This window comes from Microtus oregoni, unplaced genomic scaffold (assembly GCF_018167655.1).
Source record: "Microtus oregoni isolate MIOR12 unplaced genomic scaffold, Mior012 000051F_ref0000332, whole genome shotgun sequence".
NCBI classification, from domain to species: domain Eukaryota; kingdom Metazoa; phylum Chordata; class Mammalia; order Rodentia; family Cricetidae; genus Microtus; species Microtus oregoni.
The window spans coordinates 15,167,306-15,431,733 of record NW_024543811.1 but is presented as its reverse complement, the minus strand read 5'-3'; the positions used below and the strand labels follow the sequence as shown (position 1 = coordinate 15,431,733).

The 264,428-nt window shown below is 37.6% G+C and overlaps 3 protein-coding genes across 11 annotated transcripts; all 3 read right to left on the bottom strand.

The window, feature by feature from the left end:
• Positions 1-48,321: 48,321 nt before the first annotated feature.
• On the bottom strand, positions 48,322-49,284 carry LOC121437304 (N-lysine methyltransferase KMT5A-like). Its single transcript, XM_041637161.1, has one exon. It carries the CDS (start codon positions 49,267-49,269, stop codon positions 48,322-48,324), a length of 948 nt encoding a protein of 315 aa, XP_041493095.1. The 5' UTR covers positions 49,270-49,284.
• Positions 49,285-58,960: 9,676 nt separating this feature from the next.
• LOC121437302 (histone demethylase UTY-like) lies at positions 58,961-220,482 on the bottom strand. 5 transcript variants are annotated; one of them, XM_041637157.1, is made up of 26 exons: positions 220,025-220,482; positions 219,785-219,848; positions 211,862-211,970; positions 208,865-208,914; positions 202,934-202,992; positions 200,220-200,340; positions 188,539-188,593; positions 183,965-183,999; positions 170,871-170,961; positions 169,352-169,478; positions 154,992-155,090; positions 151,880-152,099; positions 151,058-151,192; positions 137,074-137,819; positions 125,799-125,928; positions 124,427-124,532; positions 123,572-123,777; positions 86,963-87,027; positions 86,808-86,882; positions 86,062-86,210; positions 84,229-84,343; positions 79,859-80,046; positions 78,794-78,935; positions 64,224-64,350; positions 61,566-61,736; positions 58,961-60,186 (listed from the first exon to the last, which is right to left on the bottom strand). In XM_041637157.1, exons 1-26 carry the CDS (start codon positions 220,201-220,203, stop codon positions 60,160-60,162), a joined length of 3,591 nt encoding a protein of 1,196 aa, XP_041493091.1. In that variant the 5' UTR covers positions 220,204-220,482; the 3' UTR covers positions 58,961-60,159. The 5 variants fall into 5 exon arrangements, with proteins under 5 accessions (XP_041493091.1, XP_041493088.1, XP_041493094.1 ...); XM_041637154.1 differs by having other exon boundaries at positions 170,871-170,964; positions 220,025-220,481; XM_041637160.1 differs by lacking the exons at positions 219,785-219,848; positions 220,025-220,482 and adding an exon at positions 219,153-219,174 and having other exon boundaries at positions 170,871-170,964.
• Positions 220,483-235,018: 14,536 nt separating this feature from the next.
• On the bottom strand, positions 235,019-263,016 carry LOC121437305 (ATP-dependent RNA helicase DDX3Y). 5 transcript variants are annotated; one of them, XM_041637163.1, is made up of 17 exons: positions 262,852-263,016; positions 257,817-257,877; positions 254,375-254,422; positions 250,987-251,113; positions 249,747-249,902; positions 249,241-249,340; positions 246,399-246,534; positions 244,260-244,345; positions 243,736-243,834; positions 243,501-243,661; positions 242,851-242,995; positions 242,606-242,750; positions 242,067-242,248; positions 241,876-241,993; positions 240,859-241,012; positions 237,509-237,642; positions 235,019-237,342 (listed from the first exon to the last, which is right to left on the bottom strand). In XM_041637163.1, the coding sequence occupies exons 1-17, from the start codon at positions 262,894-262,896 to the stop codon at positions 237,263-237,265; spliced, it is 1,977 nt and encodes a 658-aa protein (XP_041493097.1). In that variant the 5' UTR covers positions 262,897-263,016; the 3' UTR covers positions 235,019-237,262. The 5 variants fall into 5 exon arrangements, with proteins under 5 accessions (XP_041493097.1, XP_041493096.1, XP_041493098.1 ...); XM_041637162.1 differs by lacking the exon at positions 262,852-263,016 and adding an exon at positions 262,575-262,739; XM_041637164.1 differs by lacking the exons at positions 241,876-241,993; positions 262,852-263,016 and adding exons at positions 241,519-241,591; positions 262,575-262,737.
• Between the last annotated feature and the right edge of the window lie 1,412 nt (positions 263,017-264,428).

Genomic DNA, 264,428 nt, shown 5'->3' with positions numbered 1-264,428 from the left:
ATTTATTTGAGAGACTTCATCTTACTATAAAAGGATAAAATATTCACATCTGGTCATAACCTAACATCCCTTCAAATAGCCTAAAACTACAGTGACATGGATTTTTCAATGTCTTTCAAACTTTAATGATCACAAGCCATGTAAAGATATATTATAATCCTGTACTCAAGTGTGGGTGTGTATTTTGTTTATTTTTCTACTGTGGGTACTGCACAGACCCTGCTGCAAGACCTGTGTTTTTATACATCTGTGTGTGTGTGTGTACCCATTTATACATAGGCTTATATAATGATCTCGATTTACAAATATAACTGAAATGTTTTTAGTAACCTATTAACATAATATTTCCACCCTATTTATTTTAAGCTCAGAAAATTATCAAGCTGGGAAGATGGCTCAGTCAGTCAGTCTTGCTGAGTTCCGAATCCCAGCATCCAATATCCACTTAAAAGTAGGACAGAAGCATACCTCTGTAACCCCATCATCGCAGGACCAGAGATAGGCAGATCCCTGGCCAGTCACTCTAAGCATTTAATAAACTCTAGATTCAGAGACTCAGTTTTACAAAACAAGATGGAAAGTAATCAAGGAAGACATCCATGGCGTCCATGCATGCATTCACACATACTCACAGAGTTGAAAGTTATCAACAAAGACATTGGTGACATCCACATCCACATACACGCGTGTGACCACATAACCACGTGCCTACATGCAAACAAATGCATATACATACACCACACACATGGTCCATAAATTAATTGACAGTCTTGTTCTGTTCAGCCAGTTCAGCTCCCAGGTTTCCAATGGATTGCTAGTGAAGTTTGTGCCTAACAATACATTCCCAGTGTTATCAACCACCACACTGCAAAAAAGCTGTACCCCAATTCTCTTTTTTAAAATTTTTAAGAAAAACATTACTATAGTTTAATAAAAATTTTACTTTAGATTGTTGTCTAATAAGTTTTCTTAATTACATTTTATTTGCCCATTTTTTAAATTTGCTACATTTATTGTATGTGTGTGCTCAAGCTCGTGTATGCACAAGTACAGGCACATATGTTTACGTGTCGTAGCTCATGTGTGGAAGTGAAAGGAGAGTCATTTTGCTCCTTTCAGCATGTGGGTCCTGGGGATTAAATCCACATTTATCAGAGTTAATAGCAAGAACCTTTACTCACTGAGACTTCTCACTGACACTATTTAGCCATTTTTAAATGCTCTAATAAGCTTAAGTCTGCTTATATCAGAATTTCTTGTGCCATATATATCCCGAGGTAATAATAATGAGCATTGTTCATGTAGTTTGTGTTGTCCACTTTTAATCCTAGAGTTACTTGCGATATTTATTTTCACTTACTTGAGAGTAATTAAGTGAACTATCTGTTTTAAAGTTTACCACATATGGTAAATAGTTTTGCATTATTATATAGTTTGTATCATGCCATACAACTCTTATTCTTAATGAAGTGAGTGTAAAGATATAAATCATTATTAAATAAACACCGTACCTAAGGGTTTCAATTCAACCATTACCTTATGAAAAATTACATAGTAATTATACAGTGGAAGGAAACATTAAAAATGTTTCAATAAATCATAAGAGTCCTCACTATAAGGAATTTTCAAATCAACTCTAAAACCCATGTAAGGATTTTAGCACCCTAAGGATTTGCAGCCAAATGAAAGTGGGTTGTTACATTCATGATTCATAGAAATACTGCCTGCTTAGGCAGCATATACTTGATAGTACTGTGAGGATGTCCCTGGCCTGGAATTCACAGAGTTCCATCTTCCTCTGCCTCTGCCTCTGCCTCTGCCTCTGCCTCTGGAATGCTGGAATTAAACATGTGTGCTTTATTTACTAATTTAAATCTGTTCACCAATTCAGTATGAATTTACCTTATTGAAAAGTAGAATTGTCTGCAAATGATTTGTAAGAGAGGTTAGACTAAGGTGTATTGGTAATAGTTATAAAAACTAATTTTGTAGAGGCTGCCACCCATACTCTACAAGTTACTTCAAAAGGGTTTTGTTATGAAAATAATCCTTTTGTTTGTGTGGGGAAAAAATGGGTCTCTTCGTGTTTGATTTGTATTTTTGCCTTAAAAATCCCTTTGATGATTCATATTTTAATCCCATAAAAACTATTTTTAATAAATCTGAACTAAAATAAATATTATTTACATCTTGAAATAAATGAGCCATGCTAGCAAATCTTCTGTGTATTTCATGGTAATTTTAAAGATGTTATTTTCATTAATTTTAAATTCTAGGTGATGAACAGTATTCAGGTTCTTTTGTCTCTCTTGGGTTTGGTTCTTTGGTAAAGAGAAAGAAGGGTGTTTTTATTTGACAAGTATTAGTAACCAACATCATATCCAGGCCACATACATTTAAAGCACTTGTACAGTTCCTATGGTAGAGTCACATGATGGTCAGTCCCCAGAGTTCAGGTTGTGTTATGGAAGTCCAAAGATAACATACCACAGATCTCCGCCCCTGAACACTTCCAGGGTACACCTTTTCAAGCCTTCATCAGGGCTCATCTGTGGACCTCAGGAACTGAGGAGAGGGTTGGCAATCAGAAAAGGAGCTGGGTACAGGAAAATGGGAAGTATTCCGTGGAGGGATATCTATAGACAAATAAAGGGAAGATTGCAAACAACCAGGATTCCCTACTTCTAGCCCTGCTTGTTTCCCAAACTGTGCACGAAGTACTTCAGAAGAAAGAGGAAGTAACTGCCAGTAATGATTACAAAGCACTTCCTTCAATAAAAATAGATGCTGGGAGACTTAATTGAAAGCAGATTCTGTTTTTAAAGTTTTACATTCAAAACATCTATATAAAGCCAAAAAGAAAAAGAAAAAAGAAAAACCAAACTATATAAAACCCAGCCCATTGTCTGAATACCCTCTGCTAAATATCAGTGTTTCTATGTATGCAAACTTTGGAAGGGTGCCGACCAAAAGCCACCTTGTAGACCTGTGATGTTAGGAAGACCCGTAGGAAACCTTCATAGGACAGAGCTACAAATTCCCAAAGACTACCTAAGACAAGTTAACATTCAATGTATTCCTTCTTCCTTGTCAAATAATTGCATCATTTATACCTCCTTATGATAAATGTTTTAAATCCTGACTTGCCATTTGGCTTTGAATATGCACAATCTCCACTTTGGATTGTGGTGAAAACTATTTTTCATTTGTCCATGTTTCAGGAACCAAATAATGTTTTATACTGGTAACTCCCAATGTGGGTAAAAAAAAAGTGGAATCAGTAATAAAATAGAATTCTTAAAGACTTGTAAACTGAGAGAGCCTCGTTCAGTTTATTAAACAGGTCGCCTTCCTTAGTGGGCAAAACATGTCTGCACTTCAAAGTCCAAGTTGAGTCATCTGTTAGTGTAGATCATGAGTTTGGAGACAGGAGTCTACATGAGGGTAACAGAAGTGAAGGAGAGGCAATGGACTTCAGGCTTAGTAGAAATGCCTTGGACCACCTGATCTTTCTTGATATCTTAAATCCAGCCACATGGTTTAGATTAAAATAAAGTTGTACTTCCATGATGGGAAGAAATATCCATCAGAGTTCAGATTTCATGGCATTATTTTCAGAGTCTCAAATAGTAAGATTAATTTTTTTCTTTGAGTAAATAATCAGGGTTTGATATAATTCTAAGGAAACAAAACACAGTTTTATTTCATAGTGATTTTGAAAGTTTTCTCCATGATTTTATTAATAAAACTTCTAGTTGACCTTTTTCAGTTGGAAAATAGCCTTTTCAGTGATGGAATTTTTCCTCCTTTTTAGTAACACTAATGAGTTGAATAATTTATGAGGTTGTTGTGTGCAAAAAATTCAGTATGATTTGACACAGTCTCAGTCTCTGGTGTTGGAATATGATTAATAAAAAACCTAGGGGCATGTAATTTTTTCTTGATGTTTAATGTGTTAATTTTGCATGTACTGAATGTGTTATTTAGGTGATTTTTAGTGGTAAAATCTCTTTCAAGTGAAAATTTGTCAGGAATTTTACAAACCATAGCATTGGAATTACATAAGAAAGATGTTTTAAAACTTATCTTTTTCATCTGCATGATATATTCTTTGGGCAAATTAATTAATAGATGAAAAAATTGAAATAGTGGGTTTTAACTGTTACATGTTAAATTAAAACCCAGACTCTTCAACTTCTGGTACATTCTAGTGTGTAAAAATACATGCTGACAAAGAGTAAGGGAAACTCTTAGTAAGTTTGGTTCTCTTTGTTGAGTGTCAGTCATCATTTGGGCTTCTGTTTCTCTTCCATAAATTTACAGTGGAGCTACATTTCATCAAAGCCTAGGATCGCAAGTACTTCGTGTCTGTGATCAAAGACATCATCTTAAATAGGTCTGATCTGGTACTGCAGAAGAGGGCAGGCTGCCTCAGCCTGAGGGAGGGAAAAAAAACACAGAGCAAAGATGACAAAGTTAATTAGTCATTTCTTTGGCAATAAATAATAAGATATGCTGAGAACTGCAAATGAGAACATTCTTACATTCCTCAGAGATCTGTCTGCTTAACACCTGATTTATCTAAGCTTGTGAAGCCATCAAGTTATGACCTTGATGCACAAAATGCAGCTCTGTAATGAGCTGGAATTAAATTAGTCTGCTGCTGCATGCATGGATACTGTAATATGTTTCATGTAGTCGTCAGAAAATAGGAAGGTGCTGAGAGTGGGAACAACGCTGTGCAGCAATGCAGTCATTGAGAAAAACTATGAAATTATCTGTCTTCATTCTGCCAAGAGCTAGCAATTATTACAAATTTGAGAACCCACGTCCTTCCTATGTAGAAAAAAATGAGTAAACCTCTTGCATTAATTTGTGCATTATAAATTCTGTCTCTGTATTTAGAATAAAAATTAGTGGTTTGAATTAGGTTCCAGTAACTGCTGAAAAATTAATGATGCATTATTTTAAGAGAAGGAAAGCCCTGCAGGCAGTTGTCTGCCAGCTCTTCTTGATAGCGCTTCATAAGCTTTGTCTCCTACCCTTGTCTTCATCCTATGGTTTTATGGGCTAGTAAAATGACTTAAATAGATTTTCTAAAATGGGGTCACAAAGGCTACAAATATGCTTATAATACCCTTTTGCACATACATGGCATTTTGCATATCAAAAATTGATCCACCAAACTACCTACCTGTTCTTACAATGAAGATTTAGACACACAGGATTTAAGCAGATTCAGAAGCCTAGCTGTGCTAATTGAAAGGCATTTATTGAACAGTTTCTGTGTATCACACATATTCTAGACACTGAATTCGGGAGGTGGACATTTTTAAACTACAGGAGCACAGGAGACTGGTTGACCAGAGAAGATATCACTAAGAATAGCTGACTTATAAATTACCTCAAGAGAATGTTCTGCATTTACCAGGTGAGCAGAGAAGTAAGAGTGGAAAGAATAGAAATCGCCAACATGGGGAGGGAAATAAGTGTAACAGATAGGGTAGGGTAGGGTAGGAAAGGATAGGAGAGGACAGGACAGGACAGGACAGGACAGAATTCACCAAGGTGGAGAGGCTTACAGCATTGACTTGACGGACTCCGTGTTTGTTTTAATGATAGAAATTTATAAAGTATTTGTATTTAAGACTGAAGCTATGACTCAGTGGGAAAGAAGCTAATGGCCCTAAGCAAGTCTTTGGGATCATTTTGTAACTCTGGATACAAAATTATTTTATTTTAGATTATAAATAAAATAATAATTTAGTAGGATTTTTTATAACAATAAATATAATTTTATTTTAGATATTTCATAGTGTCAGATAAAATAACAATGACTTACAAACAAAAATCAGATTTCTCTATGTATCCCATTAGAGCACCCATGTTTTTGTTGAACTGGGTACTCATTAAGACCCAGTCACTGTCTTGTACTTACTTGATGAGATCCATGTACTGCACTTAACCATATATTTGATCAGTTTGGGAAGCTGAATTGAAGGATAAGTTTTCTAAGGACATATCTGTGAGTGCAGCATTTTTAAGATCTGAAATGAGTTGTTTATACTTTATTCATCTTAGAACATTCTGAGATGCTAGAGAGGAAGCTGGGGTAAAGTTCATCTAGTGGACTTATGCCAGATGACAAGGGGAAACATACTTCTTCATTAGTTTGCTCATTTTAGACCAGTTTCTGATAACATCTACACACAACTGCATGTGTAATGCATTGCACAGTACAATAGGTATATATGTGAGCGTGCCTACCAATGCATGTATATGTAAAACTTAGAAGATGATGTCCAGTATCCTCTCTATTATTTCCCACTTAATCCTTTGATATAGTGTCTCTCACTGCACCTGGAGCTACGGTGTCCTTTTATATTACTGGGGTTACAAGTACGAGTGATGATAACTACCTTTTATATAGGTTCAAAGGATTTGTCCTCAGGTACCCATGTCTGTATAGCAAATGCTCTTACCCACTGTACCATCTCCGCAACATCCTTCAGCATTTTTAAGTTGCAAAAAATTTTACTGATACAGAACATTTGTAATAGTGACTGATAGAGGATTATAGAGTTAGGAAGACTTATTTTTGGAGTTTGAAGGGTCATGATGATCTGTTTTTTTTTTGAACCAGGAGTACTTGAGTATTTTATTTAATATATATTCTTTATGTATTGTACCTTCATTATTATATTTTATAATTTAAATTTATCTAATTATCTGTGGCAGAAAAGTAAATATAAAGAAAAGAAAGTAGGGCTGGAGAGATGGCTCAGAGGTTAAGAGCACTGGCTGCTCTTCCAGAGGTCCTGAGTTCAATTCCCAGCAACCACATGGTGGCTCACAACCATCCGTAAGGAGATCTGGTGCCCTCTTCTGGGCTGCAGGGATACATGCTGGCAGAACACTGCATACATAATAATTAATTAATTAATTAATTAATTTAATTAAAAAAAGAAAAGAAAGTAAAATTCAAAACATTTTTCTATATAGCAATGTCAACAATTTATGTTAATACCTTTCTGGTTTCTTAGTTTGTTGTGTAGCTGTGAGAAACTGCTTAGAATGCCGACAGAGACAGAGAGACAGGGGAAGCAAATCTTGCCATGGAAGCAGTAAACCTCAGGAAGCTCCCCAAAGTGTGACTGCCACAGCAGCATCCAAGGTAATCAACCATTTCCTCTGTAATATGCTGTCCTTTTTATTTGTGAGAACAGTGCATTTTGATGTAGAAAATGGCATAGGCTTGATGACCTGGTGCTGGCTTCTCTGCTTCTTGGTTGTATCTGCAAAGTTAGCCAACCTCCTAAGATTTTCACTTGTATGTAATTAAAGAAGATACTAGTAATTTCTACTGATAGGGTTCTTAAAAATTGCATTGGCACATAGCACTGAAGATTTCTGCTTTAAATAGTTATATCTATTTTCAGAGGTCAGTCTATGAGCAAAGAACATTTTTAAATCAAATGATATAGTATATAGTATATCATTTGTCCATCAAATGATATAGTATATAGTAGTTTGAAATATACTGGCAATACTTAATTACAAATTAATTCTCTTCTTGTGTTTAACTGACACGTGACATCACGTGCACACTCCTGACTTTGAAGGTTTGTATGATTGCTCAGTACCTTTTCTTGGTTGTGAACTTTCATACATATAGACCTCATCAACTCATCTAAAGATTTTGACTTCTTAAACGTCTATATAATTTCCTTATCTTGAATTATGTTTCCTTCCGTTTTACATATCTTAAATGTATTCATTTAGGTCATCTTATGTGCTGCTTTCTCAGGACAAAGTTTTTTCATACCATTGTTGTGCCCTCATCTAGAGACAATTCCTTTAGTTTCAATAAAACCAACATGTCTTTTTATCACTCACTGCACTTGTAATTAAATGTTCAGTAACTTTTTGCTCAACAATTGAAGACATAACATAGAAACTTAATCAGTTTTCTAAGTTTCACGGCTCTGTATTGCTATAGTTTCTGCTAAGCCAACTGCACATGCATAAAGTCTATTAGTTATTTACAGTGTTACAGCATCTTTTCCTGTCACTGCTGTCATAGAAATATGACCCACATATTATTTTACTGCTGACAAGATCCCATAGTGATCTGCATTGCTTGAGAAAAATTACTGTGTCAGCAGTCTGGCTCATAATCACTGCATAGATATTAAAGGGCTAGTTACTAGAGGGTGGTGACCATATCTTGTACATCTCTGTGCCTTCAGAGCATTTGTGGTACTGTAGGTTGTAAAGAAATGTTTTTGAAGTGTATTCTGGCTTCTGCTACTTAGCATAGAAGATTCTGAGACAAATTTTCTTGTCTTCCATATCTTAATTATCTAGTATCTTAAAGTGAATGAGAATCTTAACTTAAATGAAGATTGTTTAATTAAAATGGAAAAAGATTGTATTAAAGTACATAGAGGTTCCTGGGGTTGGTGAACATTCGGGTGTTACTGATGCTCCTTGCTTCTCTTAACACTCGAAGAGTGTAACTAGTCAATTGCTTGAGAGAGGCTTAGGTCTTGGACTTTTCTTTCTTTCTTTCTTTCTTTCTTTCTTTCTTTTAAATTTAATTAATTATTTTACATCTCAACCACAGTTTCCCCTCCCTCTTCTCCTCCAATTCTCTTCTGCTGCCCCAATCCACCCCTCTGTTTCTGTTCAGAAATGGGCAAGACTCCCGTGGGTATCAACAAAGCATGGCATATGAAGTTGCAGTAAGATTAAGTACCTCCTTTTGTATTAAGGTTAATCAAGGCCATTTAGTATGAAGAATAGTTCTAAAAAACCAGCCAAAACATGGGGACTGCTCCTGCTAGGAATCCCACAAATAGACCAAGTTACACAACTCTCACAAATATGTAGAGGCTTATGTCTGTCGCAGATGGATAACTACCCTGGTTGTCATCAGAGAGCCTTCATTCAGTAACTGAAGGAAACAGAAGCAGAAACCCATAGCCAAACATTAGGCCAAGCTCAGGGAATCCTGCTGAAGAGAGGGAAGACGGATTGTAGGAGCTAGATGGGTCAAGAACATCACAAGAAAACCCAGAAAACAAATAACCTGGCTCATAGGTACTCACAGAGTCTGAATCAACAACCAGGGAGCCTGTAGTTTTCTTACCAAATAAACATCAGTGGGTAATAGGAAGTCTTTAGAATCCTCAAACTAAATTGTGGTTCTTGTTTTAAATAGACAGCATACCCAACGAGACAGAAATTTGTGTTATTTGGTTGTGTTAATGAGTGTGTCTCTGGCAATGAAAAGTAGGTAAGTGGTGATACTGGACTATTAGAAAAATATTTGACTTGTTGGCAAAGTACATCAGTACAGAGAATAAAACTGAGTTTTATGCATGCATTTCATACACAGCTATTTAGGCAGTAAACCATAGTTGATTTCTGATCTAGTAGAATGACTTTCTAGAACAAATGTGGACACACTTGAACACGTGCTCTATCTCCACAGAGCCTCATTTTCATATTGTGTAAACACAGAGCAGTAATTTAAACTTGATCTCTCATAACCTTTCCAAGGTCAACTGAGATTAAGGGACTCTTTATAAAATGTAACATGGTACATATATTAAAATATGTTTAATTTCTTTACATGTGCTATAAATTGATCTGTGCTATAAATTATATGCAACTTTTCATAATTATCCCATGCTAAAAGCATTAGGTTATCATTTAGGTAATATAGGTGAATTTTAGAGTAGTTGCAATTTCACATAGAATAGATAAACTTGATGATTTTAGTGGAAACCTTTTCCCATACCATGTTCCACAGGAGCTTTACAGTCTCCTTTTGGGGTGAAACACCACAGCGGTGACTGTAGGGAAGTAGTAGTTGGTCAGCAAGCACATCCCTGTTTTGTGCAAAGCACACATTTGCATTTTATATACATACAGTGTGAGATCTATTCCCAAGCATTCCTAGTACATTGAGTAATTGAAAAAGCACTAGAGTTAGCCAAAGTAACTTGGTACGCTTTCTAATTTATGTTATGAATATATTATCTAAAATCCTTAGATTTTTGTTTCTTCAACTAGAAAACCTTTCAATGATATATTCTTTAATGTCTATCTACTATAGTGAGCTATGACTAAGTTAGTTTTAGACCTTACCTTTTAAAATTGATCATATGTAATTTTATGTGTAATTGCATAATGTTTCATAACAATATTTTAATCTCATACATGCATATGCATGATGAATAAATCATCAGACTTAAAGGCATTATTAACTGGGAATTTTAGTAACAAGCATTAACCCAAAGACTTGCACTCAGTTTTTCTAAAAGGCAAGACCATTTTTTTCCTACACAGCCTTACCTACACTTATGAGACCATAGAAGCACCTGTGTTGATAGCAAATAAGAACACTGAGAAGAGAGAGCATGACAAGCAGAGAACAGAAAATACACCTCCTCCCAGTTTTGCCATCACTAATTTCTAGCTCTGTGAGGAGGCAGGAAATGGTGTGGGAAGATCAGCCTAATATAGAAAATACTATAAATGATGCTTTTCAATAATTTTCCAGAATATGTTATTAATCAATATCTTTCTTTTGTTTTCAAGACTCCCTTAGAAAATGTTCCAGGTAATCTTTCTCCTATCAAGGATCCCGACAGACTTCTTCAGGACGTTGATATCAATCGCCTTCATGCTGTCGTATTTCAAGATGTGGTAAGTTTTAAATCTGCTTGACTTCCTTGCAAAAACAAACAAAAACCAAACCATAACAACCAACTTGCATGGTCATTTGTTGTTAATCAGTGTAAAATTTGTAAAGAGTTGCTATTGCTACCAACGGTCTTGTTGTCTGGATATATTGCATTTTTCTGAGAGTAAAATAGTTGGACCTTATTTTTTTTCCAAAAGCTTATTGATAGTTTACTTTTGAAAAATGTTATGGATGTAGCGGCGTAAATGAATGCAGACAGATTGTAAAAATATATATAGTTTTAATGTAGAAATAGACTTACAGAACCACCGTTCCCGCGGAGACCAGGAAAGCAGAAGAGACGGCTGCGAGCATGCTCGCCAAATATATAGGCAGACATTAGCCCGAGACGAACACGCCCCCCAAGGGGCGGGACTTATCCCTACATCTCCCCTTTTTGTCTAAATAAGACAGAACCAAACCAAATACAACTATATACAATAACAACAAATAATAAATATAACAAACAATATTGAGAACAAAAGCTTTGCTAAACATTCTATCTCAAGGAATCCAAATAATGTAGAGAGTAACTACAATTATATAATCTTCAACTCCGTCAAAGATCTGAGAAGGGAATAGACACTACTCAACAAACGAGATATATCCAAAATGTACAACTATTGACAGAGACAACTGACTACCTGGGCAATCACCCAAAGTCTCGTTTGCAATGTTGAGTCAACCAACTTTGGCAAAGGCCTAACATAACTGACTTACCATTATTAAAGGCAAGGAACTTTTCAAAAGTATCTTACCCTGTCTTGGCAGGATATGACAGTCCTGTTTTATCCATTGATGCACACTCTGTATCTCTGTCAGTGGTTGAGGTATGGGCATTTCTTTGCCCAAAGGCCAGTTCTGCCAAAAAGAAAGGCTCCAGGTGGAGTGTCTTTGGTGGTCAACATTCTCTCAGGAAAAGAGCGGTGTTGCCAGGAGCAATTGTGTCTCACTATCACGAAACTCTGATTTAGATTAAAGGCTATTTTCTACAGCTCTTTGAAGAGGTTGATGATTATATATCTATACTGAGTATAATCTCTATATATCTAGAGAACCTGATTAGTCTAATTATAAATGACAAACTTAGATGACTATTTATCTATATAATTCTCAATATCTATCTAACTTAAAGACTAAGACAATAAACAACTGTGTAACAAATGAGGATAATGACCTCCAAATATAAACACAGTACAAATATACATTGCAATATGGTAAATATATATCAATACACAAACATTACATAAGTATCTTAATCAGAGGTAGAAATGTACACTGCAATATGGTAAATATATATATATATATATCTCAATACAACATATGTCAATACATAAAAAATGTTTTAAACAGAGGTAGAAACATGCATGCATACAATAGTCAATATAATTTAACTTTGTATCAATATACAAGAATTTATAGCAATATATTTATCTAAAAGCAGTAACTCACAATTATAAATCTATTATCCCATCATTTCCTCTTTTCTTTCTTAAATGATTCCTGACCTTATAAAATTCCTCCCCGAACCTCCCAACCCCTAAATGAAATCCCTAAACCCAGGGGCAAACTTTACTGGGAGAGGGGTTGTCATCCTCTAGAATTACTTCGAGCTGTCATGGGGCCAACATTCTTTCTGGGGGATCCTGTGAAAGTAAAATGATGGTTAAATTTCAGGATCAATGTCTTTTAAAATTGCAAATAGTCTCTGAGTATTTTGTGGAGGTCTGGCCAGAATGTTGTACAAGATGTGCACCATTTCAGCTAACCAAGTTGGGATCGTATTGTGCAGCTGGTACCCAATACAGATCTTGTAGTAGCGCTATCAGTATCATGACGTCATATCAACCAGGTAGAGTTGTTGTTGTGGGGCCCCATCTTCTTCCTGGAAACTTCAATGTCACTTCAGGAAAAACTCATTGTTCATTGTGAAAAACTTAAACATTAATCATATAGATATATAGAGACATACATACATATATATATATTCAATGAAAGGCATGATAGATATATTCAATGAAAAGTATGAGAGATATGAAGAAAAGCAAAGATGCTTTCTTTTTTTTTCTTTTTTTATTGAGAAAAGGAGAAAAAAAAACAAGTTTCCACCTCCTCCCAGCCTCCCATTTCCCTCCCCCTCCTCCCACCCTACGCCCCCTCCTCCCACCCTTCTCCCGCCCCCCCCCCACTCCTTTCCCACTCCCTCTCCAGTCCAAAGAGCAGTCAGGGTTTTCTGCCCTGTGGTAAGACCTAGGACCTCCCACCTCCGTCCATATCTAGGAAGGTGAACATCCAAACTGGCTAGGCTCCCACAAAGCCATGACATTACGTAGGATCAAACCCCCGTGCCATTGTCCTTTGCGTCTTATCAGCCCTCATTGTTCGCCATGTTCAGAGAGTCCAGTTATATCCCATGCTTTTTCAGTCACAGTCCAGCTGGTCTTGGTGAGCTCTCAATAGATCAGCTCCACTGTCTCAGTGGGTGGGTGCATCCCTCGTGGTCACGACTTCTTTGCTCATGTTCTCCCTCCTTCTGCTCCTCATTGGGACCTTGGGAGCTCAATCCAGGGCTCCTGTGTGGGTCTTTGTCTCTATCTCCATCCATCACCAGATGAAGTTCTATGATGATATGCAAGGTATTCGTCAGTACTGCTCTAGGATAGGGTCATTTCAGGTTCCCTATCCTCAACTGCCCAAGGAACTAACTGGGGACCTCAGCTTGGGCACCTGGGAGCCCCTCAAGGGTCAGGTTTCTTGCCAACCCTAAAGTGGCTCCCTTAACTAAGAATTGTGGTTCCATGCTCCCCTGTCCAACCTTGCTTTATCCCAATCCTCCTGTTTTCCCAAGGCCCGACCTCCTTCCCTCCTAACTTTTCTCTCCCCATCTCCCCTTACCCCCATCCCACCCCACCCCCAAGATCCCAATTTTCTCCCTGGCAATTTTGTCTACTTCCCTTAGCCAAGAGGATAACTATATGTTTTTCCTTGGGTTCCCCTTCTTACTTAGCTTCTTTAGATTCACCTATTGTAGACTCCGTGACTCTTATTTATGGATAGAAACCAATTATGAGTGAGTACATCCCATGTTCATCTTTTTGGGTCTGGGATACCTCACTCAGGATAGTGTTTTCTATTTCCATCCATTTGAATGCAAAATTCGAGAAGTCATTGTTTTTTACCGCAGCGTAGTACTCTAATGTGTAGATATTCCATACTTTCTTCATCCATTCTTCCATTGAAGGGCATCTAGGTTGTTTCCAGGTTCTGGCTATTAAAAATAATACTGCTATGAACATAGTTGAACAAATGCTTTTGTCATATGATAGGGCATCTCTTGGGTATATTCCCAAGAGTGGTATTGCTGGGTCCAGGGGTAGGTTGATCCCGAATTTCCTGAGAAACCGAAACACTGACTTCCATAGTGCTTGCACAAGATTGCATTCCCACCAGCAATGGATGAGGGTACCCCTTCCTCCACAGCCTCTCCAGCAAAGGTTATCATTGGTGTTTTTGACTGTAGCCATTCTCACAGGTGTAAGATGATATCTCAAAGTTGTTTTGATTTGCATTTCCCTGATTGCTAAGGAAGTTGAGCATGACCTTAAGTGTCTTTTGGCCATTTGAACTTCTTCTGTTGAGAATTCTCTGTTCAGATCAGTGCCCCATTTTTTAATTGGGTTAATTAGCATTTTAAAGTCTAGTTTCTTGAGTTCTCTATATATTTTGGAGATCAGACCTTTGTCTGTTGCGGGGTTGGTGAAGATATTCTCCCATTAAGTAGGGTGCCTTTGTGTCTTAGTGACAGTGTCCTTTGCTTTGCAGAAGCTTCTCAGTTTAAGTAGGTCCCATTTATTCAATATTGCCCTTAATGTCTGTGTTTCTGGGGTTATACATAGGAAGCGATCTCCTGTGCCCATCTCCTGTAGGGTACTTCCCACTTTCTCTTCTATCAGGTTCAGTGTGTTCGGACTGATATTGAGGTCTTTAATCCATTTGGACTTGAGTTTTTTGCATGGTGAAAGATGTGGGTCTATTTTCATTCTTCTACAGGTTGACATCCAGTTGTGCCAGCACCATTTGTTGAAGATGCTTTCTTTCTTCCATTGTATACTTTTAGCTCCTTTATTAAAAATGAGGTGTTCATAGGTTTGTGGGTTAAAATCCGGGTCTTCTATACGATTCCATTGGTCGACTTCTCTGTTTTTATGCCAGTACCACACTGTTTTCATTACTGTAGCTCTGTAATAGAGTTTGAAGTCAGGGATGGTAATGCCTCCAGAAGATCCTTTATTGTATAGGATTGTTTTGTCTATACTGGGTTTTTTGTTTTTCCATATAAAGTTGATTATTGTCCTCTCCAGATCTGTGAAGAATTTTGATGGGATCTTGATGGGGATTGCATTGAATCTATAAATTGCCTTAGGTAGAATTGCCATTTTTACTATGTTGATCCTCCCAATCCAAGAGCAAGGGAGGTGCATCCATTTTTTGGAATCCTCTTCAATTTCTTTCTTCAATGCCTTAAAGTTCTTGTCAAATAGATCTTTCACTTCCTTGGTTAGATTTACCCCAAGATATTTTATGCTGTTTGTGGCTATCGTGAATGGTGAAGCTTCTCTGATTTCCCTCTCTGCTTCCATATCCTTTGTGTATAAGAGGGCGACTGATTTTTTGGAGTTGATCTTGTATCCTGCCACATTACTAAAGCTGTTTATCAGCTGTAGAAGTTCTTTGGAGGAGTTTTAGGGGTCGCTTAAGTACACTATCATATCATCTGCGAATAACGAAAGTTTAACTTCTTCCTTTCCAATTTGAATCCCCTTTATCCCATTATGTTGTCTTATTGCTATTGCTAGAACTTCAAGCACTATATTGAAGAGGTATGAAGAGAGTGGACAGCCTTGTCGTGTTCCTGAGTTAAGCGGGATGGCTTTGAGTTTCTCTCCATTTAATTTGATCTTAGCTGTTGGCTTGCTGTATATAGCTTTTATTATATTTCGGTATGACCCTTGTATCCCTAATCTCTCCAAGACTTTTAACATAAATGGATGTTGAATTTTGTCAAATGCTTTTTCAGCATCTAATGAGATGATCATATGGTTATTTTCTTTCAGTTTTTTTATATGCTGGATTACATTGATAGATTTTCGTATGTTGAACCAGCCCTGCATCTCAGGAATGAAGCCTACTTGATCATAATGGGTAATTTTTCGGATGTGTTCTTGGATTCGGTTTGCCAGTATTTTATTGAAGATTTTTGCGTCGATGTTCATGAGTGAGATTGGTCTGTAATTCTCTTTCCTGGTTGAGTCTTTGTGTGGTTTTGGTATCAGAGTAACTGTAGCTTCATAAAAGGAATTAGGTAATGATCCTTCTGTTTCTATATTGTGGAATACATTAAGGAGTATAGGTATTAGCTCTGCTTGGAAGTTCTGGTAGAATTCCGCATTGAAACCATCTGGTCCTGGGCTTTTTTTGGTAGGGAGGTTTTTGATAACAGCTTCTAATTCTTGGCGACCAACAGGTCTGTTTAGATTGTTCACCTGGTCCTGGTTTAACTTTGGTATATGGTATTTATCTAAAAAAGTGTCCATTTCTTTTACATTTTCCAGTTTCGTGTTATACAGGCTTTTGTAATAAGATCTGATGATTCTCTGAATTTCCTCTGTATCTGTGGTTATGTCCCCCTTTTCATTTCTGATCTTATTAATTTGCAAATTCTCTCTCTGCCGTTTGATTAGTTTGGATAGGGGTTTATCAATCTTGTTGATTTCCTCCAGGAACCAGCTTTATGTTTCATTGATTCTTTGGATTGTTTTCTGTGTTTCTATTTTGTTGATTTCAGCCCTCAGTTTGATTATTTCCAATCTTCTACTCCTCCTAGGTGAGTCTGCTTCTTTTTTTTCTAGAGCTTTCAGGTGGGCTGTCTCCAATGTGAGCTTTCTCTGTTTCCTCTAAGTAGGCACTTAGTGCGATGAAATTTCCTCTTAGCACTGCTTTCATAGTGTCCCATAAGTTCGAGTATGTTGTTTCTTTATTTTCATTGAATTCAAGAAAGACTTTAATTTCTTTCTTTATTTCTTCCCTAATCCAGGTATAGTTCAGTAGTTGACTGTTCAGTATCCATGAGTTTGTAGGCTTTCTGGGGGTAGCATTGTTGTTGAATTCTAACTTTAATCCATGGTGATCTGAAAATACGCAGGTGGTTACTAATATTTTTTTGTAACTGTGTAAGTTAGCTTTGCTACCGAGTATGTGGTCAATTTTCGAGAAGGTTCCATGAGCTGCAGAGAAGAAGGTATATTCTTTCCTTTTTGGGTGGAATAATCTATAGATGTCTGTTAAGTCCATTTGCTTCATTACCTCCATTAATTCTCTAATTTCTCTGTTAGGTTTCTGTTTGATTGACCTGTCCATTGGTGAGAGAGGAGTGTTGACGTCTCCTACTGTTTGTGTGGTTTGATGGCTGCCTTGAGTTTTAGTAATGTTTCTTTTATGTACGTGGGCGCTTTTATATTAGGGGCGTAGATATTCAGGATTGAGACTTCATCCATATGAATTGTTCCTGTTATGAGTATAAAATGTCCCTCTCCATCTCTTCTGATTGATTTAAGTTTGAAGTCAACTTTGTTAGAAATTAGTATGGCCACACCTGCTTGTTTCTTAGGTCCATTTGCTTGATTAGCCTTTTCCCAGCCCTTTACTCTGAGTAGGAGCCTGTCTTTGTGGTTGAGGTGTGTTTCTTGTAGACAGCAGAATGTTGGATCCTGTTTTCATATCCAATCTCTTAGCCTGTGCCTTTTTATAGGTGAGTTGAGCCCATTGACATTAAGTGATATTAATGACCAGTGGTTGTTAACTCCGGTCACTTTTTTAGTAGTAGGTTTTGTGTGTTTCCCTTCTTTGAGTTGCGCTGGTGCAAGGTCTCTAGATGACTGAGTTATTGTGGGCATTGTTGTACTCCTTGGTTAGTGATTTTCCTTCTATTATTTTCTGTAAATCTGGATTTGTGGCTACATATTGTTTAAATTTGTTTTTATCCTGGAAAATTTTGTTTTCTCCATTTATAGTGAATGAAAGCTTGGCTGGATATAGTAGTCTGGGCTTGCATCCATGGTCTCTTAGTTTTTGCAGTACATCTCTCCAGGACCTTCTGACTTTCATGGTTTCCATAGAGAAGTCAGGTGCAAGTCTTATAGGTTTACCATTTTAAGTAACTTGGCCTTTTTCCTTTGCGGCTCTTAATATTCTTTCTTTATTCTGTATATTTTGTGTTTTGATTATTATATGGCGAGGGGATTTTTTTTTTGATCCAGCCTATTTGGTGTTCTGTATGCTTCTTGAACCTTCATAGGTATATCTTTCTTCAGGTTGGGAAAGTTTTCTTCTATAATTTTATTAAGTATATTTTCTGTACCGTTGAGCTGCACTTCTCCTTCTTCTACTCCAATTATTCTTAGGTTTGGTCTTTTTATTGTGTCCCATATTTCCTGAATGTTTTGTGATGAGAATTTGTTGGTTTTGCTGTTTTCTTTGATTAGTGTGTTTTTTTTCTCTATGGTATCTTCAGTGTCTGATATTCTCTCTTCTATCTCTTGTAATCTGTTGTTAGTACTTGTCTCTGTAGTTCCTGTTCATTTACCCAGATTTTCCATCTCCATTCTTCCCTCCGTTTGTGCTTTCTTCATTGCTTCCATTTCATTCTTCAAGTCTTGAACCGCTTCCCTAACCTGTTTGATTGCTTTTTCTTGTTTCTCCTGGTTTTCTTGCGTGTCTTTGAGCGATTTATTCATTTCCTCTACCTTTTTCTTCGTAATCTCTTATTGTTTATCGCAGTTTTTCACCTCCTGTTTAAGGTCCTCTATTATTTTCATATAGTTCACTTTTGAGTCGATTTCTTCTATTTCTTCAGGAGTAGGGTGTACAATTCTTCTTATTTTGGGATCCCTGGATTCTGGTGGTGTCATGTTGCCTTTCAGGTTGTCGGAGGAATTCTTGCATTGGTGCCTTCCCATCTCTTCCTTCAAATGGAGCCAGGAGAGGCCTGGTGTCTTGGTCCAGTTTTTGGTGTGATTGACTCTCTGGGTATATCTCTTCAGTGTAGAAGCAGGAACCGTTCCCGTCCCGATGGGATTCCTCAGCAACTAAACAGGGCCGCCGGTAGCCCAATGATCCAGGGCCAACAGGATGAATGGAGCAAGGGGGGGGGGTGATATCCAGGAGTGTGCAGGAAGCCTGGTGCCGGAGCTGAAGCTGCCCAGGCTCCCTTACAGGGGACCCTGAGGCCTGTCCGGTAGGCAGGTACTCACCGCTCTGGGTGGGTAGCCTTAGTTTAGGAGCTTAAAACTGTACTTGAGCACTGGTCCTAGCATACAGCTGGGTAGGGTTGGGGAGGTGTGCTGGGGGGGCTGGGTCGTGCGAAAGAAAGACAGCCCTGCAGAAGGAGCTGGGGGAGGGGGGTTTGTGCTCTCTTCCGGGACAGTCCGCCCATGGATAGCACACACTCACCCATCCTGATGGGATTCCTCAGCAACTCTGGTGAAAGTATTCTTACCTTCAAAGTAAAATCGTGAGTTTCTCTCAAAGAAATGCATTATGATTTCTCTGAAAGAAGCACTTTTAAAACATTTCTGTGCACTATTAGGACATTTCTAAGATTTCTTAAGAAAAGCATATGTGTTTCTCTCTGAAGAGAAGAAACTTTCTTCAACTGTTCAAGGAATTGTTAATAGTATCATAAGTGTTCCCCTAATCACTGCATTTTTTCGTTTGGGGAATCAACACATTTTTCTGAAACTTTACTTACTAAAAATGTGAATTTTCCATAAGGAAACAAATTATGCTGTCAGTGAATGTGTTTGTCTCTGAAGAGAAGTAAGTTCGATTCAAAACATTGTTAGTAGTATAATGAGTACTCCCCAAATTACTACATGCTGTATATGGGTAGCATCAGCACATATTTGTGAAAGTATATTAAGCTTTTTTAGAATCATGAGTTTCCCTTTAAAAATGCATTATGGTTTCTCAGAAAAAAGGTTTTCTTTGATATTTCTATGCACAGTTAGCACATGTGTAAAATTTTTTGGAATAAGCACATGCATTTCCATCTGAAGAGTAGCAAGTGTCTTTAAAGTGTTCACAGCTTTGTTTCTAGTATAATGAGTGTTCATCTATTAACTACATGCTGTATTTTTGTAAAGCACCACATTTTGGGAAAATGTTGTTCCTCTTTAGAGAATTGAGAGTTTCCTTTAAAGAAATTCATTATGCTTTCTCTGAAGGAATCACGTTACTTTTACCATTTCCATGCACTGTTGTTGGAACATTGGTAAGATATTTTAAGAAACGCACATTCATTTCTCTCTGAAGAGAAGCAAGTTTCTTTAGAGTATTCCTTTTTCTAATATAATGAGTGTTCATCTATAAACTATTTGTTGATTCTGGGAGCATCCATCATTTTTGTGAATGTGTTCTTACCTTTTAAATAGAATCGTGAGTTCCCCATAAAGAAATGTGTTTGCTTTCTCTGAAAGAAGAACATTTCTTTAACATTTCAATGCATTCTTAGCACATTATGAGAGTACTTTAAATATGCACATACATTTCCCTCTGAAAAGAAGCAAGTTTCCTTTAAGTGTTAAAATCTTTATTATTTCTAGTGTAATGAGTGATCATCAAAAAAAAATCATGCTGTATTTTTGAAGAATCATCACGTTTTTTTGAAGTGTACTGAGTTTTTTCTTTTTTTATTAATTTAAAAATACCAATCCAAATCTCTCGGCGCCAGGAGAGCCAACATTGGGCTTGCATCCAGAACCCTCCCCACTTCGGCCACCCTGACCTCCTTGGGCACATAACATTACCCAGCCCAGCCTGTATGGGCACTAGGTCCGAATCCTCAGGGCAACCAAGAGGCGGGAGTTCCTTTGTTTCTATAGCCTGCCTGCACCAAGCAAGGTAGGTGCTTTGTTTACGAACCACCCAACCAGCACGGAGACCTGATCTCGGCGCCAGGAGAGCCAACATTGGGGTGAGTTTCTGAACCCGCAGGGCCAGCCCAGGACAGGGAACTCAGAAGTTCCTCAACCCCCTATCTTTCTTGGGCTCTTTGCAGGGCCTCTATTCCCTGCATACTGCCTCTTTCATCCTATCCCACCCAGATTGCATCCAGAACCCTCCACACTTTGCCCCCCCCTGCCCTCTTTGGGCACAAAACATCACCCAGCCCAGCCTGTCTGGGCACTGGGGCTGAACCCTCAGGGCAACCAAGCAGGTGGGAGTTCCTTTGTTTCTATAGCCTGCCTGCACCAAGCGAGGTAGGCGCTTTGCTTACGAGCTACCCTACTAGCACGTAGACCTGATCTCTCGGCGCCAGGAGAGACAACATTGGGCTTCCATCCAGAACCCTCCCGACCTTGGCCCCCTGCCCTCTTTGGGCACATAACATCACCCAGCTCAGCCTGTCTGGGTGCAGGGTCCAAATCCTCAGGGCAACCAAGCAGGCGGGAGTGCCTTTGTTTCTATAGCCTGCCTGCACCAAGCAAGGTAGGCGCTTTGTTTATGAGCTACCCAACCAGCAGGGAGACCTGATCTCGGTGCCAGGAGAGCCAGCATTGGGGAGAGCCATCATTAGACATGGAAATCTGATTTCGGCACCAGGAAAGCCATCACTGGGGAGAGCCATCACTGGGAAGGTACATCAGTAGGCAAGGAGACCTGATCTGGTAAAAGAAGATTTATAGGGGAGCATTTGGGGGAAGAGATGGGCAGACGCCAATGCAAGAATTCATGCAACAAGCTGAAAAACAACATGAAAACACCAGAAACCAGCGACCTCACAACGGGAGGACATGAACACCTTAAACAAGAAGAAGTAGAAAAGATTGACTTCATGAAAGTGATTGATGCCCTTAAACAGCATGTAAAGAACGCCCTTATAGAAATGGATGAGAAGTATAACAGAAAGTTTGAAGAATTGAATAAATCAGTGAAGGATACCCTAGAAAACCAAGGAAAAAGAATAAAACAGATAATGGAAACAGTTCAAGACTTGAAAACTGAAATGGAGGCAAAGAAGAAAACACAAACAGAGGGCTGGCTGGACAAGGAAATTTTAAGTAAAAAAACAGAGTCTACAGAAACAAGCATAAACAACAGAATACAAGAGTTAAAAGAAAGAATCTCAGATTCTGAAGAGACCATAGAGAAAATAAACACACAGATCAAAGAAAACAGCAAGTCCAACAAACTCTCATCACAAAACATTCCAGAAATCTGGGACACAATAAAAAGACCAAACCTAAGAATAAAAAAAGTAGAAGAAGAAGTGCAGTTCAAAGGTTCAGAAAATATATTTAATAAAATTATAGAAGAGAACTTCTCCCAAACTAAAGAAAGATATACCTATGAAGGTTCAAGAGGCATACAGAACACCGAATAGGCTGGATCAAAAAAAAAAAATCCCCTCGCCATATAATAATCAAAACACAAAGCAGACAGGATAAGGAAAGAATATTAAGAGCTGCAAAGAAAAAAGATCAAGTCACTTATAAAGATACAACTATCAGACTTACACCTGACTTCTCCATAGAAACAATGAAAGCCAGAAGGTCCTGGATAGATGTATTGCAGAAACTGAGAGACCATGTATTCAAGCCCAGACTACTATAACCAGCCAAGCTTTTGTTCACTATAAATGGAGAAAATATAATTTTCCAGGATAAAAGCAAATTTAAACAATACACAGTCACAAATCCAGCCTTACAGAAAGTAATAGAAAGAAAATCACTAACCAAGGAGTCCAACAATGACCACAATAACTCAGACATCTAGAGATCCTTCACCAACACAAATCAAAGAAGGGAAACACACAAACCCTACGACTAAAAAAGTGACCAGCGTTAACAACCATTGGTCAATAATATCACTTAATGTCAGTGGGCTCAACTCACCTATAAAAAGGCACAGGCTAAGAGATTGGATATGAAAACAGGATCCAACATTCTGCTGCTTAAAAGAAACACATCTCAACCACAAAGACAGGCACCTATTCAGAGTAAAGGGCTGGGAAAAGGCTAATCAAGCAAATGGACCTAAGAAACAAGCAGGTGTGGCCATACTAATTTCTAACAAAGTTGACTTCAAACTTAAATCAATCAGAAGAGATGGAGAGGGGCATTTTATAATCATAAAAGGAACAATTCATATGGATGAAGTCTCAATCCTAAATATCTATGCACCTAATAAAAAAGCATTGCTAAAACTCAAGCCAATAATCAAACCGCACACGCTAATAGAAGGAGACTTCAACACTCCTCTCTCATCAATGGGCAGGTCAATTAGATAGAAAACTAACAGAAAAATTAGAGAATTAATGGAGGTAATGAAGCAAATGAACTTAACAGATATCTATAGAATATTCCATGCAAATAGAAAAGAATATACCTTCTATGCAGCTCATGAAACCTTCTCAAAAATCGACCACATACTCAGTAACAAAGCAAGCTTCCACAGTTGCAAAAAAAAAATATTAGTAACCACCTGTGTCTTATCACATCACCGTGGATTAAAGTTAGAATTCAACAACAATGCTACCCCAGAAAGCCTAGAAACTCATGGAAACTGAACAGTCAACTACTGAACCATACCTGGATTAAGGAAGAAATTAAGAAAGAAATTAAAGTCTTCCTGGAATTCAATGAAAATAAAGAAACAACATACTTAAACTTATGGGACACTATGAAAGCAGTCCTCAACCAAGAAAGAAAATTATAGACCAATCGCACTCATGAACATCGATGCAAAAATCCTCAACAAAATACTGGCAAACTGAATCCAAGAACACATCTGAAAAATTATCCATTATGATCCAGTAGGCTTCATCCCAGGGATGCAGGGCTGGTTCAACATATGCAAAACTATCAATGTAATCCAGCATATAAAAAAACTGAAAGAAAAAAAACATATGATCATTTCATTAGATGCTGAAAAAGCATTTGACAAAATTCAACACCCCTTTATGATAAAAGTATTGGAGAGATTGGGGATACAAGGGTCATACCTAAATATAATAAAAGCTATTTACAGCAAGCTGACAGCTAACATTAAATTAAATGGGGAGAAACTTAAAGCCATCCCACTAAATTCAGGAACACGACAAGGCTGTCCACTCTCGCCATACTTCTTCAACATAGTACTTGAAGTTCTAGCAATAGCAATAAGACAATATAAGGGGATCAAGAAGATTCGAATTTGAAAGGAAGAAGTTAAACTTTCGTTATTTGCAGATGATATGATAGTGTACATAAGCGACGCCCAAAACTCCACCAAAGAACTTTTACAGCTGATAAACACCTTTAGTAATGTGGCAGGATATAAGATCAACTCCAAAAAATCAGTTGCCCTCTTATACACAAAGGATACGGAAGCAGAGAGGGAAATCAGAGAAGCATCACATTTCACGATAGCCACAAACAGCATAAAATATCTTGGGGCAACTCTAACCAAGGAAGTGAAAGATCTATTTGACAAGAACTTTAAGGCACTGAAGAAAGAAACTGAGGAGTATACCAGAAAATGGAAGGACCTCCCTTGCTCTTGAATTGGGAGGATCAACATAGTAAAAATGGCAATTCTACCTAAGGCAATTTATAGATTAAATGCAAACCCCATTAGGGTCCCATCAAAATTTTTCACAGATCTTGAGAGGACAATAATCAACTTTATATGGAAAAACAAAAAACCCAGGATAGCCAAAACAATTCTATACAATAAAGGATTTTCTGGAGGCATTAGATCCCTGACTTCAAACTCTATTACAGAGCTACAGTAATGAAAACAGTGTGGTACTGGCATAAAAACAGAGAAGTCGACCAATGGAATCGTATAGAAGACCCGAATTATAACCAACAAACCCAGGAACACCTCATTTTTGATAAATGAGCCAAAAGTATACAATGGAAGAAATAAAGCATCTTCAACAAATGGTGCTGGCATAACTGGATGTCAACCTGTAGAAGAATGAAAATAGACCCATATCTATCACCATGCACAAAACTCAAGTCCAAATGGATTAAAGACCTCACTATAAGTCAGAACACATTGAACCTGATAGAAGAGAAAGTGGGAAGTACCCTAGAGCAGATGGGCACAGGAGATTGCTTCCTATTTGTAACCCCAACAGCACAGACTTTAAGGGCAACATTGAATAAATGGGACCTACTAAAACTGAGAAGCTTCTGTAAAGCAAAGGACACTGTCACCAAGACAAAAAGGCAACCTACTGACTGGGAGAAGGTCTTCACCAACCCCGCAACAGACAATGGTCTGATCTCCAAAATATATAGAGAACTCAGGAAACTAGACTTTAAAATGCTAATTAACCCAATTAAAAAATGGGGAACTGAACTGAACAGAGAATTCTCAGCAGAGGAAGTTCAAATGGCCAAAGACACTTAAGGTCATGCTCAACCTCCTTAACAATCAGGGAAATGCAAATCAAAACAACTTTGAGATATCATCTTACACCTGTCAGAATGGCTAAAATCAAAAACACCAATGATATCCTTTGCTGGAGAGGCTGTGGAGGAAGTGGTACCCTCATCCATTGCTGGTGGGAATGCAATCTTGTGCAACCAGTTTGGAAATCGGTGTTTCGGTTTCTCAGGAATTCGGGATCAACTTACCCCTGGACCCATCAATACCACTCCTGGGAAAATACCCAAGAGATGCCCTATCATGTGACAAGAGCATTTGTTCAACTATGTTCATAGCAGTATTATTTGTAATAGCTAGAACCTGGAAACAACCTAGATTCCCTTCAATGGAAGAATGGATGAAGAAAGTATGGAATATCTACACATTAGAGTACTATTCTGCGGTAAAAAAACAATGACTTCTCAAATATTGCATGCAAATGAATGGAAATAGAAAACACTATCCTGAGTGAGGTAACCCAGACCCAAAAAGATGAATATGGGATGTACTCACTCATAATTGGTTTCTAGCCATAAACAAGGGTCACGGAGTCTACTATTGGTGATCCCAAAAAAGCTAAGTAAGAAGGTGAACCAAAGGAAAAGCAAATAGTTGTCCTCTTGGCTATAAGAAGTAGACAAAATTGCCAGGGAGAAAATTGACATCTTGGGGGTGGGGTGGGATGGTGGTAAGGGGAGATGGGGAGAGAAAAGGGAGAAGGGGAGAATGGGGGGAACTTGGTGAAAAAGTAGGATTGGGATAAGGAAGGTTGGAGAGGGGAGCACGGAAGCACAATTCTTAGTTAAGGGAGCCACCTTAGGGTTGGCAAGAGACTTGAACCTAGAATGGCTCCCCGATGCCCAAGCCGAGGTCCACAGTTAGTTCCTTGGGCAGCTGAGGATAGGGAACCTGAAATGACCCTATCCTATAGCAATACTGACGAATATCTTGCATATCATCATAGAACCTTCATCTGGTGATGGATGGAGATAGAGACAGAGACCCACACTGGAGCACAGGACTGAGCTCCCAAGGTCCCAATGAGGAGCAGAAGGAGTGAGAACATGAGCAAAGGAGTCAGGACCACGAGGGGTGCACCTATCCACAGAGACAGTGGAGCTGAACTATTGGGAGCTCACCATGGTCAGCTGGACTGTGACTGAAAAAGCATGGGTTAAAACTGGACTCTCTGAACATGGCGAACAATGAGGGCTGATGATACACCAAGGACAATGGCACGGGGTTTTGAACCTATGTAATGAGCTGGCTTTGTGGGAGCCTAGCCAGTTTAGATGTTCACCTTCCTAGAAATGGACGGAAGGGGGTGGACTTAGGACTTACCACAGGGCAGGGAACCCTGACTGCTCTTTGGGCTGGATAAGGAGGAGGAGAGGAGTTGGGGGAGGGGGAGGGTAGTAGGGGGAGGGGATAAGGGTGGGAGGAGGGGAATAAGGGTGGGAGGGGGGAATAAGGGTGGGAGGAGGGGAATAAGGGTGGGAGGAGGGGAATAAGGGTGGGAGGAGGGGGAGGGAAATGGGAGGCTGGGAGGAGGAGGAAATTTTTTTTTCTCCTTTTCTCAATAAAAAAAAGTTAAAAAAAAAAGCTGGTTCGTGGAGAAAATCAACAAGATTGACACATCCCTATCCAAACTAATCAAACGGCAGAGAGAGAATTTGCAAATTAATAAGATCAGAAATGAAAAGGGGGACATAACCACAGATACAGTGGAAATTCAGAGAATCATTAGATATTACTACAAAAGCCTGTATGCCACAAAACTGGAAAATGTAAAGGAAATGGACACTTTTAAAGATAAATACCTTATACCAAAGTTAAACCAGGACCAGGTGAACAATCTAAATAGACCTGTTAGTTGTGAAGAATTAGAAGCAGTTATCAAAAACCTCCCTACCAAAAAAAAGCCCAGGACCAGATGGTTTCAATGCGGAATTCTACCCGAACGTCCAAGAAGGCCTGATACCTATACTCCTTAATGTATTTCACAATATAGAAACAGAAGAGGCATTGCCAAATTCCTTTTATGAAGCTACAGTTACTCTGATACCAAAACCACACAAAAACTCAAGCAGGAAAGAAAATTATAGGCCAATATCACTCATGAACATCGACGCAAAAATCCTCAACAAAACACTGGCAAACCGAATCCAAGAACACATTAGAAAAATTATCCATTATGATCCAGTAGGCTTCAACCCAGTGATGCACGGTGGGTTAAACATACAAAAATCTATCAATGTAAGCCATTATATGAACAAACTGAAAGAAAAAAACCATATGATCATTTCATTAGATGCTAAAAAAGTATTTGACAAAATTCAACATCCCTTTATGATAAAAGTATTGGAAAGATTAGGGATACAAGGGTCATACCTAAATATAATAAAAGCTATTTACAGCAAGCCGACAGCTAACATGTTATTAAACAGAGAGAAACTCAAAGTCATCTTACTAAACTCAGGAACACGATGAGACTGTCCACTCTCACCATACCTCTTCAATATATTGCTTGAAGTTCTAGCAATAGCAATAAGACAACATAAGGGGATCAAGAAGATTCGAATTGGAAAGAAGTTAAACTTTCGTTATTTGAAGATGATATTATAGTGTACATAAGTGCTCCCAAAAACTCTACCAAAAAACTCATAGAGCTGATAAAAAAAACTTTAGTAATGTGGCAGGATAAAAGATCTACTCCAAAAAATCAGTCGCCCTCTTATACACAAAGGATATGGAAGCAGAGAGGGAAATCAGAGAAGCATCACCTTTCATGATAGCCACAAACAGCATAAAATATCTTGGGGTAACTCTAACCAAGGAAGTGAAAGATCTATTTGAAAAGAACTTTAAGGCATTGAAGAAAGAAATTGTGGAGGATACCAGAAAATGGAAGGACCTCCCTTGCTCTTGGATTGGGAGGATCAACATAGTAAAAATGGCAATTCTACCAAAGGCAATTTATAGATCAATGCAATCCCCATCAGGGTCCCATCAAAATTCTTCACATATCTTGAGAGGACAATAATCAACTTTATATGGAAAAACAAAATACCCAGGATAGACAAAACAATCCTATACAATAAAGGATCTTCTGGAGGCATTACCATCCCTGACTTCAAACTCTATTACAGAGCTACAGTGATGAAAACAGTGTGGTTCTGGCATAAAGACAGAGAAGTCGACCAATGGAATCGTATCGAATTTTAACCCACAAACCTATGATCACCTCATTTTCGATAAAGGGCCGAAAAGTATACAATGGAAGAAAGAAAGCATCTTCAACAAATGGTGCTGGCACAACTTGTTGTCAAACTGAAGAAGAATAAAAATAGACCTATATCTATCACCATGCACAAAACTCAAGTCCAATTGGATTAAAGACCTTACTATCAGTCAGAACACATTGAACCTGATAGAAGAGAAAGTGGGAAGTACCTTACAACAGATGGGCACAGGAGATCGCTCCCTATGTATATCCCCAGCAGCACAGACACAAAGGGCAACATTGAATAAATGGGACTTACTAAAACTGAGAAGCTTCTGTAAAGCAAAGGACACTGTCACTAAGAAAAAAAGGCAACCTACTGAATGGGAGAAGATCTTCACCAACCCTGCAATGGACAAATCTGATCTCTAAAATATAGAGAACTCAGGAAACTAGTCATGAAAATGCTAATTAAGCCAATTAAAAAATGGGGCACTGAACTGAACAGAGAATTTTCAACAGAAGAAGTTCAAATGGCCAAAAGACACTTAAGGTCATGCTCAACCTCCTTAGCGATCAGGGAAATGCAAATCAAGACAACTTTGAGATATCATCTTCCACCTGTCAGAATGGCTAAAATCATAAACACCAATGATAGCCTTTGCTAGAGAGACTGTGGAGGAAGGGGAACCCTCATCCATTGCTGGTGGGAATGCAAACTTTTGCAACCACTTTTGAAATCAGTGTTTCAGTTTCTCAGGAAATTCGGGATCAACCTACCCCTGGACCCAGCAATTCCACTCCTGGGAATATTCCCAAAAGATGCCATATCATATGACAAGAGCATTTGTTCAACTATGTTCATAGCAGTATTATTTGTAATTGCCAGAACCTGGAAACAACCTGGATGTCCTTCAATGGAAGAATGGATGAAGAAAGTATGGAATACTTTAGAGTACTATGCTGTGGTAAAAAACAATGACTTCTCGAATTTTGTATGCAATTGGATGGAAATACAAAACACTATCCTGAGTGAGGTAACCCAGAACCAAAGAGATGAACATGGGATGTACTTGAAACTCAAAATTGGTTTCTAGCCATAAATAAGTGTCACGGAGTCTACAATTGATGAACCTAAAGAAGCTAAGTAAGAAGGTGAACCCACGGAAAAACATATAGTTATTCTCTTGGCTATGGGAAGTAGACAAAATTTACATGGAGAAAATTGGGATCTTGGGGGTGGGGTGGGATGGGGGTAAGGGGAGATGGGGAGAGAAAAGTGAGAAGGGGAATATGGGGGGAACTTGGTGAAAAAGTAGGATTGGGATAAAGGAAGGGTGGATAGGGGATCACGGAAGCACAATTCTTAATTAAGGGAGCCACCGTAGGGTTGGCAAGAGACTTGAACCTAGAGTGGCTCCCAGGTGCTCAGGGTGATGTCCCCAGTTAGTTCCTTGGGCAGATGAGTATAGGAAACCTGAAATGACCCTATCCTAGAGCAATTCTGATGAATATCTTGCATATCATCATAGAACCTTCGTCTTGTGATGGATGGAGATAGAGACAGAGACCCACACTGGAGCACTGGACTGAGCTCCCAATATCCAAATGAGGAGCAGAAGGAGGGAGAACATGAGCAAGGAAGTCAGGACCACGAGGGGTGCACCCACCCACTGAGACAGTGGGGCTGATCTATTGGGAGCTCACCAAGGCCAGCTGGACTGTGACTGAAAAAGCAGGGGATAAAACCGGACTCTCTGAACATGGCAAACATTGAGACCTGATGAGAAACCTAGGACAATGGCAGGGGGTTTTGGTCCTCCGTAATGTGATGGCTTTGAGAGCCTAGCCAGTTTAGATGTTCACCTTCCTAGATATGGACAGCAAAGGGAGGACCTTGGATGTACCACAGGGCAGGGAACCCTGATTGCTCTTTGGACTGGAGAGGGATGGGGAGAGGAATATGGGGAGGAGGAGGAGGTTGGGAGGAGGGGAAGAAGGGTGGGAGGAGGGGGAGAGAAATGGGAGGCTGGGAGGAGGCGGAAACTTGTTTTTTTCCTTTTCTCAATAAAAAAATACCAATCCAAATTCTTACTCCCTCTCCTCTTCCAATACCCTCCCTCACCCTCCACAGACCCTCCCCCACTCCTCCAACCCTAGGGAAGTGCCATGCACCTTGCCCTGTGGACATTACAAAGACATTTGAGCCACGAGTCAGCATGAGCCTTAAATATTATACCCTGGTGATCCTCTGATTGGCCAACAGCAGCCTCTTACATCTTTCTAGCAGTCAGCAGCCTCTGTGGTTAATTGGAAAAAAAGAGTTACTATGATATAAGCAGAAAACTAGGCTCAAGTTGTCTCTCATTAAGAAGCACCTAGATGAATTCTCCCACCTCTACCTCTATGATAGCTCATCTAGCAATTATAATCACAGACCCTATATTCTTATCTCATGTGGGTTGCCCACACCTTGCAAATTCTACACATCTGTGCCTGTAACTCTAAGGAGAAAGCAGCTTCTTCCATAGTGTGGCTAAGAAAAGGAAACCAAACACCCACACAAACCATTTCACCGTGTTATCTATCAGTGAACCACACTGACACAAACAATTGAAGAGTGCTTATATACATTTACTCATGGAGCTGGTCAGATGGACAAATATGTGCTTTTTCTCTTGAATGATTGAGTGTAGTGATTTGGCAAGCAGGCCTGCTTTTCATCCCTCCCAGCTCCTTCATAACTAGCTTTCCACCCAAAATAACAACATACAAATTGTATTCTTATAAACACTGCCTAGCCCATTATTTCTAGCCTCTTATTGGCTAATTCTCACATCTTGATTAAATCATTTCTAATAATCTGTGTAGCACCATGAGGTGGTAGCTTACATGGAAAGATTCAGCATGTCTGGCTGGTGGCTGGCTCCATAGCATCTGCCTGACTCAGCTTTCTTTCTCCCAGCATTCTGTTCTGTCTAACCTGCCTACCTATGTTCTGACCTATCAGGCCAAGCAGTTTTCTTTAATGAAATGATGACCCACCTACATCATTTCCCCTTTTTCTGTTTAAACAAAAAAGGCTTTCACTTTAACAAGGTAAAATTACATATAACAAAACACTTATCAAGCAAGAATTACAGTTAAAATATTTTGATCTATTTTATCTTTTATCATAATAATGGAAAACTATAACTATTTACCTATTCTTCAACTCCATCAAAGACTCCAGAAGGATATAATTTTACTAAGCAAACATGAAATAAGCAACTTCCAAAACTCTAGAAATAAGAGAGACATCTCAATGCCTGGACAGTCACCCAAAGTTCCTCTGTACTATTGGGGCAACCATCTTCAGCCTACAGGCCCATAGTTTCCAGCAGACATTTCCATGAGGCAGGAAATTCCAAAAACAGTGCAGTCACTTTTTTCTGTATACTGCAGCATGTCTCGCAGACTCTTTCATGAATCAGGAACCCCGAAGGATCATCTCACCTTTAGGCAAGTTCAGCAGTCCTCACTCTGCAGGTTATTTGTGTCCAGTTAAGCAGTCCAGGCAAGAGCAGTTTCGTGCCCAAATGGCTATCAGACTCCATAAGAAGCCTCTTTGATGCTCATCTTCTTCTTGAAGTAGCTAGTGTTCCCAGGAGCAGATGTGTCTCATTGTCATGAAAAGCCCTAAGTTATTAAACATTTAAAATGCCATATTATGTAGTCTTTGAAAGAAATAAAGAATGCCTATTTAACTGAAATACATCTTTATATATCTAGAAAATCTAACATGACTACAAGCTTGACTATTATCGATGATTATCCATTAGCAACCTATATTTCCTATTAACATTACATTTTTAAATGAACTACACAATCACAATACCTTAATCAATATCAGAAATACATATACATATAACAAGACTGACTTTAAATTTGTATTAATAAATCAAGATTTATACCAATGCAAATTATTCATCTCAATATCATATCCCCCTTTAAATGTAAAAGAACATTTATAAAAAATATTTGGAAATATGGGCACAGTTATTTCTCGCCATACAGCTTAGTGCTGAATGGGGGCACTATAAATTAGGTCTTTTATGGTATAACCTGTGTGCTAGGTTCATCTTAGTTGACAGTTGAGTGAAGTAATTTTTTTTTAATTTATTTATTTATTAAGGATTTCTGCCTCCTCCCCGCAACCGCTTAACATTTCCTCCCCCTCCCCCGATCAAGTCCCCCTCCCTCATCTGCTTGAAGAGCAATCAGGGTTCCCTGACCTGTGGGAAGTTCATGGACCGCCCACCTCTATCCAGGACTCCTAAGGTGAGCATCCAAACTGCCTAGGCTCCCCCAAAGCCAGTACGTGCAGTAGGATCAAAAACCCACTGCGATTGTTCTGGAATTCTCAGTATTCCTCATTGTCCGCTATGTTCAGCCAGTCCGGATTTATCCCATGCTTTTTCAGACCTAAGCCAGCTGGCCTTGGTGAGTTCCCGATAGAACATCCCCACTGTCTCAGTGTGTGGGTGCACACCTCGTGGTCCTGAGTTCCTTGCTCGTGCTCCGTCTCCTTCTGCTCCTGATTTGGACCTTGAGATTTCTGTCTGGTGCTCCCATGTGGGTCTCTGTCTCTGCCTCCATTCATCGCCTGATGAAGGTTAATATTCATGAGGATGCACAAGTGTTTTGCTTTTGGATTCACCTTCTTATTTAGCTTCTCTAGGAACATGAATTATAAGCTCAATGTCCTTTATTTATGGCTAGAAACCAAATATGAGGGAGTACATCCCATGTTCCTCTTTTTGGGTCTGGCTTACCTCACTCAGGATAGTGTTTTCTATTTCCATCCATTTGTATGCAAAATTCAAGAAGTCCTTGTTTTTTACTGCTGACTAATGCTCTAATATGTATATATTCCATACTTTCTTCATCCATTCTTCCATTGAAGGGCATCTAGGTTGGTTCCAGGTTCTGGCTATTACAAATAATGCTGCCATGAACATAGTTGAGCATATACTTTTGTTGTATGATAGGGCCTCTCTTGGGTATATTCGCAAGAGTGGTATTGCTGGATCCAGAGGTAGGTTGATCCAGAATTTCCTGAGAAACCGAAACACTGCTTTCCAGAGTGGTTGCACAAGTTTGCATTCCCCCCAGCAATGGGTGAGTGTACCCCTTTCTCCACAACCTCTCCAGCAAAGGCTATCATTGGTGTTTTTTATTTTAGCCATTCTGACAGGTGTAAGATGGTATCTTAAAGTTGTCTTGATTTGCATTTCCCTGATCACTAAGGAGGTTGAGCATGACCTTAAGTGTCTTTTAGCCATTTGAACTTCTTCTGTTGAAAATTCTCTGTTTAGCTCAGTGCCACATTTTATAATTGGGTTGATTAGCCTTTTACAGTCTAGATTCTTGAGTTCTTTATATATTTTGGAGATCAGACCTTTGTCAGTTGCGGGGTTGGTGAAAATCTTCTCCCAGTAAGTGGGTTGCCTCTTTATCTTAGTGACAGTGTCCTTTGCTTTACAGAAGCTTCTTAGTTATAGTAGGTCCCATTTATTCAATGTTGCCCTTAGTGTCTGTGCTGCTGGGGTTATACGTAGGAAGTGGTCTCCTGTGCCCATGTGCTGTAGAATACTTCCCACTTTCTCTTCTATCAGGTTCAGTGTGTTCGGACTGAGAGTGAGGTCTTTAATCCATTTGGACTTGAGTTTTGTGCATGATGATAGATATGGATCTATTTTCATTCTTCTACAGATTGACATCCAGTTTTGCCAGCACAATTTGCTGAAGATGCTTTCTTTATTCCATTGTATACTTTTCGGCCCTTTATCGAAAATCAGGTGTTCATAGGTTTGTGGGTTAAAGTCAGGGTCTTCTATTCGATTCCATTGGTTGACTTCTCTGTTTTTATGCCAATTCCAAGCTGTTTTCAATACTGTAGCTCTGTAATAGTGTTTGAGGTCAGGGATGGTAATGCCTCCAGACAATCTTTAATTGTATAAGATTGTTTTGGCTATCCTGGGTTTTTTGTTTTTCCATATAAAGTTGATTATTGTCTTCTCCAGATCTGTGAAGAATTTTGATGGGATTTTGATGGGGATTGCATTGAATCTATAGATTGTATTGGTAGAATTGCCATTTTTACTATGTTGATCCTCCCAATCCAAGAGCAAGGGAGGTCCTTCCATTTTCTAGTGTCTTCTTCAATTTCTTTCTTCAAAGACATATAGTTCTTGTCAAATAGATCTTTCACTTCCTTGGTCAGAGTTACCCCAAAATATTTTATGCTGTTTGTGGCTATCGTGAAAGGTGATGCTTCACTGATTTCCCTCTCTGGTTGCTTATCCTTAGTGTATAGGAAGGCAACTGATTTTTTGGAGTTGATCTTGTATCCTGCCACATTACTAAAGCTGTTTATCAGCTGTAGGAGTTTTTTGGTAGAGTTTTTGGGGGTCACTTATGTATACTATCATATCATCTGCAAATAACGAAAGCTTAACTTCTTCCTTTCCAATATGAATCCCCTTGAACACTTTATGTTGTCTTATTGCTATTGCTAGAACTTCAAGCACTATATTGAAGAGGTATGGCTAGAGTGGAGAGCCTTGTCGTGTTCTTGATTTTAGTGGGATGGCTTTGAGTTTTTCTCCATTTAATTTAATGTTAGCTGTTGGCTTGCTGTAAATAGCTTTTATTATATTTAGGTAGGACCCTTCTATCCTTATTTTCTCCAAGCCCTTTATCATAAAGGGGTGTTGAATTTTGTTGAATGCTTTTTCAGCATCTAATGAAATGATCATCTGGTTTTTTTCTTTCAGTTGATTTATATGGTGGATTACATTGATAGGTTTGCGTATGTTGAACCAGCCCTGCATCTCTGGGATGAAGCCTACTTGATCATAATGGATAATTTTTCTTATGTGTTCTTGGTTTCAGTTTGCCAGTATTTTATTGAGAATTTTTGCGTCGATGTTCATGAGTGAGATAGTTCTGTAATTCTCTTTCTTGGTTGGGTCTTTGTGTGGTTTTGGTATCAGAGTAACTGTAGCTTCATAAAAGGAATTTGGCAATGCCTCTTCTGTTTCTATATTGTGAAATGCATTAAGGAGTATAGGTATTAGTTCTTCTTGGAAGTTCTGGTAGAATTCTGCATTGAAACCATCTGGTCCTGGGCTTTTTTTCAAAGGGAGATTTTTGATAACCGTTTCTAATTTTTCGCGAATAACCGGTCTATTTAGATCATTCACCTGGTGTTGGTTTAGCTTTGGTATATGGTACTTATTTTAAAAAATGTCAATTTCTTTTGTATTTTCCAGTTTTGTGGCATATAGGCTTTTGTAGTAAGATCTAATGATTCTCTGAATTTCCTCTGTATCTGTGGTTATGTCCTCCTTTTCATTTCTCATCTTATTTATTTGTGTGTTCTCTCTCTGTCGTTTAATTAGTTTGGATAGGGGTTTGTCGATCTTGTTGATTTTCTCCAAGAACCAGCTTTTTGTTTCTTTGATTCTTTGGACTGTTTTCTGTGTTTCTATTTTGTTGCTTTCAGCCCTCAGTTTTATTATTTCCAATCTTCTACTTCTCCTGGGCACATCTGCTTCTTTTTTTTCTAGAGCTTTCAGGTGTGTTGTTAAGTCCCCAATGTATGCATTCTCCATTTTCTTTAACTGGGCAATTAGTGCTATGAACTCTCCTCTTAGCACTGCTTTCATTGTGTTCCATAGGTTTGAGTATGTTTTCCCTTTATTTTCATTAAAATCAAGGAAGACTAATTTCTTTCTTGATTTCTTCCTTGACCCAGGTGTGGTTCAGTAGTTGACTGTTCAGTTTCCATGAGTTTGTCGGTTTTTTGGGGGTAGCGTGGTTGTTGCCTTCTAACTTTAATCCGTGGTGATATGATAAGACACAGGTGGACACTGATTTTTTTTTTTGTATCTGTGGAGGTTTCCTTTGTTTCCGAATATGTGGTCAATTTTTGAGAAGGTTCCATGAGCTGCAGAGAAGAAGGTATATTCTTTCCTATTTGTGTGGAATGTTCTATAGATGTCTGTTAAGTCCATTTGCTTCATTACCTGCAATAGTTCTTTAATTCTCTATTAGGTTTCTGTCTGATTGACCTGTCCCTTGGAGAGAGAGGTGTGTTGAAGTCTCCTACTACTAGTGTGTGCGGTTTCATGTCTGCCTTGAGTTCTAGTAAAATTTCTTTTACATAAGTAGGTGCTTTTATATTGGGGGCATAGATATTCAGGATTGAGACGTCATCCTGATGTATTGTTCCTGTTATGAGTATAAAGTGACCATCTCAGTCTCTTTTGATTGATTTTAGTTTGAAGTCAGTTTTGTTAGAAATTAGTATGACCACACCTGCTTTTTTCTTAGGACCATTTGCTTGAAACACCTTTTCCCAACCCTTTACTCTGAGTATGTGCCTGTCTTTGTGGTTGAGATGTGTTTCTTGCAAACAGCAGAATGTTGGATCCTGTTTTCGTATCCAATCTCTTAGCCTGTGCCTTTTTATAGGTGAGTTGAGACCATTAATATTAAGTGATATTAATGACCAGTGCTTGTTTACTCCAGTTATTCTTATTGCTTTTGGTAGTAGAATTTGTGTGTCTCCCTTCTTTGAGATGTGCTGGTGAAGGGTCACTAGATGCCTGGGTTATTGTAGGCAGTGTTGGCAGTGTTGGATTCCTTGGGTTGCGATTTTCCTTCTATTACTTTCTGTAGGGCTGGATTTGTGGCTACGTATTGTTTAAATTTGTTCTTATCCTGGAATGTCTTGTTTTCTCCATTGATAATGAACGATAGCTTGGCTGGGTATAGTAGTTTGGGTTTGCATCCATGGTCTCTTAGCTTCTGCAGTACATCTCTCCAGGACCTTCTGGCTTTCATAGTTTCCATAGAGAAGTCAGGTGTAAGTCTGATTGGTTTACTTTTATAAGTTACTTGCCCTTTTTCCTTTGCAGCTCTTAATATTCTTTCTTTAACCTGTATATTTTGTGTTTTGATTATTATATGGCGAGGAGATGTTTTTCTTTGATCCAATCTGTTTGGTGTTCTGTATGCTTCTTGAATATTTAAATGAATATCTTTCTTTAAGTTGGGAAAGTTTTCTTCCATAATTTTGTTGAAAATATTTTCTGGGCCTTTGAGCTGTGACTCTTCTTCTTCTATTCCTATTATTCTTATGTTTGGTTGTTTTATTGTGTCCCATATTTCGTGAATGTTTTGTGTTGAGAATTTGTTGGCTTTGCTGTTTTCTTTGATCTGTTCGTTTCTTTTCTCTATGGTGTCCTCAGCATCTGAGAGCCTTTCTTCTTGCTCTTGTATTCTATTGATTATGCTTGTTTCTGTAGACTCTGCTCGTTGACCTAGATTTTCCATATCTAGCTGGTCCTCAGTTTGTATTTTCTTCCTTGCCTTCATTTCAGTTTTCCATTCTTGAACTGTTTCATTACCTGTTTGATCATTTTTTCTTGGTTTCCCAGGGTATCATGTACGTATTTACTCATTTCTTCAAACTTTTTGTTATACTTCTCATCCATTTCTATAAGGGCATTTTTGACATGTTGTTTAAGGGAGTCTATTGCCTTCATAAAGTCAGTTTTTCCCACTTCTTCTGTGTTAGGTTGTTCAAATACTTCTGTTGTAAGATCCTTGGGTTCTGGTGTTTTAATGTTGTTTTTCAGATTATTGGGTGAATTCTTGCCTTGGCGCCTGCCCATCTCCTCCTATTGATCCTATCTAATGAGTCTTTTAGAAACTGGATCAGGTTTCCCTGCTGGCCAAGGGCTCCACTTACAAAATGCCCTCGCTCTGTTTCCTGGTTCCTGCCGCAAGCCAAGAACCCTCTCACCCCTCCGAAGGGTCTTCAGGACAGGACCAGGCTCCCCGTGTGCCAGTGACCTGGCCAACCAAAGGCCTACCTCTTTGATTTAACTGTAGTAGGGCGATCTGCTCTCCTTATTGCACACCTGTCCCCGCCGCTTGGGACTGCTGCCGCTCCAGTCCCCCAAAGCCTCTTCCTGAATGCAGTGTCGTGCCGCCTTGTCTGTCCGCCGTGCCGCCTCTGTGCGTCTGTCCGCTGCACCGCCTCTGTGCGTCTGTCCGCCGCGCCACCTCTGTGTGTCTGAAGTAATTTTTTGAGAGTGTTCACAGCAACCTTTCAGGAGGGCATGGTCTATCATACCATACTGGGATAGGAGCAATCCACAGGGTCTCATCCTCTGTGAAAGCAAAAGAAGAACTTTTCCAAAGCATCATAACTTTAGAACCAAATTTTGAAGTCAAGGTCTTTTCAAAATATCTATCTTGGATTAGTTAAGCAGCATTTATAAACAAATATCTTTTAGCAGCTATTGCTCCTTCCTCAGCATTCAAACAATTCAGAGAACATAATAGCATACAGTATCAAAATTCTCTGTGCATTTTCCATCTTTGTGTGGCTTATTTTAATCTCTATTTCATTTGTTTTTACTTTTATTTTTTGAGACAGGTTCTCTGTATATCTTTGTCCTGGAATAACTCTGTTGACCAGGCTGTCCATGAACTCACAAAGGTCCCTGTTTCTGCCTCCTCAGTGCTGGGATTAAAGGTGTATGCTACCACACCTTGAACTCACAGAGATCTGTCTGTCTCTGCCTCCCAGGCACTGGGATTAAAGGTGTGTGCTACCACACCTTGAAGTCACAGAGGTCAATCTACCTCTGCTTCTTGAAGTCTCAGAGGTCAATTTACCTCTGTCTCCCAAGTATTGGGATTAAAGGTGTGTACTACCACACCCAAATACTGTTTCTTCTTTTTTAACTTTAAGAACTTTACCTTTCAGCCTGCATATATTTTTAACATACTGTAAACAATTTTGAGGTATTCATTGTCTTTGAATCTCTCTTTACTGTATATCTCCTTTTCTGACTACATGAGTCTTTAAGAAGAGGGTTAAAACCATGGCTTTGATGGCTCAATCCAGCCCATTCCTTAGCTTTCCCACCTCATGGCAGAGGTACTGGCGGTAGCCATTTTTATTGTCACAAATCTATGGAGTTCAAAGGTCCCTGCCAGCAAGCAAGCTGCAGCATTCTGCTCACAGACCACACTTAGTCGGACTGCCTGCCTGAAAGAATAAGAGTTTGCCCTGGCAGGACAGCCCAGAAAGCCAGCATTTTAACACCATAGCTTTTTTCCTGCTATGGCTGAAAACCGAGAAGCATGCATTTAGCTTTACATCAACACTGTTTAAGTGTTTTGAGGCAGGACCTCTTAAAAGAGCTGCAGGACTTTGCAGCTAAAGCTGAGTCAGGAAGCCTCTCGTAGAAGAGAGTGAGTGCTTGCTTGCCTCTAGCAAGCAGAGCACACCTGATAAATTGCTGCTACCAAGAAAACATGCTTTACTCTATTCTTTCCCAAGCTTTCTCAGGCTTTCTGTGAATTCAGTTATCCATGTCTGGGCACCACCAGTAGTGATGAGGTGAACAGGCCTGCTTTTCATCCTGCTCGGAGACAACATAAGAGGATCAAGAGGATTCAAATAGGAAAGATGTTAAACTTTTGTTTTCTGCAGATGAAATGATAGTGTACATAAGTGATCCCAAAAACTCTACCAAAGAACTTCTACAGCTGATAAACATCTTTAGCGATGTGGCAGAATACAAGATCAATCCAAAAAAATCAGTTGCCCTATTATACACAAAGGATAAAGAAGTGGAGAGGGAAATCAGAGAAGCATCACCTTTCACCATAGCCACAAATAGCATAAAATATCTTGGGAGTAATTCTACCAAGGAACTGAAAGATCTATTTGACAAGAACTTTGAATCTTTTAAGAAATTGAAGAGGATATCAGAAAATGGAAAGATCTACCTTCCTCTTGGATTGGGAGGATCAACATAATGAAAATGGCAGTTCTACCAAAAGCAATCTATAGATTCAATGGAATCCCCATCAAAATCCCATCAAAATTTTTCACAGACCTTGAGAAGTCAATAATCATCTTTATATGAAGAACAAAAAGCCTAGGATAGCCAAAACAATCTTATAAAATAAAGGAACTTCTGGAGGCATTACCATCCCTGACTTCAAACTCTATTACAGAGCTACAGTATTGAAAACAGCTTGTTACTGGCATAAAAACAGAGATGTCGACCAATAGAATCGAATAGAAGACCCAGATTTTAACCCACAATCCTATGAACACCTGATTTTCGATAAAGGAGCTAAAAGTATAAAATGGAAAAAAAGAAAGCATCTTCAATAAATGGTGCTGGCATAACTGGATGTCAACCTGTAGAAGAATGAAAATAGACCCATATCTATCACCATGCACAAAACTCAAGTCCAATTGGATTAAAGACCTCATTATCAATCAGAACACACTGAACCTGATAGAAGAGAAAGTGGGAAGTACCTTACCACAGATGGGCACATGAGATCGCTTCCTATGTATAACCCCAGCAGCACAGACTTTAAGGGCATCATTGAATAAATGGGACCTACTAAAACAGAAGCTTCTGTAAAGCAAAGGACACTGTCACTAAGACAAAAAGGCAACCCACTGACTGGGAGAAGATCTTCAGCAACCCTGCAACAGACAAAGGTCTGATCTCCAAAATATATAAAGAACTCAAAAAACTAGACTTTAAAATGCTAATTAACCCAATTATAAAACGGGGCACTGAACTGAACTGAGCAGAGAATTTTCAACAGAAGAAGTTCAAATGGCCAAAAGACACATAAGGTCATGCTCAACCTCCCTAGCAATCAGGGAAATGCAAATTAAAACAACTTTAATATATCATCTTACACCTGTCAGAATGACTAAAATCAAAAACACCAATGATAGCCTTTGCTGGAGAGGTTGTGGAGTAAGGGGTACACTTATCCATTGCTGGTAGGAATGCAAACTTGTGCAACTAGTTTGGAAATCAGTGTGGCAGTTTCTCAGGAAATTCGAAATCAACCTACCCCAAGACCTAGCAATACCACTCTTGGGAATATACCCAAGCGATGCCCTATCATATTACAAAAGCATTGTTCAACTATGTTCATAGCAGCATTATTTGTAATAGCCAGAACCTGGAAACAACCTAGATGCCCTTCAATGGAAGAATGGATAAAGAAAGTGTGAAATATATACATATTAGAGTCCTACTCAGAGGAAAAAAAACTTGACATCTTGAATCTTGCATGCAAATGGATGGACATAGAAAACACTATCCTGAGTGAGGTAACCCAGGCCCAAAAAGATGAACATGGCATGTACTCACTCATAACTGGTTTCTAGCCATAAATAAAGGACATTATGCCTATAATTCGTGATCCCAGAGAAGGTAAATTAGAAGGTGAATCCAAAGAAAAACATGTAGTTATCCTCCTGGATATTGGAAGTAGACAAGATTGCCGGGCAATAATTGGGGACCTGGGGTGGGGTGCGATGGGCAGAAAGGAACGATGGGGAGAGAAAAGTGAGAAGAGGAGGATTGGGGAGAGCTTGGGGGAATGGGATGGTTGGGAAAAAGGAAGGGTGGATATGGGAGCAGGGAAGTATATATCTTAATTAAGAGATCCATTTTAGGGTTGGCAAGAGACTTGTCTCTAGAAGGGTTCCCTGGTGTCCAGGGAGATGTCCCCAGCTAGTTGCTTGGGCAATTGAGGAGAGGGAGCCTGAAATGGCCCTATCCTATAGCAATACTGACGAATATCTTGCATATCACCATAGAACCTTCATCTGGTGATTGATGGAGATAGAGACAGAGACCCACACTGGAGCACTGGGTCCAAATGAGGAGAGGAAGGAGGGAGAAGATGAACAAGGAAGTTAGGACCACGAGGGGTGCACCCACCCACTGAGAGAGTGGAGCTGATCTATTGGGAGCTCACCAAGGCCAGCTGGACTGTGACTGAAAAAGCAGGGGATAAAACCGGACTCTCTGAACATGGCAGACAATGAGGGCTGTTGATCCTACTGCATGAACTGGCTTTGTGGGAACCTAGCCTATTTGGATGTTCGCCTTCCTAGGAAAGATATTTTGTTATGTTACCAAGACCCAGAAACACAATCATAGCATGTTCTCACTAGAGTTCCGTAGCTCCAAATCTGCAGGTGAGTAAAGAACCTGTAGTAACAGTAGAAACCAGAAAAGTAAAATGGGAACCATTGCTTGCACAGAAGGGTTGGAGGACAAGGTAGAGGTAAGTATCAGGATAAGTGAAATATAATTGGAAGAATAGGAAATTAGCACTCCATGGGAAAAGAGGGATAAACACAGGGGAAGAGAGAGGTTTAATACAAAAACAAAACAAAACATGGAAGCCTTTAAAAAAAAACTATTTACCTAAAAAAAAAAGTAAAACCTCACTCTATAAATACACAGATATTTAATGGACCTTTCTAATGTGTTACCTACTAGTGACAAAGACCACTTAACAAAATACTCTAAACTCAAATACTAAACACGAAAAACCTAATTTGGGTTGTTACTAAGGTTGTCACGAGGGTACCTGAGAGCCTAGGCAGTTTTGACGCTCACCTTACTAGACCTGGATGGAGGTGGGTGGTCCTTGGACTTCCCACAGGTTAGGGAACCCTGATTGCTCTTCGAGCTGATGAGGGAGGGAGACTTGATCAGGGGAGGGGGAGGGAATTGGGAGGTGGTGGCGGGGAGGAGGCAGAAATCTTAAATAAATAAATAAATAAATAAATAAATAAATAAATAAATAAATAAATAAATAAATAGAGGGTGCCTGAGGATATGTGTATTACAGTCATAAAGATACTAAGCATTTTAGAAACAGGGCCTAGAGGCCTCTAAGCTGAAATTAAGTCAACTGCCCCCTGCCTGGGGATTAGATTTCATGGAACCACAGATGCCATGCAAGCTACAAAGTGAGGAGGCACCATTAGTCCCACCAATTTATGAAACCTATGAACCACATCAATGACCACCATGGCAAAGAATTCTAAGAAAGGAGTAGCTACATGCATATGTCGGCAGTAACCTAGAGTTCTGTAATTGGACTTAATACCCATTCAACATAAGGAAAATTATGCCTGATACTAGAAACCTATTGCAGTGAATTAATGGTTATTTAAAAAGAAGCAATAATTTACTAAATGTTATACCCACAGAAAACTCTAGTCTTCACACAACATCAAGGAAACTTCTCTTAACAAGAGAACAGTACATAAAACCACAACCAATATAGAGTTGTAGTGGATCATCGCAACAAGTCCAAGCACTCCCACAGTTCAGGATCTGGGACTATTTTGGAAGAGGAGGCTAAACAGGAGGCAAAGGATCAGAGAATGGGCTGTGAAATAGTACCTCATATTAGAATCAGAAGCTACACTCAAAATGCCTCTCAGCAACATGACTACACAAATGTAAGCTGAAAAATGCCAAAATTAAGATAGCAAAACCCCCAAGACCTCAATATGAGCAACTGTACCTGGATGCATGTGACTAATTCAAGGTACAAAGCCCAAGAATAACACAAACAATCTCCTTTTGGCAAGGCCTGGGAAAATTTAATTCATGTTTGGCAAGGCTGATGGGTAGTTTGGTGGATATTTCTGGGCATGACCCCAGGAACATCTGTCCTACATGCTCTCCTTGCTGCCTCTAGTTTCACTTTCTAAGAGCCATAGTTAAAATGGGATTGTATTAGAAAAATTTTTTCCCTGGTGTTTTCCCTCTGCATGAACTGGTGGGGATAACATTAAAAATATATAGTAGATCAAAAACCTAAAGTTTTTGATGTTTCAAGTGTGACCATGAATTCAGAATTGTCAAGAATGAATGTTGTCTTTCCAATGAACCTTGTGACTGGCCTGAGACACAGAAGTTCATGACAATATTAAAAATTAGCATAATTGTCCTGGAGAGAATGATTTTAAACACAAAAGTCTAGGTGAAATGTTAAAAGTAGAGGATATCAAGAGTTAATGGGAAGAGTTTAAGAACAGGGAATGAAGCAGAGTCATAGAAACCCAAAATACCCTCATCTCTATAGCTATGCTAATACTGTAGGAAGTTGAAAGGAAGGGAACATGAGAACAAAAGAAAAGCAATGCCAACTATTAAGAACAAGCTTTTAACTTATGTAGTTTATATGATGATAGGAGAAAACCTGGTATATTCCTATAGGAAATAGAGTAGTATGGAACGAAGAGTGGATTCACTCAGCCTTGGCTGATGAGTTGATTATGACAGTTTATATTTGACCAGAGGGAAACATGAACCAGTGGAGGCAGATCTTTCCTTAAATGATGCTATAACTGCAAATGCTGCCAACTGGGCACACTGTTCTACTTTTAGGTGTGCCTATCTAGAAATTTTCATTTGTTGCTATACGGCTTATGCTTCTAATATTAAGGCTACAAATTAAGTAGGTAAGGTTTACCAGTAGGGAAGTTGAGGGAAGGAAAGGAGATAAGAGAACTGGCAATTATTATGCTTATTATTAGAAACTTAAGGAAATAAATGATTGTAATACTGTTTGTACAAATTGTTGAAACTGTATAAATAAAAACACTGCAGGCTATCTGGGGGCAATTTGTTCGAAATAAGTGGTCAGACTTTTTGTTTTGCCTACTTTGCATATCCACCCCAGATCATCAGACCTGTTAAGAGCAATATCTCAGTAAAACTTCATAAAGCTGGGAGGAGAGTTCGTTTTCCCCAGACAAAAGTACAAGAATTGACTGAACAGAGCCAACAGGCCTGAAATCATTCACATAAGTAACATAATATAGACTGGAGGGGCTACATTTAAAAGTAGTACTAATGAAAGAAAAAAAGTGGCCATGAATTTTAAGAAATGTGAGGAGAGGTATAGAGAGGCCTTAGAGAAAGCGGAAGGGGGGAAATGTGGAATTAAAATACAATCTCAAAGAAAAAAAAACAGCCTATTTAACCAAAGCAGAACCATCACTATTCAGAAACCCTATATGAACATCATCAATACTGAACGGCTAAAGACAGAACTTTTAGCCCCACAAAGTCTGTCAAATATGTGGCAAACTGGAGAAAGGGGGAAAAAAAACTTTCACAGACTTTTTAAGACAGACAAGATTTTCAGAGGAAGAAATAGTACCACCAGTTCACCTACAAATACATAAGTCCTACCATATATAAAAAACCTAAATAAACAAAAGCAGGTTGTCACTAGAAATTAATAGACTCATAGAAATGCCAATTGCAAAAGTCACTAAAATTGGAAAAGATTAAAGACTTCAATAGGATATGAAAATAATAATGACCTGGAAAACAAAAAGTAAATGTGGTAAAAAACCAAATTCAGGACTGATATCGGTAAAATAAAAACAAAACATACAAATAATCTAAAAAAAAACATGAAAAAGATTGACAATCTTTGAAAACAAACAAAAATAAAGATATAGAAGAGAGAGATTTCTTCAGTGAATACCAATGAAACTTTGTACTCCAAAGAACTAAAAGGGTAAATTTGTTGATATATATATATTACCAAAGTTAAATCAAATCAAAATCTAGCAAGCAATTTAAAAGCCACATAATCCCTAATGAGACAGAAGCAGTAATTAAAAAAAATTCCCAACCAAAATATTCCAGGGTCAGGTAAATTTGATACAAAATTCTCCCAGACCTTTAAAAAATAATTAATGTGATAATTCCTCAAATAATTCAAAAATACAGACTAATTTGTTTTACCAGGCCACATAACCTTGATACCTAGACCATGGAAAGATTCAACAACAACAACATTACATACCAGTGTTCGTTGTGACTAGACACAAACTTCTGAAAAAAGAACAATTGCAATAATACTTATTACTTAATATTACCTAAAATTCTAAGTAAATTTGTGCAAACAACTTTCTTGATTTTCCATTCAAATATATTAATATTCCCTATAAAATACACACACATATATATAAAAAATAGAGAATGCTAAATAGTAAGATTTTATTTCATACATAAAAAACAGTCAACAGTACCAATTTTCATGGCAAGAAAAATCTAAAAGCCTAATACTGACGCAACTATTTGAAACATCAGATCCTTCTCTCATAATTGATGTTAAGTCTTAGTTAAACCAAGCATCCCGTTCTGGGAGACACTAAACAATGTTTTAAACCATGCCCTCATATTTTCTGGATTATATATATACACAATTTAAACTTCATACTGAGCTTTATGATGAATCCAAATTAAACATAATAGTATTTTTTAAAAGTATGTGAGTCTTTTGTTATTGTTTAGATCTGATGATACATACTTTCATTTACTCCGGAATTTTTTTTGTGCTTGTGTGCCTAAATATATGGCTTCTGAGTTTTTAATAATGGATATGTACTTGTACACTCCTGCTGTACAGGTAAGAGATCAACTTTGAATGTTGTTCTTTAGGAACCATCACCTTTTTGCCAAGTTCTTAGATAAGTTGGCAAGCAAGCCCCAGAAATTATTATCTTAAACTCACCTGGGCTGGTATTAAAAGTGTGCATTGCTACATCTTGTTTCTTATATGGTTATTAAGACTCTACACTCCTATGAAGATATTTTTAAATTTTAATTTCAAATTCAAAGTTTTTCAGCTTGAGAGTACAAAATTTTGAAATATATCTTTATAATTTTCTGAATTTCCTTGGTGTCCATCCCTACCTTTTATCACTATGTGTTATACTTCATATAGTAATAGCCAATAAAAACTCATTTTTGAACTGCAGATTAATCTGCTTAGTTAAATTTATATTATTTTAGAAATAAATTAGCTTTGAAGAATTTAATACAAAATAAGATTCAGTAATGCAAATCAGAACTAGTAAGCAAAATTTTTGTTTAGAATTCTAGAATCTTTATTTCTAGTTGGTTGATTTGCAATTTGTTTCAAAATGAGGATTTTCTTCATAAAATCATGGAATTAGATTTGAGAAACTGAAAGAATTTAAACACTAGTTTTAACTACTGGGTATTTAAAACACCTAGCATCATTTAGTACTTCTAACTGTTCACTTGTGTGTTTATATACATATGCCACTGCAACTCACTGGAATATGGAATCCACCTGGAATACTGGATCTAATCTTAAGTAGGTAGGCTTTTTTTTTCCATTTTTTTTTTATTTTTTAAAACGTTTTGTTGTTTTATTATTTTTTTAAAAATAAATTCAGTGTTCACATTCCTATAAAGAATTAATGCAGTTTCAGGATACCTGCCCCGCTGGGGCAGGAGAACAGTTCTTTTCCCAGCCTGCCTCTAGTCTGACTGCCCACCCTGATGCTTCGAGGTGCCTGGAAAAGCCGAAAGCCTGTGGAAGAGGTCTGTTCCCTGCCGGGGCGAAAACCCTGGCTCAGTAAGCTTTGGAGAAAGCAGAGGGGAAGATGAGCTTACTGCAAAACTTTTGCTAAAAAATATTCACACACGTCAATGTGTACGCCTGTCAAGACGCTGAGGAGAACAAGAGCTTGGAGACATCCCGTCCAGGCTGTGTGTGTGGGGTGGCAGCACCCTCACACCCGCCTGTCCTTGGACGTGGGGTGTGGGGGAGTCCTGGCTTTCATCTTGGGCTTCCTAGTTCATGTTCCACTCCATTCTCTACACCTGTGCCGGCCAAGTCCTCCACTGCGCGGGAAGCACAAACGCTCAATTGTATGCAAAAAAGTACAAAAACAACGAGAATATAAAAGTTTTGGTAATATAAGGCCATCTGTTCAAGTCCACCTTGGAAACCTGTAACAGATATTTAAATACTACATGAAAAGGCATCTTTAAAAGACTTTTTAAAAACATCTGAAGTAATTAGCTAAGAGTAAGTGTGTGTAAAACAAATCATTTCCCTTTGAGGGCACTTTGTCCTTTGAAGGAGGCAGAGTGGCAGGGAGGCCCTATGGTTAATGCTTCAGCCAAGGATAAGCCTCAATGGAGGCCTTGCTGCAGTCTCCATAGTCGAACAGGATCTCTTCCCCAGCTGCAATGTCACGGGAGGCGATGAGGATGAGGTGAGGCACGCCATCAATGTCATGCAGTTTGGTCTTGCAATTCCCATACCTACTATGATTGATCAGCCTTCCGAGGCGATTAGTTTCTCGAGTGGCATCCACGCAGTAGGTTTTGCTCCGATACTGAAAATAGTACATGTAGCAGCCTCTGGAGGGGTCTTGTGCATACAGAGCCTCCCGCTTCTTGGCATCGGAGATCTCAATGAGGTCCCCATGGTATTCTACCACAAAGTCTTCCCGGGAGAACTGCTTGGTGGCAATTACACCCCGGCCTTTTCCATCAATGAGATCAATCTTCATGCCTTCATCCTTCCTGCTCTCAATCAGTTCATCAATTTTTTTCTTTTCTTCAGACTGTAGCTCAGCCTTGCTCTTCCTGGAGCTCCTTCGCACCAGGTAGAAATCTGTAAGCTTTCTATTTTGCTGTGTTTTCCCTTGAGACTTTTTCCGAGGTGCCTGTTTGCCCTTGAGGGGCTTTTTCAGGGCCTGCTTGGCAACCACTGTATTGGTAGAATCACATGACGGGGGTGGAGTTTTTGGAGGCTCTGCTGCTTCAGATTTTTGGTTTGGAAAAGGAGCCAGGGGACCTCTCCTGGCCTCTTTGATTTTCTGTTCATCAGACTTCACTGAGCTTCGGATTGTATTCCCAGCATTTCTTTTCTCTTCTAGCTTCCTGTAGATTCCAGCTAATGGTTTCCCCTGGCTTTTGACCTCATGGTGTGCAACTGAGTTCTCTTCCTGAAGAGGGAAGCGCATCCCAGAGTACTTGTTTGGACTCATGTAGGCATAGATCTTTGACTGCCCCGCAAACACGTTCTCCTGCAGCCCAGCTAGGCCCATGGTGGCGCAGCCGGTGCCCTCGCCCTTGCTGCGGCCCGGCCACCAGCGCTGTCGCTGGGGCCTGGAGCGAGGCCTGGGTAGATAGGCTTTTTAAAAAGAACTTTATCCACTGACCCATCTCATTCTACTTTAGTACTTTCTATTTAACAACAACAAAAAATTATAACAATTGCCTTAATTTTGGCTAACCATTACTATGAAGACTTACAAATATTACACACACACAAATATATATATATATATACTCATGACTATACCATTTCTAAGATAACATAGTATTTCAAATTGTATAAAGGAGAATCATAACATAATCATAAACCAGTTAACCATCAGACACTATAAATTTTGTTTTGCACTTAAATTATTTCAGAAATAACAAAAATGAAACTGTAAGGCAAATATCAAAGCTGTTATTCTTTTGGTCCCTGCCCTAGCCACGCCCACTCCTTTTTAACCTCGGACCTCACCCGCCATCACTTTCACCATTACTCTCCCAGTGTACACATGGGGCTTTGCCTCTCTCCTCCTCCTCCTCCTGCTCCTCTCTCTCATTAGCCCTCATTGTTCGCCATGCTCAGAGAGTCCAGTTTTATCCCATGCTTTTTCAGTCACAGTCCAGCTGGTCTTGGTGAGCTCCCAATAGATCAGCTCCACTGTCTCAGTGGGTGGGTGCACCCCTCGTGGTCCCGACTTCTTTACTCATGTTCTCCCTCCTTCTGCTCCTCATTGGGACCTTGGGAGCTCAATCCAGTGCTCCAGTGTGGGTCTCTATCTCTATCTCCATCCATCTCCAGATGAAGGTTCTATGATGATATGCAAGATATTCGTCAGTATTGCTATAGGCTAGGTCATTTCCGGTTCCCTATCCTCAGCTGCCCAAGAAACTAACTGGGGACCTCGGCTTGGGCTCCTGGGAGCCACTCTAGGTTCAAGTCTCTTGCCAACCCTAAGGTGGTTCCCTTAACTAAGAGTTGTGCTTCCGTGCTCCCCTATCCAACCTTACTTTATTCCAACCCTCCTTTTCCTCAAGTTCCCCCCATTCTCCCCTTCTCCCTTTTCTCTCGCCATCTCCCCTTACCCCCATCCCACCCCACCCCCAAGATCTCTATTTTCTCCCCGGCCATTTTGTCTAATTCCCATAGCCAAGAGGACAACTATATGTTTTTCCTTTGGTTCACCTTCTTACTTAGCTTCTTTGGGATCACCAATTGTATACTCCATGACCCTTGTTTATGGCTAGAAACCAATTATGAGTAAGTACATCCCATGTTCATCTTTTTGGGTCTGGGATACCTCACTCAGGATAGTGTTTTCTATTTCCATCCATTTGCATGCAAAATTCGCGAAGTCATTGTTTTTTACCTCAACATAGTACTCTAATGTGTAGATATTCCACACTTTCTTCATCCATTCTTCCATTGAAGGGCATATAGGTTGTTTCCAGGTTCTGGCTATTACAAATAATACTGCTATGAACATAGTTGAACAAATGCTCTTGTCACCTGATCGGGCATCTCTTGGGTATATTCCCAAGAGTGGTATTGCTGGGTCCAGGGGTAGGTTGATCCCGAATTTCCTGAGAAACCGAAACACCGATTTCCAAAGTGGATGCACAAGATTGCATTCCCACCAGCAATGGATGAGGGTACCCCTTCCTCCACAGCCTCTCCAGCAAAGGCTATCATTGGAGTTTTTTATTTTAGCCATTCTGACAGGTGTAAGATGATATCTCAAAGTTGTTTTGATTTGCATTTCCCTGATCGCTAAGGAGGTTGAGCATGACCTTAAGTGTCTCTTGGCCATTTGAACTTCCTCTGCTGAGAATTCTCTGTTCAGTTCAGTGAGCCATTTTCTAATTGGGTTAATTAGCATTTTAAAGTCTAGTTTCCTGAGTTCTCAATATATTTTGGAGATCAGACCTTTGTCTGTTGAGGGGTTGGTGAAAATCTTCTCCCAGTCAGTAGGTTGCCTTTTTGTCTTGGTGACAGTGTCCTTTGCTTTACAGAAGCTTCTCAGTTTTTTAGGTCCCATTTATTCAAAGTTGCCCTTAATGTCTGTGCTGTTGGGGTTACACATAGGAAGCGATCTCCTGTCCCCATCTCCTGTAGGGTACTTCCCACTTTCTCTTCTATCAGGTTCAATGTGTTCTGACGTTTGTGGGTTAAAATCCGGGTCTTCTATACGATTCCATTGGTCGACTTCTCTGTTTTTATGCCAGTACCACACTGTTTTCATCACTGTAGCTCTGTAATAGAGTTTGAAGTCAGGGATGGTAATGCCTCCAGACAATCCTTTATTGTATAGGATTGTTTTTGCTATCCTGGGCTTTTTGTTTTTCCATATAAAGTTGATTATTGTCCTCTCAAGATCTGTGAAGAATTTTGATGGGATCTTGATGGGGATTGCATTGAATCTATAAATTGCCTTTGGTAGAATTGCCATTTTTAATATGTTGATCCTCCCAATCCAAGAGCAAGGGAGGTCCTTCCATTTTCTGGTATACTCAGTTTCTTTCTTCAATGCCTTAAAGTTCTTGTCAAATAGATCTTTCACTTCCTTGGTTAGAGTTACCCCAAGATATTTTATGCTGTTTGTGGCTATCGTGAAAGGTGAAGCTTCTTTGATTTCCCTCTCTGCATCCATATCCTTTGTGTATAAGAGGGCGACTGATTTTTTGGAGTTGATCTTGTATTCTGCCACGTTACTAAAGGTGTTTATCAGCTGTAAATGTTCTTTGGTGGAGTTTTGGGGGTCGCTTATGTAAACTATCATATCATCTGCAAATAACGAAAGTTTAACTTCTTCCTTTCCAATTTGAAACCCCTTGATCCCCTTATGTTGTCTTATTGCTATTGCTAGAACTTCAAGCACTATATTGAAGAGGTATGGCGAGAGTGGGCAGCCTTGTCGTGTTCCTGAGTTTAGTGGGATGGCTTTAAGTTTCTCTCCATTTAATTTGATGTTAGCTTTCGGCTTGCTGTATATAGCTTTTATTATATTTAGGTATGACCCTTGTATCCCTAATCTCTCCAAGACTTTTTATCATAAAGGGATGTTTAATTTTGTCAAATGCTTTTTCAGCATCTAATGAAATGATCATATGGTTTTTTTCTTTCAGTTTATTTATATGATGGATTACAGTGATAGATTTGCGAATGTTGAACCAGCCCTACATCCCTGGGATGAAGCCTACTTGATCATAATGGATAATTTTTCTAATGTGTTCTTGGATACGGATTGCCAGTATTTTGTTGAGGATTTTTGCGTCGATGTTCATGAGTGAGATTGGCCTGTAATTCTCTTTCTTGGTCGAGTCTTTGTGTGGTTGTGGTATCAGAATGACTGTAGCTTCATAAAAGGAATTTGGCAATGACTCTCCTGTTTCTATATTGTGAAATACATTAAGGAGTATAGGTATTAGTTCTTCTTGGAAGTTCTGGTAGAATTCCACATTGAAACCATCTGGTCCTCGGCTTTTTTTGGTAGGGAGGTTTTTGATAACCTCTTCTAATTCTTCGCGACTAACAGGTCTATTTAGATTGTTCACCTGGTTCTGGTTTAACTTTGGTATATGGTATTTATCTAAAAAAGTGTCCATTTCCTTTACATTTTCCAGTTTTGTTGCATATAGGCTTTTGTAGTAAGATCTAATGATTCTCTGAAATTCCTCTGTCTCTGTGGTTATGTCCCCCTTTTCATTTCTGATCTTATTAATTTGTAAATTCTCTCTCTGCCGTTTGATTAGTTTGGATAGGGGTTTATCAATCTTGTTGATTTTCTCCAGGAACCAGCTTTTTGTTTCATTGATTCTTTGGATTGTTTTCTGTGTTTCTATTTTGTTGATTTCAGCCCTCAGTTTGATTATTTCCAGTCTTCTACTCCTCCTAGGTGAGTCTGCTTCTTTTTTTTTTTCTAGAGCTTTCAGGTGGGCTGTTAAGTCTCCAATGTGAGCTTTCTCTGTTTTCTTTAAGTGGGCACTTAGTGCTATGAACTTTCCTCTCAGAACTGCTTTCATAGTGTCCCATAAGTTTAAGTATGTTGTTTCTTTATTTTCATTGAATTCCAGGAAGACTTTAATTTCTTTCTTAATTTCTTCCTTAATCCAGGTATGGTTCAGTAGATGACTGTTCAGTTTCCATGAGTTTGTAGGCTTTCTGGGGGTAGCATTGTTGTTGAATTCTAACTTTAATCCATGGTGATCTGATAAGACACAGGTGGTTACTAATATTGTTTTGTAACTGTGGATGTTTGCTTTGTTACCGAGTATGTGGTCGATTTTTGAGAAGGTTCCAGGAGCTGCAGAGAAGAAGGTATATTCTTTCCTCTTTGGGTGAAAAGTTCTATAGATGTCTGTTAAGTCCATTTGATTCATTACCTCCATTAATTCTATTATTTCTCTGTTAGGTTTCTGTCTGATTGACCTGTCCATTGGTGAGAGAGGAGTGTTGAAGTCTCCTACTATTAGTGTGTGCGGTTTGATGGCTGCCTTGAGTTTTAGCAATGTTTCTTTTATGTACGTGGGTGCTTTTATATTAGGGGCATAGATGTTCAGGATTGAGACTTCATCCTGATGAATTGTTCCTGTTATGAGTATAAAATGCCCCTCTCCATCTCTTCTGATTGATTTAAATTTGACGTCTACGTTGTTAGAGATTAGTATGACCACACCTGCTTGTTTCTTAGGTCCATTTGCTTGATAAGCCTTTCCCCAGCCCTTTACTCTGAGTAGGTGCCTGTCTTTGTGGTTGAGTTGTGTTTCTTTTAAACAGCAGAATGTTGGATCCGGTTTTCGTATCCAATCTCTTACCCTGTGCCTTTTAATAGGTGAATTAAGTCATTGACATTATGTGATGTTAATGACCAGTGGTTGTTAACGCTGGTCATTTTTTTAGTAGTAGAATTTGTGTGTTTCCCTTCTTTGTTTTGTGTTTGTGAAGGGTCTCTAGATGTCTGAGTTATTGTGGTCATTGTTGGACTCCTTGGTTAGTGATTTTACTTCTATTACTTTCTGTAAGGCTGGATTTGTGGCTGCGTATTGTTTAAATTTGTTTTTATCCTGGAAAATTTTATTTTCTCCATTTATAGTGAACGAAAGCTTGGCTGGATATAGTAGTCTGGGCTTGCATCCATGGTCTCTTAGTTTCTGTAGTACATCTATCCAGGACCTTCTGGCTTTCATGGTTTCCATGGAGAAGTCAGGTGTAAGTCTGATAGGTTTACCTTTGTAAGTAATTTGGCCTTTTTCCTTTGTAGCTCTTAATATTCTTTCCTTATTCTCTATGCTTTGTGTTTTGATTATTATATGGCGAGGGGATTTTTTTTTTTTGATCCAGCGTATTCGGTGTTCTGTATGCTTCTTGCACCTTCATAGGTATATCTTTCTTTAGGTTGGGAAAGTTTTCTTCTATAATTTTATTAAATATATTTTCTGGATCATTGAGCTGCACTGCTTCTCCTTCTTCTACTCCTATTATTCTTAGGTTTGGTCTTTTTATTGTGTCCCATATTTCCTGAATATTCTGTGATGAGAGTTTGTTGGACTTGCTGTTTTCTTTGATCAGTGTGTTTATTTTCTCTATGGTATCTTCAGAATCTGAGATTCTTTCATCTAACTCTTGTATTCTGTTGGTTATGCTTGTTTCTGTAGACTCTGTTTGTTTACTTAAATTTTCCATGTCCAGCGGGCCCTCTGTTTGTGTTTTCTTCTTTGCCTCCAGTTCAGTTTTCAAGTCTTGAACTGTTTCCATTATTTGTTTGATTGTTTTTCCTTGGTTTTCTAGGGTATCATTCACTGATTTATTCAATTCTTCAAACTTTCTGTTATATTTCTCATCCATTTCTATAAGGGCGTTTTTTACATGCTTTTTAAGGGCATCAATCACTTTCATGAAGTCAATCTTTTCTACTTCTTCTTGATTAAGGTGTTCATGTCCTCCCGTTGTGAGGTCACTGGTTTCTGGTGGCTTCATGTTGCTTTTCAACTTGTTGGGCGAATTCTTGCCTTGGCGTCTGCCCATCTCTTCTTCCAAATGCTCCCTTATGAATCTTCTTTTACCGGATCAGGTCTCCTTGCCTACCCAACGCTGGCTCTCCCCAACGTTGGCTCTCCCCAATGCTGTCTCTTCTGGCGCCAAGAGATCAGGCCTCCGTACTAGTGGGCAGGTCGCAAACAAAGTGCCTACCCTGCTTGGTGCAGGCAGGCGATAGAAACAAAGGGAGTCCCTCCCGCTTGAGTGCCCCAAGGATTCGGACCCAGTGCCCAGACTGGCTGGGCTGGGTGATGTTATGTGAAGAAAGAGGGCAGTGGGGCCGAAGTGGGGAGGGTTCTGGATGGGAGCTGGGTGGGCTAGGAAGAAAGAGGCGGTATACAGGGTGTGGAGGCCCTGCAGATAGCCCAAGAAGGATAGGGGGCCAAGGAACCTCTGAGCTCCCCTTCGGAGGCTGGCGCCCCGGGGCCAGAAACTCACCGCAATGCTGTTTCTCCTGGCGCCGAGAGATCAGGCCTCCGTGCTGGTGGGCAGGTCGCAAACAAAGCGACTACCAAGCTTGGTGCAGGCAGGCGATAGAAACAAAGGGAGTCCCGCCCGCTTGAGTGCCCCGAGGGTTCGGACCCAGTGCCCAGACAGGCTGGGCTGGGTGATGTTATTTGCAGAAAGAGGACAGTGGGGCCGAAGTGGGGAGGGTTCTGGATGGGAGCTGGGTGGGTTAGGAAGAAAGAGGAGGTATGCTGGGAGTGGAGGCCCTGCAGAGAGCCCAAGAAGGATAGGGGGGCCAAGGAACCTCTGAGCTCCCCTTCCCAGGCTGGCACTGTGGGGCCAGAAACTCACCCCAATGCAGGGATCATTTTTTAAGAATAACAAATGGTGCCGTGACTCGGATGATTCGCGCGCCCCGGACTTCTACCCAGGGTGGAGTTCCGGCTTTAGGACACTGAGCTCCCTCCCAGGCAGAATCAGGACCTGAGTACCTTCTCTACAATGACCCACGTGTTCCGTCTGCCTGGTTGCAGCTCCTCCAAACAACAAATCAACTAATCGTGAGTGTCCCCATCTCGGCCAGCTTAACCATCTCTTTTAACCCAAGGGATTGACCGTTGAGCTCCCGGCAACCCCTCACGGTTTTTAGGGATGGGGGGACCTCCAACCGCGGGCTTTCAGGGCCTCGGTTGTTCCCTTCGCTGGCATTCAATTCGGCTTGTCTCCTGTGCTAAGCCTGTGCCTGGGATGGCGTGTCCTTAAGCCAGCCCCTCAGCTCACCCCGGGGTCTCCAGTTCTCCCTCTTTTTCTTTTTTCATTCCTTTTCTTCCTTCTTTTCGTCGTAACTGCTGCTACGGTGCAGCATGTCGCTACAATGCAGCCTGACCTAGGCTGAATCCCTTCTGCCCACGAGTCGACTCAGCTAGGTTATAGCCCCCCCCCCATGGAATCAGACGTCTTTCCATAGGGCCTGGGTGTTCGTGCCTTCTGCATCTTGCCTTAACGGGGAGCCGTTCTCGTTGTAGGCTTGAGGTGCCACGGTTTTTGCAGGTGTTTGCACGGCCTTGACCATGGGAGCCAAGCCATCCAGACCTATCACTCCGGACTCATGCTTTAATGCCTTACACTTATCAGTCTCTGTCCAAATAAATGGCCCCATTAAAACTATACACAGCCATTTTTCAGTTCCAGCCTTTTGCCTCTTCCCTCTGCGGCTTTTGTTGTGGCATGGCGGCTCTCTAACAGAGCAGACTACACGTGGTCTCGCTAAGGACCAGATGGGTCAGGTGACTTTTTCCGCCATCTTGGCTGAGGGCCAGACCACGTGACCACACTCTCCTGGTTTTACCCTGCCTCTTCACTTGGCTTTCACTAAACTCCTCATGCTAACTCTGTTAAATGTGTTTTGAGCAACGGTTAAATGCCTTTGATAGGGCCCGTCAGAGGCGTCTATGTTGCCCAATTCTTGTTCACTCTTTCTACGTATAATAATTTATTACATCTCATTTCAGACTACAAAATATGAGTCTTATATTTTAAACTGATATGTACCTTTAAGCCTCTTAAGCTGTTCTCTACCATTGTCAGTTCTGCCACTAACCTTATATTACGAGCAGTTCTTTCCCTCTCTCTGCCTTTTTACAAATGTAAATCTCACCTGCTGAGAGCCAGTGTGGTCAAGCTCAGACCCAACTTTCCAAACAAATTCTATACTATAGTTATACCTGATAAACAGCCCTCAACTGCTCAGAGATCTGGGGAATGTAATATTTAAGTATTTAATTATTAAAAAAACTTCACAACAACAAAAAAGAGACAGGTTGGCTCCTAGCAGCAGCTCTCTGCTCCCTCCAAAGAAGACAGACACATGCAGAAAAAAGTCCTTCTGCATTTCACTTCAACTACAGAGCGCTGACCCTGCCTTTCGTCTAAAGTAAAGACCTCTCTAGACATGGACGGAATTCCAGCCGAGCTGCTCAGATCAAGGTAGGCCTGTCTTCCTACAGATTTCTTAGCCCACAGGGTCTTCTGGAGCCTGGCAGGCCCTGCGCTAAACAGCAAAGGTCAAGTGCAACCTTCAGCGACCATGGAGGACCCAAAAAAGAGTAGCTCTGGGTGCCAACCAAGTAAGTTCTCTGTCATTTTTTAATCAGTAACTCAAGTAAAATCTTATCCTTCTCAAAGATCTCTGACAGTTTGACAGCTGAGAGGTTTTGCAAGGTGACCTCACCAAACAAATTTCAAACCAAATTTATCTCTTATGCTACAGTCATTATATGTCTAAAATTTCTGCTTTCACAAACCCAAGAAGTTCTTGTGAGTTCCAGGGAGCTGAATTAAAGAATCCATCTTAAACAGGTCAGATACCCCCTCAATCCCCTGGTCCTAAATTTTTTTTTCCCTTAATTTAACTTTGTTCTTTGTTTTGCCAATACCTTAAACAGGATAAAAGATACCAGACATTCCCATGCCACAGACAACGGTCAGAAGCAAAGAGACCAGCTATGCCAGGATGTGACCAACACCCAGCCTTCTCTTGCGCCGCCCCCCCCCCCCAAAGACGATGCCCACAATCAGCCGGAAGCAGTCTTGAGAGTTCGCCGCCCCAGTTCCTTCAAACTGGAGCATCTAATTTGCTTTTTGATTAAAAGCAAGATGTGGGAATGTTATTCTTTCGGTCCCTGCCCTAGCCACGCCCACTCCTTTTTAACCTCTGACCTTTCCCGCCATCGCTCTCTCTCCGTTTCTCTCCCGGTGTACACACGGGGCTTTGCCTCTCTCCTCCCCTCTCTCTCTCTCTCTCTCTCTCTCTCTCTCTCTCTCTCTCTCTCTCTTCCCCTTTCTCTCTTTTTCTCCTTTTTATTTTTTTTTTATTTTTTTATTTTTTGGTTTTTAATAAACACTTATGGCTTCCTTATGTGTTTATGTGTCTGTTACCTGCCCGCCACCGTGCCCTCCTGCTGGTGGGAAGCTGTAGCCGCTTTTCTCATGGTGGGCTCCGCCAGCCCGCTCAGGGATCGTTTTTAAGAATAACAAAAGCAATGGGAGAAAATAGGGATGTCATTATTATACAGTAAAACAAACCTGTTTAAATAAAAAAAGCAATGTTTTCATATGAAATAAAGTCTCTATAGACCTTGCCAAGATATACTAATAATAAAATTTAGTACCTTTATCTCCCTACACACATGAGGTTGTACGAGCAAGAACACACAGAATTTCAAAGAGGTCTATTTAAAAAAAAAAAGTCCTTTAGTATACTCATATTCTAAAACAGAGGTCATCATTCTCATTAACTTTTTCATTAAAGCAAATCCTAAATGATAAGTATTTGTAAAATCTATACATATCTTATAAAATATTAACTTTGCAATTTTTTATGTCCTTAAAAACTATTTACGACAGCAATTATTAACCAGTTGTCACTGCATATGCTGCAACCTAGTCAGACTGAAAGACACTTATGGTCTTTAAAAATAAGCATACATATTTAATAATCAAATACTTTCACAAACTATCAGATATAAAAATTAAAATTTTTTTGTTTCCATGTACAGTGATATATTGAGATTTCTACATATAATACATGTGTTTACAAACACATAAAATACATATATCCATTACATTTGAAAAAGAACATAGAGTGGATCTAGTCTTTAAAACTCAAACATTGAAAAAAATCCTTTAAACAGTAAACAATTGTAATAAAAGTTAATGTCCAATGCTAAATGGCTTTATTTACACATATAAAATGTAATGTATTTGAAATTACACAACTCCTCAATATTTAATGGCATGTAAGTCTAGGAAAAATAACATTCCATTCACAAATATTTTCAAGCAATAAATATATATATAAATTTATATTTGAATCAAGATTAAAAACAAAACAGAATCCTATCAGAAATTTATTTTTCATATGCAACCCATTACATGTTTGTCTTTGCTGTTATTTATTTTTTAATCACATCAAATCATGACTTCAAAATAAGAGACAAGGAGCAGTATAAAACTTTGTCATATTATTTCAAATTTAGAAAATGTTGATAAAATTTTTTAAATTGCTAACTCTCTTGCAAAGAAACAGCCAAGTAGGATTCTATGTAATTCTGGAGAAATTAAAAAAGGTAACATACGAGCATAAATGAATCCAGCAGCCCAGAAATACATTCAAAATGTGTTTGTTAGATATATACAAATAATACGAATATACTAATTTTTTACAAAAATTAAATACATCTGGGTCAACATTATAAATCTTGGAGTAGAAGCTGTACTCTTTGTTTAGTCTCCTTATCCTCTATTCTTGAAAGATTGCATAGACACAGCTTTGAGAGAGCAGTCTTCTGAAATAACAACAAAATAAGAAACATATTTCCTGAAGAACAATGTACTCAATAATTCTGGAACATTATTAAGATGCAGAAGATAACGAAGGAGCCTACAAGTAAAAAAAAAAACCATCATATTATGGTTTTGCTACATAAGTCTGTAAAACTTGACTTTGAAAGAAATAAAATCTTTTTTTATTTATGTGCACTGGTATTTTGCTCTGTGTGAGGGTGTGAGATCTCCTGGAACTGGAATTATAGACAATTTTGAGTTGCCATGTGAGTGCTGGGAACTGAACCCAGATCCTTTGGAAGAGCTGTTAAGATAACAAAATCTCAACAGTCACTCAATGTATCCTGAAGTCAGTTCCCAAGATTCTGCTACCAAAATCTCCATAATTTCTTTTGCAGTTTTCTATTTAATCAAAAACTTTTGGAATATTCAGTTAACATTTAGTTCAAAATGTATACTAAAAAGTTAACATTTTATCAACTACCTATTGGCATAATTATCATTCTGTTCTATTACTTATTTTTGAAGACTCATTATTGTTTTAAATTCTCCCCAAACAAGATGACCGTAAACAATAACAAAATTCAGAAAACAAATTTCATGAGGCCAGCTAGTCTATAAGAGCTAGTGCTGGGACAGACTACAAAGCTACCAAGAAACCCTGTCTTGAAAAACCAAAAAAGAGGGGGGGGGGAATAAAAAGAAAATTCCAATGTAGAAATAATGCCCCTAAAATAATGCATACAACTCAAGTTTCAAAAGTTTCAAAAAACATAACTACTGGGAACAGAAGTAGTGCGACCTCAAATCATATTTATTGAAATTAAAAATCAGTTTTGTACATGGTGTAGATATACATGCAAGCGAACACCCAAACACAATATAATGATAAATAATCTAAAACACAAACAAAAAACTGTTTAATTCATCACAGAATGTTATCATATGAATTTTACATTTACTCTGGTTCCAAAAAATACTCCCATGATATAACAAGTAGAAGTGTTATATCTTGAATAAATATTGAAAAAGATTAAAATAAACATACTTCCATCTGGATATTAACTACAATAGAATTAATTAACTATCAACTAGGATCAATAACATATAGGTTGTAATATCCTAAATAGCAAAAGAGGACAACATTCTCATATATGTGTATGTGTGTGTGTATGTGTTATAAATTAAAAGGTGATGTGAAATAGACCACACGATACAGCTTACATAGATGGCTTCTTTTAATTGGGGTAAAGGGAATGGAAAAAGGGGTAAGGGAAGGGAAAAAACAACCTCTGAAGACAGCAATACAGGAGAGACAAGCAAAGGGGGGAATGGAGAAAAAGAGGGAGGGAGGGAGGGAGGGAGGGAGGGAGGGAGGGAGGGAGGGAAGGAGGGAAGAAGGGAGGGAGGGGTGGACATATTGGTACATTACAAGAAAGTTAATTAGATACTGACACTTTATATAAAATAACTTACTAATGTAAACTGGTCATAGACTTGCATCAAGTCCTCCATTTTGTACTGTTCTAGCACCACAAAATTTTCCAAATTTCCACTCGCTTTTTGTGCACAGTTCTGACAATGTACTATATATGTCTTTTGAGAATTGCTTTCATTAGTAACAAAAAGCAAGTTAAATACTTCCACCTATTTTTACACAAGAGAAAGAAGCAATAAATAAATAGCTGGAATTTAAACATCTGGCTAGAAGAAAGAACTAAAAAGATATCAATAAATACAATGAGATATCATCTATAATTAACACAGACCTAGAAGATTGAAATAGTCTTTTCCATTGAAGATTCATATTAAGATAGTTAAGTATTTGTCAAAAGACTAATTAAAGCTTATAGTGGCTTCATTAGTATTCATTTATTTTATTTTATTCATTTATTTTACTCTAAACATGTATATAATCAGATAAAAAATATTTTCCTATAATAATTCCTCATAATTTATCACTCAGTGTTTGTCTTCATTCTAGCTAGAAACCTTTAATAATTTACATAATTTACATGGAAAAAAAAACAGATAAGCAAAAACAACCCAACAACATACTTAAATGAATATAATTTGTAGTGTTTAAAAATTAGGAAACTTTAGTGTGACTCAGAAAAGTGTTCTAGCTTTCTTCCTCTTATATTAATGAAAACAAGTACAAATAAATGGGCATTCCAGAGCATTAACATGATGGTAGGTACATTTTAAAAAGAATGGAGAATTAAATAGGCTTAGATACAATAAGATAAAGATTATGTGCTAATACCAGGAAAGATACAGATCCACTTTTTTTTTGTATAAAACAAGCTATCATTTCCTTGATGCCATAACTTTTCCTTCTCCCCGATGATACCAACTTCCCTAAACCATCAAACTCCATACATGTTTGCTAACCTTTCTTCCCAAACAAAATGAAACTCAAAACAAAAGAAATAAAATTTAAATGCCTTTAATTTCTAGATTAAAAGTAAAACTCCCATTTCTTTTCTACTTCACCATTGATATCCAATCATTATATCTTAGAAAGCTCCATCAAAATCCAATGTTTTTTTTTAATATTTCCTAGACCTTCCAATATGTTACTAACAATATTCTAGTATCCTGAGTTTAAAAGACTTGGTCATGTTCAACCTGTCATCTAGTTTTATCTAATTCATTCTGTTTTTAAATAAACTGCATAACAATTAAAAAAAAACAAAATATTTAATATGCACCCTATATGTACACAAGTATGCTTGTCAAGGGACAATTCTGTAGTGTTTGATCATCAGACTTCCACTACCAAGTGACAAGTGGTTTTCTTTACTTGCTGAACCATCTTGGTCCCTCTATAGCAACTATGTCTGAAGTTCATTCCAACAATTTCCGAATAAATGACAATTCTGTCTATACTATCTCCAATTATCAAATACTTCAATTATTTCAGAGTAGCACATATTTTAAATATATCTACCAATATTCATAGTATTATAAGAATCTGAGGCCTCTCTTGAGCTAAACATGTATCTTAGAAGTACGCTCTCACTTGGTATGAACAAGTCCATTCCATCCGAAACATTTTTCCTATACCCAGAAAAAAAAAAGACTATTTTCACCCCACTGCTTACCTGCTTACTTTTTTTGACCTTTGAATATGCCCAAAGCCTGAAGATATTCTACAACAGTCAACTGTTGACTGATGAAATTGAACTCAGCCCTCAAATAAAGATGAATGGTGGGAAGCCTGCACTTTTATCTGAATTAGAAAAACCACCTTTTCTCAGTATTGATCAGTTTGTCTGTTATGCCTGGCTTCATAGTCATTAGTCATATATATATATATATATATATATATATATATATATATATATATATGTGTATGTGTGTGTGTGTGTGTGTGTGTGTGTGTGTGTGAGTGTGTGTGTGTGTGTGTGTGTGTGTGTTAGTACATTCATTGGTTGTTTATAATTGGTGTTCTGGTAAAGTGAAAAGTGCTTTTCCCCTAGTGATAGTAAACAAATCCCAAAAGTCAGTCATGCTATATAATGTGCCACTTACCTTGGTATTGTGACTAAAACCTAACAGAAATTCAGTATAGAATTACTTATATTTCTTCATATTAGACTCAAAAATTCTAGAATGTGACACTGCAATTTTGCACCAGGAATATTCACCTAGTATTAAAAGTACTGTAAAAGACTTAGTAACTTTTTGTACTACACTAAATCTAGTCTTCCAGCACCTGTACTTTTTGATATGTATTAATGCTAGTTGAAATTCTAAGGTAATTGTCATTTGGCAAAGAGTTATTGCATGTATGCCTATTTTAGAAGAAAGTGCAGTCCAATATTAAAGGTGAAATATTTTATTTTTAGGTAAGAATTTAAAATAACCATAATATGTGATTTTAATAAGAATCATGACAAAGATATAAATGATTTTATATTTTATAAAGATTAGGTACTTAGAAAAATTAACCCATCTAATGCTGATATATAATACCTATTATCACTGAAGCTTGTAGATATAAGAACTTCCAGAGTTCAAAGTCACTGACGGTTACATGAGACCATGTCTCAAAATCCAAATAAATCAATGAACCTGTAACATTAAAGAATTTACAAGAATATAACAAAATTAAGAAATGTTACTTACCTCACAGATACTACAATAAGGGGCTGGTTCATCATTTATCCGCCCATGCCATAGAACCTCTTTCCCTGCTGCAACAAGAGCTTCTCTCAAAGTCTGACATTGCTTTAGAATTTTTAAGAGACAATATCTACAATTGAAGACATTTTTAAGAGAAATTGAAAAGTGAATATTAAGAATTTTAGATTCTCCTTCACCATAGTCAATCTCCTGGCAAAGTCCAGTCACACATCCTAGGCTCCAGGCTCATTTTAGTAAGTCTACCTGAGGCTACCAATCAGCATTCTTTCAAATCCTCAGACCTATTACTAGTCCCATATCCAGTGTCCCAGGCCTACATATAGCATGCCCAATCTCCAGACCTAGGGTCACAACATACATCCTTGGTGCTGATCCAGCCCTCTGTATTAGCACTTGCAAATAAAGTACAGGCAGGCAATCAACATGTATCAATAATGACTTCAAATAACAGAGCGTTAGGCTGCTTGAATTGATTTAAAAAAATTTATATCTTTCTGCCATCTACAAAAACAAGAAGACAAAAGAAAAACCTCAGTTTTGAAGATACAAACCAAATTGAACTGAAAAGAAACAAAATAGTATTCCAATTAAATGGCACCAATAAGCAGGCAGGTGTTGCTATCTTAATATCAGAAAATAAAGATTTCATACTAAAACTAGTCAAAAGAGACAGCACTCTAATCAAGGGAATAACAAACCAAGAAGATATTATAATCCTAACCATATATTCACCAAACACCATTGCAAACAATTTAAATTTAAATTTAAAAATGTGCTACTAAAAGAAAAAACACAGATCAACTACAAACCAATACTGGTAGATGATATGAAAACCTACTTTCTCCAATATACAGGTACTTTGAAAAAACAACAGAAAAACCAGGATTAAATGACATCCTACATCAACTGAACATACCATATACATACAGAATATTCTACCTAAAAACTAATAAATATATATTCTTCTCAGCAGTCTATAGAAATTTCTCTAAAACAATGACATTCTGAGATACTAAATGAATCTTTAAAATTAGAAAAATATTAAATACTTTCATGTATATTATCTGACCATCATGAAAACAAATCTTCAGTAAATACAAACATCTATGGAGATTAAACAAATCATTACTGAAATATAAATAGATCAAAAGCATTTTAAAAATCTGGTGCTACACTGAACCTGATAGAAGAGAAAGTGGGAAGTACTCTACAACATATGGGCACAGGAGATCGCTTCCTATGTATAACCCCAGCAGCACAGACATTAAGGGCAACATTGAATAAATGGGACCTCCTGAAACTGAGAAGCTTCTGTAAAGCAAAGGACACTGTCACTAAGACAAAAAGGCAACCCACTGACTGGGAGAAGATCTTCACCAACCCCGCAACAGACAAAGGTCTGATCTCCAAAATATATAAAGAACTCAAGAAACTAGACTTTAAAAAGCTAATTAACCCAATTAAAAAAATGGGGCACTGAACTGAACAGAGAATTTTCAACAGAAGAAGTTCAAATGGCTAAAAGACACTTAAGGTCATGCTCAACCTCCTTAGCAATCAGGGAAATGCAAATCAAAACAACTTTGAGATATCATCTTACACCTGTCAGAATGGCTAAAATCAAAAACTCCATGATAGCCTTTGTTGGAGAGGCTGTGGAGGAAGGGGCACACTCATCCATTACTGGTGGGAATGCAAACTTGTGCAACCACTTTGGAAATCAGTTTGGCTGTTTCTCAGGAAATTTAGGATCAACCTACCCCTGGACCCAGCAATACCACTCTTGGGAATATACCTAAGAGATGTGCTATCATATTACAAAAGCATTTGATCAACTATGTTCATCGCAGCATCATTTGTAATAGCCAGAACCTGGAAACAATCTAGATGCCCTTCAATGGAAGAATGAATGAAGAAAGTGTGGAATATATACACAGTAGAGTACTATGCTGCGGAAAAAAAAAAAAAACAATGACACCTTGAATCTTGCATGCAAATGGATGGAAATAGAAAACACTATCCTGAGTGAGGTAACCCAGTACAAAAAGATGAACATGGGATGTACTCACTCAGTAGTGGACTCTAGCCATAAACCAAGAACACTGAGCCTATAATTTGAGATCCTAGAGAATCTAAATAAGAAGCTTAACCCAAAGAAAAACATATAGTCTTCCTCCTTGATATTGGAAATAGACAAGATTGCTGGGTAAAAATGGAAACTTGGGAGTGGGTTGGGATGGGGGTAAGGGGAAATGGGGAGAGAAAATTGAGAAGGGGAGGATGGGGAGAGCTTGGGGGAATGGGATGGTTGGGATAAAGGAAGGGTGGATAGGGGAGCAGGAAAGTATATATCTTAACATATCTGAACATGACGGACAATGAAGGCTGCTGAGAAGTCAAGGACAATGGCACTGGGTTTTGATCCTACTGCATATACTGGCTTTGTGAGAGTCTAGCCTGTTTGGATGCTCACCTTCCTAGACCTGGATGAATGGGGGAGGACCTTGGACTTCCCACAGAGCAGGGAACCCTGACTGCTCTTCATACTGGAGAGGGAGGTGTAGGAAAGTAAGGGGGTAGGAGGGGAGAGAGGGGGGAGTAGGCAGAAATTTTTAATAAAAAAAAAAAATCTGTTGCTAAATCTCTGGGACAAAGCTTGAAAAACTGGCTGAGTGCGTAAAATGATCCAGATTTTATTCCTAGCATAAACACAGAACTCACCACCATTTGTAACTCCAATACCAGGGACCCTATGCCACCTTCCGGCCACCAAGAACATTATTCACATGTTGAGCAAAGATAAGAAGACAAATCACCCATAAACACACAAAAACACAAAACCTTTTCATTTATAAAAACAAAAGAATAAAACAACCTAAATAGAAGTGATAGGGAAATGTATGAACAACAAAGAGCACTGTAGAAGACATGGGTTCTATTCCCAGATCCAACATGGCAGATCAAACCATCTGCAATTCTAGTATCAGAGGATCTATATCTTGTTGTCCTTTACTAGGTACCAGGTTGGCAAAAAATACATAACAAAAAAAAAAAAAAAAAAACCCAGGTCTGAAAGCATGCTTCTACAAATCAACTCAAGAATTGTTAGAAACAATGGGAGGAAAGATTGTTAAGAGCCAGTCAAATGAAAAGTTTGCTATGAGAATGTGTTTCCTGGTTATGTCAGAAGTTACATCCAAACATCTCACCAACATAACTGCATAATCATGAGATGAACAATAACAACAAAAATAAACAAGACAAAGAAGACAGAAAAAAGCCCGGGGGTGGGTGGTGGGAGGCACTCAATTATACACAAAGAACTCCAGGCAACTAAGGAATGCTGGAAGCAGAGGAAAATCTTTTCTGGGGAAGAAAACACCAATTGATTATGCAATAGCAAGTGGCCATCCCTAAAAGCATACATACATAAAGATTAAGCAAGTATTATGTGATGTGTGATTTCTCTCTGTATGTCATGAATATGTTTTATTACCATTGGTTGTTGACAAAGCTGTTTTGGCTAATAGCTTAGTAAAGACAGGTGGGAAAGAAATTCAAACAGAAATATAGAAAGTAGGTGGAGTCAGAGATATGCCTTGTAGCTGCCAAAGCAGGACATGCCTAAACATTACCAGTAGGCCAGTCTTGTATGACACACAGATTAATAGAAATGGGTAAATTTAAGATATGCCTAAGCTATTGGCCAATACAGTTGTAATTACTGTAGCTTCTGTGTTATTATTATTCAGGTCTGAGCCACCAGGAAACAAATGAGCAGTTACTGTCTACAATTATGTATTTAGAAATAACACACACACACACACACACACACACACACACACACACACACACATGCACGCACGCACGCACGCACACACACAAACACACACCAATTAAAGCCAAGAATTTGAGGGGGAGCAAAAAGTAAGGAGATGGCTTGGAAGGAGAAAGGGTAAGGAAAAATGATAAAACCATAATTTCAAAAGATAAAAAAAAAATTTTTAAAGCTCGGGGACACACAAAATCAACTCTGAGATATTTACTGCTTTTAGCCTTAACTATCTACATTTAGTCTGTAAGAGCAGAAATAAATGACATAATAATGAAACTCAAGAACTTGGAAAAACAGGAACAAACCAGTAGATGCTAATAAATAATAACAGAGCAGAGATTAAGAAAAGATAAATAGGCATGCAGTGGCGGCGCACATCTTTAATCCCAGCACTTGGGAGGCAGAGGCTGGCAGATCTCTTTGAGTTCTAGGAGTCTGGCCTACAAGAGCTATTTCTAGGGCAGGCACCAAAGCTGCAGAGAAACCTTGTCTCAAAAAGAAAAAAAAAAAAGAAAAAAAAAGAAAAAGAAAGAAAAGAAAACAAAAGAGAAACAAAGAAGACAAAACAGAGAATCAATAATCTAAAACCTTGCATTTTGAAAATATAAACAAAATCATCAACTATCCAAAAGAAAGAGATGACTTAAATTAACAGGGTCCAGAATGAACAGTAAAACATTATAGCAGACGCGCACACAAACACAAACACACACACAAAAACCCACTGTAATAATTAAGAAAAAATACTTCTAAAAATTTAATTAATCTATAATTAATCCATTAATCTATAAAACCTAAAATTTTAGATTCATTCTTACCAACATAAAAAGCAATAAACTAGATTCATTACAGATGAAGAGATTTAAACAGTATTGAATAGCTTTCTGACCAAAACAAAACCAGTCCTGATGGGTTTGCAGCAAAATTATACAATTGTTTTTAAAATATCTACAAGCAATACTTCAGAACACTTAAAAAGAAACAAAACAGAACATATCTAAACTTCTTCAATGCAACCAACATTACCATAAAAAAGCACGTTAGGACAAAATAAAGCAAAAAATAGCTGCAGAAAAGTACTTTCTAATTTCATTCTCCAAGAAACTAAGGCCAACATTTGACAAACAGGACCTCATAAAACAACCTTCTGCACAGTTAATGAAAGAATCAAGAGAAAAGGAACCTTAAGGCCAACTATATATCTGATGGAGGATTAATAGCAGAGAATATACAAAGAATTAAAAAAAAAAGCACAATGTTCTCAAGGAGAAATAAAAATGACTAAGATCTCAAAAAGTATTCATCATCTTTAGCAAAGAGTAAAAAGCAAATTAAAACAACTTTGAGATTTTCATGTTACCCTAGTCAAAATGGCTAAGAAGAACAAAATTGACAACAAATACTAAAAGGCATGTGGAACTTCTGAAGATTGCAACCTGCTATAGACATTCTGGAGAATCCTCATGAAGCTCAAAGTAAACCTACCATATGAATCACTTATCTGCTGGCATATACCCAAGAGATTCAACATCCTGGCTCACAGATACTTATTCAGACACATTCACTGTCACTTTATTCACAATAGCCATGAAATAGAACAAACAACACATCCTTCAACAGATGAATAGATAATAAAAATGTGGTAATACACAAACACACAAATGGAATACTATTTAGCTAAAGAACAATATAACTGGGCTAAGGAAATGGCTCAATGTTTGTGAGCATGTACTGCTATTACACAGGAGTTCAGTTCCAAGTACATGTATTGTGTAGGTGACATTCACCTATCACGACAGCATCAGGAAGATGTGCCTTCACATAAATCACACATAAATGCACAAAATAAAACTTAAAATATTTAAAAAAGAAAAAATGAAATTGACAGGATGGAATAATAATATACTATACTGAGTAAGAAATGTATTGATTAGCACAAAAGTCTTCATGTGTATGCTATGGAGTTACCACAGAAGCTAGAAATGTGAAAGAAATAAGGAAGGTAAGAAAGGGTTAAGAGAAAAAAATAGAAGCTGATATGAATGAGGAAAAATTATGGAGTTAACTTAGAGAGGGGGAGGGAGGGCAACACAAGAGAATGGCAGAAAAAAGAAGGGACTAGTAATAAGAAAGCTTAAAAAGGAGAGACATACCAATCAGTTCTATCATAATACACAACCACTATCAACATAGAATGACTATGCTAAAGATCTGGAGTGGTGGCATACATACCTGGGCTGCAACTTTAAATCTCGTCTGGGGTGTGTGTGTGTGTGTGTGTGTGTGGTGTGTGATGTAAATATGTTTAGTTTTATTTTAATTGTAGTATATAACTGTTTTAGATTGGTGAAATGGTTTTTAAAACAGTTTTAGACTGTTTACATTCTATTAAGAATTCAGCCCTCAAGATAAGGTAATTTCCTGGATACATACATTGTCCTTACCCCTCCAATCTCAGCCCTAATGGCCAACTAGCAGATAAAAGACATGCTGTAAGACTGTTCCAACATTCACACTCATTAGACACTGAAATCAAGAAGACCCACTGTACCAACTAAACCCACTGAACCCATCAAAGTCCTGGACAGATATTTTGAAAACACAAGAGACCAGAAATACCAGCCTAGAATCCTATATTCATAAAAATTTTCAATCACCATAGATGGACAAAGAACAATACCTATCCCTATAAAAAGTACTAGAAGGAAAATTCCAACCCAAGGAAGTTAGTTGCACCCAAAAAACAAGAGGCAATATATAATCCCACATCAGCAAGTCCAAACAAAAATAACATATACACAATACCACCACTAAACTCCTCCCCCCCCCAAAGAAAACAAAAATTAACAGGAACTAACAACAAAAGTCATTAATATCTCTTAATATCAATGGACTCAATTGTCCTATAAAAAGACATAAGCTAACAAAACAGGTATTAGTACAACACCCATCCTTCTGTATCATACAAGAAATGAACCTCAAATTAAAAAACAGACATTAATTACTTCAAAGTGTTGGAAAAAGATTTTCCAATCAAATGGATCTAAGAAACCATATCCTAATATCTACAAAATAAACTTCAAACTAAAATTAAACAAAAAAGATAGAGGACATTTCATATTTATTACAAAAAAATCAACAAGACAAAGTCTCAAATCTGAACATTTATGTCCCAAATACAAGGGCACCCAAATTTGTAAAAGAAACATTACTAAAATTTAAATCACCCATCAATCCCCATTCACTAACACTGAGAGATTCCAACACCCGACTTTCACCAATGTACAGGTCTGCCAGACAGAAACTTAACAGAGAAATAAGGGAACTAACAGACGTTATTATTCAAATGGGATTACCAGACATCTATAGAACATTTCGCACTAATGAATATACCTTCTTCTCAGCACCTCATGCAACCTTGACAAAATAATCACAAAGCAGATCTCAACAGATATAAAAAAATTGAATAGAAAGAAATTAAAGGTTTCCTAGATTTCAATGAAATTGAAAGAACAACATACCGAAACTATGGAACACTATGAAAGCAGTGCTAAGAGGAAAGCTTATAGCAATAAAAACCCACATACAGAATTTGGAAAAATCTCACATTAAGGAATTAACAATACATCTGAAAGTTCTAAAATAAAAAGCAAATTCAAACAGCAAACTCAAACTCAGCACTGAGATCAATAAAAAAGAAAACAAAAAGAACGATACAAATCAATGAAACAAAAAATTGATTCTTGAAAAAAAAAATCAACAAAATAGACAAACCATTCTCCAAACTCATAAAAAGGCACAAAGATATTTTACAAAATAACAAAATGAGAAACACAAAGTCGGGAAGCAGGGGAAGCATAGCAACAGACACTGAGGAAATCCAGAACTGTCCGGTCATATTTTAAAAATCTGAACTTCAAAAAATTAAAATATTTAAAAGAGAGACATTACCTCAGAGTAAAGGGTTGGGAAAAGATTTTCCAATTAAATGGACCTAAGAAACAAGCAGGTATAGGTACCCTAATAGCTAACAAAATAGTTTTCAAACTAAAATCAATCAGAAGGAATGGAGGACACTTCACACTAATCAGAGGAACAATCCATCAAGATGAAATCAATTGCAGAAAACTTGGAAACTTATAGAAATTGAACAGTGAACTATTGAATCAGCCCTGGAAGAAATTAAAGACTTCTAGAATTCAATGAAAATGAGGACACAATGTATCCAAACCTATGGGACACTATGAATGCAGTCCTTAGAGGAAAGCTCATAGCACTAAGTGCCTACATAAGGAAAGTGGATGGGCGGTGGTGGTGCACGCCTTTAATCCCAGCACTCGGGAGGCAGAGGCAGGTGGATCTCTGTGAGTTTGAGACCAGCCTGGTCTACAAGAGCTGGTTCCAGGACAGGCTCCAAAAAACCACACAGAAACCCTGTCTTGAAAAACCAAAAAAAAAAAAAAAAAAAAAAAAAAAAAAAAAAAAAAAAAGAAACAGACTCACCCAATAGGAGTAGAAGACAGGAAATAACCAAATTGAGGGCTAAAATCAACAAAATAGAAAGAAAGAAAGAAAGAAAGAAAGAAAGAAAGAAAGAAAGAAAGAAAGAAAGAAAGAAAGAAAGAAAGAAAGAAAGAAAGAAAGAAAGAAAGACAAATAATGCATGAGGCAAGAGCTGGTTCTTTGGGGAGAAAAAAATCAATAAATAGACAAACCCTTATCAAACTAATCAAAAGGCAGAGAGAGACAATCCAAATTAACAAAATCAGAAATGAAAACGAAAACATAACAACAGACACTGAGGAAATCATTAGGTCATACTACAAAAACCTGTACTCCATAAAATTGTAATACATAAAAGAAATGGACAATTTTCTGAATACCAAATAGCTTGATACCATATACCAAAATGAAATCAAGATGAGGTGAACAATTTAAATAGACCTATAAACTGCAAGGATATAGAAGCTGTCATCAAAAGTCTACCAACCAAAAAATGCCCAGTGATGGATGGTTTTAGTGCAGAATTCTACAAGAACTTCCAAGAAGAGCTAATACCTATACTTCTCAATGTGTTCCACACAAAAGAAACAGAAGGGACATCACCAAACTACTTTTATAAGGCTACAGTTTACCCTAATACCAAAACCACAAACAGACTCAACCAAAACAGAGAAATTACAGGCTAATCTCACTCATATGAGATTTTGCATAGATGCAAAAATACACAATAAACTACTAGCAAACCAAATCTAAGAACACATCGGAAAAAAAAATCATCAATCATAATCAAGTTGGCTTCATCCCAGAGATGCAGGAATGGTTCAACATATGAAAATCTACCAATGTAACTCATATAAATAAGCTGAAAAAAATGAAAATATACTATCATCTCACCAAATGCTGAATAAGCATTCGACAAAACCCAATACCTCTTCCATGATAAAGACTCAATTCTGAACAGCTATGCCCCAAATACAAGAACACCCACATTTGTAAAACAAACATTACTAAAGCTTAAATCACACATAAAACCCACACATTAATAGTGGACAACATCAACAACTGACTTTCAGCAACAGACTGGGCTTGCAGACAGAAACTAAAAAGAGAAGTAATAGAGCTAATAGATATTAGGACTCAAATGGACCTAACAGACATCTACAGAACATTTCATCCAAACACAAAATAATATACTTTTTTTAATTTATTTTATTTTTTATTTTTACTTAAAAATTTCCACCTCCTCCAGTCCTCCCATTTCCCTCCTCCATATCCCTACTTATCCTCCCCTTCCCTCTCCAGTCCAAAGAGCAGTCAGGGTTCCCTGCTCTGTGGGAAGAAGTCCAAGGTCCTCCCCCCTCCATCCAGGTCTAGGAAGGTGATCATCCAAACAGGCTAGGCTCCCACAAAGCCAGTTCATGCAGAATATACTTTTTAACGACACCTCATGAAACCTTCTCTAAAAATGCCCATATACTTGGTCACAAAGCAAATGTCAACAGACACAAAAATTGGAAGAACATCATGTATCTTATCAGATCCCAAAAAATTAAAGTTGGATCTCAACAAGAATAGAAACTACAGAAAATGTATAAGCTGAAAGAAACTGAATAGCTCTCTACTAAGATGCCACTAAGTCAAGAAGGAAATAAGAACGAATGTACAATATATCTGAACTTATGGAATACTATGAAAGTGTAATAATAAGAAAGTTCGTAGCACTGAAGACTTATATGAAAAAAATTAGAGTAATCTCACAACAGTGGTTTAACAGCATAGTGGATAGTTCAAGAACAAAAAGAAACAAACACACCTGAGAGGAGTAGATGACAGGGAATAATCAAAATGAGGATGAAATCAATAAAATTAAAAAAAATAAAAAACAAATAGTTGTTTCCTTCTAAAATCAAAAAGATAGACAAACACATATCCAAACTAATGAAAAAATTCAGAGAATATATAAATTTACACGCCAGAAATGAAAAGGGAGACTAACAAAACATTGAGAAAATCTAGAGAATAATTAAAATGATTCTTCAAAAGTCTGTACTCCACAAGTTGAAAAATCTAAAGAGATGCAATTTAAATAGACCTATAACCTCTAAAGACATAGAAGCACTCACTTAAAGTATTCCAACCAAAAAAAAAAAAAAATCCCAGGAGAAAACAGTTTTTAATGTAGAATTCAACTAGACCTTTAGTTGAATGGTATTAGAAGAGCTAATACCATTATGCCAAGTTATTCCACAAGATAAAAGAAACATTGCCAAATTCTTGTATGAGGCCACAGTCATGCTGGCACCCAAATTACAAAAAGACTCAACCAAGAATAATTATAGACCAACTGCTTTCATGACTTTGATGTAAAAATACCCAACAACATCAAAAGATCTACCATAGTCAAGAAGGCTTCCTCCCAGAGATGAAGGGATGGTTCAACTGATGAAAATCTGCCATATAAACAAACTAAAAAAGACACATAATCATTTCACTAGATGCTGGGGGAGGGGGAGCCTTTGACAAAATCTAAACCCCCTTCATGATCAAAGTCTTAGAGAGATCAAAGATACAAGAGACATACTTAAACATAATAAAGCAATATACATCAAGCCATAGCCAACATCAAATGAAAGAAACTCAACATAATTCCATAAAAACAAGAACAAGACAAGGCTGCGTCCACTCTCTCCATATCTCTTCAACATAGTACTTGAGAAGTTCTAGCTAGAGGAATAAGACAAGAAAAGATCAAAAGGTTACAAATTACAAAGGAAGAAGTCAAAGTACCACAATTTGCAGATGATACGATAGTATACATGAGCAATCCCAAAAATTCTGGGAGCTGGTAAACACCTTCAGTCAAGTGGTTGGCTACAATATTAACTTAAAACAAACAAACAAACAAAAACGAGTAGCCTTCCTATAAACAAATGATAAAGAAACTACAAAATCAGAAAAACAATACACCTTTCACAATAGCCACAAACAATATAAAATATCTTGGTGTGATGCTACCAAGCAAGACCCATAAAGCAAGAATTCGAGTCTTTGATGAAAGAAATCAGAAGACTGGAAGATGTCTCATGCTCAAGGATCAGTACAATTAACATAGTAAAAAATGGCCATCTTACTAAAAGCAATCTACAAATTCAACACAATCCCCATCAAAAACCCAACACAATTCTTTACAGAACTCGAAGGAACTCAACTTCAGATGGAAAAACAAAAATCCCAGGATAGCCAAAACAATCCTGTACAATTAGAGAACTTCCAGAGGCATCACAAAGTATCACCTACTTTTTAAAAAGAAGCTAAAAGTATAAGCATCTGCCACAAATAATGCTGACCGAACTGGATGTATGTATTTAGAAAAAAATGCAACTAGAGGTCTATCTATTGTAAAAAACTGTAAAAAACTCAAACCCAGGAGGATCAAAGACCTCAACAAGCTCCAGTTACACTGCCCCTGATGAAAGACAAATGGGAAGTATCCTTGAATGCTCGGGCACAGTAGACAACTTCCTGAACAAAACATTAATAGTTCACAATCTAAGATGAACAACTAATAAATGGAACCTCATAAAACTGAATAGCTTCTATAAGCCAAAGGATGCTATCAATAACAGCAGCCTACATCGTGGGAAAAGATCTTCATAAATCCCACATCTCACAGAGAGCTGATCACTAAAATATGAAAAGAATCCAAGAAACTAATCATCAAAAAATAATAATAACCCAAATTAAAAATGGGTTCTAAACAGAAAATTCTCAATAAAAGAATCTCAAATGGCTGAGATAGACTTATAGAAATGCTCAACATCCTTAGCTATCAGAGAAATACAAATCAAAACAAGATTCCATTTTATACCTTTCAGAATGGCTAATATAAAAACACAAGTGGCCGCTTACGCTGGAAATAATGTGGGATAAGGGGAATGCTTCTATATTGAAGGAATGAAAATTTGTACAGCCACTTTGGAAATCAGTATGGAGGCACCCTAGAAAATTGAGACTTGATCTACCTCAAGACTCAGCATATACCCAAAGAATGCCCAATCATACTACAGGGACACTTGCTCAACTGTGTTCACAGCAGCATTATTTGTAATAGCAAGAACCTGGAAACAACCTAGATGCCCCTTCAAAGAGGAATGGATAAAGAAAACAAGGTACATTTACACAGTGGACTACTATTCAACTATTAAACACAATGACATCATGAAATTTGAAGGCAAATGGACGGAACTAGGTGAGGAACTAAGTGAGGAACACAGACCCGGAAAGACAAGCATGATATGTACTCACTCATAAGTGATTATTAGCTATAAGGTAAAAGATGACTATGTTATAAAATACTGGCCCAGAGAAGCTAGGTAATAAGGAAGGTTCATGCAGAGATGTCCAGATGTCCTTAGGAAGGGTAAATAGAGATCTCATGGGTAGACTGGAGATAGATGGGGATGGAAACATAAGGGAAGAGGAGAGGAGTGGAAAGTACTGAAATAGAGACTGGGAAGAAGACAAGTCAGAGTCACGGTAGAAACCTATAAGAAGGACCCCACGCTAAGATTCCCAGCAATAGATTCCTCAGAAGCAAGTTTGTTTTCTAATGAGAGACAGAAAGAGTTTTTATCCAAATAGGGAAAGTGGAGGAGAGGTGGGGACTGGGAGGTATAGAGAGAAGTGAAACCATAACCAGGACATATTATGAGAGAAAAACTCAATTTTCAATAAAAGAAAAAAATGATCAAATGATATAACTGAAAAAAAAAAGATTCCCAGCAATAGGAGATACATAGCCTGAACAAGCAAAATCTATTGCCTGTGACCATGCAAGACTTTCAGTGGAGGGACTGGGGCACCAACCTAGCCCCACAATCTTCAACTTACAGTGTGTCCTGCTGATGGGGTTATACTAAGGTAAGGGTGGCACTGAAATTGTGAGAGTGTCCAACCAATAATTGGTCCAGTCTGAGATGCATGCCACAGAGTAAGCCCACCCCAGACACTGCTTGGATTGTCAGGACTCAGGTAGCCCAAAAATTGGGCTAGAACCAAAAACAGTGGGAGATTAAAAAGAGAGATGTCAGATGTCAGTCAAGCCTAACAATATTCTGCTACAGTCATAGATAGTTGACTAGTCAAATAGTCATCAGAGAGATAGAAAGGAAAGGACTATAGAAGTTAGAGGTGTCATGGACATCACAAGAAGACTCATAGAACCAACTAACCTAGGTTAACAGGGGTTTACAGAGCCTAAACCAACAACCAGGGAACCTATAGGCATCTATCTTTCTTACATGGGCATTCTGCATATATATGACATTTGTGTTGCTTGACATTCTTGTGAGAGCAGAGGCTGTTCCTAATACAAAGGCAGGCTTTTGGACCGTGGATCACTTTGCCCAGCATTAATACATGAGTAAAGTGCTTAGTCTTATTGCAACGTGACATGCCATGCTTTATCAATATCCATGGGAGGCCTGCATTTTTCTAAATAGAAACAGAGGGGGAGTAAATAGGGAGGGAAACAGAAAGAGAGATTAGGGTAATGGAAAGGGTGGAAAAGGGGGAAACTGTGGCCGGGTAGAAAAATAAATAAACAAATGGCACAACAAAAAATTAAACATAAAAATAAATAAATGAACAAATAGTTGAGGGGGAGAATAAAGACAGAAAGCACCAGGTGGTAGCACATGGTTTTACTCTCAGCATTTGAGAAACAAGGCAAATGAATCTGAGCTCAAGGCCAGTCTAGTCTACAAAGTGATTTTTCAAGACAGCAAGGGATACAGAGAGAAACCCTGTTCCAGGAGAGAGGTGAAAAAAGAGACAGACAGAGAGAGAGAGAGAGAGAGAGAGAGAGAGAGACAGAGAGACAGAGAGACAGAGAGCACAGACTATGAAGTACCATTACTTCTACCCAAGATAAATATAAAAACAAAGGCTATTTCCTCAATTGTTTCCAAATAATATAATTATACAATAAACAAAGGTAGAATAAAGAGAAAGAGAAGAGAGAAAGCAAAAAACTATACTTAAGGGACTTCAGGTTAGTACATCAAGGCTGAAATCTGAGCTCAATCAACACTCTGTTGTAGAATAAAGTAACCAACAAGTGCAAGTGGTCCTCTGACTTGCACACACGTAATATGGCATATATACATTTTTTCCAATATAAATAAAAGTAATTGAAGAACAATTAAGGACTTACTTAATCATTTCAAAAAGTTTTGGATCTGATACTTTGATATTTCGTGCCATATTCCATGAAAGGTGAACCATAGGTACCACTGACTTGACACTTTGCAACTTGTTCCATTCATACCGTTCAACTGCTAATTTATACTGAAAAGCTAAGAAGAAAATAAAATGTTACAAAGAAACAAAAATAATACATATTAGAAAACCTATTATCATATCCTACCTAATAAGTCCATCAATTCTGAAAAATCTAAAGGCATTAGTAGATTATGTTGAGATACTAATAGTTTAAAAATGATCATGTATATAGTGTAACCATCATTAGCTTATCATGTAATGTAATAAACAGTCTCAATTTAAGGTATTATGCTAAGTTGTTTTTACAGTTTTATATTTCATCTTTTAAAATTTGTTTTGTATTTTTCAATCTACCCATAGTAGAAAATGAACTGAGGGCCCAGGGATTAAAAACAACTAGTACAAAGGTGTTAAATATATGTCCATTTTTGGCCCTTTTACTGTTGAAGGGCAGACTTATGTATATTAATCAGAAACACATATAATAAGGTTTCCTATATTTCATCAAATAAAAATTCTGAAGAACAAGAGCTGGAGAGACAGCTCAGTGGTTAAGAGCATTTGTACTTTCTGCAGTTAAAGCAAGCTTCAGTTCCCATCACAGACAAGGCAGGTCATCTGTCTAGAACACTAGCCCCATAAAATCCTCTTCCAACATTTGGAGTTACAAGACATATATCAGACATAGATGCAAGCAAAATTCTCATATATGTAAAATAAATAAGTTTTAAAAAAATCTTAAGAATAACTGCAAGTGTTTTAGAAGTCTCTAAAGAAATATATGAAAATGAAGCAAAGAACTCTACACATTAAATGGGCAACATTCTAATGTACACAGAAAAAAATTCACTACTTTGTTAAAATCTATTATTAGAATGCCATTTGTTAATTAATCTCTACATTTCTTACTTTAACGGAGTTATTTGGTAACACAAAACAAAACATGTAAGGAATGATCTATAAAATAATAATCTTATTGGTGTGCTACGTTAAATACCTGTGAGTGGACCAACATTCCAGGCAATGTTATTACACCACCCAATAGCCTGAACCCAATGGACAGTGCCTGCATTGATCCAAACTAAATCTCCAGGTCGCTGAATAAACCTATACACAGGAACATTTGCTTCATAAAGATCTTCAAGGTTTGGCCACCATGAGCTCATCTGGAAATTCAAATTATTTCTGGGAAAGGAAGAAATACAAAGAGTCAAATATTTATAGACTTATAAAAGGCAAAGTAATCACAAAAAGTTAAAAAAAATGCTATTAGTATTTCATTAAAATGTTGAACTGGGAAGTAGTGGAAGAGCTGCATTTCTTTTTGAAAAGTGAAGACATCAAGCCTAAAAAGATTAAATACTTCATCTGATCTACAACTGATTGCTGATTTATCTAAAGAGCAAAGTTTACTTTTATTAAACATCATATTCAACATTAACACTGAGACCCACAAGAAAATTTGTAGTGAGAGAATTAGTTCTAAATGGGATGTCATCATCAAAGCCCTTCCCTCAAAGCTCAGGAACCCATGCAAAAAAGAAGGTACAAAGATTTTAAGAGCCAAAGAGGGTGGGTGAATTCAAGGAAACAGTGTCGTCCATACACAACAGAATGGGCACACAGATACTGTGTCAAATGCACAGGGTCTGTGTTAAGCCATTCCAGACTGGATTCCAGGGCGGAAAGTTCAAGTGAAAATAAGTCACTTCACTAATATACTAGCTCAATGATATTTTGATAGGCTGTTTTGTTTTGCTTTGTCTTGGCTTTTTTCTTTCCCTTTTATTAATTTTTGGTTTATTGTTCTTTTGTCTATTTTTTCTGATTTTCATTTTTGTGGATCAGTGATTTATATAAATAAGTAGTATACAAATTTTTAACTAGAGTCATTGACTACAATCACAAAGGTACATAATGAGCACCAGAACCTCCAGAGAAATTAGAAACTTGCCCTAGAGCTATTCTAAATTATTATCAGAAAGAAAGAAAGAAAGAAAGAAAGAAAGAAAGAAAGAAAGAAAGAAAGAAAGAAAGAAAGAAAGGAAGAAAACAATGGACAATAAGTATTTCTAGGATTCTAGCAAATTCATTGACTTAAATAAAACAGAAAAAGTATCCCAAGCATTACATTTATGAAAAATAATATACAAAACATGAACATACATGTTCTAGCAACATCACCGGTATCACTAATAAGTTACACAGATCATTTAAATGTATTATTATGACTTTCATTGAAACATAAAAATCCAAAACACTTTACAGGTCTCATTGGACCTGAACTCAAGAAGCCATTTCCACTTTCTTGTTTTTAATTACAATCTGTCAAATCTGAGAGGAAATGGAGAGGTTCCCTATAGGAACCTGCTTGCAGTGTCCTCTCCTTGCACTCTACCTCCATTCCTTATGATCTCCAAGAACCACACAGCAGATCCAGCTTTGCTCCTTCTTCCCACCCTGTTGTAGGTGGTCTACAAACACTCTCCAAGAATCCAGTGACCACACTGTACTGAGATTCAGGAAGGTGACCATCCTCTCTGTCTAGTGCTCCTTACAAATCTCTGTAGTTTATTCTCAGCCCTGTAGCAGACTGCTGGTAGGGGTTCCATTCCTGGGGCTAGGGGTGACAGGACAATGGAGACTTCATAAAATTTTGGTGTCAAACTAGCCTTCCTTCCAACTTCTGCTGGATCCTCTCACACACACCCCAATTCTAGCTCAACCAAACTCCTTCCAATCAGCCTATTATACTTAAAAAACACTTTTTCCCAGAAACCCGAGTGACCTCACTAGATAGAGACTCAGAAGAATCATACTATCCTTAGTATTCTCCTTTACAGTATCTCCAATATCACCCTCAATCCACTAACAAACTACTTATAAGTCTCCAACAACCTGTTCAACTCCATTCAATGAGTCTAACTCTTGGTTCAGGCCCAGGACCCCTAGTACTTTCATCACTGTCATCCAAGATAATTCTTTGCCTTGTTATAACCTACTTATAGGATCCCCATATTTCCCACCACACTTAAAACTTCGTATGGACCCTGACACTAGGTGTAAACAGGATCCCCTTAATTCTTTCTTGAAGCCCCACTGTTTCTGGCCCATTTTTATTCCTCTCTGCTACCTAAGTACACACCAGGTAGAAGACCAATATCCAAAATAGGTAAAGAATAACAATGAAAATCTACAAAGAAAAAAATATGTAGAAAAATATCAAGAAAAAAACTAATCCAATTCAAATCAAGTAACAGATTTGAACAAAGAATTCTCAATAGAAGAAATTCAAAGGACTTAGAAACACTGAAAATGTTCGATAGTCTTAGCCATCAGGGAAATACAATCAAAATTACTTTGGAATTTCCTCTTACACTAATCAAGAAAACCATTAACACCATATGTTGGCCAGGACAGAAATAAGGGATAATAATTGATGGATGGTGGAAGTGCAAACTTGTACAGCAACTGTAGAATCTGTGTGGTGGTTTCCTCAGAAAGATGGGACTCTGTTAACAGCAAGATCAGCTATAACAATCTTGGGTATATATGTTAAGAATTCTATAACCTACATCAAGGACATTTATTCAAACATATTTATTGCTGTTCTAGTCATAACAACCAGAAATTGAAAGCAACCTATATGTCTCTCAGCAGATGAAGGGATAAAGAAAATAGTACTAAAATGGTACATATACTCTACTAGAGGAGGTAAACATCATGATAAACCCTTGAGCCTACACAATGGCAACCTGCCAGCAAAATATATTAAAACAATAATGGCACAAAAGTTGTAGGAGTAAACAAATGCTATCTGATTGAAATTAAAATCCTCTACATGAGACAGAACCCATGGCCAAAACTGTGTGGATGGGCAAGATGCTAAGATGTCTAGGTCACAGGCCTTGGGGAAATCCAAATACTACAGTTTTGATGTGGATTTCCCCTCTGGATGCAGTATATACCATTGGTTAATACAGAAACTGGCCTGATAGGAGAGAGTAGAGACGGTGGGAAAAACTAAATGAAATACTGGGAGAAGGAAGGTGGAGTAAAAAGAGAAGCCATTTGAAACTTTGCCAGTAGGCCACGATCTCATTGTAAAATATAAAATAATGGAGATGGGTTAATTCTAGATGTAAGAGCTAGCTAGCAATATGCTTAAGTAATTGGCCAACCACTGATATATTTCATGCAGTTTCTGTGTGGTTATTTTGGGTCTGAGCTGCCAGGAGGCAAGGAAACAAACAAGTGGCCTCCTACTATACAGTTTTTCTAAAGCAATTTAACAATAAACAATTCTGGGGCTGGAGAGATGGCTCAGTGGTTAAGAGCATTGCCTGCTCTTCCAAAAGTCCTGAGTTCAAGTCTCGGCAACCACATGGTGACTCACAACCATCTGTAATGAGGGCTAGTGCCCTCTTCTGGCCTGCAGACATACACACAGACAGAATATTGTATACATAACAAATAAACAAATACATATTTAAAAATAAATAAATAAACAATTCCTATCAACATTCTGCTATACTCATAGATCTTTGTTTCACTCAGACACAAACATAGAAACACAACTGGACAATAGAGTAAGAGACCTTAGATCACCATCAAATCCCTCCCTCCTAAATTTAGGCTTAGGGAATCCTGTGGAAAAGGAGACATAAAAATTTGAAGAACTGCAGGGGGTAAGGAACAATAGGAAAACAAGACTTGCTTAAACACTGCTAGACTAACACATATAGTGCTATAGTTGCATGCTCAAGGCCTATACAAGTCCAAGGCAGAAAGTGTCTCATTGCTGAGATGGGAAGTAGGCACAAGATCCATTACAAACATAGAAGGTACCTCTAATTGATGACTGTTTGCAAAGAAAAAATTGGGTTTCTTTTCTTTTTCTTTCTTTTTTATACCCACCCTCCTGCAAGCAACTCCTCATCCACAGTATTAAAAGTAATCCCAGGCGAGGCGGTGGTGGCTCACGCCTTTAATCCCAGCACTCGGGAGGCAGAGGTAGGTGGATCTCTGGGAGTTCGAGGCCAGCCTGGTCTACAAGAGCTAGTTCCGGGACAGGCACCAAAGCTACAGAGAAAGCCTGTCTCAAAAAAAAAAGTAATCCCAATAAATTCATTGGTTCTCCAAGCTAGTCTTTGGTAGAATCATTTCTTTAATCTGTCATTAGTGCACTATAAGGGGTAAAAGCTGTTTCTCATGCCTCCCAAAAAGTCACATAAATCCCTAATGGAAAATGTACAACAGTAAATAATAACTGACCCTCACACTAAGAAACTCAGCCTTTTATTTATTTATTTATTCTCCACAGTTGTTTTCACCTTTCTTTAAAATAAATTTATTTCTGAAACCTACTTTTCACAGAATTCATTCAGAACACCCCAATAATCTTCAGGTACAACAAACCACTCACAATCACCTGGACCAATATTTATGTTAACAGAACAGAAGTTGTTATTTTCTTGGTGACCTGAAAAGAAAAGGGAAATTGAAGTCATAACAGTACTGTAATTATACGACTGGGATTACAGTTAGTTACCACACCAGCTCATCTTTTTACATGCATGTGTCTGGGCATCCAAATTCAGATCTTGAAACTTGTAAAAGTGCTTTATAATCAGACCTTCAAGAAGTGTGTATGTGTGTGTGTGTGTGTTTCCTCACCTGTGTACCCAAGAGGCAAATAACTGACTTAACAATGGCAAACGACATATTGTTTCTTAACATAATTCAGTGTAAGATGGAATTCTGAATCTACTATCATCAACTCTAACTAGCTACAAAAATCATGTTGTGGCCTTAAAATTATTTCTTAAAAAGGTCACAAAATTTTTACATATTTAAGACTATATTCAGATGGAAGAATATACTTCAACTTGAATACAAAACAATCTTTCAAATAAAATTTCATCAGAAGTTAGGAAGATAAATTGGTTAGGAAGGTGTTGGACTTGCAAGATTGACTCTCAGGATTCACTTTTTAAAACATCATTCCTATATGCATACACACAATCAGGAGCTGGAGTAGAAGCCTATAATCCCAGCACTTTGTAAGCAGAAGTAGAAATTCAAGCCCACCTTCTACTATTCAGACTTTCAGGTCAGTTCAGGCTATCAATCTCTTTCATATACTACATTTCCTTTCTAGTTCAAAATATATATTTAAATACCATTTTCACACTTTGTCAGCATATAACTTTCATATTCAAATTAGACCACTTGCTAAAAAAATTAACAAGGATAAAAATTTCTATATCTGAACATTTACATAAACACAAGGTTTCCTTGAAGGTTTATATTTTGTTTTTCTAATTATATTTTACCTGGCATAGGAAAAGAATTTAAAACACTTTGGTATAATGATAAAATGAGCTCCCACATTAGAATCATTATAGACATTATATTACCTTCCTAATAAAGATAAAACTAATCTTGAACAACAAATAACTACAGAACTATAAAACTGAAATAGAAAATAAAAAAGCAGCTCAAGTATGTGCTCAATAAAACATGTTTATAAATTCATAGCTGTATTTAGCAGCCTCATTCCACGCCAAAAAAATTCCATTTGCCTCTTGGGTACACAGGTGAGGAAACACACACACACACACACACACACACACACACACACACACATACACTTCTTGAAGGTCTGATTATAAAGCACTTCTACAAGTTTCAAGATCTGAATTTGGATTCAAGACATGGACTTGAAAAGGAGGTTAAAAACACTGGCTACTCTTCCAGTGACCCAGGTTACAATTCCCAATATCCTGATGGAAACTCATCTGTAATGCCCACGGTTAGGATGCATTCTTCTAGATCCTGAGGTCACTGTATACATATGATACATATACATAAATCTAAGTAAAACAAGCATAACATTATTTAAAAGTAACGCTGTATAATTTTAGGAAATAAATGATTTAGTACCTCTGTCTAGTTTTTAAATGTTCCTGTCATAGGGAAAGATTTTTAAACACTTTGGAAAAATAATAATATGGGTTTTGTAATTAGAATCATTATAGATATTAGAAACATAAAGAACATATAATATTTCAATAGTTTTGTTTAATAAATTATTAAACAAATAATTATTAATAAATGGTAAGAAATTACTTTTATCTTTTACAAGGATGATTAATTGATTCATTTCAACTAAGAAAAATGTTTGATCATATCAATCACCTGGTATTCTACTTCCTGGAACTTTCATACAAAGTTGAACTGTGTTCATACCCAAAATGGTATAGCCAACATGGCTTAGAAGATTTCCTGCTGATACAACACGTACAAAAGCAGGAAGTTTAGTCAGCTCATGTAACTGCAACTTCCACCTGCAATAAAACAGATTTATAGTGAAACTTTCTGAAAATATTAGTGAAAATTAACTTGTTCCTGAATTGTTTTCTCATTATGCAGAAAAAGTTAATAATAAGCATTTCAAATTAATGTATTAATGAACTTATATGCCCCAAAATATCCAAAAACAAAGATCACTGAGTGCATAAAATGTATAACCTAGAAAAATAGAATAATTTATTGTCTATTTTAAAATGTTTACAGCTTAATTCTTTGGTCTTCAGTGATAAGAAAAAAGTATAATAATAAACTTGTAAAAATAATTTGAAAGTCAGGCAGTGGTAGCACACACCTTTAATCCCAGCACTTGGAAGGCAGAGGCAGGCAGATCTCAGTGAGTTTGAGGCCAGACTGGTCTACAAGAGGTAGTTCCAAGACAGTGAAAAGTTACACAGAGAAAACCTAACTAGAAAAATAATGTAATAATGATGATGATGATGATGATGATGATGATGATGATGATGAAATAATATGACATTAAATAAAAATGCTAGGCATGAAAAGGAACAGGAAAATACACATATTACAATACAGAAATCCTATTTGTTTCCATTCATACTAAGAAGACTTACTTTTTGTTATCAGACAGATCAATGTTAATCCCACATTTTATGGTTTTAAAAGGTCCTTTCCGTTTCCTCGCAGAACTAAAATGAAAATAAAAATAAAAAGTAAAAGGTGAACTCATGTCTTTAATACAAGTAAATGAATGCCCATAGTTACTTACTTCTCTGAAGATGTTGATTCAATATCTGAATAATCTTTAGCTTGCATTCTTCTTTCATTTTCTTCCTATTCATTAAACAAAACATTCACAATTATTATAACGAATTCCTATTGCATAACATAAATCAACAGATGTGAGCATTTGTGTCTATATTTTAAAAAGTAAGGAGTAGTTCAGTTATCACATTCAATAAAGCATCATTTCTTATCTTGTGGGTGGTAAGATCATATCCAGGATATCAGTTATTTACATTATGATTAATAACAGTAGCAAAATTACAGTAATAAAGTAGCAATAGAATAATTTTATGGTTGGGGTTACCATAACATGAGGCACTATATTAAAGGATTACACACAAGGAAAGTGGAGAACCACTGAAATAAAGAGTCAAAGACAGACCCCAGAACCATGATACACAGCCTCATAAAGCTTCAAAAATGAAACTTCTGTTCTAGATTCATTTACTGGAAAAACACAAAGCCATTTTAATGGTGATTCTGACACTTGCCAAAAACAAGACTGATATTTTAAAAAAGCAGACAAAACCAAATTTAAAATGGGCTTATGTACCAATACTTAAAATAAATGTCAAGTATTAAAGAATACTTCCTAAACAAAAAGAATTATTTGTATACTTACATAATCACATACTTTAGCTGTACAAAGCAAGCAACATTAAGGATGTCTTTTTTTAAATTATCATTTTGTTGTTACCTTGCTGAATCTCACTAACAAGGTTAAAACTATAAGTTCTTCAAACACTAGCTTTTTTATATAATGAATTCTATATGAATTATAAAGTTTGAGAACAATAAAGAAAACACACTGAGTAACATAGTAATTTCTTTGATATGAATAATACTACTGTAAAGAAATGGATATAAATACAGAACAAAACTGTCATAGATAAAAAATATATAAGGAATAATTACGATGTAAGAATTAAAACTATAAAAAACGGCATATCTAAATGAGAAAGTGCTCTACATTACTATTTTGTTAGAAAAATATTAAAAGAATTCACTCATTGTGAAACATGTTTGTAACACATGACATTAAAAAATAAAAACCAGGAATAGGATACCAGTATATGTCGTTAACTGCCACAAATAAGAGACAAAGGCAAAACAATTTCTGAAGTTCAAGGCTAGCTTAGTCTATGTCATTTACCCAAGTCTAATAAGAGGCTGACTTTAAAACAAAAACAACCAAACAAAAAAATGAAAAAAATCAAGTTAGCAAGATGGTTCTCCCAAAAAAAAAAAAAAAGGTTGACAATAAACCTGTCCACATAAATTCAATCACATGGACCTATATGGAAGAATGACAGAACTATTCCCATAGTTGTCTTCAAAAGTCTACAATGACTCTATAAATACATACACACATTCAAACATTCACACCCAAAATAAATAAAAATACAATGAAAAATTGTAAAACAGTATTGTTGTGGTTCAAAAGACACCCAAACCCAATGAAGTTCCTCATGAACAAAGGAATAAAGAAACAAAAAGGTTTTAACTTGAAGGACTGGTAAATAGCTACTTCTGTCAATAATAACAAATATCAGCAACCCAACAGTGATGTCCCAACTAAACTGTAAACAAATAAATTTTATACACATTTCACAAAAGATACTACACAAATGTCAACAAGAAGATACTTAGTAAAAGTTACTATAAAAATTGATGGAGGAAGGTCATTGGCTAATAAAGGAACTGCCTTGGCCCATTTTATTGGTTAGAGGATAGGTGGGAGGAGTAAACAGAACAGAACTCTGGGAGGAAGAGGAAGTGAAGTCAGTCTCGAGAGCTCTCCTCTAGGGAGCAGACGCCTGAGAGAGACGCCATGCCCCGCTCCCGGGATGAAGCTCCAACCCAGGATGGACATAGGCTAGAATCTTCCCGGTAAGCGCACCTTGGGATGCTACACACAGATGATTAGAAATGGGCTAAATTAATATGTGAGAATTAGCCTAGAAGAGAATGGGCCAAGCAGTGATTAAATGAATACAGTTTGTGTGTTGTTATTTCGGGGCATAAGCTAGCCGGGCAGGCGGCTGGGGTGTTGGGGACGCAGCCCCGCCGCCCTATTACAACTTCAAAAAAATGGCTATCAAAAGAGAACTAGTAGAAAGACAGCATAAATGTTAAATCAACCATTATTAAAATTAACATAGTAATTTCTTACAAAACCTAGCAATCATATTATATACTGTTCGAGATAAAAAAATCTATGTCCACAGAAATATCTGGGTTAGGTTATTTATAATAGTATTAGTGAGAATAGCCACAAAGGGAAACTACAATGATTTCCTTAACTAATGAATACTACTTGTCAACAGAAAAAAAAAGGAAAAAAAAAAAGGCTACTGTAATAGCCACAAAGGAAAAGAAACTTTCTGGCAAATTTGACAACTCCAGTTCAATTCCCCAAACTTGTATTGTAGAAGTAACTGACTCCTACAAACTATCCTCTGTTGAAAACATGAAAAGAATACAAATACACAGGGGTGCATGTGCATGCACACACAGAAGCATGTGTACATGTGCATGAGTGCATACATACATAAAGTACTAAAATATTATAAATCTTAAACACTGCTATGTAAAATTCAGGGAAGATACAACACATAAGAATCAATTAATTTAATACTATTTGTAGGAATAAGGAAAGCATATCATCTAAAAACAGGAAAAAAAAACCCATAACCACTACATAATTGACAAAATAACACTGACCAAGTGAATATTAATGAAAGTATTTCATCATAAAAAGGCCTTACTTTAAAACTCAGAGCTAACATTGTACCTAAGAAAAAGTCAGTCAAAGCCTTTCTATAGAACCATGAACACATAAGGATTTCTGATTTATAAAAAAACTAAATATATAAGATGTCAGTTTCACTTACAGTACTGTGCACATATCATGTACCCTCTATCAGAACAAAAACAAAGTCAATGAAAATATTTTTACAGAATAATTTTAAATTTATGTTAAAAATCACATATGCCTCTTCTAGGACACATACTGAGGGAAAATCCTGGAAGAAAAAAAGGGTAAAACTTATTACCAAACTAAAAACTACGTGCTGGTGACATGGTAACATAAACACAGAAAATTAATCAAAAGGAAATTTTATAAAGAAAATTTTATATGATTTACCTAGTGACTTTTAAACAATACTTTTCACAATTCTATATAAGTATATAATGCAGTTTGAACAATTCATGAACATCACAAGCTTGTCCCCCTCCTGCTCTAATTTTGTCCTTTCTTCTTAACAAAACAATGTACACCTCTTCTTCCTACTTGTGTTTGTAGATCTTTTTTTTTTATGTTTGCAGTTCATTTCATTTAACCAAGACTACATACAAAAACACAGCTGTAGGAGCAGAGGTAGTTAATAGCCTGAAGACCTCCACAACACTAGGGAGCCACACCTGGTTCCCACAGACACTTATGCTACCTTAGTCATCTTCCCCAAACCCTTATCTCGTCACTGTTTCTCAATCAAGATATGGAAAAGGTCACACACAGTTTATAAATAGTTCCAATATAATCATTCTGTAAGATTTGTTATACATATGGCATTCTGGTAATTATCACCAGGAGACCTTGTTTCCAAATTGTACTGTGCTTAAATATGCCTGAAATAAACTACCTGGTGTTAGAATCTACAAGTTTGAACCAATACGGGCAACTAGGTTCTGGAAAACCAAATTTCCTTCTTGTCACACAAATTGACACTGTTAGCCATGGACCCCATAACTGGCATCCAATATTGGGCACTTGACCCTTGGAGAAGGCAAGAAAAATTTTATTTAAACATAAATAAGGGGCAGTGAAGGGAGTGAGCCCAATAGTAGACAAGTCCCAAGAAGATGTAAAAAGTAAGCAATGGAAGGACTGAGAACAGGCATGATAGTTGGAAGAATCTTGCAGACTGACTGACTAGCAGCCAGAGTGCTTCTTTATTTACACAGAATTTAGTAAACAGGGATAGATTCATCTTGCTTATTTCAAAATATAGATCATGTCATTTTTGGGTTTGGATATAAGAAGGTATATGTTGTGCTCAGATTTTAGTCATCACTGATAAACTATGTCAGAACTATTCTTTTCCAATGATCTTTCCTCAATCTTTGACATCACTGATAGAGTTAACAATTTTACTTTTTAATCCTATAAACATTTCTTTAAGAATCTAAAGGCATATGACAGCCTCTTCTCAAGCTAGTAGCTTTTATAGCTACAAGGACACTACCACAACAAAATCTCCAAGCCAGCCTGGGCAGATCACCATGTTCCAAGCAATGTAGGATTAATTCTTAATGGTCAGACTGCCCAACAAAAATCCTCAGGCAAAAACTGTTGCAGGGGGACGGGGAGCTCGGGGGTTTCTTGGCCCCCTGTCCTGCTTGGGCTCTCTGCTGCCTCTTTCTTCCTGGCCCACCCAGCTTCCGTCCAGAGCCCTCCCCACTTCGCCCCCACTGCCCTCTTTTGGCGCGTGGCATCGCCCAGCGCAGCCTATCTGGGCGCTGGGTCCGAGTACCCGGGGCTCCCGGGCGGGCAGCAGTTCCTTTGTTTCTGTGGCCTGCCTGCACCAAGCGGGGTAGGCGCTTGGTCTGCGAGCTGCCCAACCAGCACGGAGGCCTGATCTTTCGGCGCCAGGAGACCCAGCATTGGGGTGAGTTTCTGGCCCACGGCGCCAGCCTGGGACGGGGAGCTCGGGGGGTTTCTTGGCCCCCTGTCCTGCTTGGGCTCTCTGCAGGGCCTCTACTCCCCGGGTGCTGCCTCTTTCTTCCTGGCCCACCCAGCTTCCGTCCAGAGCCCTCCCCACTTCGCCCCCACTGCCCTCTTTTGGCGCGTGGCATCGCCCAGCCCAGCCTATCTGGGCGCTGAGTCCGAGTACCCGGGGCTCCCGGGGGGCAGCAGTTCCTTTGTTTCTGTGGCCTGCCTGCACCAAGCGGGGTAGGCGCTTTGTCTGCGAGCTGCCCAACCAGCACGGAGGCCTGATCTTTTGGCGCCAGGAGACCCAGCATTGGGAGAGCCAACATTGGGGAGAGACAGCGTTTGGTAGGCAAGGAGACCTAATCCGGTAAAAGAAGATCCATAGGGAGCATTTGGAAGAAGAGATGGGCCGACGTCAAGGCAAGAATTCGCCCAACAAGCTGAAAAGCAACATGAAGCTACCAGAAACAAGCGACCTCACAACGGGAGGACAAGAACCCCTTAATCAAGAGGAAGGAGAAAAGATTGACTTCATGAAAGTGATTGACACCCTTAAACAGCATGTAAAAAACGCCCTTATAGAAATGGATGAGAAATATAACAGAAAGTTTGAAGAATTGAATAAATCAGTGAATGATACCCTAGAAAACCAAGGAAAAACAATCAAACAGATAATGGAAACAGTTCAAGACCTGAAAACTGAAATAGAGGCAAAGAAGAAAACACAAACAGAGGGCCGTCTGGACATGGAAAATCTAGGTAAACGAATAGAGACTACAGAAACAAGCATAACCAGCAGAATACAAGAGATAGAAGAAAGACTCTCTGATTCTGAAGATACCATAGAGAAAATAAACACACTGATCAAAGAAAACAGCAAGTCCAACAAACTCTCATCACAAAACATTCAGGAAATATGGGACACAATAAAAAGACCAAACCTAAGAATAATAGGAGTAGAAGAAGGAGAAGAAGGGCAGCTCAATGGTCCAGAAAATCTATTTAATAAAATTATAGAAGAAAACTTTCCCAACCTAAGGAAAGATTTTCCTATGAAGGTGCAAGAAGCATACAGAACACCGAATAGGCTGGATCAAAAAAAAAACATCCCCTCGCCATATAACTATCAAAACACAAAGCATACAGAATACGGAAAGAATATTAAGAGCTGCAAAGGAAAAAGGCCAAATTACTTATAAAGGTAAACCTATCAGACTTACACCTGACTTCTCCATGGAAACCATGAAAGCCAGAAGGTCCTGGATAGATGTACTGCAGAAACTGAGAGACCATGGGTGCAAGCCCAGATTACTATACCCAGCCAAGCTTTCATTCACTATAAATGGAGAAAATAAAATTTTCCAGGATAAAAACAAATTTAAGCAATACGCAGCCACAAATCCAGCCTTACAGAAAGTAATTGAAGGAAAATCACTAACCAAGGAGTCCAACAATGACCACAATAACTCAGACATCTAGAGACCCTTCACCAACACAAAACAAAGAAGGGAAACACACAAACTCTACGACTAAAAAAAAATGACCGGAGTTAACAACCACTGGTCATTAATATCACTTAATGTCAATGGACTCAACTCACCTATAAAAAGGCACAGGCTAAGAGATTGGATAAGAAAACAGGATCCAACATTCTGCTGTTTACAAGAAACACACCTCAACCACAAAGACAGGCACCTATTCAGAGTAAAGGGCTGGGAAAAGGCCTATCAAGCAAATGGACCTAAGAAACAGGCAGGTGTGGCTATACTAATCTCTAACAAAGTTGACTTTAAACTTAAATCAATCAGAAGAGATGGAGAGGGGCATTTTATACTCATAACAGGAACAGTTCATCAGGATGAAGTCTCAATCCTGAACATCTATGCCCCTAATATAAAAGCACCCACGTACATAAAAGAAACATTGCTAAAATTCAAGGCAGCCATCAAACCGCACACACTAATAGTAGGAGACTTCAACACTCCTCTCTCACCAATGGACAGGTCAATCAGACAGGAACCTAACAGAGAAATAAGAGAATTAGTGGAGGTAATGAATCAAATGGACTTAACAGACATCTATAGAACATTCCATCCAAATAGGAAAGAATATACCTTCTTCTCTGCAGCTCATGGAACCTTCTCGAAAATCGACCACATAGTCGGTAACAAAGCAAACATCCACAGTTACAAAAAAATATTAGTAACCACCTGTGTCTTATCAGATCACCATGGATTAAAGTTAGAATTCAACAATAATGCTACCCCCAGAAAGCATACAAAGTCATGGAAACTGAACAGTCAACTATTGAACCATAGCTGGATTAAGGAAGAAATAAAGAAAGAAATTAAAGTCTTCCTGGAATTCAATGAAAATAAAGAAACAACATACTCAAACTTATGGGACACTATGAAAGCAGTCCAAAGAGGAAAGTTCATAGCACTAAGTGCCCACTTAAAGAAAACAGAGAAAGCTCACATTGGAGACTTAACAGCCCACCTGAAAGCTCTAGAAAAAAAAGAAGCAGACTCACCTAGGAGGAGTAGAAGACTGGAAATAATCAAAATGAGGGCTGAAATCAACAAAATAGAAACACAGAAAACAATACAAAAAATCAATGAAACAAAAAGCTGGTTCCTGGAGAAAATCAACAAGATTGACAAACCACTATCCAAGCTAATCAAACGGCAGAGAGAGAATTTGCAAATTAATAAGATCAGAAATGAAAAGGGGGACATAACCACAGACACAGAGGAAATTCAGAGAATCATTAGATCTTACTACAAAAGCCTATATGCCACAAAATTGGAAAATGTAAAGGAAATGGATACTTTTTTAGATAAATATCATATACCAAAGTTAAATCAGGACCTGGTGAACAATCTAAATAGACCTGTTAGTCGCGAAGAATTAGAAGAGGTTATCAAAAACCTCCCTACCAAAAAAAGCCCAGGACCAGATGGTTTCAATGCGGAATTCTACCAGATCTTCCAAGAAGATCTAATACCTATACTCCTTAATGTATTCCACAAGATAGAAACAGAAGGGTCATTACCAAACTCCTTTTATGAAGCCACAATTACTCTGATACCAAAACCACTCAAAGACTCAACCAGGAAAGAGAACTACAGGCCAATCTCACTCATGAATATCGACGCAAAAATCCTCAACAAAATACTGGCAAATCGAATCCAAGAACACATCCGAAAAATTATCCATTATGATCAAGTAGGCTTCATTCCTGAGATGCAGGGCTGGTTCAACATACGAAAATCTATCAATGTAATCCAGCATATAAATAAACTGAAAGAAAAAAACCATATGATCATTTCATTAGATGCTGAAAAAGCATTTGACAAAATTCAACATCCATTTATGTTAAAAGTCTTGGAGAGATTAGGGATACAAGGGTCATACCTAAATATAATAAAAGCTATATACAGCAAGCCGACAGCTAACATCAAATTAAACGGAGAGAAACTCAAAGCCATCCCACTTAACTCAGGAACACGACAAGGCTGTCCACTCTCCCCATACCTCTTCAATATAGTGCTTGAAGTTCTAGCAATAGCAATAAGACAACATAATGGAATCAAGGGGATTCGAATTGGAAAGGAAGAAGTTAAACTTTCGTTATTTGCAGATGATATGATAGTGTACATAAGCGACCCCAAAAACTCCACCAAAGAACTCCTACAGCTGATAAACAGCTTTAGTAATGTGGCAGGATACAAGATCAACTCCAAAAAATCAGTCGCCCTCTTATACACAAAGGATATGGAAGCAGAGAGGGAAATCAGAGAAGCTTCACCATTCACAATAGCCAAAAACAGCATAAAATATCTTGGGGTACATCTAACCAAGGAAGTGAAAGATCTATTTGACAAGAACTTTAAGGCATTGAAGAAAGAAATTGAAGAGGATACCAAAAAATGGATGGACCTCCCTTGCTCTTGGATTGGGAGGATCAACATAGTAAAAATGGCAATTCTACCAAAGGCTATTTATAGATTCAATGCAATCCCCATCAAGATCCCATCAAAATTCTTCACAGATCTGGAGAGGACAATAATCAACTTTATATGGAAAAACAAAAAACCCAGGATAGCCAAAACAATCCTATACAATAAAGGATCTTCTGGAGGCATTACCATCCCTGACTTCAAACTCTATTACAGAGCTACAGTAATGCAAACAGTGTGGTACTGGCATAAAAACAGAGAAGTCGACCAATGGAATCGTATAGAAGACCCGGATTTTATCCCACAAACCTATGAACACCTGATTTTCGATAAAGGAGCTAAAAGTATAAAATGGAAGAAAGAAAGCATCTTCAACAAATGGTGCTGGCACAACTGGATGTCATCTTGTAGAAGAATGAAAATAGACCCTTATCTATCACCGTGCACAAAACTCAAGTCCAAATGGATTAAAGACCTCAATATCAGCCCGAACACACTGAACCTGATAGAAGAGAAAGTGGGAAGTACCCTACAGGAGCTGGGCACAGGAGATCGCTTCCTATGTATAACCCCAGAAGCACAGACATTAAGGGCAACATTGAATAAATGGGACCTACTTAAACTGAGAAGCTTCTGTAAAGCAAAGGACATAGTCAATAAGACACAAAGGCAACCTACTGATTGGGAGAAGATCTTCACCAACCCCACAACAGACAAAGGTCTGATCTCCAAAATATATAAAGAACTCAAGAAACTAGACTTTAAAATGCTAATTAACCCAATTAAAAAATGGGGCACTGAACTGAACAGAGAATTCTCAGCAGAGGAAGTTCAAATGGCCAAAAGACACTTAAAGTCGTGCTCAACTTCCTTAGCAATCAGGGAAATGCAAATCAAAACAACTTTGAGATATCATCTTACACCTGTCAGAATGGCTAAAGTCAAAAACACCAAGGATAACCTTTGCTGGAGAGGCTGTGGAGGAACGGGTACCCTCATCCATTGCTGGTGGGAATGCCATCTTGTGCAACCACTGTGGAAGTCAGTGTTTCGGTTTCTCAGGAAATTCGGGATCAACTTACCCCTGGACCCAGCAATACCACTCCTGGGAATATACCCAAGAGATGCTCTATCATATGACAAAAGCATTTGTTCAACTATGTTCATAGCAGTATTATTTGTAATAGCCAGAACCTGGAAACAACCTAGATGCCCTTCAATGGAAGAATGGATGAAGAAAGTATGGAATATATACACGCTAGAGTACTACGCTGCGGTAAAAAACAATGACTTCTCGAATTTTGCAGGCAAATGGATGGAAATAGAAAACACTATCCTGAGTGAGGTGTCCCAGACCCAAAAAGATGAACATGGGATGTACTCGCTCATAATTGGTTTCTAGCCATAAATTAGGGCCACGGAGTCTACAATAGGTGAACCTAAAGAAGCTAAGTAAGAAGGTGAACCCAAGGAAAAACATATAGTTATCCTCTTGGCTAAGGGAAGTAGACCCAATTGCCGGGGAGAAAATTAGGATCTTGGGGGTGGGGTGGGATGGGGGTAAGGGGAGATGGGGAGAGAAAAGGTAGAAGGGAAGGAGGGGGGATTTGGGGAATCAGGAGAATTGGGATAAAGGAAAGGTGGATAGGGGAGCACGGAACCACAATTCTTAGTTAAGGGAACCACTTTAGGGTGAGCAAGAGATTTGACCCTAGAGGGGCTCCCAAGTGCCCAACATGAGGTTCCCAGTTAGTTCCTTGGGTAGCTGAGGATTGGGAACCTGAAATGACCCTATCCGAGAGCAATACTGACGAATATCTTGCATATCATCATAGAACCTTCATCTGGTGATGGATGGAGACAGAGACAGAGACCCACACTGGAGCACTGGACTGAGCTCCCAAGGTCCCAATGAGGAGCAGAAGGAGGGAGAACATGAGCAAAGAAGTCGGGACCACGAGGCGTGCACCCACCCACTGAGACAGTGGAGCTGATCTACTGGGAGCTCACCAAGGCCAGCTGGACTGTGACCGAAAAAGCATGGGATAAAACCGGACTCTCTGAACATGGCGAACAATGAGGGCTGATGAGACGCCAAGGACAATGGCACGGGGTTTTGATCCTACTTAATGTGCTGGCTTTGTGGAAGCCTAGCCAGTTTGGATGTTCACCTTCCTAGATATGGACGGAGGGGGGAGGACCTAGGACTTACCACAGAGCAGGGAACCTGGACTGCTCTGTGGACTGGAGAGGGAGGGGGAGAGGAGTGGGGGGAGGGGTAGAAGGGTGGGAGGAGGGGGAGGGAAATGGGAGGCTGGGAGGAGGTGGAAACTTGTTTTTTGTTTATGTTTTTTTTTCTTCTTTTCTTAATAAAAAAAATTATTAAAAAAAAAAACTGTTGCAGTTATTAAGCAAATTCTGGAATAAAATAATGTCCACATTGTATATACTTATAAAATTTGTTTGCTTAATCCTGTTGTTCCTTGGCAATATGACATCACAGTGGCTTTGCATGTGCTACATTTTCAAAGAAAAGGAGGTCCTTGTAGAAGAATTAAAATAGATTCTATTTTCATTTGGATTCAAGTCCATATGGATCAAAGACCTCAGCATAAAACCAGCGACACTGAACCTCATAGAAGAGAAAGTGGGAAGTACACTTGAACGCATTGGCACAGGAGACCACTTCCTAAATATAACTTTAGTAGCACAGACACTGAGAGAAACCATTAATAAATAGGACCTCCTGAAACTGAAAAGCTTCTGTAAAGCAAAGGACACAGTAAATAAGACAAAACGACAGTCAACAAAATGGGAAAAGATCTTTACTAACCCAACATCAGACACAGGTCTGATCTCCAAAATATACAAGGAACTCAAGATATTGGTCACCAAAATAACAAATAATCAAATAAAAAAATTGAGGACAGACCTAAACAGAAAACTCTCAACAATAGAATCTAAAATGGCTGAAAGACATTTAAAGAAATGTTTAACATTCTTAGTCATCAGAGAAATGCAAATCAAAACAATTCTGAGATTCTATATTACACTTGTAAGAATGGCCAAGAACAAAAACACTGATGACAACTTACAATGGAGATGATATGGGGAAAAAGGAACACTTCTGCATTGCTGGTGGGATATTGTACCTTTGGATATCAATATGGCAATTTCTCAGAAAATTAGGAAACAATCGTCCTCAAGACCCAGTAATACCACTTTTGGGTATATATCCAAAGGATGCTCAATCGTACCACAAGGACATGTGTTCAACTCTGTTCATAGCAGCTTTGTTTGTCATAGCCAGAAGCTGGAAACAACCTAAATGCCCCTCGACTGAAGAATGGATAAGGAAAATGTCGTAAATTTACACAATGGAATATTACACAGCAGAAAAAAATAACAACACCTTGAATTTTTCAAAAAAAAATGGATGGAGCTAGGAAACATCATTTTGAGTGAGGTAACTCATATACAGAATGACAATTATCACATGTACTCCCTCATAAGTGGTTTTTAAACATAAAGCAAAGAATACAAGCCTACGCAATCACAATCCCAGAGAACCTAGACAACAATGAGTAGCTAAAAGAGACATACATAGATCTAATCTGCATGGGAAATAGAAAAAGACAAGATCTCCTGATTAATTGGCAGCATGGGGAACATGGGAGGGAGCTGAAGGGGAGGGGAGAAGCAGGGAGGGGAGCAGAGAAAAATGAGGCATTCAATAAAATCAATGAAAGAAAGAAGGAGGGAGGTAGGGAGGGGAAAGAAAGAAAGAAAAGAAAGGAAGGAAGGAAGGAAGGAAGGAAGGAAGGAAGGAAGGAAGGAAGGAAGGAAGGAAGGAAGGAAGGAAGGAAGGAAAGTCCTGAATGAAGTCTCTTTCTTTTATCATCTTTCCAGCCCATTTTTGTCTTCAATATAGGTCTCTGTTAACGGCAGAGGTAACTTCAGCTACCCTGACTTAGTTGCCACATATGCAATTGCCTAAGTGTATAATGGGAAGAGATTGCAATCTGATCTGTGGCCAATGCCTCTAATGCACAGAATCTTGCTCCTGTGTCAGTACAAGGACAGAAGTTTCAAAAATATCTCATAGTTTCCTAAAGAGATCTCTGGTTTCTTTATGTGTGTCACAGCCTCCCAGAGATGAGGAAGACCTTCAAGTAGATAAGGATATCTCCCTAAACACGGAGAGGTGGTATGTTTAGGACTTTCCTGAGGAAGCTTGGAAGCAATATTCCTGGGAGAAAGCATAAATGATTCATAAGAAATTTTCCATCAATCCAATATCCCCAAGTTGTGAAAATAATGTTTCCCAAATATGCAAAAGGAGGAAATGAAAACCAAAGGTAGCACAGTGGCTATTATATGCTTCAGCTTAGCTGAATCTTTGTCAAGCAGCTGTGCTGGCCTTATGATTTTTGCTGATCTCATCAGATATGACTGCCAGGATAAGCTATGATGGGATACCTTGGTCAGCCTGGATGCAAGGGTCTTGCCTCAAATAAATAGACTTTATTGACATCCCATGGAGGCCTTCTCTCTGAGGAGTGTATGAGGGGAGGCACAGAGATAAGGAGAGTGGATGGAGGGGAAGGAGAATTTTAAAAAAGAAAAAGAGAAAGAAGTGATCATAAGTGAGAAAATAAAATAAAAATACATTGACCTCAGTCTTCCTAGACACTGAATTTCTGTTTTGTTTTGTTATTGCTGTTTTTCGAGACAGGGTTTCTCTGTAGCTTTGGAGCCTTTCCTAGAACTAGCTCCTGTAGACCAGGCTGGCCTTGAACTCACAGCCTCCCGAGTGCTAGCATTAAAGGCAAATGCCACCACCATCTGGTTAGACACTGCATTTTTTAATACAATTATTAAGATACTGGCAAGATCCAAAGGTGAAAATATTCAGATCAACAGTTGTTCAATTTTTTTACAAGTAACTATAAATTTTAATTCTTGGTTTCCTAAACAAGAAACCACTAATGTTGAATATAGTGGTATGTTATTTGTGCTTTAATAAATAAATAATAAATAATCCTTGCCTCAAGATCAGAAAGAAAAGCAGCCACACCAATCAGCCAGGGTTGGTGGCAGACACCTTTATCACCAGGACTCAGAAAGACAGATAGATCTCCGTGAGTTCAAGTTCAGCCTGGGCTACATAAGATTCAATCTGTCTAAAAGAGAAACAGAGGGATCCTATGCCAACACAGTGGAGGTGGAGACAGAAGTGAGATGGCTGAGTGGAGAGAGGAACATAAAGGGGAAGTGACAGGAACTCCAAGAGGAGTGTGGAATCTGAGGATTTGTAAAGACATGATCTCGCCCCTTTGGTCTAAAGGTTTGGTACAGGTAAAAGGTCTCTCTAGTAGTTGGCCACTTTGCTTTTCTGACCTTCAGCATGAACCCTAATATTTGTCCCTGGGTTTTTCTTATTTGTGCTACAGTTAAAAACTGAAAAATAAAAGCTAATGTAAAAACAGCCCATGAGAACAGATATGAAATCCCTATCAATTATTTTGCAACCAGAACTGCAATAATGTACAGCATGGCTCTATTACAGAACCATAAAGAGGGAAACCCTCCAAATCCTAGTGAACTATTGCTCCCACATATAAGAAAATTGACTTAGATATGCTGCTTCTCCCTTCAAATACCTCATATTTATAGCCAATACAACAGATATTCATTCTCATCAATGCAATTCAGAAATTTAATCTATGCTGCCTCACTTCCAGTGACTATTTGGAAGAAAATGGTTGGACTGAACCCATTATCATGTTAGCACTTAAAATGCCTATGATTTCTGATCCTCAAGAATGTGACAATGCCACCCATCTACTTTGTGTTCTCTAAGAATTTCAGAATATCTATTGCTGATAATGGCATGCATACTCCTTGTTTTGCTATGATGTGGGAATTTTAAGTTGGTGTCTTATTACTTTTTAAAACTTCCTTGCCGGGTGGTAGTGGTGCACGCCTTTAATCCCAGCACTCTGGAGGCAGAGGCATGTGGATCTCTGGGAGTTCGAGGCCAGCCTGGTCTACAAAGGCTAGTTCCAGGACAGGAACCAAAAGCTGTGGAGAAACCCTGTCTCGAAATATCAAAAAAAAAAAAAAAAAAAAAAAAAAAAAAAAAAAAAAAACCTTCCTTGTCCCAGAATTATACTTGCTTCAGAAAGCAAAGTACCATGGAATAAACAGGCAGAAATAAGCCATAGCAAATATGTCCGTATTAACTCAGGTGTGCTTCAAGGAATGGCATGGCACTGTGATGCTCTAATATAGACAACTGATTCCACCCAGTACTTTGACCAAGTATAACTTTGTGCACCATAGGGCTGGAGAACTACTTTTGATCAAGGAGAAGATTCTATGGCCACCTTAAAACAGAGGGTTAATGAGCCATGGTCTGAGTTTCTTGCTCATCCTAAGAAAGCAAGATAACAAAAAGTAACTCATAGGGAAGTAGAAGATACATTAATCAGCCAGTTTGCTTTTGACAGACATACCAAAGAATGTAGAGCTACCATAGCATCAATAAATCTCAGTGATTTGCCTAGTTACATAATGGCTATCTTATACTGGCAGTTCTCACATTGCAGCTGCAATAGTCATTCAAAAAACTATTCAAAGAGGACCTTTCTTCGAATGCTGGAATTGACAATACTGGAAAAAATGGATGCAAAAATTTCTAATAATCCGGTCTGGTTTTGCCCATGATATAAAAAAGGGACAACTATGTTAACAGATGTTAATCCAAATTTGACAAGAACAATAAGCTTTTAAACCCTCAGCCCTAGAATTAAAGGGGCATCAATCCAGGCAACAACAACAACAAAAATGAACCAGACTTAAAAACAGTAACCAGGGATTCACAAAGTATAACAGGAGCTAAAGCAATGACATTAAATCCGTAAAAGAATGCCAAAAAAGCCAAAAAAAAAAAAGGTGAATAAAATACTTCAAGACTTGAAAACTGGGGGCTGGAGAGATGGCTCAGTGGTTAAGAGCACTGCCTGCTCTTCCAAGGGTCCTGAGTTCAATTCCCGGCAACCACATGGTGGCTCACAACCATATGTAAAGAGGTCTGGTTCCCTCTTCTGGCCTGCAGAAATGCACACAGACAGAATATTGTATACATAATAAATAAATATTAAAAAAAAGACTTGAAAACTGAAGTAAAAGTAATAAGGAAAACACAAACAGAGGGAATCCTTGAAGTGAAAAATCTGAGTAAGTGAATAGAAATTATAGATACAAACATCTCTAATAAAATATAAGAGATGGAAAAGAGACTCTCAGGCACAAAAGATACAATAGAGGAAATAGATTCAAAAAATATGGTCAAAGAAACGGGTAAATCCAATATCTTCCTAACACAAAACATCCAGAAAATCTGGGACACTATATAACCAAACATAAGCCTGGGACTAGCTCAAAAATTCAAAGAATAAACTTAACAAAAGTCATAGAAGAAATTGTTCCCAACCTATAGACGAAAATGCCTATAAAGGTTCAAAAATATCAAATAGATCGGATCAGAAAAGAAAATCCCTGTGTCACATAATCAAAGCACTACACATAAAGAACAAAGAAAAATATTAAAAGTGGCAAGGAGAAAAGGCAACTAACATATAACAGCAGACCTATTAGGAACACACCCAATATCTCAATAGAGACCCTAAAATTCAGAAGATACTAGGCTGATGTCTTACAGTCTCTAAAGACCACAGATGCCAGTCCAGATTACTATAGCCACCAGAACTGTCAATCAACATAGTTGGAGGAAATGAGATATTTCATGACAAAGCCAAATTTAAACAGTATTTATCCATACATCCAGTCCGAGAGAAAGTGCAATGACGCAAATGGACATAAAATGAAACATATAGTAAAAAGATTATACCTTCTTCTAGGACATCATGAAAATGTCTCCAAAACTACCAATATACTTGGCCACAAAGTAAGTCTCAACAGATACAAAAAAAAAATTGAAATGATCTCCTGTATCTATCAGACCACCATGGGTTAAGACTAGATTTTTGAAATGTAGAATCTCACGAAAACTGAATGACCCTCAGCTGAGTTACCACTGAATCAAGGATTAAATAGGAAAAACTTCCTAGAATTCAAATGAATGCAAAACATATCCAAACACATACAATTATAAGAAGAAAGTTTACAACAGTAAGCACTTGTATAAAGAATTTAGAGAATTCTCATACCAGTGACTTAATAGCACACCTGAAAGTTTAGAATAAAAAGAAGCAAAAATACCCAAGATGAGTAGATGGCAGGAAAAAAACAAACAAACTGACAGCTGAAATCAATAAAATAGCTAAGAGAAGAAAAGAATGAAACAAAGTTGGTTTGTTGAGGGAAAAAAAATCAACAAAATAGATAAAACATTACCCAAATGAACTAAAAGGCAGAGAGAGAATATACAAATTAACAAAATTAGAAATAGAAAGGGGGATATAACAATAGATACTAAGGAAATCAAAAGAATCATTAGGTCACACTTTAAAAACCTGTATTGCACAAATTGGAAAATATATAATAAATGGACCATTTTCTCAATAGGAAATACCACAACTTACCAAAGACAATCAAAAAATAATTAAAAAGAACCAATAAGCCCTAAAAAAAGGAAGTATTTGTTGGTTGAATGTATCCCAACCAAAAAAAAAAAGCCACAATCACATAGCTTTAAGTTGACCACACCATCAGAAAAGAGCTATTACTAAAACACTTCGAACTGTTCCACACTATAGAAATACAAACTCTTACTATGAGGCTACAGCTACCTCAGATACGCATACTACATAAAAAAATACAAGCACCAAACAGTCTTACACACAAATCTGCCTCATGAACATTGATGCAATAATAATAAATCACTGGCAAACCAAATGCAAGAACACATCATGACCAAGTAGGTTTCATCCCAAAGATGCAGAGTTGGTTTAACACACAAAAATCTATCGATATAACCCACCATATAAATAAATGAAAAGAAAAAAAATCAAATGATTTTCTCATTAGATGCTAAAATGTCTTTGACAAAATCAAACATTCCTTCATGATACATATCTTGGAGAGATCAGTGATACAAAAAACTAGCTAAACGGTGTTTGCTCCTCCAGCCTATAGCCGCTGAGATACCAGCCCATTGGGGCGTGGTCTCTCTCCCTTTAAAAAAGCGGCCACTTCCCTCTCCTCTCTCTCTTCACTTCCTGCTCTGCAGGCGACTAGACTCCCTTCCTGGTTGCACAGAGGGCTGTTGTCTGGGACAGTGATCTGTAAGTTTTTTCACCTTTAAATAAATACCACCCTATTAATCATAATTCCAAACTGGTGTGGCATTGTTTGTGACTTACGCCTTCAGTTGGCGGCCATGTTGGACTGGGCAGGGCAAGCTGGCAGTACCTGTTTTTGACCTAGGAACATCACAGCTCAGATTCTTAAGTGCTTAGTGATTTAAAGGTGAAAAAAAAAAAGTGCTCCTGGAAAGTAAAAAAATTACAGATTCACAATAGGACAGATTCAGACATAAAAGACCTCGATGGGTCACAATGTTGGATAAATGCATGTAGGCTTGGGAGAGAGAAGAAAAGAATAAAGAATAAAGTTAATGTCTTAAAAAAAGGGTAAAGTCTTTAAAGAGACAGAGTACCGATAGTTAAGAGATTAAAAGAAATAAAAATAAGCCACGTAAAAATGGAAAATTCACAGAGAGTCTGGATTATGTACATTGTGTTTTCTTTAAAACTTTTGACTGTAGAGGAGCTAAGTACAGAGAGACATTTCATTATATGGGCTGCCAAGTGGAACCAGAATGGATGTCATGAGGGTATGACTTTAGAATTTGGGTCTAAGCATATGATGCTTTGGAGAGGGTCTTCTTTTGTTTTCACAGAGGACCAGACCCTATGGATTGATTCTATACCGATATGGTATGATAGACCACGACCTCCCGAAAAGTTGCTGTGAACACCCTCAAAAAATTACTTCACTCCAATTGCCAACTGAGATAAACCTGGCACACAGGTTACACACTAAATGATCTGATTAACAGCGCCCCCATTCAGCAGGAAGCAGTTTGGAGAGAAAAAACTGCGCAAATGTTCCCAAAATATTGTTTATAAATGTTCTTTAACATTTAAAGGGGGAAATGATATAGGTATGAATAATTTGCATTGGTATAGATTTTAAGGTCAATTTTGTTATATGTATATGTATTTCTGATCTTGATTAAGGTATTGTGATTGTGTAGTTCATTTTTAAAATGTAATGTATAATTAGAAATATAGATTGTCAATAGATAACCATAAATAATAGTCAAGCTTGTAGTCATGTTAGTTAGATTTTCTAGATATATAGAGATACATTTCAGTTAGATAGTCATTCTTCATATCTTTCAAAGACTGCAGAATATGACATTTAATGTTTTAATAACTTAGGACTTTTCATGACAATGAGACACTCTGCTCCTGGCAGCACCAATCTACTTCAAGAAGAAGATGGGCATGGAAGAGGATCCTTATGGAGTTTGATAGCCATTTGGGCAAGAAACTGTTCTTGCCTGGATTGTTGCATAAACTGGACAAAGAGAACCCGCAGAGAGAGAACTGCTGAACTTGCCTAAAGGTGAGATGGTCTTTCGGGATTCCTGACTCAAGAAAGAGTCTGCGAGACATTCTGCAGGACACAGCAGAAAGTGACTGAACTGTCTTTGGAATTTCCTGCTTGATGAAAATGTCTGCTGGATACTATGGGCCTGAAGGCTGAAGATGGATGCCCCAATGATGGAGGAAGGTCAATGGCTAATAAAGACACTGCCCTGGCCCATTTTATTGGTTAGAGGATAGATGGGAGGAGTAAACAGAACAAAATGCTGGGAGGAAGAGGAAGTGAGCTCAGAGACTCCACAGCTCTGCTCTCCAGAGCAGACGACTCAGCAGAGACGCCATGCCCTGCTCCCTGGCAGACACACACGATGAAGGTCCGACCCAGGATGGACATAGGCTAGAATCTTCCTGGTAAGCGCACCTTGGGGTGCCATACACAGATGATTAGAAATGGGCTAAATTAATATGTGAGAATTAGCCTAGAAGAGAATGGGCCAAGCAGTGTTTAAATGAATACAGTTTGTGTGTTGTTATTTTGGGGCATAAGGTAACCGAGCAGGCAGCCGGGGTGCTGGGGACGCAGCCCCGCCGCCCTTATTACTACAATTGGCGCCCAGACGTGCGGACAACTGTATCCACTGAAAGCCTGAAAAGCTTGGGAAAGAGTAAAGCATGTTTTCTTGATAGTGAGAATTTCTCGGATCTTCTCTGGTTGCTAGAGGCAAGCAAGCGCCTCATCTAAGAGAGGCTTCCTTAAACGGTGTTGACGAAAAGCTGAATGCATGCTTTTCGGTTTTCAGCCGTAGGAGGAAAAAAGCTGCGCATTTACAAATACCGGCTTTCTGGGCTGTCCTGCCAGGGCAAACTCTGACTCTTTTACGCAGGCGGTTTGTGCGGTTTGCGAGCACAGGCTGCTGAAGCTCGCTTGCTGGCTACAGCCAGTACCTCAGCCATGAGGCTGGAAAGCTAAGGAATGGGCTGGATCCAGCCGGCAAAGCCACACCTTTAATCCTACTGATATTGCTTGGTAAATTAAAGACTCGTGTGGTCAGAAAAAGAGAGATATACAGTAAAGAGAGATTCAAAGACAAAGAAAATTTCTAAATGGTTTGAAGTGTGTTAAAAATATATGCAGACTAAAATTTAAAGTTCTTAAAGTAACAAAAAAAAAGGAAGAGAGTTGTTGTGTGTGGTACACACCTTTAATCCCAACACTTGGTAGGCAGAGGGAGATAGACCTCTGTGACTTCAAGGTGTGGTAGCACACGCCTTTAATCCCAATGCCTGGGAGGCAGAGACAGGCGGATCTCTGAGAGTTCAAAGACAGCCTGGTCTACAGAGTTACTTCAGGTCAAAGATACAGAGAACCTGTCTCAAAAAGCAATAAGTTAAAAGTAAAAATAAACAAAATAGAGGTTAAAACAAAGCTGTACAAAGATGGAAAATACATAGAGAATCTTGATACTGTATGCTATTATGCTCTCTTTGAATTATTTGAATGCTGAGGAAGGAGCAACAGCTGCTAAACGATATTTATTTATAAATACTGCTGAACTAATCCAACATAGATATTTTAAATTTGGATCTAAGGATATGATACTTTGGAAAGGAGTTTCTTATTTTGTTTTCACAGAGCATGAGACGCTGTTCATTTCTTCTATTCCGATTTGGTATGATGGACCACGCCCTCCTGAAGAGTTGTTGTGAACATCTTCAGAAAATTGCTTCGCTCAACTGCCAACTGAGATGAAACTAGCACACAGGTTATACCATGAAAGACCTAATTAACGCCCCCATTCAGCAGGAAGCAGTTTGGAGAGAAATAACTGCGCACATATTCCCAAAATATGGTTATAAATGTTCTTTTACATTTAAAGGGGGATATGATATAGATATGAATAATTTGCATTAGTATAGATTTTGCTTTATTGATAGAGATTTAAGGTCAATTTTGTTATATGTATAAGTGTTTCTGATTTTGATTAAGGTATTGTGATTGTGTAGTTCATCTAAATATGTACTGGATAATTAAGAAATATAGGTTGTTAATGGATAATCATCAATAATAGTAAAGCTTGTAGTCATGTTAGATTTTCTAGATATATAGAGATATATTTTAGATAGACATTCTTCATGTCTTTCAAAGATTATAGAATAGGACATTTAATGTTTTAATAACTGAGGACTTTTCATGACAATGAGACACTGCTCCTGGCAGCACCAATGTACTTCAAGAGGAAGATGGGCATCGAAGAGGCACCTTATGGAGTTTGATAGCCATTTGGGCAAGAAACTGCTCTTGCCTGGACTATTGCATAAACTGGACACAGAGAACCCGCAGAGAGAGGACTACTGAACTTGCCTAAGGTGAGATGATCTTTCGGGGTTCCTGATTCATGAAAGAGTCTGAAAGACATTCTGCAGGACACAACAGATAGTGACTGAACTGACTTTGAATTTTCCTGCTTTATGGAAATGTCTGCTGGATAGCATGGGCCTGAAGGCTGAAGATGGATGCCCCAACAGTACAGAGGAGCTTTGGGTGACTGTCCAGGCAGCGAGATGTCTAGGTCATTTCTAGAGTTTTAAAAGTTGCCTTTTTTCTTGTTTACTTAGGTAATATTATATCTTTCTGGTGTCTTTGATGGAGTTAAGAATAGCTAGTTATAGTTTTCCTTAGTTATGATAAAGATTATTGTAACTTTTACTTGATAACTGTTTTGTTATATGTGATTTTGCTATGTTAAACCCTTTTTTTTTTGTTTAAACCGAAAAAGGGGAAATGATGGAGGAAGGTCATTGGCTAATAAAGGCACTGCCCTGGCCCATTTTATTGGTTAGCGGATAGGTGGGAGGAGTAAACAGAACAAAATGCTGGGAGGAAGAGGAAGTGAGCTCAGAGACTCCACAGCTCTGCTCTCCAGAGCAGACGCCTCAGCAGAGACGCCATGCCCTGCTCCCTGGCAGACACACGCGATGAAGGTCCAACCCAGGATGGACATAGGCTAGAATCTTCCTGGTAAGCGCACCTTGGGGTGCCATACACAGATAATTAGAAATGGGCTAAATTAATATGTGAGAATTAGCCTAGAAGAGAATGGGCCAAGCAGTGATTAAAAGAATACAGTGTCCGTGTAATTATTTTGGGGCATAAGCTAGCCGGGCAGGTGGCTGGGGTGTTGGGGACACAGCTCCGCTGCCGCCCTTATTACTTCACCCCAACAGTACAAAAGAACTTTGGGTGACTGTCCAGGCAGCAAGATGTCTTTGTCATTTCTAGAGTTTGAAGTTTCTTCGTTCTTGTTTACTTAGGTAATATTATATCCTTCTGGAGTCTTTGATGGAGTTGAAGAATGGATAGGTAGTTATAGTTTTCCATTGTTATGATAAAAGATAAAGTAGATATAAATATTGTAACTGTAATTCTTACTTGATAACTGTTTTGTTATATGTAATTTTGCTATGTTAAAGTTAAAGCCTTCTCTTTTGTTTAAACAGAAAAAGGGGAAATGATGTGGGAGTGATTTCTTATTAATAAAGAAACTGCCTAGACCCATTTGATAGACCAACCCTTAGGTAGGCAGAGTAAACAGAACAGAATGCTGGGAAAAAGAAGCTGAGTCAAGGAGTCGCCATGATTCTCCCACTCCAGACAGACGCAGGTTAAGATCATTCCTGGTGAGCCAGCTCGTGGGCTACACAGATTAATAGAAATGGGTTAGATCGATATGTAAGAGCTAGCCAATAAGAAACTGAAACTAATGGGTCAGGCAGTGTTTAAAAGAATACAGTTTCTGTGTAATTATTTCACGTAAAGCTAGCCGTGCGGGCAGCCGGGGACGCAGCCCCGCCACTCCTACTACAACAAAACATAATAAAGGCAATATACAGCAAGTCAACAGCCAGCATCAAATTAAATGGAAAGAAACTCAAAGCAATTTCATTAAAATTAGGAACAAAACAAGGCTGTCCACTTTCTCGCTGTCTATTCAATATAGTACTTGAAGTTCTAGCTAAAGCAATAAGACAGAAAGGAGATCAAGTGGATACGAATTGGAAGGAAAATTATGCATATGATATGACAATATGCAAAAGAGACAACAAAAATCCTATCGGGAACTCCTACATCTGATAAAATACCTTCTGTGATGTGGAGAGATACAAGATTAGCTAAAACAAAGTCAGTAGCCCTCCTATATATAAATGATCAATGAACTGGGAAAGAAATAAGAAAATCAATACCCTAATAGAAAACATCTTAGAGTAAGTCTAACCAAGCAGGTGAAAGAACTGTATGATGAGAACTTTAAGTCTTGAAGAAAGGAATAGGAGAAGATGTCAAAAGATAGCAAGATCTCCTATTCTGATAGATTGGTAGGATTAACACAATGGAAACTAAGGAAGGAAGGAAGGAAGGAAGATGGATATCTTGCTAAAAGCAATCTACAAATACTATACAAACCTCATTAGAACCCCAACACAATTCTTCACATACTTCAAAAGAACATATGGAAAAACAGAAACCTAAGATAGCTAAGACAATCCTATATAATGCAGTAAGTTCCGGGGGCATCACCATTTCTGACTTCAAGCTGTACTACAGACGTATAGTAATACAAACAATATGGTATTGGCATTAAGGGGAAAAAAAAAGGTAGGGTAGCAACTAAAAGCCCTAGCAAAAGCAGATACATATTCTGAATTGGTCATCTCCTGTGACCAACTGGGTGACTAGCCAACTGCCATCAAAAAGGCTTCATACAACAACTAATAAAAACAGATGTAGACACCCACAGCCAAATATTAGGCAGACTTCTAAAAATGTACAGAAGAAATGAAGCATTGTAGGAGGCAAAGGGCTTAAGAATACCACAAGCAAACCCAAACAACTCAACTTACCTGAGGTCACAGAAGCTCAATCTCCAAATCCACATCTAGGGAGCCTGCAGGCTCCCTTGAAGGCATTAACATAGAAGACAACTTCCTGAATAGAATACTGAGAGCACAGGCACTAAGATCAACAATAAATAAATGGGAACTCAGGAAACTGAAAAGCTTTGGAAGGTAAAGGATACCATCAAAAGCCTGAAGAATGGGAAAAGATCTTCACCAACCCCACATCAGACAGAGGGCTGAAGTCTGAACACCAAAATACATAAAGACACTAGACATAAACAAAAAAATCTCATATGACCCAATTTCAAAATGTGGTACAGCTCCAAACAGAAAATTCCCAATAGAAGAATCTCAATAGTTGAGAAACAAAGAAAGATACAACATCCTTAGCCATCAAGGAAATGCAAATCAAAATCACTCTGAAATTCCATCTTACATGTGTAAAAATGGCTAAAATCAAAAACACAAGTGATAGTTTATGCCGGAGAGGACGTGGAGTAAGGAGAACACTTCTCCATTGCTTGTAGGAACAAAAACTAGTACAGACACTTTGGAAATCAACATGGTAAAATCTCAGAAAATTAGAACTTGATATACCTCAAGACCCAACTATACCTCTATGGGGCATATATGCAAAAGATGCTCGATCATTCCACTTTCTGAACTAAGTTCATAGCAGCATTATTTGTAATAGCAAGTGTAAAGTTCTGCAAAGGTACATAGCAGATGACAGCTAATTAAGTTCGATCCACATGATAAACAACATTTCTGATGGAGGATAAACTCAAAAACAAGGTTTATAAGCCCATTGTCTATGAATACTGTGTGTTTAAGTCTGTACTTCTCTTGTGTAGAATAGCCAGCCTGCAGCAAGCAAGGTAGGCCTTTTGTTTGCCAGCTACCTGGCCAGCAAGGAAACCTGATCTAGCTACCAGATGACACATCAGTAGGGTAAGTGAGTTCCCGACCTGCAGCAGCAGCCCAGGAGACAGAGCACAGACATTCCTCATACCCCTATACTTCCTGGTCTTCCTGCAGGGGCTATTATTACCAGCTACTGGCTCTCTCTTCATACCCCACCCATCTTGCATCCAGAAAACCCCTCCCTTCTGCCTCCCATCTTCGGGCCCAGAACATACCCTAGCTCAGCCTCTTTGGGCACTGGGAACTAGTGCTGAGTGCAACCAGGCAGGCAGGAATCCCTCTGTTTTAATAGCTGGCCTGCAGCAAGCAAGGTAGGCCTTTTCTTTGCGAGTTACATAGAGAGCAAGAAGACCTGATCTTGGTACCAGAAGATCCATCAGTGGGCAAGGAGACCTGATCCTGTAAAACAAGATCCATAGGGGAGCATTCGGAGGAAGAGATGGGCAGGAGCCAACGCAACAATCTGAAAAATTCCTCCAACAATGTGAAAAACAACATGAAATCACGAGAACCCAGCGAACGTGCAAAAGGAGGACTTGACACCTTAACCAAAAAGAAGTAGAAAAAATTGACTTTATGAAAGTGATAAAGGCCCCTAACAGGAGGAAAAAAACTCCATTAAAGAAATGGATGAGAAGAATAAAAAAAAGGTTGAAGAATTGAGTAAATCCGTAAATGATATCCTAGGAAACCAAGGAAAAACAATCAAACAGATAATGAACACAGTTCAAGACTTGAAAACTGAAAAATGGAGGCAAGAAAGAAAACACAAACAGAGGGCTGGCTGAATATGAAAAAGCTAAGTAAACGAATAGAGGTTACAGAACAAGCATAGCCAACAGAATACAAGAAATAGAAGAAAGAATCTGATTCTGAAGATACCAAAGAGAAAATAAACACACTGATCAAAGAAAACAGCAAATCCAACAAATTCTCATCACAAAACATTCAGGAAATATGGGACACAATGAAAAGACCAAACCTAAAAATCATAGGAGTAGAAGAAGCAGTACAGCTCAACAGTCCTGAAAATATATTTAATAAAATTATAGAAGAAAACTTTCCCATTCTAAAGAAAGATATACCTATAAAGGTTCAAGAAACATACAGAACACCAAATAGCCTGGATCAAAAAAAAAATCCCCTTGTCATATAATAATCAAAACACAAAAATACAGAATAAAGAAAGAATATTAAGAGCTGCAAAGGAAAAAGGCCGAGTTACTTATAAAGGTAAACCTATCAGACTTACACCTGACTTCTCTATGGAAACCATGAAAGCCAGAAGGTCCTGGATAGATGTACTGTAGAAACTAAGAGACCATAAATGCAAGCCCAGACTGCAATATCCAGTCAAGCTTTCATTCACTATAAATGGAGAAAACAAATTTTTCCAGGATAAGAACAAAATTAAATAATACGTAGCCACAAATCCAGCTTTACAGAAAGTAACAGAAGTAAAATCACAGCCCAAGGAGTCCAACAATGCCCACAATAATTCAGACATCTAATGACCCTTCTCCAGCACAACTGAAAGAAAGGAAACACACAAACTCTACAACAACAACGAAAAAAATTGACTGGAGTGAACAACCACTGGTCATTAATATCTCTTCATATCAATGGACTCAACTCACCTAAAATAAGGCACAGGCTAAGAGACAGGATACAAAAATAGGATCCAACATTTGATATTTACAAGAAACAAACCTCAAAGTGGTGGAGACCGGCGCGCAGGCCCCAAGCGGTGGAGACAGGTGCGCAGACGCTGTGGATGCGGCATAGTCCAAGCACGAAACAGTGAAGTCCACACAGACAGCTGATTGCCACACTACAATAAAATCAAGTAGGGACCAGGCATGCAGAGTGGTAGGCCTTTTATTGGCGAGGTCCACGGGCGAACGGGGAGCCTGGTCCTGTCCCTGAAGACCCTTCTGAGTGGGGAGAGGGGGACACAGGAAACGGAGCGGGGGCAGGGCCCCCCACCCCATCCCCGCTCCATTCACCCATTTGGCCCTGGATCATTGGGCTACCGGTGGCCCTGTTTAGTTGCTGAGGAATCCCATCAGGAGGGGTGACTGTGTGCTATCCAGGGGCGGACTGTCCCGGAAGAGAGCACAAACCCCCCTGCCTCAGCTCCTTCTGCAGGGCTGTCTTTCTTTTGCACGACCTAGCCCCCCCCCAGCACCCCACCCCAACCCTGCCCTGCTGTATGCTAGGACCAGTGCTCAAGAACAGTTTTAAGCTCCTACACTAAGGCTACCCACCCAGAGCGGTGAGTGTCTGCCTACTGGGCAGGCCTCAGGGTCCCCTGTAAGGGAGCCTGGGTCCGTTCCTGCGCCAGGCTTCCTGTGCTCCTCTGGAAACCCCCACTCCATTCATCCTTTTGGCACTGGAGCATTGGGCTACCAGCCGCCCTGTATAGTTGCTGAGGAATCCCATCTGGACGGGAACGGTTCATGCTTCTACACTGAAGAGATATAACCAGAGAGTCAATCACAGCAAAGACTGGACCAAGACACCAGGCTTCTCCTGGCTCCATTTGAAGGAAGAGATGGGAAGGCGACAATGCAAGAATTCCTCCGACAACCTGAAAGGCAACATGACGCCACCAGAATCCAGGGATCCCGAAATAAGAAGAATTGTACACCCTACTACAGAAGAAATAGAAGATATCGACTCAAAAGTGAACTATATGAAAATAATAGAGGACCTTAAACAGGAGGTGAAAAACTGACATAAACAATGAGAGATTACATACAAAAAGGTAGAGAAAATGAATAAATCGCTCAAAGACACGCAAGAAAACCAAGAGAAACAAGAAAAAACAATCAAAAAGGTTAGGGAAGCGGTTCAAGACTTGAAGAATGAAATGGAAGCAATGAAGAAAGCACAAACGGAGGGAAGAATGGAGATGGAAAATCTGGGTAAATGAACAGGAACTACAGAGATAAGTACTAACAACAGATTACAAGAGATAGAAGAAAGAATGTCAGACACTGAAGATACCATAGAGAAAATAAACACACAGATCAAAGAAAACAGCAAAACCAACATATTCTCATCACAAAACATTCATGAAATCAGGGACACAATAAAAAGACCAAACCTAAGAATAATTGGAGTAGAAGGAGAAGAAGGGCAGCTCAACGGTCCAGAAAATATATTTAATAAAATTATAGAAGAAAACTTTCCCAACCTAAAGAAAGAGGTACCTATGAAGGTTCAAGAAGCATACAGAACACCAAATAGGCTGGATCATATAATAAACAAAACACAAAATGTACAGAATAAAGAATAGTAAGAGCCGCAAAGGAAAAAGGACAAATTACTTATAATGGTAAACCTATCAGACTTACACCTGACTTCTCTATGGAAACCATGAAAGCCAGAAATTCCTGGATAGTTGTACTGCAAAAACTAAGAGATCATGGATGCAAGCCCAGACTACTATATCCAGCCAAGCTTTCGTTCACTATAAATGAGGAAAACAAAATTTTCCAGGATAAAAACAAATTTAAACAATACATAGCCACAAATCCAGCCTTACAGAAAATAATAGAAAAAAAATCACTAACCAAGGAGTCCAACAATGACCACAATAACTCAGACATCTAGAGACCCTTCACCAGCGCAATTCAAAGAAGGGAAACACACAAAACCTAATACTAAAAAACTGACCAGAGTTAACAACCACTGGTCATTAATATCACTTAATGTTAATGGGCTCAACTCACCTATAAAAAGGCACAGGCTAAGAGATTGGATACGAAAACAGGATCCAACATTCTGCTGTTTACAAGAAACACACCTCAACCACAAAGACAGGCACCTACTCAGAATAAAGGGATGGGAAAAGGCTTATCAAGCAAATGGACCTAAAAAACAAGCAGGTGTGGCCACACTAATTTCTAACAAGTTGACTTCAAACTTAAATCAATCAGAAGAGATGGAGAGGGACATTGTATACTCATAACAGGAACAATTCATCAGGATGAAGTCTCAATCCTGAATATCTACGCTCCTAATATAAAAGCGCCCACGTACGTAAAAGAAACATTACTAAAACTCAAGGCAGCCATCAAACTGCACACACTAATAGTAGGAGACTTCAACACTCCTCTCTCACCAATGGACAGGTCAATCAAACAGAAACCTAACAGAGAAATTAGAGAATTAATGGAGGTAATGAAGCAAATGGACTTATCAGCCATCTATAGATTATTCCACCCAAATAGGAGAGAATATACCTTCTTCTCTGCAGCTCATGGAACCTTCTCGAAAATTGACCACATACTCGGTAACAAAGCTAACTTACACAGTTACAAAAAAATATTAGTAACCACTGTGTCTTATCAGATCACCACGGATTAAAGTTAGAATTCAACAACAATGCTACCCCCAGAAAGCCTACAAATTCATGGAAACTGAACAGTCAACTACTGAAGCATACCTGGATTAAGGAAGAAATAAAGAAAGAAATTAAAGTCTTCCTTTGAATTCAATGAAAATAAAGAAACAACATACTCAAACTTATGGGACACTATGAAAGCAGTGCTAAGAGGAAAGTTCATCGCACAAAGTGCCCACTTAAAAAAAACAGAGAAAGCACATATTGGAGACTTAACAACCCACCTGAAAGCTCTAGAAAAAAAAAGAAGCAGACTCACCTAGGAGGAGTAGAAGACTGGAAATAATCAAACTGAGGGCTGAAATCAACAAAATAGAAACACAGAAAACAATACAAAGAATCAATGAAACAAAAAGCTGGTTCCTAGAGAAAATCAACAAGATTGATAAAACCCTATCCAAACTAATCAAACGGCAGAGAGAGAATTTGCAAATTAATAAGATCAGAAATGAAAAGGGGGACATTTCCACAGACACAGAGGATATTCAGAGAATCATTAGATCTTATTACAAAAGCCTGTATAACACAAAACTGGAAAATGTAAAGGAAATGGACACTTTTTTAGATAAATACCATATACCAAAGTTACACCAGGACCAGGTGAACAATCTAAATAGACCTGTTGGTGCGAAGAATTAGAAGCTGTTATCAAAAACCTCCCTACCAAAGAAAGCCCAGGACCAGATGGTTTCAATGCGGAATTCTACCCGAACTTCCAAGAAGACCTAATACCTATACTCCTTAATGTATTTCACAATATAGAAACAGAAGGGTCATTACCTAATTAGTTTTATGAAGCTATAGTTACTCTGATACCAAAACCACACAAAGACTCAACCAAGAAAGAGAATTACAGGCCAATCTCACTCATGAACATCGACGCAAAAATCCTCAACAAAATACTGGCAAACCGAATCCAAGAACACATCTGAAAAATTATCCATTATGATCAAGTAGGCTTCATTCCTGAGATACAGGGCTGGTTCAACATACGAAAATCTATCAATGTAATCCATCATATAAATAAACTGAAAGAAAAAAACCATATGATCATTTCATTAGATTCTGAAAAAGCATTCGACAAAATTCAACATCCATTTATGTTAAAAGTATTGGAGAGATTAGGGATGCAAGGGTCATACCTAAATATAATAAAAGCTATATACAGCAAGCTGACAGCTAACATCAAATTAAACGGAGAGAAACTCAAAGCCATCCCGCTTAACTCAGGAACACGACAAGGCTGTCCACTCTCACCATACCTCTTCAATATAGTGCTTGAAGTTCTAGCAATAGCAATAAGACCACATAAGCGGAACAATGGGATTCGAATTGGAAAGGAAGAAGTTAAACTTTCGTTATTTGCAGATGATATGATAGTATACATAAGTGACCCCAAAAACTCTACCAAAGAACTCCTACATCTGATAAACATCTTTAGTAATGTAGCAGGATACAAGATCAACTCTAAAAAATCAGTTGCCCTCCTATACACAAAGGATAAGGAAGTAGAGAGGGAAATCAGAGAAGCATCACCTTTCATGATAGCCACAAACAACATAAAGTATCTTGGGGTAAGTTTGACCAAGGAAGTGAAAGATCTATTTGACAAGAACTTTAAGGCTTTGAAGAAAGAAATTGAGGAGGATACCAGAAAAATGGAAGGATCTCCCTTGCTCTTGGATTGGGAGGAGCAACATAGTCAAAATGGCAATATATAGATTGAATGCAATCCCCATCAAGGTCCCATCAAAATTCTTCACAGATCTTGAGAGGACAACAATCAACTTTATATGGAAAACCAAAAAAAGCTTAGTACGGCCAAAATAATTTTATACAATAACGGAACTTCTGGAAGCATTACCATCCCTGACTTCAGACTCTATTACAGAGCTACAGTATTGAAAACTGCTTGGTATTGGAATAAAAACAGACACTTGGAACAATGGAATCGAATAGAAGACCCAGATTTTAACCCACAATCCTATGAACACTTGATTTCCAATAAAGGAGCTAAAAGTATACAATGGAAGAAAGAAAGCATCTTCAACAAATGGTGCTGGCATAACTGGATGTCAACCTGTAGAAGAATGAAAATAGACCCATATCTATCACCATGCACAAAACTCAAGTCCAAATGGATCAAAGACCTCAATATCAATCTGAACAAGCTGAACCTGATAGAAGAGAAAGTGGGAAGTACCCTACAGCATGTGGGCACAGGTGATCGCTTCCTAGGTATAACCCCAGCAGCACAGACAGGAAGGGAAACATTGAATAAATGGGACCTACTGAAACAGAGAAGCTTCTGTAAAACAAAGGACACTGTCACTAAGACAAAAAGGCAACCTACTGACTGGGAGAAGATCTTCACCAACCCCTCAACAGACAAAGGTCTGATCTCCAAAATATATAAAGAACTCAAGAAACTAGACTTTAAAATGCTAATTAACCCAATTATAAAATGGAGCACTGAACTGAACAGAGAATTCTCAACAGAAGAAGTTCAAATGGCCAAAAGACACTTAAGGTCATGCTCAACCTCCTTAGTGATCAGGGAAATGAAAATCAAAACAACTTTGAGATACCGTCTTACACCTGTCAGAATGGCTAAAATAAAACAACACCAATGATAGCCTTTGCTGGAGAGGTTGTGGAGTAAGGGGTACCCTCATCCATTGCTGGTGGGAATGCAAACCTGTGCAACCACTTTGGAAATCAGTGTGGCAGTTTCTCAGGAAATTTGGGATCAACCAAAAGCATGGGATAAAAACGGACTGTCTGAACATGGCTGACAATGAGGGCTGATGAGAAGCCAAGGACAATGGCACTTGGTTTTGATCCTACTGCATGTACTGGCTTTGTGGGAGCCTAGCCGGTTTGGATGATCACCTTCCTAGACCTGGATAGAGGGGGGAAAGGACCTTGGACTTCCCACAGGGCAGGGAATCGTGACTGCTCTTTGTACTGGAGAGGGAGAGGGAGAAGAGAGGTGGGAGGGGGAGTGGAGTGGGGGAGGGAAAGCGAAATGGGAGGTGGGGAGGAGGGTGAAATTTTTCAAAAAAAATATATATATACATAAAAGATTTCTCTTGTGTGATACCCTGGACCCCACTATAAAAAGCCATTTTATTTGTCCCATAACATTAGCAATGTTTTCCTCACTTTTGGGACACCATTATTCTTGTGTCCTGAGAATAGAAACATTTCTCTACACACTGTATAATTCTAGCTAATGAAACAAGCCCTCAAAGTTCAGTCTTTGGTCCACAGTACAGTGAGAAATTTCTAAACCTATTTTCTACAATTAGTTAAGCGAGCCTGAGAGTCTCTGAATACAGTTTGCAAGTTATACTTTTCAGATTACTCACAAAGATAGGATTGCAGAAGTCTGGGTTATTAAATCACCATCTTTTTAACAGAGGGACCTGGATCACTTGCCAGTTTCTGTAATCAGAACTAGCAAGAGTTAACAGAGACCTGTAGTCCTCACTGCAAAATTCCTTAGCAACTAACTCATGGCAAAACTTCTCACCTCTGCTTATAGTAAAAAATGCAAGGGTAAGTGATGTATGATGTCCTTCTGTATATGTGTTGCTCTTATTGGTTGATGAATGAACCTGTTTCAACCAACAGTCTAGAAGATGAAAGGCATGTACGGTGTAGGAGGTCCTTCTGTATTTCTGTTTCTTTCATTGGTTAAATAAAGAAGCTTCCTTGGCCTTTTGATAGGGCAGTACTGAGGCAGGAAGACAGATCTGAATCCTGGGAGGAGGAAGGCAGGCAGAGAGGGCCACCATGGAACCAGCTACCAGGTCAGACATGCTGAATCTTTCCTGGTAAGCCACAACCTTGTGGTTCTACACAGATTAATAGAAATGGGCTGAATCAAGAAGCAGGAGTGAGCCATTAAGAGGATAGAAATAATGAGCCAGAACTAGCAAGAGTTAACAGAGACCTGTGGTTCCTCACTGCAAAATTCCTTATAACATACAATTTGTGTGTTATTTCGTGGTATAAGCTAGCCAGGCGGCCAGGAGTCGGGTGCAGCCCACTCCTCATACGACAGTTGGTTGGCAGGAAGCAGCCCGCTACTCATACTACATAAGTAGGAAAACGGAACAGAGATACACAGAGAGAGTAGGTAAATCAAGCAACAACCTAGACCCCAATATTCGACCTACAGTCTGTCCTGCCTATGGGATGTACTAGGTAAGACTGACACATAGATTGTGAGAATGGGCAACCAAAAATTGGTCTAGACTGAGACCCATGCCACAGGAGTGAGCCTACCCTGGACCCAGACATTGATGACATAGAAACCCAGAATAAAACCAAACATCAATGGAAGAAAATAAAAAAAAAAGCTACTGTAATTATGCCTAACAATATAGTGCTATACCCATAGATAGTTGGCTAAGCCATAATCATCAGAGACTCGTCATCCAGCAATTGGTGCAAACTAATACAGAGACCCACAACAGTCAAAGATTAAATGGAGCTCATAGAATCCTGCTGAAGAGAGGAAAGGCTAGTAGGAGTTAGTGAGGTCAATAATATAACAAACTAATCCATGAAATCAACTATCAGGGTTCATAGGGACACATAGAGACTGAACGAATGGATAATCAGGAAGCTTACATGGGACTGACCTAGGCACTCTGCATATATTTTAAAGTTGTGGGAACAATGGCTACCTCTGATTATTTTATGGGCTTTTGGGACCCTACTCCATGCTGAGTCACCTTGATGAGCATTGATAAAAGGGGAGATGCTTAGTCTTACTGCAACCTGAAATGCAATGTTTTCTGGATATCTATGGGAGACCAGACCTTTTCTGAACAGAAATGGAGGAGTTGATTGGAGGAGAGGAACAAAGTGAATGTTGGGGATATGGACTGGGAGGAAATGTGGGAGAAGAAACTGTGGCCTAAATGTAAAATAATAGATACAAAAGTAAATTTGAAGTAAGTAAATATTTCCAAAAGAAAGTGTACTAATGTCTTAAATTGGACAGGGGAAAATTCTTCTTCTGGCACTGTGCAGCATTACATTGTCTCAGGACATTCAAGTAATCTGTGAGGAAAATAGATATTAAAGTAAATTTCAAATGTTATATGACCTTAGGGGCATAAATGCTACTATGAAACAACGGGGATAATCAACCAGATGTCCCTGCTCCTATTATGATTTCTCAAGACTCTGCATCATTATAATTAACTTAAAAAACTGGTATTTCTCCACTGGACTTTGGGAACTCAGTACAGTGCTCCATTGTGGGTCTCTGTCTCTGTTTCCATTAGTTGCTAGATGAAGTTTCTATGGTGATATTTAAGATATTCATCAGTCTGACTACAGGGCAAGGCCAGTTCGGACACCCTCTTTTCTATTGCTTAGGGTCTTAGCTGGGGTCATTTCTCTAGTGTCTGATTTCTTGCTAACCCTATAATGGCTCCCTCAATCAAAATATCTCTTTCCTTGTTCTTATCTCTGTCCTTCCTCCATCTCAACTATCCAGTTCCCACCCTCCTCCCCTTTCTCTTCCACCTTCCATTCTCCCCAACCTCAGCATTCTACTTTTGTCAGGCAATTTTGTTTTTTCCCCTTTCCAGGTGGATCTATATATGTTTTTCTTAGGGTTCACCTTGTTATTTAGCTTCTCCAGGATCATGAATTATATAGGCTCAATATCTTTTGCTTTACAGAAGTTTTCAGCTTAAGCAACAATTCACAAAGATTTCCCTTTCTCCAAATCCGTTACAGCATTTGGTATTTGTTTTATTGACATTCAAAATAAGATGAAATGGTTTACATTTTATAACTGAATTTTTAAACTACTAAAAATAAATATTCTCTGTGAGTTTGAGGCCAGCCTGGTCTACAAGAGCTAGTTCCAGGACAGGAACCAAAAGCTACGGAGAAACCCTGTCTCAAAAAAAAAAAAATGTGTATATATACATATATATATATATACATATATATATACATATATATATGTATATATATATGGGCAATTTCTTTTTTATTTATAGAGTTCTTTATTAACTTTGACAAACTTAGATAATCTTATATTTTTCAGTCTGAAAAATTAGTTGACTATCCTTTAATGAGTATAAATTCCTTTATCATGGAGTATTTTTCTTTTTTTCTCCATTAGCATTAGTAGTTTTACTTAATTTGGTACATGTATTTAAAAATGTGATTTTTTTTTAAATACCTTAAAACATGTCACTTTAAACTATTTGTGCTTTAAGGTTTCTGTTGAGGAACCATTATTTTGATGTGTCTCTGTCTTTATATGAAATGAGGTTGTTTCCCTTTGGCAGCTTTCAAAACATTCCGTTTGTTCTAAATACTTAGTGCTTTAAATATACCATAAGAGGGGTTAGGGTTTAGGATAGAAATAGATCATTTGCCTAGCAAAAGGAAGATTCTGAGAGGAGTTTCTTTTCTGCTCCAGACTACTTACTAGTGGCTATCCATCTTGAACATGGATGGAACAATTATACTGTTCTTACACTATGATTATACTATTGACTCTATTGGAAATCCCTTCTATGGAGTTCTTAATTTCCTGTGTGTATTTATTTGTGGATTTCATGGTGTATATACATGTTCTTAATTTTGACAGTGTACTAGCTAGGTACAGTAGCACACATCTTTAATCCCAACACTTGGAAGGCAGATGCAGATGCAATCTCTCTTAAATTTCATTCCAGCCAGTGCTACACAGTGATACCCTGTGTCAAAACACAACCAAACTTATCAAAGTACTTAAGGTCATGGCTTTGTAATTCTAGTATAGGGAGATAGAGACAGGCAGATCCTTTGAACTCACTAGTCATCCAGCATATTCTGTTCTGTAAGTTCAAAGGTCTTTTCTCAAAGTATAAAGTACACACATTACACAGGCCCATAGACATATAGCGCCAGTGTTAAAAACATACATTAGTGTATCATAGATGAATTGCTGAACAGTAAACTACTTTACTAAAATCCCCTTAACACTCTTCTCCCCAATTTTAATGCAAAATAAACTTACTCTTAATGATTCCTGGAAGGAGCAGGCCTGGTACTGGGCATATTTAGCAATTGTTGTATGAGAACTTTTATTTTCATACCGCCAGATTTTCTTTGTTCCAGAGGGATCCCAGTTTTCATCTGCTGGCTGCAACAATTGTGTCCTCACTTCTACCATATGCTCATTATTAGCTTCTACCAAAGTTTTGGTAGAGAAAAGTCCAAGATCTTCATAAATAAATAATATTTGTTAATTTTGTAAAATTACAGTAAATGAAATGAAAATTTGAAAGACCATAAAATTTTACATTATGGAATAGTATGTTTCTATAAAAATAGTTTCAATCCATTTGGTAGAATTGCAAGAGAGTACCTTGATCTAGCTAGCCATCAAGACAGGTCAAAGAAGTATCTGGTGTATTTTATATTAAAAGTATCAAAAAATACTAAAAAAACATTTTTTAAATACATTTTAAAATATTCTATTATGCAACATAATTATCCATATTCTAAAACAAATGTTCAATTAAAGTAAGCTGTCACCAAACAATATCATTTATATCATGTGTGCTCAAATAAACATGTTTAAGTGATAAATTACTATGAAAAACTTTAAAGAGTAAGTTATAGAAAACAAATACACATGGGCCAAGGTAGAGAGCTGTAGGAGGGAAAAAAGAAAGAAGCAAAGTAGTACTATAAAAACAGAAGGGAGGAAAAAAGAAAAGGGAGTGAGGAAAAAACAGAAGCAATAGAAGATTAAAAAGACAAAAGTAAAGAAACAATTAAAATATTTGATATGATAAAAATAAAGCAACCAATGACTGGCAACTTAAGTTCACTAATAATGAAAGTGCTCAAATATTTTTAAGCTTACCTAACTTAAGAGCTCCAGCAAGGCCTCGAATTACTGTGACAGGGTTTTTTGGGTTGATGCAAAATTGATGTAATGGAGGAAAAAAGGCATCACGCTTATTTTCCAACTGCAAATTTAAAACATTTCATTAGTTCTCAATGTATGCACATTTCATTCTTTCATCAATGTGGCAATATACAACAAATATATTCCAAGCCATTAACATAGTATAGACAATGTAAGTATGATATGTATTGATATGACATTATAGTATTTATGATCATCCTTTCAAGAAATTATAACTTTCTTCTTTTAAATGATAATTTTAAAAGAATTGTAAAAATTTGATTCTCTTTAAATGCTTCTTATCAGTTGCATAACAATAGAACTTCTAGTGATAAGCAAATTTTAATTAACCAAATTTCTTTTCAGCAGCATGTTTTGAATGCACTGACTTCACGTATTTAATAAAATATGTGCTAAATCATGAGCTTAATATCTATAAATTTTTTAAAAGAATGTAAAATGTAAGAAGAACTATTTAGGGCCCCAAAACAACAAATCTTATTTTATGTTTGTTCTCAACATTCTTTGAAAATTTCTACATCTCTGCATGAGTCTCTTTTTCAACACTTTGTATTTAGAAGATTTATGTAATGTGTTAAAAGAAAAGCTCAAAAGGAAGCAATCAATACAATACCCGACCATATGTACACATATAGGGAATGAAAAGAGATATGTAAATCAATGTAGCAACATTGTACTCCCTTAAGTTTATTTATCTAGAACTTTAATCACTTCAAATAGAAAAAAGGGTAGGAAGCACAAATACTGGTAAGGCTATTGCTCTTTTATTTTTCTCATAAAAGGTCTCACTATATATTCCTGGCTGGTCTGAAACTGATCATACACAACAAACTATCCTTGAACATGTGTTCTGCCTCCCTCATTTTCACAAGTGCTAAGAATATAACCATATAATCCAGTAAACATGTTAATTTTACAATCTTTATATTTGATAAACAAGAAATAAAAACATTTTTTGTATTATTAACATTTTATGAAAACCTATAAAAACAGAAACATTACTAATTGCAATGAAATTTGTTTCCTTGATGTCATAATCCAAACAAAATATTTAATTTACCACCTATAAACAAAATTTAGATTTAGAAAATAAATTTAGATTAGAAGTTTAGATTAGAAAATAAATGCTATAACAAGAGCACCTTTTTTCAGATTCAGAAAACAATTTCTGAAATATTCAACCCATTAAGAGTCAAAATTTATAGCTACCAAAAGTCAATTTACACTGTTTTAAATAACTACTTTTTAGTATCATTCAAGTTAGTTCAAACAATTGACTTATTTCTAGTTAATTAATCAGACTCACATAAATACTGGGAGTGGGTGGGTTCAACTTCTCCTTTGGTAATGGAGGGTATGGTGAAGATGGTGGTCTTGGAGGTGGGCATATATCCAGCAGACTATGACTATTAGACAAACCATTTTTACCAAGATTCCTTTTTAAGAAAAGAAAAAGATAACAGAAAACATATAAAAGCTATAAATTGATTTTTAATAAAAGTCAGATTAGTCTTAAGATGTTTCTAAGAAATGAATTCTTACACAATTTTATATTGGTTAGAATTTTCTAAATTCTTTTCTCAATTTCAATATAAACGTGAACTAAACACCCTAACTTTATTCTTTCCTCAAATTCTCTTTAGATTTTAAATATTCACACCAAAAACTTTACAATAGTATTGTCATTATATTTCTTTTCCTACATACTACCAACAACTATTTCCAAAACAGCTTTGTAACCAATCCAAAATCCAAAAAGTTAAGCCGGGCGGTGGTGGCGCATGCCTTTAATCCCAGCACTTGGGAGGCAGAGGCAGGCGGATCTTTGTGAGTTCGAGACCAGCCTGGTCTACAAGAGCTAGTTCCAGGACAGGCTCCAAAACCACAGAGAAACCCTGTCTCGAAAAACCAAAAAAAAAAAAAAAAAAAAAAAAAAAAAAAATCCAAAAAGTTCATTTTTCTGCATCATCAAAATCAAATTTCAGGGCTAGAGAGACTATTAAAGAAATTAGGACCACTTGCTGCTTTTGCTAAGGATCTAGTTTTGTTTCCAATCAGCCACGCAGAGCTTCACAACCACCTATAACTTTAGATCTAAAATCCATAAGCACCAGACATAAACATGGCACAAATTCAAATAGGCAAATACTTCAAAGAAAATAAAAATAAATATATCAGTTGAAAAAATATTGACTTGATGGAGTACTCTGAAGACTCCAAATTCATACCTGAAAATATATTTTCAATTTATTTATTATTTTAAGCATATGATCACTGTGCCTGCATAAAGTATGTGCATGCCTATACTCAAATGACAGAAAGAATGTTTCAAATCCCCTGCAACTGAGCTGACTATAACCACCATATCTGGATACCAAATGCAGATCCTCTGCAAAAGCAAGTTCTCTTCAGGACAGATCGATCAATATAGCCAACTTTTAATAATTTTTAAAGTTATGTTTACAAGTAGTTCTGGTTCACCTTCTTGTATAAGCACTGTACACCTATGTAACTTTGAATTAACTTGTTTCCTTTAGTGAAAAGTATCACAATTGCTAAGTTATTAATTAATAAAAACATGGTAGGTAAAGATTACTTCAAACTCTAAATATTTGGCATAACACTGTAAGACAATATTTCTAAATATGAAGTTAAAAAAATTCAGAAAACTATTAAACTTTTCAAATAATCCAGTAGTCAGGCTTTTAAATTTAGTGTTAAAACTTTGAACATATTAAAATGACAATGGAGCCCAGCAATGGTGGCGCACACCTTTAATCCCAGCACTCAGGAGGCAGAGGCAGGCGGATCTCTGGGAGTTCGAGGCCTACCTGGTCTACAAAAGCTAGTTCCAGGACAGGCTCCAAAGTTACAGAGAAACCCTGTCTCGAAAATAAAAAAAATAAAAAAATAAAAGTCAATAGAGTGGAACTCAAAATATTAAAATTGCCTTAAAGAATTCAAACCTGAGAAATGGCTTAGAAGTTAATGTTATTGCTTGCTCTTCCATAAGAAGTAGTTTCATTTCCAAGAACCCACATGGCAGTTCACAACCATCTATAATACCAGTTCCATGAAATCTGACACCCTCTTCTGATTTCCTTAGCCACCAGTCATACATGTAGTATGCAGACATACATGTGGACTAAATATCAATACACATAAGATAATAAAATAAATTGTGCAAAAAAATAAAAAATAAAAAAATAAAAAATAAAAACCAGCCTGGTCTACAAGAGCTAGTTCCAGGACAGGCTCCAAAAATACAGAGAAACCCTGTCTCGAGAAACCAAAAAAAAAAAAAATAATAAAATAAAAATAAAAATAAAAAAAATAAATAAATTGTTCAGTGGTGGCACATGCCTTTAAAATAAGCACTTGAAAAACAGGAGTCAGGTCTATTATTTTAAGGCCAGTAAAGTCTACATAGTGAGTTCCTGGACAGCCAGGAATACACAGAGAAATCCTGCCTCAAGAAAACCATGAATTAATAATTTGTTTTAATTAATTACAAAAAAACTACTGATATCATTGTTTTGCAATCTAAATTATAGAAAAACGTAATTTAAGGCTTAAGAAAAAGGTTTTGTTTTACAGGAAAAAAGTACATGAACTTAAAGCATGTTTGGTTGGCTGACTGAAAGGTATATTAGAAAGTAATATATTTATTTGTCTACATAATGAGTTCCAGGACAGTCAAGACTTCATAGTAAGCCCTGTTTCAAAACAAAACTAAAAAACCCAGCAAGACATATGGAAATTACTAATAAATAGTCCTTAATAAATATGAGTTACTATAACCACAAGAAAGATACAATGGACTTTTAATTATGAATTAGGTAAAATGTTTTAAAAATTAGAATTTATATTTATCCTGGAATTGAGAAAACAAAAAAGAAATCAATCTAATTTGGCAAATAAAACATAAATATACATAAGAAGCATAAATATCTGGCTGACTGGATAACTCATGGAAGATAACATATAAAAACTGTTGCTGTTTTAGTATGAATACATACAATATATGATTTTAACATAATGATAAAATTATCAAGTACAACATCTAGATGAATGACTATAGTAATGAACAGTACCTAAGTTTATATAAGCATGTAACTCAAATGCTTAATTGTCTTAGAAAATATGCTTTTGGCACATTTGAGCATCCTTTGGTATACCTTTGGTATATATATAACACACGCCCAAAAGTAGTATTGCAGGATCTTGATGTAGATTGTTTCCTAATTTTCTAAGAAATCGCCACATTGATATACAAAGCAGCTGTACCAGTTTGCTAAATTGTACTACAAGGACATATACTCAACTATATTTATAGCAGCATTGTTTGTCATATAAGAACCTGAAACAACTAAATGCCCCTCAACCGAAGAATGGATAAGGAAAATGCAGTACAATTATATAATGTCCTGAAAAAAATAATGACATCTTGAAATTTGCAGCAAATGGAAAGATCTAGAGAACATTATATTGAGAGAGGTAACCCAGACCCAGAAAGAAAATATCATATGTACTCGCTTATAAGTGGCTTTTAGACAGAAAGCAAAGAAAAACCAGCCTACAGTTCACAATCCCAGAAAACCTAGATGAAAAAGATGACCCTAAGAGAGACATACATGGATCTAATCTACAAGAGAAGTAGAAAAAGACAAGATCTCCTGAGTAAATTGGAAGCATGGGGACCATGAACGAGAGTAGAAGGGGTGGGTGGGGGAAAAGAAGAGGAGCAGAGAAAAAGGTATAGCTCAATAAATACAATTTTAAAAAGTATATTGCAAAAAAAAAAGAAAAGAAAAAGAAAATAGGCTTATGTTTATCCTGGTATCAAAAAATAGATTTCATAACAAAATCAATTGATACTAAGGGGCAGCAAACCAGAGTGTATAAATGTATCTTTTCAATTTCAATCTACCAAAGAATATGAAATTTGTTTTATATAAATATAGAACAATGAAACTATGAAATTGCTAATGGTTCAAAATAAAATGATAATAAATGATACTATTTTCATATAAGTACAGAACAATGAAAATACAAAATTGCTCCTAGTTCAACATAAAAGAATGGAGCTCCACCAGGAGCAGAAGCCAGGCACAAATCCAGTCCCGAGACATCTGGCAGACCAGGATTGAGCCAACAACCTGACTCAGAGTCTGTGATCTCCATCAGAACTAGAGTGGGACTGTACCAGATGCCTAGGAGAGAGAACAAGCTCCACTAGGAGCAGAAGCTAGGAGCAAACTCAGTCCTGGGACATGGGCTGATCAGGATAGAGACAGCAACTAAATCCATAGTCAAAGATCTCCACTGGAACAGGTACAGGGAAGTAACCAGAGACAGTGAGACACAGCCAGAGACTGCTGAGGGTACAGAATTTGGCACCTTCAAGGGAGTAGACCTAAGCCAACACCTTGCTGGTCAGGGTGAAAGTCTAGAACCTTCCAGGAACTATGCCAGAGCCAGGACCTCTGTCAGCCTGAGCTTGAGTGAACCTGGGTCCTCCAAAGGAATAGGCAGGAACCAGAGATCTAGGAGGTGCCAGGAGCAAGTCTGGGATCTCAGAGAGAGTAGGCATGAGCCAGGTCCTCTATGGGTTCAGGCATTGGTTTAGGACATCAAAGGGAATAGGCAGGAACCTGGAACCCCTGCTGGGTTCAAGCACAAGTCTGGGACTTCCGAGGAAGTAAGCAGGTCCTCTGCGGGTTCAGGTGCACCCGAGCCTGGGACCTCCAAGGCAGTAGACCAGAAAAAGAAACCTTTCCATGTCTAACCAACCCAGAAACTTCTTTAGGAGGGAATCCAGACCAGGATTTACAGATACAGGTCAAAGCCAGTAACCTAGGCAAAAGTTGACCTCAGGCAATAAACTTCATCTTAGCAAACAAATTCCACAGGAGTGGAACAGAACAAGACACCTAAGACAGAGAGGGCCTGAGGAAACAAGCTCCAGGGGAGCAGAAGCCAGGAGTAAATCCACTGCTAGAAACCAACCCATTCCCAGAACACTGGTGGATCAGGACTGAGACAGCAACCAGATCCAGAGTCAGCAATCTCCACCAGAAGAGGTCCAACTCCAAGTCAGGGACGTTTTCAGAAGAAGATCCAGAGCAAGATTTACAGAAACAGATCGAGGCCAGCAGGCTAGGCCAAGGTAGGCTTAAGACAGCAAACTCCAAGGGAACAGAGCAAAGCACAAGAGCACTGAGCTATCTCCAGGAACAGAAGTAACCAACGGGGTAACTAGAACTGTGACACTGACTGTACCATGAGGAACAACCATCTGAGCTTTGGATTCACTGGCACCTAGAAGATTATTCAACAGAATGTCAAGAGAGCCCCAACCATACCTATTAGAGGAAAAGATGAGTAGAAAAGGTAAGATCACGTGCTACACCACAAAGAGCAACACAATACCAGTAAAAACTAAAGACCCTAAAAAAGCAAGACTTGAACAACCAAATATGGATGAACCAGAAGAAAATGATCTAAAAAATAATCTCAAGAGAATGTTTAAAATTCTTAAAGATGAAATGAGAAATTATCCTAAAGAAATTGAGGAAAAAAAAACAAAAAAATTGAAAGATATCAGCAAATCACTTACAGAAAACCAAGAAAATGAAATCAAATATATAAAAGAAACTATTCAGGACTTGAAAACTGAATAGAATCAATAAAGAAAACACAAACCAAAGGAATTATAGAAACAGAAATCATGAGAAAAAGATCATGAACCACAAATGCAAGCATGAACAACAGAATACAAGAAATGGAAGAGAGAATCTCAAGCGCTGAAGATGCAATAGAGGAAATAGACTCATCAGCCAAAGAAAACATTAAATCGAACAAAAGCTTAACCCAAAATATCCAGGAAATATGGGACAATATAAGTAGGCCAAATCTTAGAATAATAGTTATAGAAGAAGCAGTTCAACTCAAAGGCACAGAAAATTCATTTAACAAATCATAGAAGAAAACTTTCCCTACCTAAATAAAGATATGCTTATGAAGATACAAGAAGCTTACAGAACACCAAATAGACTGGATCCAAAAAAAAAGTACTTTCACCACATAATAACCAAAACACTAAACTTACAAAGTAAAGAAAGAATATTAAGAGCTGCAGAGGAAAAAGGCCAAGTAATATATAAAGGTAGACCTATCAGAATTACAACTGACTTCTCAACGGAGACGATAAAAGCCAGAAGGTCATGCATGGTCAAGTATTATGCAGATATTAAGAGACCATGGATGCCATACCAACACTACTATACCCACAAAACTGTCAATCACCATAGAAGGACAAAACAAGATAATCCATAACAAATCTAGATTTCACCAATACCTAGCCCCAAGCTCAGCCCTACACAAAATACTAGAAGGAAATCTCCAACCCAAGGAAGATGGCTACACCAACAAAGACACAGACAATTGATCTCATTACAGCAAATCCCGAAGAATAAAAAAAGTGCACAAATTAATATCACCAATGATGAAAACTAAATTAAGAGGAGATAGCAACCACTGGTCATTAATTTCCCTTAATGTAAAAGGACTCAACGCATATATAAAAAAGCACAGGCTAACAATTGGATACGAAAACAGAATCCATTCCTCTTCTGCATACAAGGAACACGTCTCAACCACAAAGACAGACATTATCTCAGAATAAAAGGTTGGGAAAAATATATACCAATCAAATGGACCTAAGAAACAAATGGCTGTAGCTATCCTAACAAAATAGACTTCAAGATAAAACCAGTCAAAAGAGACAAAGAAGGACATTTCATATTAGTCAGAGAAAAAAATCCAACAAGAGGAAATTTCAATGCTGAACATCTATTCCCCATCTACAAGGACACCTTCATATATAAAAGAAACACTTCTAAAGGTTAAATCATATATTAAACCCCACACACTAATAGGGGGAGACTTTAACACTCCCCTCTCAATCAGACAAAAAATGAACAGAGAACTAACAGATGTTATGACTCAAATGGACTTAACAGACATCTATAGAACATTCCATCCAAACAGAAAAGAATATACCTTCTTCTCAGCACCTCATGGAACCATCTGAAAACTTGACAGCATGCCCAGTAACAAAACAAACTGCAACAAATGCAAAAAAAAAAAAAAAGTGGAATAACCCAATGTACCTTATCAGATCATGCTTTAAAACTAGAAGTCAACAGCAATACTAATTCCAGAAAAGCCCAGGAACAGATGGTTTAAACTCAGAATTTTACAACACTTTCAAAGAAGAACTAATATCAATACTCCTCAAATTATTCCACACAATAGAAATAGAAGGAACATTGCCAAACTCTTTTTATGAGGCTACAAAAAACACAAAAAGACAATACTAAGAAAGAGAATCACAGACCAATCTCACTCATGAACATTGATGAAAAATGCTAAATAAAATAGTAGCAAATCGAATCCAAGAACACAGCAGAATCATCATCTACCATGACCAAGTCGGCTTCATCCACAGATGCGGGGATGGTTCAATATACGAAAATCTGTCAACATAATCCACCACATAAACAAGCTGAAAAATAAAAACAACATGATCATCTCATTAGATGCCAGAAAAAAGCATTTGACAAAATACAACAACCCTTCCTAATAAAGGTCTTGGACAGAGTAGGCTGTATAATTCTTCTTATTTCGGGATCCCTGGATTCTGGTGATGTCATGTTGCCTTTTGGTTTGTTGGAGGAATTCTTGCATTGGCGCCTTCACATCTCTTCCTTCAAATGGAGCCATGAGATGCCTGGTGTCTTGGTCCAGTCTTTGCTGTGACTGATTCACTGGGTGGATCTCCTCAGTGTAGAAGCAGGAACCATTCCCTTGCAGATGGAACTCCTCACCACCTAAACAGGGATGCCTCTATCTCTTCAATTTTTTCTGTTCCTCTCCCTGCCTTTTCCCTTCAAACCCCCAAGGTTCCCATATTCCCCATTTACTCAGGAGATTTTGTCTTTTTCTACTCTCTACTTTCCATGTAGATTAAATCTATGTAAGTTTGTCTTAGTGTCCTCATTGTTGTCTAAGGTCTCTGGGATTGTGGTTTGTAGGGTGCCTTTCTTTGCTTTATGTTTAAAATCCACCTATGAGTGAGTACATGTGATAGTTGTCTTTCTGTGTCTGGGTTACCTCACTGAAAATGATGTTTTCTAGCCCCATCCATTTTCCTGCAAAATTCAAGCCGTCATTATTCTGCTGTGTAGTACTCCATTGTGTAAATTTTTCTTATCCATTCTTGGATCAAAGGGCATTTAGGTTGTTTCTAGGTTCTGGCTATGACAAACAAAGCTGCTGTGAACATAGTTGAACACATTTCCTTATGACATGATTGAGCATTCTTGTGATATATACCCAAAAGTGATATTACTCAGTCTTGAGGAAGGTTGTTTCCTAATTTTCTGAGAAATCGCCACACTGACATCCAGCTTGCATTCCCACCAGCAATGGAGAAGTGTTCCCTTTTCCCCACAACCTTTCCAGCATAAGTTGTCATCAGCGTTTTTGATTTTGGCCATTACTACAGGTGTAAAATGGAAGCTCAGAGTTGTTTTGATTTGCATTTCTCTGATGACTAAGGATGTTGAATATTTTTCAGCCATTTTAGGTTTCTCTCCATTTAGTTTAATATTGGCTGTTGGGTTGCTGTATATTGCCTTAATTATTTTTAGGTATGTTTAGAGTTCCCTGTTTCTGTCTGTACTACAATTTTTTTTTATTAGATTATGTGATCTTTTAGTGTCCAATTTCTTGAGTTCTTTGTATATTTTGGAGATCAGACCTCTCTCTGATGTGGGGTTAGTGAAGACCTTTTCTTATAGGCTGTCAATTTGTCTTGTTGCTCGTGACCTTTGCTTTACAGAAGCATTTTAGCTTCATTCAGGAGGTCCCATTTATTAATTGTTTCTCTCAGTGTCTGTGCTTCTGGGATTACATTTAGCAATTGGTCTCCTGTGCCAATGCATTCAAGTGTATTTTCCACTTTCTCTTCTATAAGGTTCATTGTAGCTGGCTTTATGTTGAGGTCTTTGATCCATTTGGACTTGGGTTTTGTGCGTGGTGATAGATATGGGTCTATTTTCATTCTTCTACATGTTGATATCCAGTTATGCCAGCACCACTTGTGAAATTGCTTTCTTTTTTCTATTTGATATTTTTGGCTTCTTTGCCTAAAATCACGTGTTTGAAGATGTGTAGATTGATATCTAGGTCTAGGTCTTTTATTCAGTTCCATTGGTGTTTATCTCTGTTCTTATGCCAATACCAGGCTGTTTTCTGTACTGTAGCTCCATAGTAGAGTTTGAAAGATTGTGATGCCTCCAGGGATTGAGATGCCTCCAGAAGTTCTTTTATTGTACAGGACTGTTTAGGCAGAGTAAACAGAACAGAATGCTGGGAGGAAGAGGAAGTGAGCTCAGTGCCATAGCTCTCCCCTCTCCAGGGCAGATTCAATGAAGCTCCGACCCAGGATGGACTTAGGCTAGAATCTTCCCGGTAAGCACACCTTGGGGTGCTACACACATTATTAAAAATGGGCTAGTCCAGGTGCGAGAGTTAGCCGAGAAGAGGGTAGATATAATGGGCCAAGCAGTGTTTAAAAGAATACAGTTTGTGTGTTGTTATTTCATGTAAAGCTAGCCAGGTGGCAGGACACAGCAGGGCCACTCTTATTACTACAGTGAATAATATGAAAATAATAGAGGACCTTACACAGGAGGAGAAAAACTGCCATAAACAATTAGAGATTACAAACAAAAAGGTAGAGGAAATGAATAAATCGCTAGAAGATACCCAAGAAAACCAAGAGATACAAGAAAAAGCAATCAAACAGGTAAGGGAAGCAGTTCAAGACTTGAAGAATAAAATGGAAGTAATGAAGAAAACACAAACGGAGGGAAGGATGCAGATGGAAAATCTGGGTAAACAAACAGAAACTACCGAGACAAGTACTACTAACACATTACAAGAGATAGAAGAAAGAATGTCAGACACTGAAGATAACATAGAGAAAATAAACACACTGATCAAAGAAAACAACAAAACCAACAAATTTTCATCACAAAACATTCATGAAATCTGGGACACAATAAAAAGACCAAACCTAAGAATAAGAGGGGTAGAAGAATGAGAAAAGTACAACTCAACGTTCCAGAAAATATATTTAATAAAATTATAGAGAAAACTTTCCCAACCTAAAGAAAGACATTCCTTTGAAGGTTCAAGAAGCATACAGAACACCAAATAGACTGGACCAAAAAAAGAATCTCATTGCCATATAATAATCAAACACAAAACATACAGAATAAGGAAAGAATATTAAGAGCTGCAAAGGAAAAAGGTCAAGTTACTTATAAAGGTAAACCTATCAGACTTACACCTGAATTCTCTATAGAAACCATGAAAGTCAGAAGATCCTGGATAGATGTACTGCAGACACTAAGAGACCATGCATGGATGCAAGCCCAAACTACTATACCCAGCCAAGCTTTTGTTCACTATAAATGGAGAAAACAAATTTTCCAGGATAAAAACAAATTTAAACAATACTTAACCACAAATCCAGCACTACAGAAAGTAATAGAAGGAAAATCACAACCCAAGGAGGCCAACAATGCCCAAAATAACTCAGACATCTAATGAACCTTCACCAGCACAACAAGAAGAAGGGAAACACACAGACTCTAATACAAAAAAAAAAAAAGAAAGAAAAAGAAAATATGACCGGAGTTAACAACCACTGGTCATTAATATCACTTAATATCAATGGACTCAACTCACGTATAAAGAGGCACAGGCTAAAAGACTGAATACAAAAACAGGATCCAACATTCTGCTGTTTACAAGAAACACACCTCATCCACAAAGACAGATATCTACTGGGAGTAACGGGCTGGGAAAAGGTTTATCTGTTAAGTTTGAAGACAGTCTGGTTTACATAGTTAATTCTAAAAAGGTTCCAAAGCTACACAGATACCCTGTCTCAACAAAGAAACAAACAAAAAAAAAGTTCAACTGTCAATCTAATCCCCCTCAAACTTAACAGATATCTGCCTGCCTCTACCTCCTAAGTATTTGGATTGAAACTTACTTGGTAGAAAAGAATAATGCCAGATACTCCTTTTTCCCGTCTATTTTCTTTTGTTTTATTTTTGATAGTTTTTGTTAGTTTTGTTTTCTTTTTTTTATGTTAACAAATGTTGACCATGTTATGATAGTCTGCTATAGCAAAGCCTTTTATTTTATTTTTTTTAATTTAGGGCAATTGTAATAAGCAATAAAATGTAGTAATACAAGACAAAGACATGTCTTAGATCTGACATAATGCAGTTTACCAAAAAAAAAAGATAAGCAAAAATTGCAACATGTAAACTTAAGATAAAAAAAATCTGCATATGAAACTGTTTTATTACATATGTAAAACTATACAGTCTTTTGCACATTTCACTAAGATAGAATAGTATTTTGTCTTGTATGTCAAGTCTTATATGGGCATTACTCAATCATTTTCACCTTTTGATAAACTTTACCACACTAACCTGCATGCTTTCAGAGCTTCTGTTGAAGTTGAGTATATGGACACAGACATTGATGGTAGGATTTGAGGTCTAGGTCTGAGACCAGGGTTAACACTGATAGAACTCTCTGAGTTTTCTTGGCCTTCTCCATTAATTTTATGTAATCCACTGTGAGGACTGATAAAACTGGTAGTATGTTTATGCATCTTGTCACTGAACTTTGGGAAAAGTGTTTCTGAAGAGGGTGGAGAAGCAACAAGATTATCAGACTTTTTGAGAACAGCTGGATGAACATTATTGGTTTTGTCACACATTCCAGTACCTATACTGTCAATAACTTCTCCAACCATGGCAGAAGGCTGAGGACTGTCTACAATTATTAAATTTGCTGGCACAGAATCTTCATTTTTAGGACTGGAGATAGCAACTGATGGAATCTGATGAACATGATTAGAACATTCCTTTACATTAATACAGATATCAGATGTGCCTTGCCTACATGACTTAAAACTCAGTGATCTATTTCCTGAATGCTTGTTTTCTTTGGTACAGTTAGTGCCCTTTTGTTCTTCTGAGGTAGCAAAATGAAAAGTGAAATGGTTTTGAGGATCCCCCTTTGTATCTGTATTTTGAGGCAGACCATGATTTTCATTCTGATTTTGAATACCAGTGCTATCTGCTTGGAGATATCGTGTGGAACCAGTGGGAAATAGAGGCTGGTCATCATTCTGTACTGCCAAATGTAAACTCTCATCTTTATCAAAACCCTGAGAAAAGGAAGAAGAAAACATTTTACATACCATAAAATGCATATACACAATAACAAAATGTTAAATAAAAGCAAAAGCCACCAAACAATGAACAATTAAATATCTAACAATGTCTATAACCAACATCTTAAAGTTTGTAGCATAAGTAGTATAACTTGATGATATAATCTGAGGCCATTTACAAGTGTCCCAACCCAATTTTCCTATATAAAAATTTCTTTTTTTATTTTATTTTATTTTTTTGGTTTTTTCGAGGCAGGGTTTCTCTGTGGTTTTGGAGCCTGTCCTGGAACTAGCTCTTGTAGACCTGGCTGGTCTCGAACTCACAGAGATCCACCTGCCTCTGCCTCCCGAGTACTGGGATTAAAGGCATGAGCCACCACCACCCGGCTCCTATATAAAAGTTTGATAACTTCATATTGTTCAATACTGACTGACATACTCATAGCAAAATACTATACTACTTGTAAACATAGTTTTAAATTAAATAATACACATGCTTGGTTACAGTCATTACCACAAAGTAAACTGAGAACTAATTCTGATTAATAGTAAATTTAATATACAATTTATATTTATTAAACTTTGTAAACAACAAAAATATATTAACAATTTTTTTCAATTTATGAGTGTATTTAATGTTTGCATTCATATTCTCTGGCCCTGCAAATATCAAAAGTCCTAGTCTTATCATTTTTTATTATTATTATTTTGATTTTATGAGGGACTTGTCTGCAAAAGTTTGTGCATGCAATTTAAAAAACCATTAGATTTCTGGGCAATTAAAGATGTTGTGAACCACATTATGGATATTTGGAACTCATCCCATAACCTCTGCAAGAGCAGTAAGTGCTCTGAACCACTGAGCCATAACTCCAGCCCTGATATCAGTTTTTCTGAATCAGTAGATAAAGCAATAGTGCTAAAAAGAAAAAAAAAAAAAACAAAAAAAAAACAAAAGAACACTTAACACTTTACTGCCAAAGCTTAAGATACGGAGGAAAATATGTAATGAATTAAATAATCTTCAAACAAAATTTGTATTCAGAATCACAAACTGATTTCAATAGATGATTCTCCTGTTTTCTCAGATAAAACAGTTAATAAAGTAGTATGTAGCAATAGAGTAAATAAATACAAAAGACTGTAATCACTCTCAAACGAACCTTCTTATAGAACAGAGACATTATTACATTCTACAGTGGGTGTGGGAGGTGATATATGCTGTGAATAGGTTTTACTGCCATTGGTTAATAAAGAAGCTGTTTTTGGCCAATGGTTTAACACAGTAAAGCTAGGGTGAAGAGATATATAGAGAGAGTAGGTGAAGTCAGGAAAAGCTATGTAGCCCTCACAGGAGACACATGCCTCCATTGGTACCTGCAGAAATTTTGCTGGTAAACCATGACTCATGGTGATGCACAGATTTTAATGGAGATGGGTTAGTTTAGGATATAATAACTAGCTAAAACTATGCTTAAGCTATTGGCCAAACAGTGTGCAAAATTTCAAAAGCTTCACAGAAATCAGAAAATAAGCTGACCCATGTTTAAAAATAGCATCTCTATTTTTTCCTCTACAAAAGACTAAAGCACTGGGAGTTTAATGAAAAGGATGTCTTTCTATGAAGTACTGAATTACCTGGAAGTCACTCTGTAAACCAGACTGGCTACAAAATCATAGAGATCTGCCTAGCTGTGTGTCTGGAGTGATGAGATTAAAACAAAGACCTGAGCTACTATTCCTAGCCAGATCAAAGCACTGAGTTAAAAATTCCTTTAGTAAAAGTTCATTGTGTGATGAAAGCAAAGAACTGGAGGGCAGACAATAAATTTGGATGTCTTTCTAGAATCACAGAAAGCTGAACACTCATGAGAAAAAGCTTACAATCTACAGCTATGAGTAGAATGATAAGCTGATATTCATACAAGAAAATTAATGTTTGAGATTATAAATATTAAAAATAAAATAATAAAACTATGATACAGCATGTGTATACTTAATTTTAAAGTCTTTAAATATATAATTTTAAAAAATAAAAATCAGGCTGAAGAGATAGCTCAGTGATTGAGAGCACTGGCTGTGAAGAGGTCCGGAGATCAGTTCCCAGCAACCACATAGTGGTTTACAGTCATTTGAAATGAGAACTGGTGCCCTCTTCTGGCCTGCAGGCTTACATGCAGACAGAATTGCATACACAATAAATAAATGCATTTTTTAAAAAAAAATTAAAAGTATGATGTAATATTTTGAAACTCCTGCTATTCAGTGGCAAACTCCCTCAAAGAAATATACTTAAAGAAATCAAGGAGAACGATTCTAAAACTGTTAAAATACTTTGTTGTATATCCAATTTAAGCACTGCACAAAATAAACAACATGAAGAGCACATATGCTAAAAAAATATACAATATTCAATGCAGAAAATAGATACATTAAAACAAAAAATGGCATGTTTAATTAAACTTCACACACACACACACACACACACACACACACACACACACACACACACACAAATGGCACTCAAAGGTGGCAGAGATGACTTAGCAGTTAAGGGCACTCCTTGTTCTAGCAGAGGACCAGAGTATGAGTCCCAGGACACAAATGGTAATTCATAACCATCTGTAATTCCAGTCCCAGGGAGTACTGACACTTGTTTTGTGTGACACTTGACAGAATCATCAGGGAGGAAGGAACTTCAATTGGGGAAATGCCTACATGACATCCAGCTATGAGGCATTTTCTAAATTAGTGATCAATGGTGGAAGGTCCAGTCAATGGTGGGTGCTGCCATCCCTGTACTTGTCTTGGCTTCTAAAAGAAAGCCAGTTATGCAAGCCCTGGAAGCAAGCCAGTAAGCAGCACTCCTCCAAGGCCTCTTGCATCAGCTCCTACCTTTAGGTTACTGCGATGTTTAAATTCTAATCTGGTAGCATGTCTATTAAAAACCCAGAGACAGATACTGGGGTTCAACCTGAAGATCAGAAAAGTAGCCAGGCACCGGCTCTTACCTGGACCTCAGACCTAAAATGGTGATCCTCCCTCCAGAAAACCTCTTAATGAAACCGAGACTGAGAGCTGTCTCCTCCCATATTATAATCCTTTCTCTAAGGCTGAGATTAAAGGTATGCACCCCTAGGATTAAAGGCATGTCCAGTTTCTATGGCAACAAGTGTGTATATTATGACTAAAGGTATGTGTCACCACTGCCTGTTCTGTAAGGATAATCAATATGGCTGTTTTACTTCCTGATCATCAGGCAAGCTTTATTTATTAAAAAACAAATGAAATGTCACTACACAGTACTGACATGTGGAAGTGTAAGACTAATAAACTTTTCCTCCCCAAACTGCTTTTTGGTCATGGAAGCAGCAATAAAACTCCTAATCAAAACACAGAAGATCCAAAGCCCTTGACTTTTTCTGAGTTCTAAGAACACCAAAGACAGACATGGTGCACAGACTTACAAACTGGCAAAACATTCACACACATAAAAAAATTAAATTTTTTTCTTACAAGGGAAGCTATCAGAAAAACAACAAAGAAATTATTAAACATAGTCAACTTTGATCTATGATAAGAAGGCCACAGACACTAGTTATATCCCCTTTTACCTTGACTTACTGATGTGGAAAGAATAAAAAGGATAACAGTTGTTCAAGAAGTTGGAAATGACTACAAATCTTTAGAGTACAAAAGTTGCACATTGTACATATACACTGGAGAAAAGTTAGGATCTTCAAAACAGGGTGCTAGCCAAACTAGAAAACCACTAAAGAAGAAAACTAAAACCTTATCTATCAACCTGCATCATACAACTCCAAATGGGAACTCAACATAAGATCCAAAAACCTGAATCTGATAGAAAAGACAATAGAAAGTATACAACTTATAAGAAAAGGAAAGGGCTATTTGGTATGACAATTAGACTTCATGAGACTTAAAGGGATACAGCATAGAACAATATCATTTGTGAAAAAAGACTGCCTACAGAATGATAAAATATCTTTACTAGGTAGAGTAAGGAGTAAACACAGAACTCAACATTAAGAACATAAATAAGCGAAATAAAAATTGGGGCATGAATCTATTTGGAATGTTCTAAATGCAGCAATCCTATACACACACACACACACACACATTATATATATATATATATTGGTTCCAGGTTAGTGATTTTATGGGATTTCTGTGTGTGGAAAAGTAAGTCTCTTCTCTGGGGCTCTTTTCCTTCTGTTGGTTTGTCCTGTCCAACTTCTATGTGATAATTTTGTTCTTCTCCTTATTTTTTGTTTTATATGCACACACAAACACATACACACACACATAATAATCACATATTTTAGTAAAAAAAATGAATAAAAATCTACCCACCAGTATAAACATTAGTAACAGAACTGTCTCTGAAAATTGCTAAATGAGGGGAAATCAGCTTTGTCCAATTGCATGGCATTGAGTATATCAATTACTAAAGGTAAGACTTCTTATTCAGTAGCTGATCAACATACAATGGATTCCAAAGATTTTTTTTTGTATTCTTATTAATTTGTCATTTGGTGTTGTTATTTGTTTGTCTGTCTAGGGAAAGGTTTTATTTTGTTTTGTTCATTTGAAGGGTTTTGTTTTAGCCTAGTGTTTTGTTTGTGGAGGAAAATTTAAAGTTAAATGGGTATGTAGAATCCCATCTACATAGTTAGAAGGAAAGAATCTAGAAGGCCTTGGGAGACCGAAAGAATATGATGAAAATATATTTAAATTTAAAATTGTTTTAGGTCACAAAAATAACACCTAAAGGGCAAAAAATAGAATAAATACATGTAGCAAACAAATATTTGTTTCTAATGTTCAACACACTTAACCAGCAGAGAAATAATTAGTACTTTTAGATTTCACCTTAACCAAATCAGAAAGCCTAGGATAAAAGTTTACCCTAGGTAAAGAGAAACACAGTTAATGCTGGTTGGAATATACAAACTGTTGTAGCCACTATGGAAATCAATGTAGAGTATCTTAAAACCCTAGAAATCAATCTACAAACTGATCTAGAAAGTACTCAAAAGATTCATCATATTGCTGCTGTATTCACAATAGCTAGAAAGAGACTAGATGTCCATCGACAGTTAAATAGTTAATGAAAACAAGGTTCAGATACACAAAAGCATATTATTCTGCTGTAAAAAAAATAACTTTAAAAAACTCTTAAACTCAGAGACAAACGGAAAGAACTGAAAAAAATCATTCTGGTCAAGGTCATCATAACACAGAAAGAAAAACATCATACACTATCTCTTTAGATATATGTGCTTCATGGAAAATACCCATAGAAGGCAGGAAACTAGTTAGTAGCCATGGAGAAAGATTTCAGGCAAAGGAATACAGAACATAGGATAGATCAATTGCAGACTCTTAATGACTTCCCAAAATTGCTAGAAGAAGCCTGCCATCAACAATGCAGTCTTAGGATAGGGTCCTGATGATGTGATTAATTTAAATAAAACCTTAGATGATGACAAAGACTTAAACAGTTCCAGGGAATAATCTGCTAAAGCTAAGAGAGAATTGACTTTGACTGCAGAGAAATTACAGGAGGCATATGTGAATTGTGTGGATCCAAATCTGAACTGCATTCTGGTCACATTACCCTCTAAACATACCCCTTCAGGAATTTAACACAGAGGTAATATATTATGTTAGCATGGATCTTTTTACCACATAAACCAAGTAAGAAATTAAAAGCTTATATGGAACAGGACTCTGAGTAAATTTGGAAAACTGAGACTTCGCCAATTACTAGGAATAGACCCAGAAGAAATTATAGTACCTTTTATTAATGATGAAATGGGCAGAATATGGGAATAAAGTGAACCCGGGAAAAGCACATGTAGTAATTTTTTGGGAAAGACTATAACTATAACTAAACTATAACAATAACTATCCCAAAAGCAAGAGAATTCAACTTATAAAGAAAGCTAATTGGATCCTTTCTCACATTATACAAGACAAACCAATAACTGGAGCCTCTACATTCTATACTGATGAAAATAATAAAGTGCAGGTTAGTAGTTAATCACCTATTATAATCTAACTTGTAGTCATTAAGTCTGCTTTCAAGGTCAAACAAAGATATACTTTAGATAGACAGGTCATATTCAAGCACTTTAGAGATCAACAGAATATGGCATGGCCTAGAAGATGTTTTAATAACGAATGCACTTTTTTTCTAAAACAGTGAAATGTGTCTGCTCCTGGCAGCACCAAACTACATCAGAGAAGAAAACAGCCACTGAAGACAGTCCACATGGAGTTTTCTTTGTGGCAAAAGTAAGCCACAAAATACCCTTGCCTTGACTATTGACAGTATGTTGTCTAAAACACACACACACACACACACACACACACACACACACACACACACACCCCAAAAAAAAACATAAAACAAAAAAAAAACCAAGACAGTTCTTCAAAAAATTCTGCTTCACAGTCTTTTGGATATTCTAGGCTTGTAGGCCAAAGATGGATACCCCAATGTTGCATAGGAACTTTGGGTGATTGCCCAGACAGCCTCCTGTTTCTGACATTTTTCACATTTTTTGGAAGTCATTTGCAGGCACTTTCTACTTACTCAATTAATATTATTTCCTTCTTGGGTCTCTGAAGGAGTGAAAAGCAGGTAGTTATTGTTTCCATGTTTACCAGACACAGAAAGCAAGTTATGATCGAAAGTAAATTAGATAGAAGATTTTAAACTGATCAAGATAGGATAGATAATGAAGTATTTTCTCAGAATGTGTAATGCAAATGGACTAGAAATTGTTGATATATTTATTACCTGTATTATTATAATTATTGTATATAGATTTTCTTGATTTAGTTATAGCCTTCTTTTTTACTTTAGAAAAAAAGGGGGAAAACAATGGTATATTACTGGTGTTTAATAAATAAACTTGTCTGAAGACCAGAATGCAAAAGAGATACTAGTCAGCCATTCAGGACAAGCAATTGTTACACACACCTTTAATTACAGCAGACAAACTAGTCAGCCATAGACTAACTAGTAATAGTGGTGCACACCTTTAATCTGAGCACTAGAAGGAATATGAAACGGAGAAGACAGGTCTCATCCTCCATCTCAATCTGAGGATTCCTGGAGGAAGGATCACCATTTTTGATCTGAGGTAGAAGAGTCAGTGGCTTTGCTTTTCTGATCTTCAAGTTGAACCCCACTATCTCTGGGTTTTTATTATTTGTACTACAACAATGAAATTTCACTGACTGACACCAAATAAAAATTTCTGGACTCCAGAACACTGATAATAGTTCTAGAAATTGTAAGGTCCACCAGAATACTGATATATAATATGTATAACAAGGTCAAACTACAGTTACAAACTTTTACAAAATTGAACATTTGTGCTAAATGGGCGAGCCAAGATATGCAAGTTAAAATTTCCACATGGACGATTGTATTAACTGTATAAGTAGCTTTCAACTCAAGAATATGTGAATACAACAACAAATGAAAGAATAAGCCATATATCTAAAGGAGAAACCATCAGATTAAAAATATAATGAACATAGAGTTTACTTGTTTTCTCTTACTTAGTTTCAAAGCAAATTAAGTAAAAGATGTCAATCTTGAAAAAAAATGGTATAGTATAAAAATAAATGTGACATTCTGAAAAAGGTAAAACTGCAAACATGATTAAAAACAACAATGATTGTTCCAAGTTAAGATGTTAGGTACAGATTCAGTTTACAAAAGTGGATTTATTACTTTAAAGACTGCATCACTCTGATGCAAAATATTAAGACAAAACTAAGATGTGGAGACAGAACAGAAATATAAACATCCTTCCTATGTTTTCTCTATAGCTAAAGCATCTCCAAAGTATAGTTTAATAATAACAATTTAAAGAAGATTATGTCCATGATGGAGGAAGGTCATTGGCCAATAAAGAAACTGCTTGGCCCTGTGGGTGGAGTAAACAGAACAAAATGCTGGGAGGAAGAGGAAGTGAGGTCAGAGTCTCGACATCTCTCCTCTCCGGAGCAGACACCTGAGAGAGACGCCATGCCCCGCTCCCGGGATGAGCCATGCCCCGCTCCCGGGTGGACACAGGGCATGAAGCTCCAACCCAGGATGGACTAGGCTAGAATCTTCCCGGTAAGACCGGTTCTCACAGATTATTAGAGATGGGTTGATCGGGATGTGAGAATTAGCCTGTAAGTGCTAGAGCTAAAGGGCCAAGCAGTGCTTAAAAGCATACAGTGTCTGTGTAATTATTTTGGGGCATAAGCTAGCCGAGCAGGTGGCCGGGGTGCTGGGAATGCAGCCCCGCCGCCCTAATTACTACATGTCCGTACAATAACAACATATTAACTCAACTTTAGATTCAGAAAATATTCACAAAACTTTATCATTTTGGCCACTCTTCCTTATATGTTATCTACAAACAAAAAAAAGGCTTCCTTCGAAGTTCTCAAAAATTTAGGCCACTACGTAGACATTCATGTTATAATTTACAACTGAAACAGATTAGCAATTCCCCTACTAGAATAAATGTGTATAAAAATCCTGCACAGTACTGATCTCATGTGGGAAATACAATCACAGCCTGTTCAATCCACTAAAGTTCATAATCATGCTTAGAAAATATATTAGTCTGTGACTGGACTAAGACATGAAATAAAGTATCTTTTCACAATGAAAAACTAAAGATCTTTTATAAGTTATTGAATATTGGAAAGAAAGTAAAAAAAACTGAATGGCTTCATTATGTCAAGAAGGCATGATGGAATAAAAAAGCCTGTAGATTTTTTACCCCACTATGAATTATTTAATGGTACTTCTAAGACCATACCCTATTTTCTGAAAATCATCAAATAAAGATAAACTATTTGTTTAAGGGCTGATAAAACTGCTAGTCCTTCTTTTACCTGAGCAGAGTTAGATGGTTGTATTCTCCATGGCCCTCCTGTAGTCATATTTGTGCAATTATGAGGTAGAATAAGTGTATTTTGCTACAAGTAAGGCACATTTCCATTATTTCCATTTCCCATAAAATAAGTATTGCCTGTCACAGTACTATTTGTAATCCCTAGAGATTTTGATGTGCCCAAAGGACCATAGCCTGCAAAGAAAGGTCCACTTGACAAAGACTATTCAAAACCAGCAGGGTGAACTCCAGGCTGACAGATAGATACTAGATACTCTCATCAGAGCTGCAAGTAGTTACTGGACAGAGTTTGTAGGCAGTGATGTGTCAGCTATTGGTCATCCATTAAGTATTCCAAAAGTTTGGACTTGATCAACTCTTGTTTGTCTTATCTTCAAAGACAAAAAAAAAAGTGCTTGTATAATGTAGAAAATGATTAATAAATTTCATGTACTGAATGTTAATTCACATGTCAGGTGTAGTGTGATGCCTTTAATGCCAGACATTGGGGAGCAGAGGGAGGAGAATAGAGTTCAACACCAGACTGGTCTACATTGTAAATTCTAGGCCTGCCAGAGTAATAAAACCTCTTGTCTAAGAAAACAAAGCAAACATTATAGTGACTAGAGTCATAACTAAGGAGCTAAGAGCATTGCAATTTTTCAGACAACTTGAGCTCAGTTCCCAACACCCAGGTTAGAAAGTTTATCTTAATTCCACCTATAGGCACATGGTTATCCTGTACATTCACTCACACACACACACACACACACACACACACACACACACACACACACACAAACACAAGTAGGTCTTTTAAAATAAAATTGAAAATGGAAGAAGGTTTTACAGAAAACTTCCCATTCTTGTCAAGAAAAGCAGTTGAATAATAGGTATTATGTAATTATTAGAAATTTAGGGATGAAGAAATGGCTCAGGGGTTAAGAGCATGGTCCAATTCCAAGCACCCTAACCAATGTCCTCTTTTGGCTTCTAAAGAAATCAAGCATGCTGGTGGTACACAGAAAAAAAATTTTAAGTACACATAAGTAAAAATAATCTTTTTTAAAAATCATGTTATAGAAGTCTTCAAGTTAACCAATTCATTAAAATACCTCAATTTGTGATAACCACCACATAATAAAAATGAGCATGAGGGCTAGAGAGGGCTCAGTGGTTAAGAGGCACAGCTATTCTTCCAGAGTACCCAGGTTTGATTCTCAATACAAATAAGGTAATGCACTACTCAGAATTCCAGTGCCAGGGGATCTTTCCCCTGCCCCACCCTGCCCCATTATGGATTCGTCGGGTACTAGGCATGCACATGGCGAATAGACATAATTCAAATTTGAATGACACATCCCCCTCAGTCTCAGACATTTAAACATGTGGTTCTCAATTGATGACACTGTTTTGAAAGATCAAGGCATGAGTAAAAATTTTAGATGTCAAATTCTCATGCCATTTGTATACTTTCTCTGCTTCTGGATTGCTAAGGATGTGAGTTCTCAGCATTTTGCTTCAACCTCAGGCTTGCCATCATGCCTCCCTGCCATAATAGTCTCTTACCTACTTAAAATAGTAAGCCTGCCCTCCTACCTCACATATATAAACACACTCTTTCTCTCTTTCCTGTCTTTCTCCTCTCTTTCTTTTCTTTCCCATATAAGTTGTGTTTACTTTTTTTTCCTGAAGAACATGCTTTTTTTTTATAATTTTTTTTATTAAGAAAAGAAAAAAAAACATAAAACAAAAAACAAGTTTCCACCTCCTCCCAGCCTCCCATTTCCCTCCCCCTCCTCCCACCCTTCTCCCCCTCCTCCCACCCTTCTCCCCCTCCCCCCACTCCTCTCCCCCTTCCTCTCCAGTCCACAGAGCGAACATGCTTTTTTTTTTTTTTCAGGAAGCATAATAAAGTCCTGACAAGATGCAGGGCAAAATGCCCAGGCATGAGGATGCATGCCAAGTCTATCAAGACCTTCATGGCATCCAAGAAAGTTTATCTCAAGAATCCAAAGGGCATCACTGTGAGTCCTGCTGTCCTGTATATCACCTGTCCTGAGCTTAGGAGGCATGCCCATGAGCATGTTGCCAGGGTTCTTGGGCTCTGTCTCCTAAAGACCAAAGCCAAGGTTCAGGCATAGGCCACCGCATGCGTGGCAGGTTCCCAGGGTGTACAGGACCTGTGAGGGCTCCAAAATTAAGGCCTCTGTCTGCCAAGGTGTCATTGGAGTCTGAGTGATCCCTGGACGGCCATCTGCATGGACTGGTGTGTTCCTAGACTGCTGTACAGATAAACTTAACCCAGTTGTGGTATTTTGTTCTTTGTTTATTTTTTGTAATTAAAAAAAAAAAAGACGTCCTGGTTAGGCTTTTGCTGTGACTTGGCAAGACTGGATAGCTCAGGCACTGTGGAGACCAGTAACCTGGGGGTTGTACAGATCATTGTCACCCAGCATGCAGGAGCCATTCATCCTGTGTGTGAGGAGACAGAGCAGAAGGAGCAGTGGCCCTTTCCTTCAGTGTAGGGCCCTGAAGAGCCTTTACTGTACCATGGAAGTGTCTCCAGTGGTGAGCCACAGCAATGGATGGTTTTATATCCTCTTGACAGTCTGAGGGATACTGTTCAGATCCCAAAATATTGACATTTCTGGGTTCAATTTACATATTGTTTGACTTATAAAACAGAATAGTTAAAATAGGACACTCAGAAAATCCTGGGCATATGCTTCCTATAATCTTGTGTTGCCCGGATTAGATCCTGGACAGAAAATGAATTATGCAAACTTTTCCTAAACAGTGTGATCATTAGAGTTGAATGGTAACTAACTTCTCATTTTTACAAACGCCGTCAGAAAAAGTTCTCCAAACACGGCGCCAGGTTATGTCAGCTCTTCTCCAGCCTGTCTTTGCTGTGTTAGTTTTAACCCCTGTTTCATCTCTACAGAATGAACAGAAGCATGAGTCTCTAGCTTTATAAGTTGTGTTTCATCACAACAATAAGTAATTAATTAACTGACTAAAACAAAATTCTTCATACCTGTAATTTCTGTGCTGTGAAGCACTGTGTATAAACTTGTACTGGGTGATGTAAAGCAGTCTGGCTGGCCACTATTCCAGCTATCAGAAACATTCTGGAGAAATTTTATTTTTAATATTAGAAATATTTGCTTAAATCCATACACAATTATGTCTAATGAGACAACATTGACTATTAATCAAAATATTTACAAATACGTGGGATATTGCTTTTAAATACTACAAAACAATCTAAATACACTTTTCCAAACCTATAAATTTTTAGAAGGTTAGTATCTTAGTTATGTTTAAAAGTATTATTAAGACTGCCTACTGTATGTAAACAATCAATTTATTTCAAGGTCAATGAACAGAGATGATAAAAAATACTTTTAAAAGGGTAGTAATAGTAATAGTAACAGTAATAGCAATAATAATAAATTGATAATAAGTAAAAAGCAGTAAAATCTGAAAAAAGTACTAATGAACATAAGTTTATCTCATTCTTCTGTATATAATCTAATGCAAGGATTATCAGAAACAAATGTACTGCTTTAGTTTCTGGGACGAACTTGTATCTGTTACACCTTACGTGGAAGTGTTGTTTTGTTGTTTTTTGTTTGTTTTGTTTTGGTTTGGTTTTGGAAGAAGTGAGCAAGTCATTTTAATCTGAGTGTAACAAGTATTGCTGTGACAATGGTATCTGACTAGAGTCTAATACAGGTCCAATATTTGAATCATCAGTATTTTAAGTTTAAAAAAAATCCCAGATTTTAAGGTAAGAATATGATTATATTCATTTATAATTATCATGGGACAAATATTAGCTCCTTTAAAAAACTGTTTCAAAGCCAGGAAAGTTGACACACACCTTTAATTCCAGCACTCAGAGGCAGAGGAAAGTGGATCTCTGTGAGTTCGAGACCAGCCTGGTCTACAGAGCTAGTTCCAGGACAGGCTCCAAAACCACAGAGAAACCCTGTCTCATAAAACCAATAAAAAAAAAAAAAAAGTTTCTAAATCGAGAAACCTCTTTCCAATAGCTATCTCTTCCAAATCATGAACATACATAAAAGTTTTAAAATGTTAACCCCAAGTAAATTCCCAAATCAAAGGGAGTTCCATATTGATCTAAAATTCCTTCACAATTAAATATTTTAATTTAAAGGACTTCACATGTTAAAGACTCTAATAAACTATTCAGTAAAATAAGTTTTTGATTATTATAAAAATGAAAAACGGTTAAAAGCTGGGCACCTACGGAAGATATCTTCTCACCTGCTGTGCTGTGTTCATGGCACCCTGCCTGGAGGTAAGCTCTGCAGGGATTGGTAGGCTCCACGCCTCCTCAATACTAGGAAGTAATTTAGTTTTATTCTGTAGATTACCTTGTGGAAGATTACACAACTGAGCCTAGGAAAAATTATATAAAAAGCAAATTTAACACAATCTTATTTAAGTAAGATAAAGTCAAGTAAATCTTCCTCAGTGTTATAGGTATTTAATTCTTACAGAAATATAATTCTAAATTGGGAGTTTTAGATTGATATTTAAGCAGAAAGAAGGCAACTAATATATATTGAGGAGAATAAGAACACAGTCATCTTCCAACTTTCTGATTTCTTATTCTTCCATTACTTTTCAATCAAAAGTGAAAATAAGGGTTCACATATTTTCCTATGTTTATGAAAACTTAGGAATAAAGAAAGATACCATATTGAAAAAAGGCCTATTAAATGTACAATATGTAAATTGATAGGCATCACAATATGTAAGTGCAACAGAACATGTATTAAATACTACCTATCTTATTAGAATTAAAAATAAAGAAACAGTATAAAATACTACAAAGTATAGAACAAATAAAAATCAAAAGAGCTGTTGTAATGCCTCATACTGGAAGAATTGAATTGACTCCCATAGATTATCCTCTAATCTCCAAATTACTCCAGTAGCTCACAAGTAATACACAGCACACCAACATAAAACAAATGTTAACTAAAAATATAAACATTGTTTAAACAACTTTTCGACCATTTATCTGTCACTTATTGTATTAGGAAATTTGTTCTTTTATAATACTCTATTTTAAGAAGTTACCTTTAAAAACATAATTCTTGATGTAAGTGCAGATGTATGACTACAGCTTTTGCTCCTAGTTGCATTTAAGTAGCATTTAATTGCATCCTGAGGTTGGTTGCAGGACTCATAAAGAATGCCTAAGTCCATCCAGGCTGCTGCATGTCCATGATCCAACTGTACAGCACATATATAAGCCTGTAAGGCATCCATAGGCTGATTTTGCTGTTGATAGAGCACACTAGAAAGAAAAATAATGATTGGTTGTATTGTTTTAAACAGACTAATTAGGGTCTTCAGAGATGGCTCAATGGCTGAGCAATTTCTACTCCTGCAGCAGAAAGTACATACATAACATCTGAAACAGAACACTCTGTAATTCCAATCCTATGGGATCCAACATTGTCTTCTAGCCTCCACAGGTACCTGCAATCATACAGTATACATACATACATTTAGGCAGGCAGAAAGGCACACACAAGCAAGCACACAGGCACGCGCGCGCACACACACACACATACAATAAGTAAGTTGATAAAAGCAGGGGTTGAAAAAAAAGCACTCGAGAGAGGGGGGTGCTAGGTTGAGTGAATGGATACCTTGTCCTGCCTGGATACAGTGGGAAGGGCCTTGGAAGTTCCTGAGAGCAATGTGCCTTGCAGGGAAGTGGATGGGTGTTGGGTGGGAAGAAAGGTAAAGGGCATGGGGGGAGGGAAGGAATAGTAGGAACTGGATTGTTTTCTCTAAAAAAAAAAAAAAAAAAAAAAAAAAGGAAAACTAAAAAGAAAAAGGACTGGTTGTTATTGAAGAGGACCTGGGTTTGATTCCCAGCAACCAAATGAAGTTCACAACAATCTGCAGCTCCAGTTCCATAAACTAACATCTTTTGGTTTCTGAGAGCATGCCTGTAGTGCCTAAATATACATGAAGGCAAATTATCACATACACATAAAATAAAATATTTCTAAAAGTAAAGAAAAATTGAGTACTTTAATTTTATATTACTGCACCGTGTCTTTCAAGAATCCTGTGCCTCCAATCATACCACAAGAACATTTGCTCAACCATGTTCATAGCAGCAGTATTCACAGTAGCCAGAACCTAGAAACAACCTAGATGCCCTTCAACCACAGAATAGATTAAAAAAAAAAAAAAAAGTAGCACATTTACACAATGGAGTGCTCCTCAACAGTAAAAAAAGAGTTACACCCACCACCACCACAAAAATATCCTAAGTGTTGTCACCAAAAAGAAAGACAAATATGTATATACTCACTAAGTGGATATTAGACATAAATCAAAGGATAACTTCTGTGAAATAACAATCTTGTACCCTGTAAAGATTTGTCACTTGTATTGGCTTGCCAGAGGTCAGGCAGGAAGTACAAGCAGAACAACCAGATGAGGAGAATTCTGCGCAGTCTGCAGTCACCACTCAGACACATAGAGGCATTTATTAAGTATAAACTAATTGGCTTTTTAGCTTAGGCTTATTATTAACTAGTTGTTACAACTTAAATTAGCCCTAAGTTAATTACAAATTAAATTATTGTCTATGTTTAGCTACATGATCAGGTTTTTTTTGGGAGGGGATGAACAGCTGCAGGGCCACACAGGACAGAAACTTCCAGCTACAAATGGCACCAATGTGGCTCAACTTCATCCATATAAAACCTGAGAAGACTGCGAAAGGACTCTAGACATAAAAGAACAGAGTTAATCATGACTTCTCGGTAGAAGCATGTTCTCATATGAGCTGTTTTCTAGAGGCAAGCCACAGCCCCTTTAAGAGAGGCTTCCTGACTCAGCATTAGTGGCAAAAAATAAAAACCTTGTAGCTCTTTTAAGAGGTTCTGCCACCAAACATCCATTTATCAGGAATTTGTGAGTAGTTTTTCTAGGCTACATCCTTATAATTGGGGGTGCTGATAATCTTACAGTCCCAAGAAAATTTAGCATTATGGTCAAGCCCTGATTACAGTATTCTTTGAGGCGGATCATCTCAGCCGGAAGTCTTGAGACTGTTTAGATGTAGACCTCAGAGGAAACTAGAACAGAGGTGCTCTGAAATGTTGGATCATTTGGGCCATTCATTCCTATCACAGATTTTTCATCCACGAGCAAACCTGATTTTTCTTAACCCAGAATGAATCCAAAACATCTTTCCTGAGAAAACAAAAGCAAAACCTCTTCACCAAACTAACATACCTTTTGAAATAAATTTTGAATTCAAGGTATTTCCAAAACATATAGTTGGATTCATCCAGCAGCACTTATAATCAAATGTCTTTTAGAAGCTGTTGCTCCTTCCTGAGCAAACACTTCAAAACAACAATAACATATGATACCCAGACTCTGTGTATTTTCAATCTTTACGTGTTTTTACATTTAACTCAATTTCTTTTATTTTTAATTTTAGTTTTTTGAGACAAATTTTCTCTCTCTGTCTTTATCTATACTGAAACTCACTCTGTAGACCAGGCTGCCCTTGATCTCACCTGCCTCTGCCTCCCAATTACAGGCATGTGCCACATACCTATGTTTTTCTTTCTTTTTTTAAAGACTTTCTCTATCCTTCTCTTTTCTCCCAAACTTACATATATTTTTAACCACACTATAACCTTTTAGAGATTTTTTTTTGTCAGAGTGTGTCTTTACTATATAAATATCTTTTACTGATCACATGAAGTTTTTAATTTACTAAGCAATATGGCTAAAATTAAAGTCACGGCTTTGGCAACTAGATCCGATAGTCTAACTTCATGGAGAAGATACTGGCAGGAGCCAGGTAATTTAACACAATTCTATATAGTTTTTATCTCCATGACACCACCAAGAAAACTGATGCCAGCTGCTCATAAACAGCCTTGATTGGGGTGAGGGTGAGGAAGGAGATGCTTGCTCCTACCTCAAATTGGTATGAAAGACCTCATGAATTCACCAAGGCCTTATCCCCTTGAAGGAGTGGGTAGGGGATGAGAAGAGGAGACAGCAAGAGAAGGGAGTGGTATAAAAAATAAAAACCAATTTGTTTAAATAAAAATATGAACAAAAAAGAATCATGCACATAAATTTAAAAATGTATGAGATAATATTTGTTTGTGTATTGAAGGAGATAGGGAGATAGGCTTACCCTATTGAACACCACGTGTCTGCACTTGCTTCTGATTTATCAATGGATTGCCTATAAGATACAAAGGCATCCTGAACTTTCCCAATGCTAGAATAGCACCTGAAAAAAGAAAATAGTTATAAATAAATTAAATTCCATCAATGAATATCTTGTTTCCCAAAATGACATATCCCAACAGGGGAAGATAACAAGCTACAATGAATATGTGACATTATATAGATATAGTTTTATATATAAGAATTCTAATATAAATATACTTTATAATTAAATGATCTGCAAACACATTTTGTTAATGAACTCTCCTGAAACAACCTAATTTTCTTCAATGTTTTACTTTAAGGGCTAAAGATATAAACCTGTACTTAAGAAGTTGCACAATAGGTTAATTAAAAAAATCACCTGTTGAGGAGTTCTGTAATAAATTTAATTTTAATTTTTGAAACTTTAACAATCAAATATTCTTTATATTTTATGTTATTTCTTCAGGAAAATAAGTCTATCAATATCAATTTACAGGGCTTTCTACTTTTAATGAAAGAAAGAGACAGAAAACAGAAAGATTCTAAGCAGTGTTAATGATGAAGGACACAAAATACTAAAAGTATGTTGGTATTTTGACTAACAACAGGCAAGGCTCCTGAATGAAAAGTTTATATTCATATGTGTCAAACACTTCTATACTTTAATCAATCTGGTATTAATTTCAAAAATGCAAGAGGCATGGCAAGGTACCTGAATAGACTATAAAGAAAGGGTGGTGTTATAGCTTATTTGGCAGAGTAAAATTTGGCCATGTAAAAATGTAGACTAAAGTTCAGATCTGCAGCAATAATGCAAAAATCACCCAGAAAAAGAGGATGTAATCACAAATTCAGTAATGGAAACATACAGAGACAATGTGGGTCCTCCATGGAACTAATGTTAATTATTGAGTTCCAGGGTCCAATAACTCAAAGTACAATATGGAGAGATAGAAGACACTTGATTTTAACCTCTCACCTCTACAAGCACAAGCACACTGCATGTTCACATGGATGCATATGAACACACAAACAAATACAACATAAAACACTCAAGAATGTTAGCAATGTATCCACCAAAAAGTTTTAAATGAATACAGTCTTGGATAAACAGAAGAATGCTCTCTGAGATACCTATTTCAAGTAAGAAAATAAGATCAGAAAAAGATAAATAAGAATAAATCCTAATAACTAGTAAAAGAATTTAGACAACAAGATTAGATGACAGCAGCAATTTACCATAATTCAGGAGAAAAATGATAGTTTTTTAAAAAGCAGCAAAAACAAAAAAATCATGACAGTTTTCGAAATTGTAATTTTGATGTGAAAAACTACCAAAATGTGTAACTAAAATTAATATTATAAAGTTTATTTGGAGCTTTTATAGTTGAGTTGATGAACAGAAGTTACACAAAGGAAGGCTAAAAACAAGCACAAACCCATAAGTTTGGGTATGCTGTGCATTCATTTTCACTGAATTCTAGGAACTCTTTAATTTCTAACTTTATTTCTTCTTTGAGTCAGGGGTGATTCACTAAAGCATTACACATCAGTTTGCAAACTTTCTGTGATTAGTGTTGCTATTAAATTTACCTTTAAGCCACAGTGGTTAGATAAGATACAGAGGGTTATTCCAATTTTATTTGAGGAGGAAATCTTTTGTGACCAAGTTTGTGTTCAATTTTAGAGAAGGTTCAATGAGATGCTGAGAAGAAGGTATATTCTTCTGTGTGTGAATAAATTATTTTGTAGATTCCTATTAAGTCCATTTGAGTCATGACATCTGTAAGTCCTCATTTATCTCATAAGTTTCTGTCTAGTGGACATGTGCATTGGTGAGAGTAGGGTATTGAACACTCCTCCTATTATTAGTGTTTGGGGTTTGGTTATAATTTCAGCTTTAGTAGTGTTTCTTTTACATATGTCAGTGTTCTTGTATTTAGGGGATATAGAGTTGAGGATTTAGACTTTATCTTGATGGAATTTTCTGTGATGAGAATGAAGTGTTCTTCTCCATCTTTTAAAGTTTATTTTTGTTAGATATTAGGTTAGCTACACCTGCTTTGCTTCTTAGGTCCATTTGATTGGAAAAGCTTTTCTCAACTCTTTAATATGAGGTAATGTTTGTTTGTCCTTGAGGATGAGATATGATTCTTGTATGCAGCAGAAGGATGGTTCCTGTTTTTGTGTCCATTCTGTTAGGCTGTGTCTTTTTATAGGTGAATTGACACCATTGACATTAAAAGACATTAATGATTAGTGATTGTTTATTCCTCTTATTTTTCGGGACTAGTGTTTGTGTTTCCTTCTTTGGGGTTTGTTAATGTAATGAGTGGGATTACTTGTTCCCTGTGTTTTCATGGGTGCAGTTAACTTTCTTGGGTTGGACTTTACCTTCTAGTACTTCTGTCATAGTGACTTTGTGGACAGGTAAAAAATTTGGTTTTGTCATGGAACATCTTGTTTTCTCCATATGTTAAAGTTTTGCTGTAATCTCTTAATGTCTGCAGCATTACTAAGAAGGACATTCTGGTTTTCAGAATTTTCACTGAGAAGCCGGGAATAAATCTGATGAGTCTGCCTTTATATGTTACTTGGCCTTCTTCCTTTGCAGTGCTTAATACTCTTTCTTTATTCTGCATGTTTGTTTAATGTTTTGATTATTATATAGTGAGGTGACTTCTTTTCTGATCCAGTCTATTTGGTATTCTATAAGCTTCTTGGATCTTCTAGGCATATCCTTCTCTAGGCTGGGAAAATTTTCTTCTATGATTTTGTGGACATTAGATGTGGTGAGACTTGGACAATCTGTAGGGCCACTAGCAGTTGGATCAGGATCTATCTCTAGTGCTTAAACTGGTGTCTTAGGGTACATTTGCTTTGGAAGGATACCTTGCAAAGCCTAATACAGGGGGAGGGACTTAATCTTGTCTTGAAATGAAGTGTCAGAATTTGTAGACTCCCTGTGGGAAGACTTACCCTTTCTGAGGAGTAGATATGGGGTGGAGTGAGAGGAAGGGTAAGAAGGGAGGTGGGGAGGGAGTTGGCCTGGGGATAGCTATGTAAAATGAAAAAAAGATTGTATTAAATAAAATTCTTAATTAAAATCAACCTACCCCTGGACACAGCCATACCACTCCTGGGAATATACCCAAGAGATGCCCGATCATATGACAAAAGCATTTGTTCAACTATGTTCATAGCAGTATTATTTGTAATAGCCAGATCCTGGAAACAACCGCCCTTCAATGGAAGAATGGATGAAGAAAGTGTGGAATATATACACAGTAGAGTACTACTCAGCGGCAAAAAACAATGACTTCTCAAATTTTGCATGCAAATGGATGGAAATAGAAAATACTAACCTGAGTGAGGTAACCCAGACCCAAAAAGATAAACATGGGATGTACTCACTCATAATTGGTTTCTAGCTTTAAATAAAGGTCAGTGAGTCTATAATTGGATATCCTAAGAAGCTAAATAAGAAGGTGAACCAAAGGAAAAACATATAGTTTTTGGCTATGGGAAGTAGACAAAATTGCCGGGGAGGAAAGTGGGATCTTGGGGGTGGGGTGGGATGGGGGTAAGGGGAGATGGGGAGAGAAAAGTGAGAAGGGGAGGATGGGGGCAACTTGGGGAAACAGGATGATTGGGATAAAGGAAGGTTGGATAGGGGAGCACGGAAGCACAATTCTTAGTTAAGGGAGCCACCTTAGGGCTGGCAAGAGACTTGAACCTAGAGTGGCTCCCAGGACCCCAAGGCGATGTCCCCAATTAGTTCCTCGGGCAGATGAGGATAGGGAACCTGAAATGACCCTATCCTAGAGCAATACTGACGAATATCTTGCATATCACCATAGAACTTTCATCTGGTGATGGATGGAGATAGAGACGGAGACCCACACTGGAGCACTGGACTGAGCTCCCAAAGTCCCAATGTGGAGCAGAAGGAGGGAGAACATGAGCAAAGAAGTCGGGACCACGAGGGGTGCACCCACCCACTGAGACAGTGGGGCTAATCTATTGGGAGCTCACCAAGGCCATCTGGACTGTGACTGAAAAAGCATGGGATAAAACTGGACTCTCTGAACATGGCGAACAATGAGGGCTGATGAGAAGCCAAGGACAATGGCACGGGGTTTTGATCCTACTTCATGTTCTGGCTTTGTGGGAGCCTAGCCAGTTTGGATGTTCACCTTCCTAGACATGGACGGAGGGGGGAGGACCTTCAACTTTCCACAGGGCAGGGAACCCTGACTGCTCTTTGGACTGGAGAGGGAGGGGGAAAGGAGTTGGAGAAGGGGGAGAAGGGTGGGAGGAGGGGGAGGGAAATGGGAGGCTGGGAGGAGGGGGAAACTTTTTTTTTTCCTTTTCTCAATAAAAAACATATATTAAAAAAGAGAAAAAAAGAATATTGTGTACATAATAAATAAATAAATATTTTTTAAAAAATTTAAAAAAAACAAATAAGCACAAAAACAGCTATATTTTGCATAATGACAAATATAAAAATATATGATGAAGACATCTGAAGGGATTACATATCATTTGGTGAGGAAATGCAAAAATTTTATTATTGTAGTGTCAATGTAAATGTTGAGAAACTAGGTAGATCATATATGATGACAGAAATTTAAGTTAATTATCTTAAAAGAAAATTCCATTTAATCAGACTAATACCTGGAGAAGTAAGCACTACTTAAGTACAACATTTTCATATCTACATAGCAAAAAAAAAGGCTGATACACTTATAAAAGCTTATTATAGAAACAAACGGATTTTTAATGCCAAATCCCAAGAAAATGGAATTAACCTCCAACATTTAACAGAAAACTATTCTAAACACTCTCTTCATCAAAATTATCAACATTAAAACGCTTGGCAGGGTGTGGTGGAAAATGTCTTTAACCCCAGCACTCAGGAGGCAGAGATAGCTAGATCTGTATGAGTCTCAGGCCAGCCTAGTCAACAAAATGAGTTTCAAGACAGTCAAGGGTTACAAAGTGAGGCCTGGTCTCATTAAAACAACAAATCAGCCTGGTCTACGTTTGATGGTGGGAGAGTCTTCTGTTTTGTGTTAATTTCATTGGTTAAGTAATAAAGAAACTGTTTGCCCTGATAGGTTAAAACATAGGTGGGAGGAGTAAACAGAACAAAATGCTGGGAGGAAGAGGAAGTGAGCTCAGAAACCATGCAGCTCCTCTCAGAGACGCTATGATCCCCTCTCCCAGGTAGATGCGATAGCTCTGCTCTCTGTGACACACATGATGAAGCTCTGACCCAGGATGGACGTAGGCTAGAATCTTCCCGGTAAGCGCACCTAGCTGTGCTACACAGATGAGTAAACAGAACAGAATGCTGGGAGAAAGAAGCTGAGTCAAGGAGTCGCCATGATTGTCCTACCGGACACAGACGCAGGTTAAGATCTTCCCTGGTAAGACACCTCGTGGTGTTACAGGGATATTAGAAATGGGTTAAATCGATATGTAAGAGCTAGCCAATAAGAGGCCAGGCAGTGTTTAAAAGAATACAGTTTCCGTGTAATTATTTCGGGGCATAAAATAGCCGTGCGGGCGGCCGGGTGCCGGGAATGCAGCCCTCTGCTCCTATTACAACATACGTTTAAGATAGTTTTAAATTTAGCCACTAACTTCAACCACAATCTCCAAATATGACATTTAATGTAGCATTATATACTAACTGTCTACTGCTAGGCTCATCAGCTTCCATAATTACTAAACATACAACATTTCTTACATAAAAAATTGTGTAATTAATTATTCAATAAAACACTAACTTTTCCTTTAGAATCCACATATATCAGAGGCCACTTTGGCACACACAGACACACACACGTATGTATGTATGTATGTATGTATGTATGTATGTATGTATATATGTATGTATAGTGGTCCTAGCTGGTATTCTATTCTTTACTCCCTTACAAGACTCCTTGATTCAAATAAATCACATTTATAACAACATTTGATTAAAGCCTAAGAGTAGATATGTAAGTTCAATAATTAAATATTTTTGCTCTAGTAAAAACTGTCTAGGGACCTCTAGGGTAATCTTACATGATATAATCTGCACAAAGTAACAAGTCAGCCTTTTCTTTAAAAGAAATTACTACATAAAGTTAGAAAACACTAACTACACAATTTCATACACCAAAATCAAGCACAAAAAACAATGAGTACCAAAATTAAGTTATTAGTTCCATTAAAATTTTGTTACCAAAAATTTTGCTAATCAATTTTGAACAGGAAATTTACCCAATATAAGTTTTCTAGTGTATATAGATACACACACATACAGATATACATATATATGTATATATTTTACTTGATTTAAAGAAAATATAGTAACAAAAACTAACACTCATTTGAAATACAAAAATGACTATACAACCCAATCTATTGAAAATATCTGACATAATAAATGGGACATAGTATACAATTCGAATACACTAGAAAAATTAAAATCAATATAAGTTTACAAGAGACCAAACCTAATCATCTTACTAAAGTAAACTTAACACCTAAACAATTTAACTGTCAATAACACAGCCAGAAATGCTTAGTTCTCAGTCTAATTTTCCCACTAAAATGAAATACAAGCACAATATTATCCCGAATAGCAAGAGATCCCTAAAGATACAATAATGATAGTTGTATCTTGGTGGTAGCCAACTGCTTATCTAATTGGATATAAGGACACATTATACAGGTGGGAAATCATGCTCAGGACTAGTGAGGTCATGAATCATAAATGATTTACTAAGTAGCATAATTACTAACTACATTATAAAATTTAGAGATATGGTAAATAAGTATAACTCTTACTGCTAATGAACCAAGTTTCTCTTTATATTGCAAATGGAGACAAAAAAGCCAAAAGATTGTGAGGTGCTCAGACCCAAAGATATATCTTCAAAACAACTCATATGCATAGGGTTCAGGAACACTGCAGAAAAGGAGATGAAAAGACTATGAAGCAACACAGCATAAAACTTGGTTTCTGCGAATGTGTCTTCTAAAAATGAGAGCAAACCTCTCATCTAAACAAGATATAGGCAATAGTAATATCATTAGACATGCTAAGATGAAAGGCAGACAAGAAAATCTCACAACACCCCACCCCTAGACAAAGAAATACAGGCAACAAATTATTACTGAGAGTGGGAGAAGAAGCCTGTCCTAAGGACATGACTCTAACAATACAAGGTCAGCTCTAAAAGAATATACAATAAAAATGGATGCAGAGGTTTTAATTTATACACTTAAGTATATAAGTTATATAATCATATAATTACATGTAATAATAATAAATAAATAGAAGGCAATAATTTCAGAGGGTAATGGGGGACTTCAGTGGGAGAGATTGGAAAAAAGGAATGTTGAATATGATGGAGGGAGGAAAGGGACAGAGAAATATGATATTGTAAAATGCTTGAAGAAAAACATACACACACACACACACACACACACACACACACATATATAGGAAACTTGACATGGTAATTCACAACTTTAATTCCAAAATTCCAGATTGCTGAGAGGTCAAGGCCAGCCCAACCTACACAACTATGTAGGCCACCCAGGACTACACAGTTCAACTCTGTCGCCAAAACAAAAATAGTCTATTTAAACTATTCAGAAAATTTAATTTTTATCAATGTTTAATAAAAATATTTACTTTAATTTTAAAACTAACTAAAGAGTCAAAACTATTTTCTACATTTTTTCCATATTCTAAAACAATCTTCCATTTTTTTCCCATTTTTATATTTATTTATGTAGCATGTTTCGGTATAAAACTGTATATTTATATGCCATGCACTATGCTTGAAAGTTAGAAGATATTGTTCATGCATCTACTCTCTGTTTCTCTCCACCATAAGGGCCCGAAAAACTGTACAAGATCTCAGGCTGGGCACAGAGGCGGAGCAGCGGCGGCGCCAGACGCACAGAGGCGGAGCGGCGGCGGCCAGACGCGGCAGAGCAACAACGCATACAGGAAGAAGCTTTCGGGGACCGGCACAGCGGCAGACCCAAGTGGCAGGGACAGGCATGCAATAAGGAGAGCAGATCGCCCTACTACAATTGAATCAAAGAGGTAGGCCTTTGGTTGGCCAGGTCACTGGCACAAGGGGAGCCTGGTCCTGTCCTGAAGATCCTTCGGAGGGGTGAGAGGGTTCTTGGCCTGCAGCAGGAACCACGAAAGAGTGAGGGCATTTTGTAAGCGGAGCCCTTGGCCAGCAGGGAAACCTGATCCGGTTTCTAAAGGACCCATTGGATAGGATCAATAGGAGGAGATGGGCAGGCGCCAAGGCAAGAACTCACCCAATAATCCGAAAAACAACATGAAAACATCAGAACCCAATGATCTTACAACAGAAGTATTTGAACAACCTAACACAGAAGAAGTGGAAAAAATCGACTTTATGAAGATAATAGAGTCCCTTAAACAACATGTAAAAAATGCCCTTATAGAAATGGATGAGAAGTATAACAAAAAGTTTGAAGAAATGAGTAAATATGTACATGATACCCTGGGAAACCAAGAAAAAACCATCAAACAGGTAATGGAAACAGTTCAAGAATTGAAAACTGAAATGAAGGCAAAGAAGAAAATACAAACTGAGGACCAGCTGGATATGGAAAATCTAGGCCAACGAGCAGAGTCTACAGAAATAAGCATAATCAATAGAATACAAGAGCTAGAAGAAAGACTCTCAGATGCTGAGGACACCATAGCGAAAATAAACGAACAGATCAAAGAAAACAGCAAAGCCAACAAATTCTCAACAGAAAACATTCAGGAACTATGGGACACAATAAAAAAAACCAAACCTAAGAATAATAGGAATAGAAGAAGGAGAAGAGTCACAGCTCAAAGGCCCAGAAAATATTTTCAACAAAATTATGGAAGAAAACTTTCCCAACTTAAAGAAAGATATTCATTTAAATATTCAAGAAGCATAAAGAACACCAAACAGACTGGATCAAAGAAAAACATCTCCTCGCCATATAATAATCAAAACACAAAATATACAGGTTAAAGAAAGAATATTAAGAGCTGCAAAAGAAAAAGGGCAAGTAACTTATAAAGGTAAAACGATCAGACTTACACCTGACTTCTCGATGGAAACTATGAAAGCCAGAAGGTCCTGGATAGAGGTTCTGCAGAAGCTAAGAGACCATGGATGCAAACCCAAACTACTATACCCAGCCAAGCTATCGTTCACTATCAACGGAGAAAACAAGACATTCCAGGATAAGAACAAATTTAAACAATACGTAGCCACAAATCCAGCCCTACAGAAAGTAATAGAAGGAAAATCGCAACCCAAGGAATCCAACACTGCCAACACTGCCTACAATAACCCAGGCATCTAATGACCCTTCACGAGCACATCTCAAAGAAGGGAGACACACAATCTCTACTACCAAAAGCAATAAGAATAACCGGAGTAAACAACCACTGGTCATTAATATCACTTAATATTAATGGGCTCAATTAACCAATAAAAAGGCACAGGCTAAAAGATTGGATACGAAAACAGGATCCAACATTCTGCTGTTTGCAAGAAACACATCTCAACCACAAAGACAGGCACCTACTCAGAGTAAAGGGTTGGGAAAAGGTGTTTCAAGCAAATGGTCCTAAGAAAAAAGCAGGTGTGGCCATACTAATTTCTACCAAAACTGACTTCAAACTAAAATCAATCAGAAGAGACCGAGACGGTCACTTTATACTCATAACAGGAACAATTCATCAGGAGGACGTCTCAATCCTGAATACATACGCCCCCAATATAAAAGCACCTACTTATGTAAAAGAAATATTACTAGAACTCAAGGCAGACATCAAACCACACACACTAGTAGTAGGAGACTTCAACACACCTCTCTCTCCAAGGGACAGGTCAATCAGACAGAAACCTAATAGAGAATTAAGAGAATTATTGGAGGTAATGAAGCAAATGGACTTAACAGACATCTATAGAACATTCCACCCAAATAGGAAAGAATATACCTTCTTCTCTGCAGCTCATGGAACCCTCTCAAAAATTGACCACATACTCGGAAACAAAGGAAACCTCCACAGATACAAAAATATATCAGTGTGCACCTGTGTCTTATCAGATCATCACGGATTAAAGTTAGAAGGCAACAACCACGCTGCCCCCAAAAAACCGACAAACTCATGGAAACTGAACAGTCAACTACTGAACCACACCTGGGTCAAGGAAGAAATCAAGAAAGAAATTAAAGTCTTCCTTGAATTTAATGAAAATAAAGGGACAACATACTCAAACCTATGGGACACAATGAAAGCAGTGCTAAGAGGAAAGTTCATAGCACTAAGTGCCCACTTAAAGAAAACGGAGAATGCATACATTGGGGACTTAAAAACACACCTGAAAGCTCTAGAAAAAAAAAGAAGCAGACACGCCCAGGAGAAGTAGAAGACTGGAAATGATAAAACTGAGGGCTGAAATCAACAAAATAGAAACCCAGAAAACAGTCCAAAGAATCAATGAAACAAAAAGCTGGTTCTTGGAGAAAATCAACAAGATCGACAAACCCCTATCCAAAATAATTAAACGACAGAGAGAGAACACGCAAAAAAATAAGATCAGAAATGAAAAGGGGGACATAACCACAGACACAGAGGAAATTCAGAGAATCATTAGATCTTACTACAAAAGCCTGTATGCCACAAAACTGGAAAATACAAAAGAAATGGACATTTTTTTAAATAAGTATCATATACCAAGGCTAAACCAAGACCAGAATTAGAAATGGTTATCAAAAATCTCCCTTCGAAAAAAAGCCCAGGACCAGATGGTTTCAATGCAGAATTCTACCAGAACTTCCAAGAAGAACTAATACCTATACTCCTTAATGTATTTCACAATATAGAATCAGAAGAGTCATTGCCAAATTCCTTTTATGAAGCTACAGTTACCCTGATACCAAAACCACAAAAAGACCCAACCAAGAAAGAGAATTACAGACCGATCTCACTCATGAACATCGACGCAAAAATTTTCAATAAAATACTGGCAAACCGAATCCAAGAACACATAAGAAAAATTATCCATTATGATCAAGTAGGCTTCATCCCAGAGATGCAGGGCTGGTTCAACATACGCAAATCTATCAATGTAATCCACCATATAAATAAACTGAAAGAAAAAAAACCATATGATCATTTCACTAGATGCTGAAAAAGCATTCGACAAAATTCAACACCCCTTTATGATAAAGGTCTTGGAGAGAATAGGGATACAAGGGTCCTACCTAAATATAATAAAAGCTATTTACAGCAAGCCAACAGCTAACATTAAATTAAACGGAGAAAAACTCAAAGCCATCCCACTAAAATCAGGAACACGACAAGGATGTCCACTCTCTCCATACCTCTTCAACATAGTGCTTGAAATTCTAGCAATAGCAATAAGACAACATAAGGAGATCAAGGGGATTCGTATTGGAAAGGAAGAAGTTAAGCTTTCGCTATTTGCAGATGATATGATAGTGTACATAAGCGACCCCAAAAATTCTACCAAAGAACTCCTACAGCTGATAAACAGCTTTAGTAACGTGGCAGGATACAAGATCAACTCCAAAAATCAGTTGCCTTCCTATACACCAAGGATAAGGAAGCAGAGAGGGAAATCAGAGAAGCATCACCTTTCACGATAGCCACAAATAGCATAAAATACCTTGGGGTAACCCTGACCAAGGAAGTGAAAGATCTACTTGACAAGAACTATAAGTCTTTGAAGAAAGAAATTGAAGAAGACACCAGAAAATGGAAAGAGCTCCCTTGCTCTTGGATTGGGAGGACCAACATAGTAAAAATGGCAATTCTACCAAAAGCAATCTATAGATTCAATGCAATCCCCATCAAAATCCCATCAAAATTCTTCACAGATCTGGAGAAGACAATAATCATCTTTATATGGAAAAACAAAAAACCCAGGATAGCCAAAACAATCTTATACAATAAAGGATTGTCTGGAGGCATTACCATCCCTGACTTCAAACTCTATTACAGAGCTACAGTATTGAAAACAGCTTGGTATTGGCATAAAAACAGAGAAGTCGACCAATGGAATCGAATAGAAGACCCTGACATTAACCCACAAACCTATGAACACCTGATCTTCGATAAAGGAGCTAAAAGTATACAATGGAAAAAAGAGAGCATCTTCAACAAATGGTGCTGGCAAAACTGGATGTCAATCTGTAGAAGAATGAAAATAGATCCATATCTATCACCATGCACAAAACTCAAATTCAAATGGATTAAAGACCTCAATATCAGTCCGAACACACTGAACCTGATAGAAGAGAAAGTGGGAAGTACTCTACAGCACATGGGCACAGGAGACCACTTCCTATGTATAACCCCAGCAGCACAGACACTAAGGGCATCATTGAATAAATGGGACTTCCTGAGGCTGAGAAGCTTCTGTAAAGCAAAGGACACTGTCACTAAGACAAAAAGACAACCCACTGACTGGGAGAAGATCTTCACCAACCCTGCAACTGACAAAGGTTTGATCTCCAAAATATATAAAGAACTCAAGAAACTAGACCGTAAAAGGCTAATCAACCCAATTATAAAATGGGGCACTGATCTGAACAGAGAATTCTCAACAGAAGAACTTCAAATGGCCAAAAGACACTTAAGGTCATGCTCAACTTCCTTAGCGATCAGGGAAATGCAAATCAAGACAACTTTAAGATACCACCTTACACCTGTCAGAATGGCTAAAATAAAAAACACCAATGATAGCCTTTGCTGGAGAGGTTGTGGAGAAAGGGGTACACTCACCCATTGCTGGTGGGAATGCAAACTGGTGCAACCACTCTGGAAAGCAGTGTTTCGGTTTCTCAGGAAATTCGGGATCAACCTACCCCTGGATCCAGCAATACCACTCTTGGGAATATACCCAAGAGAGGCCCTATCATACAACAAAAGTATATGCTCAACTATGTTCATGGCAGCATTGTTTGTAATAGCCAGAACCTGGAAACAACCTAGATGCCCTTCAACGGAAGAATGGATGAAGAAAGTATGGAATATATACATATTAGAGTATTACTCAGCAGTAAAAAACAAGGACTTCTTGAATTTTGCATACAAATGGATGGAAATAGAAAACACTATCCTGAGTGAGGTAAGCCAGACCCAAAGAGAGGAACATGGGATGTACTCACTCATATTTGGTTTCTAGCCATAAATAAAGGACATTGAGCCTATAATTCATGTTCCTAGAGAAGCTAAATAAGGTGAATCCAAAGACAAACACATAGGCATCCTCAGAAATATTAACCTTCATCAGGCGATGAAAGGAGACAGAGACAGAGACCCACACGGGAGCACCGGACAGAAATCTCAAGGTCCAAATCAGGAGCAGAAGGAGACGGAGCACGAGCAAGGAACTCAGGACCACAAGGGGTGCACCCACACACTAAGACAATGTGGATGTTCTATTGGGATCTCACCAAGGCCAGCTGGCCTAGGTCTGAAAAAGCATGGGATAAATCCGGACTAGCTGAACATAGCGGACAATGAGGAATACTGAGAATTCAAGAACAATTGCAGTGGGTTTTTGATCCTACTGCACGTACTGGCTTTGTGGGAGCCTAGGCCGTTTGAATGCTCACCTTACGAGACCTGGATAGAGGTGGGCAGTCCTTGGGCTTCCCACAGGTCAGGGAACCCTGATTGCTCTTCAAGCAGATGAGGGGGGGACTTGATCGGGGGAGGGGGAGGGAAATGGGTAGCGGTTGTGGGGACGAGGCAGAAATCCTTAATAAATAAATAAATTTAAAAAATAAAAATAAAAATAAAAATAAAAAAAAAGATCTCAGGCTGGACAACAAGTTCTTTTACCCTCTGAGCCATCTTGCCCGTCTTAATATTTTTACAAATACTTAAAGTAGCATACTAATTTTGAACTGTAATTAATATATTTCCTGATTATTATGGGGAAAAAAATCACCACACTGAATTTAAAACGACATAAACTTTTGTTTTAAAACTATATGCAAATTTCTGGAATTCATAATAAACACCATTTGAAAATAAATTAAAAACTAGCAAAGAACCCAACAGAACATGATAATATGAAAATAATATGAAAAAAATAAAATGAACAAATTAAAATGTCTCAAAGAAAAGAATTTCAATACTACAATCTCAACTCCTAGTAGTTATTATAATTAAAGTTAAAATCATTAAGGATAAATAATAAATATGCAAGTGTCTTACAGTGTAAATCAACTATAGAGAGTCCAAATATCTGGCCTTACCTTCCAAGGAAATACCATGATTGGCCAGAATTAGGATCTTCCTCCAATGACTTTTGGAGATACTGAATAGCATACCTTTCCTTGGTGACCTTGTCTCCTACTAGATCCATATTATGATGCATCCAACCTATAATTTACAAATTACAATTATTGCCAGGGACACAATTGCTTAAGACTACTAGTTATTATAGCAAAATAAATAATGGATTGAGGTATGCCAAATATTCAAGTAAAACAACTATTTGTTTTGACTAGACCAATAAACGTTCATCAAAACATAACTCCAAAAAACAAACTGTATGTGTTTTGAAAGAACAAATCAATAGTGACATAAAAAATATTCATGCCACTAGTAGGTCAACAAAAACTTTTGAACACCTGTTCGGACCAAATAGAAAAACTTTATCCACAATACAAAATGTAATACAAACGAGATAACAAGCTTTACTAAATTACTATAAAATATACAATATTTACAGAGGAAACAGATATTGTTTCATATTATTTTCAAAGAGATTCTTTTGTCTGTATTTTAAAACCATAAAAATTCTTGAAGAAATTATAGAATTAGATATCTTATAACTTTTGAACAATTATATTAAAACTAATTAAACAATTTAAAATTATAGTTGTATAGAAACTGTCACTTCATCAACATCATTATTAAAAAAACCAAAAAACAAGTGTGGGAAGTATTCAAGTACTGTCATCCCCTCATTCATTATTGGGAGACACTAGTAAGACTTTAAAAGAAAGAGATAAGGGGCTGGAGAGATGGCTCAGTGGTTAAGAGCGCCTGTTCTTCCAAAGGTCCTGAGTTCAATTCCCAGCAACCACAGGGTGGCTCACACCCATCTGTAAAGAGGTCTGGTGCCCTCTTCTGGCCTGCAGACATGCACACAGAGAGAATATTGTATGCATAATAAATAAATAAATATATATATAAAAAAAAGAAAGAGATAAGCCGGGCAGTGGTGGTGCACTCCTTTAATCCCAGCACTTTAATCCCAGGCAGAGGCAGATCTTTGGGAGTTCAAGGCCAGCCTGGTCTACTAGAGCTAGTTCCAGGACAGGAACCAAAGCTACAGAGAAACCCTGTCTCGAAAAAAAATAAAATAGATACATTATTAGCCAGCGTCCTAGTGTTGGGAGGCAGAAAAAGGTAGATTTATGAATTGATGACCAGATTGGTCTACAAAGCTAGTTCCAGGACAGTCATGGCTATACAGAGAAACCTTGTCTTGAAAAAAAGAAATAAATGAAGGGAGGGAAGAGGGATCAGTAAAGAGTTGTATTTAAAAGCATGACGATATGCAAGGAGCTCAACAAAAAATACAAGTCTACTAGATCAAAAGTGGCAAAGTATTCATAAAAGAAATAAGAAAATATCCATGACATTATATTTAATCCTACAACACAAATATCTGAAGGAAAATGATCAGCAAAGAGATATTTTGTTAGACTTATTAAAACTTTATAAATTGATATAAAGTATGATAGAAGTTAAGTTTCTATGTACCTAACTGTTGCAATATAGTTGCTTTTACTTGAGATGGAAGGCTTTCAATTTGTAAAAGTTGTTCATAGGCTTCTTTTGCAAAATGGTATTTCTGCTAAGAAACAGAAAGGAAAACAGGTATTTAGAGAAAAAAGAAAAATATTTAATTTAGTATTAATATTCCTCTTTTAAAAGTAAACAAATGGCTATAACATTTTATATACTAAAAAGAAAACAGAAAATGTTTAAAATTAGAACAACATATACTCATCCTTTAATAGCTACAAAACTTCTTCCAGAAACCATAGAGATATAAAAATCTACAGCTCTTAGCCAGGCAGTGGTGGTGCATGCCATTAAGCCCAACACTCGAAAGAAAGAAGCAGGAGGATCCCTATGAGTTCGAGGCCAGCCTGGTTTACAGAGCTAGTTTCAGGACAGGCTCCAAAGCTACAGAGAAACCCTGTCTTGAAAACTCAATAAATAAATACATAAATAAGCGAATAAATTAATAAATAAATCTACAGATTTTAAAAGCTACAAGTCCCTCATGTAAAATAAGTGTTTGCATATAATCAATACATATCTCATCATATACTTTAATTCATGTCTAGATTATATTATATGACAATTTTAGTCTGTAAACAGTTTAAAAGACAAAAAATTATTAGCAATAAAAAGTGTTACCGTTGCAAACAATGTCTGGAAAAGCAACAATATAACATAAATATTAATACAAATTTTAAATATATATTCTAAAAACACTCTAGAAAAATACTATGGAGGAAGAAAAAATTAGGGTATTTTTACTGATAATATATTTTTCACGGATATAATTTTTACATCTATAGAAAACTTTCTTTCTTTCTCTCTTTCTTCTTTGTTTTTTGGAGACTGGGAATATTTAGCACATGCCTTTGATACCAAGCAGAGGCAGGCAGGCAGGCAGGCAGGCAGGCAGGCAGGCAGGCAGGCAGGCAGATCTCTGTGGGTACAGGGCAAGCCAGGAATACAGAGTAGGTTCTAGGACAGGCACACATAATTAATAACTGACCAACTGACAAAGTAGATATAAATATATAAAAATAAAATATATAAATATAAAAATAATGATTATTTTACTAGTAGACTACAGGCAGGCTGTGGGCAGCTATAAAGAAATCCAGAGCAAAGTTCCTTTTTATGTCTATATCTTTATTACAAATAACACTAATTCTTTCTTTACATTTTCAGAAGTATTACATGAAATGATATGTAGATAGTACTTTTATGACTGTAAATACATAAGCTTTCTCCATGTGTTTTCTCACATGAGATTTTAAATCACATATGAGAACTGAACACTGAACAGTATTTTTTTCCAACACCTAAGAACTGTTACATCTTTTATCTTTAAAAAAATAAAAAGGACTTCCTGTCCACTTCTTCAAGTAAATGCAAAACCAAAGGGACACTCAATAATTGATGAATAAGATAACCTTCATTAAATTTAAGAATTTTCCTATGCAAAAATGAAAATCAGTAGATTTAAAAGACACTCCCGTAAACATTTGTGAAACAGATAATTACTACCTAAAATATATAAAGAGCTCACACTATTCATCAGTAAGAACTTAACCCCCTGACATCATAAAACTTCAAATTAGGATCATAGTCTACATATATGTATTAGAATAGACAAGATCTTACTGACATAAAATGGTGTCAAAGAAGCACAACAGCAGAACCTGTATTATTTCTAGGAAAAAGGCAAAATAGTATAGTACCTTCATATGAAGAAATTACCTCATAAAAGAAATATGTCATTAAATCATGAACTAATGAGGATTAAAGGCATAAGGAAAGCAAAGAGGCTAAGCTGAGCATTATGGCTCAGATCCCAGTACTGGAGAGACAAGTAGAACTCAAAAGCCATTCTAAATTACATATTTAGTAGAAAGTCTGTGCTACACAAACCATTATTGAGCTTACAACCATAAGAAAAAGAAGAAAATATTATTAAAAGTCTATATACTCTAATTCCACATCTGTGATGATCTGTCTCTAAAATACAACACTGTAAAACATTGGAGAAAAGAAGAGTGAGCGGCAAAAAGACTTAGGACATGAACCCATTTGTCAATGTAGCATTAAGAGTGCATTCATTTGATTAAACTTACAAAAATATCCCACAACAGGAATAAATTCTAATGTAAACTATGGGCACCAAGATATAGTGATATGTCAGTGAAATTTTACCAGTAACACTAACAGTGTACCAACAAATTGATAGCTGTTGAGGATGCTACAAATATCAGTTAAGGAAGGGGATATACTTGAAATATCTGATGAATGAGTAAATAAATAACAATAAAGAAAATAAAAATTAAGAAATAAAAAATATCCCTACCAATTATTATTGTGCAAGTAAAACTTGCAATAAAAAAGAAAAACGACAAAAAGGAAACAATAATATATATTCTAAAAGCATTAATAAATAAAACTCTATATTAGATTTTAAGACAAGTCAGAAAACCAATTAGATTAATCCAAAAAATGAAGGTGAAAGGATTAATAAAAAATTTAAGGTATCTATTTGCTTTTATGTATATGTGTTTCTTCTAAACACATGTGCCATATATACATACATACTTACATACACATACATACCATACATACCAAACACATGCAGTGCCCAAAAGCAACAAGATGGTGCCAGAACCCCTGCAACTGAAGTTACAAAGAGCAGCTATCTGGATGTGAAGGATTTTAAGGAGCCTTCTGCATGAGCAGGTTGTGCTCTTCATCAGTAAACCATTTCTCTAGTCCCCAACTGAAATTATCAATCAAAAGTATTATAAAAATGATGCTTTTTGGCAGAATGAGGATTTGGGGATTTCTGATTAGCAAACAGATGAACACTTCTCATATAGTTGATTGGCCATTATAGTTGAAGCATAGAAGACAGTTGAGGATGATTTGAACTGGGGATATGGCTCAAGGAGTTTTTGAGGGTGTGAAAATATTAGCAAGTGGCAAAGAGACCATTCTCATTATCTTTTGGCAAAGAATGTAGCTGCTTTCTGACCTTGTCAAAAAAAAAAAAAAAAAAACTTGCCCAACACTAAAATGAACAGTTGTTGATTGATGGCTTTAATAGAAGAAACTTCAAGGCAGCCTCGTATTGACTATGAGGCTTGGTTTGCAAAGGCCACACTTCTGTAGCCCTATATAATGAAAAGGTGCAAGGTGAGCAAGGGACAACACAAAATGTAGTTTGAACCTTTGTTTCTATGGACTGCCTGCACCAAGCAGGGTAGGCGCTTTGTTTGTGACCTGCCCAACCAGCGCTGAGGCCTGATCTCTCAGCGCCAGGAGACCCAGCATTGGGGTGAGTTTCTGGCCCCGCGGCGCCAGCCTGGGAAGGGGAGCTCAGAGGTTCCTTGGCCCCCTATCCTTCTTGGGCTCTCGGCAGGGCCTCTACTCCCTGCACACTGACTCTTTCTTCCTAGCCCACACAGCTTCCATCCAGAACCCTCCCCACTTTGGCCCCACCGCCTTCTTTCGGCACATAACATCACCCAGCCCAGCCTGTCTGGGCACTGGGTCCGAATCCTCTGGGCACCCAAGTGGGCAGAGTTCCTATGTTTCAATGACCTGCCTGCACCAAGCAGGGTAGGCGCTTTGTTTGCAAGCTGCCCAACCAGCACGGACACCTGATCTCTCGGCGCCAGGAGAGCCAGCGTTGGGGAGAGCCAGCCTTGGGTAGGCAAGGAGACCTGATCTGGTAAAAGAAGATCCATAAGGGATCATATGGAAGAAGAGATGGGCAGACACCAAGGGAAGAATTCGCGCAACATGCTGAAAAGCAACATGAAGCCACAAGAAAACAGCGACCTCAAAACAGGAGGGCATGAACACCTTAATCAAGAAGAAGTAGAAATATTGACTTCATGAAAGTGATTGATGACCTTAAACAGCATGTAAAAAACGCCTTTATGGAAATGGATGAGAAATATAACAGAATTGAATAAATCAGTGAATGATATCCTAGAAAACCAAGGAAAAACAATCAAACAGATAATGGAAACAGTTCAAGACTTGAAAACTGAAATGGAAGCAAAGAAGAAAACACAAACAGAGGGCAGGCTGGACATGGAAAATTTAAGTAAACAAACAGAGACTACAGAAACAAGCATAACCAACAAAATACAAGAGTTAGAAGAAAGAATCTCAAACTCTGAAGATACCATAGAGAAAATAAACACACTGATCAAAGTCCAACAAACTCTCATCACAAAACATTCAGGAAATCTGGGACACAATAAAAAGACCAAACCTAAGAATAATAGGAGTAGAAGAAGGAGAAGAGGTGAAGCTCAATGGTCCATAAAATATATTTAATAAAATTAGAGAAGAAAACTTTCCCAACAAAAAGAAAGATATACCTATGAAGGTTCAAGAAGCATAGAACACCGAATAGGCTGTATCAAAAAAAAAAAAAAACCCTCGCCATATAATTATCAATACACAAAGCATACAAAATAAGGAAAGAATATTAAGAGCTACAAAGGAAAAAGGCCAAATTACTTATGAAGGTAAACCTATCAGACTTACACCTGACTTCTCCATGGAAACCATGAAAGCCAGAAGGTCCTGGATAGATGTACTGCAGAAACTGAGAGACCATGGATGCAAGCCCAGACTACTGTACACAGCCAAGCTTTCATTCACTATAAATGGAGAAAACAAAATTTTCCAGGATAAAAACAAATTTAAACAATACGCAGCCACAAATCCAGCCTTACAGAAAGTAATAGAAGGAAAATCACTAACCAAGGAGTCCAACAATGACCATAATAACTCAGACATCTAGAGACCCTTCACCAACAAAAATCAAAGGAGGGAAACACACAAACTCTACAACTAAAAAAAAGACTGGAGTTAACAACCACTGGTCATTAATATCACTTAATGTCAATGGACTCAACTCACCTATAAAAAGGCACAGGCTAAGAGACTGGATACGAAAACAGGATCCACCAGTCTGCTGTTTACAAGAAACACACCTAAACCACAAAGACAGGCAACTACTCAGAGTAAAGGTCTGGGAAAATGCTTATCAAGCAAATGGACCTAAGAAACAAGCAGGTGTGGCCATACTAATCTCTAACAAAGATGACTTCAAACTTAAATCAACCAGAAGAGATGGAGAGGGGCATTTTATACTCATAACAGGAACAGTTTATCAGGATGAAGTCTCAATCCTGAACATCTATGCCACTAATATAAAAGCACCCACGTACATAAAAGAAACATTGCTAAAACTCAAGGAAGCCATCAAACCGCACACACTAATAGTAGGAGACTTCAACACTCCTCTCTCACAAATGGATAGGTCAATCAGACAGAAACCTAAGAGAGAAATATGAGAATTAATGGAGGTAATGAATCAAATGGATTTAACACACATCTATAGAACATTCCACCCAAATAGGAAAGAATATACCTTCTTGTCTGCAGCTCCTGGAACCTTCTCAAAAATCGACCACATAGTCGGTAACAAAGCAAACATCCACAGTTACAGGTTAGTAACCACCTGTGTCTTATCAGATCACCATGGATTAAAGTTAGAATTCAACAACAATGCTACCCCCAGAAAGCCTACAAATTCATGGAAACTGAACAGTCAACTACTGAACCATACCTGGATTAAGGAAGAAATAAAGAAAGAAATTAAAGTCTTCCTTGAATTCAATGAAAATAAAGAAACAACATACTCGAACTTATGGAACACTATGAAAGCAGTCCTGAGAGGAAAGTTCATAGCACTAAGTGCCCACCTAAAGAAAACAGAGGAAGCACATATTGGAGACTTAACAGCCCACTTGATAGCTCTAGAAAAAAAAGAAGCAGACTCACCTAGGAGGAGTAGAAGACTGGAAATAATCAAATTGAGGGCTGAAATCAACAAAATAGAAACACAGAAAACAATCCAAAGAATCAATGAAACAAAAAGCTGGTTCCTGGAGAAAATCAACAAGATTGATAAACCCCTATCCAAACTAATCAAACAACAGAGAGAGAACACGCAAATTAATAAGATCAGAAATGAAAAGGGGGACATAACCACAGACACAGAGGAAATTCAGAGAGTCATTAGATCTTACTACAAAAGCCTGTATGCCACAAAACTGGAAAATGTAAAAGAAATGGACGCTTTTGTAGATAAATACCATTTACCAAAACTAAATCAGGACCAGGTGAACAATCTAAACAGACCTGTAAGTCGCGAAGAATTAGAAGCTGTTATCAAAAACCTCCCTACCAAAAAGAGCCCAGGACCAGATGGTTTCAATGCAGAATTCTACCAGAACTTCCAAGAAGACCTAATACCTATACTCCTTAATGTATTCCACAATATAGAAACAGAAGGGTCACTACCAAATTCCTTTTATGAAGCCACAATTACTCTGATACCAAAACCACTCAAAGACTCAACCAGGAAAGAGAATTACAGGCCAATCTCACTCATGAATATCGACGCAAAAATCCTCAACAAAATACTGGCAAATCGAATCCAAGAACACATCCGAAAAATTATCCATTATGATCAAGTAGGCTTCATTCCTGAGATGCAGGGCTGGTTCAACATACGAAAATCTATCAATGTAATCCAGCATATAAATAAACTGAAAGAAAAAAACCATATGATCATTTCATTAGATGCTGAAAAAGCTTTTGACAAAATTCAACATCCCTTTATGTTAAAAGTCTTGGAGAGATTAGGGATACAAGGGTCATACCTAAATATAATAAAAGCTATATACAGCAAGCCGACACCTAACATCAAATTAAACGGAGAGAAACTCAAAGCCATCCCACTTAACTCAGTAACACGGCAAGGCTGTCCACTCTCGCCATACCTCTTCAATATAGTGCTTGAAGTTCTAGCAATAGCAATAAGACAACATAATGGGATCAAGGGGATTCGAATTGGAAAGGAAGAAGTTAAACTTTCGTTATTTGCAGATGATATGATAGTGTACATAAGCGACCCCCAAAACTCCACCAAAGAACTTATACAGCTGATAAACAGCTTTAGTAATGTGGCAGGATACAAGATCAACTCCAAAAAATCAGTCGCCCTCTTATACACAAAGGATATGGAAGCAGAGAGGGAAATCAGAGAAGCTTCACCATTCACGATAGCCACAAACAGCATAAAATATCTTGGGGTAAATCTAACCAAGGAAGTGAAAGATCTATTTGACAAGAACTTTAAGGAATTGTAGAAAGAAATTGAAGAAGATACCAAAAAATGGATGGACCTCCCTTGCTCTTGGATTGGGAGGATCAACATAGTAAAAATGGCAATTCTACCAAAGGCAAATTATAGATTCAATGCAATCCCCATCAAGGTCCCATCAAAATTCTTCACAGATCTGGAGAAGACAATAATCAACTTTATATGGAAAAACAAAAAACCCAGGATAGCCAAAACAATCCTATACAATAAAGGATCTTCTGGAGGCATTACCATCCCTGACTTCAAACTCTATTACAGAGCTACAGTAATGAAAACAGTGTGGTACTGGCATAAAAACAGAGAAGTCGACCAATGGAATCTTATAGAAGACCCGGATTTTATCCCACAAACCTATGAACACCTCATTTTCGATAAAGGAGCTAAAAGTATACAATGGAAGAAAGAAAGCATCTTCAACAAATGGTGCTGGCACAACTGGATGTAAACCTGTAGAAGAATGAAAATAGACCCATATCTCTCACCGTGCACAAAACTCAAGTCCAAATGGATTAAAGACATCAATATCAGTCCGAATACACTGAACCTGATAGAAGAGAAAGTGGGAAATACCCTACAACAGATGGGCACAGGAGATCGCTTCCTATGTATAACCCCAGAAGCACAGACATTAAGGGCAACATTGAATAAATGGGACCTACTTAAACTGAGAAGCTTCTGTAAAGCAAAGGACATGGTCACTAAGACACAAACGCAACCTACTGAATGGGAGAAGATCTTCACCAACCCCACAACAGACAAAGGTCTGATCTCCAAAATATATAGAGAACTCAAGAAACTAGACTTTAAAATGCTAATTAACCCAATTAAAAAATGGGGCACTGAAATGAACAGAGAATTCTCAACAGAAGAACTTCAAATGGCCAAAAGACACTTAATGTCATGCTCAACTTCCTTAGCAATCAGGGAAATGCAAATCAAAACAACTTTGAGATATCATCTTACACCTGTCAGAATGGCTAAACTCAAAAACACCAAGGATAACCTTTGCTGGAGAGGCTGTGGAGGAACGGGCACCCTCATCCATTGCTGGTGGGAATGCAATCTTGTGCAACCACTGTGGAAGTCAGTGTTTCGGTTTCTCAGGAAATTCGGGATCAACTTACCCCTGGACCCAGCAATACCACTCCTGGGAATATACCCAAGAGATGCTCTATCAAATGACAAAAGCATTTGTTCAACTATGTTCATAGCAGTATTATTTGTAATAGCCAGAACCTGGAAACAACCTAGATGCCCTTCAATGGAAGAATGGATGAAGAAAGTATGGAATATATACACGCTAGAGTACTACGCTGCGGTAAAAAACAATGACTTCTCGAATTTTGCATGCAAATGGATGGAAATAGAAAACACTATCCTGAGTGAGGTGTCCCAGACCCAAAAAGATGAATATGGGATGTACTCACTCATAATTGGTTTCTAGCCATAAATAAGGACCACGGAGTCTACAATAGGTGAACCTAAAGAAGCTAAGTAAGAAGGTGAACCCAAGGAAAAACATATAGTTGTCCTCTTGGCTAAGGGAAGTAGACCAAATTTCCGGGGAGAAAATGGGATCTTGGGGGTGGGGTGGGATGGGGGTAAGGGGAGACGGGGAGAGAAAAGGTAGAAGGGAAGGAGGGGGGACCTGGGGAAACAGGAGAATTGGGATAAAGGAAAGGTGGATAGGGGAGCACGGAACCACAATTCTTAGTTAAGGGAGCCACTTTAGGGTGGGCAAGAGACTTGACACTAGAGGGGCTCCCTAGTGCCCAAGATGAGGTTCCCAGTTACTTCCTTGGGCAGCTGAGGATTGGGAACCTGAAATGACCCTATCCTAGAGCAATACTGACGAATATCTTGCATATCATCATAGAATCTTCATCTGGTGATGGATAGAGATAGAGACAGAGACCCACACTGGAGCACTGGACTGAGCTCCCAAGGTCCCAAGGAGGAGCAGAAGGAGGGAGAACATGCGCAAAAAATTCGGGACCACGAGGCGTGCATCCACCCACTGAGACAGTGGAGCTGATCTACGGGGAGCTCACCAAGGCCAGCTGGATTGTGACCGAAAAAGCATGGGATAAAACCGGACTCTCTGAACATGGCGAACAATGAGGGCTGATGAGACACCAAGGACAATGGCAGGGGGTTTTGATCCTACTTAATGTGCTGGCTTTGTGGGAGCTTAGCCAGTTTGGATGTTCACCTTCCTAGATATGGACGGAGGGGGGAGGACCTAGGACTTAACACAGGGCAGGGAACCCGGACTGCTCTGTGGACTGGAGAAGGAGGGGGAGAGGAGTGGGAGGAGGGGGAGAAGGGTGGGAGGAGGGGAAGGGAAATGGGAGGCTGGGAGGAGGTGGAAACTTGTTTTTTGTTTATTTTTTTTCTTCTTTTCGCAATAAAAAAAAGAGAAAAAAAATAAAAAATAAAAAAATCATAGAGTAAGGTAACCCAAACCCAAAACGACAAATATAATATGTACTCACTCATAAATGGCTTTTAGACATAAAATAAATAACATGGGAAATAGAAAAAGACAAGATCTCTTGAGTAAATTGGGAGCATGAGGGATCATGGGAAAGGGGAAAAGGTGAGGGAAAAAGGGAGCAGATCAGAGAAAAAGATATAGCTCAAAAAATAAAAAGAATTAAAATAAAACAAGATTGTTACTAATGAAAACATTAAAAAGGAATATAAGAGAGATGAAATTTTAGGCATTAAAGATACAATAAAAGAAATGGATATATAAATTAAAAATAAATAAATCTAAAAAACTCCAGAAACAAAACATCTAGGAATTCTGGAACAATATAAAAGCCAAACCTAAGAACAGATATAAAGGAAGAGAAAAGATACAAGTCAAAGGCATAGGAAATATTTTCAATAAATTCATAGAAAAAAATTACCTAACCTAAAGAAAAAGATTACTACACAAGAAATGCAAAAAGAAAAGTCCCTTCAACATAGGAGAATAAAAACAGCAAATGTATAGAACAAAGAAAGTCTATTAAAAGCTGCAAGAGAAAAATCAAGTAGCATGTAACGGCAGACCAATCAGAATTATAGCTGACTTCTCAAAGGAGACTCTGAAACGGCTCGTACATTCCAAGAGTCCACAGATTACTACTCCCAGCATATGATCACTATAAAGAGAGAAAATAAGATGTTTCATCATAGAACAAATTTAATAAATGTTCATCTACATATACATTCCTCCAGAAGGTGCAAGAAGAAAAATTCAAACCTAAAGAGGTTAACTACCAACTATGAAAGCATGAAAAATAATCTCAAACCTACAAAATCAAAACGAATATAAGTGCACACACACACCATCATCAACAATAACATAACAGGAATCAATAATCACAAGTCTTAAATATCACTAAACATCAAAAGTCCCTGTGGTAGTTTAAATGCAATTTGCCCCAATAATCTGGTTCCTCAAGAAGATGAAAACTGATCTACCTCAAGAACCAGCTATACCACTCTTGGGTATATACCCAAAGGACACTTGCTCGACTATATTCATTACTACCACACTCATAATATCCAAAATCTAGGAAAAACCTACATGTCCCTCAACAGAATAATGTATAAAGGTGATAATTTTACACAATAGGGTATTAACTCAATTTTTGAAAAAAAATCCATCATAAAATGTGCAGATAAATAGATGGAACTAGAATAAATCATCCTGAGTGAGAAACCCAACCCCAAAAAATATAGTATAAACTCATTTATATTTGGCTATTAGCAATTAAATAATTGATAGCCAAGTTACAATCTGTAGACCCAGAGAGTTTAGGCATTGAGGAACAAATAGGGGGTAGATATGGATGTCCCTAGGAAGGAGAAATGGAATATATTTTATAGGTGGACTGGAATGGGGGAGAAAGAACAGGAAGATCAGGTAGGAAGCAGAAGGTGAGATTGATGGGGGAGTGTCATATATCAATCTGTTGATTTCATTGGTTAAGCAATAAAGAAACTGCTAGACGGGCTGGAGAGATGGCTCAGAGGTTAAGAGCATTGCCTGCTCTTCCCAAGGTCCTGAGTTCAATTCCCAGTAACCACATGGTGGCTCACAACCATCTGTAATGGGGTCTGGTGCCCTCTTCTGGCCTGCAGGCATACACACAGACAGAATATTGTATACATAATAAATAAATAAATATTTAAAAAAAAAAAAGAAACTGCTAGGCCCATTTGATAGGCCCACCCTTAGGTGGGTGGAGTAAACAGAACAGAAGGCTGGGAAAAAAAAGCTGAGTCAGAGTCGCCATGATTCTCCCACTCCCGGGAGATGCAGATTAAGATCATTCCTGGTAAGCCAGCTCGTGGGCTAAACAGATTATTAGAAATGGGCTAGTCCAGGTGCAAGAGTTAGCCGAGAAAAGGCTAGATATAATAGGCCAAGCGGTGTTTAAAAGAATACACTTTCCGTGTAATTATTTCAGGTAAAGCTAGCTGTGCGGAGCTGGGTGGGAACGCAGCCCACCGCAGCTCCTTCAACATGAGATGGGACTGAAGGAGGGAATAAAAGGAGGGACAGTAAAAATTGAAGTGTTTGAAAGTAAGTCTCCAAATATTTTAAGAGATCAAACTGCCCATCTCTTTTCATCATGAAGCTTCCCATATTGTGCCTGGGTTACATCTAGTTGAGTTGTTAGCTAAAAGGATTCCATAGAAATTCCCAAACCATGCTGTTGGCAAGTCAGCAGGTTGCTCTCCACAAACTGATAGCAAGGTGCCATGGCTGAAGACAACACCTATACGATTCTCTGAACATGGAAGTTGGATCTAGTGACTATGTAGAACCTTCACCCCAATTGTCTACATAGGTACTCCAGACTAACAACCCAACCACATTGCCCTGCCTGCAAAATATACTAGTATTTGAACCAGCTATGGAAACTACTAGACAGCTATCCTGAATAATTTTGTCATTAAAATAATTTCAGAACTATTTAATAAAATGAATACATTAAAAGATAAATGAAACTACAAAACCTAAAACAATAAAAATCATACAGGATGCATTTTGCATTTAAAAGATGAAAATGGGGGGCTGGAGAGATGGCTCAGAGGTTAAGAGCATTGCCTGCTCTTCCAAAGGTCTTGAGTTCAATTCCCAGCAACCACATGGTGGCTCACAGCCATCTAGAATGAGATCTGGTGCCCTCTTCTGGCATGCAAGCATACATGGAAGGAATGTTGTATACATAATAAATATTAAAAAAAAAAGATGAAAATGGAGCTGGGTGCGGTGATGCACACCTTTAATCCCAGCACTTGGAAGGCAAAAGATAGGGGGATCTCTGTGAGTTTGAAGCCACCTGGTGTAGAAGAGTTAGTTCCAGGACAGGCTCCAAAGCTACAGAGAAACCCAGTCTGAGGGGTAAGGGGGAACAGACATTAAGTGTTCTGTCAAAATGCTGTATTAAATATTGGTTGGTACACAGCTAGTAGTGATATTGAGGAATGATTAGATTATGAGAATGCTGATGACTTTCTTGCTGTGTGAGTTTTTAAAAGGTGTGCATAATTGGAGAAAGAATGTGATAAGCTTGTGAAAGATAAATATTTCAATACATGATTCTTTCCTATCAATCTCTATACTGCCTGATTACCATGAAACAAATATCTTTGCTCTACCATAAATTTTTTGCCATGATATTCTGCATTGGTACAAACACAGAAAGAATTCTAGACCAAAAGACCATGGAATGAAAACTCTGAAATTATGGGTTTTTCTCACATATTTTGTCACATTGACAAAACTTAAAACCTATTTAAAAAGATAAATTTAAACACTTACCTGGGTTTCATATAACTGAGCAATGTGAAACTGAACTGTAACGGATCAGGGAAAAAAGCAAATTTCAATTCATCCAAGTTTAAAATAAAGGTAAGAATACAATAATCCATAATAGATATTGATAATGCCAGAACATTTGAGCAAATTTTTAATAAATTATATTAAACAGTAAAACATTATAAGCCAAATAAGAAAAATATTGATTAGAAATCATTACATTAAAATTTTAATTTATTTATTCATGGTATATGAATGAAAAATCTATAGAAAAGTATTCATACAAAAGGCTGAAAAACCATCCAGTGGAAAAGAGTGTTTAGTCTACAAACACGACCTGAGTTCAAACCCCCAACATTGAAGGACAAAATCATATGGAACCCTATACCTCAGTCAGCCTAGCTGATAAGATTCTAGATTAGTAAGAAACTGCTTCGAAAGAAGACAATCACATACTCAAAGTGCATGAATCACAGAGACCACCCACCCACCCAGAATACTAGTAAACAGAAGGCATGGAAACAAGCAAACAAAAAACTTATTGGGGAAATTTCAGATCAAAGAATTAAAATAATTCTTTGTTAAAAAATTCTTATTTACTTATATTTTATGTATGAGTGCTCTGCAAGTTAACCTTCATGAATGAAGAGGGCACCAGATCTCACTATAGATGGTTGTGAGCCACCATGTGGTTGCTGGGAATTGAACTCAGGACCTCTGGAAAAGCAGCCAGTAAGTACTCTTAACCACCAAGCCAACTCTCCAGCCCCAAATTTTTAAATTCTTATAACTTGCTGTCTGACATCAAAAAAATTTTCTTATGTTCACAAAAGAGAACAATTTTTTCATGTCCTTCTATTCATATTCAATTCAATATAAAGAATATTTCCTTAAGAAAAAGCAAAGGTTGTTCCTGAGGATATGATTCAGCTAGTTAAACATTCACCCCACATGGGGGAGTACTAGAATTCCAAAATAAAAGGTGTATGTGGCAGTGTTAAACCCAGCAGACACAAGCTGGCTACAACCTTAATGAAAAACCTTTCCTCAATATATTAGAGAACAAGAGAGACACAACATCAAACTATGACATATACCCACACACAGACACAGATATACAAAGAAATATGTAAACATTCATAGCACTACACACATACATACAAAGAAAAACACAGTTCAGAAAATTAGTAATAATCAGAATTTAAAAATAAAAACAAAATACAGATTAACTAACTAAAACCATACAATTATAAAATAAGGATACTTCCAAAGTAAAAGACAGATTATTTGGCAGGTATTCCCCATTTCAATGGCTTAAATTATTCAACACTAATGATCACTATAGCAAACAAACAAAATACAAACATCTGAAATTAAATATGATATATTTTTTAATTTGTTTATTTATGAGAACTTTTCTACTAAAGAACTTTTCAAATTACATAAAGTATATTTCTATCCATTTTCTTTTGGAAGAAAACTCTTTTTTTTAAAAAAAAAATTTTTTTAAAGATTTATTTATTTATTTATTATGTATACAACATTCTGCCTCTGCCTGCATGCCAGAGGAGGGCACCAGATGTCAGTACAGATGGTTGTGAGTCACCATGTGGTTGCTGGGAATTGAACTCAGGACCTCTGGAAGAGCAGCCAGTGCTCTTAACCTCTGAGCCATCTCTCCAGCCCAGGAAGAAAAATCTTAAATGCAAACCCAAAACTCTTGTTGCATCCTTTACACCTCCAACCTTTCTCTTCCATTTTACCCCTCTTGATGTCTTTACACTGACATTCTTCCCCACCCCCAAGACAGGGTTTCTCTATTGCATTGAAGCCTGTCCTGAAACTAACTCTGTAGACCATATTGGCTTGTATGTAGCTCAAAAAGGCCCCGCCTGTCTTTGCCTCTTGAGTGCTGGAATTAAAAGTGTGCACCACTGCTGCCACCACCTGGCAACACTAAAAATAATATAACAAAGATTCTACTAAAGAGTTGGAGATATGACTCAGAGATTAAGAGGACTGATCTTCCACTCCCAAAAAGACCCTCATGGCAGCTCATAATTATCTCAAACTCAGTTCGAGGAAATTGGATGCCCTCTTCTAACCTCCATTAATGTCAGGCATATGTGGTGTACATACATGCAGGTAAGACATGCAAATGAAAAAAAGTGCTTTAAAAAATCTGCTTAAAAAGCCTGACAGAAATAACAATCATAAAATCAAAGCTTAAGAGATTATGATCCAGTGACTATACTACGAACTGGAAAAGCTTCATTTAATATATAATCTCCAGGATTGTTAAATTCTCAATAAATACATCTGCGAACAGTTCATTAGAAAACTGTTAAATTGCTTTATAAACATATTTGGAACTACACATGTTAGTGCATACTTAGGAAACAGAGGTAGGAAGATCTTGAGAGTTTGTGGCCACCCTAGACTACACAGTGAGTTCTAGGAGAGCCAGGTTATGTACTGAGACTATGTTTAAAAAATAAATAAATAAACAAATAGAAAAAAATATTTATTAACTAAAATCAATCTGTAAAAGTCAAACAAGTTGTCAATTTTGAGACTTTATGTTGTAAAAATAAAAAACTAAACCAGGCAGCAGCATTAAGATTAAATAAAAAAATTTCCTATACATCAAAAGAAATAGTAATATAAACACACATATACACAATCAAAAATTTCATTTGCAATATAAATAAGGTTGAGAATTTTCTCTACTTCACTTCATTTTTAATATGTTTCTTTGACTTCTACAGTAAGTAAATAAAAATCTCATGTCATTTCATTACTGTAGGAAAGGATTAAAAGAGGATTAAAAGCAAAGAAAAGGAAAAAAAATTAAAACTCTACTTCTTTATGTGTGTACACATCTGGTGAATGTAATAAGAAAATAACTACCAGAGGTAACTCTGTCATATTCTTACAATCTGACTTTACACCAGATTAGTCTCAGGTTCCATACTGACTCACTATCATAGCTGAAGTATTATACTTCAGAAGGTAAAGACATTATTAATATTTTATTCTTCACATATTTAAAGCAATATAACTGTTCAAATAGAAAATGTTCAAATAAGCCAATTTCAATTACAGACTAAAAACTGACAAATATGGACACCAAAACAAACTTTATTCCATAATATGTTTCAAATTATATATAAATGTTATGCCCAACACAAATCATATAATTTTAAAGATGTTAGTCATTTCTTAGGCCTGAAAGCAGTATATTACTACAACTTACACTTACTGCTCATTCATTTAAATTTTTTTAAAAAAAGAAAGCGTGTTTACACTTAGTATTCTTTATGAAGCAAATTTTTAAAATATTCTTTGAAAGAAAATTTCAAAGACAGTCATAGTTTGCTGCCATCCATAGGATGATGTAGTGAGAATTCAGCTGATAAATCACCAAGTTTGCCCACTGGGATCCTAAATTCCAATGAAGGAGGCCCGCATGCAGGGTGATTGAAGTTTATGTATTATGAACAGTCACTGTCCTTACTATAAATTCCCTGTGAAGTCACAGTACCCCCCGTCTATGGGGGGATTCTTCGCAAAAACCTTAGCAGTACATTAACTGATTACTGAGCACAACTCCCCCTATGCACTGGTATATTGGATGACTCCTCCCAACAATGCATGATTCTGGCAAGAAGGTAATCAGTCTCTCAACCAGATCAGTGTATGAACTTAGAATATATGGATGGAATTCTTAGAGCCAAAAAACTCCTTTCAGCCAGTTAACATGTGGTGTAAGTGCCAACAGGAACCAAACACCAAAGGCTTCCCTGTTTCTTACATATGTTGCCTAGTTACCAAATACTCCTTCTGTCCTCTGAGAAGAGCAGCATCCTGAAAAGATGGTTCTTGCTTTGCTCCTGATTTTCACTGTTTATAACTTTCAGCTTATTTACCTAATCCCATTTAAGATAACAACAAAAGTTCACATCTTCTCCTCTTAGATCTCTTTAATGACTTAGTCTCTCTCTTAATTAACCCCCTTTCCCTTTAAGAAGTTATCAGAGGCTTAACCATTCCCACTTTGAGCTATAAAGAAAGGCTGAGCAAGCCTTTGTATAATACTTTTACCTGTTTCTGGGACCCTGAAAAACTCTGGCCTTGTACATGATTAGGGTTGGAGAATTGGTGATTGTACATGTTTATAAGCTAGAAACTTTTGCAGCACTACAGATCAATAAAGAGCACATGAAATAAAGATCATGACCCTCAGATTGTGGGTAAAGTCATTATAGAGATCTCTGACCCTTCACTCCTAAGAAGCATTTCGCCTTTGGAACCCTGGATAGGGGCTGGAGCAGGTCTCACAGCCCCTAAATAGTCCCTATAATATGCTAATCCTAAGACATTACAACAGAAGAGGATTTTTCCCATTAAAGACAACAGAAGGGGGGTATGGATCTTATACTAATATTTGATACAAAGAAGTAAATCATTTCTCTAGTGTTCTTTATTATTAAAAATGCACCCAAAGAAATTAAATCACAGAAACAAAAACAATACATATAATTTGAAACTCACATTCATAAGACAAAAATACTTACTTTCCACACTGGACAAAGTACAGGCATTACTGTCGATCAAAGCTAGCTGAAAATGCTGCCAAAAGAAAGTGAAAATACAATGTGTTAGAATTCCATAAAATAGCTTTTTATTTCTTTTTAAAAGTCTATAAAATGAAACTACTATAGTATAAAACTGAAATATTTAACTCAAAATAGGTATTAAAAGGTAGTGATTAATGTTGAAATGTTATCAAGAAATCCTCAAAATTACATTTGTGCAAAAATTTTTGCATATTAAATCCTGAGTCAATATTTTAAGCATAAAATGAATAAAATACTAAATGACAAAAATTATTAAATGGTGATTACCTGGAAACCTGGAAAGCCAATACATTTCTGCATCAAATCAAATCTTAAGAAATTTAATATGAACTTCATAGGCCAAATTATACAACAGTGTGTAAAACTTAATAAAAATATATCTATTTTTTCTAATTTTCAAAATGACTACATTTCAAATATGTAACACATTTATCTAGTGTCACCTGTGGTAAGAAACATACAACAGGTATAATAGCTATTCACATACATACATGCTTTTTCAAATTGGCAAACATATCTCTATGTATAAATTACCTGGGTACAAACTAATTTAAGACGCAATATTTAAGCTTTCTACTCCTACTTTTTTATGTTCAATTACCAACAAGAGTGGCTTGTTGGGGGCTGGAGAGATGGCTCAGTGGTTAAGAGCATTGCCTGCTCTTCCAAAGGTTCTGAGTTCAACTCCCAGCAACCACATGGTGGCTCACAACCATCTGTAATGAGGTCTGGTGCTTTCTTCTGGCCTGCAGACATACACACAGACAGAATAATGTATACATAATAAATAAATATTTAGAAAAAAAAAGAGTGGCTTGTTATTCTAAGTTTCTTGCTTTTTGTTTTTTAATTTTTTTTGAACATATTTATGTTCATGGGTATGTTTCCTATATGTACATATGTACATATCATTTGTTGTGGATAGCAGCAAATGCCAGAATAGAACATCAGATCATCTACGAATAGAGTTACAGACAGTTGTGAGATAACCAACCTGTGGGTGTTGGGAATCAAACACAGGTCCTCAGAAGAACAGCCAAGTGTTCTTATCACTGTGCTATCTATCCAGCCATGGAAAAGTCATTTGTAATGCCATAGTATTAGCTTCTTTGCTTAGCTTAGCAGTATCTTTTTCAGGGTACAGTCCTGGTTAGTTTTTTGCCAACTGGACACAAGTCATCTAAGAACTTCAACTGAGAAAATTGTTGCCACCACAATGTCAATAAGCAGTATGAGACATATTTTCTTGAAAAGTGACTGATCTGAGAAAAACTAACCTACCATGGGCAGTGACATCACCAAGCTCAAGGACCTATACTGCTTTACCATAGTCACACTACTGTCAATTGTTGAGATGCCTATCTCAGACTAATATTGTCTGATTTTGCCTTTGAGGTCTCTTTGTGTTTCAATTCTTTTCAATTTCCTATAAATAATGAAATTGTAACAAAATCAAAAATAAAAATTTAAAAGTGGGCAGAAGCTGGCAGTGGTGGTGCATGTGTTTGATCCCATCACTGGGGAAAAGGAGGCAGGAGAATATCTCTGAGTTTGAGGCCAGCCTGACCTAAAGAGCGAGTTCCAGGACAGCCAATGCCACACATAGAAACTCCAGCTTGAAAAACACAAATAAATAAATAAACAAACAAGAAGAAAGTCTAACAAATTCAACAATCACAGACAGATGACACAATTTAAACTGAAGAAATCATTAAAATGGAGAGATTATCAAAGAAGCGTTATAAACGACAAGAAATATATGAAAACAAACAAGTGAAAGTCATGACATACATTCACTCAAGAGGCACAGGCAGGTGGCTCTCTGTGAGTTTAAGTCCAGCCTGGTCTACAGAGCAAGTTCTCAGCTAGCACAATACAGAGAAACTCTGTCTCAACAAAACAAAAAACAAAACAAAATTATTATTATTATTCACTGTATATAAGCATTTTAAGCCAAGACATGATACCTACCTGAATGAAAACATGAAGACCTGATTAGTACTAGATATATTTGAGGAAATGGTTTATTGTAGATAGGAGGCAGGACAAAGAGATATCTAGAAAATTCCAGCCTGAACTAGGCCAGTGGGCTGAACCAGGTCATTAGGGGATGGGAAAGAAGAGAGGAAGCAAAAAGAGCACATGGGAACCAAGAGCACTAAGGAGGCACAGAAGACCAAGTGACTGGAAAACAGAAGCTTGGAGAAGGGACACAAAGCTCAGGAGCAGGGACTGAGGGACTGAGGGACACTAGCAACCAGTATCTACATTAATATGTTAAATATATACTTCAGTCATTTGTCCTGAGTTTCTGTGATACCTAACATGGTTTGCTATTAGCTACTCTCCTTAAGAAGAGGAAAGACAGGAAAATAAATGCTGGCAAAGAAGAAGAAATAACTCAGAAGTAATGGTGCTTAGCGGTCAAAGGCAGATAGATCTGCATGAGTCTGAGGCCAGCCTGTTTTACACAGCAAGTTCCAGGACAACTAGAACTACATATAGACACTATGTCTCAAAAAAGAAAAATAAGGGAAAAAAAGGAGGTGAAGAAATAAACCCTCAATAAAATAAAAATTAGAAGGTTCAGAGTTTCTGAAAAAAATAAAACTCTGAGGCTGGAGAGAAGACCCCAAGTTCAATAATCATCATCAGTATGGCTAAGAACTATCCCTAATTCCAAGTCCCTTTTTGGTCATCTAAAGGCACAAGTTATGCATGCAGTACACATACACTGGCAAAACTTCACACATGTAAGTAAAACACTAACAAAAGACATAATGTTTCTATAAGAAATGTTCAATGAGTCTTCTATCAGATAACATAAAACTAGTGTTTACAATAAAAAACCCAAATCTTTTTCTTTAAAAAAAAAAAACTCCTCTTATCCCCCAAACCATTACAAACTTTTGTTTATGGAAGGGCCACACAAATATAATGCTAGGCCCCTAATAACTCAGTTAAGAACTAGGCCTGAGTTCCTGCCTCTTGAAACTGAACAAAATAGTTTCTGAGGAAGACATGAACAAGGAGCAACCAATCACTAGTGCCCCTTGACAGTGAAGACTGCACATACTAAGCCTGGGCCAGAACCTCCATTACCTTTAAGGCAATGACCAAATAAAGACAAAGCCTGGGATTGTTCAGACATGCCCAATAATGTAGAAGCTATACCCATTGGCCCTAACTAATTAGAAATGTACTAATATAATTGCCACTTGTATAAGTCAATCCCAGATAGAATCATCACACTGCTTTTAGAATTTTAGCCATGTAGAACTGTTTTCCTCTAGTTGTATAAAAGAGACTGCAACCTTTTCTTGGGGGTCACCATTCACCATTTGCCTTTGTGTTAGATGTGCAACCCTAGCATGATGGTACTTCTATTTTTGAGATTTAAAAAAAAGAATGCTCTTGATTGCTTGAATGGGCAAAAGTCTTTTCTGGGACTTCTCCAGGACCCTAACAGTTTACATAAAGGTCCCACTTGATGCACAGATTTAAAAAGTTCACCCTTCACCTCTTCTCTTTTTATTTCCTTTGAGCTTTTAAAATAGTCTATGGAAGCTAGAAAGGTGGCTCAGTGGTTTAAAAACACTTGATGATATTAAACAGAACCTTAGCTTCACTTCCAAAACAAATGATAGCTAACAACTGTCAGGTGGAAACCAAACTCCATTGTCCCAAATTCTGGGGGTTATGGAAAAGTCAGCATTTCCCAAGAACTTGTGAAGCTGATTCCCTGCTACCAAAGGAGAAATTTCCCTTATTACTACTAGAAGAAAGGACAAATGGCTATGTGTGGTGCTTATTAGCATACAAAGCTCATGTTGGTCTCCAGGCTTCCTCAGTACACCCAATACACCACCCCTACCCTAAATTTTTCCAGCTCGTAGACTCCCCTATCCCCAGCTACTCACTCTCCTTATAACCTTCCTATTCTTGCTTACTTTCTCTTGTTTCATCTCTAGCTCTTCTCCTATAGCCCTCACCATGCCCACTCTCTCTATCCCTTTGTTCTCCTTCCATTTCTCTCAGAACCAGAGCCAGGGTGCTGCCCATATTCAGTCTACTACTTTCTGTCTCTGTTCTGGATTCATTCAGATGTTTCTGCTTGTTCTCTCTCTGATACATACAATAGGCGATGCCCCCAGTTAGTTCCTTGGGCAGCTGAGGATAGGGAACCTGAAATGATCCTATCCTATAGCAATACTGACGAATATCTTGCATATCACCATAGAACCTTCATCTGGTGATGGATGGAGACAGAGACAGAGACCCACACTGGAGCACTGGACTGAGCTCCCAAGGTCCCAGTGAGGAGCAGAAGGAGGGAGAACATGAGCAAGGAGTCAGGACCACGAGGGGTGCACCCACCCACTGAGACAGTGGGGCTGATCTATTGGGAGCTCACCAAGGCCAGCTGGACTGTGACTGAAAAAGCATGGGATAAAACCGGACTCTCTGAACATGGCGAACAATGAGGGCTGATGAGAAGCCAAGGACAATGGCACTGGGTTTTGACCCTACGTAATGTGCTGGCTTTGTGGGAGCCTAGCCAGTTTGGATGTTCACCTTCCTAGACATGGACAGAGGGGGGAGGACCTTGGACTTTCCTCAGGGCAGGGAACCCTGACTGCTCCTTGGACTGGAGAGGGAGGAGGAGAGGAGTGGGGGGAGGGGGAGAAGAATGAGAGGAGGGGGAGAAGGGTGGGAGGCTGGGAGGAGGCGGAAACTTTTTTTTTTCCTTTTCTCAATAAAAAAAAAAGAGAGAAAAAAAATTTTCCCCAGGAATGAACAGAGAGTAAATATACAAATACAGGAAAAGCATCCATACACATAAAATAAATTTAAAGTAAAAAAAAAATTCTTTAAAAGAATTTAAACCAACCAATGTCAAGACTGTGAGGTCGGAGTCGGATCTCAGCAAAAATAAGAACAACAGAATTTAAAATCTGAAGAGAGGGGTTAGGTAATTTATTTTCTGCCTGTTTTTCCTTAATTGTGTCAGAAATATATTTGAGGTGGCAAAGAAAAAGGTCAAAACTCCATTTGAAGTGTCTGGACAAGTCAAGGCTCGCTCAGTGTAGAAGGAAACACAGAAAGGAAGGACACTTGGTTTTTTAATGCAGGTGGCAATTGTTTTTTTCCAATTTTTGCTGAGATCCGACTCCGACCTCACAGTCTTGACATTGGTTGGTTAAACACTGAGATGCAGAGAATGAAGCAGTAATCTCTATTAAGTTACAGGCCAGCCTGCTCTACATGGCAGAAATCCAGTCTTTTCTTGTTATGTCTTGCTATTTATTTTTATGTTTATGGGTGGTTTTCCTACATGGATGTCTGTGACATGTGCATGCCTATTGTCTACAGAAGTCTGAGACATCAAATTCCCCAGATCTGGAATTATAAGTGTTGTTAACTGTCAATATGGATGATGCTTGGAACCCAATTTGAATCCTTTAAAAGAGAGGCAACACTCTTTAAAGGTTCAACCATTTCTCCACTCCCCTGAAAACATGTTTTAAAAACTGCATGTTGGTGTAGGAGCTCCTTCTGTTTATGTGTTGCTTTCATTGGTTAATCAATAAAGAAACTACTTGACCTGATAGGGCAGAGCTTAGGGAGGCAGAGAGGACAGAACTGAATTCTGGGAGGAAGAAAGCAGAGTCACAGAGAGCCGCTATGGAGACGCCAGGTCAAACATGTTGAATCATTCCCAGTAAGCCACAATATCGTGGTGATACACAGATTATAAGAAATGGGTTAAATCAAGATGTGAGAGTTAGCCAATAAGAGGCTAGAGATAATGGGCCAAGCAGTGATTTAATTAATACAATTTCTGTGTGATTATTTTGGGTATAAGAAAGCTGAGCAGCTGGGTCAGCAAGAAGCCCACCCTTCTTATAACAGCATGTCTTGTTGGATGAAAGTGGCCCAGTAATTAGGAGGCAGAGACAGAGGTGGATGTCTGTGAGTTTTGAGGCCAGCCTGGTCTGTAAGAGTAAACAACAACACCCTCCTCCCCCAGAGCCCAAAAAAAAAAAAAAAAAAAAAAAAAAAAACAGGCCCTATAGGCCTGGTGAGCCTCTCCCCTGAGTTCTTTCATTAATGACATCTTCTTAGAATGTTTTTACACCTCTACTTAATTGCTTCAACTTCTCACAGTGCTTAAAAGTGCATTACCTTTCTTTATTTGGTCTCCTTCTCTTGTCTATTGATTTCTCCTATTAGTTAATAAGGAATAAACTGAAACACTGGAACTGAGCCAATGAGGAACAGTCACTATTCCTCTTACATTAGGAATAAAAAACTAGCACTTTAGACAAAATGTTCTTGCTTTCCTATTTTAGAATAGGACTTTTACTACTAAAATAAAATTTGTTTTATTGAGATACCTTAAATTGTGTGGTGGCCTTTTGATTTGTTATCCTCAATTGTGGTTTTTGGTTTTTGTTTTGTTTTTCCAGAATTTTATTTGTTTTTGTTTTGTGATTTGAAACAGAGTTTCTCTGTGTAGTTTTGGAACATTTCCTGTCCTGGAACTCACTCTATAGACCAGGCTGGCCTTGAACTCAGATACCCTCCTGCCTCTGCCTCCTGAGTGCTGGAATTAAAGACATACCTCTTGGCTTCAATTGTGTTTCTAACACACATAGTAAACTGCAGGACAGCCAGAGCTACATACTGAGATCATGTCTAAAAACAAAACAAATAAGATTTGGGGAAACAAGGACCTTCCTTTTTTTCTTTTTCTTTTTTAAAGAAAACAAACTATCTTTTTTTCATTTTACATATCAATTCCAGTTCCCATTCCATCCCTTCCTCTCCAAGTCTACTCCAACACCCTATCCCCATCCACTCCCCAGAGAGGGTAAGGCACATTGCTTCTAGTAAGAACCAAGGCCCTCCCTATTATATCCAAACTGAGCAAGGTCTCCATCCAGAGAATATGGGTTCCAAAAAGCCAGTACAAGCAGCAAGGACACTTGCTGCCACTGCCAGTGGCTCCGCAGTCTGTCCCAGCCATGCAAATATCATCACATTCAGAGGGTCTAGCTAGGTCCTATACAGATTCACAAGGATCTTTCTTAAATGAGTCATGTTAGATAACTACATATGTATTAGCAGGATTAAAGACCACTGAAGAGAGTACCAAAGTCTATCAACCGCTATAACCACCTTTAGACTTATAACTTCCACTTTTTTCTAGTAACACAAGAAAACGAAACATCATAATTATGCCTTCATACCATTTAAAATATAAATCTAGAGAAAAAATTCATGTTATCTAAAAAAAGATTATGTACCTGTTAGCATCCACCACAGCAGCAGCCTGCCTTTGCCACCAAAGCATTTATGTCATCACTGGGTGCCTTTCCACTGTCAGCTATGTGACATTTGCAGCCCTTTCAAAGTGCCCAGCAGGCACAGTTTGCCCTCTTTATCTCTTTACCTCGTTTCTCACATCTCTTGCCTCTTTCCCCTCTTTGTCTCTTCTTTCCTCTCTTAACTCTTTTTTTCCTCTCTTACTTTTCTTCCTCTTGTCTGTCTCATTTTCTCAAGTGCCCACTTCAACTCAGCCTTCCATTCTTCCACTCTCCCCCTTACCTAACAAACCTCTTGCACCAACTCTACATCAAAGGGCATTTTCGCTTAGTGATAACCTTGGCAGGGTCAGCCAAAGGTACCCACTTGGCCTTCGATTTTATTTATCCTTTCAGGAAAGGACCTGAGTTCAGTTCCCAGCACACATGTTGAGTAGTTCACAACTATCTCTCTGAATTCCAAAAAGCTAGTGACCTCTTACAACTTCTTCTGGCCTTTGACGGTACCTGGACTCATATTAGACAACCAACAACACAACCAAAACAGATACATTAAAAAAAAAATCTCTTAAAAGATTTAAAGTAGGTGGTAGTGCACACCTATAAACACAGCACTCAGTAGGCAGAGGCAGAAAGATCTCTGTAAGTTCAAGGATAGCCTGGACTACAAAGAAAGTTCTAGGTCAATTAGAACCCTGTTTTGAGAGGAGAGGAAAAAATTAAATGGGGTGGTACACACCTTAAATCCCAGCACTTGGGAGGCAAAAGTAGGTTGATCTCTGAGGCCAGCCTGGTTTACAGAGTAGTTCCAGGAGCCAGAAATGTACAGGAAAAAAAAAACTGTTTTGCAAACAAACAAAAATATTTAAAATGCCATGTAAAAGGAATTGGGTAGAGGTATCAGGGCATTGTTGAAGGCCATTAATGAAAATCTACTTCCTACAAATCAAAAAAGAACAGAATCTCCTCTAGCATTCAGGAGAAACAGGGTATTTGCCCAGCATGCACACATATTTATAATAACTGTAATTTAAGAATAAGAGACCATGAATTTGAGGAGTGACAGGGATAAGAGAGGCAACAAGAACACAGGGAGTAAAAAAAATGATGTAAATTTAACACTCATTAAATAACATATTAATTTTTAAAAAAGACTTAATCTGACTGGGTTTGCCAGTCAACTTTCTCAGGAAAGCTGATTCACCTAAAGAACCACTAAGAAGATAAGAGAAATAATGATAATAGTAATGAGATATTGTACTCATCCAGAAACTCGTCAGTCTATAAAGTTGCTGGCAAATCTTCAACACTAACCCTGCCTGTTTGTCTGAGTTCTAATTCAAAGGGTCTAAGTTTTCTTTTTTCCCTTTGCAGAACAGGCCAAAATTCTAAGCAAAACTACTATGTTACTCTAGACAAACATCAATCTTTCCCTGTGATAATGAATTCCTACCAATGTAGGGTTTGCCTGCTTTCTTAGACTATAAATTTATGCATTCTTATTCATCTCTATCCTCTTAGGAACTGCTAAGATTTAAAATTTGCTGACAATAGTTTGCTTTTTTGTTTCTCAACTTCAACAATCCTCACTACCCTGGCCCCTGTCTATCATCCAGCCTAACAATTTCCAAGAGAGAACACTTATTTACTGGTAACAAATTATCAAAACTGTTGTAAGAAAAAAAAAAAGGTTTCAAAGCTAACAGTTCTTCCATATTGCTACTAGTGTACAACATGAAGTTAGAATCCAGACCTTTCTGATGCTGCTACAAAAGTCTCATCCTCTGTGATCTCTTGTGCTGGTATAAAGAGTTGATTGACTATACCAACTCCTAAACAGTCTCATAGACCTTGCAGCCTTTCTGTTCTCACAACTCTAACAAAAAAAATCAACTCTTTTTTTTTTTCTCTCTCACCAAGAAATCTGTGCTGTGGGATAATGCTCTTGAATACTGGAAAGATTTGTCATGCACATTGGTTTAATAAAACACTGAATGGCAGTAGTGAGGCAGGAAGTATAGCTGGAGCAACCAAATGAGGGGAATTCAGGGAAGAGGAAAAGAAGAGACACAGTCACCAGCCAGATGCAGAGGAATCGAAATGAGAATGTTGCACTGAGAAAAGGTACCAAATCACATGGCTGAACATACACTAGAATTGTAGGTAAATTTAAGTTGTAAGAGCTAATTAATAATAAGCCTGAGCTAACAGGCCAAACAGTTTATAATTAATACAATCCTCTGTGTGTTTCTTTGAGACTGAATGGCTGCAGATCTGGGAGGGACAGAAACGTCCATCGACAAGTCTGAGGTAGACTGACTGCAGGCATATAACATAGGTCATATATTAACAAAACCTGTTGTTTGATGAGGCCATGAGTTCAAGGCCAGCCTGGTCTAACAAGTGAGTTCCATGATTGGCTTCAAAGCTACAGAGAAACCCTGTCTCGAAAAAACAAACAAACAAACAAAGGAGCAGATACCTTATTTTACAAAAGTAAAGTGTCTTTATGCAACTCTGTACCATATTCTTCCAAAATTATTAATTACTAAGCATTATTAACAAATGGCTGCTCCCCTGAATATGTTCACCTCAGAGCCTATCTCTTAAACACGTTCCCTTTTCCCTCCCTAAAATCTAAATGGTGAATCCACATAAAAGATTAATGAAACCAACATTATCGGTTAATATTCAAGATCTTACAAAATAAAACATGTTGAAGTATGGATATACCTCATCTTAAAGAGTTCTTGATTAGTATGTAAAAAACTCTGGGTTCAATAACCAGCACTATGTAAAAGAGAACGGTGATACATATCTGTGATCACTGTCATCTCTACAGTTTGAACTATTTATCTAAGATACATGAGATGAGACTATTTCAGGAGGGAAAATAATAATTCTTTCACAGTTTAAGCACTAAACATAAAATGTCAAAATATTTTTCATCAAGTAATATGCTGAATACAAATACTTAAAAAACAATTAATGCTATTCTAAACTCGCATACCTTCATTTCCAATATAAAAATCTCAATCTAGAGTCATATAACCCACAAAGTAATTCACTAAACATTGTCCTAAAGAAATTTAATAATGTTTCTTAACACAAAAATTACTCCAAAAAGATTCTACACCCTTAGCCCTTAAGTCTAAGCAATTACAAATTCTAAATCTAAATTCTAAATCTCTAGCAAAGTTTTCATAGTTCAGGATCATGCAAATTTTCCTGTCATGAAATAAACTTCAAATATTCTTTCACTCATCATATTTTTGTTCTATATTACTGCTTGTGTTGTTATTTTAACATACTACCTCTGAGAAACCTATCATTGACTATGAAGATTAGACTGAGTCAAAACTTTGCATGATCCCTTTGAGCCTTCCCAAAGTGCATACAGCTATGTTCTAACAGATATTCAAATTACTCTTAAAAAAAATACTTATTCTACTCTCTAGTACACTCCTTTTATCTACCTATAAATATGAATGTGACTCTCTTAAAAAAAAAAAACCTGCTCTATACATCCATATTACAAAACCTTTCCTACTGCCATAAAACACATCCTTAATCGACATATATTTTGTTTACTTTTATATCCATACAAAGTGGTGTCAGTAAACACTGACTTATATGTTAAATAGATACGAAAATACTTGGAAAACATTTTCATAGCATTGCCAAACTCAAAAAGTATATTGATAAATTACAACCTTTTAATCATAAACAGATGAGTTTAAAACCACTTTACTAAAAAGAATTCATAAATTAACAGAGCAAATAAGCAAATCAGTTTCCCTAATATCATTTCATAATTTTATTATCAGTCGTCACTTAAATAGTGAAACTATATAAGCATAAAAAAAGTCCTACTACTAGTAACTACCAGGATAAAGAGGTGTCTCCTAGAAAACACAAGTTCTTTAGAAAGAAAAACCTACTGAAGTTTGAACTAAGTATAAGACAATCCATCTACAATAATAATTTCTTTTCTACATTTGCTTTGTTTTAAGTGTAGTCAAGGCTAATTATCCTATTAACCAATATTTTCACCACTTTCCTACCATAAACTTCTTTAAATCTACACAAAAGACAAAATCTAAATTTAGAGAAACCATTTTATACCTTAAAATCAAGCTCCATCTTTTTTTTTCGTTCATATTTTAAATTTCTTTCATAGTGTTGCCATTAACTTCAACATTTTAAAATAATATTTAACAGAACAGATACAACAGAAAGAGATAGAAAACAAATATGATTATAATATACCTGAAAATTTCAACCACTTACCTTTAAACTAGACTCATAATCTGTATTCACTTTGAACATAAAACCAAGGCGTAAATGAATTTCCTTGGCTCTGCAAAAACTGGGGTCAACATAAAGGACATCTTGAAATGCTCTAGTTGCCCTGAAGAGAAAAGATATATATAGAAAATATTTTAAATGATTATGTATGCAACACATGTATTCTACATTATACAGGAAATACTCTAGTTTCCTAATGTGCACTGAAACGTGAATGCTATTTTTACACAAACCTATGAGTAAATAATAAAAACAAAACAAAAGACAATAAATGTAGTTCAACCTAATCTCTTCTCAAATTCTGCAATTATCTCATGTGATGGCTATTCTTGGTTGTCAACTTGACTACCTGGAATGAACTATAATCCAGAAATGGAGGACAGATATTGAGACAACACAACCACCACCTTTAATCCAGACCTAAAGGCTGGAAGGCACATCTTTATCCAGGGCCACAACTTCTGTCCCCAGCCCATTTAAGGACAATGGGTTAGTTCTTCTCCTGCTTGCCCTCCCTTGTCAGCACATCCATTCCTTTACTGGCCTTGAAGCCTACTTTGGCCCAAACAGAAGACCACCTGAGACACCCAGAATTGTGAGACTGACCAGCTACTAGTCTTGGATTTTCCATTCTCAGCTACCCATTATTACACTGTAGCCACTGAAAGTCATTCCAATAAATTCATATATGTGTATATCTATGTACATGTGCGTATGTGTATATACATATACATATAAAGAAATTCATTCCCTAAGTTCTGTGACTCTAGTAATCCCTGACTACTACATTTGACAAAATTTATTCTAATAAAATTTTTAGGTGATGAAAGGTGGCCTTGAACTTGCCCTGTAACTATATACGTCTTTGAACTTAGAACTTATATCATAACTCCTAAGAATACAAGAATGTGACACTTACTTGTTATTCTAGAAGGTTTATTTTTCCTTTCATATTTAGTTGACAATCCACTTGCAAGTTAGTATAAGAAAGAATGATTTAGGGCTGGAGAGATGGCTCAGAGATTGAGAGCATTGCCTACTCTTCCAAAGGTCCTGAGTTCAATTCCTCAATTCCCAGCAACCACATGGTGGCTCACAACCATCTGTAATGAGGTCTGGTGCCCTGTTCTGGCCTTTAGGCATACATACAGACAGAATATTGCATATATAATAAATAAATAAATATTTAAAAAATAAAGAAAAAAAGAATGATTTAGAAAAGGTCAGTTTTGAAATTTTCCTGTTCGGTTTCCTAGAGTCTATCATAATTAGAAAGAAAATTATTTTCACTTCAACAAAAAGTATCATCTTAACAGAGAAGTGATGAAACAAAGTCTATATAACCCTCACTGGCCTGGAACTCAAAGAGATATGCATGTCTGTTGGGATTAAGGATATGTGCAACCACAGTCAAAATATATCACATTTTTCATGAATTAAGGACTAACATTCAGAAGCACAGTGTGGTGGTGCACCTTAAAGCTAGCAGTGGGAAAGACACCAGCCTAGTCTACATAGTAAAGTTCCATTAACTTCCTTCTGACTTCAAATGGGGTGAGAAGTCAAAATGGTTCCTGCATTTAATATTATCTTATCTATTACTTAATGCTCAGTGAAGAATGATTAATATCGGTAAACTTTTGAAAAAGTTCATTCTAAATTCTGACATTTGTTGCAAATTAAGAATGGAGAGATGATGCAGTAATTAAGAGCACTTGCAGCTCTTCCAGAGTACCAAGGTTCAATTATTTGAAAACATAAGACAACATTTTACCTCCAGTTCCATCCAGTTTCTGGACTTTGCACGCCTTTAAATGTATATAGTATACTCAGAGATATACATTGAGGCAAATACCAATGCATTAAGAAAAAAAAATACTGTTTTAAATTTACAGCTAAAAATGGAAACATGGCTCAATGGTTAAGGGTGCCTATTGCTCTTGCAGAAAAACCAAATTCAATTTCCAGGTAGCTCACACTTAACTCTAACAACAATCCCAGAAAATCCCATGCCCTCTTCTGGCCTCTTCAAGCTCTGCAATATATCACACACAAACCCACATTTATATACTAACATGTAGATTTTTTTTTTTCAACTTACAATTACAAGTTGCTATCGCAATCATTGTAATGGTTCTTATCATTACATTATTTGAACCTATGTTAAAAACTTACTGGTCAGATGATGCGCTTTTGGGAAGAAATCTAACCTAATCAATAACACACAAGTAGATTCTTAGGTTACAAATAGAGTACTGATGGGAAGAGATGAAAATCTTTGATGGAAGACCCTGTGTGAAGGAACTAGGTTAGTAAGGACACATTCCCTGGAACAGTATCTTGACATGCTTCCTCTGAGTATTTTCTCATTTCACTACAGTGTGCCCACCACATCAAAGCCCACAGCACAGAAATCAAAGACCTAAATTACTCAAATGTTGAAATCCACAGTGACTAAAAATAAAACAATTTTCCTCTTAAACTATTTCTTTTGGTTATTTGAATCCTAACAAAAACCTATTAAACTTTCCAATATTTGTGTAGGCAGACCAAAGGAGTAAAGAATCAAAACTCATTGGAATTCTAGAAAGGTAAAAATAGTACTACTAAAAATTCAAAGTTACAGACATTAATATACTGTACTTATTACATATAGTATACTTCACTGGAAAAAGTTAAGATTGTTGTGAACTTACCAATGAAATGCATTGTAGTAGAAGTAAACCAAACCAAGACCATATAAAAAGGCAGCATTCTGTAAAGCAAAATAATTTTTACTATTTTTTTCAATTTGTTGTTACACATATTAAGAAATTAAGGTTGGAGAGATGCCTCAGTTGTTGGAGAGATGGTGCTTGTAAGAGCACCATCTGCTCTTACAAGACCCTGGTTAGATTACGAATGTCAACACGTCAACACATCTGTAACTCTAGTTCTAAGGAACTTGCCACCCTCTTCTGGCCTCTGTAGGCCAGACCAAAAAAAGAAAAGAAAAGAAAAGAAAAAAAAAAAAAGCCAAGCATTTGGTGGCACTCACTTTAAATCCCAGTATTCAAGAGGCAAAGGCAGATATATCTCTACAAATTCAAGGCTAACCCACTCTATACAGCGTTCCCAGACATACATAGAAAGACCCTGTCAATATAGCAAAACAAAAAAATTTAAAACAGGCATATAAGGTATTCTTACTATTCTACCAAGTGTCACAATGCATGTAACAAAACAACTGACCAAAGCCAAAGAGAAGACAAGCAATATTGAGAATATTTAGTTTCTTTCCAATCACTCCATTCTTTGGGATTCCTAAAGAATGGAAGGGTGCCCTAAAACTTCTCTTTGCAGAAACGCCTAATGACAGGAAAGCCTACAGACAATCTCTTTGTATTCTTCTACTTTGGGGGAATTAGGAGGATAAGTCTTGATATAGCTTTGGCAGACTAGAAACTCACTAAGAAGGCTAGCCTGGAACTCACAAAGATGTGCCTGCTTCTGCCTCCTGAGTGTTGAATTAAAGGTGTGTGTCATCACAACCTGGTTTCCACTATGTAAATTATAAACAGATTTAGTGTTTTTGGTAGTAATAAAAGAAATGCAAATCTAAATTTGTTTTTAAGTTAAAAGCAAAATATTTTAACCTACGTCACTTAACCAATACAAGAGTTTAATGTCCAAGTGTATAATCTGTTTAAATTCCAAGTGCTAAAATCTCACTATTCTTTTAAAAGGAAACATAGCTTCATAGTAATAAATTACTATAATTTTATGTTGTCTGAATTTCCATTTTCAGAAAAGTTGAACTTTTAAGACAAGGCTTAACAAGTAAGTAAGTCCTTAAACATACCCTAAAACTTCATTTTTCTGGAAACTTCCTCTATACCCTAAATAAACTGACTAGGACTGATATTTAATTGCTAAAAACTCTAATTCTATCTCAAGAAATTTTGTGTATGTTTTGAATCTTAGCAAATACTTTTGGCCCATAATACCCATTAAGCTCTCTATTTCTTACTGCTTATACAGGATATGTTTCCTATTATACTCTCTCCTTTAAAAAAAGAAAAAAGTTATCTAGACCAATTTAGGCCTAAAGAGAAAATTAGTCTTTATAAAATAAAATTGTTAGTGACTACTTTAGAGGCCTACCAGTGACCAGTTCAGGCTCTATCTTTGGGGGGCGGGGGGGGGGAGCTTATTAGTTAAAAGTTGGTCAATAATGCTCCATCAAATGATGACTATGACAAACATTTCCACTAGCCCAGCTTTTCCTCTTTCTATGAACTATCTAAGGCTTTCCTTCCAATCCATTACTCAAACTGCAGGTACCTAGAAGCACTCTCTACCTGAAATCCACAATGGACAAAAGGCTGGAAATCAAGGTAAGCAATTTTTACTTCCCTTTCTGTTCTGGCTTATAATTTCTCCAGTCTCATTGTTGGGTAAAATGGTCAGGGAAAGAACACCCTTCACTCCCCCACCCTCCCCTCCTCCACCCTTCCCTCCCTCCCTCCCTCCCTTCCTTCCTTCCTATCTCCCTTCCTCTTTCTCTGCCTCCCTCTCACTTTCTCTCTGCACACTGACTTCCCCAGGCCTGTACACACCCCCTCTAATAAACTCATAAGTGGGTTTGTTGCATTCTCTGCATTCCTTCCCACTCGTGCCAGGCAGTAATTTTATTAGTGCCGTGAAACTCAAGAGGCTCCAGCACTGAGCCCCTCTCCCGTGGTCAGGATCTGGAACCAGGCATTTTTTCTGCAACAACCACATGTTCCATCTTCCTGAGCCTGAGCACAATTTCTACATACACTACCAGCTTCAACTGGAGAGCTTCCTTATTCTGGCCCGCTTAATCGTTTCTCTGACTCTTGCATTCCTGGAAATCTTCTGGTGTTCCTAGAAATGGGAAAACAGTGTCCAACCAGTATTTATGGCAGCTATGATTGAGCCCTTTGCTGACATTCATGTCTGGATTGCTTCCATTAGCTAAAATTGTGTTTGGATAACCTGGGATCAGTTCTCCCTTTTTCTTTTTCTTTTCATTTGGACCACTCATCAGTGGTCCCAGCCATGATCTCTCTGGCTTCTAAGTCACCCCGACCAGAGTCAGTCAGGCTTTAACACCCCGCTTGTAGATATAGGATGTTGTCCTACATGCCCTGCAGTGTTCTCCGCCATTTTACGCCCTGCCTACAGATGGGAGATGTTCCCCTATAAGACTTGTAGTGTCACCATTTTCACAGGTTTTCACAGTCTCAACTATGGGTAAGCAAGCCATTCAAGACCATCAAACCAACCTCCCCCTGGAATGTCTTTTAGAGGCCCTTAATGCCCTACTTACAGATTCCCACACTTGTCCAACTTTGTTCAAAAAAGTGGACTCGTTACAATTTAGATAACAATTTAAAGTGGCCACCTAATGGCACCTTTGATCCTGATATTTTTTTTTATTTTTAAATGTTTATTTTTTCTTATATTGGGCTATTTTTGTTTTTGAAAAAAAAAATTTCCACCTCCTCCCAGCCTCCCATTTCCCTCCCCCTCCTCCCACCCTTCTCCCCTTCCTCCAACTCCTCTCCCCCTCCCTCTCCAGCCCAAAGCAGTCAGGGTTCCCTGCCCTGTGGAAAGTCCTAGGTCCTCCCCCCTCAGTCCATGTCTAGGAAGGTGAACATCCATACTGGCTAGGCTCCTACAAAGCCAGAACATGAAGTAGGATCAAAACCCAGTGCCATTGTCCTTGGCTTCTCATCAGCCCTCATTGTTCGCCATGTTCAGACAGTCCAGTTTTATCCCATGCTTTTTCAGTCACAGTCCAGCTGGCCTTGGTGAGCTCCCAGTAGATCAGCTCCACTGTCTCAGTGGGTGGGTGCACCCCTCGTGGTCCTGACTTCTTTGCTCATGTTCTCCCTCCTTCTGCTCCTCTTTGGGACCTTGGGAGCTCAGTCCGATCCTGATATTTTATAGGAGCCTTTTAACTACTGTCAGTGCACAGGCTAATGGAAAGGAGTTCCCTTATATCCAAGCCTTTTACTTATAAGCTCTAAGCCTAAGTCCTCTTCCTTGCAAGTTGTTTGCCTGCACACAAATTCCTGGACCCAGCTAATGAACCCCACCTTTTTGACCTAAGCAGGCAGCTACCCCCATTCCTTCAGCTCCTACCACCATTCCTTCAGCTCCTACCCGTTTTGTTAGCTCCCACCCCCACTCCCCCAACTCCTACAACTGTTCCTTCAGCTCCTACCCCCATTCCTCAAGCTCCTACCCCCATTTCCTTCAGCTACTCCTCTAGACCACGCTAAGGAGTCCACACCTTCCGAACAGATACTTCTGCTCCTTTGGCCTCTTCAGCTCTCGTGCTTCCCCCACTAACTACTACATCAGCCCCGCTGCACCATTCTTTCTCTCTGGTGCCTAACCGCAGCAGCCACCTGGCTCTGGCACCCACCTTTACACATTCTCTCACTAGCTCATGTGCTGCTATGGAACCCAACCCTGACCAAGCCAAGCTAGCTGCAGTTCTCCCGTTGCGAGAGGTGGCTGGTGTAGATGGATTGATTGGGATACACGTTCCTATCTCCTTCTCAGAACTCCCCCATATTGAACAAAACTGGGGTCCTATACATCTAACTCTACACTTTCACCAAACACATGTAACACACCCTCCGGGAGCAGAGGAACCTCACTGGGACTATAACACTTAGATGAGATTTTAGCTAGGGACCAGTTTTTTACTTGCCTCCAAGCAGGTCTTCATAAGGCTGCCCTCAAGCCAGTAAACTATAATAAGCTCTCAAAGGTCATTCAAGATATGAAAAACTCCTTCTGCATTTTTGGAACGCCTCACTAAAGCTCTGTTACAATAAACAAACTTAGATCCAGAAACCATGGAAGGCAAACAGTTACTCATGACTCATTTTTTTTCCTCAGTGCTAACGTGACATTAAGGCTAAACTTAGACACTTGGAGAAAGGCCTCTTGACCACACAAGCAGAAGTCTTAGAGTTGGCTTTTAAGGTGTACCATGTGAGGAATAACAAAGCCACAATCACTATGACACACTAGCCACAGCCCTCCAACTGGCTGAGATCACAGAATGCCTTATCCTTGCTGTCAATGCTACTCTAAGAGACCAAATGCTAGAAACAACTAAGGCCAGAAAAACTTTCAATGGAAAAAGAAAACCATTTCATAATATAGGCTAATTTTAAACAGCTTCGATCTTATCTACAAATCCCGACATACAGAACATAATAAAAGGAAAGTTTTTCAGTCACAACCAAGAAAAACAGGAAATAACACACGAAAAAGCAAATCAAGGGGGAGAGGCACACCACAACAAAATAACACGAATCTATAAACAGTGCTTGCTTATAATTAAAATTTAAGTACCAGTCTCAATTCCTCTCAAAAAACATTTTCTGATGCATCCAAAGAAACACACCTCAACATTAAAGAAAGAAATTGTCTCAGGATAAAAGGATGGAAACAGATTTTTTAAGCAACTGAAACTATGAGGCAAGTCGGTATAACCATTTTAATATTTGATAAGATAGAACAAGCCAAAACTAATCAAAAAAGATGAGAAAGAAAACTATATACTCAAAGGAAAATCCAAATTGGTATCCACACAGGGTTAATTGAGGTAGGAAGAAAACTAAATGCAGGAAGCTCTGTTCCAAGGCTAAAATACAAGACTAAATAAAAAAGATAGATGAGATGAAACTAAGTTTTTGTTTCCTTATCAGAAATAATACAACAAGTACACTTAACCTCTCCACTGTAGTAACTTCTCAGAAAGGACTGCACGTTAAAGTCTGAGGTATTAATATGATCTTTATTTTAAAAAGAAGAAAAGTGAGGTAGAAATGAGTGATGTCAATAATCAATAATCTTGCCAGGTGGTGATGGTGCACATCTTTAATCTCAGCACTCAGTAGGCAGAGACAGCTAAATTTCTGTGAGTTAGAGGCCAGAAAGGTCTACAAAGCAAGTTCCAGGACAGTCAGAGCTAAACAGTGAAATCATGCATGGAAAAAATAAAAACAGAAACCCACAAATCAATAAACCTTTATCTTGGCCAAATTGTGGTCTTAATTATTCAAATCTGGTTATTCATAGTAACTCTGAAGATATCCTTATAGTCAAAATTTCTCTTAAGCTGCTTTTATCAAGTATTTTATCACAACAAGTCAAGTAACTGTAGGGCTAAAAAGACAACTGAATAGTTAACGTTTACTGCACTTGAAAAGAACTCTAATCATATCTGAATTACATTGCTAGCACCGAAGTACCTTGATCTGATGCCTTGAATACCTGTGTTCATACATACACCCTCATAACACAGATATACACATCATTAAAAATAAAATAAATGCTTAAAAAAAGAAAAAAGACAAGCAACACTGTCCATTCTCCAGCGCAGGCTCTTATACAGAAATCTGATGATTATATTTCACTAAAAATTAAGAGACCTCACCCAGAAATCTCAAACACAAATTACTTTTCCCCTTTCCATGCTTCATCCTTAGAAATAGTAGTAATTCATTAAGATGATATATTAAGTGTAATATACACTCAATGACATATATACACTCAACACACAAAGCAAAATTGCCACTGAAATGTGCACTGACCTTCCAGTAGTCAGTCTGTAAACTGTAATATCTCTGGTAAGATGACAATGCTGAAAAAGAAAAATAATTCATTAAATGGTGCTTCCAGTTCCACAAAAAGATACTAAAGATAAATTTTTCATTTCCCAACAATAATATAAATACTATGAAATGAACTTTCCAGAAAGACCTTAGACACATAAATAAGGAGAAAACTAGATTCAGTGAACTAAGCTAAGAATGTCTATCACTGGTGAGTAGTGGAGACATAAACTGCAGTTCTTTTCTCAAATACAACACCAGACCCAGATGTGGCCCCATAGCTGTAGAAACAGCAGGTAGGAAATAAAGTCTAGGGGTAATGTCCTGAAAGGAGAAAAAAGAAAAAGTGGAAAGAAGAGCAGAAAGTACAGAAGGAAAAATTTCAATAAAGAAACACTTACTTGGTCAAGCTCTGCTTACAATATGATCTCCAATACTGAACTAAACAACATGTCCACAACAATGGGAAGGATAAAAATTGTTCGTTCTTGAACTGAACCCAGAATCTAACGTGTCTCTCTAACATTCCAGATTCATGTTATACTCATGGCAGCCCTGGCTGTGGCAGGTAGGAATAGCAAGATGCCTCAATGATTAAAATTGTATTTTCTCAGTTGGGTGGTATTGGTGCACACCTTTCATCCCAGCACATAAGAGGATCTCTGAGTTCGAGGCCAGCCTGGTCTACAACAGCTAGTTCCAGGACAGGCACCAAAACTACAGAGAAACCCTGTCTTCGAAAAACAAAACAAAATATTTGATTTGCTCTTTTAAAGGTTTTTGAATTCTGTTCCCAGCACCTATATCTGGTGGCTTACAAAAATCTGTAAATGCAGTTCCAGAAATCTTTTTCTGGCCTCTGCAGACAACCCAAAACCCTGGTATTCACACATACAACACATACATCCAAAAAATAATAATAATAATGTTGTCAGCATATAAGACCCCCAAAAGTACTTACTATGATTTAAAATAAGATTCCTACCAGATATTTCCACAACTGTGCTTTGAAAAACACCTTTATTTAAAGTATTTTTGTTATATAATAAAGACTTCATGAAATTGTTAGCATACTCCAACTTGCTACTAAAGGAACCATGAATCCATGTTCCTGGATCATAAATAATTGACTTTTTTAAATTTTTTTTTGTTTGATTTTTACTTTATGTATGTGTTTAGAGTGTTTTAACTGCATGTATTTGTTTGGAGTCCTCAAGAATACAGACGATGGCACCAGATTCTCTGGATTTGGTGTTATAGCTGCCATGTAAATGCAGAAATTGAATCTAGATCCTCAAAAAAAAAAAAAAAAAAAGCTCCCAAAGTCCAGTCAAAGAGAGGGAGGAGTGAGGATATGAGCATTGAGACACCCACGGAAACTGCTCACCTGAGCTAATGGGAACCAAACCCACTCCACAGTGACAGGGAAGGAACAAATACAGGCCCAAACTAGGTCCTTTAAATGTAGGTAACAAGTGTAATGGCTGGAGCAGATTGTGGGGCCACTGGCAGTGGAACCAGGATTTATCCCTTCTTTTTTTAATATTTATTTATTTATTATGTATATAATGTTCTGTCTGTGTGTATGTCTGCAGGCCAGAAGAGGGCACCAGACCTCATTACAGATGGTTGTGAGCCACCATGTCGTTGCTGGGAATTGAACTCAGGACCTTTGGAAGAGCAGGCAATGCTCTCAACACTGAGCCATCTCTCCAGCCCTTATCCCTTCTTCTTGTTCTGGCTTTTGGGAACCCATTCTCATTTAAGGGATACCTTGCTCAGTCAAAATATAATGCCTTAGTATTTCCTCAAAGCAATGTGCTAGACTTTGTTGATTCACTACAGAAGCCTTACCCTCTCTAAGGAATGGTTGAGGGTTTGAGTAGGGGTGGGTGGAGTTGAGGGAAAGGGAAGAGGGGAAGGAGTGGGAACTGGGATTCATATGTAAAATAAGAAAAAAAAATTTAATAAGATTTTATTTGTTCCGCCGCGGCCCAGGTTCGATTCCCGGTCAGGGAACCAAAAAAAAAAAAAAAAAAAAGATTTTATTTGTTTATTATAAGTACAGTTTTCCTGCCTGCATGTATGCCTACAAGAAGGTACCAGATCTCATTACAGATGGCTGTGAGCCACCATGTGGTTGCTGGGAATTGAACTCAGGATCCTTGGAAGGCTCTTAACCTCTGATCCATTTCTCCAGCCCAAAAGATAATTTAAAAAAAAAAAATCAAGCCGGGCGATGGTGGCGCACACCTTTAATCCCACCACTCGGGAGGCAGAGGCAGGCGGATCTCTGTGAGTTCGAGACCACCCTGGTCTACAAGAGCTAGTTCCAGGACAGGAACCAAAGCTACAAAGAAACCCTGTCTCGAAAAACAAAAACAAAAACAAAAACAAAAAAAAAAAAAAAAAGACCTTATACTGTATATGGAGTTTAGATAGATACTAGGCATACAGCCCAAAATTTCAAACATGCTCATTAAGCTTTCCTACCACCCAGTTCCATTTCCTTTCCCCAAAAGCCTATAAATCCTGACACAGGTAGTTCAGTGTCCTTCTTCATCAACCATATTTGCTAGAAATTAAAACATATCTACCAAAACATTATTTTCACAAAAAATTAGCAGTCTTGCCTATAAAATGCTTTTCTGTGGTATGAAGATAGAGCAGCCAGGCAGTGGTGGTGCATTTAATCCCAGCACTCGGGAGGCAGAGACACACAGATTTCTTTGAGTTCGAGGCCAGCCTGATCTACAGAGTAATTTCCAGGACAGCCAAGACTGTTAAAAAGAAAAACTTTTGTCTCAGAAAACTCAAAAAAGTAAAAAATAAAAAAAAAAATTTACTAAGTCATCAAATGTATTAAATATTTGCATACAGTTAGATTAAAATTTTCACATATACATATAGTAAGCAGCATCACCTCAAACAAAAACCACTAAAACATAAATTAAAATTTTGAAAGAAAAAAATTACCTTTTGAATAATCTTCCAACAAGAGATTGAAGTGACCTAATTGACAAAAGAAATCAGATTCCACTTTTCCTTCAGCTTTTACTATTAAAGATTCGTAGCAGTGAATAGCCTAGGAATGAAACATACAAACATTTAAAAATAAAATAAAACTCTACGTTAGAATTAATAAAATTCTACCTCAAAGAATGCATATAGTTTATGACTAAGGATATCATAACGGTATTCTCTACTAAAGACAGAGGATTTGATACAATAAGAGTAGACTTTTGTATGACCAAGAGTTAGAGCTTGCCTTTAATCCCAGCATTTGAGGAAGCAGTCAGGTTTATTGCTGTGAGTTTAAGGCCAGCCTAACCTATATAGTAAGTTTCAAGATAGCCAGGGATACACAGTGAGGTCCTATCTCAAAAACAAATAAAAAGAAACAAAAAAAGACTACTCTATGATAGTTAGCAACAATGACCTGAATATTATATATTAAAATTAAACAGATAAGGAATAAAAGGATGGCTTAGTAGTTAAGGATAACGACCCTATAGTCCATGACTACAGAGAAGGTAAGTAACAAGGGGGAGCAGGAAGGCAGAGAGGGAAGCAGAGAAAAATGTAGAGCTCAATAAACATCAATTTAAAAAAATGCAAAAAAAAAAAAACTTTCAATAAAATACGAAGGAATGCATTATGAAAGTTACACAAAAGTCAAAAAGCTAAACTATTACTTTGATCCTGGTCACACAGCAAAGAAATTTAAAAAGGCTCAGAAAGAAATTTATTAGGCTCAGAATCCATATAATCATATTAATTTTTTAAACATGTGAGCTAGGCAATGGTGCCACATCCAGCACAATTAAGAGGGACTGAGTAGAGAGCACTGTGAGTTTGAGGCCAGCTGAGGCCAGAGAGGACTATTACACAAAGAAACCCTATCTTGAAAAATAAAAACAAAACAAAACACCTCAGTCATTATGAGCCTGCTTAAACCATACAATAAAAAAAAAGGAAAGAAAAGAAGGCAGGAAGGGAGAGAGGATGGAAGGGAGGAAAAGAAGAAGGAAAGGAGGGAGAGAGGACTGCTAAAGTAGTTTGAATGAGAATGATCCTTTAGGGTTCTGTGTTTGAATGCTCAATCCTCAGTTTGTGGAACTCTTTAAGGTGTGACCTTAGAAGAGCTTAACCATTCCAAGCAGGCTTTGAAGTTTCAAAGGAATCATTTCTCTCTCTGCCTCTCTCTGCCTCCTGTTTGCAGATCAAGATACCTCTGCTACTCCTCTAAACACAAAGGCCCGACAAATGCTTTCATTTTTGTTCTCTTTAGCTTTTTTTCAGACAGGCATTCTCTGTGTAACCCTGGCTGTCCTGGAACTCACAGAGATTCATCTGTGCCTTCCACCTGGGTGCTGGGATTAATGGCACCATCACCTTCTAGCTAAATGCTTTCCTTTGTAAATCACCTTGATCTTGGTATCTTATTACAGCAATAGACAAGTAAGTAACACAACCACTAACTACCCTACCTTTACCTGACTTGGTTTGGTTTTTACTGTTTTTAGAAAACTTGCTATTAAAAGAAAATGACTCATGACTTTTTTTTTTATTTTATCTGTTTGTTTGTTTTTGTTTTTTGAGAGAGTTTCTTTGCAAACCCCTGGTTGTCCTGAAACTCTGTAGACCAGGCTGGACTTGAATTCTAAGACGTCACTGGCTGGGAATAAAGGTGTATATCAACACTGCCAAGCACTTTTATGACATTCAATATTTAGCTGCTGAACAGTTAAAAAAAATCTGATAATTTTTTTGTCAGAAACTGTTTTTAGAGTACCACAAATTCAATTGTTCAATACCTACTCCTCTTCACATATTTCAAATACAATCCAACACTATCTACCCAATATATACAAATACACAAACAAGAAAAACAAAAAGGGAGGGGAACAAAAGTAAAAGCAGACGTCTCATTTATTAGCAATCAGACCCTGAATACTAAGAGCCTGAGACTAAAGTAACTTTTATGTTATACAAATATTTTAGGACAAGCCGGGCGATGGTGGCGCACGCCTTTAATCCCAGCACTCGGGAGGCAGAGGCAGGCAGATCTCTGTGAGTTCGAGACCAGCCTGGTCTACAGAGCTAGTTCCAGGACAGGAACCAAAACCACAGAGAAACCCTGTCTCGAAAAACCAAAAAAAAAAAAAAAAATTTTAGGACCTACCTCATTGTGCCAAGTGGCCATTTCAAGAAAGACCAGTAGTGTGTAAAACTTATTATTTAACAAGATAGTAAGATGTTGAGTTTTCCAACACACATACACAGAAACATCACACAATAGCATACTAGACTAGGTTACACCAAGCAGTTCTCTTAACTATTTCAGAAAAAGAAAAAAGAAACACATATCCCATTTTCTGTCCTTGCAGTGAGTTTTCTTTAATCTAGTAAGGGTTTGAAACTATAGATGCTGGGATCTCTCCTACTTTTTTTTTTTTTTTAAACAGAAGGTAAAGCATCCAGCTGGTTCTTGGAATTTAAAAATCATCCATGTTTCTTTTTTCAATCTTTCTAAATTACTGACCATAAAAAATGTATCAAGTACAAAACCATGATTTCGTTTTTCTTTTTCTCCTGAGACAAGATCTCATGTTGCCAAAACTGTCCTAAAATTTACTATATAGCTGAGGATGACTATAAATACCTGATCCTTCTGCCTTCTCCTCTAGACTGGTAGAATTAAAGCAATGCACTACTGTATCAGCAGATATGATGCTAGAAATCCAGCCCTTGATTTTTTAACTTTAGATAAATACTGAGATATATTCCCTAGGCCCATGATTCCTTAAATCAAAAAATATATGAAGAAATATTTGTCCCTTCCTATCTCTGAAAGGGGACTTAAAATACTTATTCCATTAATGATATTTCTTCATTACTGTCAAAAACCTTTTAAAAGTCTTTCAGAGATTTAAAAAAAAAAAACTGAATTGTTAAATAAAGCACTGGTGAAAAAAGAAATCACTTCCTTCCGAACAAACATGCTGAGAAGCCTATAACAGCAGCTTTGACCTTCTGGGGTTACCTATACAGACATTGGCATATACTCATACACACATGTGCACACATATACACATAAATACAATTTTTTTTTAAATAGTGCAAAGCCATCCTAAATACAATGTAAGGGTCCAGGATACAAAAGCAAACTTGATCTGAGTTTTAACCTCAAAATCCACTTTATGGAAGGAGAAAACAGACTACTCCAACACGTCCTTTGTGGTGAGCTTCACACATGCACTGTGAAACACACAGCATTAAAAAATGTTTTTAAGAAAAAATCTTTAATTAAATATTCAGACTAGCCTGGTGGTGGTGGCGCAGGCCTTTAATCCCAGCACTCGAGACCAGCCTGGTCTACAAGAGCTAGTTCCAGGACAGGCTCCAAAACCACAGAGAAACCCTGTCTCGAAAAACCAAAAAAAAAAAAAAAAAAAAAAAAAAAATTCAGACTAAGTAGGAAATGGAAACCCTACTCATATATAAACAGAAACGTCTTTAAAGCTATACAAAAATAGGAAAATTGAGACCAACTGTAATGCCAATAAAAAAAAAATCTTTTAAAAATTGAGGTTATTTCCGAGCGGTAGTGGCACACACCTTTAATTCCAGCACTTGGGAGGCAGAGGCAGGGGGATCTTGAGGCCAGCCTGGTCTACAAGAGCTAGTTCCAGGACAGGCTCCAAAGCTACAGAGAAACCCTGTCTCAAAATACAAAAAAAAAAAAAAATTGAGGTTACCTTAGAAAGATCTTAAAGGGTGAAAACACTGAAGAACAGCTTAACTGAGCAGGGTTAGTTGTAAAAACTTACTAGCAGCTAATATTCAAATTTTTTTTTTTTAAAAAGTGGTTAGAGCCTGAAAAATAGCTCAGCGGGTAAACACTTTCATCCAAGCAGGTCAAACTGATGAGGTGAGTTCAATTACTAGACTCCACATATGGAAAGAATTGATGCTATAAGATGTCTATCGAGGTCTACACATACATGCACACAACATACATGAACACAAAATATTCTTAAGAGGTTAAAGATCACCAGGTGTTGACAAATTAATACATTAGAAGCAGATACACATTTTAAAAAAATGTTAAAAGAACTTCAAGCAAACATTAAAAAATGAAAAATAAAAAATTTAAATATACATAGAAACAAAAGAATTAGGAATACTAAAAAGAAGCACTGTCCTTGTAAATATAAACATCCTTTGTTTTAAATCATATTTCCTTGAAAAAACAACAGCTACTAAAAATGAAAATAGGTTCAGGTGTGTCCTCTGACCTCAGGACGCAATATAAGAAACATGTACAAACATAAGCATACCCTTTTATTAAAACACAGGTAAGCCTGGTGGTAACCTTTAATCCCAGCACTGCAGAGGCAGAGGCAGATGGATCTCTGAGTTTAAAGCCAGCCTGGTCTACAGTAGACTGAGTTCCCGGACAGCCAGGGCTACACAGAAAAACTCTGTCTCGAAGACAAAACATAACAATAAAATAGAAGCTAATGTAGAAAAGTCTCATTATACAGGCAGAAGAATCATTTCACCTGGAGGTTAGCCTGGACTACATATTTTCTAAACCAGTCTAAAAGTCATAGTAACATTGTTTTAAAAATAAAACTAACATGAAAAGTTGGCTCAGCAGTTAAAAATACAGAAAACACCTGGAAGCTGTCATTATAGTTCCATGGAATCTGATGCCCTCCATGGACACTAGAAATACACATGATATATAGCTATGCATGCAGGTAAAACACCCACACAACAGCCGCGCGGTGGTGGCGCATGCCTTTAATCCCAGCACTCAGGAGGCAGAGGCAGGCGGATCTCTGGGAGTTCGAGACCAGCCTGGTCTACAAGAGCTAGTTCCAGAACAGGCTCCAAAGCCACAGAGAAACCCTGTCTCGAAAAACCAAAAATAAATAAATAAATAAATAAATAAATAAATAAATAAATAAATAAAAACATAAAAAAAAAAAACACCTACACAACAAAAACAGTAAGAGAAACAAAATTTAAACTGGCAGTGGCAACACATTCCTTTCTTCCCAGCAATCCAGAGACAGAAGAATCTCTCTCTGTTCTAGGCCAGTCAAAACTTACTAAAATTGAGACTACCTCAAAATAATAATAACGATAACAAACTGTTTCAGGATAGCCTCATCTACAGAGTGAGATCCATAACAGCTGGGTTACACAGAGAAACTCTGTCTCAAAAAAATCATAGATAGCCGGGCATTGGTGGCACACGCCTTTAATCCCAGCACTTGGGAGGCAGAGGCAGGCGGATCTCTGTGAGTTCGAGGCCAGCCTGGTCTACAAGAGCTAGTTCCAGGACAGGAACCAAAGCTACAAAGAAACCCTGTCTCGAAACCCCCCCCCCAAAAAAAAAATCATAGATAGATAGATAGATAGATAGATAGATAGATAGATAGATAGACAGACAGACAGACAGATAGATAGATCGATAGATAGAGATAGACAGACAAGACAGACAGGCAGGCAATAAAAATAATGATTTAGGGCCTCTTAGATGGCTCAAGGAGTAAAGACACTTGCCACCAAGTATAACTCAAGAAATTCTTTAGTCTCTTCTGAATGGTGCCATTACAGAAAAGTGTAACCATACAACATGATAAAAATTACTTGAACACAGACTTTAAAAATTGTCATCTGTCCTTATATTTTTAATATTTTTAATAAAATTTAATAATTTTTAAAAAATATAATATTTTAATTATATTTTTAATAGGGCATTTTTATATTGTAGTACATTTCAATAACTATTGAAGAGTGGCTCTCACCTGCAATCTCAGTAGTTGGGGGTTGAGGGAAAGAGTACTAATGTAAGTTTGAAACTACCCTGGGCAACAAAATAAAGAGTATGACACTGTCTAAAATAGTGGTTCTCAACCTTTAAGTCACTTAGATTCATAACAGTAGCAAAATTACAGTTATGAAGTAGCAACAAATAATTTTATGGATGGGGTCATCACAATATGAAGAATTGTACTAAAGGCTTACAGCATTAGGAAGGTTGAAGGTCTAAAATAAAAATCCACAACATAGCCGGGCGGTGATGGCACACGCCTTTAATCCCAGCACTCGGGAGGCAAAGGCAGGCGGATCTCTGGGAGTTCGAGGCCAGCCTGGTCTACAAGAGCTAGTTCCAGGACAGGCTCCAAAGCTACAGAGAAACCCTGTCTCGAAAAACCAAAAAAAAAAAAAAAAAAATCCACAACATATTATAACAATGTGTGTTGTATATATTGTTATATATGATATATGTTATATATGATGAGTATAACAATACATATTATCTAGTGTTTAATAAAGTCATAGCTCACAGCTGTTCTCAAAGTCTTGGTACTTTCTCATTCTCATAATTTTTTAGCTTCTCATTTTTAAATAAATGCCATTACAATTACAATTCAGAAAAATACTAAAGATCTCAATATCTGAAAACAGTTCAATAACACTGAAATTTATATTACAAAGGACCTGAAAATTTCATATTTAATTTAAATGAACTAAGGGGCTCTTACAAAGGACACTTGTTTGATTCCAAGAGTCCACACAGTTCACAACCTTTACTTAACTCCAGTTCCACATAATCTTTCTCTTCTGGTCAAGAAGAGTAGACATACACTATAAACTCAAAGACAAAGGATGTAGCTTAGCTGGTAAAAGAACTTGCTGTCAAGCCTTGTGTGGTGGAAAAAGAAAATTGATCCCCAGAAGTTATCTTATGACTCTATATATAATCATATAAAAAATTAATAAATAGAAAAGGGGGGAGAAAAGAATAAGTTTTCATGATACATGTCTTCAATGTCAGCAATGAGAATGCAGAGGCAGGTGTATTCTTGTCTGTGTGTTCTATGACAACCAGGCAAATCCCTGCCTCTAATAACAGTAGTCACTCAAAATTACAGTCAATACCATAATTTTTTTTCAATTTATGAAAATTCTGAAAGTTCAAATTTTTAAAGGTATAGTTAAATAGCATATACACTAGATGAAAACACTTTTTTTTAAAGTTTTTACCATAACGTCTAAAAGGAAGCAGGGCAATCCTAGCAAGAAATTGAACCTGGTTAAAACGGCTTAATCAAAACGATTCCCTGTTACTTAAGAGTAGAATTATCAAGTCCTTACTAACCTCAAAAAGAGATTCTTGAATGTACTTATCACAATTAACCATGTATAAAATCGATGACATACCTGCTTTCTTGCTGACACTAACCTGTTTCCTCTCTAAAACTCGGTTTCATTTCTCCTCCCACTATTTCCCACCATCTTGACGGCTACCAGCAACCATTAACTAAATAACAGTGCCAACTTTCAAACATGAAATGCCTTCCGGTATTTCACACTCGGGAAACAAACTCCAAGGAAGGAAAAAGATTACTTGCAAAATAGTATTTATAGTATTATTTCTATGGCTACTACATTAAAAAAAAAAAAAAAGTCTACCGAAACTCTTTATCTCGGTTTCCTGTAACTTGCTCTTTATGTGAAAAGGAAATATTTTAAAGGATAAGACGTGTGCATATTACAATCGGCTGCGATATCGAAGACGTAGATTCGCAATCTACTGACTTTCATAACTTGAGATGAGAAACTGGAAATACCGTTGACCTCACCCACCAAAAAGCACTAAAATAAGCAAATGCTCTGAACTGTATGTTGAGGCAGGACCTCAAACTATCAGAAAGATACGTAACTCCGAGAAAGAAACGAGAAACGGGAAGAAAAAGAAAAAACACCGGGTTCAAACTGCCCTAAAGGCTACTGTGTACGGAAAGGCTCAGGCCTGGGATCCTCAAACCTTAGGCAAAAGATGTAAGCAATTAAGTCCAATCGTAGTTGCTGTACCTTGTTCAATAGCGTCTTCGTCCTAGCGCCATCTTCGCGTCGGCTTAAGAACCCGAAAAAGCTGCTGTAGAAAAAATACATTCTTCTTGTTAATGCTCAGAAAAACATGAGTAACTAACATCCCAAAACACGGGTAAAAGCGATAGCGAAGTCGCCACCGCAAACAAGATGCAGTTGGACCTTCTTGCAGAGTGTTCTGACCCCAGAAAAAAAAAAATAACCTGTATCAGTAATGCTTACCTATCCAACCCACAAAGCGCCTCCTTCTCTTCGACTGTGAGATTAAAGGACCCCTCGTCGCCCTCGCTACTCGCCGTATCCGCCGCCATTTTCTTTTTCTCATCACGCAAGACAGCAGCAGTAGCAAGGGACAATCCGTATGATTTCATGGAAAAGCAAAAAGTGTTCAAGTTCCACATTCACGCTCATTCACCACCAGTCCAAAGCTTGAAATGACTGCTTCAATCGAAGCTTGAAACTACCACGCCAACTTTATCGCCGCAGCTGAGGCCACTACAAACTCCCAGGCAAAGGGGAAAGCTCCTGATACCCTTAGTTCACATAGCCCAGCAGGTGTTGATCACATGAAGCCGGAAGCAGACACTGTTGTAGAACCTACCCGAAATTCTTAGACTACCAAGCTTACCTAGTATCTGCATAAAGTTGTTGTAATAGGGTCAGTGTGAGCCAAAAACAACTACTGTAAGCTCGCCGCAAAGCTAGCCAGGTTTACCAATGGAAGCAACCGTTTTATCTCACGTGACTTTTGTTGACTTACGTCAAGACCGGTATTGCTAAAGGCTCACTAGCTTGCTAAACAGCAAACCCTGCCAAAAAGCACCACCAACTAGAGTGAAACTTCTTTTAGGTATGCTAGGTAATTCGTTTATCCCAATTAAGTATTGGTGCTCTTTCATTTGACTGCTATTTTGGTCTCATGAGGAATAAAGAGCAATAAAAAAAAAAACTATATCAAGTATTTTCCCCAGAGCACGTAAATACCAAGCAGCAACCAGCCTTATTTTTTTTTGGGGGGGGGGGGGGGAGCAGGAACATCACACGTGAAGTAGTCCTGCTTTCTTATACTAGTTCCAGCAAACATTAAAAACAAACTTGAGGTAAACGATGCACAATTTGAAAAAACAGAGAATCCATGCAGCGAAAATTAAGCTTTCCTGAATAACTGTGTCGTGTTCTGTCACTACTGTGACTGTAATTGTATTAATTTATCATCCATCCACCCAACCACATAAAAACAAAGACTTTATAAAGATAGTGTAACTTTAGCAGTAGACAAAAGGCCACAGTGAATGAAAAATCCCTGAGATTATGCCTTATGAGAAAACCCTTATTACACTTCAAAGATGCAATAATCATTTCTTCTGTCCTCTTCTTTGTGACTATAAGTTATAAATATGATGCACACAATAAAATAATAAATATAATAAAGCAAGTTTGAGTTTTGTTCTTGTTTGGAATTTTGAATTATACTACTTATACTACTGGATCCTAACTGGACCTAGAACTCCACAGGGACCTTAGCTCCAAACCCCTGTAGCCAGGATTAAAAGTCTGCACACCCAGAGCTTTTTTTTTGTTTTGTTTTTGGTTTGTTTTTTTTTTTTTGGTATGTTTTTTGCTTTAGGGGAGAGGTGGAGGCATGGAGGCTTAGCTTGTTTTTGTTGTTTCATTGTTTGTTTGCTTTGTTGTTATTTATTATTGTTTTTCTTTGTTTTCTAATTTTTGAAAAAGCAACTTTTGTTTGTAAATCCAGAATGACCTCAAACTTATGTTGTAGGCAGGAGTGACTGGCAGAAACTTCCTACTCCTCCTTCAATTAAATTCTATACCTCAGAAACATACCTAGAAAACACACCCAAAGCTTCCAGAAACCTTCAACCATGAAATTCTGGAAAGCAAGAAAAGTTCTTTGGGTGCCCTGCAGCCCTAAATTTGCAAAAACAGTTGATCTCACTTCTTTTTTTGAAAATTTATTTATTCATTAGTATACCATGTTCTGTCTGAATGTATCCTCAGACCAGGAATTAAGCTTCTAACTTCTAAACCATCTCTCCAGGCCCAATCTGACTTATTTCCTACCCTGCAGCCAGGTTTCAAAACAATTTCCCCCAGGCCTCATGGTTTCAAGAATACAATTTAATCAGAAAAACAATTTCTGGGCCTCCTATTCTCCACTACAAAAAACTGATTCTCAACTATGCACAGTATTTACTACTTTACCCTCAAACACCAGCTGCATGGTTTAGAATCACAAACCTCTCAGACCAAAAAAAATCAGCTATGGGTATGCTAACACCAAATTGGGTTCATTTTTTCTTTTCCTCTGCTGACTTATTTCTTACACTCCTTTCTCTGAAGAATTCTGGAATGATAAATATAGCCACCAACTGGGAATAGTAGCACACACTTTAATTCCAGGACTTGGAAAGCAAAGGAAGAAAGATAACTGTGAGTTCCAGGCAAGCCTGGCCTACCAACACAGTCAGGACTAGACCTCAGCAAAAAAGTAAAAGGAATGTTGTCCATTATTTGTTCTTAACTTTGTATGCTTACTTTTATGAAGACATGCTTACTGATGAATCCCTTTAACCCCAGAACACATGTTTCAAAGACAGACGGATCTCAATGTTTGACAACAATATACTCCCTATGAAGAGATCCTTTCTGGCCATCTACTCTATAAAGGGAGATCCTGTCTCAAAAAAAAAAAAAGTTTTATATTAAAAAAAAATCTTCTAAATTACTCTTTTAGTTTGAACACATATCTCAATGATAGAACTTGTTTACAATAACCAAATCGTAGGAAATATACCTAACACTGACATAAATCACTTAATTAAAAAAAATAATAATAATAACTTCTCATTGGGAGAGTATTGTGCATACTATTTTTTTTCTTTTCTTTTTTCTCTCTCACTCCGTTTTGATTGTGTTTTTAAATACAGGATTTCTCTGTGTAGCATTGCAGCCTGCCCTGAAACTACCTCTTGTTTCAGGGTGGTCTCAAACTCAAAAATATCTACCTTTCTCGGCCTCCTGAGTGCTAGAATTAAATCTTTTCTTGAGTCTACCTAGTTGAGAAACCAAAATATGAACCTTGCAACAAAGTTATGGGAGAACAAAATATAAAAATATATCTTACAGGTCTTGTTTGCAGTTAAGACAGTCAAGAAAAAAAGGGTTTGGTAATTGCTGTGTGCTCTTGTACAGCCTGAATGGCTGGTGACCTTTCTCCATAATACCTCATTATATCCTTCCCAGAATTATGAGATCCTGGAACTACAGGAATGTTAATCTGGGTATTCCATTGCTGTAGCAGGTCACGGCCCCATAAATTTATGGCAATATTGGCTATATATGGCCTTAGTCTTCCTATTGCCCTTCGAGCCCTATGCATTCAACCAATCTTGTGCTTTGTTTTACACAAGATAGGGTTCCAATTCCCAGGAACTGAACATCTACCTCTTGAAGAGGCCAATTCAGATGCCAAGATTCTGGGGTAATGATACTTACATCCGCACCTGTGTCTAATAAGCCTTCAATAAAAGTGCCATTTATACAGACTCTTAGCTTTGGTCTTTGATCATTAATAGAAGTCTGCCAAAATATACGTTTACTCTGTCCTACTGGGTTTTTTTTTTTACTTATCCTCCATGCGTAATTCATCATTTAGACAAGTATTACTTTTTACAGCAGAAATTGGAGCTTTTAATTTTCTTGGTGAGGCACATTCTCCACTGTGACTGGGAATGACTGGGCCATTGTTGGCTTGGGGGCCTGCGAGGGGCCCCTCAAGGAGTTTCCCGATGATATCAGTTTGCCCTGTCTGTCTGTTGTTGACCTGCATTCGTTGGACCAATGCCGGCCTTTACTGCATCTCCTACATATACCTAAAAGCCAAGGTCTCCTATTTTTGTCATTCCCAGAAGAGATATTACTCCTAGAAATTCTTTGCCAGCAATCCCTTTGCAAATGTTCTAATTTACCACAATTAAGACACCTGGAAGTTTGATGTCTCCTCATTGCTTTGGAAATCTCCTACCCAAGATTCATCATTATAACTAAATGTCTCAACGCTCATCGTATGCTGAATCCATTCATCCATAGGTGCTGATCTAGACTTTAAAGACCCAATTATCTTTTTGCATTCTCAAAAGCTAGAGATTCAAGAAGTATTCATCTAGCGTCTGGGTCTGTTACCCCTATATCCAGAGCCTTAATTAATCTTTGCAAAAAGTCAATAAAGGGTTCTCTCTGTCCCTGCCTAATCCTGGTATATGATTCAACCCTTTTTGCTGGATCTTGTATCCTATTCCAAGCATTTAAAGCTGCTTGGTGACATAGACACAGTACTTCTTCGTCATAAAAAGCTTGGACCTGTGGATCAGCATATTCTCCTGCACCAAGAATTTGATCTTGGGAAACCTCCACACCTTTTGCTCTTCTTTGCTGTTCCATATGTTTGGATTCTTCTCTGAAATAAATTCCAAGCATCAAGGATGTCCATTATCTAAAACTGCAGACACTAACTGATGGAAATCATGGGGGGTAGCTCTAGCATTAGAAGCCCAAGTCCTTATCATTTCCTTTACGTATGCAGAGTGCAAGTCAAAATTAACAATAGCTTACTTAATTTCTTTCACATCATTCATTGCTATAGGCGTCCATGTAGCTTCTTTGACTCCTTTTGAGCCTTTAGAAGTTGATGCTTTGTCAGAATTAAGTATACGGTATGTTGCTAAAACCCTGGGTAAGCCAGTTCTAATAGCTGGTGGAGGCATTGTATCCTGTCCTTGTGCCTCCTTACTCTGTTCACCAGCTCCAATAATTTCTTCAATCTTTTCAAATCTTTTTATCATTGTCTCTCTTAAATCCTGAATCTCCTGACCTGTATATGTTTCTAGTGATTTCACTGAGGTATCAATTTTTTGGTCCCGATTCTGCACCCGTGATTCCAAAGCTTTAATTTTTTCCTTCAAAGATAACATGTCCTCCTTAAACTTTTCTTGTATATCATGTAGATTCCCATCTTGGAGGTACATTCTGTCTGTTACCTTATCAAAACTTTGTGATGACGTCTGAACGTCAAATTCAACAGCCTGCATCCTTTCAGGTAACTTTCTAGTACCCTTGGATATGGAGTCAATTTTGTCTGTCATAGTATCCACTTGTTCAGATAACCTCTGATTTTCAATAATTTTTTTTTTTCAAGACAGGGTTTCTCTGTGGCTTTGGAGCCCATCCTGGAACTAGCTCTGTAGACCAGGCTGGTCTCAAACTCACAGAGATCCGCCAGCCTCTGCCTCCAGAGTGCTGGGATTAAAGGCGTGCGCAACCATCGCCCGGCTGATTTTCAATAATTTTAATCCTGTCAATTTGTTGTTCATTATTAGTTTGTAAAGATTCTATCATTCTTAGGAGTGTCATATTCTTCTGTTCATTATTAGTTCGTAAAGATTCTATCATTCTTAGGAGTGCCATATTCTTCTGTTCATTATTAGTTCATAAAGATTCTATTGTTCTTAGGAGTGCCATATTCTTCCTTAATGATAGAATATGGAAAAGAAAACTGAAAACTAGTAACAAGCAAATTAGTCATAATCATATAAACCCATAATCATATAAACCTTGTATGATGTAATCCATTGTATTAGTAAATAAAGCAGTAAAATTTACGTTAGAAACGAAAAATGCCATATTACCTATTATCCAGCAGGTGGCGGTGTTGCCGAGTCGCAATGAAAATGGGGTCCTGTTTCAGGGTCCACCTTAGTAGATATTAACAACTGGAAAATGCGAGTTTCTCAACAAAGAAAATATAATTAAATCAATTCCATAAATGGAATCAGAAACCAGAATCCAGGGGTAGAGAAGAGCAACCTGGAAGCTGCTTATACCTCCACGTGACAGAGTCGCCCCGAGGGGTTGCAGCTTTTGGCAACTGCTTGCGCTCTGTTTTGCGCCACTCAAGCACTGTGCTTGCAAGGGAGATTTAAAAATGACTCAGAAAAGAGCAAACCATGCAGGCAGAGACTACGCGGGCCTGTGGAGTTTAAATCCACTTGGGGAGGCAAACGATAGGGTGCGTGGAGACTTGAAGTCAATCTGAGGTGTCTGAAGGGAAAATATAAAGAGCTGCAGCAAGAAAAGCCACTGTGTGATAATTTATATTAAACTGCTGGCTCCACGCACAAGGCACAGGCCACAAGACACAGGCCGCGGCTGAGGGAGGGAGGGCTCGTGTCAAGCCGAACTGGCGGCAGGCAGCTGACTGGGGTAAGGAGGGGGTCCTAAAACCAAACGTTGGGTGCCAGATGAAGGTGAAGGCATAAGTCACAAACAATCCCACACCAGGTTGAAATTATGATTAATAGAATGGTTATTTATTTAAAGGGGAAAAAACTTACAGATCACCGTCCCAGACAACAGCCCTCTGCGCAATCAGGAAGGGAGTCTAGTTGCCAGAAGAGGATCAGGAAGTAAGAGAGAGAGAAGAGGAAAGTAGCCGTTTTTTTAAAGAGAGAGACCATGCCCCAGTGGGCTGGTATCTCAGCAGCTATTGGCTGAGGAAGAGGAAGGACCTTCCGCAACAAGAGTTAGGTGCGGCAGGTTAAGGGAATGAGGGTGTCGAATTCTTGAGACTGCTTCCTGTTGACTTATTTCTATGTTAATGGGTGTTTTGTGTAAAAATATGTCTGTGAACCACATTCATGAGTTATAGACAACTGTAGGCCCACCTTGTGCTAGAAAAATAACTCGGATCCTCTGGAAAATCATGTTCTTAATGCTGTATTCAGTTACTGATGCCAGAAGAGGGCATCAACTCTGTGGATTTGGAAGCTTCAGGCAGATGTGAGTCACTCAATATTGATGCTGGGATCTGAATTAAGTCCTTTGTAGACCATGTACATCACTTTAATACCTGAAATTTATCAATTACTATTATATAGCACCCCTCGGTATAATCATTTCCTCTAACTTGTATATGTGACTGTACAGTTATTTGTAATTTGTATGTGATCCTGGAGAAACTTTCAAAAAGAGCTCCTATATCTTATGCAGAAACAGCTCACAATAATACTATGCTGTTCAAGAGTAATGAGATTCTTTGCTATATCTGTATTTCCTGACAAATGTTTAAGTCATTGTGCAGTCTCTGAAACTAAAAATATTCAACTTAAAACTATTCTCGACAGACAACTTTTACATTCAATTACACACAAAAACACATACACATAAAAGCAACAATTCATGTTACGCCCATGAATCTTGCAGTCACGTGCAATATAAATAACATCTAAATCCAAGAATGATCCAGGATACAGTTTTCAATGTTAATCTGGCTATTTCACTGGTATAGTGCTGAAGTTTTATTAATGGTACTTGTTCCAGGACTATACATTATGTAGGTAAAACGCATTGTCAAGTACTTTGTGAGCCTCACAGCATGAGTTTGGCACACAGAACCAATTGTGAACTTAAAAGTGATGGCTGATTTCCATATACAAGTCTGAATTCATAAATCACTCATAATTATTCCACTACTACAACACACAACTCTGTCTTACTTTTTGGAGACAGTATCTCACCATACAACTCTGTGTGGCCTCTATTAAGTGGACCGGGTTGGTCTCAAATTCACAAAAGTTAATTCATCTTTACTTATCAAACTGTGGGGTTATAGGCATCAACCACAAAGACTGGCAAAAATTTTTAGATTATGTGATGGCTATTCTTGGTTGTCAACTTGACTACCTGGAATGAACTATAATCCAGAAATGGAGGACAGATATTGAGACAACACAACCACCACCTTTAATCCAGACCTAAAGGCTGGAAGGCACATCTTTATCCAGGGCCACAACTTCTGTCCCCAGCCCATTTAAGGACAATGGGTTAGTTCTTCTCCTGCTTGCCTTCCCTTGTCAGCACATCCATTCCTTTACTGGCCTTGAAGCCTACTTTGGCCCATACAGAAGACCACCTGAGACACCCAGAATTGTGAGACTGACCAGCTACTAGTCTTGGATTTTCCATTCTCAGCTACCCATTATTACACTGTAGCCACTGAAAGTCATTCCAACAACTTTTGTCTCTGTGTGTGTTTAACTTAAATTAAGTTCCCATAAGCCAGTTTCAATAATTTTAAAAATTGGGGTTATAAAATGGTTTAGGGTATCAAAGATCCACTGCGAAGTATGATATTCTGAGTGACTCTAAGGATCTACGTGGAGAAAGGAGAAAGAGGAACCAACTCATAAAGTTGTCCTTTGTATCCAATATACACAATGGATACAGATACCAACAGATATAAACATACACCCATGATATAAATAAAAATGCATTAGTTTTGCTAGAACTATCAGGCCATTTTGGTGCAAAATATTTCAATGTTCTTAATGGTAAATACAAATTTTTCCATTATTTTCAAGAACAAAGCTAACAGTTCACCAATTAGAAATGAAAATATCTGCTTATCAAAATGTGAAAAGGCAAGTACTGAAAAGAATGCAAAGCAACTGAAACTCTGATAAATTCTGTAAGTGTAAAATAGCATAATTTTCAAAACTGGTAGAACTTACTGCAATCACAGACCCAACAATACCACTTTACAGAATACTTAGAGAAAATACAGAAGTCTAATATAAATCATACAATGTAACTCCTAAAAGACAGAAACTACAGTGAAGATATTCAAACAGATATATATTAGTAAATGGATCCAATTTCATTAGTTACTACAACTACCATATTCAACAATGTTTTACTTAACAGGTCTGTACAACAAGGAGGCCAGTCTCAAAAAACAAAAATGCTAATGAATAAAAGACCAATCTATTCTATTAAAAGACAGGAAAAGTAATTGACCTTTGGTCATGGTAACAAATTAGTTACATGGCTTCGTTTCTTGGTCAGGGAACCAAAAAAAAAAACTAATTAGTTACAGTAATTTTTTTAATTATCCATTTCTTAGGTTTTTTTAAAGATTTTATTTATTATGTATACAACATTCTGCCTCTATGTATGCCTGCAAGCCAGAAGAGGGCGCCAGATCTCATTACAGATGGTTGTGAGACACCATGTGGTTGCTGGGAATTGAACTCAGGTGCTCTGGAAGAGCAGTCAATGCTCTGAACCACTGAGCCATCTCTCTAGCCCTCTCTAGCCCTAGCTACAGTAATTTAAAAAACATTATTGAAATAAGCTTTTAAGAGAAAATTTGTATCTAATTTACATGCTAACAATCAAATTCAGATGATACACTTATTTAATAATGGCTACCTGTAGAAATATGTATAGTAGTCAACAGAAACAAAGTGAGGTAAATTCCTATTTTCCACCTCTGATTAAAAAGATTTGATTGCTAAGAAAGCAAGCTCCACAGGACACTGGCAGACCAGAACTGAGCCAACGACCTGGGCAGAACAGATCTGAGACACTGGAACAGGTAGAGGAGAGCAACTGCTGAGCAAGTGAGACAGAGACCGCTGAGGGTCCAGACGTGAATCTGGGACCTACAAGGGAGTAGACCTAGGCCAGGACCCTTGTGAGTCTGGGCATGAGACTAGGACTTCTCAGGAACTAGGCCTGAGCCAGGACCTCTGCAGGTCTAGGTGCAAAAGCATGAGTCTGGAACCACAGAGAGTAAACCAGAACCAGGTCCTCTGTGAGTTTGGGCATAACCGAGACCAGGAACTCTGAAGTAGACCAGAGCCAGAGTCCTTGACAGGACGAACCCTAAGCCAGGGACCTCTGCAGGAGTAGATCCAGACCAGGATTTACAGAAACAAGTCTGAGCCGACAGTAGGCCTGGGACAGCAAACTCCAAGAGAGCAGAGCAAAGGAGTGCTGAGTGATCTCCAGGAACACGGAGTAACAAACAGGGTAACTAGAACCATGGCACTGACTGTATCACAAGGAACAACCATCTAAGCCTTAGATTCACTGGCACCTAGAAGATTAATAAACAGAATCTCAGACAGCCCCAACCACACCTAGTAGAGGAAAAGGTGAATAGAAAAGGTAAGATCCCATGCTACACCACAAAAAGCAACACAATACCAGTAAAACCTAAAAACCCTACGACAGCAAGACTCGAACATCCAAATATAGATGAAGCAGAAGAAAATGACCTAAACAATAACTTCAGAAGAATGTTCAAAATGCTTAAAGAGGAAATGAGAAATTCCCAAATTCCCTCAAAGAAATGGAAGACAAGCCAGGCAGTGGAGGCACATGCCTTTAATCCCAGCACTTGGGAGGCAGAGGCAGGCGGATCTCTGTGAGTTCGAGACCAGCCTGGTCTACAAGAGCTAGTTCCAGGACAGGAACCAAAAGCTACGGAGAAACCGTCTCGAAAATCCAAAAAAAAAAAAAAAAAAGAAAAAGAAAAGAAATGGAAGACAAAAAATTGGAAGACATCAGCAAATCCCTTAAAACCAAGAAAAAGCAATCAAACATATAAAAGAAACTATTCAACTGAAATAGAGACAGTAAAAAAAACACAAGCCGAGAGAACTATAGAAACAGAAATCATGAGAAAACGATCAGGAACCACAAACGCAAGCCTAAACAGGAGAATACAAGAAGTGGAAGAGAGAATCTCAAGTGCTGAAGATACACTAGAGGAAATAGACTCATCAGTTAAAGAAAACATTAAATCTAGCAAAAGCTTAGCCCAAAATATCTGGGAAATATGGGACACCATGAAAATGCCAAATCTAAGAATAATACGTATAAAAAAAGAAGTTCAACTCAAAAGCAAAGAAAATATATTTAATATAAGAAGAGAAGAAAACTTTTCCAACCTAAAGAAAGATATGCCTGCCGGGCGATGGTGGCGCGTGCCTTTAATCCCAGCACTTGGGAGGCAGAGGCAGGCGGATCTCTGTGAGTTCAAGACCAGCCTGGTCTACAAAGCTAGTTCCAGGACAGGCTCCAAAGCCACAGAGATACCCTGTTTCGAAACCCCCCCCCACCAAAAAAAAGAAAGATATGCCTACGAAGATACAAGAAGCTTACAGAACAAAAAAATATACTGGACATAAAAAAAAAACTCCCTCGCCACATAGTAATCAAGACACTAAACATACAGAGTAAAAAAAGAATATTAAGAGCTGCAAAGGATAAAGGCCAAGTAACATATAAAGGTAGACCTATCAGAATTACACCTGACTTCTCACTGCTCACAGTGAAAATCAGAAAGTCATGGTCAATCAAATCCAAGAACACATCAGAACCATCATCCACCATGACCAAGTCGGCTTCATCCTAGAGAGGCAGGGATGGTTCAACATACCAAAATCTGTCAACGTAATACACCATATAAACAAACAGAAAAATAAAAACCCCATGATCATCTCATTAGATGCCAAAAAGCTTTTGACAAAATACAACATTCCTTCTTGATAAAGGTCATGGAGAAAGCAGAAAAACAAGGAACATACCTAAACATAATTAAGGCATATATAGCAAGCCAACAGTGAACATCAAACTAAATGGAGAGAAATTCCCAACGATTCCACTGAAATCAGGAACAAGACAAGGTTGTCCACTCTCTCCATATCTATTCAGTATAGTTCTTGAGGTCCTAGCTAGAGCAATAAGACACCAAAGGAGATCAGGGGAATAAAAATCAAAAAAGAAGAAATCAAACTCTCACTATTTGCTGATAATATAATAGTTTACATAAGCGACCCCAAAAATTCTATCAAGGAACTTCTATGACTCATAAACACTTTCAGTAATTAGCAGGATACAAGATTAACTCATGAAAACCAGTAGCCCTTCTATACACAGATGATAAAAGGGCCGGGGAAGAAATCAAGAGAATCAACACCTTTATATTAGCCACAAATAGCATAAAATATCTTGAAATAACTCTAACCAAACAAGTGGAAGACTTGCATGACAAAAAACTTTAAATCTTTGAAGAAAGAAATTGAAGAAGACACCAGAAAGTGGAAAGATCTCCCATTCTCTTGGGTAGGTAGAATTAACATAGTAAAAATGGCAATCTTACCAAAAGCAATCTACATATTCAATGAAATGCCCATCAAAATCCCAGCAAAATTCTTCACAGGTCTCAAAAGAACAGTACTCAACTTCATATGGAAAAGTGAAAAATCCAGGATAGCCAAAACAATCCTGTACAATAAAAGAACTTCAGGAGGCATCATAATCCCTGACTTCAAACTCTACTAGAGCTACAGTACTGAAAACAGCCTAGTATTGGCATAAGAACAGACTGGAGGACAAATGGAACCAAATATAAGACCCACATATTAATCCACACTCCTTCAAATACCTGATTTTTGACCAAAAAAGGCAAAAAATATCAAATGGAAAAAGAAAGCATATTTAACAAATGGTGATAGCATAACTGGATATCAACATGTAGAAGAATGAAAATAAACCCATACACAAAACTCAAGTCCAAATGGATCAAAGACCTCAGCATAAAGCCAGCCACACTGAACTTTACAGAAGAGAAAGTGGTAAGTACACTTGAACGCATTGGCACAGGGAACCACTTCCTAAATACAACCCCAGCAGTACAGACACTGAGAGAAACAATTAATAAATGGGACCTCCTGAAACTGAAAAGCTTCTGTAAAGCAAAGGACACAGTCAACAAGACAAAACGACAGCCTACAGAATGGGAAAAGATCTTCACTAACCCCATATCAGACAAAGAACTTAAGAAATTGAACACCAAAAGATCACATAATCCAATTAAAAAATGGAGTATTTGGACAGCCTGAGACCTAATAATTGCCTCCTGTTCTTTAATCATTGTTAAATAACGTAAACCAATCATGTTTGTTTGCATGCATGTTTGTTTCTAGGGCTGATTGGATAATCAATCTCAAGACTCATCCTTGGGAAGACTACATCTTCTGTTCAGTTGTTGTTTCTAGCTCTTCATTTAGGGGCCCTAATGAGATTGTTCCTTGAGTTTTAGGTGAGGAGTTTGCACCAGCGGCAGGGCCCAGGAAGCTGTGTTTTAAAACTGCGCGTTTTTTTGTATGGTTGCTGAGTCAGGAAATCTCTCTGCAGCATGCCCCAGCAAACAGCACAAAGCTGTGTTAAACTCTGTTTCTTTGTGTGTATGTGTGTGTCTAGAATTCCTTTTCAAGCCCTCTCAGATTTTATGTGGAGTTCATTACCACATTGGAGCACCACTCTGTAGTAGGAAGAGTGGTGGGCTGCGGGACAGCTAGCTTACACCCGGGCTGGCGGGCTGCTTGTCGTCCTGGCCATCCAGCTAGCTTATGGCCGAAATAATCACCTGGAGATCCGTATTAATTAAATCACTGCCTGGCCCATTAGTTCCGGCCTCTTATTGGCTAACTCTCACATCTAGATTCAACCCATTTCTAATATGTCACCATGAGCAGTGGCTTACTGGGAAAGATTCAGCATGTCTGACCTGGCAGCTTCATGGAGGGCAGCTCTTTTTGCTGCCTTCTTCCTCCCAGAATTCTGTTCTGTCTACTCCACCCACTTAAGGGCTGCCCAATCAAAAGGCCAATGCAGCTTCTTTATTCAACCAATGAAAGAAACACAAATACAGAACAACCTCCTACACCATACTGATTCCCTAACCCTGGCTATGTTTAATCACTTTCTCTGCTCTGGACTATTCCAAATATTTCAATATTTCTTTTTTTTACAACTAAGGAAAAGAAAAGCCCTCCCCTATGCTGGGTAGTGGTGCTTTATACATTTAATCCCAGCACTCAAGAGGCACAGGCAGGTGGATCTCTGAGTTCAAGGTCAGCCTGGTCTATAGAGAGCGAGTTATGGGACAGGTTGAGAAACTGTCTCGAAAAACCAAAACACAAAACCGACATAAAAAAAAAAAAACAAAAAAAAAAACAAAACAAAAAAAACAAACACACACACACAAAAACAAAAAACTCACCTAATAATGGAGTGGTCAGTTTCTTTACTACATCCCCTCACATAAAGCAATGAATTGAGGATGGCAGATATGAAAAATGTAAGAGGAAATAAAAATACAGTTTAAATATAAAATAAAAATATTAGAATAAAATAGTGAAAGTAAAACTCAAAGAGGTTGGGCATGGTGATGCCTTCCTTTAGTCTCAGTACTGGGAAGCAAAAGTAGGTAGATGTCTGTGAGTTCAGACCAGTCTAATATATACAGTGAATTACAGGACTGCTAAAACATAACAAACAACAAAGAAACAGGCCAGACAATCCAAATTCCAATGCCCTAATAAGCTAACAGGGAAAAGCTAGCTATGGCAAAGTATTCCTGTAAGATAGGGTTTAGAAGGAAGCAGAAAGATGATAGCCACAAAACAACAACAAAAAAAAAACAAAAACAAAAAACCCAAACAACCAGCCTTATCTGGAACCATCCCATGTTCCACTGCAAGGCTATCTCAAAATACCAATATACAGGCTGATGAGATGGTGTAGTGAGTAAATATGCTAGCTGAAAAGTATGATGATTTGAGATTTTAACTACGGCACACATGGTACAAAAGAACTACCACCTTCCCCCGTAAACAAAATCTACAGACATAGGGTGTAGCTCAACTACAGAAATGCTGAATGAGCTTGCCCTCGTGGCACACACCTTAAATTTCAACACTTGAGAGGCAAAGGAAGTTGGAATATTTTAGTTCAAGCTAAGCAGATCTACATAAGGAAGTTTTAGGTCAGGAAGTGCTACACAGTGAAACTGTGCCTCAAAACAAAACAACAAAAAACTCCACTATAAAGAAATGCTGGATAGGGCTAGGCAGTGGTGGCATATGCCTTTAATCCCAGTATTGGGGTCAATGGATCTCTTTGAGTTCAAGGTGAGTCTGGTCTAGAGAGCTAGTTTCAGGACAACACAGGCTGTTACATAGAAAATCCATCTCAAAAACCAAAACAAAAAAAATTATATAAAAAAATTGGATAAACCCTTTTCTGCAGTATTGGAATGGTACAAAAATGATTTGTATTAAAATGTTTACAAGATCCACTTTGTTGTCTTTGTAAACATTTTGTGAATGTCATCATTCATAATGAAAATCTTGTTCCTTCACTCTTAACTTTATACCACCTTCATCTTTTATTCAAATTCACACACATGAATACCTAAAATGTACTATACAAGTACCATTTACTACTAAAAAAGTAGATTTAATACTTCAAGCATTGAAGTTCTCAAAAACATCAAGTCACAAAATATAGCATTTTGCTATACTTTTTATTTTAGTAAAATGAGAGTAAAGTAGGCACATGCAGTGCTAGTATCTAACGCTAATAAGATAAAGCAATTACTAACTTTACAGTGACTCAAAGCTCCATGTTTACATTCAGCAAGTCTAATCTATTATTTACTAAAAATATTACTGGCTAAAAATTGAATGTAAAAAGTCACTGCTTATGGCAGCACAAAGATATAACCACATGTTTGAAAATTACAAATATGCCAGACAGTTACAATGCTGAGCCAAACAGACCATGTTAATAAGGTAAATTCAGACACAGTTTGAGAAAATAATGAGTTTTCATTAGTATCTTAAATATATTAAACCTTGGCAAGTCAAATTTTCAATATTCCAGTTGCCTCTCATTTTGTCATAAAAGCATATCTATAACACCAATCTGAGTTAGATTAATTTGACTCAAGCATAGTAGAACTTAATATTAAAGCTCACACTACCCCAAAATATACTATTTCACACACATTGACAATCAACATTCAAATGCCAGTGTTTTTATATTGTCTTTTGGTCAAGTTTCTTTAAGCTTTCAAAGAATCACTTTTAGGCTTACAAAAAAAAATATCTGTCAAAATGTTCAATAAATATTACACAAGCTAGCAGCAAAATAGTCTGTTTTGTGCAAATAGTTTATCTTAAACTAACATTACTTGGTCCCAAGTTTTTGAACCAAGTTACTGAAACACTGTAGTTTTCAGTCAGAAATCTCCAATTGGAACCTTAAAGACTTGTACAGAATATACACATATAAAATTCTCTTCATGTGCAATAAAATAAGTGCTTTGTAGAAAGTTGTGGGCAATGTACAGTCTAAACCTCTATTAATTGAAATAGCACCATAACAAAGAACCTTAATAATACTGTCAAGTACACCTACTTTAGTAGTTTAATACAAGGCACAATACACTTGAAAATCTATTGCACTTTTAGAAAAAAACTGTCAACTCAAGACAATCTCAATGGTTTTTTAAAGTTACTGTATCCTATCCAGAAAAAAATCTCAAAGAAAGAGGCATTTTTAGTGATGAACAATCATTTTTGGCTGATTAAAATGACTATTATACAATGGAAACCTATACAACTAAAATACATGAAAACTGCACTGTACTGACCACCATGAATAATTAGTACACATAGCCAACATGTAAGATACAGGATTACAATTTGCCATTCTTAGATTTATGAAGTCTTAGACAAATGTAAGCCATTTTACATTTTAACAAAGCTGTAACAGAAAAATTTGATATGTAATAATAAAAGCCTGCTGCTGCACAATTCTTTCTGCTCATAATCTCTTGACCAAAAAACACAACACTAGCATGCATTAAAGACCAGAATTAGCAAGGCTGTAATGAGGTCTCATCCCTGTCAGAGTCAGTCATTCTTATATGTCATTTTTCTTTATGGCAGACATTAAATAAATAAAAACAAACTTTATATCCCAAATTCTTACCAGATCTCGAAACTTTTCCTATAGGAGTATGCCACCATTAAGTTACCAAAACATTAAATAAGAAATCTCTGTATTTATCTGTATTGAGAGTTTTCAAAAATATTAAGGTTATATTCATATATTCCATTTTAAAAATAGTTTTAAGGTTCTAAGTGCCAATCCAGGATAGAGTGAGCAAATCAGAACTTTAGTTTTGAATTGTCTGCCACATTACAAACTTTAAAAAAAGCTTCTATCATCAACTTTGCATACACCAAAATTTCTTATTCGGGCTATTGCCTAAAGTCTTTCACCATCATATTTAGCAATGAACTGACTGATTCCTGTTAAAATATCTACACTTGTGTGCCAAGGTTTGGTTGTGGTTGTAGCCCAAGTTCAATGAAATTTATTTTGTTAAAACAAATGTTATCTTGAAGATTACTGAGTCAACAGGACAACAAATAAGTAGTTTAAAGTTAAAAAGTCACAGTACATTAACAAATTATTATTCGCAGTCACAAATTTTAAGTGCAGTTTAGGAGGAACCAAGTATGCAGGGAGTTAATCCAAGGTACAATAAGTCTTTACATCAACTTTTGAACAGAGGTACAGGTTGTTGCTTTCATGTCTTGTGACTTTGAGCTCACATCAATTTTTAGAAGAATCACAGCTGGTAATGTACTGCAGGATCTTGAAGCTACACAATACAGTCTGGCTAAGTTACATGTGGTTTCCATATTAGCTATATGAACAGTTGACTTAGGCACAAATTCAATTGCCCCACCAGTCAACAGTCTGGGAGTTGTAATTTCCTCCATATCCATCATTATTGTAGAAACCTCCATAGCCACCTATTGAGAAAAGAAAAATTAAGTTAACTACTATTATCATCTTTTTTTCAACAGGGTTCACTATACAGTATTAATTTCCCTTTAAAATTGCTTTGAAAAGATCAGTAAAGATCAAGAAACACAAACAAACATAAAAAACTCTTGTAAAACAAAAATTTAACATTACCTCCACCAAATGCTCTGTTGTTGTGACTATTACCACCACTTCGGCTGCTACTGGCACGATTACTATTAAACCCAGAATTTACAGAACCACTGCTCTGACGATAATCTCTGGCACCAAATCCTCCACTGAATCGGCTATTGTAAGGAAAAACATTATGTATGATATCCAATCAAAATGTCAATCCATGTTCAAACTTCCTATTTCATTTAGAAAACTTGCTTCCCATTGGAAATTAAACCTATAACTGTATCTCCAAAAACCTCAGCAATGTAGAGCTGACACCTTGCACTGTAGCCTTTTCTACTTATTCTTTATCAAGGTATTTCTTAAAAACTATTTTAGGTTTGGGGATAGCAAACCTATAAAATAAAGCTTCATTTCCTGGAGACCATGAAAGTAGTCCTCTGACTCTACAAAAACCAGGTCCATATGTATACATAATAACAAACATGTAATAATTTAAAAATGAATAACTAAGATAACTTAGTTCTAAACAAATTGAAATAATAAAAAATTCAAACAATGTTTGATGTGGGAGTGATTTCTTATTAATAAAGAAACTGCCTAGACCCATTTGATAGGCCAGCCCTTAGGTAGGCGGAGTAAACAGAACGGAATGCTGGGAGAAAGAAGCTGAGTCAGGGAGTCGCCATGATTCTCCCACTCCAGACAGACGCAGGTTAAGATCATTCCTGGTAAGCCAGCTCGTGGGCTACACAGATTAATAGAAATGGGTTAGATCAATATGTAAAAGCTAGCCAATAAGAAACTGAAACTAATGGGTCAGGCAGTGTTTAAAAGAATACAGTTTCCGTGTAAATATTTTGGGTAAAGCTAGCCGGGTGGCGGGACACAGCCCACCGCTCGTATTTCAACAGAGTGGCTCCCAACGTGCTAATGAACTCCACGTAAAACCTGAGAGAGCTTAATTTTTATCACAGAAAAAAACAGAGTTTAACACAGCTTTTGGCTGTTTGTTGGTGGCTTGCTGTAGAGAGAGTTCCTGAATCAGCAACAGCAGCAGAAAAAAAGCTGCGTCATTTTAAAGTGTGACTTTCTGGGCTGTGCCACCAATGCGATCTCTGTCTGGATCCTGCGGGAGACAGAGCTTTTGAATGGAGCATTTGGAGTAATGTGCTACGGCTTGGTTGATGGTAATGTGGACTGTTGTGTGCCTGGAACTGTGTGTGGCTCAGGGGCACCAAATGGCTCTGAGGCAGGAGCTGCTCGGCTCCGCCATGATGAACTGTGCTGGTCTCAGGCAGGAACTACCATAATTACCATAAAAACAGCTCAGTTAAGGTTTAGACTGGGCAGGAAACAGGCTGTACCTTATTACCGTATTACCTGTACATGGTGCAACTTAAGTTTTTAAGAACTGCTTAACATTTTAAGAAATGCTCCTGGATAGTAAAAAAAAAATTACAGATTCACAATAATACAGATTCAGACATAAAAGACCACACTGTTGGATGAATGTACGTAGACTTGGGAGAGAGAAGAAAGAGAATATAGAAAATAAAGTTAATGTTTTTTTTTTTTTTAAAAAAGGTAAAGTCTTTAAAGAGACAGAGTACAGATAGTTAAGAGATTAAAAGAAATAAAGAAAAATAAGCCACGTAAAAATGGAAAATTCACAGAGAGTCTGGATTATGTACATTGTGTTTTCTTTAAAATTTTTGACTGTGAAGGAGCTAAGTACAGAGAGACATTTCATTCTATGGGCTGCCAAGTGGAACCAAAACGGATATCATGAGGGTATGACTTCAGAATTTGGGCCTAAGGATATGATGCTTTGGAAAGGGTCTTCTTTTGTTTTCACAGAGGACCAGACCCTGTGGATTGCATCTATCCCGATATGGTATGATAGACCACGACCTCCTGAAAAGTTCCTGTGAACACCATCAAAAAATTACTTTACTCAACTGGCAACTGAGATAAACCTGACACACAGGTTACACCCTAAATGATCTGATTAACAGCGCCCCCATTCAGCAGGAAGCAGTTTGGAGAGAAAAAACTGCGCCCATGTTCCCAAAATATTGTTTGTAAATGTTCTTTTACATTTAAAGGGGGAAATGATATAGGTATGAGTAATTTGCATTGGTGTGGATTTTACAGTCAATTTTGTTATATGTATATGTATTTCTGATCTTGATTAAGGTATTGTGATTGTGTAGTTCATTTAAAAATGTAATGTATAATTAAAAAATATAGGTTAATGGTTAATCATCAATAATAGTCAAGCTTGTAGTCATGTTAGTTAGATTTTCTAGATATATAGAGATACATTTCAGTTAGATAGACATTCTTCATATCTTTCAAAGCCTGCAGAATATGGCATTTAATGTTTTAATAACTTAGGACTTTTCATGACAATGAGACATATCTGCTCCTGGTGGCACCAATCTACTTCGAGAGGAAGATGGGCATCGAAGAGGATCCTTATGGAGTTGGATAGCCATTTGGGCAAGAAACTGCTCTTGCCTGGACTGTTGCATAAAATGGACACAGAGAACCCACAGAGAGAGGACTGCTGAACTTGCCTAAAGGTGAGACGGTCTTTTGGGGTTCATGACTCATGAAAGAGTCTGCGAGACATTCTGCAGGACACAGCAGATAGTGACTGAACTGTCTTTGAAATTTCCTGCTTCATGGAAATGTCTGCTGGATACTATGGGCCTGAAGGCTGAAGATGGATGCCCCAACCATACAAAAGAACTTTGGGTGACTGTCCAGGCAGCAAGATGTCTCTGTCATTTCTAGAGTTTTCTTATTTCTTGTTTACTTAGGTAATATTATATCCTTCTGGAGTCTTTGATGGAGTTGAAGAATGAATAGATAGTTATTGTTTTCCTTAGTTATGATAAAAGATAAAATAGATATAAATATTGTAACTGTAATTCTTGCTTGATAACTGTTTTGCTATATGTAATTTTACTATGTTAAAGTTAAAGCCTTTCTTTTTTGTTTAAACAGAAAAAGGGGAAATGATGTGGGAGTGATTTCTTATTAATAAAGAAACTGCCTAGACCCATTTGATAGGCCAGCCCTTAGGTAGGCGGAGTAAACAGAACGGAATGCTGGGAGAAAGAAGCTGAGTCAGGGAGTCGCCATGATTCTCCCACTCCAGACAGACGCAGGTTAAGATCATTCCTGGTAAGCCAGCTCGTGGGCTACACAGATTAATAGAAATGGGTTAGATCAATATGTAAAAGCTAGCCAATAAGAAACTGAAACTAATGGGTCAGGCAGTGTTTAAAAGAATACAGTTTCCGTGTAAATATTTTGGGTAAAGCTAGCCGGGTGGCGGGACACAGCCCACCGCTCGTATTTCAACAAATGTTTACCTTTTAGACCGTCCCCGACTGCTACCCTTGTAGTGGTGTTCATAGGCCATATTCTCCAACCAAGATGGCACTTCTTGTTTAGCCTCAACAAGGAGATCTAACAGATCTTTTGTGATGTTCAAATTCCTCTCATTGAAAAATGAGGTGGCAAGTCCTAAAAGTTAAAGAAAAAAAAAAGGTTTCCCTAATTGCAATAATTTCACTATTGCTCTTTCCCATACAGTTAAGTAACATAACATGATATTCTGCAATATAACTAAATATAAGTTGAAAGAAGTTTGTTAGGTGATAAAGTTTCTTCTTGTGTGTGTGTGTTTTTTTTTTAAATTAAGACTGGGTATTTTTTCATAGCCGTGGTTTGGCACCTAGTGTGTAGACCAGGTTGGCCTTGAATACACAGAGATATGCCTGACTTTTGCATCCTGACTGCTGGGATTAAAGGCACATGCCACTATACCCAGCTTTCAAGTTTCTTCTTTAAAAACTAATCAAGAATCTAGAATCTCTAACCTTTGAGATTTTTTACACTGGATTTGGAACCCAAGAATCCCTTGCCTCTGCTTTTCAAAGTACTGGTAAAAGACAGAGCAAGACCATGATTAAAAAAAGGAGCGGGGGGGGGGGGGGGGGCTGGAAATTTAGCTCAGTGGTAGAGGTTACCTAGCAAGAGCAGGGCCCAGAGTTCAGTCCTCAGCTCCAGGAGGGTGGACGGGATGACAATGGATGAATGGACCTAATATAAATAAAATAAACCTACCCTATTAAATCCTTCGTTAATATATCTATTTAAAGAAAAACGACTAATAAAATGGGTCCAAGCCTAATGATCTGAATTCAATCCCTGGAACCTACATAACAGAAAGAAAGAACTATCTCCCATAAGTTGGCCTCTGATCTTCACAAGTGTACTGTGACATGTACACAGATACAGACAAATAAATGTAAAGGGACTCAGTGATAAAGTACTTGAGACCCTATCTTCAGTCCCAAGACCTAGAGAAAGAAAAAACATTTTACCAAGGTTTCCTACACGTCCTGTACGGCCAATACGATGTACATATTCTTCAATATCACTTGGCAAATCAAAATTGATAACATGTTTCACATTTGAAATATCTAGACCTCTTGCTGCCACCTTAAAAAAAAACTTATTAAAATAAAGCAACATTCTGATTTAATAGTAAAATAATAATATAAAATTTACACACAGCTGTAGCCACTAGAATTGGCCTTCTCCCTGAGCGGAACTGGTGAAGAGCCTCCTCTCGATCTTTCTGTGATCTGTCTCCATGAATACTGGTACAAGCATATCCTTCTTGAAATAAGAAATTCTCCAAAGAATCAGCACCCTTCTTAGTCTCCACAAATACTAAAGTCAGTGAATCCTTCCCTGAAAAAGTAGATTTCATTTACTAAAACTTATTTATTTGATATCGCTGTGTATTGTAAAATTTAACAAGCGTAGTCATCTGGAAACGATTCCTTGATGAGAGGTCATGCATTCACACATATTATACAAAGCACACATGCTGGACAGGAGGATCTTGAAGGTGCAGTGAATAGTGTAGCTGAATTTTCAAGTTCCAGGTTTAGTCAGAGACTGCCTCAGAAAATAAAGAGTAAGATACCCACATGGAGGAACACACATACACAAATATACAGAAAAAGTGAGGCTATAAAGACTGGAAACTAAGAGGACACAAATCTAGACATTTTCATTTTATTAGAGTAATAGTCCTAATTTTACCTGTTGCATTTAAAAGATCAAGTAAAAATGACCGCTTGTCTAGTTCTTCGACCCAAACTACTTTCTGTGTGATGTTCTCAGAAGTAGAGCCTACCCTGCCTACAGCCAGAAAAATATATTCATCTAAAAAGTCACGAGCAAGCATCTGAAAATAAAAAGAAAAATGTAAGTTCTGAATTTAAATTCTTTAATATATAAATCACCATCATTTATTTATTTAAAAATAAAATTCTAACAAACAATACCTGTATTTCCTTAGGAAAAGTAGCGCTAAACATCATAGTGTGACGAATGCCTTTTGGTGGCATAGTGTCCTGTTCAACTATACGACGTATCTGAGGTTCAAATCCCATATCTAGCATCCTATCAGCTTCATCCAACACTAAGTATCTATTGACAAAAAATAGTTATGTTGAGAAGGCCACTGACTACATTAAACTATTGAGTAAATTATTCTCACAATTAATATAACATCTCAGGTCTTAAACATAGTAGTTTTCAATTTAAATATTAAGCATTATTTGTTAAAATGAACCTCAGTCAAAAGGGGAAAAATGAAAGAGAAGAAAAAAGGAGGAACAGAAAGTCAATTTCATTTGTTCAATCTTGTGATTTTGAAAAGTGACACAAAAAAAAACGCATTTAATCTATAACAAAATACAAGTAGAGGAATGGTTACATACATCTATTATTCCTAGAACTGAGATAAGAGCTAAGGCTAGAGAATTATACTGAGTTTTAGCCTGGGCCTGAGTGAGATCCTACATTATAAAACTAGTAATATTACTAAGTCTTACATAATGGATGAGTAAAATCACTATACTTCAACATTTACATGCAAGAATTTAAAAAGTCATACAAAGGAACCTTATTTCTTTTATCAAAATTAACATACTTGCAGAAGTCTAATCCAATTTTTCCTCTTTCCATCATATCCACTAGACGTCCTGGAGTGGCAACTAACAAATGGCATCCACGTTCTAAGTCCCGAATCTGCTGAACAGTATCAGCACCACCATACACTACACAAGGACGGACCCTAGACCGGTATGAAAACTATATGCAAAAAATTATTAGTCACAGAAACAATGAAATTAAGAAGAAAATTAAATCACTAAAGCTATGCTTACTTTTCTGGCTTCCTCATAGATCTGTAGAGCCAATTCTCTTGTTGGGGCTAATACCAAGGAGATTGGATACTGTTTGCGGCGACCATATCTTCCATTTTCCTAAGAGTCAAGTATAATTTTAGAGTCTAAGATCCAAAATTTTACCTTTCTAAAAAATTTTTTTCTGTGTATGAATGTTTTCTCTACATATATGTATATGTCTTGTGTGAGTACCTGATGTCTATTAAAGACAAAAGAACATAAACTGGAGTTATAGTCATTTGTGAGGAGCCAAGCACATACTCTTAACCAATGAGCCATATCTCCACCCATTACTTACGTATTTTTAAAGTTTATAGTGTCATTTGTAATTTAAGAATTACTTGAAAATAAAGTACATCTGGCAGCTCATAAATGTTTCCTATTTCAATCCAATGCCCGAGGGTACTGTATGCACATCCTTCATAGACATATGCAAACAAAACACCTATATACAAAAATAAAAATATCTTTATTTTTCCTAACAAAAATTTAAAGACTGTCACCTTCATAGCCTTCAAAGCCTCTCCTGGACCATCTGTATATATCTGACTGAGAATGGGTAGTAGAAATGCAGCCGTTTTCCCAGAACCTGTTCAGAAAACATTGTATTATTAATTTTGAATATTTAAGACAAGCTAAAGTACTAGGCATACTGGCTCATGCCTACATTCTCAGCAAGTGGTATACAGAGTCAGAATAATAATTTAATGTCAGTCTCATCTACATAGTGATTTTAAGGCAACACTGGACTACCTAAAGCCCTCTCAAAAGCCTATCAAGACACTCTGGAAGCAAGCAGATCTCTACGAATAAGGTCATCCTTGTTGACACAGTGAGACCTTGTGTAAAACAACAAAACCAAGCAAGTAATAATTTTAATGAAAATTTGTCTTATTTTTCAATTGGCTTACCTATACAGCAACAACCACAACAAATAGTTATCTAAATAAAGCAATAAGGAATAACTTTTTGGGGATGTGGAATGTGGGGAGCAGCTCTCTCTACACGGTCCTAGATGTCCTGAAACATTATATAAGGCTGACTGGCCTTATATTCACAGAGATCTACCTTGCTAGGATTAATGGGAAGCAAAATTTTTGGGGTGGCATTTTTAAGACTGTATTTCTACATGAAACAGTACTGGTTGTTTTGAAACTCACTGATAACCAATTGCCTCTGCCTTCCAAGGGATGGGATTAAAGGTTTATGCCACCACTGCCCAGTGCAAAAAAAAAATTTTTTTAAAGGATCAAGTGCTAAACTAAACTAAATAAATAAATGATTAGTTTTTAAAAAACATCACAGTGGGGACTGGAGAGATGGCTCAGCAGTTAAAAGCACTGACTGCTCTTCCAGAGATCCTGGGTTCAATTCTCAGTAACCACATGGTGGCTCATAACCATCTATAGTGAGATCTGGGTGCCCTCTTCTGTTCTGTCATTAAAGGTGTACATGCAGATAGATAACAAAAAAAAAACTCAAGAATGTCTTATCTCTAGTTAAATATGATGCAATTTGATTTAAAAAATATATCACAGTTGGGCAGCAGGGGCACACACCTATAATCCCAACACTCAAGAGGCAGAGGTGGGCAGATCTCTGTGAGTTCGGGGCCACCCTGGGCTATAGAATGAGTTATAGGACAGGCCCCAAAGGTATTGAGAAATACTCTGCCTCAAAAACAAGCAAACAAACAAACAAAAAACACAAAAAAACAAAACAAACATATCTACCAGATAACTTCAAATATGTCAAGATATAAATACTTGTATATACAAGTACACAGAAAATTTCGCTATTTCTACAGAAAATTTTGCTATTTCTATCTCAGGTGGTATCATTTTCTGATATAGGACAACATCCAATATGCTTCCTCAATACCCAAGAAGAAATGGGGTACCTTCTTAAGACATGTTTTTGTAACTTAAATTTCTTTTTAAATTGTTAATTTTGTATCTACTCTAACATTTAGCTCTTTTCCCGATACAACATTAGAAGGTTGACAACTAGATACAAGTTCCTAAATGTACCTTAAAAATACACCAGTAAAAATCTGTGGCATCCTTAAACTTACATAATAATAAGTGCTTAATCACAGGGGAGTGGAACTTTTTGAAAGGATTACAAGATTATGCAAGGCCGGGAGGTGGTGGCGCACGCCTTTAATCCCAGCACTCGGAAGGCAGAGGCAGGCAGAGACCAGCCTGGTCTACAGAGTTAGTTCCAGGGCAGGACCAAAGCCACAGAGAAACCCTGTCTCGAAAAACAAAACAAACAAACACAAACAAACAAACAAACAAGGTTATACAAGATGTTGTGTTACTGAGATGGGATTTAAGATTTCAAAAGCCTAGGCTAGGCTATTTCTCTCTGCTTGTGGACAGGATGTAGCAGCTCCCAATAACCTCTCCTGCAAGATGCCTCCATATCTGACATCATACTTGTTGCCTTAATGGACTAAGTAAGATTCACAATGTAAGTAAGTCATGGGTGTCTTTTCACAGCAATAGAAAAGTGACCAAGACCCAAAAGATGTACAGTTCCTAGCTATTTTTATCTATCCCGTACTTTAATATAGGACTTACCACTTTTAAAAGAATCCCAGAATTAAAGGCTTTTTGTTCTTTACAAAATAATCTTACCTGTTTGAGCACAAGCCATTAAGTCTCTTTTTTCTTTAATAATAGGAATAGCATGTTTTTGCACTGGAGTAGGACGAGTGTAACGTGTTAGTTCAATGTTTCCCATGATAATTTCTCCCATCTCAACATCACTGAACTGTCAAAGAAAGTACACCAAGCAAGTAATGTAAAAACACAAACTGGTTATTTGTTATGCTAATAAAGGGTAAATACTGTGTCCAGTTTAGAGTTGTTTTGATTTTTTTTCTTTTTTCCTTTTTTTTTTTTGGTTTTTCGAGACAGGGTTTCTCTGTGGTTTTGGAGCCTGTCCTGGAACTAGATCTGTAGACCAGGCTGGTCTTGAACTCCCAGAGATCCGCCTGCCTCTGCTTCCCGAGGGCTGGGATTAAAGGCGTGTGCCATCACCGCCCGGCTGAGTTGTTTTGATTCTTAATTAATAGTATGTTTCTAAGAAACAGATTCTGTCACTGAGAAAAACTATGTTTTTTGATGTTTGATACATTTCCTCTATCACTAGTACTTATAATAGTAACTATTATGACATTATTATACGAGTTATCTAAGAGTCAGACAAAGGCCTATAGAAATGGTTTAGCACTCGCTGTTCTTGCAGAGGACCTGGGACCATTCCCAGAACAGACACAATGCCTCATAACCATCTATAACTTCAGTTCCAGGGATCAAATGCTTTTTGCTTGCCACCAACACCAGGCACACACATGGCACAAATACACGTACAGGCAAAATATTTAAATACATAAGCTACTTTTTAAAGTATATGCCTCAAATCTCAGCACTTGGGAATCTGAGACAAAAGCATTGTGGTTCCAGGAGAGCCAAGGCTACACAGTGAGGCCCTGTCTTAGAAAAATAAAAAATAAAAAATAAAAAAAAAAAAAAGGAATACCAGAAAACAAGTAATCTAAAAGGGAAAATTGGGGATAACTGGGCTTCTTACGAAGTGTGGGAATACAGAAGAAAAGTAAAGTCACAAGGTAACATAGTAACAATCTACAAGAAAAAAAACCATAAAGCAACTAATTCAGTGTATAAATATGCATAAGTTTTAATTTATTCTTCTCATCCAAAGATCTCCGAGATAAAGACCACCTAACAAGAGCCTGCCCTGACTTTTTTCTTTCTGTTTCCTTCAAAAACACCAAACTCAAACAAACAAAAACACAGAACCACAATAACCAGAGATTAATAGAAATGGGTTAATCAAGATGTGAGAGTTAGCCAGTAAGAGGCTAGAGCTCATGGGCCAAGCAGTGTTTAAAAGAATACAGTTTCTGTGTTATTATTTCAGGGCATAAGTTAGACAGGCGTGCGGCAGCCGGGCAGCAGGAAAGCAGGCCCACAGCTCTTCACTACACCAGACCTGAGAAACTCTCTTTTCAGTTTGTTGGCATGGTCTGTACAAAAGCCACCCAAAGCACACAGCCTACTGGTATTCCCCTTAGTTACGCCAAAGAGGTGGACGCTAAGTCTCTACTGCTGAAAACACCATGCACTTCAGACCAAGCTTCTGAGAACCCTGAGCTGTTATTTTCTCCTCCCTGAGGAGCTTTTTTTTTTTTTTTAATGATACTAGAAGGCACCATGCAAGGTTCCTGAGAAGGGTAGCAATCAACAGTCCCACCCAGTTATGATGCCTATGAACCACACCAATGACTAGCATGGCACAATAACCCATTGAGTCCAATACTGGCATGCATATTTTGGTTCTATAATTAGACTTAAGACTGAAGACTGAAGAGAGAACCCAAGCCTGGTACTGAAATTCTACCTAACTAATCAGTCCTAGAGAAATCATAGTTATTGGAGGAGACACTACAACCACTACTTTACTGAACCACAATACCTAAAAATAAATCTGGAAATATTTACACTTACACCCACAAGATAATTATAGACTCCACCCCTCACCAAAGAAACTTCTCTTTACAACAGATGGTGACTCCTATAGGAAACCAAATTTAATCCAAATGCAGTGTTGTGGAGACCAGTTCTAATGGATACATTTACAAGACTCAGGCACTCAAGAGCTCAGAAAACATTGCCTAAGATGGGGCATAAATTGAAAGAGTCAAGACGGGCGGTGGTGGTGCACGCCTTTAATCCCAGCACTTGGGAGGCAGAGGCAGGCGGATCTCTGTGAGTTCCGAGACCAGCCTGGTCTACAAGAGCTAGTTCCAGGACAGGCTCCAAAACCACAGAGAAACCCTGTCTTGAAAAACCAAAAAAAAAAAAAAAGAAAGAGTCAGAGGATCAGGAAGTTTGTTGTGAGATTTGTCTCCTAGGAATGTCAGAAGATACACCAGTCAAGTCTCACCAACGTGACTGCCTAAACAGAAACTCAACAACGACACCATACTAAATTGGAAGGAGAAAACCCCACAAAACCTTAACTCTACACAAAAAACTACAGGGAACTGAGTAAAGATGGAAGTGGGAGAAGTGGGAAAGTGAACATCAACCGGTTGTCCAATGTTAAACAGCATTGAAAACTTGTAATAACTAATAATATGAACTCAAAAGGTAATATTTAGCAATATATATATGCATATACATATATTCATGCAGTAACAATGAAAAAAGAAGCCACAGATTTTAAGGAGTATAGGGTTTGGAGTGAGGAAAGGGAAGAAACTATAATCTCAAGAATAAACCAAGGTCAAACAAGGACTGCTGAGAACAGTCAGCAGGTAAAAGTACTTGCTGCCATCCAAGTTTTAAGAAGCTACTCCCAGAAGTTGTCCTCTGATCTGTACATGTATTTGCTGTGATTATTATATACTTTGAACAAATATAAAATTAACAGTCAAACAAAAGAACTTACATTTTCAATATGAGGAGGACAGTTACTTCCAGTTGCCTCTACTGGTATATCGTCATATTTCTCAAAGTTAATCCCAGTGTTTCCACCAGAAAAAAGTTCTCTGAAATCAGATGATTATTATATATTTAAAAAAGTGTTAGGATTAAAACTATGGGTTTCAATACCAAGTATAATTAGCTAATTTAATTATTTCTGAGATTTTATTTTTCATTTTGTATATGTATGTGTGTTTCTGTGTAGGCACATACACATGACTCAAATGCCTGAAGCCAGAGGCACTGGATACCCTGTAACAGAAGGTACAAGAAATTGTGAGTTGTCTGACATGGGTGCTAGGAACCAAACTCAGGTCCTCTGCGAGAAACACACATTTTACTCTCTCAACATTTTTTCAACCTCATATTAAATATTTTTAAAATTTGTTCTTGTTTTGAGACAGAGATCACAAAAAGTCATGCTTGTATGTACCAGGCACAAATATAATATCTAACATTTTAAAAACTTACTGCTCTAAGCGTTCACTTGGTGGAAGTGGTTTTGACCAATCATCTTCATCTGTTTTGTCACCCCAACGACTATGAACACTTCTATCAAATTTGCCATATCCAGTTCGATCACGACCTCCAATACCATCATAGTCACTTCGACCATGATCATCAAACCTGAGGAGCAAAATAATTAGATTGTATCACTAAAAATACCATTCTTCTAGAATATTAGTTTAACTGAATGCAACAAATACATCAACAATTTAACCCTGATCCATTTACCAAACAACATCTTTTAAATACCTTCTTACAGACAGCAGATTGGCCTCAGCTTTGCAGACCCTTTTACCTCTGCCTCACATATGTTCAGCTGAAAGATTTGCACCATGCTCCTGTGATGGTCATGAACAACATCTGGAACTAACTAAAAGATCAAGCTGCTAGGCACATCTGTGAGGAATTTTTAGTTAAATAAACCATGTGAAGTTTGAAGACCACCTTTAATCTGGACCTTTATAAAGGACAAGGAAGTAAGTTTTTGCTCTTTGCCTTCTAGGCCTTGCTTCATTGTATTAGTGCCTACTTCAAGATTCTGACATTTGCTAAGACCATCTGAGACATCTAGTTTCAAGTAGTAAAACAACTTTTGGAAACTTTCTGCTTGGAGACAACCATTGTTAGACTATTTGGACCAAATCCATGTCACTCTAGTAAATTATCAGCTAGGCAGGTAGATAGAAAGACAGACAGACAGATACAAGGTAGAGACAAGAGAGTGAATCATTCTATCAGTTCTGGTTCAAAAGAGAACTCAGATCCTGGCAAGTTGATTCTTATACATTTTTTTGCCATTACAATTCTTAACCATTACTGGATGGTGGTGGTACATACCTTTAACCCAAACACTCAAGAGACAGAGGCAGGAGGATCTTTGTTGTTTGAGGATGCCTCGTCTACAGAGTGAGTTCCAGGATAGCAATACATATAGAGAAATACTGTGTCAAAAAAACAAACAAATCAAAACACAACAACAAAATCTTTTTTTTCAATTTATTTATTACAAACACAACATTCTGTCTCCATGTATTCCAGAATAGAGCATCAGATCTCATTATAAATGGCAGTGAGTCACCATTTGTTGCTGGGAACTCAAGACACCTGGAAAAAGCAGTCAATGCTCTTAACCTCTAAGCTATCTCTCCAATCCCAGAATAAAGATTCTTAACCAGCACTTTATATACACCAGTAAAGAATTTACCTTCCCCTGGATCCAATTCCACGGTCACTGAAATAATTGGGCTTTCCTCTGGAATCACGAGATCCAAAACTGCTGTAGGCATCTTTATCTTTACAACTCCACCCAGAACAGTCTTTATCATAGACTCCTTAGGAAAATAAAACAAAAAACAATCAACAAATGAGTCTCTTCCAAAATATTGTATTCTTCATGGCCATGGATTTCTAAATAGCTGGTACCTAGTACCGTGATAGTGGATACCCACAAACAGAATTTCAACAGATTTTTGTTTGTTTTTTGAGACAGGGTTTCTCTGTAGCTTTGGAGCCCGTCCTGGCTAGGCTCTTAGACCAGGCTGGCCTCAAACTCACAGAGATCCACCTGTCTCTGCTTCCCAAGTGCTGGGATTAAAGGCGTGAGCCACCACCGCCTGGCTCAAATTTTTTAATACTTTAGCAATCATAAAAAATTACAGTAAGAAGTACCTTGAACTGTGATAATGTGCTGCCAAGTGTGCTAGAAAATGCTTTTATCACCTACCACTTGTGATACTGAGATTGAAGTCACTCTGAGATATATAGTAAGAGCCTGTCTACAACCAAAAAAGGGGCTATAGATGTAGCTCAGTCACAGACTCTTTGAAGCAAGTATAAAAGAAACCCTAGATCCAATCTTGATAAAGTATTATTACTTTTAGATTTCCCTGAGGATATAAGTTCAGATTATGCCTAGAATGATCAAGGTTCTGGGTTCAAAACTCATTAGCATTATAGAAAAGAAATACAGCAGCTAAGAGAAATAATCAGCTTTTGAATGTTATCATTATATTAGCATCACTACAGGTTAAATTTACTTTATTAGTCTGTATAATACAGAGACATCAAACACAAGTTACCGTGGGTTAGTTTGGTTTGCTAATGTAAACTAACTTAGTAAGATCCCTATCTGCCATTCTTGAAACTCTGGGTTCAATTCCTAGACATAAAACTACCTGTAATAACAAATCTGTAACTTCTCAGCACTTGTGAAGAAGAGGCAGGAGTGTAGCTACAAATTTGTTGCCAATCTGCTTAACAAAACAGGAAGATTGCTCAAAACAAAACTCCAACCTAACTTGCCGGGCGGTGGTGGCGCACGCCTTTAATCCCAGCACTCTGGAGGCAGAGGCAGGCGGATCTCTGTGAGTTCAAGGCCAGCCTGGTCTACAAGAGCTAGTGCCAGGACAGGCTCCAAAAAGCTACAGAGAAACCCTGTCTCGAAAAACTTAAAAAAAAAAAACAAAAAACAAAAAACCTCCAACCTACTTACAATAAAACTCTAAAATGAGAGGTATTACAGACTATGTTAGCTTCTTCTTCTTTTTTTCCAAGACAGACTTTCTGTTTAACAGTCCAGACTGTCCTGGAACTCTCTATGCAGACCAGGCAGGTTTCAACTATGTTAGCTTCTTAGCTATGTCTCATACATACATAATTACTTGACAAATACTGCTTAAGTTGTTTTATGTATATAATACTTGGCATCAACATTTTTCTTTCTTTCTGAATCTAAGTCTGTGTTCACATGGTCTAGGGTAGCCTCAATTCACTATGTCACTGAGGCTGGCTTTGAAATTCTCATCTTCCAACCTCTACCTCAAGATGAAGGTCACATTCAGTTTGATCCATAATTTGTATGTAGAATGACTCCAAAGAGATGGAGTAACAAGAATAATAAGATCGATCATTAGAATGATATTTAAATTCATTTTAATAATTGTTTGATATTTAGAAGTTATGTTATCTATCTACTATATGTAAAAATTTTGAACACACAGTTGACTAAAGTTTTATAGCAAAGGAAAAAAGGGCTCTAAGAGTACTTGCCCAGAAAGTGCAGTCATTCTCTAGAAAACACACCCCACTATCCACACACCTAACTACAATCAGGTAGCTAAAGATTTCTTCTATCAATGTAAGTCCTCAAATACTGTCACTTCTTTTGAAGAACTTCTGAAATGTAATTCCAAGCATACATCTCAGCATATACACAGTGGAAGTTATTGGCCAGGAAAAAAATGAATGGTATGCCACTATATGCATTTCTCAGTGTTTTATCTCTCAAACCTCCACCTCTATATTACATCTTCCCTTATAGTTTCCTTTTCTTAAAAAAAAAATTCAGATTACTGGGTGAAGAAATATTCAAAATATCACCCACAAAAATATTTTCAATCTATACTCCAATATTACAAAACTACTAGGACATACAATGTTTTAATTAATTTATTTTTATTTTATGAGTGTTTTACCTATAAGTGTATATGTATACCATATGTGTGTCTCGTCATAGAATTCATAAAAAGGGTATTAGATCACGTGGAACTGGAAGTGGAGACAGCTGTGAGCCACCATTTGAGTGCTAGGACTCATTTCAGTGTTGATGGTTCTTTGTTCTTAACCATGAATCCATCTTTCCAGTACCTCTAAATTTTTCAATATAGAAGTTAGATATAGACATAGAATTATTACACCACATAGCATTCAAAATACCTTTTCAAAGAGAAGCTGTGTTGGTAGAAATTTATATTAGTAAAGTAAACTATATAAAACATATTCTTAGTCTAATAATCAGTCTTTAGTCATACTGTCAAAGTAACAAGAAAATGTCCATTATTCCACATTTGTAAAGTTATAAAATGCTAAAGATACATAGTATTAGGGTTTTTTTGTTTTGTTTAGTTTGAGACAGGGTTTCTCTGTAGCTTTGGAGCCTATCCTGGAACTAACTCTTGTAGACCAGGCTGGCTTTGAACTCAGAGATCTGCCTGCCTCTGCCTCCCGAGTGCTGGGATTAAGGCGTGTGTCACCATCACCCGGCTAGTTGTTGTTGTTGTTGTTCTTCTTCTTTTTTAAAATAAGACTTATTTATTTATTATGTATGCTCTGCCAGCAGACCAGAAGATGGCACCAGATCTCATTACAGTTGGTTGTAAGCCACCATATCGTTGCTGAGAATTGAAATCATGACCTTTGGAAGAGCAGCCAATGTTTGAACCACTGAGTCATCTCTATAACCCATTATTAGTTCTTAAAGACAGAACAAACATAAAAAGGAAAATAGTCTTTCTTTATTTTTGTATGAGATGTATATACCACAGACCAGAGTATAAGCACCAGTTGATTTTTGCTGCTGAACCATCTTACTGGCTTCAAGCTCTAACTTCTTTGTTTGTGGTTTTGAGACAGGGTTTCTCTGTGTAACAGCTCTGGCTGTCCTGGAATTCTCTATGTAGACCAGGTTAACCTCAAACTCAGATAGCCATTTGCCTGCCTCTGCTTCCTACTAGGATTAAGTTGTATCCACCACCAATACCTAAAATCTCACTTCTAAAAATCAAAAGTTAATCTACAAATTTGCTACAACATACCTTTAGATGTATCTCTGTTCCTTAAATGAGGAGGTACATAGCGCCCTTCTAAAAAGGAAAATGTAAAACTGTAACATTGTTTTTTTCCAGAAATTTACCAAATTGTCAAGGACCAGGAATCATGCTTTTTTTCCCCATCAAAAATTATTGTCTCCTATTAGAAAATATACAAAAGCCAGAACTTAATGAATGAAATTAACGTTTCAATTTGAAGGTTTATAAATAGTCAAAATCATAGCCTAGGGTTGAGGAAAGCAACCAACCAATGAAGAGGATGACAACCATTATCTGATGGACTACATTATATATTCATCCTGTTTTTAAGGTAAATACTTAAACTCCATTTACACAATGAACCTGATAATAGTTTTAAATGGTAACTATGGTTTGACATTAACCAGACTAAAGTTGATATAACAGTATATCAACTGTTAACTGCTGCCAAATAATCACCACCTTCCAGTTAACTCCAAATACATCTTCAAAAGCATCCCCTCTTCTTCTTCTTCTTCTTTTTTTTTTTTTTAGACAGGGATTTCTCTGAGTAGCTTTGGAGTCTATCCTGGAACTTGTTCTGTAGACCTGTTTTTAGTAAAGTAGTGGTCTTAGAATCTCCTCCATTAATTATGATTTTTCTAGGAATGATTAATTAGCTAGAATTTCAAGAAATATTTAATGGAGGCTGGCTTGCAGTTTTAGAGGTTCAGTCCATTATCATCATGTTGGAGAGCACGGTAGCATGCAGGCAGACATGGTGCTGGAGAGGTACTGGAGATTTCAACATATGGATCCACAGGTAGCAGAAGTGAAAGTTATACTAGACCTTGTTTTAGCATCTGAGACCTCAAAGCTCACCCTGAAGGGCACACATCCTAATAGGGACACTCCCTATGGATCTATGTGGACCATATTTCAAACCACTATAGAAATCAAATACAAAAACCTTTTCAAATGGAGGGTGTGTTAGCCAGGCAGTGATAGCACACACCTTTAATCCCGTCACTGGAGAGACAGAGACAGGTGGATCTCTATGAGCTTGATGCCAGCCTGGTCTACAGAGTACTGCGTTCCAGAACAGCCAAGGCTACACAGAGAAAGCATGTCGTGAAAGAGAGGGGAAAAAATTAGCTGTTATAAACCCAAAAGAACTTTTATCTTTTTCTGATTTTCGAAACAGGGTTTCTCTGTGTAACAGTCTCAGCTGTCCTGGATCTTGCTCTGTAGACCAGGTTGGCCTTGAACTCAGAGATCCACTTGCCTCTGCCTCCCAAGTGCTGGGATTAAGGGTGCATCACAACCACCCAGCAAGAACCTCCATCTTTACCATGTGCCATGGTAGTACCAAAAAAATTGAGAATAATAAATTAATGTTAAAGAACATACTCCATGCTAGGAAAAGCATGACAGCTAGGGAGACAAAAAGACCTTGAGAAAAAATGACCATACCCAAACAACCAGCTCCACTGCCTTTTTCTTAATATTTTAGTGCCACTAACCTCCATCTCTATAATTCTATCTAGTTCCCTTCTCTAAAAAATATTTCAAATTACTATTTCAACAAAATTTCCAAAGTATCACCCCCAAAAATATTTAAAATTTTAAATCTATACTCCCATATCACAAAACTACTAAGACATATATGGTTTAATACATTTATTTTATGTCTGAGTGTTTTGCCTAATTTTTTATGCCTGTGAGTGTATGTATACCATGTTGTGCCTAGCCAACAGAATTCATAAAGGGTGTCAGATTCCGTGGAACTACAGGTGCAGAAAAAGCAGCTCTCGTCTGTCTCAAGATAACAATGACAGTATTTTACATCACAAATCTCCCCTATTTGTCCAAACAACCATTATAAAATTTGTTTCTGTGAAATATCTTTAATTGCTCAAAATGTAAATTGGGACAATAAAACTAGGTAAGCTGATAGGGATTTCTTCTCTGATACAGATATAAATAATTTGCATTGGTGTGGATTTTAAGGTCAATTTTGTTATATGTATATGTGTTTCTGCTCTTGATTAAGGTATTGTGATTGTGTAGTGCATTTAAAAATGTATAATTAGAAAATTTAGGTTGCTAATCATTGATAATAGTAAAGCTTGTAGTCATGTTAGTTAGATTTTCTAGATATACAGAGATATATTTCAGTTAGATAGACATTCTTCATATCTTTCAAAGACTGCAGAATATGGCATTTAATGTCTTGATAATTTAAGATTTTTCATGATAATGAGACACGTCTGCTCCTGGCAGCACCAATTTACTTCAAGAGGAAGATGGGCATCAAAGAGGTTCCTTATGGAGTTTGATAGCCATTTGGGAAAGATACTTCTCTTGCCTGGACTGTTGTATAAACTGGACACAAAAAACCCACAGAAAGAGGACTGCTGAACTTGCCTAAAGGTGAGATGATCCTTCAAGGGTTCCTGATCTATGAAAGAGTCTGTGAGACATTCTGTAGGACACAGCAGAAAGTGACTGAACTGTCTGTGGAATTTCCTGCTTCATGGAAACGTCTGCTGGATACTATGGGCCTAAAGGCTGAAGATGGATGCCCCAAAGGTACAAAAGAACTTTGGGTGACTGTCCAGACAGTGAGATGTCTCTGTCATTTCTAGAGTTTTGGAAGTTGCTTATTTCTTGTTTACTTAGGTAATATTATATCCTTCTGGAGTCTTTGATGGAGTTGCAGAATGGATATAGTTTTCCTTAGTTATGATAAAGAAAAAATAGATATAAATATTGTAACTGTAATTCTTGCTTTATAACTGTTTTGTTATATGTAATTTTACTATGTTAAAGTTAAAGCCTTCCTCTTTGTTTAAACAGAAAAAGGGGAAATGATGGACGAGGGTCATCTGTCGATGTGTTGATTTCATTGGTTAATAAAGAAACTGCCTTGGTGCTTTGATAAGAAAGAAAATTAGGTAGATGGAGTAAACAGAACAGGATGATGGGTGAAAGGCAATGAGACAGAGGCCATAGCTCTCCTCTCCAAGATGGATACAGGTTAAGATCCTTCCTGGTAAACCACCACCTCATGGTGCTACACCAATTATTAGAAATGGGTTAATTAAGATGTGAGAGTTAGCCAATAAGAGGCTAGAGCTAATGGGCCAAGCAGTGTTTAAAAGAATACAGTTTCCGTGTAATTATTTTGGGTAAAGCTAGCTAATGGCTGGGAGCTGGAAGGTGGGAAGTGCGGCCCGTTGCTCCTTACTACACTTTTCAGGGCTGGTTATTTTTACAGTTTACCAGTTCTGTATAACTCTAAGTAGAGTAATTTCTATACCATGTTATATGGATACGCATGTTAATTCTGTAACAGTACCTCCTGTATTTGTTGAAACAGAAAATAAAAATTAAATCAAAATAGTTAACCAGAATGTTAGCAGTAATTCAGAAAAAAAAAATCTATTATTTAAATTTTTTTACTTACTGTTCTCAGTACTTCCACCTCCACTCTGATTATCCGAGGAGTTGAGATCAAGACCAGCAAACTGAAAAATAAATAGTTATGGTTCACAAGTTAGCAAATCAAAGAAAAAGCAGGTTTTACAAGTTAACAAAAATAACATAAAATAGGTTAGATACCACCAAAAGTTACAAAACAGAAAATTTAAAACTCCAAGTCAGCTGAGTGGTGATGTAGCACACGTTTAATGCCAGCACTTGGGAGGCAGAGGCAGGAGGACCACTCTGAGTTCAAGGCCAGCTTGGTCTACACTGTGAGTTCCTATACCAGGCTACCCAGAGAAACTCTGTCTCAAAAATTAAAAACTCTAAGTATTATGCTGTAATATTTACTTAATTGCCTTTCAAACACTTAAGAGTATTTTTAGGGACCTGGAGCTCAGTGGTTAAGAGTACCTAAAGCTCTTAAAGACCCAGGTTCAGTTCCCAGTACCCTAATTGTAATTCATAACCATCTGAAACTCCAGCCCCAGGGTTCTGATGCCCCATTTTGATTTCCTCAGGCTCCTGCATGTATTTAGTACACACACATACACACAAACATATTGAATAAATACGTTGCAAGACAGGGTTTCTGTGTGTAACAGCCCTGGCTGTTCTGGAACTCACTCTGTATATCAGGCTGGCCTTAAACTTACAGATATCTGTCGGACTCTGTCTCCTTAGAACTGGAATTAAAGGTGTGCACCATAACCACCTGGATGTATGTTGTTCTTGTTTTTTTTCTTTTTCGTTTCATAATAGATTTCTTTCTAAAGGGTAAAACACTCATCCAATTTAAATACAAGTCCAACAGAACCGCTGTCAGTCATCCATGATGCAGTCTAGCATTCTCAGAGTTCTCCTGATGAGGAAGAAGGCTCTGAAACTTTATTATATACATCCTTCTTATCTGCAATGTAATCTACAATTTCTTGTGGACACATTAACTTCTCTGGATCTACATCAGGAATTTCAAATCCAAATTCATCTTCTATGGCCATAATAATCTCCACATGGGACAAACTGTCTAAGCCCAGGGCCCTCATAAAATGAAAATTTACCAAGAGCTTTTTGGGTCAATCTTGCTATAGAGTTTTACGACATACAACACTCGGTCCTTAATTCACTCTAACGTCAAAGGGGTTCGCCACTGTACTGGCTGCACAAGTGTGTGACCCTTCCAGGCACCTGCATGAGGGCGAGGGTGGGCTGCAGAGCCCTGGACCTCCTCCAGGTTCCCTCAGGGCAGACCGTAGTGCTGAGTGGCCGGGGCAAGGCCAGTGTGAGAAGCCTGGGCAGACAGAAAGGACACGCTAACCCAGAATGCACTGCCATATGTTTTTTTTAAAAAAGGTGCTTTTGGGGGCTGGAGAGATGGCTCAGCTGCTCTTCCAGAAGCCCCATAGTTTAATTTCCAGAACCCATATGGCTACTCACAGCCATTTTTAACTCCAAACTCAGATGATTAAACCATACATCCTAGTTTCCTAGGACATTCAAAGTACATGCCAGGAAAACACCCACACAAATAAAACAATAAATTCTGTAAGAGAAAATGCTTGCCAGGTAGTGGTGGCTCAGGCCTTTAATCCCAGTACTTGGGAGGCAGAGGCAGGCAGATCTCTGTAAATTCAAGGCCAGCCTGGTCTACAGACCTAGTGCCAAGACAGCTGCAAAGCTACAGGGAAACTCTATCTCCAAAAAAAAAAAAAAAAAAAAAAGAGAAAAGAAAAAAGAAAAAAAGGAGGGAAGGAGAGAAAGAAAGAAAGAGTGAGAGAATGCTTTTTAGGTAATGAGAATGAGGATTACTACCATGTACACTACAAAGTGCAGGCAGAGGTGGGCACAATTATTTTAATCCTAGCACTCAGAAGGCAGAGGCAGGCAGATCGAGTGTGAGGCCATCCTGGTCTACAGAATGAGTTCCAGAGAAACTGGCTCAAAAACTCAAAAAAAAGTAAGAAAAAGAAAAAAGAGGGGTGACTTACACACCACAAAGGGAATACCCTTCTTTGAACTTAATAATACACGTCAATGCAAGTAACAGAACATAGTATAAACAATAACTTAAGAAAAAGAGTTCAGAGTCGGGCGATGGTGGCGCACGCCTTTAATCCCAGCACTCGGCAGGCAGAGGCAGGTGGATTTCTGCGAGTTCGAGGCCAGCCTGGTCTACAAGAGCAAGTTCCAGGACAGGCTCCAAAAAGCTACGAAGAAACCATGTCTCAAAAATCCAAAAAAGAAAAAAAAAAAAGAAAAGAAAAGAAAGAAAGAGAATTCATTAGTTTAAAACAGATGAATTAGAAGCAAGAGAAAAACTCCTAAATCACCAAACTAAAAGTCAGTATCCTCAACAGACAAAGACTAGCCTGACATTGGGTTTTGATCCTACTGCACGTACGGGCTTTGTGGGAGCCTGGTCTGTTTGGATGCTCACCTTCCTGGGCCTGGACGGAGGGGGGAGGACCTTGGACATCCACAGGGCAGGGAACCCTGACTGCTCTATGGACTGGAGAGGGAAGGGAAGGGGGATAGGGGAGCAGGAGGGAAATGGGAGGAGGTGGAAATTTTAAATTAAATAATAAAAAAAAGACACTTAAAAAAAAAAAAAAAGACTAGCCTGATAGTGTTTTATCTTTAGATATACATAAAGGAAAAAGGGAATGGAATTCACAAAATTTTCTTCTGAGCTCTATACCTCCCCATGGTGTGGCATGCAATAGGTACACTGACCATGAATAATAAAACTGTATCTTCATTTCTTAGTAACTCAAAATTTAGTGACGAGTAAGACTGAAGAGACAGCTAAGCAGTTAGAAACACTCTGTACTCTTAAAGAAGACTTAAGCTGGGGCTGGAGAGGTGGCTCAGAGGTTAAGAGCACTGACTGCTCTTCCAGAGGTCCTGAGTTCAATTCCCAGCAACCACATGGTGGCTCACAACCATCTATAATGAGATCTGGTGCCCTCTTCTGGCATGCGGGCATACATGGAAGCTGAACACTGTGTACACAATAAATACATCTTTTTAAAAAAAAAAAAAAAAAAAAAGAAGACTTAAGCTCCATTAATCAAATCTGGGGCACCATCTCTGTAATTTCATTTCCAGAATATATGACAATTTCTTCTGGAGTTCAAGGGTAAACATGCACACACCTGATGCACAAACATACGCGTAAACATGCATACACATAAGATAAATATCAATCTTTTTTTAAAATTAGGCATATGTAAGTGCTAGGTTTTAACTTTAAGTTTTAAGGGAAAAAAATCTAAATGCATATATTAAGACATGATCCTGTAATTCCTTTATAACACAAAAGAGCTATTTCTATTTTGTGATAAATTCCTAAGCGTAAGCAATGTTAGCACACACCAGAGTATGAATTTAATACTTGATACTTTTCAGGTATATCATCAAGGCATAAGTTAAGTTAGAGATGTTTGGTTACTGAGCTAACGAGTACATGTATTACTTTTTCATCTGTACCCTTCTTATAAAGACAGAAGGCAAGACACTAAAATATAGGGTATTTTGTTTTCTAGTACATTCTGTATTCATTACCAAAGGCAATTTAGGCAATTCAGGTGTTCATTTCCCAAATTTAACGTTAACAAAAGATATTTCTTGAACATTTATGTCTCTGTACTGAGTTCAAATTAACCTCACTGATAATTAGTAAATTACTGTCAGCTGTGTTTGAAAATATTCTTTTAATCCCAATTACTTACAAGGCTTCAGCTGAACACCACCGGACTACTTAGTCTTGATTCAAAATAAAAGGTAACAACTGTTCTGGGGCCCAAGTTTAAAAGAAAAGCAGTTGTTCAATGAGTATACAACTAGGCCATATAATCACCACAAACGTTAAAAAACTTTCTTTTAAGGTGGGAGGGCGTCAGGTTTTATCAGTTTAAACTGTTTAGGTAACCTAAGAGATGCTCTACCTATGGGACAGAAATTCAGTAGGAGAAATCAAGGAGGCTTTTTGATACACAGTCCTCTCTGCCGTTCTAAACATATCACAAGGAACGGTATTCCGTGTAACGATGACTTTGATCGAAAATAATTTTTCTACTAGCAAAAAGAAAATAAAACCTCTCTTCTGCCTAACAAAGACAAGGCAATATTTAAGCACTTTGTTGTCTGACCTTGGGAGTAAGTACTTTTAAGAAAAAAAAATTAAATAGCCCACTGGTCTCAATTATCTGCCTATCTACATGCACCGACTGGGGGGGGGGGAAGGCTAAATTTTAATCATCTTTCAACAAAATCCAACCTCCATTGTTTGCAGGCCACTATCAAGAGAACTACACCACAGCCATACTTTAATCTCTTATGCTCTCGTGTATTCCTTTCGGTTTTCCTGCGTCACAAGACTCAGCAAACGAGCCCCGTTTTGCCTACATATCAATCCGCGGGAAAGAGGCTGGGGGAGGGTGGGAGCCTCGCGGAATAATATTATAAGAATCTAAATACGAGCCTTCTCCTTCTCAAGTAGTAATCCCCATTGGTCCGATACAATATTACAGCCCTGCGGCGCCTATGGATATTACAATAGGTGGCCGCCATTTCCTCCATCAAATTCCCCAAACCTCCAACCAAATTACGTGGCATCAGTACTTTTATCAATTTACAGACATTATTAGCCCACAAACATTAGGTATCAAGGCCACTCAATTTGAACACGTCTTCAAAGAAAGAATTATAGAGAAAAACTAGGTCCTTTTAACTCACTCACTGCCAAACACAAGCTGCAGAAACTTCCGTTCGCAAATACAAACGCCGCCATTACGCGAGGCCTTTGAACTAATTTGTAACGTCATTGTTATGGCCCTTTTCTCGCTCACGCCATTTTATCAGTTTAATTTCGTTTCTATCAGATTTTTAATCAGACGCCACAGTCCAATACGGAGAAACCAAACGAATGGAAACGGTTTTTTTCAGTACTGCGTCACAAGCAATGTCAGACCAGAAGAGAGAAAGGGGGAAGGGTGTCACATATAGATTCAACTCACTTGCTGGTCCAGGTCGGCTGTATTTCCCACCACCACATGACTCATCGCGGAAAAAGAACTGAACACCCTACCACTCACGCAGTAGGTAACTCAACTATGACTTCGCTCGGTGAACTCAAACGTTTAAGTATACAGCTTACGCAGACACCCAAACGTTTGGGCGGCTTTACGCCAGCACGCAGGACGCACAGCTCTTTCGTCAGTCCGTACAACCAGGAAGCAGGTTTTTACCGCCAGTCCTCGCGGGATCTAAGCCCGGTGCCGCTGTTCAATGTTTCCGAACATCTGAAGTAGGTATGGCGTGTATGTTCAGCCTATCTTCACTTGAAGGATCTTAAGCATAGCTACCCCATTCACTTATCCTTTACACACCAATTTATTTTGAATTTATTATATTTTGCTTTACTTTGTTTTAATAGCTTTGTAGCATGATTAATAAAAACCCAAAGGTGGACATTGGGGTTTAACCTGAAGATCACCGAAGTAAAGCAGCCAAGCCTTTAGATAGCTCTTATCTCTACCAGGGTACAGAAAAGGGGGTGGTCCTCTCCTCAGAGTGACTGTAGACTGTAATGCTCTCCACCAAACTTCAGAGTGCAGATTAAGAGCCTAAGTTCTTGTCTCCTCATGTTTTATATTCCTCTCTAGCATTGGTATCAGAGGTGTGCACTGCCACTGACTGACCTCTATGGCTGACTAGTGTGGCTGCTGGGATTAAAGGTGTGTGCCACCACTGCCTAGCCTGTATGGCTGACTACTGTGACAGGTTTTGGATTCTGATCTTCAGGCAAACTTTATTTATTGAAACAAATAAAATATCACTATATTTCCCCTTTTTTGTCTAAAATAAAACAAAAAGTTATAACTAATATAAAAACTATGTATAATAACTATATACGATATATACAGGCAATAAATACATCAACAATTTCTGGTCCGTTTACATTTGACAAATTCAGAGAAAATACTCTACTAGCTGTCCTATCTTGGTGAATCCAAAGTCTTGCAACTAATTAACTTTCTACCATAATTAACTTATGTCTCATATTGCTTTACCATACCAAATTATCTTTTTTTTTTTTTTTTTTTTTTGGTTTTTCGAGACAGGGTTTCTCTGTGGTTTTGGAGCCTGTCCTGGAACTAGCTCTTGTAGACCAGGCTGGTCTGGAACTCACAGAGATCCGCCTGCCTCTGCCTCCCAAGTGCTGAGATTAAAGGCGTGCGCCACCACCTCCCGGCCCAAACTATCTTTTAATATCTCTAAATCTTATATGCTTTATACTTCTTAAGTAAATTTATTTCGAGTCTCGTAAACAAGAAAAACTGTATCTATTTAGTCTTCAACTACTTTAGAAACACAAGAAGAAATAATATTAATTGAGTAAGCAGGAAGTGCAAGCAAGAGACTTCCAAAAAATGTGAGAAATGACAGAAACAGCTGGCTCCCTGGACAATCACACAAAGTTTCTTTGCCATGTTGGGGCATCTATCTTCAGCCTAAAAGCCTAGCATATCTGACAGACTTTTCTATGAAGCAGAATTTTTGAAGGGCTCTCCTGCCTTATCTTGACAATGAT

Bases quoted from the DNA above. Each gene is read 5' to 3' on its own strand.
- LOC121437304 (XM_041637161.1), bottom strand. From the start codon at position 49,269: ATGGGCCTAGCTGGGCTGCAGGAGAACGTGTTTGCGGGGCAGTCAAAG.
- LOC121437302 (XM_041637154.1), bottom strand. From the start codon at position 220,203: ATGTGGAACTTGAACACTTTTTGCTTTTCCATGAAATCATACGGATTG. The intron at 200,341-202,933 runs GTAAGTTCACAA...TTTTCTCTTCAG, and splicing joins TACTACAATGCATTTCATTG to GGCAACTAGAGCATTTCAAG. The intron at 86,211-86,807 runs GTAAGTCTTCTT...GTTTTATTGCAG, and splicing joins GATCTGTCTGATAACAAAAA to GTGGAAGTTGCAGTTACATG.
- LOC121437305 (XM_041637162.1), bottom strand. From the start codon at position 262,625: ATGGCGGCGTTTGTATTTGCGAACGGAAGTTTCTGCAGCTTGTGTTTG. The intron at 237,643-240,858 runs GTAAACATTTGT...TCCTTACAATAG, and splicing joins AGTCGGGGACGGTCTAAAAG to CCGATTCAGTGGAGGATTTG. The intron at 237,343-237,508 runs GTAATGTTAAAT...TTTTCTCAATAG, and splicing joins CAACAGAGCATTTGGTGGAG to GTGGCTATGGAGGTTTCTAC.